The sequence below is a fragment of the Bombina bombina genome, chromosome 5 (genome assembly GCF_027579735.1).
Source record: "Bombina bombina isolate aBomBom1 chromosome 5, aBomBom1.pri, whole genome shotgun sequence".
In the NCBI taxonomy this organism is placed as follows: Eukaryota; Metazoa; Chordata; class Amphibia; order Anura; family Bombinatoridae; genus Bombina; species Bombina bombina.
Window position 1 is genome coordinate 936391566 of NC_069503.1, and position 288358 is coordinate 936679923.

A 288358-nucleotide genomic window follows, 5' to 3' on the forward strand; every position below is an offset into this window, starting at 1 on the left:
GTTAAAAATATTTATTATTGCTCAAAAGTTTAAATTAATACGTGGATATAAACATGAAATAAAGCACATATAAGGAAAAATTTAAAAACAAAATTTATAATTCCCAAAAAGGTAAAAACACATTAGAAAGACAAATTAAAAGTACTCCTTCTAACAAATAGCTTAGATAATATCTATTATTTAATGACACATTTACTAGTGACCGGTCCTAACTAATAAACTAAGTACATACAAAATAGCAAGAACAAAAGAAAAATAATAAGTAGCTTTTTAGTTCAATTGGAAACTCTTTAGGCGGGCTCCCGAATGTGTATCCAGATCGAAAGTCCTTCACAGTCTTTCCGCAAAGCAAAGTGTACGATAGCGGTCTTCTGATTCCTCCCAGCTTGTTTTGAATGGCGTCTAAGTGGAAGACAGAAGCGTCCGCTTAAACTTGGTGTATAGAATTTAGTCAACAAACAAATATCGGTACTGAAAGATCAGCGCTGCGCCCGACTCTCCTCAACACAGGGGTCCCGTTATGTGTTGGATCTTACACAGACTCCTCTCACAGCCCCAACAGCAGCCGACTACAGGGAACAGCCCAGGGAGATGTCCGAAAAGAGGCGCCAAAGGAAACACCTGTTTTCTAGATTTTTCAATGTTCACATAACGTCCTCTTTCTCCTAAAATTACTTTGTTCTGGGGTGTAGCCGTAGTCCATATCAGTCTCTTTAGTAGAGCAGTAGTGGCTTTAGAGCAATGGGAACTTGTGGGACATAATTCTCACTGCCCCTCCCATGTAATTTATGCTGCCCTAATCCTGATAGCCTAAGTAAGATTACTCAGGCTTTATCTTTTCTCCACAGGGCTATGTAGCACTGGCTAAGCAGCTGTTTAGTAGTTGCAGAAGGGTTATAAAGCGGTAAAACTAAACATAGAGGCTTGACAGAATGTTTAATTAACTCCTGGTGGCTTAACTTTACAATAAACATGGCGACCGGGAGATTGCCTTTTGAAACGCCCACGATGGGCGGAGCTATCTGTGGCGCCAATTTGCATTGCGCACCTCTTTCCCTGCACTTCCTGTTATCAGAAGCAACGGAGCAGATTCCCCAGAGTGTTTTCACATGTGTTAGGACCGGACAGCACTACGGCTGAGTTCCGGATCTTTTACTGACAGGATGTAACTGGTGTCAGAAGGGCTAATAGGCACCTCAGCAAAGTTAAGATGAGGTGTAGAGGGGTTCTGCAGTATTTGTGTACCTAACTAACCTTTTCTGCACACAAAAATAAAAAAGTTAAGTTTTAAAAGTTAAAGAGACAGTAACGTTTTTCTGTTTTAATTTTTATTAAAAAATTTAAGAAGTTTATTTGAATAATTCATCCATTGTTAGTCAGAATGGACCAAGAGGCACTGCAAAGTGTCACTTGTCCTTTATGTTTTTGATACCAATATGGAACCACAAATCCCTTTCTGTTCCTCTTACATTGAGAAAACTTTAAATTATAGGGATAGACTTTTTTTCTGAGCCAACTCCTTCTAAGGCGGTTGCTGTTCAGGAGTCTGACAATGTTCAATAATGCCGCAACTGTCTCCTCTAGTGTCCCAAATTTTATCGCCCACACATGCAATGCTCTGCGCTTCCTCTCAAACTCCACCTGGAGTTGCCTTGCAAGACATCGCTTCTCTAATGTCATCGGCGGTATCTAATGCATTGTCTGCCTTTCCCATGCTGCAGAGAGAGTGCAAGAGGAAATGTTTTCAATCAAAAGTTGCTAATACAGTAGTGGCTATTCCGATTTTTTTCTTCCCAGAAGCCTGAAGAGGAAGATACTTTGGTAGTATCTGAGGGGAAACCTTCAGACTCAGTGTAATGCATTTATCGGATACTGATGTTGTTTCCTCCAGGTTTAAGCTTGGACACCTCCGTTTGTTACTTAAGGAGGTTTTAGCTACCCTGGATGACTCAGTCACTACCGGCGTAGTCAATCCTAAAAAGTACGGTAAAACTGAACAAGTATTTTGACGCCCTCCATGGTGGAAGTATTTCCTGTACCAGAAAGCGCTACAGAGATTATGGCTAAGGAATGGGAGAAATTGGGTATCCCTTTTCTCTTGTTAAGTGTGTTCAGTCCACGGGTCATCCATTACTTATGGGATATATTCTCCTTCCCAACAGGAAGTTGCAAGAGGATCACCCAAGCAGAGCTGCTATATAGCTCCTCCCCTCACATGTCATATCCAGTCATTCTCTTGCAACCCTCAACAAAGGAGGAGGTCGCGAGAGGTGTTGGAGTTTTTTACTTAATTATTCTTCAATCAAAAGTTTGTTGGCACCGGAGTGTGCTGTTTTTTCTCTCAGGCAGTATTTAGAAGAAGAATCTGCCTGCGTTTTTTCTATGATCTTAGCAGGCGTAACTAAGATCCACTGGCTGTTCTCCAGCATTCTGAGGAGTGGGGTAACTTCAGAAAAGGGAATAGCATGCGGGGTCCCCTGCAAATGAGGTTTGTGCAGTACATATTTTCTAGGAATGGAATTGACTAAGAAAACACTGCTGATACCCATATGATGTAAGTACAGCCTTAAATGCAGTAGTAGCGACTGGTATCAGGCTAGTAAATGTATACGCATTAGAGTTATTTTCTAGGGACTAGAATTTGACTGAAAATACTGTTAATACTGAAATAATGTATGAGCCTTAACTGCAGTAGAAGCGACTGGTAGCAGGCTTAGTGATAGCTTTACATGACACTTGAAATGTTTATTTTTAAAGCGTTTACTGGTATGTTAATCGTTTTGTGAGGTACTTTGGTGATAAATCTTTGGGCTGATTTTTTCCACATGGCTAACGTATATGTCTGCATAGAGACCGTTATTCAGGTCTCCCACTGTCTATGAGTGGGAGGGACCTTTTGTTAGCGCCTTGTTGCGCAGTTAAAATTCTAGCACAGTCTTCCTGCTTCTTCCTCCTTGATCCAGGACGTCTCAGAGAGTTCAGGGGTCTCCAAAATTCGTTTTTGAGGGAGGTAATCAGTCACAGCAGATCTGTGACAGTGTGTTTGACTGTGATAAAAAACGTTAAATCTAAATTGATTATCCGTTGTTTTTGATATTGAGGGGTTAGTCATCCTTTTGCTAGTGGGTGCAATACTCTGCTAATTTCATGCGTTTTTTTCTGTTAAAAATTGTTTGCTATAACTGAATCGTTATTTCAGCTTTAAGAGCGCTGTAACTTTTTTTCTGTATTGCTTGAAAAGTTTTTTTGGTATAGAATTTTCCAAGCTTGCTAGCCTTATTGCTAGTCTGTTTTAAACATGTCTGATACAGAGGAATCTGCTTGTTCATTATGTTTAAAAGCCGATGTGGAGCCCAATAGAAATATGTGTACCAATTGTATTGATGCTACTTTGAATAAAAGTCAGTCTTTACCGGTAAAGAAATTGTCACCAGACAACGAGGGGGAAGTTATGCCGCCTAACTCTCCTCACGTGTCAGTACCTTCGTCTCCCGCTCCGGAGGTGCGTGAGATTGTAACGCCAAGTACTTCAAGGCCCTCAAGTACACCAAGGCCCTTACAAATCACTTTACATGATATGGCTAATGTTAGGAAAGAAGTATTATCTAATTTGCCCGAGTTAAGAGGCAAGCGCGATAGCTCTGGGTTAAGGACAGAGCGCGCAGATGACACGAGAGCCATGTCTGATACTGGGTCACAGTTTGCAGAACATGAGGACGGTGAGCTTCATTCTGTGGGTGATGGATCTGATCCGGGGAGACCGGATTCAGAAATTTCAAATTTTAATTTTAAGCTTGAGAACCTCTGTGTATTGCTAGGGGAGGTGTTAGCGGCTCTGAATGATTGCGACACGGTAGCAATCCCAGAGAAATTATGTAGGCTGGATAGATACTATGCGGTGCCGGTGTGTACTGACGTTTTTCCTATACCGAAAAGGCTTACAGAGATTATTACCAAGGAGTGGGATAGACCCGGTGTGCCTTTTTCCCCTCCCCCTATATTTAGAAAAATGTTCCCCATAGACGCCACCACACAAGACTTATCGCAGACGGTCCCTAAGGTGGAGGGAGCAGTTTCTACTTTAGCTAAGCGTACCACTATCCCGGTGGAAGATAGTTGTGCTTTCTCAGATCCAATGGATAAAAAGTTAGAAAGTTACCTTAAGAAAATGTTTGTTCAACAAGGTTTCATTTTACAGCCCCTTGCATGCATTGCGCCCGTCACTGCTGCAGCGGCATTCTGGTTCGAGTCTCTGGAAGAGGCAGTTCGCACAGCACCATTGGATGAGACTTTGAGCAGGCTTAGAACACTTAAGCTAGCTAATGCATTTGTTTCGGATGCCGTGGTGCATTTAACCAAACTAACGGCTAAGAACTCCGGATTCGCCATCCAGGCGCGCAGAGCGCTATGGCTTAAATCCTGGTCAGCAGATGTGACTTCTAAATCTAAATTGCTTAATATTCCTTTCAAAGGGCAGACCTTATTCGGGCCCGGCTTGAAGGAGATTATTGCTGACATTACTGGAGGTAAGGGCCACACCCTTCCTCAGGACAGGGCCAAATCAAAGGCCAAACAGTCTAATTTTCGTGCCTTTCGTAATTTCAAGGCAGGAGCAGCATCAACTTCCTCCGCTCCAAAACAGGAAGGAACTGCTACTCGTTACAGACAGGGTTGGAAAGGCAACCAGTCCTGGAACAAGGGCAAGCAGGCCAGAAAACCTACTTCTGCCCCTAAGACAGCATGAAGAAAGGGCCCTCTATCCGGAAACGGATCTAGTGGGGGGCAGACTTTCTCTCTTCGCCCAGGCTTGGGCAAGAGATGTCCAGGATCCCTGGGCGTTGGAGATCATATCTCAGGGATACCTTCTGGACTTCAAAACTTCTCCTCCACAGGGGAGATTTCATCTGTCAAGGTTATCAACAAACCTAGTAAAGAAAGAGGCATTTCTACGATGTGTACAAGACCTCTTAGTAATGGGAGTGATCCACCCGGTTCCGCGGACGGAACAAGGGCAAGGTTTTTACTCAAATCTGTTTGTGGTTCCCAAAAAAGAGGGAACCTTCAGGCCAATCTTGGACCTGAAGATCTTAAACAAATTCCTAAGGGTTCCATCGTTCAAAATGGAAACTATTCGAACCATCCTACCCATGATCCAAGAGGGTCAGTATATGACCACAGTGGACTTAAAGGATGCCTACCTTCACATACCGATTCACAAAGATCATTATCGGTACCTAAGGTTTGCCTTTCTAGACAGGCATTACTAGTTTGTAGCTCTTCCCTTCGGGTTAGCTACGGCCCCGAGAATTTTTACAAAGGTTCTGGGCTCACTTCTGGCGGTACTAAGACCGCGAGGCATAGTGGTGGCTCCGTACCTAGACGACATTCTGATTCAAGCGTCAAGCTTTCAAAATGCAAAGTCTCATACAGAGATAGTTCTAGCATTTCTGAGGTCGCATGGGTGGAAAGTGAACATAGAAAAGAGTTCTCTGTTACCACTCACAAGGGTTCCCTTTCTAGGGACTCTTATAGATTCTGTAGAGATGAAGATTTACCTGACGGAGTCCAGGTTATCAAAACTCCTTAATGCTTGCCGTGTCCTTCACTCCATTCCAAGCCCATCAGTAGCTCAGTGCATGGAAGTAATTGGCTTAATGGTCGCGGCAATGGACATAGTACCATTTGCGCGCCTGCATCTCAGACCGCTGCAACTATGCATGCTAAGTCAGTGGAATGGGGATTACTCAGATCTGTCCCCTTTACTAAATCTGGACCAGGAGGCCAGAGATTCTCTTCTCTGGTGGTTGTCGCGGGTTCATCTGTCCAAAGGAATGACCTTTCGCAGGCCAGATTGGACGATTGTAACAACAGATGCCAGCCTACTAGGCTGGGGTGCAGTCTGGAACTCCCTGAAGGCTCAGGGATCGTGGACTCAGGAGGAGAAACTCCTCCCTATAAACATTCTGGAATTAAGAGCAATATTCAATGCTCTTCTAGCTTGGCCTCAGTTGGCAACACTGAGGTTCATCAGATTTCAGTCGGACAACATCACGACTGTGGCTTACATCAATCATCAAGGGGGAACCAGGAGTTCCCTAGCGATGTTGGAAGTTTCAAAGATAATTCGCTGGGCAGAGTCTCACTCTTGCCACTTGTCAGCGATCTACATCCCAGGCGTGGAGAACTGGGAGGCGGACTTTCTAAGTCGCCAGACCTTTCATCCGGGGGAGTGGGAACTTCACCCGGAGGTATTTGCTCAACTGATTCGTCGTTGGGGCGAACCAGAGCTGGATCTCATGGCATCTCGCCAGAACGCCAAGCTTCCTTGTTACGGTTCCAGGTCCAGGGACCCGGGAGCGGTGCTGGTAGATGCACTAGCAGCCCCTTGGGTTTTCAACATAGCTTATGTGTTTCCACCATTTCCGTTGCTACCTCGACTGATTGCCAGGATCAAACAGGAGAGAGCATCGGTGATTCTGATAGCGCCTGCGTGGCCACGCAGGACCTGGTATGCAGACCTAGTGGACATGTCGTCCTGTCCACCATGGTCTCTGCTTCTGAGGCAGGACCTGCTAATTCAGGGTCCTTTCAACCATCCAAGCCTAATCTCTCTGAGGCTGACTGCATGGAGATTGAACGCTTGATTCTATCAAAGCGTGGGTTTTTGGATTCGGTTATTGATACATTAATACAGGCTCGGAAACCTGTTACCAGAAAAATTTACCATAAGATATGGCGTAAATATTTATATTGGTGTGAATCCAAGAGTTACTCATGGAGTAAGGTTAGGATTCCTAGGATATTGGCTTTTCTACAAGAGGGTTTAGAAAAGGGCTTATCCGCTAGTTCGTTGAAAGGACATATTTCTGCTCTGTCTATTCTTTTACACAAACGTCTGGCAGAGAATTAAGACGTCCAGGCTTTTTGTCAGGCTTTGGCTAGGATTAAGCCTGTGTTTAAAACTGTTGCTCCTCCGTGGAGCTTAAACTTGGTTCTTAAAGTTCTTCAGGGTGTTCCGTTTGAACCCCTTCATTCCATTGATATTAAGCTTTTATCTTGGAAAGTTCTGTTTTTGATGGCTATTTCCTCGGCTCGTAGAGTCTCTGAGTTATCTGCCTTACATTGCGATTCTCCTTATCTGATTTTTCATTCAGACAAGGTAGTTCTGCGTACTAAACCTGGGTTCTTACCTAAGGTTGTTTCTAACAGGAATATCAATCAGGAGATTGTTGTTCCATCTTTATGTCCTAATCCTTCTTCAAAGAAGGAACGTCTTTTGCATAATCTGGACGTAGTCCATGCCCTGAAGTTTTACTTACAGGCAACTAAAGATTTTCGACAAACTTCTTCTCTGTTTGTCGTTTATTCTGGACAGAGGAGAGGTCAAAAGGCTTCGGCTACCTCTCTCTCTTTTTGGCTTCGTAGCATAATACGTTTAGCCTATGAGACTGCTGGACAGCAGCCCCCTGAAAGAATTACAGCTCATTACACTAGAGCTGCGGCTTCCACCTGGGCCTTTAAGAATGAGGCCTCTGTTGAACAGATTTGCAAGGCTGCAACTTGGTCTTCACTTCATACCTTTTTCAAAATTTGACACTTTTGCTTCTTCGGAGGCTGTTTTTGGGATAAAGGTTCTACAGGCAGTGGTTCCTTCTGTTTAATGTTCCTGCCTTGTCCCTCCCATCATCCGTGTACTTTAGCTTTGGTATTGGTATCCCATAAGTAATGGATGACCCGTGGACTGAACACATTTAACAAGAGAAAACATAATTTATGCTTACCTGATAAATTTATTTCTCTTGTAGTGTGTTCAGTCCACGGCCCGCCCTGTCTTTTTTGAGGCAGGTTCTAAATTTTAAATTATAACTCCAGTCACCACTGCACCCTATAGTTTCTCCTTTCTCGTCTTGTTTCGGTCGAATGACTGGATATGACATGTGAGGGGAGGAGCTATATAGCAGCTCTGCTTGGGTGATCCTCTTGCAACTTCCTGTTGGGAAGGAGAATATATCCCATAAGTAATGGATGACCCGTGGACTGAACACACTACAAGAGAAATAAATTTATCAGGTAAGCATAAATTATGTTTTTCTACATCTCCTAATTTAAAAGGATGTTTCCTATAGCAGACTCTATTAAGGAGTCTTGACTGAGGTTCCCTAGGTGGAAGGGACAATTTTCACGCTAGTCAGAGGACTACTATTCCCATAGAGGATAGTTGTTTCTTTAAAGATCCTATGGATAACAAGCTAGAGGGGTTGCTCAAAAGAATGTATGTACACCAGGGTTTACAATGGCTGCCTGCAGTGTTAACGTCACTAGTGCGGCAGTATACTGATTTGATGTGTTGTCTGTTTCTATCAGAAAGACACTCCCCTCGAAGAAATCCAGGATTGGATAAGGACTTGGAAGTTAACCAACTTCTTTATTTTAGATGCTTCCTTTCAGGTTATTAAGCTGGGAGCTAAGATTTCAGGCTTTCTATAGTGGCCAGCAGAGCGTTATGGTTAAAATCCTGGTCTGCGGCTGTCTCATCTAAGTCTAAACCTTTGGTGATTCCTTACAAGGGAAATACCTGGTTTGACGGAGATAACTCTGATATTACGGGAGGTAAGGGATATATCCCTCCCTCAGGATAAGAGAAATAAAAAGGATGTCAGAGTAATTTTCATTCCTTTCGAATTGTCAAAATCCTTCCACTCCTTCTTCCAAGCATGAAAAGTCCAAGCCTTCTTGGAGACCCAATCACTCTTGGAATTGGGGAATGCATTCCAAAAAAGGCATGCCTCCGATCAGGAACCGGACCTTGTGGGGGGTAGGCTTTCCTTCTTCGTTCAAGCTTGGTTTCAAACACAAACTGGAGTTTGATTTTTTTCCTCCCAGGTGCAGGTTCTACCTTCAAGATTCTCTGCAGACCAGACAAAAGAGAGGCGTTTTTACACTTGTACGGATCCTCTCCAACTTGGGAGTGATAGTTTCTGTTCCAAAGCAGGAGCATGGTCTGGGATTCTTTTCCAATCCAATGTTTGTGGTTCCCACTTCGTTCCATTCTTCCTTGGGTCCAAGAGGGTCAGTTAATATGACCACGGTGGATTTAAAGGACGCTTACTTGCAGGTTACCATCCACAAGGACCATCCAATTTTCTGTGGTTTGCCTTTCTAGACAAACACTTCCAGCTCGGGGCTTTTCCATTCGGCCTTGCCATAGCTCCAAGAATTTTCTGAACTCTCGGATGGAAGGTGAATTTGGAAAAGAGTTCCTTAGTTCTAACTACAAGGGTAGTTTTCTTGGACCCATAATAGACTTCTTATCAAAAAAAAATTCTGACAGGAGTCAGGAAATCAAGGAATTTTTAATTCTTGCCTAGCACTTCAGTCCTTTACTCGGACATCAGTGGCTCAGTGCATCATCCCGTTCGCCGTTTCCACCTCAGACTTCTGCAGTTAATCATGCTCAGGCAGTGGAACGGAGATTATGCGGATCTGTCTCCGCATTTACAGCTGGAGGTGGTTGTCTCAGGATCATCTCTCCCGGGAACCTGCCTTTGCAGATCTTCCTGGGTGATTGTGACAACAGATGCCAGCCTTCTGGGATGGGTAACAGTTTGGGGCTCTCTAAAATCTCAGGGAGCATTGACTCGGTCAGAGTCTGTTCTACCCATAAACATTCTGGAATTGAGAACAATCTTCAATGCTCTCCTGGCCTGGCCTCAGTTAGCTTCGGCCCGGTTCAGCACGTTCCAGTTGGATAATATAACTTCAGTGGCTTACTCCACCCGTCATGGAGGAACTCGGAGTTCCTTGGCCATGACAGAGGTAGCCAAGATCATTCAGTGGGTGGAGACCCACAATTGCTTTCTTTTGGCGATCCACATTCCAGGAGTGGACATCTGGGAGGCGGTCTTCCTAAGCAGGCAGACTTTCATCAGGAGGAGTGGGAACTCCATCCGGAAGTGTTTTCCAGCCTGATTCTCAAATAGGGTAAGTCGGAATTGAATATCATGACTTATTGGCAGAATGCCAAGCTTCTGTGGTACGGGTCAAGGTTTAGGAGCCCTCAGGCTGTACTAATAGAAACTTTGACGGTACCTTGGAATTTCAGTCTCGCATACCGATTTCCTCCGTTTGCTCTTCTACCTCGGGTAATTGCTCGAATCAAGCAGGAGAGGGTGTTGGTGATCCTCCTTGCACCGGCATGGTCTCACAGGATTTGGTATGCAGACCTGGTGGACATGTCATCTCTTCCACCTTGGAGACTTCCTTTGAGGAAGGACCTTTTAATTCAAGGACCTTTCTTTTGTCCAAATCTAGTTGCTCTGAAGCTGACTGCTTCAAGATTGAACGCTTAATTTTATCCAAGCGTGGATTTTCGGAATCGGTCATTGTAACCATGATTTAGGTTCATAAACCTGTGACTAGGAAGATTTACCATAAGATATGACGTAAATATCTGTACTGATGTGAATCCAAGGGATTCTCTTTGAGTAGAGTTCGGATTCCTAGAATTCTGTCCTTTCTCCAAGAAGTTTGGAGACGGGATTATAGGCAAGTTCCCTAAAGGGTCAAATATCTGCCTTGTCTATTTTTTTTACATAAACGCCTGGCAGACTTCCCAGACGTACAATTGTTTTGTCAGGCCTTAGTCAGGATCAATTCAAATCAGTTACTCCTTATTGGAGTCTTACTTTAGTTCTTAAAGTTCTTGTCAGGTTTTTTTTCCTGTTGTGTTTGCCATGTGCTGCTGGCAGCCATTTTACTCACCTCTCTTCCTGACTATGGTGCATTGTGGGGGATGCTGCTCAATTCCTGCACTTCCTTTTATGGCCAGACTGGTGTGCATCATCCATGTGAGACAGGATGCAGTCTCAGAATTGTGATGTCATCACTTACTATTTAAAGGGCCTCTGTTCAGTATTCTTTGTCTTTGCGTTGTCTCAGACCTGTTTGTGAGAGTTCCTGTGTATTACCTGGCTGCCTGACGTCCTTCCTGGTTCCTGATCCCTGGCTTGTTCCTGACTCTGCTGTTTTCCTTGTTCCTGATTCCGGCTCGTCTGACTATTCGCTTTGGCTCCTGACTCGGCTCGTCTGACTAACAGCTCTGGTTTTGATTACTGGCTTGTTATTTGACTTGTGGACTTTCTTTCATGTAATTAGCAAGAGTCCATGAGCTAGTGACGTATGGGATATACATTCCTACCAGGAGGGGCAAAGTTTCCCAAACCTCAAAATGCCTATAAATGCACCCCTCACCACACCCACAATTCAGTTTTACAAACTTTGCCTCCGATGGAGGTGGTGAAGTAAGTTTGTGCTAGATTCTACGTTGATATGCGCTCCGCAGCAAGTTGGAGCCCGGTTTTCCTCTCAGCGTGCAGTGAATGTCAGAGGGATGTGAAGAGAGTATTGCCTATTTGAATGCAGTGATCTCCTTCTACGGGGTCTATTTCATAGGTTCTCTGTTATCGGTCGTAGAGATTCATCTCTTACCTCCCTTTTCAGATCGACGATATACTCTTATATATACCATTACCTCTGCTGATTCTCGTTTCAGTACTGGTTTGGCTTTCTACAAACATGTAGATGAGTGTCCTGGGGTAAGTAAATCTTATTTTCTGTGACACTCTAAGCTATGGTTGGGCACTTTGTTTATAAAGTTCTAAATATATGTATTCAAACATTTATTTGCCTTGACTCAGAATGTTCAACTTTCCTTATTTTTCAGACAGTCAGTTTCATATTTGGGATAATGCATTTGAATTAATCATTTTTTTCTTACCTTCAAAAATTTGACACTTTTTCCCTGTGGGCTGTTAGGCTCGCGGGGGCTGAAAATGCTTCATTTTATTGCGTCATTCTTGGCGCGGACTTTTTGGCGCAAAAATTCTTTTCCGTTTCCGGCGTCATACGTGTCGCGGAAGTTGCGTCATTTTTTTGACGTTATTTTGCGCCAAAGATGTCGGCGTTCCGGATGTGGCGTCATTTTGGCGCCAAAAGCATTTAGCTAAAAAATATGGGCGTCGCTTTTATCTCCACATTATTTAAGTCTCATTTTTTATTGCTTCTGGTTGCTAGAAGCTTGTTCACTGGCATTCTTTCCCATTCCTGAAACTGTCATTTAAGGAATTTGATCAATTTTGCTTTATATGTTGTTTTTTCTCTTACATATTGCAAGATGTCTCACGTTGCATCTGAGTCAGAAGATACTACAGGAAAATCGCTGTCTAGTGCTGGATCTACCAAAGCTAAGTGTATCTGCTGTAAATTTTTGGTAGCTATTCCTCCGGCTGTTGTTTGTATTGATTGTCATGACAAACTTGTTAATGCAGATAATATTTCCTTTAGTAAAGTACCATTGCCTGTTGCAGTTCCCTCAACATCTAAGGTACAGAATGTTCCTGATAACATAAGAGATTTTGTTTCTGAATCCATAAAGAAGGCTATGTCTGTTATTTCTCCTTCTAGTAAACGTAAAAAATCTTTTAAAACTTCTCTCCCTACAGATGAATTTTTAAATGAACATCATCATTCTGATTCTGATGACTCTTCTGGTTCAGAGGATTCTGTCTCAGAGGTTGATGCTGATAAATCTTCATATTTATTTAAAATGGAATTTATTCGTTCTTTACTTAAAGAAGTACTAATTGCTTTAGAAATAGAGGATTCTGGTCCTCTTGATACTAATTCTAAACGTTTGGATAAGGTATTTAAAGCTCCTGTGGTTATTCCAGAAGTTTTTCCTGTTCCTAATGCTATTTCTGCAGTAATTTCCAAAGAATGGGATAAATTGGGTAATTCATTTACTCCTTCTAAACGTTTTAAGCAATTATATCCTGTGCCGTCTGACAGATTAGAATTTTGGGACAAAATCCCTAAAGTTGATGGGGCTATTTCTACCCTTGCTAAACGTACTACTATTCCTACGTCAGATGGTACTTCGTTTAAGGATCCTTTAGATAGGAAAATTGAATCCTTTCTAAGAAAAGCTTATCTGTGTTCAGGTAATCTTCTTAGACCTGCTATATCTTTGGCTGATGTTGCTGCAGCTTCAACTTTTTGGTTGGAAACTTTAGCGCAACAAGTAACACATCATGATTCTCATGATATTATTATTCTTCTTCAGCATGCTAATAATTTTATCTGTGATGCTATTTTTGATATTATCAGAGTTGATGTCAGGTTTATGTCTCTAGCTATTTTAGCTAGAAGAGCTTTATGGCTTAAAACTTGGAATGCTGATATGGCTTCTAAATCAACTCTACTTTCTATTTCTTTCCAGGGTAACAAATTATTTGGTTCTCAGTTGGATTCTATTATTTCAACTGTTACTGGTGGGAAAGGAACTTTTTTACCACAGGATAAAAAATCTAAAGGTAAAAACAGGGCTAATAATCGTTTTCGTTCCTTTCGTTTCAACAAAGAACAAAAGCCTGATCCTTCATCCTCAGGAGCAGTTTCAGTTTGGAAACCATCTCCAGTCTGGAATAAATCCAAGCCAGCTAGAAAGGCAAAGCCTGCTTCTAAGTCCACATGAAGGTGCGGCCCTCATTCCAGCTCAGCTGGTAGGGGGCAGGTTACGTTTTTTCAAGGAAATTTGGATCAATTCTGTTCACAATCCTTGGATTCAGAACATTGTTTCAGAAGGGTACAGAATTGGTTTCAAGATGAGACCTCCTGCAAAGAGATTTTTTCTTTCCCGTGTCCCAGTAAATCCAGTAAAAGCTCAAGCATTTCTGAATTGTGTTTCAGATCTAGAGTTGACTGGAGTAATTATGCCAGTTCCAGTTCCGGAACAGGGGATGGGGTTTTATTCAAATCTCTTCATTGTACCAAAGAAGGAGAATTCCTTCAGACCAGTTCTGGATCTAAAAATATTGAATCGTTATGTAAGGATACCAACGTTCAAGATGGTAACTGTAAGGACTATCTTGCCTTTTGTTCAGCAAGGGAATTATATGTCCACAATAGATTTACAGGATGCATATCTGCATATTCCGATTCATCCAGATCATTATCAGTTCCTGAGATTCTCTTTTCTGGACAAGCATTACCAGTTTGTGGCTCTGCCGTTTGGCCTAGCTACAGCTCCAAGAATTTTTACAAAGGTTCTCGGTGCCCTTCTGTCTGTAATCAGAGAACAGGGTATTGTGGTATTTCCTTATTTGGACGATATCTTGGTACTTGCTCAGTCTTTACATTTAGCAGAATCTCATACGAATCGACTTGTGTTGTTTCTTCAAGATCATGGTTGGAGGATCAATTCACCAAAAAGTTCATTGATTCCTCAGACAAGGGTAACCTTTCTGGGTTTCCAGATGGATTCAGTGTCCATGACTCTGTCTTTAACAGACAAGAGACGTCTAAAATTAATTACAGCTTGTCGAAACCTTCAGTCACAATCATTCCCTTCGGTAGCCTTATGCATGGAAATTCTAGGTCTTATGACTGCTGCATCGGACGCGATCCCCTTTGCTCGTTTTCACATGCGACCTCTTCAGCTCTGTATGTTGAATCAATGGTGCAAGGATTACACAAAGATATCTCAATTAATATCTTTAAAACCGATTGTTTGACACTCTCTAACTTGGTGGACAGATCACCATCGTTTAATTCAGGGGGCTTCTTTTGTGCTTCCGACCTGGACTGTAATTTCAACAGATGCAAGTCTCACAGGTTGGGGAGCTGTGTGGGGATCTCTGACGGCACAAGGAGTTTGGGAATCTCAGGAGGTGAGATTACTGATCAATATTTTGGAACTCCGTGCAATTTTCAGAGCTCTTCAGTTTTGGCCTCTTCTGAAGAGAGAATCGTTCATTTGTTTTCAGACAGACAATGTCACAACTGTGGCATACATCAATCATCAAGGAGGGACTCACAGTCCTCTAGCTATGAAAGAAGTATCTCGAATTTTGGTTTGGGCGGAATCCAGCTCCTGTCTACTCTCTGCGGTTCATATCCCAGGTATAGACAATTGGGAAGCGGATTATCTCAGTCGCCAAACGTTGCATCCGGGCGAATGGTCTCTTCACCCAGAGGTATTTCTTCAGATTGCTCAAATGTGGGAACTTCCAGAAATAGATCTGATGGCATCTCATCTAAACAAGAAACTTCCCAGGTATCTGTCCAGATCCCGGGATCCTCAGGCGGAGGCAGTGGATGCATTATCACTTCCTTGGAAGTATCATCCTGCCTATATCTTTCCGCCTCTAGTTCTTCTTCCAAGAGTAATCTCCAAGATTCTGAAGGAATGCTCGTTTGTTCTGCTGGTAGCTCCAGCATGGCCTCACAGGTTTTGGTATGCGGATCTTGTCCGGATGGCCTCTTGCCAACCGTGGACTCTTCCGTTAAGACCAGACCTTCTGTCTCAAGGTCCTTTTTTCCATCAGGATCTGAAATCCTTAAATTTAAAGGTATGGAGATTGAACGCTTGATTCTTGGTCACAGAGGTTTCTCTGACTCTGTGATTAATACTATGTTACAGGCTCGTAAATCTGTATCTAGAGAGATATATTATAGAGTCTGGAAGACTTATATTTCTTGGTGTCTTTCTCATCATTTTTCTTGGCATTCTTTTAGAATACCGAGAGTATTACAGTTTCTTCAGGATGGTTTAGATAAGGGTTTGTCTGCAAGTTCCTTGAAAGGACAAATCTCTGCTCTTTCTGTTCTTTTTCACAGAAAGATTGCTATTCTTCCTGATATTCATTGTTTTGTACAAGCTTTGGTTCGTATAAAGCCTGTCATTAAGTCAATTTCTCCTCCTTGGAGTTTGAATTTGGTTCTGGGGGCGCTTCAAGCTCCTCCATTTGAACCTATGCATTCATTGGACATTAAATTACTTTCTTGGAAAGTTTTGTTCCTTTTGGCCATCTCTTCTGCCAGAAGAGTTTCTGAATTATCTGCTCTTTCTTGTGAGTCTCCTTTTCTGATTTTTCATCAGGATAAGGCAGTGTTGCGAACTTCTTTTGAATTTTTACCTAAAGTTGTGAATTCCAACAACATTAGTAGAGAAATTGTGGTTCCTTCATTATGTCCTAATCCTAAGAATTCTAAGGAGAAATCGTTGCATTCTTTGGATGTTGTTAGAGCTTTGAAATATTATGTTGAAGCTACTAAATCTTTCCGAAAGACTTCTAGTCTATTTGTTATCTTTTCCGGTTCTAGAAAAGGCCAGAAAGCTTCTGCCATTTCTTTGGCATCTTGGTTGAAATCTTTAATTCATCTTGCCTATGTTGAGTCGGGTAAAACTCCGCCTCAGAAAATTACAGCTCATTCTACTAGGTCAGTTTCTACTTCCTGGGCGTTTAGGAATGAAGCTTCGGTTGATCAGATTTGCAAAGCAGCAACTTGGTCCTCTTTGCATACTTTTACTAAATTCTACCATTTTGATGTATTTTCTTCTTCTGAAGCAGTTTTTGGTAGAAAAGTACTTCAGGCAGCGGTTTCAGTTTGAATCTTCTGCTTATGTTTTTCATTAAACTTTATTTTGGGTGTGGATTATTTTCAGCAGGAATTGGCTGTCTTTCTTTTGTCCCTCCCTCTCTAGTGACTCTTGTGTGGAAAGATCCACATCTTGGGTAGTCATTATCCCATACGTCACTAGCTCATGGACTCTTGCTAATTACATGAAAGAAAACATAATTTATGTAAGAACTTACCTGATAAATTCATTTCTTTCATATTAGCAAGAGTCCATGAGGCCCGCCCTTTTTTTGTGGTGGTTATGATTTTGTATAAAGCACAATTATTCCAATTCCTTATTTTATATGCTTTCGCACTTTTTTATCACCCCACTTCTTGGCTATTCGTTAAACTGAATTGTGGGTGTGGTGAGGGGTGTATTTATAGGCATTTTGAGGTTTGGGAAACTTTGCCCCTCCTGGTAGGAATGTATATCCCATACGTCACTAGCTCATGGACTCTTGCTAATATGAAAGAAATGAATTTATCAGGTAAGTTCTTACATAAATTATGTTTTTTATTATTTTTTGCTATTAATAAAGGTGTGATTATTTTTGCACTTCTCGTCTCAGTCTGATTCCTGGCACCCTGACATTACGCAAAGGCCATGAATTCTGATGGTGCTAATAATCCACCTTTACCTGCCATCATTTCCAGGATGGATGTACAGGATCACAGCTTGGATCAATTTGCACTAGCCCTGCAAACCCTGCTGACTCGCACTGCACATTTGGACCAAAGTGTCTCGCAAGTTATGGCTGCTCCTGTTTCCGCAGCTGCACCTATGCCTACCAGGAGCATGTCCGGTTCTGCACCTCTACCTCAGCGATATGGAGGCGATCCTATTCAGTGCAGAGGATTTTTGAACCAAGTGGCCATTTACTTTGAGATGTTACCTCAGGCATTTCCCTCTGACAGAGCTAAGGTGGGATTTCTCATCTTGTTACTCTCTGATACAGCTCTTGCCTGGGCTAATCCCTTGTGGGAGACTAATAAACCTGTGATTTCAAATTACCCTGAATTTGTGGCCTCCTTTCGAAGGGTATTTGATGTTCCGACTCGCTCCTCCTCTGCTGCTAAACGACTCATGTCCATTCAGCAAGGTACAAGATCTGTTGCTCAGTATGCTATTGAGTTCCGTACGCTTGCCGCAGAGGTAGGTTGGAACAATGAAGCCCTTGTTGCCGTTTTCTTTCATGGGCTCCCTGATGCGATTAAAGACGAAGTTGCTGCCAGAGATTTACCAGAGGATCTTGAGGCATTAGTGTCTTTTTTGATCCTAATTGACATCAGACTCAGAGAGAGGCCCTCTTTCAAGGAGCGCTTGCGGAAGCCTCCTGTTCCGTTGTCTCCTACATGTTCGTTCCCACCCATGCCTCCCTCTCCTCCCATGCCTCCTGGTTCCGAGTCACCAGGTACTGCTGAGCCGATGCAGCTGGGATTCACGCATCTCTCCGCGGCGGAGAGGGCCTTTAGAAGGAGGGAGGGGCTCTGCCTCTATTGTAGGTTACAGGGCCACCTTTTGAAGTCTTGTCCTACATGGTCGGGAAACGCTCACACCTAAGGTCCTGTCGGGGGCAGACCTTGGGTGGTTTATCCTCGTCCTCGGAACCGCTTAAGGAGAAACCTTTGGTTACAGCTGTCCTCCCGCAACTTGAACCTTCGTGTGCCTTCCAATAAATTGGCTCCTCGTTATATTGGTCCTTTTCGAATACTCTAATCCTGTGGCCTACGCTCTTGACCTTCCTCCTGCTATGCGCATCTCCAATGTTTTTCATGTCTTCCCCTTGAAACCAATGGTTTGTAATCGGTTTACCACTGTGTTGCCTCGTCCCCGTGCTATCTTTGTTGACAACCATGAGGAGTATGAGGTCAGCAGCATTATTGACTCCCGTATGTCCAGGGACCGTGTACAGTATTTGGTTCACTGGAGGGGCTACGGTCCGGAGGAGCGTTCTTGGGTTCCCTCCTCTGATGTTCATGCTCCCGCACTCCTCCGTGCCTTCCATGCCCGTTTCCCCAATAAGCCTTTTGTCCTCCCGCGGGGGAGGCGTCGTTGAGGGGAGGGTACTGTCAGGGTTTTTTCCCTGTTGTGTTTGCCATGTGCTGCTGGCAGCCATTTTACTCACCTCTCTTCCTGACTATGGTGCATTGTGGGGGATGCTGCTCAATTCCTGCACTTCCTTTTATGGCCAGACTGGTGTGCATCATCCATGTGAGACAGGATGCAGTCTCAGAATTGTGATGTCATCACTTATTATTTAAAGGGCCTCTGTTTAGTATGCTTTGCCTTTGCGTTGTCTCAGACCTGTTTGTGAGAGTTCCTGTGTATTAACAAACAAATCCAAGAAAAAATGCTAGGGCGGCTCAGTAAAACCACATAACGATTTATTAAAAAGACTGTTAATACACACAAAAATGCAGTAAGGGCTTACAACACAATAAAAAATACACAGAGAGCTGTCACATCCCGTGCCAAAGGACGCGTTTCGGGTTTCCCCGTACTCCAAGATAATGGGGGAAGGTAACATACACACCTTTATAGGTGTAACTTAATTATAAAATGATCACACTTGGTCATTAATTGTTTGATCCAGTATTTGGAAGTCATGGGGATAGAAAATGTTACAATCCTAGTTACTATTTACAAATATATATAAAACAAACAGCAACAAGTATAGATGAAAGCCTAATAAAAGCTTTTAGCTTCTAAAGATAATATTTAGTATTTAGTGTTCTTATGATTTTGGACACAGAGAACAAAAATTACCCGTTTTTCTAGTAGCACATAGTATACAGTAGATGATTATAACACATTGAAGTTACCTGAAAATATTAGCTTCTAGAGATATTATTTTTGTGTCCTTTTAATTCTGGACACAGAGAATAAAAATTAACCCTTTTTGTAGTAACACATAGTATACAATAGATGATTATAACACATTGAAGATATCTAAAAACTGCGTTCTATATTAATGAACTTCTTGTCATATTACTATCAATAGCCCAACAGGGTATATTTGGTAGTAATATATATAATTCCAAGATCTAAAACATAATTCATTATATTCAATTCTAAAGTTAATTAAATTTTGTAGCCACTTGTACCTAAGCTATACAGATCACAATTATTAAATTAATCTTAAAGTACCACTACTCAGTCACAGGATATTATATTTTTTCTTTTATGTTCGTTGTTTGTTATTTATTATTTATTAGATTGACAATATGTTCTAAACATCTTAATAAATTTGGTTAAATTTTAATTTTAAATTCTAAATATAAAATTCATTACAAAAATTATTTCCCAAATTTTCCATCTATCACGTCATAATAAGATCTCTGTTATATAATGTGTAGCTAGATGTTCAATACATCAGTAAAATAGCAGAAATGCCGCAAGGCTTTGCAGCAATAGTTTAAGGTTCCCAGTGGTTCATAATATCAAAGGTGGAGTTAAAGCCCTTAGGATATCTGGTCTCCAATTTAAAGATCCAGAAGGCCTCTCTACGTTGAAGTTCTTTGATTCTGTCACCTCCTCTCTTTGGAGTATATACTAATTCTATTGCCTGCCACTTAAATGTTTGTAATGACTGTTGGTGTTGATGTATAAAATGTGAAGCAAGGAGAGAACATTCTTTTTCACAATTTATATTACTTATATGTTCCCGGACTCTTGACCTTACCTCGCGGGTGGTAAGTCCAACATATTGCAGTTTACAATCGGTACAGGAAATCAGGTAAACAATATAGCCTATACTGCAATTTATGAATTGGGAAGTGGTGTACCTCATTCCAGTACGATAGGATTCAAAGAACGGACTTACATTAATGTAGTCACATGCTTTACATCTGGCACAATTACATTTAAAAGTACCCTTATGTACTAGCCAACTGCTATTTGTCTTTTGTTTTGGTAGTACTGTGGGAGATAATATATTCCCAAGCGTCAGACTGCGTTTATACGAAAATCTGCAGCCTGATTCAACAACCTTCTTAAGTTTAGAATCCGCCAGTAGTATAGGAATATGTTTTTTAACAATCTGAACTATTTGTGTGTACTGATCACTGAAACTTGTTACAAATGTTGTTTTTGGTTCACCTTTCTTCCTGTCAGAACATATTCTCTTTTTGATTTTTTCTTTTAATAAGTCCTCTCTTGGAATACTGTCTACCAACCTCTTGGTCCACCATATCATATTTTTATTATATCCTCTTTGCAAAAGATCTTCAGTTAACCTTTCTCATTCCATTCTATAGTCATCTTCATTGGAGCAATTTCGCTTCATTCTTATAAACTGACCCTTCGCAATTGCTCTGGCCATACTTCTCGGATGACTACTTGTGGAGTGAAAAAGGTTATTTTTAGCAATCGGTTTGCGATAGATTTTAGTTTCGATTCTATTTTTGTGTCTATTCCCTGTAAGTGTAATATCAAGGTAATTTATGATATTTTCATGCCATTCTATAGTAAATCGTAGGCCTACTTGATTAGAATTAAGAATTTCCAAAAACTCAAGAGCTTCATTAGAGGTACCTTTCCATATGATCACTAGATCGTCGATGAACCTTCTGTAGAAGGCCACCGATGTCCTGTACTTATTATTATCTCCAAAGATATGGGACGCCTCCCACCAACCCAGAAAGAGATTGGCGTAGGAAGGCGCAAATTTTGCGCCCATGGCAGTCCCACATCTCTGGAGATAAAACAGTCCATCAAATTCAAGATAGTTATGTTCAAGTAAATATCTAATTATCCTGAGAAAATAGTTAATTTGATCAGCATCAAAACTAGTAGCAGACTTCAAAAAGAACTCAATTTCCATAAGACCCCATTTGTGGGGGATAGAGGAGTATAGTGAAACCACATCTATGGTGACCCAGCTATGGCCATCTTCCCATTTGATATCTGCCAATAAATTCAATAGATGTTTAGTATCACGCAGATAACTCCATAGCTGGGACACCCTAGGCTGTAGTACACTATCCACCCATTCTGAGAGTGGTTCCAACACAGACCCAATTCCTGACACAATAGGACTCCCTTTTATGTCCTCAAGGGACTTGTGCACCTTGGGTAGTACATGAAAGGCTGGGGTTCTAGGGAATTGGACACATAAAAAATCAGATGTTTTTTTTTATCAATATATTTCTTGTCAACTCCTTCATCAATTAGTGTATGTACCTCTCTCTGTATTTTTCTTGTTGGATTACTCATTATCTGAATATAGGTATTTGTATCATTTAGTTGGCGTAATACCTCTGATACATAGTCTGACTTCCGTAAGACTACAGTGGTGCCCCCCTTGTCAAATCTTTTTTTTTTTTTTTTTTTTTTTAAATCTTTTTATTGAGGGTTATGCATCATAACAAAGATTACATCACAAATGCTCAGTATTCTCACTTGCATATAAACAGTATTTTGTTACATCTGTATAGTAAAGATATACATTAGTGGTAACACAAGGCATCTGAGATGAGCATATCAGAAATAAATAAAATATCAGGTACATAAACCTCATTTTCTGTTATTATGAACAAACCTAAGTATAGGGACTAGGGTAATACTCCAGTCCCATGCATAGACTCAACTTTTTAGTGACTATAACAAGTCAGCTCAGAAATGTTTGTCAATACACTTCTACTAGTAATCGTAATGTGCATTCCCAGGCGGGGGAGGTCTCCTCTAAGGGGTTAGAGAATAGGGAGAGATACAGGCTAGGGCAAAGAGTAGGTCACATATTATAGGAGGGGAGGGGGGGGAGAAAAAAGGGGGGGGAAAGGGTTAGCGAGAGGGGAAGAATGGACATAGTTAGGAATTAGGTACGTTACTGGGGGTGGTCAGGAACTTTAACATGACTCCTTGCTTAGCTATGATTTCCCTGGTAATTGAACCAAGGCTCCCAAATTTGCCAGTATAGGTCTTCTTTTTCCATGTTAAAATAGAAGTTTTGTTCCATTTTGGCGTATACCTGCATTATAGATATAACCGCTGCAATATCTGGGGGTAGGACCTGTTTCCAGGCCCTTGCTATTGCCAGTTTCGTGGCTGCTAGAACAAAAATGATCAGTTTAGAAACATGGGTTGGGACATTTCTTGGGAAGATGTGCAGGAGAGCTATTGTAGGAGTAAGTGGAATAGAGAGCCCGAGACTGGCACAGAGGCCCGCTATCTGACTCCAGATGGGTGCAAGTTTTGGGCAGTCCCACCATATATGTATATCAGAACCTCTCTGCATGCAGTCTCTCCAGCATAAAGGAGACGTTGTAGGAAACATCTGTGACAGTCTCGAGGGGGTGTAGTACCATTTCAGAAATAGTTTCATGTAGGCTTCTAAGGTATTTGCACAATGAACCGTCTTTTTGGTCAACGTCATAGCGGTACGGAGGTCCCTATCTGTAAGTGGTCTGGAGAGGTCTCCCTCCCATGCTCTTAGCTGCCAGGGTCTCTCTTTGTTAGTAGACATCTGTAGGAGGTCGTAGTGAAACGATATGAGTCTAGGAGTCTTGATAGGGAGCTGCCACAATTTTTCCCAATTAGTCAGGGGTCTATTTAGGGTCTTGGTGAATCCCCAGGATGTCATAAAAGCATAAAGTCTCGAATATTCAAAGGAGACCCAAGGGGGGGGTTCTGGGATAATTGTTCCAATCTTATGGGGAGTGAGTAGAGTGCCTGAGGAGTATAGGTGGGAAACCAAATTCAGGTCCCACTCACTCCAGTGCAGGACATGTGTGTCAGGTAGGGCCGCCAATAAGGCTGGTAGGGAATGAATGGGGGATGGATGCGGGGCGATATCACGTAGATTTCTAAGGCAATGCCAAACTTTCAGATTATCTCTGATGATGACGTTTTTTAGTCCCAAATTATAAAGGTAGTGGCCGGGAATCCAGGGTAGGTCTGCTAGCTTTAAGCCCGGAGGGAGGGCTAGTGCCTCTATGCTTTTCCATCCCTGCGGCTCTCCTTTGTTTGCCCATGCCGTGATGTGGGAAAGTCTGGCTGCTTCATAGTAACCACGTACGCTAGGCATTGCAACCCCTCCTTGTTCATATTTTTTTTTGAGTATCTTCGCCGCAATCCGAGGCTTAGATTTGCCCCAGATATAGTGTTGTCCCAGAGATTGGAGTTTGTCAATTAAAGCTTTAGGGACATTGAGTGGGATACATCGAAAGTAGTACAGGATTTTAGGCAGGATCGTCATTTTGAAAGCAGCAATGCGGCCCAGCCAGGAGATCTCTTTAAGGCTCCAAGAGGAGGTGAGGTCAGTGACTTCTCTGATAAGAGCTGTATAGTTAGCAGTGATCACTATTTTCGGATCTGGACCAAGTTGTACTCCCAAATGCCGAATAGTGGTTTGTGACCATCGGAATGAGTATGATGTGTGTAAGACATCCAATTCAAATGTTGGAATGCATACTGGTAAAGCCTCCGTTTTGGAGACATTAACTTTGTAGTAGCTGTGAGCCCCAAACTCAGCAATAAGATCAAAAAGAGCTGGCAGTGAGCCTATTGGGTTCGTTAGAAATAGTGTCACGTCATCCGCATATAAAGCTATCTTCACGGCCTCTCTACCAAATTGGACACCTTGTATAGTACGTGTTTGTCTAATAGCCTGAGCTAGAGGTTCAATGGCCATAGAGAAAATCAAAGGCGACAAGGGACACCCTTGCCTTGTGCCATTAGTGATATGTATGGTCGAAGAAGCGAATCCTAGACCCTTAACTACTGCAGAGGGACAAGAGTATAGGGCTTGTATTGCCGTAATTACTACATCTGGAATGCCAAAGTGGGCGAGCGTGTGCCACAAGTATTCCCATCTGACCCTGTCAAACGCTTTCTCTGCGTCTAGTGACAGGGCCAGCATGGGTAACCTCAGCCGGGATGCCTCCGTAAGTATGTTCAGCATTTTCCGGGAGTTGTCCGGGCCTTCCCTACCAAACGTGAACCCGACCTGATCCGTGTGAATCACCTTTGGGAGTAAGCTATTAAGGCGGTTAGCCCATAGTTTTGCATATAGCTTTACATCGCCATTTATTAGTGAAATTGGTCTGTAACTCGTACATAGCGAGGGGTCCTTGTCTGGTTTAGGGATGGGCAAGATCACAGCTTGTAAAAATTCTTTATGGAATAAGCCTGTCTCTCGGGCTTCACAGAAAACCCTGAGGAGAATCTTATTTAATTCTGTTTTGAACATTTTGTAAAAGGCTCCCGGATAGCCATCAGGCCCTGGAGCTCTGTTATTATGAGTATGTTTAATGGCCAAGTTGAGCTCGGTTAAGGAGAATGGGGCTTTAAGGGTCTCTCTATCCTCCTCTGGGAGAGTTGGTAGACCCAGGTTCTGCAGGAAGTCCAGCACCTTCCGTGTAGAAGACTCTGTGTCAATCATCGAGGGCTTAAGATGATACAGGTCAGAGTAGTAGGACGCAAACGTCTCCCCGATTTCTTTGGGTGAGAAGACCGAGCTAGAACCGCTTTTAAGTGACAGAATTCTAGCTGCCGCTGTTCTGCCCTTTAATTTGTGAGCAAGTAGGGTCAAGGCCTTGTTACTTTGGCAGTACATCAACTTCCTAAATCGAACATAGGAGTCTTTTACTCTCTGTAGTTCCCTGTCTGCCAATTGTGCTCTCAGCTCCCCAATTTGGTCAGCAAGGCGTGTAGTTGGAGATTCTTTATTCTCCTGTTCTACGGAGCGCAGCTTAGCCATAAGAAGAACTAGGGGCAAACCAGCTTGGCGTCTTAATATTGCCTTTCTTCTAATGCATATCCCCCGTATGTATGCTTTCAAAGCGGCCCACACTGTTTGGGAGGACACATCAGGGGTTTCATTTATTCTCAAGAACTCTATAATAGAGGTTTGAAGGGAAGTTCTGAAATCTTTGTCTTGAAGCATTTGTGTTGGGAATTTCCAACTAGGCCCAGATTCTGTGGTTAAATCAGTAGAGAGAGTGAACGTAAGGATGTCATGATCTGACCATGGGCAGACCTCAATATGTGACGTTAAGACTCTATTCAGAGTCCACGAGTCAGTGAAGAAATGGTCAAGTCTCGAGTATGAGTTATGGGGTCTGGAAAAATAAGTGTAGTCCCTGTCTTTGTGGTGGAGTGCCCTCCATATATCGTACAGATTATGTTGGGAGATATATTGTTGAAATTTATTGGCAGTAGTTATAGAGTATGGGTCAATTTTTTTCCCCTTCTGGACTTTCTTATCTAGTAGAGGGTCCCATATCATATTGAAGTCGCCCCCTAGGATTGTCGTTCCCGCCTTGTGTTTCTCAATTTTAGATAATATCCCTTTCAGGAATTTAGGTTGTAGTTGGTTTGGGGCATATATATTAACGAGAGTAAATAGGATACCATTCAGCTTACAGTTAAGCAGTAGGAACCGTCCTTGGTTATCTTTTTCTGCATGGATGTGTTCAAAATGTAAGGACTTATGTATGGCAATTGCTACTCCCTTTGTTTTCTCAGTATGGGAGGCTAGGACCACTATGGGATAGTCAGGGGTTCTGTATGAATTCTGAGTTGACGCTAACCAATGGGTCTCTTGAAGAAACACAACTTGTATCCTCAAAGACCTCATGGTATTGGTAAGCATGCTTCTTTCTTTCATGTAATTAGCAAGAGTCCATGAGCTAGTGACGTATGGGATATACATTCCTACCAGGAGGGGCAAAGTTTCCCAAACCTTAAAATGCCTATAAATACACCCCTCACCACACCCACAATTCAGTTTTACAAACTTTGCCTCCGATGGAGGTGGTGAAGTAAGTTTGTGCTAGATTCTACGTTGATATGCGCTCCGCAGCAAGTTGGAGCCCGGTTTTCCTCTCAGCGTGCAGTGAATGTCAGAGGGATGTGAGGAGAGTATTGCCTATTTTAATGCAGTGATCTCCTTCTACGGGGTCTATTTCATAGGTTCTCTGTTATAGGTCGTAGAGATTCATCTCTTACCTCCCTTTTCAGATCGACGATATACTCTTATATATACCATTACCTCTGCTGATTCTCGTTTCAGTACTGGTTTGGCTTTCTACAAACATGTAGATGAGTGTCCTGGGGTAAGTAAATCTTATTTTCTGTGACACTCTAAGCTATGGTTGGGCACTTTGTTTATAAAGTTCTAAATATATGTATTCAAACATTTATTTGCCTTGACTCAGAATGTTCAACTTTCCTTATTTTTCAGACAGTCAGTTTCATATTTGGGATAATGCATTTGAATTAATCATTTTTTCTTACCTTCAAAAATTTGACTCTTTTTTTCCTGTGGGCTGTTAGGCTCGCGGGGGCTGAAAATGCTTCATTTTATTGCGTCATTCTTGGCGCGGACTTTTTTGGCGCAAAAATTCTTTTCCGTTTCCGGCGTCATACGTGTCGCCGGAAGTTGCGTCATTTTTTGATGTTATTTTGCGCCAAAAATGTCGGCGTTCCGGATGTGGCGTCATTTTTGGCGCCAAAAGCATTTAGGCGCCAAATAATGTGGGCGTCTTATTTGGCGCTAAAAAATAAGGGCGTCGCTTTTGTCTCCACATTATTTAAGTCTTATTTTTTCATTGCTTCTGGTTGCTAGAAGCTTGTTCTTTGGCATTTTTTTCCCATTCCTGAAACTGTCATTTAAGGAATTTGATCAATTTTGCTTTATATGTTGTTTTTTCTCTTACATATTGCAAGATGTCTCACGTTGCATCTGAGTCAGAAGATACTACAGGAAAATCGCTGTCTAGTGCTGGAGCTACCAAGCTAAGTGTATCTGCTATAATTTTTGGTATCTGTTTCTCCAGCTGTTGTTTGTATTGCATGTCATGACAAACTTATTAATGCAGATAAAATTTCCTTTAGTACTGTTACATTACCTGTTGCTGTTCCGTCAACATCTAATTTTCAGAGTGTTCCTGATAAACATAAGAGATTTTATTTTTTAAATCCATTAAGAAGGCTATGTCTGTTATTTCTCCTTCTAGTTTACATAAAAGTCTTTTAAAACTTCTCTTTTTTCAGATGAATTTTTAAATGAACATCATCATTCTGATACTGATAATGGTTCTTCTGGTTCAGAGGTTTCTGTCTCAGAGGTTGATGCTGATAAATCTTTGTATTTGTTCAAGATGGAATTTATTTGTTCTTTATTTAAAGAAGTATTAATTGCATTAGAAATAGAGGATTCTGGTCCTCTTGATACTAAATCTAAACGTTTAAATAAGGTTTTTTAAATCTCCTGTAGTTATTCCAGAAGTGTTTAATCTCCCTGATGCTATTTTTGAAGTAATTTCCAGGGAATGGAATAATTTGGGTAATTCTTTTACTCCTTCTAAACGTTTAAGCAATTATATCCTGTGCCATCTGACAGATTAGAGTTTTTTTGGGACAAAATCCCTAAGGTTATGGGGCTGTCTCTACTCCTGCTAAATATGCTACTATTCCTACGGCAGATAGTAATTCATTTAAGGATCCTTTAGATAGGAAAATTGAATCCTTTCTAAGAAAAGCTTACTTATGTTCAGGTAATCTTCTTAGACCTGCTATATTTTTAGCGGATGTTGCTGCAGCTTCAACTTTTTGGTTAGAAGCTTTAGCGCAACAAGTAACAGATCATAATTTTATAGCATTATTATTATTCTATAACATGCTAATAATTTTATTGGTGATACCATCTTTTGATATCATTAGAGTTGATGTCAGGTATGTGTCTCTAGCTATTTTAGCTAGAAAAGCTTTATGGATTAAACTTGGAATGCTGATATGTCTTCTAAGTCAACTTTGCTTTCCTTTTCTTTCCAGGGTAATAAATTATTATTTCAACTGTTTCTGGAAGGAAGGGAACTTTTTTACCAAAGGATAAAAAATCTAAGGTAAATTTAGGTCTAATAATCATTTTCGTTCCTTTCCTCACAATAAGGAACAAAAGCCTGATCCTTCATCCTCAGGAGCGGTATCAGTTTGGAAACTATTTCCAGTTTGGAATATATCCAAGCCTTATAGAAAACCTATAGCCAGCTCCTAAGTACCCATGAAGGTGCGGACCTTATTCCAGCTCAGCTGGTATGGGGCAGATTACGTTTTCTTCAAAGAAATTTTGATCAATTCCATTCTCAATTTCTGGTTTCAGAACATTGTTTCAGAAAGGTACAGAATTGGCTTCAGTTAAGGCCTCCTGCTAAGAGATTTTTTTCTTTCCCGTGTCCCAGTTAACACAGCAAAGGCTCAGCATTTCTGAAATGTGTTTCAGATCTAGAGTTGGCTGGAGTAATTATGCCAGTTCCAGTTCTGGAACAGGGGCTGGGGTTTTATTTTATCTCTTCATTGTACCAAAGAAGGTCAATTCCTTCAGACCAGTTCCGGATCTATCAATATTGAATCGTTATGTAAGGATACCAACATTCAGTTTCTGTAGGACTGTCCTGCCTTTTGTTTAGCAAGGGCATTATATGTCTACAATAGATTTACAGGATGTGTATCTGCATATTCCGATTCATCCAGATTACTTTTAGTGTCTGAGATTCTCTTTTTAGACAAGCATTACCAGTTTTGTGGCTCTACCGTTTGGCCTAGCCTCAGTTCCAAGAATTTTTTTCAAAGGTTCTCAGTGCCCTTCTTTCTGTAATCAGAGAACAGGGTTTTGGTATTTCCTTATTGGACGATATCTGGGTACTTGCTCAGTCTTCTCATTTTCGAAGAATCTCATACAAATCGACTTGTGTTGTTTCTTCAAGTTCATGGTTGGAGGATCAATTTACCAATCAGTTCATTGATTCCTCAGACAAGGGTAACCTTTTTAGGTTTCTAGAATAGATTCAGTGTCTATGACTCTGTCCTTGTCAGACAAGAGAAGTTTAACATTGATTTCAGCTTGTCAAAACCTTCAGTCACAATCATTCCCTTTGGTAGCCTTATGCATGGAAATTTTAGGTCTTAGGACTGCCGCATCAGATGCGATCTCCTTTGCTCGTTTTCACATGCGACCTCTTCAGCTCTGTATGCTGAACCAATGGTGCAGGGATTACTCAAAGATATCTCAATTAATATCTTTAAACCGATTATACGACACTCTCTGACATGGTGGACAGATCACTATCGTTTAGTTCAGGGGGCTTCTTTGTTCTTCCGACCTGGACTATAATCTCAACAGATGCAAGTCTTACAGGTTGGGGAGCTGTGTGGGGGTATCTGACGGCACAAGGGGTTTGGGAATCTCAGGAGGTGAGATTTCCGATCAATATTTTGGAACTCCGTGCAATTTCAGAGCTCTTCAGTCTTGGCCTCTTCTGAAGAGAGAGTTGTTCATTTGTTTTCAGATAGACAATGTCACAACTGTGGCATACATCAATCATCAAGGAGGGACTCACAGTCCTCTGGCTATGAAAGAAGTATCTCGAATTTTGGTTTGGGCTGAATCCAGCTCCTGTCTAATCTCTGCGGTTCATATCCCAGGTATGGACAATTGGAAAGCGGATTATCTCAGTCGCCAAACGTTGCACCTGGGCGAATGGTCTTCACCCAGAGGTATTTCCTCAGATTGTTCAAATGTGGGAACTCCCAGAAATAGATCTGATGGCTTCTCATCTAAACAAGAAACTTCCCTGGTATCTGTCCGGATCCAGGGATCCTCGGGCGGAGGCAGTGGATGCATTATCTCTTCCTTACAAGTGTCATCCTGCCTATATCTTTCCGCCTCTAGTTCTTCTTCCAAGGGTATTCTCCAATATTCTAAAGGAATGCTCGTTTGTCCTGCTGGTAGCTCCAGCATGGCCTCACAGGTTTTGGTATGCGGATCTTGTCCGGATGGCCTCTTGCCAGCTGTGGACTCTTCCGTTAAGACCAGTCTTTCTGTCTCAAGGTTCTTTTTTCCATCAGGATCTCAAAACCTTAATTTTAAGGTGTGGAGTTTGAACGCTTGATTCTTGGTCAAAGAGGTTTCTCTGACTCTGTGATTGATACTATGTGACAGGCTCGTTAATCTGTATCTAGAGAGATATATTATAGAGTCTGGAAGACTTATATTTCTTCAGGATGGTTTAGATAAAGGTTTGTCCGCAAGTTTCTTGAAAGACAAATCTCTGCTCTTTCTGTTCTTTTTCACAGAAGGATTGCTAATCTTCCTGATATTCATTGTTTTGTACAAGCTTTGGTTCGTATAAAACCTGTCATTAAGTCAATTTCTCCTCCTTGGAGTTTGAATTTGGTTCTGGGGGCTCTTCAAGCTCCTCCTTTTGAACCCATGCATTCTTTGGTCATTATATTACTTTTTTGGAAAGTTTTGTTTCTTTTGGCCATCTCTTCTGCCAGAAGAGTCTCTGAATTATCTACTCTTTTTTGTGAGTCTCCTTTTCTGATTTTGCATCAGGATAAGGCGGTGCTGCGAACTTCTTTTGAATTTTTTACCTAAGGTTGTGAATTCTACCAACATTAGTAGAGAAATTGTGGTTCCTTCATTATGTCCTAATCCTATGAATTCTAAGGAGAAATCATTGCATTCTTTGGATGCTGTTAGAGCTTTGTAATATTATGTTGAAGCTATTAAGTCTTTCCGAAAGACTTCTAGTCTATTTGTCATCTTTTCCGGTTCTAGAAAAGACCAGAAAGCTTCTGCCATTTCTTTGGCATCTTGGTTGAAATCTTTATTTCATCATGCCTATGTTGAGTCGGGTAACACTCCGCCTCAAAGGATTACAGCTCATTCTACTAGGTTAGTTTCTACTTCCTGGGCGTTTAAGAATGAAGCTTCGGTTGATCAGATTTGCAAAACAGCAACTTGGTCCTCTTTGCATACTTTTACTAAATTCTACCATTTTGATGTGTTTTCTTCTTCTGAAGCAGTTTTTGGTAGAAACGTACTTCAGGCAGTGGTTTCAGTTTGAATCTTCTGCTTATGTTTTTTCATTAAAAATTTTATTCTGGGTGTGGATTATTTTCAGCAGGAATTGGCTGTCTTTATTTTATCCCTCCCTCTCTAGTGACTCTTGTGTGGAAAGATCCACATCTTGGGTAATCATTATCCCATACGTCACTAGCTCATGGACTCTTGCTAATTACATGAAAGAAAACATAATTTATGTAAGAACTTACCTGATAAATTCATTTCTTTCATATTAGCAAGAGTCCATGAGGCCCGCCCTTTTATGTGGTGGTTTTGATTTTTTTGTATAAAGCACAATTATTCCAATTCCTTATTTTATATGCTTTCGCACTTTTTTCTTATCACCCCACTTCTTGGCTATTCGTTAAACTGAATTGTGGGTGTGGTGAGGGGTGTATTTATAGGCATTTTAAGGTTTGGGAAACTTTGCCCCTCCTGGTAGGAATGTATATCCCATACGTCACTAGCTCATGGACTCTTGCTAATATGAAAGAAATGAATTTATCAGGTAAGTTCTTACATAAATTATGTTTTTCTCTTGGGAATTTAGCCCTTTGGCATTTAGCGTAGCAAAAGAAATGTTATTAGAGGCTGTCGCCATCTTAAGCTTAGGAGGGGGGGGGGGAGGGGAGGCAGTAGGAGAGGAGAAAGAGGGAAGGAATCGGGTATGTAACTCACCCCGCCTGGGTCTGCGTCCCTGAATGTGGTACTTGATGAGCACAAAGCTCAGTATACGTATCTTTGTTACACCTGGAATATATTGAAAGAGGTAAAGAAAACCAAGAAACGTTGAACAGATGAACAGGAAAAATAACAATTAAGTACAGACAATACAATGTATTACTATAGGTTTGAACAAATCGTATTGGTATTGAGTAGGTGAGGTCTAGGTATTTTGACCAGTATGGTGAACCACTGGATCACCAAAAGGAGAAGTGTGTCTAGATAGAGAACTGACTTCTCCAGTCCCCGTAAAAGGGGATAGCACAAATAAATTTGCGTATAAGGGGGGGGGGGGGTAGTGCAAGTATTCAACTTGTAAATGTGGATTGACTGTCATTGGGGGAGTATGAACAAAAAGAACAAACCAGTGTCCTTACAACAAACTGAATAACATATACCATTTCTACAAGCATAGTTACATATATTGTTAGTACTATAAAATACACATTAGTCTCTGTTATGCCTAGGGACCGCTGCAAAACAACAGCAGGGAAATATCCTAGGGAGATCGAGCAACCTGAATAAGTTAAAGGAGTGGGGAGGTCCCGTGAGTCTCAACCGAGAGGAGATAATAACTTAGAGAACAGAGTGGGTATCTCTGGGCAAACATCCCTACTGTCTCGAGGAGTCCTGGGTCCCTCCACTCCTTTTAGACAATGAACATCTAACATATGATAAATATACTCAACAATATATACATTTTCATTACTTTCGGAAGTAGAAACATCAAGGTAACAGGAGCAATTTGGTGTAAAGACCAGAGCTATTTATTTTTCATTTAGCGGGCTTATGAAGCCGTGGAGTGAAATCTTGGGCACCAGCTCTGATTCTTGTGACATGTGGGGTATCAGTATCACTGGTTTTCTGTAGTGATTGAGTTGTGCTTGTGGTTTCGGAGCGGTCTCTAGAAGCCAAGGAATCCGCTTCTGAGCGGGGTTTTGCTGAATTTAGGCCCCAGTCCTGTAACAGGTCAAACCCTTCTTTGGGGGTAAAAATTGTGTGAGTCTCGCCATTCTTAGAAACTATGAGCCTTGTAGGGTATCCCCATCTATACCTAATATTCTCCGTTCTCAGAATTTGAGTAATATTTCTGAAGGATCTTCTTTTTTGTAAGGTGTAACTGGAAATGTCCGGGAATATAGAAATATGTAGGAATTTATCTGGGAGTTGAGGTTTGTTAGCCAGCTCTCTCAGTATCTTCTCTTTGTGGGTGAAGAAATGGATCCTAGCTAGGAGATCCCTGGGCTTGTCTTGAGAAACAGATCTAGGTCTTGCCACTCTGTGAACTCTGTCTAATAAGAGACCAGGCGGATCTGAAGAAGGCAGTAAAATATTGCAGAACTCCAAGACATAAGACTCCAGCTCTTGGGGGCCAATTTCCTCTGATATTCCACGGAATCTTAAGTTATTTCGTCTGGAGCGATCTTCCATGTCGGCTAGTTTTAATTCCAGATCGGATATCTGTATCGCTAGGTTTTGAGAGTAAGCTTGTAGGTGGGCGTGATCCACAGCCAGGTCTTCTTGTTTACGCTCTAAAGTTTCAGTACGTTCTCCCAGTGCTCCAATTTCTCTACGGAGCTCAGCTGTAGAACCTTTAATTTCTTTAGTCAACGTGTCTTGAAGAAGGTTCATACGCCTGGTTAGGACATCAACAATGTTGGCAGAGAGAGCATCTGGTATAGGGGATTGGGAGTCCATACTACCTTCGGATTCACTACCTTCTAGTGCAGAGGTGGATTCTCTATACATTTGGGACTTCCCAGTATGATGATTCTTGAAATGATCCGCAACTGTTTTCCTAGGTGGGTGGGACGGTTTTGGTTTTCTCTTAGGATTTTGGGACATGGTTTCAGGCCTGTTTTCTCTGTCAGACCAATGGATTTGGATCCTTGCTCCGTAGTAGAGAATATAGTAAGTAGGACAGTGGTAAGAGGTATTGTACTAAAGTCCCCCTGACGTCAATCTTGGTTTAGGTGGACATTTTCAGCGAATTGCTTGTTGCCAGAATGAGAGTTGGAAACATATCCCTGGTGAGGAACAGCTCTTGGGCAGACCTCTGCTTAGGTTGACTGAGGGAGATTTTCAGTGTACACCCTCTCCGGGGGAGATTGCCCTCACTGGGCCAAGTCGGAAAAAGGAATGGGGGTATGACCTGCTGTGCTGCGCACAGCAGGAAAGGGGTGGAGAGAGTGACAGAAATAAAAATTGTTATATTGGTAAGCTTCTGGTCTTTAGCACCTAATGGAGAGCAATGTCTCTAAGACTTTGCAATAGTGATATATTCTATAAGCTGAGGTGCTCCGTTACATTATAAGTTTGTATATAGATAAGCCTCTATCTTAGTGAATCTGTAAGGAGAGAATCAAAGTTAGTTTAGACAGTGAACATTGCAAACTAGATATGCAGCTCAAAACATTTGTCCACACTGCAGTGGTGGATATGGAAGGGTGCTTGGGTATGATTCTAGGATTGATTGATGCTAGGGGCTTTTGGCATAAGAAATCTCCTGGCAGTTTGCTGAATAACTAATGCTTAAATCTTTACATGTATAAGCCTGTCAGGCGACACCTGTGTACAGTATTGTAAAGATTATTAGCGCTGGAGGGAAAGAGATGTTAGTAGGCGGACAATATATATAAGTGTTATGTCACTCAATGTCTAATACAGTTAAATAAACTTTTTTCCTGCAAAAAGAGACATGGGTTAAGACACTCCACTCTGAGCCTAGGCTGCAGAGACACACAGGCTGACGCAGCAGCTAAAAAACCTTGTAGTAATATTCTTCAAAGTTCTGAATAAAGGTCAGTCTCTGAGAATATATATTAGGTCCCCTTGTAGAGAGGTTTCACTGTAACACAAAAACTTTTAAGCTTAGAGAGGGACATAAATACCATGCAGACCCATTAATGAACACTGTGGTCACTGAGGCGGATTAAGTAGCCCTTTAAGTATGTGAGTCCAGAAAATAAGGCTGTAACTTATTAGGGCACTGTTAGTATTGTTCCTCTATCTTTCCCTGCTGCGGTGTTGTGGTCTGTGAATTCACAAGTAGTACAGACTAGCAGGGCTTAAGATTGGGCCTATCTTCCAGACACTTTTATCATGAAGCTAGCGGGGTAATGGAGTTCCCTGTGAAGGGGGAATCGCTATATCTGTGAAAGGTTCCCACACTTTTTATTAGGTCGGTTTAACTTGCAGGGTTTCTCTTGTGCCTCTCAGCAGGGACGAGGTAAGGCCCCAAGATGGCGGGAGTTCGCGCCCAAAAATATCAGCGTGGCGCACTTCAGGTCCCAAGTCTTTCCCCAATCCTCCCGCAGTGAGTCTAGGCCCCTAGTGCAGGTAAGTCTTTTGATCGTGAGGGGAGTCAGGTCATGGGGGTATTTTCTTACCGCATGCGGTTATGTGAAGTCCTTCACCCGAGAGCCCAGATGTCTGCTGCTCGATCCGGAGCGGAGCCCCGACCCTCCGGATCGCAAGATGTCAGTAGGAAGAGTGGCTGCAAGCTTGTTGATGCGAGCGGTAATGGACCTCGGCTTCGTCTTGGCTGTTCTGGCTGGCAAATAGGCTCCGGTGTCCGGCTGGCAAGTTCACAGGTACTCCGCCGCTTCCGCGGCCTTTCTTTAGGCGTGCGGTAGGGACTTAGGCTGTCTTATTGCACAAGAGGATCAGGCTCAGAAGGGTCACAGGGTGTCTTTGTGAGGTGCCCCGGAGCGGAGCCCTGACCCTCCGGGGACTTAAGAGCTGGGAGCACTAGTCCTCTATGGGGGCTCTGTTGCAAATGGTCAGCGACGTTACAGGAGTGAAAGGCAGCAGGGTCTCGTATCCGATGGATTAGGTTGGTACTTTTCTAGGTTTAGTCACAGCTGTAGCACAGACCTTAGTTATGTACAAGTCGTTGAGGGTCTGTATGTGCAATTAGCAGTCTTTTTTTCAAGGAAAAAAACTATTTTATTGAGCAGAGGCCTAAGAGCTCATGAAACATGCGTCTGTCTGCCTCAGCTGCTGGCTCCGCCCCCCCCTTGTCAGATCTTTTAATCACTAGATTGTGGTTATCTTTTAGCTCTTTCACAGCTAATCTTTGCAACTTAGTAAGATTCTGTTTATAGTTAGTATCATTCTTATATAATTTTGTAATTTCTAGTTCAACACTCTTGTGAAACATCTCTAATACCTTACCCCTACTTTTTAGTGGATAAAAGCTAGATTTTTGTGCCATGGACTGAGTTAATCTGTAGGTCCCTGAAGTTTGATCTGTGGACTCATCATCCTGCTGATTTAGGTCCAAAAGGTCTTCCAGATCTTGGATGCTACAGAGTTCATCAAATCTCTATTCATAATTGCTAATTTGATCATTAGCTAACACCTCTGGATCATCCAAGTCTGGAGACATTGATTCATTTTCAGAGTCACTTGCAAAGTGGCGTCTTAATGTGAGATGTCTAACAAATTTATTTAAGTCAATCAGGGTATTAAAAAGATTGAACTTAGTGGTTGGTGAGAACCCTAATCCTAAATTTAACACTGAATATTGAGCATCAGTAAGATCTGAGTCTGTCACATTTATCACATTACCAACAATTTATATGGTATCCGCTTTTTCATTCACAAAGTATTCTTTGTTTAATTCTTGTTGGTTCTGAGCGAGTAGCGCTCCCTGCCTTGCAAGCCTTTCCTTGCCCCCCCCCCCCCCCCTTCTGGTCTTTCTTGGGGAAGGTAAAAAACCTGTTCCATACTTGTGTGATTTTCCTGTTCTTCATATACACCTCCCATAGCTACAGGTAGTCTTGCACTCTCTGATCTTTTTCCTATATTTGAATTCTTTTTTGCTGGATCTATTTTATCCTGTCTGTTTTGACCTCTTCCTCTACCTACTGACTGATTTCTGTTTGAGTTGATCTCTTGATTTTTATTTATATTTTGCACTGTCTCCCTAGGATAGGATTCCTGTATATATTGTGGTACCTCAGCTGTTCTATTCTGTCCTGTCACTTTCTTTTGTTTACCCTGTTTTTTAAGTATAGATGGTCTATTTTCTAGATTTGCTCCCTGATTATGGGTTACATAGTCAGTGTTGATAAAAGGTCTTTGTTCAGTATCTGGAGGATTATATAGTGTTAGTTCATCTTCCCCAGATTCAGCATCAGTATCCGAAAAAAAGACCCTCTTAGATGATGACTCAGTCCCGTCATTAACTTCATTGCGTCTTGAACGAGATCTAGACCTCCATCTCCTCGTACGTCTGTTACCCATCCTGTTTTGAATAAACCTATCCTTTTTCTTCCATATGAACACTGCATTGTTCATATAATCATCATTGTTCCTGTGTATTACCTGGCTGCCTGACATCCTTCCTGGTTCCTGATCCCTGGCTTGTTCCTGGCTCTGCTGTTTTCCTTGTTCCTGATTCTGGCTTGTCTGACTATTCGCTTTGGCTCCTGACTCGGCTCGTCTGACTACCAGCTCTGGTTTTGATTCCTGGCTTATTTGACTTGTGGACTTTTTATTATTTTTTCTTTTAATAAAGGTGTGATTATTTTTGCACTTCTCGTCCTCAGTCTGATTACTGGCACCCTGACAGTTCTTCAAGGGGCTCCGTTTGAGCCAATGCATTCCTTAGATATTAAGTTGTTATCTTGAAAAGTTTGTTTCCTGTTGCTATTTCATCTGTTTGTAGATTTTCAGAGCTTTTGGTATTGCATAGTTTCAGACCGGAACATTAATCAGGAGTATGAGTCTCCTTTTTTCATACTAAATTAGGGTTTCTCCCTAAAGTAGTTCAGACAGGAACATTAATCAGGAGATTATTGTTCCTTCCTTGTGTCCTAATCCTTCTTCTCAGGAGGAACGGCTTCTACACAATCTGGACGTGGTTCGTGCACTGAAATTCTATTTACAGGTGACTAAGGATTTCTTCAGTCTTCTGTTTAACATACGGGACAGAAAGCTACAGCTACTTCTTTCTTTGTGGCTGAAGAGTATCATTTGCTTTGCCTATGAAACTGCTGGACAGCAGCCTCCTGAGGGAGTAACGTCTCTTTCTACGAGGGTTGTTTCCTCTTCCTGGGCATTCAAAATGAAGCCTTATGGAACAGTTTTTGCAAGGCTGCAACTTGGTCCTCTTTTCTCTCTTTTTCAATCTTCTATAAAGTTGACTTTTTAACCTCGGCTGAGGTCTCTTTTGGGAGAAAGGTTTTTCAAGCAGTGGTGCCTTCCGTTTAGGTTTCCTGTCTTGTTCCTCCCTTATCATCTGCGTACTCTAGCTTGGGTATTGATTCCCAACAGTAATTAATGATGATCCCTGGACTCATCGTGTCATTAGAAAGAAAACAAAATTTATGCTTACCTGATAAATTTATTTATTTCTTGACACGATGAGTCCACGGCCCACCCTGTTATTTAGATAGGTTGTTAGTATTTTATAAACTTCAGACTAGGGCTGCAACTAACGATTATTTTCATCATTGATTAATTGGACGAATATTTTTTCGCTTAATCGGATAAAAACCCAAAACAATGTTTTCTTATATTTCAAATAAAATCCATATACTGAGTATTAAAAATATAAGCTTCAGACTAAAAAAATTTAAGCAGTAGAACAAATTTTTATAACTTTTATAAGTAAGCAAAACAAAACCATAACGAAAAAAGGTAGAACTAGAAAGAAGTAGACTATCACTGTTTATAACATTGTGTTATAAACGAAAAAAGGTAGAACTAGAAAGAAGTAGACTATCACTGTTTATAACATTCTGTTATTTACTCTTTCAGAAAGTTTGTATTGAAATGCAAAAATGTCAACATGACCACATGCTCCTGGCTCTCTTTTTGCAGCTATTTTGCCTGCAGCATAGAAGAGGCGCTCTTGTGATGTTGAGGTGCCTGAGATGCATAAGTAGGGTTTTGCTAAATTTCACCACGGTGGGATATTTATCTTTGTTAACTCTCTACCAATGCAAGGGGCCACTTAAAGTAAGCCTGGACTACATTCTAACATAAAAATATCTTGAATATCTATATGCAATGGTAAATAACCAGCTAAAAGGTTAGGGAAAAAATATCTAGTCTGCTCTTAAAATAAGATATATACTTAGAGAGGTTAAATTTTGTACATATTACAAATAATTAAATATATAATTAAATATATAAAAAAAAAAGTCAAAAAGCACTAAGGACTATATATATCAATAACAGAACAAATCCTTACACATTTATCTATACATTACATATAATCAGCAATAGCAAGCAATACGCTAATAATTGTGCAAACAGATAATAATGCACATCAATTAAAATAACTCCCACCAATCTAGGGGCTAGGTGTAAATAACAAGCTTGGCACTATATCATGCAAAGCTTAGTCCCAAATCACCTGATTTAATATAAACAATCCAAATGATGACTATTATATCTGGGTTGCACATAAGCCAGGAGTAGTTGTAAACTTACACTATCCTGAAAAAGTGAAAAGTAAACGTCTGTAGATGTCCTTTAGTCTAAGGGCATAACCATAAAACACAATACAAAGTGCAGGAGCTCATCAGAGTGAAGCAGCTGGTGTTGTGCACAGATCAACTAATTGCAAACCAACTAATCGATTATGAGATTAATTGACAACTATTTTCATAATCGATTATATTGATTAGTTGTTGCAGCCCTACTTCAGACACCTCTGCACCTTGTTGCTTCCTTTCTCTCCTTTACTTCGGTCGAATGACTGGAGTGGGATAGAAGGGAGGTGATATTTAACAGCTTTGCTGTGGTGCTCTGTGCCGCCTCCTGCTGGGCAGTAGTGATATTCCCAACAGTAATTAATGATGATCCGTGGACTCATCGTATCAAGAAAGAAAGAAATTTATCAGGTAAGCATAAATTTTGTTTTTAGTGTACCATACTGGCTGGATAACAATTATCTCAATAATTAAAAAATTCTGCTAATAGAGGATATTTCACCACCTCTCTTGGTCTATGAACCAAGGCCAATGCTCCTACATCCTCTAGCTGAAGAATATCCCCATCCATTTCTTTTGATTTGTATTGGTACTCCATTCTAACAGTCTTTGTAGTAAAATGGCCAATCTATACTGAGCAATATCAGGCTAACCAAGACGACCTTTATCTCATGAAAGATACGTTTTTTTGTTGTTGTTTTTTTTTTTTTACCATGGGTTTAATTTTATTCCAGACAAATTGTTAGGTACAGTTTTGAAGAAATATAGAATACGGGGTAAGACATTTTGATAACAAAAATTGCCGAGCTAAGAAATCAGTTTGCTATTCCAGCTAGATAGATCTTTAACAATATTATAATGTAAGAGTTTGTAGTCAGCCATATACATTTTTTGAGGATCAGCTGTCAAGAAGATACCTAGATATTTCAGCTTCTGTGGCTGTATAGCAAGATGACATGATGGTATAATTCTTTCTATTGTTGCCCGTGGCACTGTTACACTGAGTAATTCAAATTTGGAAAGGTTAAGATGCAAGTTTAAAAACTTGCCTTACTCCAGGATTCCAAGTCTGTTAGACTAATGAGAATACCATCCGCATACATAGTCAATTTGTATTCGGTGTCTTGTAATGTTAGGCTTTTAATAATGGAATTAAGCCTAATTTTGGGTGCCAAAGCTTCTATTGATAGGGCAAACAAAAAGGGTGAAAGAAGACACCCCTGACATGTCCCGTATTTAATTTCTAATGATTTGGATAATATATTGTTGGTCTTGACTTTTGCTGAGTAGAGGGAAAACACTTTATTCAAGAATCCCTGCCCAAAATTAATCTTTGATAAAGTGTTTCTGAGAAATTCCCAATCCACTCTATCAAAAGCATTTTAAGCATTGGTCGAGACCAAAGCTAAGGGTGTATTAGAATTGCATGCAAAGAATATACAAATTGGTGGTATGCTCCCAATGAACTGACGCATTTCACGCATGCGCACATGCGCTTTATCAGATAACCTGCACATATGGAAATCAATACTGTTTTTGGAATTACCTACGTATATTTATGTATATTGGTCCTTCACTGAATTGTGCCGTTACATAAAAATGCTCAGATTTATGTCTCTGAGACAGTTACTAAACATAAACTTAGTATCCTACCAGCACGTTGGTTAACTATAGCATTACAACACAATATTACCTTTGTATAGCAGCAAAATAGGGTATCCTCATATCTGCACCCTTCTACTTATCAATTAAAAAAAAGGTGCTGACACTATACAGCAAGATCTGCAGTGAAGCTGATTGTCATGTTTATGCAAAAACACATTGGGCATACAATAAAATAACACTTTCTAAGAAGAGATTGTAGTTTTGCTTTGTCATCTTTTTGAAGATGGTGATTGTTAAATAAGACATTAATGACTAAACATTCTTATGTAAAGAGTGTACAGTAAATTGATTTTTTTTTATTCTTTTTGGTGCAGTTCATGCTTTAGTATAGGTCTATCATTTACATATATTTCTTTAAAGGGATAGTAAACACCTTGAAATTACAAGACATTTATATTGTCTTGCTATAAAATAATATATCAGCCAAGATTAACATTGTTAAAACAAAATAACATCTTGTTTACTGCAATTGTTTTTCAATAGCAAAACCCCATCCACCACTTGCCATTTTGGGGAAAAGCCATTATGGCTATAACAAGGCTAGTCAGTCATTCGATATCCACAATAAGAGGAACAAAGGCTCAGCCAGGTGTGCCACTGAATGAAAAAAATCCAAAATTTATTGTAACATAACTAAAAATAACCACAGTATACACATAGCTCTGAACACACAGTGACTGTAATCCCAGTAGTTATAGTCATTGGTAAAAACAAAATCCAACCTTAAAGTTCTTCTCTATTCCTGATATGCAAATACAAAACTCCTATTGTCTCAGTCTCTATATAATGAAAACTTTCAATGATAATGTTAGAGCCCTGAGCAGCCTGTTTCCATGGATTTTCAACAGTGTAAAAACAAACAAACTAGGTATGTGCATTCAGGTAATTTGTGAGGATCTGAATGAGGAAGAAGGCGGCTGCTCGCAGCATTCAGCTCTTTTTGGAGCCGGATTTCTTCCTGTTAACGTGCAAAACACTAAGATCCTTCAAAATGATCTGAATGCACATGCGTACAACAAACTGCATAACACCAGAAAAGAAATGCGCATCTGCAACGCATAGCAACATTTATTAGAATTAGAAACAGTCACATAAAAATGCACTTGATCTAAAATAATATCTTGCAAAGTTATTTTATATGAAAATCTCAGTGTTTACTGTCCCTTTTTAAATCATAATGATTTTTTTATCTTAAAATAAAGATCATATTCAGAGGCACGTTGCTAATTAGTTTTTATGAAATTTTTTACTGTATATGTTACAAATATTATTATTGTTTGATATGTACAGTCCTGGCCAAAAGTTTTGAGATCAACACAAATATTAATTTTCACCAAGTCTGCTGCTTCAGTGATTTTAGATCTTTTTGTCAGATGTTACTATGGTATATTGAAGACAAGTATAATTACAAGCATTTCATAAGTGTCAAAGGCTTTTATTTACAATTAAATTATGAGGCCCATGTATTAACAGACGGGCAGACAGCTTCTAAACTTGCAAAGCTGTCCGCCTGCCTTTGCTACATACGGGCAGTGGATCTGTTTGTCCGCTAGCCCGTATGTATCATTACAAACTCATCGGAGTGTGTAATGCCCAACCCTTTAGATGCGCGTTTGATGGGGCTTTCAATCACAGAGAGCAAGCAGAGGTGGCGGAGAGTGTAAGAAGCAGCGGTTTTACATTGCGGAAGCAGTCTCCCATATGTGAACCTGCCCCGCAAGGGCTCCGAAACAGCACTTGCTGCTTCGTACATGGAGCCCCAAGTTTATGCAAAGAGTCAATATTTGCAGTGTTCACCCTTCTTTTTCAAGACCTCTGCAATTCGCACTGGCATGCTGTCAATCAAATTCTGGACCACATCCTGACTGATGGCAGCCCATTCTTGCATAATCAATGCTTGGAGTTTGTCAGAATATGGGGGGGGGGGGGTTGTTCACCCGCCTATTGAGGATTGACCACAAGTTCTTGATGGGATTAAAGTCTCTGGAGTTTCCTTACCATGTACCCAAAATGTTGATGTTTTGTTTCCCAAGCTTCTTAGTTATCACTTTTTCCTTATGGTAAGGTGCTCCATCATGCTGGAAAAGGCATTGTTTATCACCAATCTGTTCTTGGATGGTTGGTAGAAGTTGTTCTTGGAGGATGTTTTTGTACCATTCTTTATTCATGGCTATGTTCTTAGGCAAAATTGTGAGTGAGCCGACTTCCTTGGCTGAGAAGCAACCCCACACATAAATGGTCTCAGAATGCTTTACTGATGGTAGAGCTTACCTTTTCATCTCCAGAGTTTTTTCCAGATGCCCCAAAAAATCAGAAGGGGATTCATCAGAGAAAATGGCTTTACCCTCCAGTCCTCAGCAGTCCAATCGCTGTACCTTTTGCAGAATATCAGTCTGTCCTTGATGTTTTTCCTGGAGAGAAGTGCCTTCTTTGCTGCCCTTTTTGACACCAGGCCATCCTCCAAAAGTCACTCACACCTGCCTGCTGCCATTCCGGAGCAAGCTCTGCACTGGTGGTGCCCCTATTCCGCAGCTGAATCAACTTTAGAAGACGGTCCTGGCGCTAGTTGGACTTTCTTGGGCACCCTGAAGCCTTCACAACAATTTAACCTCTCTCCTTAAAGTTCTTGATGATCCGATAAATGGTTGACTTAGGTGCAATCTTAGTAGCAGCAATAGCTTTGCCTGTGAATCCCTTTTTGTGCAAAGCAATGATGACTGCACGTATTTCCTTGCATGTAACAATAATTTCAAGCACCCACCCTCCTTTTAAAGCTTCCAGTCTGTTATTCTAACTCAATCAGCATAACAGGGTGGTCTTCTGCCTTGTCCTCCTCAACACTGACACTTGTGTTGACGAGAGAATCACTGACATGATATCAGCTGGTCCTTTTTGTGGCAGGGCTGAAATGAAGTGGACCTGTTTTTTTGGGGGGGATTAAGTTCATTTTCATGGCAAAAAGGGACATTATTTGCAATTGATCTGATCACTCTTCATAACATTCTTGAGTATATGCAAATTGCCATCATAAAAACTGAGGCAGCAGATTTTGTGAAAACTTTTGGCCAGGACTGTAATTGTAATCATTAAAATTAATATTAGTCATTTTAATAACATAGTGTACTGTTTTAAATCAAAATAAAGTTACTGCTGGTTGTTTTGGTGTTTATTTTTTTTTTATTCCTGAAGATTTGGTTTCTTTACCCGCGTATGTCTGAACTATTCTTCGTGTATATATACAAATAATGCTTAATTATTAATGTTATTGTATTATAAAAGTGTATAATTACATATTTAAATGCATTTGTGTGTGTAAAAAAGTTTCTGCATACTAACTTTTTGTTTCTAGTTGTTCTGGCTGGCTGCCGTCTTTTAATGTCCTTCAAATCCTATATTCTTATTTTTGTAATAGTGTTTAATATATTCCTTAAATTCAGTAAATATCAAAGCTTCTACAATATCTAGCTATATATGACACTCTAACTTTTTGGTTTTTGCTGGCTGTTGCTTTTGATGTCCAAATTTTACATTGATGATTTTGAAACACTGTTCAAAATATTCTTTAAATTATGTAAATAAAATAGAATTCAGAACTGGATAAGTACACTTTTTAAAGCGCCATAAATAAATAACTTTCTGATTCTGGATGACTACACCCTTTTGATAGCCTTTAAATTGTACATTTATGTTATTGTTTGTTATAGTTTTTAATATATTGTTTACACACTTTAAATTGTATTATTTATAATAGCTTTCATAATAGCTATGTGATGATGCTTTTAAAAAGTAAACATTATTTTTTTTAATTCAAATTGAATCCTGATTTTATTTTCTTTAATTCACCTGCTTATATCTGTACTAAATAATTATAATCTTTGTGGGGGGTTTTGAATATGTTGACACACTTTTTGTAATGTTTTCTAATATTACTACGTTTAGGGCAGTGCTACTGCCAAGTAGTATTCTCTGTCACAATCACGTACTAAGCTGTAGGTTGGGGTTGAGCTATATATTTATGCACATTAGACACGTGGACAAAAATTGTGCAGGCTTGTGCCCTGGTAAGAAATCCTCTACAAGGTACTAACTATAAATATTATTTACTAAAATCTATGCAAAAATGTATAGGTTTTTCTTTCCTAAGATATGGTGAGTCCACAGAATCATCAATTACTGTTGGGAATATCACTCCTGGGCTGCAGGAGGAGGCAAAGAGCACCACAGCCAAGCTTTTAAGTATCACTTCCCTTCCCACAATGCCTAATCATTCTCTTTGCCTCCGTACATGGAGGAGGTGAAGTTTTTGGTGTCTAAAGAAAATCGGATTTATTTCAATTCAAGCAAGATTTTATTATTTTAAAGCCAGAGTAGGTTTACTCTGATCTTCCTCTCAAGATTGGGTCTAGCCGTACTCCACATTAGTCACTTCAGTAGGGCAGTGGTGGCTTTAAAGCAGTTAGGAACTTGTGAGATGGGCCTTGCTGCGTTTCCTAACATTTGTTGCTGCCTTGATATAGAAACCTAGAGTAGGTTTACTCTATCTTTCTTTCTTATACAGGTCTCTGTGAGGAGCAGCGTCCTCTCATACCTGGTAAGCTGTCCTCCTGCCGGACAGCCAGGCTGCAGGTAAGTGCCTTTTCGTCTTCTGGGGTGGGATACTGGCACTAAAAGGGCTAAGAAGCCTCCCTGCAACTTATGATGGCACTTTATATCCTTTAGAAGGATTTTTTAGGCAGGTCGCGGCACATTTTGTGTCTAGAGACTAGGGGTTCTGTCTTTTGTGTAGAGCTTTCCCCGAATTTATTGTGACTCAGATGTGTGTGGCTCTTAAGGGGTTAAAGGGAGAGTCAAGTCCAAAAAAAACTTTCATAATTTAAATAGGGCATGTCATTTTAAACAACTTCCCAATTTCCTTTTATCACCAATGTTGCTTTGTTCACTTGTTATTCTTAGTTGAAAGCTAAACATAGGAGGTTCATATGCTAATTTCTTAGACCTTGAAGACTGCCTCTAATCTGAATGCATTTTGACCACTAGAGGGCATTAGTTCATGTGTTTCATATAGATAACATTGAGCTCATGTGCGTGAAGTGATCTAGGAGTGAGCACTGATTGGCTAAAATTCAAGTCTGTCAAAAGAACTGAAATAAGGGGGCAGTCAGCAGAAGCTTAGATACAAGGTAATTACAGAGGTAAAATGTGTATTATTATAACTGTGTTGATTATGCAAAACTGGGGAATGGGTAATAAAGGGATTATCTTTCTTTTTAAACAACAAAAATTTGGGTGTTGACTGTCCCTTTAATTGCCCCTTCATTACTTTTTCAACTGACTGTCAGCTACAGCGTCTGCCTATGCAGACGTAGTCAAGTTTACACAGTCAAGGTATTTTTAATTGATTCCTTGGAACCTTATGTCCGAGCCTACAGTTTTTTTATTTTTTAATGGGTCCTGCACAATTTTCTCCTTGCAGAGGAGTCTGGTGTTTGGGAGCACGCTCGTTTTTACTTTAAGATCGGCACCATTTTGGGGATCTTTGGGTTCCTGGATGGGAGACCTAAGGGTTTTTGCACTATGTTGTTACGTATCGGCTAACAGAATGAGGCGCAAAGTTAGTTATAGCTTCGCGTTTCATTTTTGTGCCATCTTTTTGACCTGCCCCCTCTTTCATAATTATGGCGGAGAAGCACCATTTTTTTCATCTCTCTCTGAGCCGGTCTGTGACCACGCCTCCTTTCTTTTTTCTGAGACCGGAGCGATGTTGACCTTATTTATTCACCTGTTATGTATCAGTTAAGTTAGAAGGGCCTCTTATACTGGTTATCAGGTAGCTCATCGTTTAGGATCGTGTTGTTGTAGACATGGTTTTTGTATACAGTTAATTCAGTGTCCTTTAGAGGGTGCTAATGCTGTTCTTTTTTCTACTAGATGATGCTGCCAGCTACAATGCAGTCTCCCTAGTACGTTTAAATATTTGACACCTGGGAACATCTTGAGTACAGAAAATATTTCCACAGGTGACTAAATTCCAGGACATGGGTGTCTGTTTTTTAATATAGAGCCTGAGGCACAATTTCTTTAACATATACAATTCTGTGAGGTATAATTATAGATTTCTTTCTATGACACAGTGAGTCCACGGATCATCATAATTACTGTTGGGAATATCACTCCTGACCAGCAGGAGGAGGCAAAGAGCACCACAGCAAAGCTGTTAAATATAACTACCCTACCCACAACCCCCAGTCATTCTCTTTGCCTGTAACAGTTGCAAGGAGGTGTTAAAGTTTTTAAGCTGTCTGAAAGAATTTCTTCAATCAAGAGTTTGTTATTTTAAAGCAGAGCATGTTTGCTCTGATCTTTCTGGGATTTAGCCGTAGTCAATGTCAGTCTCTTCAGTAGAGCAGTGGTGGCTTTTAAGCATTGTGAACTTGTGGGGTATAATCCCCACTGTGCCTCTCAAACAGTTTGTTGCTGCCTTATTTGGAAAGCCTGTGTAGGTTTATTCAGTCTTTCTTTATTCTCCACAGGTCCATGTGAGGAGGATACCTCTCAAACTTTGTCTGCTGCCCTGCTGCCAGGCAGACTCATTTTAGGGTAAGTGCTACGTTTATTTCTCTTGTAAGGTGTATCCAGTCCACGGATCATCCATTACTTGTGGGATATTCTCCTTCCCAACAGGAAGTTGCAAGAGGATCACCCACAGCAGAGCTGCTATATAGCTCCTCCCCTAACTGCCATATCCAGTCATTCTCTTGCAACTCTCAGCTAAGATGGAGGTCGTAAGAGGACTGTGGTGTTTTATACTTAGTTTATTTCTTCAATCAAAAGTTTGTTATTTTTAAATGGTACCGGAGTGTTTATCTCAGGCAGTATTTAGAAGAAGAATCTGCCTGCATTTTCTATGATCTTAGCAGAAGTAACTAAGATCCTTTGCTGTTCTCACATATTCTGAGGAGTGAGGTAACTTCAGAGGGGGAATAGGTTTTCCTGCAATAAGGTATGTGCAGTTAAAATATTTTTCTAGGGATGGAATTTGCTAGAAAATGCTGCTGATACCGAAGTAATGTAAGTAAAGCCTTAAATGCAGTGATAGCGACTGGTATCAGGCTTATTAATAGAGATACATACTCTTATAAAAGTGTATTTTAAAACGTTTGCTGGCATGTTTAATCGTTTTTTACATATGTTTGGTGATAAAACGTATTGGGGCCTAGTTTTTTCCACATGGCTGGCTTGAATTTTGCCTAGAAACAGTTCCCTGAGGCTTCCCACTGTTGTAATATGAGTGGGAGGGGCCTATTTTGGCGTTTTTTTGCACAGCAAAAATTACAGACACAGACATCCAGCTTCTTCCTGCATGATCCAGGACTTCTCTGAAGGGCTCAAAAGGCTTCAAAAGTCGTATTGAGGGAGGTAAAAAGCCACAGTAGAGCTGTGGCAGTTGTTGTGACTGTTTAAAAAACGTTTTTGTCATTTGTTATTCCGTTTTTGGTATTAAGGGGTTAATCATCCATTTGCAAGTGGGTGCAATGCTCTGCTAACTTATTACATACACTGTAAAAATTTCGTTAGTGTAACTGCATTTTTTCACTGTTATTTCAAAATTTGGGAAAATTTGTGTTTCTTAAAGGCGCAGTAAACTTGTTTTAAAGTGTTTTCCAAGCTTGCTAGTCTCATTGCTAGTCTGTTTAAACATGTCTGACACAGAGGAACCTACTTGTTCATTATGTTTGAAAGCCATGGTGGAGCCCCATAGGAGAATGTGTACTAAATGTATTGATTTCACCTTAAACAGTAAAGATCAGTCTTTAAATGTAAAAGAAATATCACCAGAAGATTCTGACGAGGGGGAAGTTATGCCGACTAACTCTCCCCACGTGTCAGACCCTTTGCCTCCCGCTCAGGGGATGCACGCTAATATGGCGCCAATTACATCAGGGGCGCCCATAGCGATTACCTTGCAGGACATGGCTGCAATCATGAATAATACCCTGTCAGAGGTATTATCCAGATTGCCTGAATTGAGAGGCAAGCGTGATAGCTCTGGGGTTAGGAGAAATACAGAGTGCGCAGATGCTGTAAGGGCCATGTCTGATACTGCGTCACAATATGCAGATCATGAGGACGGAGAGCTTCAGTCTGTGGGTGACATCTCTGATTCGGGGAAACCTGATTCAGAGATTTCTAATTTTAAATTTAAGCTTGAGAACCTCCGTGTGTTGCTTGGGGAGGTATTAGCTGCTCTGAATGACTGTAACACAGTTGCAGTACCAGAGAAATTGTGTAGGCTGGATAAATACTATGCGGTGCCGGTGTGTACTGATGTTTTTCCTATACCTAAAAGGGTTCTGTTGAGGGGGAAGTTATGCCGACTAACTCTCCCCACGTGTCAGACCCTTCGCCTCCCGCTCAGGGGACGCACGCTAATATGGCGCCAATTACATCAGGGACGCCCATAGCGATTACCTTGCAGGACATGGCTGCAATCATGAAGCAGTATCCTATTGGGTAGAGCATGTTGCCAAATGGCATATATAATATAGTGTTAAGACAGTGATTAATGACCATTAATGTGTTCTGATGTATATTGGAGTTTTTAGATCGAAGAGATATATTCTTCCCACCGAAAGATTATAGAATGGTAGTCCTCTATCTGTTTATTAAGGACAAAATGGTACTGATCTAGGCGTAGTGTGGAAGTAACAGAATTTCTCCATTCTTGAAGAGTGGGAATGGAAGGGTGTTTCCAGTACTTTGGAATTAGGCGTTAGCTAGCATTATTAACTAAAGAGAACATTAAGTACCTCCTAAGTTTAAATTGTAGTTTGGGAAATTTGATAAAAAATACTACCACAGGATTTGACTATATCTGTATTCCTATTACCTTTTCTATTTCTGTTAATATCTTAACCCAATATACATGAATTTCTGAACATGACCACCATATGTGGACATAGTCTCCTTTTTCCCCACAGTTTCTCCAGCACTCTGTAGAAGTGCCTTGGTTTATTGCAGCTAGCCTTGAGGGTGTTAAGTACCATTGGCACATTAGTTTCATATTCATCTCTGTAATTTTAATGGTGGAGTTGGTTTTGCTCATATTTTTAAAAATAGTAGCCCAATCCTTCTCAGGTATTGGTTCTTTGAGTTCTACTTCCCATTTTTAGTGTATGAGGGTAGATTTCTTGAATGGTGTACCTTTTATATGTAGGTCTGAATGACATAGGGTTTCCCAAGATGTGAGAGATCTGGTGTATGGTTGGCTAAAAAGTATGATAATTGTATATACCTATACCAATGGTTAAAAATAAAGCCTTCCATAGCCTGCATTTCATCTCTTAGTTTTAGTTTGTCTTCCTGAACTACTTGACAATATGGTATTACATGTGACAATGTATTAACAGTTGGTATCGGTGGTTCGGATTAGAAAGTAGCGGCGTTAATGGAGAAGGGATAGTAGCGATATTTGTAAATTTTAGTATGTGTTTATCCCATATTTTATAGGTTTCTGTTGTAGTAGATGTTGTATGAGGTCCCTGTATTCTCTGTGAGGTTACCAGCCAGCTTTGCCCACCTAGTTAGGTGGAAAAAGCTAGGTTTTGTTCTAGGGTGACCCATTCCTTATGGTTTGAGTTTTTGCACCAATCTATCATTCAGTTCATAAAGTTTGCATACCTGTAATATTTTACGTTTGGAATACCTAGTCCCCATTGATATTTTGAGCGGTACATGGTTGCTTTTGCTATTCTCGGTCGTCTGTGTTGCCATATGAATGAGTTTAAGGTGTTTTGTAAGTTGTTGATATAAGAGTCAGGGAGTGAGATTGGTAATGTTTGAAATAGATAAAGGATCTTAGGTAAGATAGACATCTTTATCGCATTGATTCTTCCAATCCATGATAAAGTTTTTTTGTGCCAAGAGAGTAAATCTCGTTGGATAGTTTGTAATGTTGGACGTAGGGTGTATAAAAGATTGGGATTTGGAGAGAGACAAACTCCCAGATACTTTATAGAGTCCTTTCGGTAGGAAAACTCATATGTCTTTTCTATGTGGTTTATACAGTCTGCAGGGATTGCTACTCCTAGAAACTCAGATTTAGTAGCATTCACTTTAACATTTGAGAATATTCCATATTGGTCTAGTTCTTTCTTTAGCGCAGTTAGTGATGTTACTGGATTTGTTAGGGTAAGGAAAACATCATCTGCATATAATGCAGTTTTATATTCTATCTGACCTATAGAGATCCCAGTTATGTGGGTGTTTTTGTCTGACTCGGGTAGCAGGGGGGATAATGGGCATCCCTGTCTTGTACCATTTTGTATTTTAAACAAGGGGGAGAATGAGTCATTAAGTTTAACTTTTGCACTTGGTTCTTTATATAATGCGAATATTTTATGTATGAACGTGTCACCAAAACCAATTTTATGTAAAAACCTCCAATTGAGCCTATCAAAGGCTTTCTCCGCATCCATAGACACAAATACTCAACTAGGCTCAATCTCCCTTTGCGTCATCATTGGTGGGTTGCACATAGATAGGGTATTTAAGGTGCACTGAATTGGCGCTCGGTTTGTCTAATAATTTACAATAACGTCCACATTGAGAAAGACCGTTTATAGGCCGAAACGCGTTTGTGTCCCAAAACCCTGCTTTTTTAACCACTGTGTAGTGGCGTCTATGCCTCTGTCACCTGATACCGATGTAAGCTGTTATCGGCCAGGAAACAGGGAGGCAGACAATCTACAGAGTGTTAGTTATTTTGGGTAGTTTTGTCTTTGTTTTTAAGTGTGGTGGATGACCTCCCAGGGTATCCTGGATTTTATTATTTACATATTAAAAGTTACATTTTAATTGTAGTCACTTTTGTAGCTGAATTGTAATGCTATTCTCTACTTTACCATTATAGCCCTGTAGGTTGCTGTTGCGGCTTCCATTTACACAGCGGCACTTACCGTGCAGGCTGGCCCTGCACCTGTGCTGGTCCCTATGGGGGTAGATTTAAAAAAGACTATCCAATTTTACTCATTAAATTACTAGTGAATGCTGTTTCGCACACACAGAGCAAAGCAAATTGACATAAGCTTTTACACACATAGCTTGAATTAATGGCATGCTTAGGTTAGCCTACCTACTGGTATTACACCTGGTCCGACTTTTTCACACACAGTCAGAATCCCAGTTAACGCGCAAGTAAATATAACTAACTTATTATCAGTCTGCACACTGTCAGTATGGCCTGCAATATTCTTCAGTGCACTACTTTGTTTAGCAAACTCATAACTACTTATTGGCATTTGTGTACCACTATACCCTCTTCAGCCTAGCCGCACGGCAACTATGGGACTTACCAAATTGTGTTGCATTTACAGCATGGCCTGACAGACAGAGAATAGCATATTGAGCCCAGCACACTTTAGTTTTAGATCTACCATGTAAGCCTTATCTCATGTATTATATACTTACAATGGCCTTAGCATGCTCCCTGTGTAATTATAACACTCTAGTTCTTCATTAGCCTGCTTTTTCCCCTTTGTTTTTTATGGTTAGAGGGACCTCCTTGTTCTGACTTTGACTTTGGTTATCTCTTATTTGAATGGCAGATGTTTGAGCCTATTTAAGATTACAAAATCTGAGGTATACATAATAAGATCCATGAGAGGTCTTTTTTCCTGCAGACAGCCTCCTGTTACAGCAAATTCTCACTTGATTAGGGGTCCAAGAGTGGCCCTTTACCTGAGAGGGGAGACAGACTTTTCAGAGGCATATTTGTATTATTTCTTTATATGGCATTATGCACATTAGTTACTCTGTTTTTATTGATAATGGACTCTGCCTACATCGCCTGTATGTATAATATTTTTGTTTGTATGATGCGCTCTGTAACATATATATCTAAATATTTCACAGCTATTATAGAATGGCTTAACACTTTGTTTGTTTGCCAAACCTTACCTCAATAAAAAAAAAAAAGTTACATTTTATAGTATACACAATATTAGAGGTGGAGTGCTCAATCCCCCTTCTTTTTGCCCAATTTCTTTAGTGGGGTATTGGTGTTTAATATTTGTTATTAAGGGTAGCACCGGTCCCATATATATTGGGTCCTTTCCTCTAAATTTATTCCCACAGTGCCAGTAACTCATTTGTTTCAGATATGATAAACTCAAGTACCCAGTATTCAGCTTACTATTGGTCTGGCTACCTGCAAATAGAATTATAGTAAGAGAATGGGCTCCATGTACTAAGCAGCATAAGCGGGGCAGGTTGGCCATCCCTGTGCTAGATGATTTTCCAACTTTCCAGGAAGGCTCAGTAAACCAAGGGAACAAAAACGTATACATAGTGCAATATTGTTGGTAGCAATAAGATAATTGATCCTATACTAAGCGGTTATTACATATGGTCTTCATAACTGAAACTCTTAGTATCAGTGTGTTAAAAATGCTTCTGCAACCTGCCCAACGCCCTGCTTGGCTCGCACGGTATCCTCTGATTGAGGACGTGTTGTGTAGATGGGATAAATTAATTAAGGTGAAACCGTATATCTCTACCTCCATATCACCTGTGATGCCCGTTCGTGAAAATCCAGATAACGGATTAGCTAATAAAGCTTACTCTCTGGGATCCTGCTATACCCTAGCGGAGACCGCGATTTCAGGTGCATTGTCGGGGGGCAAAATCAAGTCACATATGGAACTGGCTGAATGGGATTGTGACTTGTTTTCTTCTTGGTTCAGGGCAATGCAGTTCCATCATTACTACAGTGCTCTGCGTGACAGAGAGTTACTGAAAAGACAGAAAACACCATTTGAAGTGCTTTGCACCTCGCCAACTCTACCACGTCATCTCATTTCAATTCTGTATAAATTGCTGTTGGGGGGGGGCGACGATGCGCTCCCCTCTTACATAACAGCATGGCAACAAGAACTGGGCGTTGAGCCTGACCTCAAGGCATGGTTATCCATGTTTCGCAAAGCGAAACATGTGTCGGTCTCGATGAAACTGCAAGAAACACATTTTAAATTTCTGAGTCGTTGGTACCTCACCCCACAGAGGTTAAAAAAAATATACCCACACACAGGTGGTGAGTGCTGGAGGGGCTGCGGGGAGGAGGGATCCATGCTACATATCTGGTGGCAGTGTCCTCATATACAACCCTTTTGGAACGAGGTGTTTCGGGAGTGTAGCAGGTTACTGGAGATCATTCTACCGCCAGACCCTAAATATCTTATATTTCATGAACTACCTAAAATTGTCATGGCCGCGAAACGCCATTTGTTCCTCCTAATGCTGAACTGTGCAAAAGGACTCATACCAAGACATTGGAAATCAATACACACACCTAGCCTGGAGGAGTGGAGGGCTGGGGTCTGGGATCTTTTGAGCCTGGAGAGGTTCCATTACCTAAAGACTGGGAGACTTGAGACTCATGAATATATGATTTTGATCTGGGAGGGTAGGGGTATATAGCTGCCAGGGAAAACTTTGGAGACAGGGTGGCCAGTTGAGGCGAAACTTATGAAAGATCTGGATTATTTAGTTTAAATTTACTGTGACCTTTGGAACTTATTCCTCCCTTACCCTCCCCCCCTCCCCTTTTTTTTTTTTTTTTTTTTTTCCCCTCTCTCCTCCTCCCCACCTCCCAATACTTGTTCTTCCCCTCCCTCTTACCTCCACACTATCTTAACCCAACATTCCCCTTTTTTCATCTTCCCATCTGCTTCCTGAATCTATTTTTTTCTTATCATCTTTTCCACTGAAATTTTCAGAGACATTATGGGGTTGGCACTGCCGGACTTACCCGCATCTAACACTATATTAGCAGCCTTGTTGTTTTTTGGCCATTGGATGCCCGGGTCCGGTGCTGTCGACCGCAGGAATTTATGTGTATTTTTGGCATATTGCAAAGTGGAATGATAAACAATGAACACGCCAATTGTAATATTATAACTCTTTATCAGCCTATTACCAGGATATGTTTATGTTCATCTGATATGGCGATCTTGATCGCTTTGGTTTTATGTTTCATCTCAAATGTAAAAGATGTAATTATATATGTGTTCATTCAATAAAGCTTACTTTTGAAAAAAAAAAAAAAAAATGCTTCTGCAAGTATGAAAGTCTTGACTTGACTTCCCAGATGAGTATAAATACTTTTATTATATTTATAAAAGCAACAAAACATATATTTTTAACAGCAAATCCACAATCGCATAAAGAGGGGACAGTAATATATGCAGATACTGATTGGACAACTTAGTCGTTGCAAAACACTGATCGTCTCATTGCATGTCTACAAAGCATCCAAACACTGTGGTTAGTCCCGCTTTCTATTCATAATGTAGATTAGCCTACACTCTCATCCATGGGCGAAACAACCATTAGTGCAGCAGCACCAGGGCCCAAGTGCAGAGGGGCCCATAGCAACCAGTCTATAAATAGGAGTGTGCAGAATGTGTACAAACTAATGCAGGGGAGCTTATTATTAGTGCAGGTTGCAGGTCCATCTATATATCCTCAAAATCATTTTACGGAGCAGCATGTATATTATTACTGTTGCTTACTACTGAGTTACCTTTGGTGGGGCCCTAAACAAATTTTGTACCAGGGCCCTATGGCGAGTAGCTCTGCTACGGCTCTCATCTGACATACTATTTACCAAATTTACTTGGCTTTTCATGATTACCACTTATTTGTTTGTGGTAAGTAATATAATGTAGATCTCTTTATTGTGCTAAAGAATATTTGAGACTTATTTGTTATTTAGTGCAATCTAAATTACAGCATTCACAAACTAGGAATATCTTGAAGCATATCAGTCTGAAACCAGACAAAGAGGTCATGTTTGTACATTAAAAATATTGCTTCATAAATGTTTTTGAAACAAAGTTCTTTGATTCTCACAGCTTGATAAATATGTCTAATAGCAGTATTGAACCTTGTGGTTTTTTATTATTATTTTTTTTAAACATTTGAAAGCTTTTATTGATTTTGTTAACTAAATTCCTCTTTAAAACTATTCCACACATATTAATATTTATACAAACAGATACAAATATAATACTTCATTAATTGTATATTATTAAATTGTAAATTAAATATATATTTCTCTTGTAAAGGTGTATCCAGTCCACGGGTTCATCCATTACTTGTGGGATATTCTCCTTCCCAACAGGAAGTTGCAAGAGGACACCCACAGCAGAGCTGTCTATATAGCTCCTCCCCTAACTGCCACCACCAGTCATTCTCTTGCAACTCTCGACAAGAAAGGAAGTATCAAGAGATATGTGGTGACAGTGTAGTTTTTACCTTCAATCAAGAGTTTGTTATTTTTAAACGGTACCGGCGTACTGTTTTACTCTCAGGCAGAAATTGGAAGAAGAATCTGCCTGGAGGTTGATGATCTTAGCGGTTTGTAACTAAGGTCCATTGCTGTTCTCACACATAACTGAAGAGTATGGAAAGAAAACGTCAGTTCGGGGGACGGTTTGCAGATCACCTGCTTTGAGGTATGTTCAGTATATTTTTTTCTAGAGAGATGATAAGATCTAGAAAATGCTGACAGTGCCTGGTATATTTGAGGTAAGCCTGATACAGTGATTTAACAACGACTGGGATCATGCTTACAAGATAAGGGTAATATTCATGTTAACTCTCATATTACTTAGTGTAAAAACGTTTGCAGCTCTTCAGGCTTGGCCTCAGCTAGCTGCGGTCAGGTTCATCAGATTTCAGTAGGACAACATCACGACTGTAGCCTATATCAACCATCAGGGGGGTACAAGGAGCCCCCTGGCAATATTGGAGGTTTCAAAGATAATTCTATGGGCAGAGGTTCACTCTTGCCATCTCTCAGCTATCCATATCCCAGGAGTAGAGAACTGGGAGGCGGATTTCCTAAGTCGGCAGACTTTTCATCCGGGTGAGTGGGAGCTCCATCCGGAGGTATTTGCCCAGTTGATTCAACTATGGGGCAAACCAGAACTGGATCTCATGGCGTCTCGTCAGAACACCAAGCTTCCTCGTTACGGGTCCAGGTCCAGGGATCCCAAGGCAGCGCTGATAGATGCTCTAGCAGCACCCTGGTCCTTCAACCTGGCTTATGTGTTTCCACCGTTTCCTCTGCTCCCTCGTCTGATTGCCAAGATCAAGCAGGAGAGAGCTTCGGTGATTTTGATAGCTCCTGCGTGGCCACGCAGGACTTGGTATGCAGATCTGGTGGACATGTCATCCTTTCCACCATGGACTCTGCCTCTGAGGCAGGACCTTCTACTTCAAGGTCCTTTCAAACATCCAAATCTAATTTCTCTGCATCTGATTGCTTGGAGATTGAACGCTTGATTCTATCAAAGCGTGGTTTTTCCGAGTCCGTCATTGATACCTTAATTCAGGCTCGAAAGCCTGTCACCAGGAAAATCTATCATAAGATAAATATCTTCATTGGTGTGAATCCAAGGGTTACTCATGGAGTAAAGTCAGGATTCCTAGAATCTTATCCTTTCTCCAAGAGGGATTGGAGAAAGGATTGTTTGCTAGTTCCTTAAAGGGACAGATTTCTGCTCTGTCTATTCTTTTGCACAAACGTCTGGCTGAGGTTCCAGACGTTCAGGCGTTTTGTCAGGCTTTAGTTAGAATTAAGCCTGTGTTTAAACCTGTTGCTCCGCCATGGAGTTTAAATTTAGTTCTTAAAGTTCTTCAAGGGGTTCCGTTTGAACCTTTGCATTCCATAGATATTAAACTTTTATCTTGGAAAGTTCTGTTTCTAGTAGCTATCTCCTCGTCTCGAAGAGTTTCAGAGTTATCTGCTTTACAGTGTGATTCCCCTTATCTGATATTCCATGCAGATAAGGTAGTTTTGCGTACCAAACCTGGGTTTCTTCCTAAGGTAGTATCTAATAAGAACATCAATCAGGAGATTGTTGTTCCTTCATTATGTCCTAATTCTTCCTCAAAGAAGGAACGTCTTTTACACAATCTTGATGTGGTTCGTGCTTTAAAGTTTTATTTACAAGCTACGAAGGATTTTCGTCAAACATCTGCTTTGTTTGTTGTCTACTCTGGACAGAGGAGAGGCCAAAAGGCTTCGGCAACTTCTCTTTCTTTTTGGCTGAGAAGCATAATCCGCTTAGCTTATGAGACTGCTGGCCAGCAGCCTCCTGAAAGAATTACAGCTCATTCCACTAGAGCGGTGGCTTCCACATGGGCTATAAAAATGAGGCCTCTGTTGAACAGATTTGTAAGGCGTCGACTTGGTCTTCGCTTCACACTTTTTCTAAATTCTACAAATTCGATACTTTTGCTTCTTCGGAGGCTATTTTTGGGAGAAAGGTCTTAGAGGCAGTGGTGCCTTCCGTTTAAGTGCCTGCCTTGTCCCTCCCTTCATCCGTGTCCTAAAGCTTTGGTATTGGTATCCCACAAGTAATGGATGAACCCGTGGACTGGATACACCTTTACAAGAGAAAACAAAATTTATGCTTACCTGATGAATTTATTTCTCTTGTAGTGTATCCAGTCCACGGCCCGCCCTGTCATTTTAAGGCAGGTGTTTTTTATTTTTAAACTACAGTCACCACTGCACCCTATAGTTTCTCCTTTTTTCTTGCTAGTCTTCGGTCGAATGACTGGGGGTGGCAGTTAGGGGAGGAGCTATATAGACAGCTCTGCTGTGGGTGTCCTCTTGCAACTTCCTGTTGGGAAGGAGAATATCCCACAAGTAATGGATGAACCCGTGGACTGGATACACCACAAGAGAAATAAATTTATCAGGTAAGCATAAATTTTGTTTTTCTTAAAGGGGCAGTCTGTAGTACTTGTTTCCCCCCCTTTAAATTGTTCATAATTATGCATTTTCCATTGTTCTGTCCAGATTATCTAAAGATATCCATTCTGGTGAGATTATCTGAGAAGTCTCATCAGTACAGCAAGGTCCCTCAAACAATGTTATAATGGCAAATTTTAGCTTGAAATATGTTTATCTAGTTATGCAGTGTTTGTTAATGAGAGACACATACATAACAATATAATGCTAATTATTTCTCTCCATGCTGGCATGTTATTGATCATCAGGCCTTAAGCATTGGTCATCTGGGTATACACAGTGCTTCATGTAATGAACACTAAACAATAATATTGCACCAATTACATAATTTGTCAAATAGGTGATAATTGTAGATGTCTTGGGCACATAAAAAATACAAGAACGAAATAAAAAAGTGCACTTGACAGTAAGTGGCATATTTATCAAGCTCCGTACGGAGCTTGATGCTCCGTGTTTCTGGCGAGCCTTCAGGCCCCCTGGAAACACAGGTTATGAAGCAGCGGTCTAAAGGCTGCTGCTCCATAACCTGTCCGCCTGCTCTGATGCGGTGGACAGAAATCAACCCGATGCAATACGATCGGGTTGATTGACACCCCCTGCTAGCGGCCGATTGCCCGCAAATCTGCAGGGGGGCGGTATTGCATCAGCAGTTCACAAGAACTGCTGGTGCAATGAAAAATGCCGAGAGCGTATGCTGTCAGCATTTATCGATGTGCAGCAGACATGATCCGCAATATTGGATCATGTCCGCTCGCTCAATGATAATTCGGCCCCTTAATCTCTGGTTATTTAGGTTTTTACTGCACTACTGTGTGTTTAAGCACACCATGGAAGTATCACTCGGAACCCTCAGAGAAGTGCTTGTCCAGAGCGGAAACCGCCTCTGACTCACGACTCAGCTGTGTAACTGACACTGCTTGTTAAATAAATGAATTAGAGTATGTGTTTGTTTTTTTTTTTTACTATTATGGTCCTGAAAACATGTACAACTCTTGCTCTGTATTGTAAATGTTAAACTTAAAGGTATAGGAAAGTCAAATTTAAACCTGCATGATTCAGATAGAGCATGTTATTTTAAGATGCTTATTCTCTTGGTATCCATTGTTGAAAAAAAAATATGCACATAACCTACAGAATAGGGCCTGCACACATTTGTCTATTGTGATTGGCTGACGAGAGCTGTTCAGCTAAATCTCAGTAGTGCATTGTTGCTCCTCCAGCAAAGGATATCAATGGAATGAAGTAGATATGGTAATATAAGTAAATTGGAAATTGTTTAAAATTGAATGTTCTATCTGAATCCTGAAAGAAAAAAAATGGGTTTTGTGTCCTGCTTGATGCAGCTTGTCAAAAAGACAACACTGTCACTGATCTGTGCATGTGCACCACATCTGTCACCGAGAGCAAGATAGATGGCAGTGCCCAGTAGAGACTTGCATATGGCAGTTTTGTTCACTGCCAAATGCAGAAGTAGGAAGCTGCTTGCAGCATTCTGTGCAAATCTAGATCTTAGTGTGTTTCACTTGCACAAAAAGATATTTGGCTCGGAAAGAGACGAATACTGCAAGCAGCCTTTTAATTCTACATGTGGCAGTGAACTAAACTGCCATATGCACATCTCAAGTGCCTAGTGAGAAGATTCAGAGGTTCACCAACCAGCGCTTGTAAGGGGTTAGAATAAGAGAACGGCTATAAAGAAGGCGCAGGAGGAAAAACAATAATGTGGTGAGTAGTAACAATGCTAACATAGTTGTACCCAGCAGTATAATGTCCTTTAATTCAATTAAAGGGACATTTAACACCTCAAGATAATATAAATTGTTTATTTACATGTAGTAAAACAACTTTACAATATATGTGATTGAATTTTGAATATTGTGGGCTTTCCAACTCATGTTAAACATGGAAGTGAAGACACCGCTATATACTACACAGTCATTGGTTGCACACTCTAGTAAGCCATTTATTATCATTCCTAATTGGCCTCAGCAGAAAAGGTAACCTAAGGTAACCAGAAAAGGTAAGCAGCAGCCACTGCTTTACAGACATTAACTTTACCCTTATTTTTTTCAATATTCAAACAACTAATATAATTTTTAAAAACACATGTACAATTTATTCTCAAGCTAATCTTTCCTCTGAATACATCATTCAAGCAATTATTTATTTAGTGTTTAATGTCCCTTTATTGACAACGGCTGCCATTTTCTTACTACAGTGATCAAGCATATCTTTTAAGTACTGTTTCAGGTAATAAGTGCATTGGTTGGGAATGTACATTTAACTTTAAAAACAAAAATTCATTAAATTACCATACATTTTACATTATTGGTATATTTTGAGAACTTTAAAGGCATCATGTGAATATAAAGCTATGGACAGTTGGGCATGAACAGTTTTCAGACTCTCTCAGTTTCCTCCAGGTTCCTTGACACCGCGAGTTTCCAACAGCTTGCCAATGTAGAATTTTTTTTCTGAAATTTCAAAAGCAAATAATTAAATGTTAAATATTTTATTGAAATTAATGAGGAGGGGAGTCTGAGTAATATTATGGTACCTGTTAACATAATTATATTTTCCTAATCTTCTCCTGATGATATTATATTCAGGTACTAGTGGGGTATACTGTTTTTGCCTTATTGGAGTATGTTGAACACAATAAGGGGAGCAAATTTTACAGTTAACTGTCCCTTTAAGGGAGACATGTTTTCCATTATTATTTCTTAAGGCCAACCACATCTTTAAATCTACTTCACTTTGATTTGAATCTTAAGCCTTTCAAAGAACTCCAACTTGAGCAAAATACCACAGAACTAATCATCTATGCTATACAAAAAACTAGTAAAGTGTTCAGAGAAGATTGTTTTTCAGTGCTATTTATATGCAGAACTTTCTGTCCAGGAGTTCAATAACATCAGTGATATCTGGCGTGTTCTCCTTGTTTTATGAATGCTTTAAGATGTGGGCTTACTTCCAGTAAAGTTCTTAAAGAATTTATGATCTAAAGTCAAAATATTTTCCCTAGGGGCATAACACGTTTCAAATTTACATATCTTGTTACATTTATTTTTAAGAATTAACTATACAGTCTTTATATAATCTACAACACTGTTTTTATTAAATTTGCTGATGGCTAAATGTTTGTATTTACACTTGGAAGTAGTTCAGTTACTTCCATTCCTCTAACAATATGCAACTGTAATAATCCAAATGTAACATACTTTTAATCACATTACTGTTTAATTTTTGGCACAGTTATTTGCAATGCTGTTTTCAATTTATTTTTGATGAGATAAAAATGCTATTTGTACAATATTTACTATATGTTCTTAAAAATTCTAGATGAGGGTGAAACGCGTGTCACAACTTTCTTTTTAGGGGTGTTCAGCTGAACCCCTAAATTAATATAATTTGGATATAACCTGTTAGGTTGTAGAGATACTGACCTCTAGTTATCAACGTGTCTACCTCAAATACGCTGGAATTCCGCAGCGTATTTGTGGCGAGGCAGATTCGCCTTAGTTATCAAGCCCTAGATACCGGCAAAAGTAGAATTTAGTGACGTAAGCTTCGATCCGCCGGACTCAGTCCAACACAGATCGATTCTTACGTCACTCCAGATGTTCCGCACACAAGTGCGGCACAATCTGACTACTTTTGCTAGTTATCAAAAAACTAGCAGGTACGCTCGGCACTTTTCCGGCCCAGCGTACCTGGTTTTCAAACCACCGCCCTGGAGGCGGCGGATCCCATAGGAATCAATGGGAGTCTGGCCATAGCGAAAGTTCATGTTCGCTGCTGCCTGACATCCCATTGATTCCTATGGGAAATGTCTGCACCTAACACCCTAACATGTACCCCAAGTTTAAACACCCCTAATCTGTCCCCCCCTACACCGCCGCAACTAAATAACGTTATTACCCCCTAAACCGCCGCTCCCGGAGCCCACCGCCACTATAATAAATATGTTAACCCCTAAACCGCCGCTCCCGGTCCCAGCCGCAACTATAATATATGTATTAACCCCTAAACCGCCGCTCCCGGACCCCGCCGCCACCTACATTATACCTATTAACCCCTATCCTGCCCCCCCTATACCGCCGCCCTCTATAATAAAGTTATTAACCCCTATCCTGCGGATCCCGGACCTCGCCGCAACTAAATAAATAGTTTAACCCCTAAACCGCCGCTCCCGGTCCCCGCCGCAACTATAATATATGTATTAACCCCTAAGGCAGATTCGCCTTAGTTATCAAGCCCTAGATACCGGCAAAAGTAGAATTTAGTGACGTAAGCTTCGATCCGCCGGACTCAGTCCAACACAGATCGATTCTTACGTCACTCCAGATGTTCCGCACACAAGTGCGGCACAATCTGACTACTTTTGCTAGTTATCAAAAAACTAGCAGGTACGCTCGGCACTTTTCCGGCCCAGCGTACCTGGTTTTCAAACCACCGCCCTGGAGGCGGCGGATCCCATAGGAATCAATGGGAGTCTGGCCATAGCGAAAGTTCATGTTCGCTGCTGCCTGACATCCCATTGATTCCTATGGGAAATGTCTGCACCTAACACCCTAACATGTACCCCAAGTTTAAACACCCCTAATCTGTCCCCCCCTACACCGCCGCAACTAAATAACGTTATTACCCCCTAAACCGCCGCTCCCGGAGCCCACCGCCACTATAATAAATATGTTAACCCCTAAACCGCCGCTCCCGGTCCCAGCCGCAACTATAATATATGTATTAACCCCTAAACCGCCGCTCCCGGACCCCGCCGCCACCTACATTATACCTATTAACCCCTATCCTGCCCCCCCTATACCGCCGCCCTCTATAATAAAGTTATTAACCCCTATCCTGCGGATCCCGGACCTCGCCGCAACTAAATAAATAGTTTAACCCCTAAACCGCCGCTCCCGGTCCCCGCCGCAACTATAATATATGTATTAACCCCTAAACCGCCGCTCCCGTACCCCGCCGCAACCTATATTAAACTTATTAACCCCTAATCTGCCCCCCCTACACCGTCGCCACCTATAATAAATTTATTAACCCCTATCCTGCCCCCCCCCCACACCGCCGCCACTGTAATAAAATTATTAACACCTAAACCTAAGTCTAACACTAACCCTAACACCCCCCTAACTTAAATATTAATTCAATAAATCTAAATAATATTTCTCTTATTAACTAAATTAATCCTATTTAAAACTAAATACCTGTAAAATAAACCCTAATATAGCTACAATATAAATAATAATTATATTGTAGCTATTTTAGGATTTATTTTTATTTTACAGGCAACTTTCAATTTATTTTAACTAGGTTCAATAGCTATTAAATAGTTATTAACTATTTAATAGCTACCTAGTTAAAATAAAGAGAAATTTACCTGTAAAATAAAAACTAACCTAAGTTACAATTACACCTAACACTGCACTATCATTAAATAAATGAATCCTATTTAAAACTAAATAATTACCTGTAAAATAAACCCTAAGATAGCTACAATGTAATTAATAATTACATTGTAGCTATTTTAGGATTTATATTTATTTTACAGGTAACTTTGTATTTATTTTAGCTAGTTAGAATAGTTATTAAATAGTTATTAACTATTTAATAACTACCTAGCTAAAAGAAATACAAAATTACCTGTAAAATAAATCCTAACCTAAGTTACAATTAAACCTAACACTACACTATCATTAAATTAATTAAATAAATTACCTACAAATAACTACAATTAAATACAATTACATAAACTAACTATAGTACAAAAAATAAAAAAATAAAAAAGCTAAGTTACAAAAAATAAAAAAAATAAGTTACAAACATTTCAAAAAGATGACATCGCCCAGATGGAAGACTTCTTCAGCGCGCCTTGGATGATGACTTCTGCCGCTCCGGATCTCCTCTTCGGTTCCATCGGTGGGTCGGCTGGCTGAAGACGACTCAAGGTAGGATGATCTTCAGGGGGGTAGTGTTAGGTTTATTTAAGGGGGGTTTGGGTTAGATTAGGGGTATGTGGGTGGTGGGTTTTAATGTTGGGGGGTTGTATTTTTCTTTTACAGGCAAAAGAGCAGAATTCTTTGGGGCATGCCCCGCAAAAGGCCCTTTTAAGGGCTGGTAAGGTAAAAGAGCTTTGAACTTTTTTAATTTAGAATAGGGTAGGGCATTTTTTTATTTTGGGGGGCTTTGTTATTTTATTAGGGGGCTTAGATTAGGTGTAAGTAGCTTAAAATTGTTGTAATATTTTTTAAATGTTTGTAACTTATTTTTTTTTATTTTTTGTACTTTAGTTAGTTTATGTAATTGTATTTAATTGTAGTTATTTGTAGTTAATTTATTTAATGATAGTGTAGTGTTAGGTTTAATTGTAACTTAGGTTAGGATTTATTTTACAGGTAATTTTGTATTTCTTTTAGCTAGGTAGTTATTAACTATTTAATAACTATTCTAACTAGCTAAAATAAATACAAAGTTACCTGTAAAATAAATATAAATCCTAAAATAGCTACAATGTAATTATTAATTATATTGTAGCTATCTTAGGGTTTATTTTACAGGTAAGTATTTCGTTTTAAATAGGATTAATTTATTAAAGTATAGTGTAGTGTTAGGTGTCATTGTAACTTAGGTTAGTTTTTATTTTACAGGTTAATTTCTCTTTATTTTAACTGGGTAGCTATTAAATAGTTAATAACTATTTAATAGCTATTGTACCTAGTTAAAATAAATTGAAAGTTGCCTGTAAAATAAAAATAAATCCTAAGATAGCTACAATGTAATTATTTATTATTTATATTGTAGCTATATTAGGGTTTATTTTAAAGGTAAGTATTTAGTTTTAAATAGGATTAACTTAGTTAATAAGAGAAATATTATTTAGATTTATTTAATTAATATTTAAGTTAGGGGGTGTTAGGGTTAGTTTAGGGGTTAATAATTTTATTACAGTGGCGGCGGTGTAGTGGGGGGCAGGATAGGGGTTAATAAATGTATTATAGGTGGCGACGGTGTAGGGGGACATATTAGGGGTTAATAAGTTTAATATAAATTGCGGCGGGGTCCGGGAGCGGCGGTTTAGGGGTTAAACTATTTAGTTGCGGCGAGGTCCAGGATCAGCAGGATATCGGTTAATAACTTTATTATAGGTGGCGATGGTATAGGGGGGCAGGATAGGGGTTACTAGGTATAATGTAGGTGGCGGGGGTGTCCGGGAGCGGCGGTTTAGAGGTTAATACATTTATTATAGTTGCGGCGGGGTTTAGGAGTGGCGGTTTAGGGGTTAATACATTTATTATAGTTGCGGCGGGGTTTAGGAGTGGCGGTTTAGGGGTTAATAACTTTATTGAGTTGCGGGGGGCGCCGGTATAGGGGGTAGAACAGTGTAGTTTAGTGTGGGTGTTTAGTGACAGGCTAGCAATAAAGCTGTCAAAAAGCCGAAGAGCAGGGAGATCGGATGAGTGATAACTCTCACAGTCAGCTGCTCATCGCCCCGTACTTGGTGCGCAGCTTTTTGACAGCTTTTTTGATAACTTAGGCGAAATTTTGCAGGTCCGCGGCGGTGATGGTAGGCGAGCTTAGGCGGGCGTATTGGACCGGCGAAGGCAGGTAAAGTAGACACGTTGATAACTAACCCCCACTGGCTCTCTCTGGGATATTACCAGGCCACAGCTTGATGTATTCAGAGTACTACGGATGGTATACAGACCTGAGAAAGCAGCAGCCGTATTTAGCAATTCATTTCCATACCTGGTTTTCCAATGGCAATGCGTTCAAGGTAGGATTACCATAACTTTGTTTTACAAGTCTCACGTATGAACGGCTGATATTATACATCTGGCAAGGTAGGCAGTTATGAATTTGGCCTTGAACCATTGGAGGTGTAATGAGTGTGTATACACATCATGGGAAAACAGCTATAAAGGGAGATGCTATCATTGATGGATAGACACCTTTGACTAAAGCCTTGATTGGATTTTGCTGTCAAAGTTATACATACACACACACACCCCCATACACATATGTAGACATACAGTTATACATACACACACACACACCCATACACATATGGAGACATACAGTTATACACACACACACACCCATACACATATTTAGACATACAGTTATACATACACACACACACACTCCCATACACATATTTAGACATACAGTTATACATACACACACCCCCATACACATATTTAGACATACAGTTATACATACACACACACACCCATACACATATTTAGACATATACCATATACCTTTGAACCCCTATATTTTCTGAATAATGTTTTATCAGATAGTGTATCTATGTTCAGGGCTGCCACTAGAAATTTTGGGCCCCTTACTTAACCATTGATCAGCCCCCCCCCCCCCCTCCTTTGACATGTGCAATTTCTGAACAAGTGACTAAAACATATATGAACTTTATTCTTAAGTGTAGCCAAACTTGGAAATGTTGTAAAGGTAGTAACACACAAACACAGAAACACACAGACACACTCATAGGGGTCTTTTTATTATAGTGCAGACTGACATGAGACGATGTAGCGTATCATGTCCGCAGCACATCGGTAAATGCCGACAGCATACGCTGTCTGCATTTATCATTGCACCATTCGATCGGGTTGATTTCTGTCCGCCGCCTCAGAGCAGGCGGGCAGGTTATGGAGCAGCGGTCTTTATACCGCTGCTTCATAACTTCTGTTTCCGGTGAGCCTGAAGGCTCGCCGGAAACACGGGGCTTCAAGCTCCATATGGAGCTTGATAAATTGACCCCATACACTGAAACACACACACACATATAAGGATTTACATATAGACACTCTAGCAAACATAAAAGACATAAACACAGACACCCACAGAAACATGCATGACAAATAGCAGAAATTAAGAGATCACTTTTTAAAGAATCATATTTGTAAATGTGCAAACAAAAATACTTTTGTAAATTAAAAATTGTACATTAATGATCTGTCAGAATGGGTAGATGAAGAAAGTACTTTTGGAAGGTTGACATATGTTTGAGGGTTCCCCCCATTTTCTCCAACCAAGAGCACCACTTCAAATCTGGTGTACAAATGTTCCCATCTGTCAGCTGTACTTTTGAAAATGTTGTAATCTATATGGTTAGGCTTGTTTGTATGTATTTCAAAATTAAGTCAGCTATAGTGTAAACTGAACAGTGTTAAGTTAACCTGTCTCATTTCAAACACTGAGCAATCTTAGTCTGAGACTATAACATTTTATGCAGATGTAAAAATCTTAGATAAAATGCCTCCTGGCATCTGGAATGTCCTTGCATAAAGGGGCAGTAAACTGGAATGTAATTAAAATATATATATATATAATAAAAAATCATATCTGCCGAAAAGCACCTACCATTTGTGTATTGAGGAGGAAACATTTTTGCATGGTTTTAAATATAGCATTTCTACAGCATTGTCAAATAATCATAAATAAACTGCTGCATATTGCTAAAAAAATGTGTTTTTATGGACCCCTGGCCCCACCATACAACTACCAAACTGAAGTTACAATCTGAAATTGCACAAAGAAATAAAAAACATTTACTAAGTAAGTTCTACCTCCTCTTCAAATGAAAGTGATCTGCCATCTGACTCAGGCACACACTGTACAAACTGAAGTGCCAAGTCTGTCTCACACTGTGCATAGTGGTTTAGTGCACACTCAGAAATCCTCTCAAATGTTAATGCTCTACTACTTGTAATGACATTTACCACGCTCAATAGCACTCTGCTGTAGCACCCTCTTTACATTTTAGTTGTGCTTGCCGCATGGGGCCCCCTGGCCCAGTGGGCCCCTGTCAGGAGTCACCCCTTTTACCCCCTGATGGCGGTCCTGTCTATGTTGTGCTTGGTGCAACTTTTATTTTAGGAAATGGGGAGGTGGAAATGAGGCGCTAGAAATAGCACTAGGGGTTAAAAGTTCTATGGATACAGTGATATCGTACTATTATATTAGTGTGTATTTAGAGAGTTAAAGGCTTATAGATGTTGAGATCACATCAGATTAGATAATTGGCGACAGGTGTAAAACATTTAAAGGTCTTGTAAATGTTGAAATCACTAAAGAACTAGTGACAAGATGTAAAACATAACAACAATTTATTACAAATGTAACCCTATTAATACAAAAGCACAAATATTAGTGCTATAAAATGGGCATGTAAAATATACAATAAAAATTATAAAATACCTAAGTGTTGCAACACTGATTCATAAATTCAAGTTATTTTGATGATTAGCACAAAAAACAGTAGGTTTTCTGAGTGGAGACTTTTCTAAAGTATACCAAGGGTTAAACCACAAAAACTTACAAAAATTATATGAGCAGTGATACAATGTATCAGATAAAAGTCAATCCTTGCAATGATGCCGTTAGGGATATATCATGCAGTTATTTTCAGATTATAATCCCATATGCAGCGATATTAGCTGTGTAGTGGAGTATTAATGGCAAATGTCGGATGGCAGCGGTATTCACGCTGAATCCAGACACTACCATATGTATTGTCTTGTAGTCAGTTATGCACATTATGGGTTATACATGTAAGGTTTTAGTTGATGTTGGAGAATTTTGGCACACGATTATTGTCACCTGTAATTCTTTGACTATATTTTTCCCCACTACTACCAAGGGTTAAACCACAAAAACTTACAAAAATTATATGAGCAGCGATACAATGTATCAGATAAAAGTCAATCCTTGCAATGATGCCGTTAGGGATATATCATGCAGTTATTTTCAGATTATAATCCCATATGCAGCGATATTAGCTGTGTAGTAGAGTATTAATGGCAAATGTCGGATGGCAGCGGTATTCACGCTGAATCCAGACGGGGACTCAATTCATAGGGCAATTGACCTCCCGGAACTCCCCCACCTGAGAGGCTGCCGGAAATACGGATTAAGTAGATGCGGCAAGCGTTGGGGAATAAGGTAGAACGCTGCAAATAAGGCTAGCTGGATTCATCTTCAAATAAGGGTAAGAACATTTACACTAATAACCCTTACCTAAATGGAATATTCAGTGAACTGAATTTAAAATTACAAACATTCCTGTTCATTTACAAACGTGAATACCGCTGCCATCTGATATTTGCCATTACTACACAGCTAATATCGCTGCATATGGGATTATAATCTGAAAATAACTGCATGATATATATCCCTAACGGCATCATTGCAAGGATTGACTTTTATCTGATACATTGTATCACCGCTCATATAATTTTTGTAAGTTTTTGTGGTTTAACCCTTGGTATACTTTAGAAAAGTTTCCACTCAGAAAACCTACTGTTTTTGTGCTAATCAAAATAACTTGAATTTATGAATCAGTGTTGCAACACTGAGGTATTTTATAATTTTTATTGTATATTTTACATGCCCATTTTATAGCACTAATATTTGTGCTTTTGTATTAATAGGGTTACATTTGTAATAAATTGTTGTTATGTTTTACATCTTGTCACTAGTTCTTTAGTGATTTCAATATTTACAAGACCTATATATGTTTTACACCTGTCGCCAATTATCTAATCTGAGCCTTTAACTCTCTAAATACACACTAATATAATAGTAAGATATCACTGTATCCATAGTACTTTTAACCCCTAGTGCTATTTCTAGCGCCTCATTTCCATCTCCCCATTTCCTTCAAATTATTCACTATCTAGGAAGAAGATAGTAGGAATTAGAGGCTTAGGGGCTATTAACTCTAGCACTTTTTTTATTTACCCCCCTTTTTTCAACTTTTATTTTAGCCCTTACCCTTTAATTGAGGTTTTCAGTCCCTCTAACCTGACACACGCTAAATTTGATTGTGCTTGACCCAACACATTTACTTTCTACTTGCAATACACACGCAAATTAACGTGGCCGCAATATTGTAATCTAGCCCAGAATGTATTAACCCTTAATGACCGTGACGTAGCATGTATGTTGCTGTTCATTAAGCATTTTCTTTCCTATAATAGCATGGGCCCAGCTGCAAGTGGTGAGACCGCACTATTATACACTCCCTCCTCACTTCTTGTCACCGGAAATAGCGTGAGATCACACTATTAATTGCAAAATCCCTATAGAAAGACCAGCGACGTACAGGTTCTGTAAGGGGTTAAATTTGTGCACAAATCTTTTTAATTTTTATTAAAAATATTTATGTGAGCGCTTTGGCTTTTATAGCACTACCATATGTATTGTCTTGTAGTCAGTTATGCACATTATGGGTTATACATGTAAGGTTTTAGTTGATATTGGAGAATTTTGGCACACGATTATTGTCACCTGTAATTCTTTGACTATATTTTTCCCCACTACTATACTCTCAAAATATTTTATTTATTGATCAATGATCACTGGTTGTCTTCTTAGGTTGTCACACATTCTAAGAAATTTATGAATCAAAAATAAGCTAGTTGAGGGTTCCCAGTGCTAAGGGCAGCAAAAATGCACCTCTGTTGTAAGCATTTTAATTTATACATATGTGCTGCTCAGTACAAATTAACCATTGAATCTCCTCGCTGCTAGGGCTCCGAGAATCACTAATGTTGGAAACCTTGTATCACAGGACCAATACAGGCCAAATAACTGCTAGCATTTCAGTTTTAAAATTACCCATTTTTCTCTTGTTAAGTGTATCCAGTCCACGGATCATCCATTACTTGTGGGATATTCTCCTTCCCAACAGGAAGTTGCAAGAGGATCACCCACAGCAGAGCTGCTATATAGCTCCTCCCCCAGCTGTCATACCCAGTCATTCTCTTGCAAGCCTCAACCAAGATGGAGGTCGTAAGAGGAGTGTGGTGTTTTATACTTAGTTTATTCTTCAATCAAAAGTTTGTTATTTTTAAATGGTGCCGGAGTGTACAGTTTATCTCAGGCAGTATTTAGAAGAAGAATCTGCCTGCGTTTTCTATGATCTTAGCAGAAGTAACTAAGATCCATGGCTGTTCTCACATATTCTGAGGAGTGAGGTAACTTCAGAGAGGGAATGGCGTGCAGGTTTTCCTGCAATAAGGTATGTGCAGTTAAAATATTTTTCTAGGGATGGAATTTGCTAGAAAATGCTGCTGATACCGAACTAATGTAAGTAAAGCCTTAAATGCAGTGAGAGCGACTGGTATCAGGCTTATTAATAGAGATACATACTCTTATAAAAATGTAATCTAAAACGTTTGCTGGCATGTTTAATTGTTTTTATATGTATTTGGTGATAAAACTTATTGGGGCCTAGTTTTTTTCCACATGGCTGGCTTGAATTTTGCCTAGAAACAGTTTCCTTAGGCGTTTTTGAGGGAGGTAAAAAGCCACAGTAGGGCTGTGGCAGTTGTTGTGACTGTTTGAAAAAACGTTTTTGTCATTTATTATTCCGTTTTGGGTATTAAGGGGTTAATCATCCATTTGCAAGTGGGTGCAATGCTCTGCTAACTTGTTACATACACTGTAAAAATTTTGTTAGTGTAACTGCCTTTTTTCACTGTTATTTCAAATTTTGACAAAATTTGTGTTTCTTAAAGGTGCAGTAACGTTTTTTATATTGCTTGTAAACTTGTTTAAAGTGTTTTCCAAGCTTGCTAGTCTCATTGCTAGTCTGTTTAAACATGTCTGACACAGAGGAAACTACTTGTTCATTATGTTTGAAAGCCATGGTGGAGCCCCATAGGAGAATGTGTACTAAATGTATTGATTTCACCTTAAACAGTAAAGATCAGTCTTTAAATGTAAAATAAATATCACCAGAAGATTCTGACGAGGGGGAAGTTATGCCGACTAACTCTCCCCACGTGTCAGACCCTTCGCCTCCCGCTCAGGGGATGCACGCTAATATGGCGCCAATTACATCAGGGACGCCCATAGCGATTACCTTGCAGGACATGGCTGCAATCATGAATAATACCCTGTCAGAGGTATTATCCAGGTTGCCTGAATAAAGAGGCAAGCGCGATTGCTCTGGGGTTAGGAGAAATACAGAGTGCGCAGATGCTGTAAGGGCCATGTCTGATACTGCGTCACAATATGCAGATCATGAGGACGGAGAGCTTCAGTCTGTGGGTGACATCTCTGATTCGGGGAAACCTGATTCAGAGATTTCTAATTTTAAATTTAAGCTTGAGAACCTCCGTGTGTTGTTTGGGGAGGTATTAGCTGCTCTGAAAGACTGTAACACAGTTGCAGTACCAGAGAAATTGTGTAGGCTGGATAAATACTATGCGGTGCCGGTGTGTACTGATGTTTTTCCTATACCTAAAAGGCTTACAGAAATTATTAGCAAGGAGTGGGATAGACCGGGTGTGCCTTTTTCCCCACCTCCTATATTTAGAAAAATGTTTCCAATAGACGCCAATACACGGGACTTATGGCAGACGGTCCCTAAGGTGGAGGGAGCAGTTTCTACTTTAGCAAAGCGTACTACTATCCCGGTTGAGGACAGTTGTGCTTTTTCAGATCCAATGGATAAAAAATTGGAGGGTTACCTTAAGAAAATGTTTATTCAACAAGGTTTTATTTTACAGCCCCTTGCATGCATTGCGCCTGTCACGGCCGCGGCGGCATTCTGGTTTGAGGCCCTGGAAGAGGCCATCCATACAGCTCCATTGACTGAAATTATTGACAAGCTTAGAACACTTAAGCTAGCTAACTCATTTGTTTCTGATGCCATTGTTCATTTGACTAAACTAACGGCTAAGAATTCCGGATTCGCCATCCAACCGCGTAGGGCGCTATGGCTTAAATCCTGGTCAGCTGACGTGACTTCAAAGTCTAAATTACTCAACATTCCTTTCAAGGGGCAGACCTTATTCGGGCCTGGTTTGAAGGAAATTATTGCTGACATTACTGGAGGTAAGGGTCACACCCTTCCTCAGGACAGGGCCAAAGCAAAGGCCAAACAGTCTAATTTTCATGCCTTTCGAAATTTCAAGGCAGGTGCAGCATCAACTTCCTCCGCTTCAAAACAAGAGGGAACTTTTGCTCAATCTAAGCAGGCCTGGAAACCTAACCAGTCCTGGAACAAAGGCAAGCAGGCCAGAAAGCCTGCTGCTGCCTCTAAGACAGCATGAAGGAATGGCCCCCTATCCGGCGACGGATCTAGTAGGGGGCAGACTTTCTCTCTTCGCCCAGGCGTGGGCAAGAGATGTTCAGGATCCCTGGGCGTTGGAGATCATATCTCAGGGATATCTTCTGGACTTCAAAGCTTCCCCTCCACAAGGGTGATTTCATCTTTCAAGGCTATCTGCAAATCAGATAAAGAAAGAGGCATTCCTACGCTGTGTGCAAGACCTCCTAGTTATGGGAGTGATCCATCCAGTTCCGCGGACGGAACAAGGACAGGGTTTTTATTCAAATCTGTTTGTGGTTCCCAAAAAAGAGGGAACCTTCAGACCAATTTTGGATCTAAAGATCTTAAACAAATTCCTCAGAGTTCCATCTTTCAAAATGGAAACTATTTGGACCATCCTACCCATGATCCAAGAAGGTGGTCAGTACATGACCACAGTGGACTTAAAGGATGCCTACCTTCACATACCGATTCACAAAGATCATCATCGGTTTCTAAGGTTTGCCTTTCTAGACAGGCATTACCAATTTGTAGCTCTTCCCTTCGGGTTGGCTACAGCCCCGAGAATCTTTACAAAGGTTCTGGGCTCACTTCTGGCAGTTCTAAGACCGCGAGGCATAGCGGTGGCTCCGTATCTAGACGACATCCTGATACAGGCATCAAGCTTTCAAGTTGCCAAGTCTCATACAGAGATAGTTCTGGCATTCCTGAGGTCGCACGGGTGGAAAGTGAACGAGGAAAAGAGCTCTCTATCCCCACTCACAAGAGTCTCCTTCTTAGGGACTCTTATAGATTCTGTAGAAATGAAAATTTACCTGACGGAGTCCAGGTTATCAAAACTTCTAAATGCTTGCCGTTTTCTTCACTCCATTCCGCGCCCTTAGGTAGCTCAGTGTATGGAGGTAATCGGCTTAATTGTAGCGGCAATGGACATAGTGCCATTTGCGCGCCTTCATCTCAGACCGCTGCAATTATGCATGCTGAGTCAGTGGAATGGGGATTACACAGATTTGTCCCCACTGCTAAATCTGGATCAATAGACCAGAGATTCTCTTCTCTGGTGGTTGTCTCGGGTACACCCTGTCCAAGGGAATGACCTTTCGCAGGCCAGATTGGACAATTGTAACAACAGATGCCAGCCTTCTAGGTTGGGGTGCAGTCTGGAACTCCCTGAAGGCACAGGGATCGTGGACTCAGGAGGAGAAACTCCTTCCAATAAATATTCTGGAGTTAAGAGCGATAGTCAATGCTCTTCTGGCTTGGCCTCAGTTAGCAACACTGAGGTTCATCAGAATTCAGTCGGACAACATCACGACTGTGGCTTACATCAACCATCAAGGGGGAACCAGGAGTTCCCTAGCGATGTTAGAAGTCTCAAAAATAATTTGCTGGGCAGAGTACCACTCTTGCCACCTGTCAGCAATCCATATCCCAGGCGTGGAGAACTGGAAGGCGGATTTTCTAAGTCGTCAGACTTTCCATCCGGGGTAGTGGGAACTCCATCCTGAGGTGTTTGCTCAATTGATTCATCGTTGGGGCAAACCAGAGTTGGATCTCATGGCATCTCGCCAGAACGCCAAGCTTCCTTGTTACGGATCCAGGTCCAGGGACCCAGAAACGACGCTGATAGATGCTCTTTCAGCGACTTGGTTCTTCAACCTGGCTTATGTGTTTCCACCGTTTCCTCTGCTCCCTCGACTGATTGCCAAAATCACACAGGAGAGAGCATCAGTGATTCTGATAGCGCCTGCGTGGCCACGCAGGACTTGGTATGCAGACCTAGTGGACATGTCATCCTTTCCACCATGGACTCTGCCTCTAAGACAGGACCTTCTGATACAAGGTCCTTTCAATCATCCAAATCTAATTTCTCTGAGACTGACTGCATGGAGATTGAACGCTTGATTCTATCAAAGCGTGGCTTCTCCGAGTCAGTCATTGATACTTTAATACAGGCACGAAAGCCTGTTACCAGGAAAATCTACCACAAGATATGGAGTAAATATCTTTATTGGTGTGAATCCAAGAATTACTCATGGAGTAAGGTTAGGATTCCTAGAATATTGTCCTTTCTCCAAGAGGGCTTGGACAAAGGATTATCAGCTAGTTCCTTAAAGGGACAGATTTCTGCTCTGTCTATTCCTTTGCACAAGTGTCTGGCAGAGGTTCCAGACGACCAGGCATTTTGCCAGGCTTTGGTTAGAATTAAGCCTGTGTTTAAACCTGTTGCTCCCCCGTGGAGCTTAAACTTGGTTCTTAAGGTTCTTCAAGGAGTTCCGTTTGAACCCCTTCATTCCACTGATATTAAACTTTTATCTTGGAAAGTTCTGTTTTTGATGGCTATTTCCTCGGCTCGGAGAGTCTCTGAGCTATCTGCCTTACAATGTGATTCTCCTTATCTGATTTTTCATGCAGATAAGGTAGTTCTGCGTACCAAACCTGGGTTTTTACCTAAGGTGGTTTCTAACAAGAATATCAATCAAGAGATTGTTGTTCCATCATTGTGTCCTAATCCTTCTTCAAAGAAGGAACGTCTTTTACATAATCTGGACGTAGTCCATGCCTTGAAGTTTTACTTACAAGCTACTAAGGATTTTCGTCAAACATCTTCCCTGTTTGTCGTTTACTCTGGACAGAGGAGAGGTCAAAAAGCTTCGGCAACCGGGGCGGAGCTAGCCACTGATCTGACCAGACGTGTGCAGACCTGCACTAGTTAGTGGACATCAATACACTGCAGACTGGCCCTTTTTACCCACCTCGCCAGCGGCTCATAACCATCTCAGAGGGGGACATCTACAGAGGGACAAGCGGTCCCGCTTCCTGCTGCGGAGAGTGCAGACTGGCACCAACTATATCCTGAGGAGTTTGTGGTTCCCTAACCGGCCTCTTTACCATCACCGGTACTAGCCTGGTCTCCGGCATCTAACCTCTCCACTGCTGCTACCACCCAAGAGCCTCCTGTCTGCTACCCACGAATCGCACGGCAATCCCTCACCTTGTGCTGCAGCTGCTTCCTCACTCTGGAGGGTCGGGGCTCCGCTCCGGAGTTGCTGCTGCCCCTTGCACCCGCAGCACCGGACTCCTATCGTAACTGACTGACTTCGCTCCGGAGGGACGGGGACCCGCTCCCGAGCGGTCAGCCGTTGCCCATTGCTGGATTTTCAGAGGCCTTCACTGTGCAACCCAGGAGGGGAAAAAGAGCGCGAACATCCGCCATCTTGAGGCCATCTGGCTTCTACGACGGACTGGAACCGACATCCAATTAGAAGGTGGACTTGTTAGCACTTTAGCTACCGGAGCCGGGTAAGATCCTGTCAGGCTAGCTGACACACAATACAGTCTATATAGACCCCGGTGCATAGGCAGCACATCTCTAATGCTTGAGCCCTATAAGGGCCGACATTCAGGTTCCCACAGAAAGAGTACCCTCCTGCCTGCTAGCCCTGTTGATTGACGGAGGGGGAACTGCCCAGGCCCGGAGACTAAGCTAGGGTTATTGTTTGTGATTGATCACCTGGGGACTGCAGCTAGTGAACACAGACCACAATAAGGAGCTGGTTACACGGACCAACCTAAATAGCTCTGAAGGCACACATAGGCAACGTCTCCCCTGCAGAAACAGCCCCAATATACCAAGATACACTATTGTTCTACCTGGGGTTCACAGTAAAGTCTGCAGCTGTTTCACTTCACAGGTCACTGATCTCTAAAATTAGAAGTGGGCAACCCACCCCTGACTCACCTATTTGTCTGGAGTCCAGGCTTCTGGGATCTCCTAACACCTAGAGGATCTAGATATTGGGTCTTGCATCCACATTCTACAACATAGTGACTGTGACATTCTCAACGGTATCTCACACAACCTCCTTATTATAGTGAGATCTTACATGGCCTTTATGTTAGGGACATTATCACACTAATCTTCCTTATATCCTTGTCAGCTGCATTGTCCTTAGGGCTCATAGCCTGAGGTGGAGTGTGTTTTTGTATTACTGCCTTAACTATATACCTTTTTTCCTTTAGGTGTCTCAGTACCTTGCTTCACAAAGTGTTAATGCAGCTCTCATTCATTTGGTATATTGCTAGTAAGATTAGAAAGTACTGCTCTAGCTTGGCAGGTTTGTGAGTTCCAGACTAGCTTATTCACCTACCCAAAGCTATCACAACTATCTGCACATCTGGGACCAGATAACCTGCATTAACAATAGAATCCCACTCCACATAATTAGCTCTAGAATCAGATCATCTTACAGTTGTTGTTTTGATAGCTTATAGCCCATTTCTGTGCCTTTCCAGCGACTTAGGCCATAAGCCTCTACTCAAGTATCCCTGTCAGTGCCCCTTACTGCTTAGGATCTATTAATTTCCCCCCGAGGCAATTTTTGTCACATTTGGGCACACTGCTCTTATAAAAAAAAAAAAAAAAAAAAAGGGGAGAGGGCTTTTCTTACTCTGATGCCTTCTTATCCCATCCCATAGATTTAGATAAGTTAGTTGTAATCTTAACCTGCCGCTTAGCCCTAACCCAATTTCTATAAAGAGACTGTAACAGGTTACTGGGCGTTAGACCCGCCACTACATCGGTTTGCCATCTGTCTAATTTTGATTGCATTTTTGGTTTGTCTCTCTGACCTAATTCCCACTGGTTGCCTTTCCCTCACCTCTCCGCTCCCACCCGGCTTGTCCGAGTGGGTCACTTCCACTTACCCTTTCCATTCCTTCGGGTCGTATCCTCCTTACCCCTGAGGTGAGGGACCAGGGATAAACCAAGGTATAAACGTAGTCATGTCTGAAATGTGAGGGTTCTTATTTCTATGGTAATCAGCCCCGCTCTGCATTCTTTAGAGTAATGTTTTAACTTATGTCTATGCTATGACTCATTAACCCCATTTTTCCTCAGCAGAATAACTATAACCCCTTGCAAACACATCTGAGTTATTAGGTCCAGAATGCCTGGTCACTATACAGTCACAACACTATGCCGCACTTGGGAAGAAAACCCCTTAAGTCTGCTTCAAAATCTAAAAAGACCGTCTATGACCACTTCACACAGCAGCCTAAGGGTTTAGACATGGAACCCCAAAGAGAGTTGAGTGATCCGGATTTGCAAGATGAAGAGTCCCAATCTAGTGTCCACTCTGCGTCTGCATCACACTTCATCACCGAGAAGTCCCTAAAGAAACTGCTGGCCTCACAGACCAAATTCATCACTCGGGAAATCCAGTGCAGCTCAGCAGAGCTTAAAAAAGAGATCTCGGAGATCGGGGAAAGGGTAGATGCCCTGGAAAGGAAACAAGATGACATGGTGGTGGATCAATCCAACCTATTGGCCTATTCGGAGAGCTTGGCTGACCAAATTTCTCAACTGGAACTGAAGGTGGCGGAGGTTGAGGACAGATATAGGCGTAATAACATCAGATTCCGGGGTATACCGGAATTGGTAGCGCCATCCGACCTTCAAGACTTTCTGAGAGAACTGTTCCACGCATTGATTGGGAGCCCAGAGGGCCTGACCGCCACTATGGAGCGAGCACATAGGGCACTGCGCTCTAGAAATGTGGCTCAAGATAAACCATGGGATGTAATAGTGTGCTTCCACAGCTTTCTGTATAAGGATAGGTTGATGCAGGCAGCCTTCAAGAAACCGACTCTGAGCAAGAGATTTCAAGACATTCAGCTCCTACCTGACCTTTCGGTTCACACCTTACAGAGCAGAGACGTCATTACCAATCTGTCACTATAACTCTGAGGAAGAACAACATTAAGTATAGATGGGGTTTCCCAACTCGCCTTATCATCACCAAAGACAATCAAAATTTCGTGGCCACAACTCTGAATCTAGGTCTAACACTTCTCACTAATTGGGGTCTTAGGCCGGAACCGCCCCCCCAAAGGGAACCTCCCTACCCTAAGCTGCGGGCCTCAGCCCCAGAATGGACTGTAACCGATCAGAAAGCCAAGAGGGCAAAATTACCCCAGCCCTCAACGGTCTCTTAACTGCTGGGACTTGCCCTATACAGACCTGTTGTAGGGCGAATATTACTTCTAGTTATAGCCACTTAGTGGTTATCTGTTTGTTTGATGTGTGGTTTTATGTTTGCAATACCTTTTGAATATGTTCTGGTTGAGTTTATTCTGCAGGTTATTATACCTTTATCATATAGCAACTTACTTAGCGTAAACTAAATGTCAGTTAATATTTCAGTAATTAATTTTAGCAGTGCGGGGCTGTTGTTTACGATGCCCCTAACTTTGTACACTTTAGATTAATCTTATCCCCTGCTCCGCCCCCACATAGAAGTCCACTCCAGGACTCCTTGAGGTGGACTATTTCCACCACACTTTTGAGCACTTCTCTTAGTGCTCTACTTCCCTCACCCACCCTATTCCCACGCCCCCAACCTTACTCCCCCTCTGTCCTCCCCTCGACACACAATATAACCCTAGTCCCCCACAAGGGACTCATTACAGCACCTCTCCTACTAGTTATGTCCACCATCAGGCTTATGACACATAATGTTAGAGGCCTCAACTCACCTCATAAACGCAACCTATTAATTAGGACACTGAAACACCACAACCCAGATGTAGTATTCCATCAGGAGACCCACTGGCTAGACAGGGAACCTCTAAGGCTAGTCTCCAAGTCCTATACGCATATTGAAACTGCCTCTTTCAACAAAAAAGCTAGGGGTGTAGCGATATTGTTACACAAGCGATTGGCCTTCTAAAGCATACAAGTCATCAGGGACCCTCAGGCCAGATTTATCATCCTTATATGTAAAATAAACCATGTCACCTACACCCTGGCATCCGTGTATCTCCCGAATTCCAAGCAACCGCGATACCTCAAACACATTCTCCATGCCCTCTCCCAAATTCAACAAGGGAGAGTCCTCATAGCGGGTGACTTTAACATGGTCTGGGACCATTTATTAGACAGAAGATCTAAATCTCTTGACTTAACACCTACCTCAGCAAAACAACTCTCACACAAATTCAGGCAAATTATGTCTGCCTCGGGTCTGTATGACATATGGAGAGCCCTTCACCCTAAGGACCAAGACTACACCCACTTCTCGCACCCCCATAAGCTTTACTCAAGACTTGACTATATCTTCTCTACAGCTGACTCCCTTGACTTAGTTCAGAGAGCCAAAATCTCCCTTTGTACCTGGTCTGATCATGACCTAGTTCAGGCTGACATAATTTCCTCTAACACTACTCACATTAGACCCAAATGGAGATTGCCCCACCAGATATTAGAGGATATACCCTTTAGGGAGGAACTACGCAAAGACATTGCCCATATTTTTCAAACTAATGACAACTTCACGGTCAGGGATGATACATTATGGGGCGCGGCTAAAGCTACATTTAGAGGCCTCCTTATCACTAAACAAGCGCATCTAAGGAAGCAGGCGGGTCTCACCCTTTCACAAGCCCACATTAAGTTGCGACAACTAGAGGCATGCAACAGAAGAGTAGTCACAGCAGAGACCATATCCCAAATTACCAAAATCAAAGATTACATTTCTAGGATTGAACTGCGCAGAACCCAAATTAACCTCACCAAGCTTAAGCAATTATTTTACTGCAAAGGCAACAAAGCTGATACCCTGTTAGCAAATAAAATTAGGAACAGACTAGGGACCTCCCGAATTCACTCCATACGAGCTTCAGGTTCTCTTCTCCAGATCCCGTCCCAGATAGGTAAGGCGTTTGCCGATTACTATGCCAAGCTTTATAACATAGCTACAGCCGAGCCTCTTAGATCCTCCACCCAGGAGGTCTTAGATACTTACCTTAAGGCAATGACTCTCCCTATGCTCGCCCCCGAACAGAGAGATGCTTTGAGCGCTCCCTTTTCTCTTCAGGAGGTCTTGAGAGTTATAAGAAATGCAAAGTCCTTTAAATCCCCGGGACCTGACGGGTACCCGGCACATTTCTTCAAGACTTATGCTAAAGAATTAGCCCCGTTGCTTCTAAAATTCTACAATCTAGCTAGAGAAGAGGGCCACTTTAAGAGCGAATTCCTAGAAGCTAACATTGTCACCATCCTCAAACCAGATAAGGACCCATCGCTCTGTGCGAGCTACAGGCCCATTTCTTTGATAAATACGGACATCAAGTTCTATTCAAAGATACTCGCCAATCGTCTTGCTAATTTACTCCCTTCCCTTATCGACTCGGACCAGGTGGGATTTGTCCCCCTTCGAGAGGGCCCAGACAATACGAGACGCCTCCTTAACATACTTACTTCTGCCTCACGTCTTAGAAGGCCGTTGGCGGTCATCTCGCTTGACGCCGAGAAGGCGTTTGACCGGGTTAGATGGCAATACCTATGGGCAGTCCTTAAGAGATTCCATTTTCCCCCTGACTTCATAACGGCCGTTCAAGCCTTGTACTCAACTCCTACTGCCTCTGTGTGTGGCCTGGGTTTCTGCTCCTCTCTCTTTCCTATCGCAAATGGCACCAGACAGGGGTGCCCCCTTTCGCCACTCTTGTTCGCCCTATCCATAGAACCTTTGGCTGAGCAGATCAGAACTGACCCCCAAATAAAAGGAGTCACCTTGTCGGGCACTGTGCACAAAATTGCACTCTTTGCCGACGACGTAACTTTGTTTCTATCACACCCCGATCGAGGGATACCTAGGCTCCTCGATATACTCACCACGTTCGGGGCCCACTCTTACTATAAGCTGAATTTATCAAAAACACAAGTGTACACGCAGGGGTTTACGAAGGCTCAATTAGCTCCTCTTACGGAGTCTTATAAATTTGACTGGACTGAACACTCTGTCCTACACTTGGGTGTCAGGATCTCTAGCAGCTTTCCCCAAACAATAAAAGACAACTATCTCCCTCTCCTAACTTCCCTTCGCTCTCTACGAAAGGACTGGAACCTCCAGCATGTCTCCTGGGTGGGTAGGATTACGGCGCTGAAAATGTCTTTCCTTCCCAAGCTGACATACCTATTCCGCTGCCTACCTATTAAAATACAGAGGCATCTGCTCCTTCAATTTCAAAGTGGGTTCACCAAATTTATATGGTTAGATAAACCTCCTAGAGTCGCACACCGAGTACTTCAACTTCCCAAAACCGCGGGGGGCATAGCTTCACCGTCGGTGACACGGTATTATGAGGCTGCAATGCTTACCCATGTTTCTCAATGGGGGGTAAAGTCATCAGAGGCCAAGTGGAAATCCATTGAACAGGCTTCATTGCCCTTTCAAATCACCTTACGCGACTTAATTTGGTCCCCTCCACACTGTCGTAGGGAGCTTGCCCTAACGAACCCTGTGGTTTGCGAATGCCTTAGCTTTTGGGACAGAATACGGCACCATCCCCTCGTGTCTCCGCATCCATCCCCAGTCTCTTCCATAGCAGGCCTCTTATCGGGCCTCCAAGACTCTCACCCTAATAAGTGGGTCCAACTGGGAATTAATAATATAGTGGACCTCTGGTCCACGTCCCCTCGAAACTCATTTAAACAATTATCCCAGATCAATGCCGAGGCTCAGATCCCATCGTATCTACCTTTTGAATACCAGAGGATTAAGAGCTTCTTAAGCAGTTGGGGCTTTAAGCCTACCCTAGACAGACCTCTGACCCTCTGGGAGTCCATCTGGGCAAGGGGAGATAGGCTGTGTAGGCCTCTTTCAGTCCATTACAAGCTGCTAGGGGGGTCCCAAGACCTGGAGACCCCTCCCCATCTTTCCCGTTGGGAGACGCTGACAGGTAGGCACGCTTCCTTGGAGGAGTGGGAACGAGCTCTCTCCCTGACCCAGAAAGCTATACATTGCACAACATTATACGAAACCTATTTTAAAATTCTCACTCATTGGTACTATGTACCCACTAGGTTAGCGAAAATATTTCCGGCAATGTCCCCCAAATGCTGGAGGAATTGTGGCCAAAGGGGTAATGCACTACATATATGGTGGGAGTGCCCCGTGATCCGGCCCCTGTGGACTAAGTGCTTTTCGGTGCTACAGAGCATTGGCATTGGGCTCCCCAGGGTAGCCGAGTCAGCTCTCCTCCACTTAAATCTACACTCTTTACCTAAAAATCACGCGTATATCTGCATTTACCTGTTCATGACTATAAAGTACTCTGTTGCATGCTCCTGGAAGAAGGAACGGGCTCCAAGTTGGGCAATGATCTGTAATAATATGGCATACATTTATACAATGGAAAAGGACATCTTTTACAAACTAAATAAGTCTGACCTGTTTGAGTTAATTTGGGCTGACTGGAAGGAGCTCCAAAATACAGACTGGAGGCCCAATGCAACTGCCCAAGACACATAGTACCAAGCCTATATCCCCTCTATGACAGTAGCCCTTCTAACACATACACTACCTCAACCAGATGGTACGGGCTCCCCTCCTGACACCTCTCTTTATGCTATTTCCCCCTCCACCCCTACCACTCCTCCTTCCCACCACCCTCCTCTCTTATGCTTAGAAAATCTATTATATGTTTAGATTTTAAGTCCCCCCCCCCCTTTTTTGGATCTTAGACTTGTCAGCCATGAATCAAGGCTTGATAAGTAGTCTCTGTTCATAATGTTTTGTAAGTATTGAGAATTTGTTTCAATTTGTAAGGTGTAGACCCCCACTTGCTATATCTGTAAACATTATCTTGTCGGATAGGAGCTGCGTCTCCTCAGCATATTTATGTTCTTCTTTTTACTACCAATAAAAATTATAAAAAAAAAAAAAGCTTCGGCAACCTCTCTTTCCTTTTGGCTTCGGAGCGTAATACGCCTAGCCTATGAGACTGCTGGACAGCAGCCCCCTGAAAGGATTACAGCTCATTCTACTAGAGCTGTGGCTTCCACCTGGGCCTTTAAAAATGAGGCCTCTGTTGAACAGATTTGCAAGGCCGCAACTTGGTCTTCGCTTTACACCTTTTCCAAATTTTACAAATTTTATACTTTTGCTTCTTCAGAGGCTGTTTTTGGGAGAAAGGTTCTTCAGGCAGTGGTTCCTTCCACTTAATCCTGCCTTGTCCCTCCCATCATCCGTGTGCTTTAGCTTTGGTATTGGTATCCCACAAGTAATGGATGATCCGTGGACTGGATACACTTAACAAGAGAAAACATAATTTATGCTTACCTGATAAATGTATTTCTCTTGTAGTGTATCTAGTCCACGGCTCGCCCTGTCCTTTTAAGGCAGGTCTAAATTTTAATTAAACTACTCTCTGTTTGTTTTCGGTCGAATGACTGGATATGACAGCTGGGGGAGGAGCTATATAGCAGCTCTGCTGTGGGTGATTCTTTTGCAACTTCCTGTTGGGAAGGAGAATATCCCACAAGTAATGGATGATCCGTGGACTGGATACACTACAAGAGAAATAAATTTATCAGGTAAGCATAAATTATGTTTTTAAAATATTTTTTCTAATAAAGTTTTATGTTTTTATTCATTCATGACGCACACGCATAAATGTCATATTAAGGGTCTATATGTGAGTGCTTATATAGTATTGCTTTTTTGTTCAGTTGTTTGAGCTGAAACTAGAGAATAAGGAGATTTTAGGAGTTAGAAAAAAAAGCTGATGAAGGTAATTCCACATTGTGATACATACACATACATAGAGAAACATGGATTTATATGTATTGAGATATTCACATTACAATCTTATGCACATTAAAAAATATTTCAGAGGGATTTTCAAAGTGATAGTCACATATAGATCTCGAGATATCTAGACATATATATACATATACATATCTCACAATAAATAGATATACAGTATCTGTCCAAAAATCATCACATATACTGTATAGAGAAATATTTATTTATAAATAAATAGAACATATTCCTTTAACAAAACATTCTTGCAATATGACATATTCACCTTTTCATGTACACTTTTCGAGGAGAATACGTCATGGGCTTTGTGCAACAGATTAGGGTTTTAGTTTGTTTTGTTTTTTTCTATTTGTCTTCTCCATTGACTTCTATGGGGGAATATGTGAACGCGCACGTGATCTGGCTTGTTTTGCAACTTGTAATACCCGCACAACTCCCAAATGCGAAAAAAATAAATGATAAAAAAAGATTTGCTGCGCAACTTGTAAACTTGCCCATAATGTTTAAAAAAAAAAAGGTTATGTCAGAGAAATAACTTTTTAAATGCATAAAAAACAGCAAGATAAACACAAGAGAAATAGGTAAAATAGAATAATTAAAATGTATAGAGATGCATAGCCAACAGAAAAAAGGAGTAGGGGTAACCTAAATTTGGCACCTTAAAGATGGGAAGCTGCACTAAAAAAGAATAATCAAATTTATAAATCAATAACAGACGTGGAAGCATTTTAAGGATCAAAAGTATGGATTATCACAAATTATAACAGAAGTTTATTACAAAGTTAACCAATATACACATATTAATTAAAGCTATCTTTACCCCCCACCACAGTTTATTATCCATATAAAAATATATACTTCTTTGAGTGCTGATGATAATGTGATACATAAGATCTATGGATATCATAGGGTTACTCTTTGCTCTAACTAAATTAAAATTTACCTTAAACTTAAAGTGACATTGGGGCACACAAGTTTTCTGAGCCATAGATTATCTTGCTAGATGCTCAGACACAACAACATTACTAACTGGATTTCCTACTGGGATGTAATGCCAGAAACCATTAGATAATTGAATCTTTTTACTAATACAGCATGTCATGTAGAAATCCATAAAGGATTATTATATATATATATATATAAATTCATAACTGAAACACTTAATGTATGTATTGTATCAAACTGTGTTACTGTGTTTGTATTTATGTGTGGTGTCTTATTTTTTGTCTGTATGGTTTTATGTATGTGTGTTGTGCAGTGAAACCATTTGTGTTTGCATGTGTGTCTGCTTGAGCTTAGGCCTGCACAGTGCGTCTCTTGTAAAGGTTTATCCAATGTAACTGGTCCTCTTGAACAGCTAATAGGCAGATGTTCCAGACTTAATGAACATGAATTCTGAACCATAATTATAGGTATAAAGATACCTTTATGTATATTACCTACAGTTTCATTTATGTCTTATATAATTTTTCAGAACAACCTATCACTCATTGATAATCTTGACAGCAATGTTTTTGGAAAAGCACATTTAACAAACTTTACATATTCTGATTTTCAGGAGACTGGTAAAATACATACAGTAAATAAACATCTATTTAAAAAGAAAAGTTTTTCACAAGTCGTATTTCTCTTATATTGCTCTCTCGACTGTCTTCATCTCAGTTGTCTCTCTGATCAGCAACAGCTAAAGTACACTCACCAAGAAGAGCTAAAGTAGACTCACCAAGAAGAGATGGTCTTTTTAAGGAATAATGCTCTGCTTTGCAGTTTGATAATCAGACCTGTTCCTAGCTAAACCTTCTTTTTGCTATAGTGTCTTGTCAGGATCCAGTATATCAACCATTATGGAGTTCTTCACCACAAATCTTTAGTGAAGAAGGTAATATGGTTTTTCATAATTTTGAGATGATGTTAATTGTAAACTTTGCCAAATGCTTTATTAAATTCTCCGACCTATGTAGTAGTTTTTATCCACATGAGTTTTCTTTATAGGTTTCTCATGAACATTAGGTCCAGAATTCAATATTTTAGTGGAAAACTACAAGGTTGTAGACATGTGAGTTTCGTTTCATTCAGAATCGAAATTCGGACGAATTAGTCAAATTCAGAGATTTCAAATCGATTCGAATTTCTGTATTACCTTAGCAACGAAATTAAACTAATCCGAATGCATTTGTAATGAATAAATCCGAATTAGTTCGGATTTATTCGTTACATTCGAATGGCCATGGACTAATCAGAATTCAGTATAAAAATTAAATTTGTAATCACAATTCAGTATAACATTAAAATTTTGTGAGCTTTAGTGAAATAGAACAGTTAAATAATTCTGTTTGTGCAACTTGGAACCATCTGAAGCAACATAACACATACCGAACTTCCGAATCGAATCGGAAACGAATACATCCAAATTTATTCTAATCCGAATGAAGCCAAAACGAATACATTCGAATGTATCCAAATTCAAATCAATCCAAAACAAAATTTGAAAAAATCTGAATCGGTTCAAAATGAACCAAAACAAATTTTTCCGCTGCGCACATGTCTACAAGGTAGCATAAGGCTGTTTCAAAGAAGAGAACTTCAAGCATCACTGATAGATTTGATCCTTCAAGAACAGAGTATCATTCATCTATTGATAATTGCATTGCTTCTTTGAGTGAGTCAAGCAGGAAATTATTGTTCAACTCTTACATAGTTACAAATAATGGTTGCACTAGCGTTCTCTGCTAATTGTTTTTTACAGTGGTCAGATTGTGCAATATTCTTAGTGTGGGCCTGCGATAGTGATAGAACATCCACTATCAAAAGTGCTCCACTCTGGGACACTCCGGGCCAATCTGAGACATAATGTATAATCATAATTTAAACTATTATGATTTTACCCTATAATATAGCACTTTTTATTGCTTTGGTTATTGTTAATAGCCAAATTCTCTATAAAATGTCAACAACTATTATGATTGTTTACCTGTCAGCATCACTGCCATCTCCATAGCAACGATGGTTCTTGATATTCATTGCTGGAATCTGACATGTCACACATACAGTGTATCCTTCCCGTAGATACTGCATCCATCGTGCATATGGCCGTACTTCATCAATGCAGTCGCGAGACAATGATTCAATCTGGAACTCCACACAGTAACTAAATGAAACATAGTTTATAATGTGATCATTTTGTATAGTATTGCTATATTAATTATACCAAGGCATATATGTTCTTCACCTTTGCCCTTAATCAAAATGGCGATAAGAAACTCTGTTTTGAGTACATCACAAGCCATATGATATTTTGAACCAAATTAATATGTGCAATGTGCTAAGTCAACTCTCCATTACAACACACATAACATACAGTACAATTACTATACGCAAAATATAGCTTTATTGAATGACTATATGTAATCATTATTTCAGTCATGTTTGAAAACTCACTTTTTAATTCATTCTTGCCCTCAATAATTTACTCTTGCCCTTAATCAAGATGGCGATATAAAACGCTGTCTAAACTGAGTCATATGCCACATGACCTTGCACTTTGAAACCACCTTATTTCCATAGTTAGCAATACACTTAGTGCACAATACACTTTATGGTCTAACCCAGAAGTACTTCTTTAGATTTGGGTGAGATCCTGTTTACATTTTTTTGGGGGCCAAAATTCGCCACACCCCTCTTTTTCTGATTGGCTAAAAAAGCCTTTAAATAACTAAACATTACACAAAGCTGGTATTGTCTTGATAAAGGCCTCTTAGAAGGCCGAAATGCGTTGACTTTGTGACAAACCAGCCAGAGTTTCTACTTTCATATGTTGAGCTTTTTTCCTTTTAGCCCAGCTAGAACTTTTAGTTTTTGTGCATCTGTTTGTTTTTTCTTTTTACAGGTATTTCTAAACGCCCCTGGTTAGCTCTGGACCTGAAGCCTTTTCCAAGCATCTCCAACTCCTGGATTGTTTTACATCGGACTTTCATTTGGGACTATTTGTTCTCATTTCACTCTGAGACATTTGTTATTTTCTTTTTCTTGGGACGTCCCCTCCATATATCCTTATTTGGTTCTTAGGGCCCTGTGAGTTCTATTATATACATCTGAGCTCAGATTAATATTTATTGTTCTTTTTTTATATTGCTTCTCGCTATACTTTTATTTTTAAGTTTTTATGTTGGATTAAATAGTTTTTTATGAATCAGTTTTTATTCTGGATTGAATTAGTTCTTTATAACCATTTCATATTGTTTCTTATAAATATTATAGCGTGTTGATACTTTGCATTCATACCCATATGTATACAGTAACCCTCTATGCATTAATCTCCACTTTGTCCTACTGAAGATTTGCACTTATTTCCATTCAGTCATATTGAACATACCCTAGTACTGGTTATATTTGCCTGAGTACCCTCTCTATAGCACACTTAAGCCCCTATTTTGGTGGCGCTCCTATACCTCCCCTCAATTGTTATATATGTTCTTCATAACAATATATATTTATATTTCTCTTGTAAGGTGTATCCAGTCCACGGGTTCATCCAATACTTGTGGGATATTCTCCTTCCCAACAGGATGTTGCAAGAGGACACCCACAGCAGAGCTGTCTATATAGCTCCTCCCCTAACCCCCACCCCCATTCATTCTCTTGCAACTCTCGACAAGATAGGAAGTATCAAGAGATATGTGGTGACTTAGTGTAGTGTTACCTTCAATCAAAAGTTTGTTATTTTTAAACGGTGCCGGCGTTGTACTGTTTTACTCTCAGGCAGAAATTAGAAGAAGAATTCTGCCTGGAGGTTGATGATCTTAGCGGTTTGTAACTAAGGTCAATTGCTGTTCTCACACATAACTGAAGAGTATGGGAAAACTTCAGTTGGGGGAACGGTCTGCAGATTACCTGCTTTGAGGTATGTTCAGTATTTTTATTTCTAGAGAGATGAATAAGTTCTAGAAACTACTGACAGAGCCTTGTGTATTTGAGGTAAGCTAGATGCAGTGATTTAACAACGACTGGGATCATGCTTACAAAACAGGGTAATACTCATGTTAATACTCATATTACTTAGTGACAAAACGTTTACATGTTTCATAAATAGGACGTTTTTTCTCTGAGGGAGATAAATCTTTATTAGGGGCTTAGTTTTCCACATGGCTAGTCAGATACTCCTAGGAGTATTTTCTTAAGGCCCCTCTGACATCCAGTACATGGTGGGAGGGGCCTATTTCCGTGCTCTAGATGCGCAGTTTCCTTCAGACTGAGACATACAGCTTCCCTAGAGGAGTCCTCTGGCATCTGAGGACCATTATAAAGGGTTTATTTCTCTAAATCGTATTTGAGGGCAGGTAGGAGCCTCAGCAGTGCTGTGGCAAGGTGCTCAACTGTCTTTTACCGGTGGTTGACTTTTTTTAACTCCGGTTTGGGGGCTAAGGGGTTAATCATCCATTTGCAAGTGGGTGCAATGTTGCTTTAGTCCCTTACACACACTGTAAAAATTTCGAAGACTTTACTATATTTTTTTAATTTTCAAAAGAGCTTTATTTAAATAATATGCAAATACACTTCATAAAATGCATTTACAAGATATACGTCAGACAAGATGCAAAGCAAAATATCACTAATACAGCACATTGTACATATTCTGAAAAACATGACATATACTTATATATATTCTCCATGAGTTTGACGTACTAAATCATATTTTTGTTAAATCAGTGTATCTCTCTATTGTTCCCATTGTTAGCACTGCAGACCACTCTCAGATCTTATAGACTGGTAAAAGTACTGAAGGGAGCGCAAAAAACAAATAAACTAAACAAAACAAATTACAAAAATCAAAAAGAACTAAGGGGAGGGGAAACAAGAAACTATATCAGTGTGAGTGATATAAGATGGCTTAATATATATCTGTATAGGCCTCCCATAGGCCTGTGGCACTCTCACCTGTGGTATATATAAAGAAAATTTGGGTTTTAAAGGGGGGCTGAAAAAGATTAGAATTGTAACTGGGAGTTAATAACTTGTATGTAACACCTTGTGTTTTTAGGATGAGGATACCTGTGGGGGACAAAAACTGAGCAGGTATATATGCTTGGAGCTATATATTAAACTCTAGGGCCACAATGCAGTGGTATGATCTTCAGGCGGCTTCTAAGGAGTTATCCTTCATAAATATATGGGCTTAAATGATGTTTTGCCGTCCACTCTACTATTAAGTGCATATATTCAAACATGTGGATAGAAGGGATTAGTGTTTATAGTTGTTGCCCTAATAAGGTGTTTAGCCCATTCCACCAGCCGCGGGCTCCGGCCGTAAACCACGCGGAGGGGGGGGGGGAGGGAGGTCACACGGTGATCGCTCTGGTAAGGCTAGTTTACCTGTTGTGAAATATCGTGCAGCATAAATAACTTCAGTGGTGATATTCTTTTGGTATGAGTAAAAAAAAGGCTCTAACTGATCAACAGAGGGAAGTATGTATATAAAAACCCATGCAACACATTGTAACTTAGATAATCGCTAGAAAGGGTATAATGAACATGCTCCAGAACCTCCTAACATAGTGGCATGTTTCATCATATATGTAGAGCTATGCAGTCTGTCTGATGCACTATCCCACCGTCCCCCACTAGAACACAATAAGTACCAGCTCAGAACCTTAGAGCGTGCAAAATAAACTATTTATAAACTCAACAATAACATATAATATACCCCTGTAGGACCAGTCGAGTCAGGGTTGTAATGTCCGAAAGGGGCATCTGCAGCCTACCCCTTTCCTGTTTTTGGGTAGCGATCGCTCGCTTGGAAGTGATTAATTTCCCCATATGAGTCAATTATAAATCTCCGCCATCCGTCCTCAGCTGGAGCGTAATGCCAACGAACTAAGAGCAGTTCAGAAAGTCTTTTTGGTGCCCTAAGAGCCTGCTGTGAAACCGCCGGTCCCAGATTTGTGTAAGGGTTATCCGTCTCATCTCTATGATTGCAAATGAAACCCTTGTACAATGTATTCCGCTGATTAGCGGTAACTATCGCTATGCTATGCTGTGACTCCACGAGACCATCCGGCTGTGAGCCCACGTCTGACTCCCCAGTATGTATGACACCTCTTTGATATGAGTACTTTTGTTGTGGCCAGTACAGACGTCTAGCAGTTGTCTGCGTATGTGGAAAGGCTGATGTCAATTGATGAACTTCGACTTGGGTAAGATCTCGGCCCGCTACTTTGGTAAACATGCAGTCTGGGTTGTGTCTAAAGTCCATTATTGGCTGTAATATTCCGGGGCCAGGCATTGTGCGTTGATGTTCTGCACATGTTTTGCGGTGGGGTGTATTAGTTGTGGTGGATTCCATTAGACCGGCTCCATCTTGGCTGCTGAAATCAGAGGCTCTCTCTTTTTGATCCTCCGGTGCACTATCGGAGCAGACTTTACTCATCAGATAGTCATATGGCGCCTTGACCAGTAGCGATTCAAAGATTTTCTCCAATCTTTCCATAAATGATGGAAGGCGATGTTGTTTCTCCGTTTCTATCACACAGATCATTGTGAATAAGGGGAAGTAAAATGAAGCTTCTGCACAGTTCCTCTTAATATTTATCACCTATGGTGTTGTAAAAGAATCAAAGTCCCGTAAGATATAAATGGTGAAGAGATTCAGTAAGCTAGATTTCTCTAGCAGCACCGATAACCCGGCTCTTCCCGGGGGGGAGGTGGAAACCTGTCAGCAGGCCGCCGCCTAAGGCCTTTCTCCGAACTGAGTCCCCAATGTCATATAAACAGCAAAAAGAAATGATTTTGGCTCCTGGACACCTGTTCCATGGAGTTGTCATATAATATGATTTTGTTCTTGCTGTTAAATGCCAACAATCGGCGGATTATTGGGAGATCTTTTGGAGCCTACAGAAAATGCGTCCTGTTCTGAACGCTGCACGGACACGCCCGACTTTACTATATTTTTACACTGTTTTGCAGTTTAAGTGCTAGTTTTTTTCTCTTAAAGGCACAGTAACGTTTTTGTTTAATTGCTGTTTCACCTTTATTAAAGTGTTTTCCAAGCTTGCTTGTCTCATTACTAGTCTGTTAAACATGTCTGACATAGAGGAAACTCCTTGTTCAATATGTTTGGAAGCCATTGTGGAACCCCCTCTTAGAATGTGTACCAAATGTACTGAAATTTCTATAAACTATAAAGACCATATTATGGCGTTTAAAGATTTATCTCCAGAGGATTCTCTGACTGAAAAAAGGGAGATTATGCCATCTAGCTCTCCCCATGTGTCAGAACCTATAACTCCCACTCAAGTGACGCCAAGTACATCTAGCGCGTCTAATTCTTTTACCTTACAGGACATGGCGGCAATTATGAATGCTACCCTCTCAGAGGTATTGTCCAAACTGCCAGGGTTACAAGGAAAGCGAGACAGCTCTGGGGCCAGAACTAATACAGAGCTTTCTGACGTTTTAATACCTGTGTCCGATATACCCTCAAAATACTCAGAAGCTGAGGCAGGAGAGCTTCTATCTGTGGGGGACATTTCAGATTCAGGGAAGGCGTTGCTTCAGTCTGATTCTGAAATGACAGTGTTTAAATTTAAGCTCGAACACCTCCGCTTATTGCTTAGGGAGGTTTTAGCGACTCTGGACGACTGTGAACCCATTGCAGTTCCAGAGAAATTGTGTAAAATGGACAAATACTTTGCAGTGCCTGTTTACACTGATGTTTTTCCAGTCCCTAAGAGGTTTTCGGAAAGTATTACTAAGGAATGGGATAGACCAGGTGTGCCGTTCTCTCCCCCTCCTGCTTTTAAAAAGATGTTTCCCATAGATGCCGCCATACGGGACTCATGGCAGACGGTCCCTTAGGTGGAGGGAGCAGTCTCTACCTCAGCTAAGCGTACAACTATCCCCGTCGAGGACAGTTGTGCTTTCCTAGATCCTATGGATAAAAAATTGGAGGGTCTCCTTAAGAAAATTTTTATACATCAGGGTTTTATTCTCCAGCCTCTTGCATGCATTGCCCCAGTTACTGCTGCAGCGGCTTTTTGGTTCGAGTCTCTTGAGGAGGCTCTACAGGTGGAGACCCCGTTAGATGATATTTTAGACAGGATTAAAGCTCTTAAGTTAGCTAATTGCTTTATTTCTGACGCCGTTTTTCATTTAACCAAGCTAACGGCTAAGAATTCAGGTTTTGCCATTCTGGCGCGTAGGGTGCTATGGCTTAAGTCCTGGTCAGCAGACGTTATTTCAAAGTCTAAGCTTTTTAACATCCCCTTCAAGGGAGAGACCCTATTCGGGCCTGGTCTGAAGGAGATCATTTCTGATATTACTGGAGGAAAAGGTCACGCCCTTCCTCAGGATAGGTCCAATAAGTAGAGGAACAAACAGAATAATTGTCTTTCCTTTCGAAACTTCAAGGGTGGCGCAGCTTCAGCTTCCTCTAATACAAAACAAGAGGGAAATTTCGCCCAGTCCAAACCAGTCTGGAGACCTAACCAGGTTTGGAACAAGGGGAAGCCGGCCAAAAAACCTGCTGCTGCCTCTAAGACAGCATGAAGGAGTAGCCCCTGATCCGGGACCGGATCTAATAGGGGGCAGACTTTCTGTCATGTATATTCCTTTAAATCCTGTATCTGAACCCTATAAAAGTCTCCTCCCCCAACCTCTCTTTGCTTAGTATTGTCTTCTGATACCTGGATCACATTAACTACTGTCTAAGTAGTTCAGCTAAGCCTCCACTTAATTTACCATCTCTCCTTTGTCAGCTGTAACCTGGAAAACAACTGCTGCTGCAGCATTAAGCTCTCTCTGCCCTGGCAGTCTAAAGTAAGAGCTTCTGTTAAGGTAATCTTTACCTCTCCTTTCACAGGCATATTCCTGGATACCCTGCTGGAATTGTAAGTCTTACCTTCCTTACTGGCACCTCCTCCTGCTCTCCAGCACTTCCTGACTCAGTCTGCAAGCTGTTACACAGAAACGGATTTCACAGCATCTCTCTCTGTCTCTCATCACACTGTAGCTGCCAAACGGACTGCAACTCCTGGGGTGAGATTACTTTAAACTTGTTCTCTAAAACTCTGCACATTTGCCTTGCAAGACTTGATTTATATATTGCCTGCATTCTCTAGACATTCCTGTAATTAATACTGAACTTGCTGCATCTGTTTATAAAGAGACTGCACCATTGTTTCTGATATCCATATTAACTGGAATACAAATAATCTGCAATATTGAGGGTGATTGATTTATTTTATCCTGTCTGTTGATAACTTTGCTACACTGGGAGTGTTTGTTATACCTTGCTATTTGGAGTGGTTACAGCTCAAAGCACCAATATTTAAAGAGACCGTTTGCAATCTCTGCAACACATTGCTGCTATTCCCTTTTGGGCCCTCAGTCTATGAGCAGAACAGGGATTATTTTATTAATTCCACTATTTTGTGAGACTGAGTGGAACTTGAACCTAATTCCCAATTCTTAATAAAGTCCTGGTATTACAAAATACTAAGCCATAAAAGGAATTATAATGGAAATTGCAGACCTTACAAATAAGGTGAATGCTCTCACTCAGAATATGGATCTCTTAATACAGGGGATAAGAGAGATCCAATCTGAGAATCAATATTTACGTACTGTAATCAGAGATCATATTGATAAAAGACCTTCAGTATCTGAGACTAATGAACCTCAGGTTTGTCCCCCTGAAAGGTTCACAGGTGATAGGAACTCTTTCAGGGAGTTTAAAAACTCCTGTTTGTTATATTTTTCACTCAAACCTAAAACATATCCCACTGATCGTATCAAGGTTCTTACCGTGATATCATATCTTAAAGGTGAACCTAAAACTTGGGCTACTAATTTTTTTGAAACCAACGATCCAGTGTTGGATTCACTTCAGTTGTTCTTTGATAAAATGTCTTTTCTTTATGAAGACAAGAACAAACAGAACACCGCTGAGATAGCCCTTAAAGCTCTAAAACAGAACAAACGCCCTGCTAAAGATTACATTTCAGATTTTAAAAGATGGGCACCTGACACCCTCTGGAATGAGGCAGCTCTATTTTTCCAGTTTCGCCAAGGGTTATCAGATCTAATAAAGGATGAACTAGCCCAGGGTTCTATGCCAACCACTCTGGATGCCCTTATGACCCAAGTGGTTACTATTGATCGCCGTCTAAGAGAGCGCAGACATGAAAAAGCTCCCACAGAACATACTTGGAAAAGGCCTCCCACATCTGCTTATCCAAACCCCACTCTACGTTTGGATGAACCAATGGAAGTGGCCTTTACTAAAGGACCACTTTCTGCTGAAGAGAAAAATAGAAGAAGGATAAACAATTTATGTTTATATTGTGCAGCAAAGACACATTCTGTCAAAGAATGCCCAAGTCTTCTTAAACAGAAGGGTAAGAGAAATTCTAGTAATATTATCTGTACAAATAGCACATTTTCTAATAGTCATTGTAATCTCTCTGTTACTCTATAGTGGGAAACCCAAAGAATACAGACCCAAGCAATTATTGACTCTGGAACTTTTGGTAATTTAATAGATAAGTCTTTCACAGAGTTGTATGATATTCCATTAATAAAAAGAGGTGATTCACTTGCCATCCGTGTTATAGATGGTTCTTTTATTTCATCTGGGCCAATCACTCACCATACCACACCTCTTCTAATGACCACTTCTTCAGGTCATAGGGAACATATTACCTTTGATGTTATAGCCTCTCCTCTTTTTCCTATTGTACTAGGCTTACGGTGGTTACAAACACACGAACCACATATTGTGTGGAATAATTCAGAGGTAAACTTTATTTCTGAGTATTGCACTAACACTTGTTTTACATCCACACATATTCTTCAGACCACGTCAGAAAAACATCTTATTCCTGACTGTTATTCTGACTACTCAGATGTATTTGATAAAGTAGAAGCAGAGAGGTTACCACCTCATAGATCATATGACTGCCCAATAGAGCTCCTACCAGGTTCTGATATTCCTTATGGGCATATATATCCACTGTCAGAACCAGAGCTAGTACATTTAAAACAATACCTTGATGATAACCTAAGAAAGGGCTTTATTAGGCCCTCTACGTCACCCGCTGGGGCAGCTATGTTTTTTGTTCATAATAAAGACGACACCTTAAGACCTATAATTGACTATAGGGAACTGAACAAACGAACCAAGAAAAACAGATACCCGCTACCCCTCATACCTGAAATAATAGAACGACTTCAGGCAGCTACGATATTTACAAAACTTGACCTAAGAGGGGCATACAATTTAATAAGAGTAAAAGCTGGACATGAATGGCTGACCGCATTTAGAACAAGATATGGATTGTTTGAGTATACGGTCATGCCGTTTGGGCTATGTAATGCCCCAGCGACATTTCAGAGTTTCATCAATGACTTGTTTCGTGACCTTTTGGATGTGTATATGATTGTGTACCTTGATGACATACTCATTTACTCTAAAACATTAGACCAACACATATCACATGTTAGAACTGTGTTACAGCGACTGAGACAAAACTCATTGTTTGCCAAACCCGAAAAATTTATCTTTAATATTGATACTATCTCTTTCTTGGGATACCATATATCTCCTCAGGGCATACAGATGGAGAATAAAAAGGTAGAGGCTATAGCATCATGGCCCATTCCCAAAACTAAGAAAGATGTACAGTGTTTTATTGGATTTTCAAACTTTTATAGAAAATTCATAAAAAATTTCTCTCTAATAGCTAAACCCTTAACTGCTCTCACAGGTTCCCATACTCCATTTTTATGGACATCGCGGGCTAATACAGCATTTAATAAATTAAAGAAAGCTTTTACTACAGCACCTATCCTTAAATTTCCTGATCCCCAATTACAATATGTCTTGGAAGTGGACGCGTCAGATTATGCCTTGGGAGCTATTTTGTCCCAACGCATGTCTCCTAAAGACCCTCTTCACCCAGTTGGATTTTTCTCAAGAATTATGACCAGTTCTGAAGTCAACTATCCGATTGGTGAGAAAGAGCTCTTGGCAATTAAGAGCTCACTAGAATTTTGGAGACACCTACTTGAGGGCACCAAATATCCTATACTAATTTACACAGACCACAAAAACCTAGAGTATCTAAAAACTAATAAGACCTTGTCTGCACGCCAGATTAGATGGAATTTGTTCTTCTCCAGGTTTGATTATAATATCACATTCCGTCCTGGAAGTAAAAACGGAAAGGCCGATTCTCTGTCGAGGAAAGATCCAAGACCCACCTTTGCTGTTCCCGAGTCAACCGTAATACCTCAAGAGAGGATCATCGCTTTAAGTATCGATTCTTCAACTCAGTTAAGACTAGCCCAACAACAAGATCAAGATCTGCCTACTAGCATCCTTGAGAAAGGTAAAGATGACCTATATTATCACCAAGGAAAGGTATATGTACCCTTACAACTTCGTACTGAAATACTCAATTCAACACATATCTCAATAGTATCTGGACATCCTGGTATTCATAAAACAATTGAATTACTTAGACGAGACTTCTGGTGGCCTGCTATGAATTCTGATGTTACTAACTTCATTAAGTCCTGTGATACCTGTGCCAAAGTCAAAAATGACAGAGCACATCCTTATGGTTTCCTCATGCCTCTACCCATACCAAATAAACCATGGAAGGACATTGCAATGGATTTCATTGTAGAATTACCTCCGTCAAACAACCATAGTTGTATAATGGCTGTAGTGGACTTATTTACAAAGATGGCACATTTTCTCCCATCACATTCGCTACCAACTTCTTCAGAAACTGCTCAACTTTTTCTCACACATATTGTCAGATTACATGGCCTTCCGGATACCATCACTTCAGATAGGGGTTCCCAATTTACCTCCAAGTTCTGGACCGAGCTTTGCCACATTCTAAAAATTCAACCTCGACTCAGCACTTCCTATCATCCCCAGACAAACGGCCAGACCGAGAGAACAAATCAGACTCTCGAACAGTATTTAAGGTGCTATTGCACTCAACTACAAGATAATTTGTTTTCTCTTTTACCCACGGCTGAATTTGCTTTCAACAATACATTAAATTCATCAACTAAGATGTCCCCATTCTACGCTAATTATGGTTTTCATCCCCGATTTCATCTATATCCCAGAGAAGAGAGTACTTCCCCATTGGTTAATGACATGTTGAATGAACTAGCTCAACATTTTACTGTGATTCAAGACAATCTCAAGACGGCTCAAGCCCACCAAAAGGTTTATTATGATCTACGAAGGCGTGTCTCTCCATCTTATCAGGTGGGTGATTTCGTTTGGCTTTCAACTAAACATTTAAGACTCAAGTATCCTTCAAGAAAACTCGGAGCCCTCTATATTGGTCCTTTTTCCATTGCTAAAATTATTAATCCTAATGCTGTAACTTTGGATTTGCCTGAAACTCTACCGATACATCCTTCATTCCATGTATCCCTTCTCAAACCTTATATTTCTGACAAGCCTCCAGTTACTGGTTCAGCTTTCACACCTACTTATACCATTGGACCTGAGTATGAAATTCATTCCATTTTGGATTCCAGATATCATGGTGACACTCTGCAGTATCTTATTCATTGGAAGGGTTATTCTCATGAGGAGGATTCCTGGGAGCCTTCTTCCAACCTCTCTGCTCCTCGAATGGTTTCTTTATTTCACCGCAGGAACCCCGATCGTACCAGACCCTGAGCCCCAGAGTGGCTCCTTGCAGGGGGGGGTTCTTTCATGTATATCCCTTTAAATCCTGTATCTGAACCCTATAAAAGTCTCCTCCCCCAACCTCTCTTTGCTTAGTATTGTCTTCTGATACCTGGATCACATTAACTACTGTCTAAGTAGTTCAGCTAAGCCTCCACTTAATTTACCATATCTCCTTTGTCAGCTGTAACCTGGAAAACAACTACTGCTGCAGCATTAAGCTCTCTCTGCCCTGGCAGTCTAAAGTAAGAGCTTCTGTTAAGGTAATCTTTACCTCTCCTTTCACAGGCATATTCCTGGATACCCTGCTGGAATTGTAAGTCTTACCTTCCTTACTGGCACCTCCTCCTGCTCTCCAGCACTTCCTGACTCAGTCTGCAAGCTGTTACACAGAAACGGATTTCACAGCACCTCTCTCTGTCTCTCATCACACTGTAGCTTCCAAACGGACTGCAACTCCTGGGGTGAGATTACTTTAAACTTGTTCTCTAAAACTCTGCACATTTGCCTTGCAAGACTTGATTTATATATTGCATGCATTCTCTAGACATTCCTGTAATTAATACTGAACTTGCTGCATCTGTTTATAAAGAGACTGCACCATTGTTTCTGATATCCATATTAACTGGAATACAAATAATCTGCAATATTGAGGGTGATTGATTTATTTTATCCTGTCTGTTGATAACTTTGCTACACTGGGAGTGTTTGTTATACCTTGCTATTTGGAGTGGTTACAGCTCAAAGCACCAATATTTAAAGAGACCGTTTGCAATCTCTGCAACACATTGCTGCTATTCCCTTTTGGGCCCTCAGACTATGAGCAGAACAGGGATTATTTTATTAATTCCACTATTTTGTGAGACTGAGTGGAACTTGAACCTAATTCCCAATTCTTAATAAAGTCCTGGTATTACAAAATACTAAGCCATAAAAGGAATTATAATGGAAATAGCAGACCTTACAAATAAGGTGAATGCTCTCACTCAGAATATGGATCTCTTAATACAGGGGATAAGAGAGATCCAATCTGAGAATCAATATTTACGTACTGTAATCAGAGATCATATTGATAAAAGACCTTCAGTATCTGAGACTCAGCCTGAACCTCAGGTTTGTCCCCCTGAAAGGTTCACAGGTGATAGGAACTCTTTCAGGGAGTTTAAAAACTCCTGTTTGTTATATTTTTCACTTAAACCTGAGGAACAGGGGCAGGGTTTCTATTCAAACCTGTTTACAGTTCCCAAAAAAGAGGGGACGTTCAGACCAATCTTGGATCTCAAGATCCTAAACAAATTTCTCAGGGTCCCATCTTTCAAGATGGAGACAATCCGAACCATCCTCCCTATGATCCAGGAGGGTCAATATATGACTACCGTGGACTTAAAGGATGCTTATCTCCACATTCCGATTCACAGAGATCATCATCAGTTCCTCAGGTTTGCTTTCCTAGACAGGCATTACCAGTTTGTGGCTCTTCCCTTTGGATTAGCCACGGCGCCAAGAATCTTTACGAAGGTTCTAGGGTCTCTACTGGCGGTTCTAAGGCCGCGGGGCATAGCGGTGGCTCCTTACCTAGATGACATCCTGATCCAGGCGTCGACTTTTCAAATCGCCAAGTCCCATACGGACATTGTTCTGGCCTTTCTGAGGTCTCACGGGTGGAAGGTGAACAGAGAAAAGAGTTCACTCTCTCCTCTCACAAGAGTTTCCTTCCTAGGAACTCTGATAGATTTGGTAGAAATTAAATTTTTCTGACAGAAGTCAGGATATCAAAGCTTCTAACTTCTTGCCGTGCTCTTCATTCCACTTCTCGGCCGTCAGTAGCTCAGTGTATGGAAATGATCGGCCTAATGGTAGCGGCAATGGACATAGTTCCGTGTGCCCGTCTACATCTCAGACCACTGCAACTTTGCATGCTCAATCAGTGGGATGGGGACTACACAGATTTGTCTCCTCTGTTAAATCTGGATCAAGAGACCAGGGATTCTCTTCTCTGGTGGTTATCTCGGGTCCATCTGTCCAGGGGAATGAGTTTCCGCAGGCCAGAGTGGACTATAGTGACGACAGATGCCAGCCTTCTGGGCTGGGGCGCAGTCTGGAATTCCCTGAAGGCTCAGGGTTCGTGGACTCTGAAGGAGGCCCTCCTTCCGATAAACATTCTGGAGCTAAGAGCGATATTCAATGCTCTTCAGGCTTGGCCTCAACTAGCTGTGGTCAGATTCAGCAGATTTCAGTTGGACAATATCACGACTGTAGCCTATATCAACCATCAGGGGGGAACAAGGAGTCCGCTGGCAATAATAGAGGTTTCCAAGATAATTCTATGGGCAGAGGTTCATTCTTGCCATCTCTCAGCTATCCATATCCCAGGAGTAGGGAACTGGGAGGTGGACTTTCTAAGTCGGCAGACTTTTCATCCGGGGGAGTGGGAGCTCCATCCGGAGGTATTTGCCCAGCTGATTCAACTATGGGGCAAACCAGAACTGGATCTGATGGCATCTCGTCAGAACGCCAAGCTTCCTCGTTATGGGTCCAAGTCAAGGGATCCCCAGGCAACGCTGATAGATGCTCTAGCAGTGCCCTGGTCCTTCAGCCTGGCTTATGTGTTTCCACCATTTCCTCTCCTCCCTCATGTGATTGCCAAGATCAAGCAGGAGAGAGCTTCTGTGATTTTGATAGCACCTGCGTGGCCACGCAGGACTTGGTATACAGATCTGGTGGACATGTCATCCTTTCCACCATGGACTCTGCCGCTGAGGCAGGACCTTCTACTCCAAGGTCCATTCAAACATCTAAATCTAGTTTCTCTGCATCTGACTGCTTGGAGATTGAGCGCTTGATTTTATCAAAACGTGGTTTTTCCGAGTCGGTCATTGATACCTTGATTCAGGCCCGAAAGCCTGTCACCAGGAAAATCTATCATAAGATATGGTGTAAATATCTTCATTGGTGTGAATCCAAGGGTTACTCGTGGAGTAAGGTCAGGATTCCTAGGATACTATCTTTTCTCCAAGAAGGATTGGAAAAGGGATTATCGGCTAGTTCCTTAAAGGGACAGATTTCTGCTCTATCTATTCTTTTGCACAAGCGTCTGGCTGATGTTCCAGACGTTCAAGCGTTTTGTCAGGCTTTGGCTAGAATCAGGCCTGTGTTTAAACCTGTTGCTCCGCCATGGAGTTTAAATTTAGTTCTTAAAGTTCTTCAAGAGGTTCCGTTTGAACCTTTGCATTCCATAGATATCAAGCTTTTATCTTGGAAAGTTCTGTTCTTAGTAGCTATCTCTTTGGCTCGAAAAGTTTCAGAGTTATCTGCCTTACAGTGTGATTCCCCTTATCTGATCTTCCATGCAGATATGGTAGTTTTGCGTACCAAACCTGGGTCTCTCCCTAAGGTAGTATCTAATAGGAATATCAATCAGGAAATTGTTGTTCCGTCACTGTGTCCTAATCCTTCTTCAAAGAAGGAACATCTGTTACACAATCTTTGCGTGGTTCGTGCTTTAAAGTTTTATTTGCCAGCTACTAAGGATTTTCGTCAAACATCTGCATTTTATGTTGTCTACTCTGGAAAGAGGAGAGGCCAAAAGGCTTCGGCATCTTCTCTTTCTTTTTGGCTGAGAAGGATAATCCGTTTAGCTTATGAGACTGCTGGCCAGCAGCCTCCTGAAAGAATTACAGCTCATTCTACTAGAGCGGTAGCTTCCACATGGGCTTTTAAACATGAGGCCTCTGTTGAACAGATTTGTAAGGCGGCGACTTGGTCTTCGCTTCATACTTTTTCTAAATTCTACAAATTTGATACTTTTGCTTCATCGGAGGCTATTTTTGGGAGAAAGGTCTTACAGGCAGTGGTGCCTTCCGTTTAAGTGCCTGCCTTGTCCCTCCCTTCATCCGTGTCCTAAAGCTTTGGTATTGGTATCCCACAAGTAATGGATGAACCCGTGGACTGGATACACCTTACAAGAGAAAACAAAATTTATGCTTACCTGAAAAATTTCTTTCTCTTGTGGTGTATCCAGTCCACGGCCCGCCCTGTCAATTTAAGGCAGGTGTTTTTATTTTTTTAACTACAGTCACCACTGCACCCTATAGTTTCTCCTTTTTCTTACTTGTCTTCGGTCGAATGAATAGAGGTGGGGGTTAGGGGAGGAGCTATATAGACAGCTCTGCTGTGGGTGTCCTCTTGCAACTTCCTGTTGGGATGGAGAATATCCCACAAGTAATGGATGAACCCGTGGACTGGATACACCACAAGAAAGAAATTTATCAGGTAAGCATAAATTTTGTTATTTAAGAGACACTGGGTGATATTTATCAAACCGTCAACCGCAAATACGCCGGAATTCCGCAGCGTAATTGTGGCGAGCTTGATTCAACCTAGTTATCTAACCCTACAGACTGGCAAAAGTTGAAATCTGTGACGTAACATACGATCCGCCAGTCTCAATCCGAAACAGATCGTTGCTTACGTCATTACAGATGTTCCGAATACACATTCGGCACTATTTGACACTTTTAAGTTATCAAATAGTTAACCGGTATGCTCGCGGCTATTCCGGCCCAGCATACCTAGTTTTCAATCCGCCACCCTGGAGGCTGCGGATACAATAGGAATCAATGGGAGTCTGAAAGCAGCGAAAGCTTATGTTCAAGGCTGCCAGATATCCTATTGATTTCTATGGTAGAAAACCAGTAACGTTTACACCTAACACCCTAACATAAGCCCCGAGTCTAAACACCCCTAATCTGCCGCCTCGACATCGCCGCAACCTACATAAAATTATTAACCCCTATCCCGCCACTCCTGGACCCTGCCGCAACCTAAATAAAGTTATTAACCCCTAAACCTCTGGCCTCCCAAATCACTACCATTAACTAAACCTATTAACCCCATAAACCGCCAGTCCCCCCACATCGCCATAAACTAAATTAAGCTATTAACCCCTAAATCTAACAACCTGCTAACTTTACATTAAAATTACAACACCCCTATCTTATAATAAATTTAAACTTTCCTGTAGAAATAAAATAAACTATATTAAACTATTAATTATCCTACCCTAACGACTATACTAAAATTACATTGAACTAGCAATTAAATTAACTATATTATATATTAAAAAACCCTAACCGTACTTAAATTTTTTAAATCTACTATTAAAAATTACTAAATTACAAAAAAAGTAAACCACAGTATCAAAAATAAAAACAAATTACACCTAATCTAATAGCCCTATTAAAATAAAAAAGCCCCCCAAAAATAAAAAAAACACTAGCCTACAATAAACTACCAATTGCCCTTAAAAGGGCCTTTTGCGGGGCATTGCCCCAAAGAAATCAGCTCTGTTACCTGTAAAAAAAATACAGACACCACCCAACCAACCAACCCCCCCAAATAAAAAGCCTATATAAAAAACCTAAGCTGCACATTACCCTGAAAAGGGCATTTGTATGGGCATTGCCCTTAAAAGGGCATTTAGTTTTTTTACCTGCCCAGACCCTACTCTAAAAATAAAACCCACCCAAAAAACCCTTAAATAAACCTAACACTAACCCCCGACGATCCACTTACAGTTTTGGAAGTTCCGCTTTAAGGATCCATCTGGAAAAGTCTTCATCCATGCGGCCTCTTCTATCGTCATCCATCCGGCACGGAGCAGGTCCATCCTGAAGACAACTGCCGCGGACTTCCTCTTCAATACGGTCGCCGCCATAAACTGGAACTTAAATGCAAGTGACGTCATCCAAGATGGCATCCCTTGCATTCCTTTTGGCTGAAAGGTTTCAATCAGCCAATAGTCTTAGAGCTGCTAATATCCTATTGGCTGTTCAAATCAGCCAATAGGCTTTGAGCAGCTCTCATCCTATTGGCTGTTCAAAATAGCCAATAGGATGGAACAGCCAATAGGATGAGAGCTGCTCAATTCCTATTGGCCGATTGGAACAGCCAATAGGATTTTAGCAGCTCTAATCATATTGGCTGATTGGAACCTTTCAGCCAATAGGAATGCAAGGGACGCCATCTTGGATGAAGTCACTTGCATTCAAGTTCCAGTTTACTTCTATTATCATTTTTTTCTATTTCTTGGTATCTTTTGTTGAAAAGGGAAAAGTCCAGGAGCCTGCCCATTTCTGGAGCACTATATGGCAGCAGTTTTGCCATGCAGTGATCCAGACACCAACCTAGGTATCTCTTCAACAAAGAATATCATGGAAACAAAACAAATTTGCCGATAATAAAAGTGAATTGTAAAATAGTTTGTTGGGGTTTCATATCCCTTTAATATGGATTTCTGAGACAAGCCTGCAAAATCACCAGTAGCTCACACTTATTTACAGATGTAGGAAATACAGATGCTATGGGAATGCTGTATCATCCACGTATGCAGCATTATTCAAACACACACACTTGTTAAAGACTGAAATAGACTTGGCAAGCACCATAAGTAGCCAGACTGAACGATATGATTTTGCACCGCTATCTAAATGATTGTGATAGACCTAGATATGCTGCTTGTCCCTATTATTAGAGCTTTCAAAATATTCACAAAGAATAAAAAAAGTACATTGCTAGTGAGGAATAAAGAAGAAGCTACGCAAGGGAATACATGGAAATAAATAATCCTATAATATAAAAGGCCAAGTGTTTTTATCTGAAGCTGTCATGCACAGTAGAGACTGTGCGAGGACAAACACACCTGGCCTTCAACAGACTGACCTCCTGGCATCTGGACCGGGTGTGAGGAGGGCCTGATGCGGGTGGGGCCAGACGTGATGTGGACAGGGCTGAGTGTGACGTGGGAGGGGACAGGCCGTGAGAGAGCTCAAAAGAGGGGGGATAGACAGAGCAAAAGAGAGGGGGAAGGGAGAGCAAAAGAGGGGGGAGAAAGGGGAGAGAGAGAGCAAAAGAGAGGGGGGAGTGCGCAAAAGAGGGAAGAGAGAGAGCGCAAAAGAGAGGGGGGGAGGAAGAGAGAGAAAAAGAGAGAGAGAGAGAGAGCAAAAGAGATGGTGGAAAGAGAGCAAAAGTAAGGGGAGAGAGAGCACAAGAGGGGGGGATAGAGAGAGAGCAAAAGAGAGAGAGAACAAAAGAGAGGGGAGAGAGAGCAAAAGAGGAGGAGAGAGAGAGCAAAAGAGGAGGAGAGAGAGAGCAAAAGAGAGGAAGAGAGAGAGCAAAACAGGGGAGAGAGAGAGAGAGCAAAAGAGGGGGATAGAGAGAGCAAAAGAGGGGGGATAGAGAGAGCAAAAGAGGGGGGATAGAGAGAGCAAAAGAGGGGGATAGAGAGAGCAAAAGAGAGGGGAAGAGCATAAAAGAGAGGGGGTATAGGGCAAAAACATAATTTATGCTTACCTGATCAATTTATTTCTTTTTCCGGATATGGTGAGTCCATGGAATCATCAATTACTAGAGGGAATATCACTCCTGGCCAGCAGGAGGAGGCAAAGAGCACCACAGCAAAGCTGCTATATATGTCCCTTCCCATACCTATAACCCCCAGTCATTCAGCCGAAGGTAAAAGGAAAAAGAAGATAGCACAAAGGTGTAGATGTGCCTGAGGTTTTAGTAAAAATAACCTTCTTAAACTAAAGGGTGGGCCGTGGACTCACCTTATCCGGAAACATTTTTTTTATCAGGTAAGCATAAATTATGTTTTATTTCCTAAGATATGGTGAGTCCACGAAATCATCAATTACTAGTGGGAACCAATACCCAAGCTAGAGGACACAGATGATTAGGGAGGGACAAGACAGGTAACCCAAACAGCAGGCACCACTGCTTGAAGAACCTATATCCCAAAAGAAGCCTCAACCGAGACAAGGAATCAAATTTGTAACGTTTGGAAAAAAATGCAAAGAAACACAAAGTTGCAGACTTGCAAATCTGTTCCACAGAAACTTTGAATAATGAGCCATAACTCTCTCAGGAAACTGCAGCCCCAAATTTCTGAAAAACAAACAAAGTCAGCTTCTCAACCAGAAAAAAGAGAAGTAGCAGTAGTTTTATAATACAGAGAAAACAAACAAAAACAGAAAAACAGAAGCCTGCACAACATCCAAATTGTGCATACACGTACCTCAAAAAATAAGAATGAGGACACAGAGAGAAAACAATATCCAAACAAAATTTCCACCTAGGATAAAAAACTGCTTTTTCTTTCATGTAATTAGCAAGAGTCCATGAGCTAGTGACGTAGGGATATACATTCCTACCAGGAGGGCAAAGTTTCCCAAACCTCAAAATGCCTATAAATACACCCCTCACCACACCCACAAATCAGTTTACAAACTTTGCCTCCCATGGAGGTGGTGAAGTAAGTTTGTGCTAGATTCTTCGTTGATATGCGCTTCGCAGCAGGCTGGAGCCCGGTTTTCCTCTCAGTGTGCAGTGAATGTCAGAGGGGATGTGAAGAGAGTATTGCCTATTGAATTCAATGATCTCCTTCTACGGGGTCTATTTCATAGGTTCTCTGTTATCGGTCGTAGAGATTCATCTCTTACCTCCCTTTTCAGATCGACGATATACTCTTATATATACCATTACCTCTACTGATTCTCGTTTCAGTACTGGTTTGGCTTTCTACTACATGTAGATGAGTGTCCCTGGGGTAAGTAAGTCTTATTTTGTGACACTCTAAGCTATGGTTGGGCACTTTTATATAAAGTTCTAAATATTATGTGTTTAAACATTTATTTGCCTTGATTCAGGATGTTCAACGTTCCTTATTTCAGACAGTCAGTTTCATATTTGGGATAATGCATATGAATAAATCAATTTTTCTTACCTTAAAATTTGACTTTTTTTCCTGTGGCTGTTAGGCTCGCGGGGGCCTGAAAATGCTTCATTTTATTGCGTCATTTTTGGCGCAAAAATTTTCTTTGTCATTTCCGGCGTCATACTTGTCGCTGGAAGTTGCGTCATTTTTTTTTTTTTGACAATTTTGCGCCAAAAGTGTCGGGTGTTACCGGATGTGGCGTAATTTTGGCGCTAAAAAGCATTTAGGCGCCAATTAATGTGGGCGTCTTTTTTGGCGCTAAATAATATTGGGCGTCATTATTGTCTCCACAATATTTAAGTATCATTGTTTATTTGCTTCTGGTTGCTAGAAGCTGGTTCATTGGCATATTTTTCCCATTCCTGAAACTGTCATCTTAAGGAATTTGATCAATTTTGCTTTATATGTTGTTTTTCTCTATTACATATTGCAAGATTCTCAGATTGACCCTGAATCAGAAGCTACTTCTGGAAAATTGCTGCCTGATGCTGGATCTACCAAAGTTAAGTGTATTTGTTGTAAACTTGTGGTAACTGTTCTCTCCGGCTGTTGTGTTGTGATGAATGTCATGACAAACTTTCTAATGCAGATAATAATTTCCTTTAGTAATGTTCCATTACGTGTTGCTGTTCCATCAACATCTAATATCAGGGTGGTTCCTGTTAACATAAGAGATTTTGTTTCTAAATCTATTAGAAGGCTATGTCTGTTTATTCCTCCGTCCAGTAAACGTAAAAGGTCCTTTTAAAACTTCTCATGTTTCAGATGACTTTTTAAAGAACATCATCATTCTGATTCTGTTTCTGATACTGATTTTTCTGGTTCAGAAGATTCTGTTTCAGAGATTGATACTGATAAATCTTCTTATTTATTTAAAATGGAATTTATTCGTTCTTTACTTAAAGAAGACTTAATTGCATTAGAAATAGAGGAATCTGGTCCTCTTGATACTAAATCTAAACGTTTGAATACGGTTTTTAAAACCTCCTGTAGTTATTCCGGAGGTTTTTTCCCGTCCCTGATGCTATTTCTGAAATAATTTCCAGGGAATGGAATAATCTGGGGTAATTCTTTTACTCCTTCTAAAAGGTTTAAGAAATTGTATCCTGTGCCATCTGGCAGATTAGAGTTTTGGGACAAGATCCCTAAGGTTGATGGGGGCTATCTCTACTCTTGCTAAACGTACTACTATTCCTACGGCAGATAGTACTTCCTTTAAGGATCCTTTAGATAGGAAATTGAGGTCCTTTCTAAGAAAAGCTTACTTATGTTCAGGTAATCTTCTTAGACCTGCTATATCTTTGGCGGATGTTGCTGCAGCTTCAACTTTCTGGTTAGAAGCTTTAGCACAACAAGTAACAGATCATAATACTCATAGCATTGTTAATCGTCTTCAACATGCTAATAACTTTATATGTGATGCCATCTTTGATATCATTAGGGGTTGATATCAGGTATATGTCTTTAGCTATTTTAGGTAGAAGAGCTTTATGGCTTAAAACTTGGAATGCTGATATGTCTTCTAAGTCAACTTTGCTTTCCCTTTCTTTCCAGGGTAATAAATTGTTTGGTTCACAGTTGGATTCTATTATTTCAACTGTTACTGGGGGGAAAGGAACTTTTTTAACCACAGGATAAAAAATCTAAAGGTAAATTTAGGTCTGCTAATAGTTTTCGTTCCTTTCGTGCATAATAAGAAACAAAAGCCCGATCCTTCCCCGTACAGGAACGGTATCAGTTTGGAAACCATCTCCAGTCTGGAATAAATCCAAGCCCTTTAGAAAGCCAAAGCCAGCGTCCCAAGTCCACATGAAGGTGCGGCCCTCATTCCAGCCCAGCTGGTAGGGAGCAGATTACGATTTTTCAAAGAAATTTGGATCAATTCGATTCACAATCTTTGGATTCAGAACATTGTTTCACAAGGGTACAGAATAGGCTTCAAGATAAGGCCTCCTGCAAGAAGATTTTTTCTTCCCGTGTCCCAATAAATCCAGTGAAGGCTCAAGCATTTCCGAAATGTGTTTCAGATCTAGAGGTTGGCTGGAGTAAATTGTGCCAGTTCCAGAACAGGGGCTGGGGTTGGTTTTACTCAAATCTCTTCATTGTACCAAAGAAGGAGAATTCCTTCAGAACCATTCTGGATTTTAAAAATATTGAATCGTTATGTAAGGATACCAACATTCAAAATGGTAACTATAGGACTATTCTGCCTTTTGTTCAGCAAGGGCATTATATGTCCACAATAGATTACAAGATGCATATCTGCATATTCCGATTCATCCAGATCACTATCAGGTTCTGAGATTCCTTTCCTAGACAAGCATTACCAGTTGTGGCTGTGCCGTTTGGCCTAGCAACAGCTCCAAGGATTTTTACAAAGGTTCTCGGTGCCCTTCCTATTCTGTAATCAGAGAACAGGGGTATTGTGGGTATTTCCTTATTTGGACGATATCTTTGATACTTGCTCGAGTCTTCACTTTTAGGCAGAATCTCATACGAATCATCTTGTATAGTTTCTTCAAGAACATGGTTGGAGGATCAATTTACAAAGGAGTTTGTTGATTCCTCAGACAAGGGTAACCTTTTTAGGTTTCCAGATAGATTCAGTGTCCATGGACTCTGTCGCTGACGGACAAAAGACGTCTGAAATTGGTTTTCAGCTTGTCGAAACCTTCAGTCTCAATCATTCCCTGTGGTAGCCTTATGCATGGTAATTCTAGGTCTTATGACTGCTGCATCGGACGCGATCCCCCTTTGCTCGTTTTCACATGCGACCTTCTTCAGACTCTGTATGCTGAACAAGTGGTGCAGGGATTATACAAAGATATCGCAATTAATATCTTTAAAACCGATTGTACGTGACACTCTCTGACGTGGTGGACAGACCACCATCGTTTAGTTCAGGGGGCTTCTTTTGTTCTTCCGACCTGGACTGTGATCTCAACAGATGCAAGTCTGACAGGTTGGGGGACTGTGATGGGGGTCTCTGACAGCACAAGGGGTTTGGGAATCTCAGGAGGGGCGAGATTACCAATCAACATTTTGGAACTCCGTGCGATTGTCAGAGCTCTTCAGTCGTGGCCTCTTCTAAAGAGAGAGTCATTCATTTGTTTTCAGACGGACAATGTCACAACCGTGGCATATGTCAATCATCAAGGAGGGACTCACAGTCCTCTGGCTATGAAAGAAGTATCTCGAATACTTGTATGGGCGGAATCCAGCTCCTGTCTAATTTCTGCGGTTCATATCCCAGGTATAGACAATTGGGAAGCGGATTATCTCAGTCGCCAGACATTACATCCAGGCGAGTAGTCTCTTCACCCAGAGGTATTTCTTCAGATTGTTCAAATGTGGGGACTTCCAGAAATAGATCTGATGGCTTCTCATATAAACAAGAAGCTTCCCAGGTATCTGTCCAGATCCAGGGATCCTCAGGCGGAAGCAGTGGATGCATTGTCACTTCCTTGGAAGTATCATCCTGCCTATATCTTTCCGCCTCTAGTTCTTCTTCCAAGAGTGATTTCCAAGATTCTAAAGGAGCGTTCGTCTGTTCTGCTGGTGGCTCCAGCATGGCCTCACAGGTTTTGGTATGCGGATCTTGTCCGGATGGCTACTTGCCAACCGTGGACTCTTCTGTTAAGACCAGACCTTCTATCGCAAGGTCCTTTTTTCCATCAGAGATCTCAAATCCGTAAATTTGAAGGTATGGAGATTGAACGCTTTGATTCTCAGTCATAGAGGTTCTCTCTGACTCCGTAATTTAATACTATGTTACAGGCTCGTAAATCTGTATCTAGGAAGATATATTATCGAGTCTGGAAGACTTACATTTCTTGGTGTTCTTCTCAGCATTTTTCTTGGCATTCTTTTAGAATTTCCTAGAATTTTACAGTTTCTTCAGGATGGTTTGGATTAAGGTTTGTCTGCAAGTTCCTTGAAAGGACATATCTGCTGCTCTTGCTGTTCTTTTTTCACAGAAAGATTGCTAATCTTCCTGATATTGCATTGTTTTGGTACAGGCTTGGGTTCGTATTAAAACCTGTCAATTAAGGTCAATATCTCCGCCTTGGAGTTTGATTTTGGTCTGGGGGGCTCTTCAAGCTCCTCCGTTTGAACCTATGCATTCGCTGGATATTAAATACTTTCTTGGAAAGTTGTTGTTTCTTGTTGGTCATCTCTTCTGCTAGAAGAGTTCTGAATTATCTGCTCTTTCTTGTGAGGTCTCCTTTTCTGATTTTTCATCAGGATAAGGCGGGGGTTTTGCGAACTTCATTTAAATTTTTACCTAAGGTTGGTGAATTCTAACAACAGTAGTAGAGAAATTGTAGTTCCTTTCATTGTGTCCTAATCCTAAGAACTCTAAGGGAAAGATCGTTGCATTCTTTGGATGTAGTTAGATGCTTTGAAATATTATGTTGAAGCACTAAAGATTTCCGAAAAGACTTCTAGTCTATTTGTTATCTTTTCTGGTTCTAGGAAAGGTCAGAAGGGCTTCTGCCATTTCTTTGGCATCTTTGGTTAAAGTCTTTGATTCAACATGCTTATGTTGAGTCGGGTAGAAATCTCCGCCTCAAAGGATTACAGCTCATTTGACCTAGGTCAGTCTCTACTTCCTGGGCAGAAAAGTACTTCAGGCAGCTGTTTTCAGTTTGATTCTTCTGCTTATAATATCAGTTTTTTTTCATTATAAGATTTAAACTTTGTTTTGGGGTGTGGATTTATTTTTCAGCGGAATTGGCTGTCTTTATTTTATCCCTCCCTCTCTAGTGACTCTTGTGTGAAGATCCACATCTTGGTTATTCATTATCACACTACGTCACTAGCTCATGGACTCTTGCTAATTACATGAAAGAAAGCATAATTTATGTAAGAACTTACCTGATAAATTAATTTCTTCATATTAGGCAAGCGTCCATGAGGGCCCCCGCCCTTTTTGTGGTGGTTATGATTTTTTTGTATAAAGCACAATTATTCCAATTCCTTATTTTTTATGCTTTCGCACTTTTTTCTTATCACCCCACTCTTGGCTATTCGTTAAACGAATTGTGGGTGTGGTGAGGGGTGGTATTTATAGGGCATTTTTAAGGTTTGGGAAACTTTGCCCCTCCTGGTAGAATGTGATATCCCATACGTCACTAGCTCATGGACTCTTGCTAATATGAATGAAATGAATGTTATCAAGTAAGTTCTTACATAAATTATGTTATCCGAAACAAATCACACGGCAAAGCCCAGAGTACCCTAACTCACCGAGCAGAGTATATAACAAAACTCTATAAAATCTTATGGTATGCTAAGGCTCAAACTGAGCCTGCTGTAAAAACCTTAAAACAAAGATAAAGTTCCAAGAAGAGCAACAGACTTCAACAGGCCTAATACTAACCAGGGTCTGACAAAAGTATACACGTCTGGCACATCCGCCAAAACACTTGTGTTAAAAAAAAATAACGCAGAAAACTGACCCTCAGAGAATTGACTGACAAACCGTCCTCCAGACCGACCTGGGAGAAGGGCAAAGCCCCTAGGAATCCTGACCCTACATCCAAGAGAAGACTATGATTCACACCAATCAGGGGAATTTACGCCATACCTTATGGTAAAAGAAACAAGAAACAAGACTTGCGAGCCTGAATCATGATCTCAATGACCGATTCAGGAAAAAACCACGCTCAAGGCATAACTAAGCAATCAATCTCTAAGCAGAGATGCTTCAGAGGAAAAGAAGTTGAATGAATGAAAAGACCCTGAACTAGAAGGTCCTTCCACAGGAACAACCACCAGAAGGAAATAAATACATCTCCGCTAGGTCTGAAAACAAGATCCTGCGAGACAATGCAGGAACTTGTATAACAATACTGATGCTCACTCCATTTTGATACGAGCAAAGACTCGTAGAGGAGAGCCGTCAGTCTGAAATCCCAAGCAACCTCCAGAGGGCAACAATCTATCTGCATAGGCAATAGCTATAGCTAAACATGCAGATTAAAAAAAAAAAAATAGCATATAAAAAGGGGGAGAGATAGAGCAAAAGAGAGGGAGAGAGACAGCAAAAGAGGAAGGGGGAGAGAGATCAAAACAGGGGGTGAGAGAGAGCAAAAAGAGAGGGGAAGAGAAAGCACAAAAGAGAGGGGAAGGAAAAAAGAGAGGGAGAAAAATAGAGGAGGCAAGAGAGCAAAAGAGAGGGGAGAGAGAGCAAAAGAGAGGGGGAGAGAGGAGGGAGAGAGCAAAAGAGAGGGGGAGAGCGAGCAAAACAGGGGAGAGAGAGTGCAAAAGAGAGGGGGGGAGAGAGAGCAAGAGGTGAGAGAGAGCAAAGGAGAGGGGGAGAGAGCATAAGAGAAGGGGAGAGAGACAGCAAAAGTGAGGTGATAGAGCAAAAGAGAGGGGGAGAGAGACAGCAAAAGAAAGGGGAGCAAGAGAGCAAAAGAGGGGGGATAGAGAGAGCAAAAGAGGGGGGATAGAGAGAGCAAACAAGAGGGGAGAGAGAGAAAAAGAGAGGAGATAGAGAAAGCAAAAGAGAGGGAGAGAGACAGCAAAAGAGAGGGGGAGAGAGCAAAAGAAAGGGGGGAAAGAGCAAAAAAAAGGGGGAGAGAGAGAGCAAAATAGGGGGGATACATAGAGCAGAAGAGAGTGGGAAAGAGCAAAACAGAGGGGAGAGAGAGCGCGCAAAAGAGAGGGGGGAGATAGAGAGCAAAACAGAGGGGAGAGAGAGCCCAAAAGAGAGGGAGAGAGAGAGAGAGCAAAATAAAGGGGGAGAGAGCAACAGAGAGGGGAGAGAGAGAGCAAAAGAGAGGGGGAGAGAGAGCGCAAAAAAAAAGGGGGGGGGGGGAGAGAGCATAAGAGAGGGGGAGAGAGAGAGAGCAAAAGAGAGGGGGGATAGAGAGAGAGCAAGGGGTGGAACCGCTGTAATGCAAAAAATGGCCCATGTACACTGGCTTTAGGACTAGTATGATATAAAAGGCTAATGATGAAGGGCCCTAAAGCAACGTCTCAACAACTGACCAAGTTCCCCTAACAGGATATTTTTACCTTGATACTTACCATTTATTATGACTGACTGACTGTGCAATCTATTGCATTTGGCGTATTAGAGGTAGAATTGACCATTAATTATGACTGGCTGACTGTGCAATCCAGAGCAAAAGAAGGGGGGATAAGAGCTGCAAAAAAAAAGAGAGGGGGGAGAGAGAGGAGGCAAAAGAGAGGGAGAGAGACAGCAAAAGAGAGGGGGGAATAGAGCAAAATAAAGGTGGGAAAGAGGCAAACGAAAGGGGGGGGCGAGAGAGAGCAAAAGAGGGGGGGATAGATAGAGCAAAATAGGAAGGAGAAGAGGAGCGCACAAAAAAGAGCAAAAGAGAGGGAGGAGAGAGAGCGCAAAAGGGAGAGAGAGCAAAGGAGAGGGGGAGAGAGACAGCAAAAGAAAGGGGAACAAGAGAGCAAAAAAGGAGGGGGGGGAGAGAAAAAGAGAGGAGATAGAGAAAGCAAAAGAGAGGGAGAGAGACAGCAAAAGAGAGGGGGAGAGAGAAAAAGAAATGGGGGAAAGAGCAAAAAAAAAGGGGGAGAGAGAGAGCAAAATAGGGGGGGGGATACATAGAGCAAAACAGAGTGGTAGAGAGAGCAAAAGAGAGTGGGAAAGAGCAAAACAGAGGGGAGAGAGAGCGCAAAAGAGAGGGGGGAGATAGAGAGAAAAAGAGAGGGGATAGAGAGAGCAAAAGAGAGGGAGAGAGACAGCAAAAGAAAGGTGAGAAAGAGCAAACAAAAGGGGGAGAGAGAGAGCAAAAGAGGGGGGATAGATAGAGCAAAATAGAGGGAGAGCAACAGCAAAAGAGAGAGCAAAAGAGAGGGGGAAGAGAGCAAAACAGGGGAGAGAGCGCACAAAAGAGAGGGGGGGAAAGAGAGCAAAAGAGAGGGGAGAGAGAGCGCAAAAGGGAGGGAGAGAGAGAAAGAGCAAAAGAGAGGGGAAGAGAGAGCGCAAAAGAGAGGGGAAGTGAGAGCGCAAAAGAGAGGGGGGAGAGAGAGCAAAAGAGTGGGGGAGAGGGAGAGAGACAGCAAAAAAGAGGGGGGAGAGAGAGAGCAAAAGAGAGGGAGAGAGACAGCAAAAGAGAGGGGGAGAGAGCAAAAGAGAGGGGGAGAGAGAGCGCAAAAGAGAGGGGAAGAGAGAGCACAAAAGAGAAAAATCAATCTCCAAGCAGAAAGCTTCAGAGAAAAAGAAGTTGAATGAAAGAAAAGACCCTGAACTAGAAGGTCCTTCCACAGGAACAACCACCAAGAAGGAAAAAATACATCTCCGCTAGGTCTGAAAACAAGATCCTGCGAGACAATGCAGGAACTTATAACAATACTGATGCTCACTCCCATTTGATACGAGCAAAGACTCGTAGAGGAGAGCGGTCAGTCTGAAATCCCAAGCAACCACCAGAGGGCAACAATCTATCTGCATAGGCAATAGCTATAGCTAAACATGCAGATTAAAAAAAAAATAGCATATAAAAAGGGGGAGAGATAGAGCAAAAGAGGGGGGATAGAGAGAGCAAAAGAGGGGGGATAGAGGGAGCAAAAGAGAGGGGGAGAGAGATCAAAACAGGGGTGAGAGCGAGCAAAAGAGAGGGGGGAGAGTGCAAAAGAGAGGGGAAGAGAGAGCACAAAAGAGAGGGAGGAAAAAAGAGAGGGAGAAAAATAGAGGAGGCAAGAGAGAGCAAAAGAGAGGGGAGAGTGAGCAAAAGAGAGGGGGAGAGAGAGAGAATAAGAGAGGAGGGGGAGAGCGAGCAAAACAGGGGAGAGAGAGTGCAAAAGAGAGGGGGGAGAGAGAGCAAGAGGTGAGAGAGAGCAAAGGAGAGGGGGAGAGAGCATAAGAGAGGGGGAGAGAGACAGCAAAAGTGAGGTGATAGAAAGAGCAAAAGAGAGGGGGAGAGAGACAGCAAAAGAAAGGGGAGCAAGAGAGCAAAAGAGGGGGGATAGAGAGAGCAAAAGAGGGGGGATAGAGAGAGCAAAAAAGAGGGGAGAGAGAGAAAAAGAGAGGAGATAGAGAAAGCAAAAGAGAGGGAGAGAGACAGCAAAAGAGAGGGGGAGAGAGCAAAAGAAAGGGGGGAAAGAGCAAAAAAAAGGGGGAGAGAGAGAGCAAAATAGGGGGGATACATAGAGCAGAAGAGAGTGGGAAAGAGCAAAACAGAGGGGAGAGAGAGCGCGCAAAAGAGAGGGGGGAGATAGAGAGCAAAACAGAGGGGAGAGAGAGCCCAAAAGAGAGGGAGAGAGAGAGAGAGCAAAATAAAGGGGGAGAGAGCAACAGAGAGGGGAGAGAGAGAGCAAAAGAGAGGGGGAGAGAGAGCGCAAAAGAGAGGGGGGAGAGAGAGCATAAGAGAGGGGGAGAGAGAGAGCAGAAGAGAGGGGGAGAGAGAGAGAGCAAAAGAGAGGAGGGATAGAGAGAGAGCAAGGGGTGGAACCGCTGTTATGCAAAAAATGGCCCATGTACACTGGCTTTAGGACTAGTATGATATAAAAGGCTAATGATGAAGGGCCCTAAAGCAACGTCTCAACAACTGACCTCAAGTTCCCCTAACAGGATATTTTTACCTTGATACTTACCATTTATTATGACTGACTGACTGTGCAATCTATTGCATTTGGCGTATTAGAGGTAGAATTGACCATTAATTATGACTGGCTGACTGTGCAATCCAAAGCAAAAGAAGGGGGATAGAGAGAGCAAAAAAGAGGGGAGAGAGAGAGCAAAAGAGAGGGAGAGAGACAGCAAAAGAGAGGGGGATAGAGCAAAAGAAAGGTGGGAAAGAGCAAACGAAAGGGGGGCGAGAGAGAGCAAAAGAGGGGGGATAGATAGAGCAAAATAGAGGGAGAGAGAGCGCACAAAAGAGAGGGGGGGAAAGAGAGCAAAAGAGAGGGGAGAGAGAGCGCAAAAGGGAGAGAGAGAGAGAGAGCAAAAGAGAGGGGGAGAGAGACAGCAAAAGAAAGGGGAACAAGAGAGCAAAAAAGAGGGGAGAGAGAGAGAAAAAGAGAGGAGATAGAGAAAGCAAAAGAGAGGGAGAGAGACAGCAAAAGAGAGGGGGAGAGAGAAAAAGAAATGGGGGAAAGAGCAAAAAAAAAGGGGGAGAGAGAGAGCAAAATAGGGGGGGGATACATAGAGCAAAACAGAGTGGTAGAGAGAGCAAAAGAGAGTGGGAAAGAGCAAAACAGAGGGGAGAGAGAGCGTGCAAAAGAGAGGGGGGAGATAGAGAGAAAAAGAGAGGGGATAGAGAGAGCAAAAGAGAGGGAGAGAGACAGCAAAAGAAAGGTGAGAAAGAGCAAACAAAAGGGGGGAGAGAGAGAGCAAAAGAGGGGGGATAGATAGAGCAAAATAGAGGGAGAGCGACAGCAAAATAGAGAGCAAAAGAGAGGGGGAAGAGAGCAAAACAAGGGAGAGAGCGCACACAAAAGAGAGGGGGGGAAAGAGAGCAAAACAGAGGGGAGAGAGAGCGCAAAAGGGAGGGAGAGAGAGAAAGAGCAAAAGAGAGGGGAAGAGAGAGCGCAAAAGAGAGGGGAAGTGAGAGCGCAAAAGAGAGGGGAAGTGAGAGCGCAAAAGAGAGGGGGGAGAGAGAGCAAAAGAGTGGGGGAGAGGGAGAGAGACAGCAAAAAAGAGGGGGGAGAGAGAGAGCAAAAGAGAGGGAGAGAGACAGCAAAAGAGAGGGGGAGAGAGCAAAAGAGAGGGGGAGAGAGAGCGCAAAAGAGAGGGGAAGAGAGAGCACAAAAGAGAAAAATCAATCTCCAAGCAGAAAGCTTCAGAGAAAAAGAAGTTGAATGAAAGAAAAGACCCTGAACTAGAAGGTCCTTCCACAGGAACAACCACCAAGAAGGAAAAAATACATCTCCGCTAGGTCTGAAAACAAGATCCTGCGAGACAATGCAGGAACTTATAACAATACTGATGCTCACTCCCATTTGATACGAGCAAAGACTCGTAGAGGAGAGCCGTCAGTCTGAAATCCCAAGCAACCACCAGAGGGCAACAATCTATCTGCATAGGCAATAGCTATAGCTAAACATGCAGAGTAAAAAAAAATAGCATATAAAAAGGGGGAGAGATAGAGCAAAAGAGGGGGGATAGATAGAGCAAAATAGAGGGAGAGCGACAGCAAAATAGAGAGCAAAAGAGAGGGGGAAGAGAGCAAAACAAGGGAGAGAGCGCACACAAAAGAGAGGGGGGGAAAGAGAGCAAAACAGAGGGGAGAGAGAGCGCAAAAGGGAGGGAGAGAGAGAAAGAGCAAAAGAGAGGGGAAGAGAGAGCGCAAAAGAGAGGGGAAGTGAGAGCGCAAAAGAGAGGGGAAGTGAGAGCGCAAAAGAGAGGGGGGAGAGAGAGCAAAAGAGTGGGGGAGAGGGAGAGAGACAGCAAAAAAGAGGGGGGAGAGAGAGAGCAAAAGAGAGGGAGAGAGACAGCAAAAGAGAGGGGGAGAGAGCAAAAGAGAGGGGGAGAGAGAGCGCAAAAGAGAGGGGAAGAGAGAGCACAAAAGAGAAAAATCAATCTCCAAGCAGAAAGCTTCAGAGAAAAAGAAGTTGAATGAAAGAAAAGACCCTGAACTAGAAGGTCCTTCCACAGGAACAACCACCAAGAAGGAAAAAATACATCTCCGCTAGGTCTGAAAACAAGATCCTGCGAGACAATGCAGGAACTTATAACAATACTGATGCTCACTCCCATTTGATACGAGCAAAGACTCGTAGAGGAGAGCCGTCAGTCTGAAATCCCAAGCAACCACCAGAGGGCAACAATCTATCTGCATAGGCAATAGCTATAGCTAAACATGCAGAGTAAAAAAAAATAGCATATAAAAAGGGGGAGAGATAGAGCAAAAGAGGGGGGATAGAGAGAGCAAAAGAGGGGGGATAGAGGGAGCAAAAGAGAGGGAGAGAGACAGCAAAAGAGAGGGGGAGAGAGATCAAAACAGGGGTGAGAGCGAGCAAAAGAGAGGGGGGAGAGCGCAAAAGAGAGGGGAAGAGAGAGCACAAAAGAGAGGGAGGAAAAAAGAGAGGGAGAAAAATAGAGGAGGCAAGAGAGAGCAAAAGAGAGGGGAGAGAGAGCAAAAGAGAGGGGGAGAGAGAGAGAATAAGAGAGGAGGGAGAGAGCAAAAGAGAGGGGGAGAGCGAGCAAAACAGGGGAGAGAGAGTGCAAAAGAGAGGGGGGGAGAGAGAGAGCAAGAGGTGAGAGAGAGCAAAGGAGAGGGGGAGAGAGCATAAGAGAGGGGGAGAGAGACAGCAAAAGTGAGGTGATAGAAAGAGCAAAAGAGAGGGGGAGAGAGAAAGCAAAAGAAAGGGGAGCAAGAGAGCAAAAGAGGGGGGATAGAGAGAGCAAAAGAGGGGGGATAGAGAGAGCAAAAAAGAGGGGAGAGAGAGAAAAAGAGAGGAGATAGAGAAAGCAAAAGAGAGGGAGAGAGACAGCAAAAGAGAGGGGGAGAGAGCAAAAGAAAGGGGGGAAAGAGCAAAAAAAAAGGGGGAGAGAGAGAGCAAAATAGGGGGGATACATAGAGCAGAAGAGTGGGAAAGAGCAAAACAGAGGGGAGAGAGAGTGCGCAAAAGAGAGGGGGGAGATAGAGAGCAAAACAGAGGGGAGGGAGAGCCCAAAAGAGAGGGAGAGAGAGCAACAGAGAGGGGAGAGAGAGAGCAAAAGAGAGGGGGAGAGAGAGCGCAAAAGAGAGGGGGGAGAGAGAGCATAAGAGAGGGGGAGAGAGAGAGCAGAAGAGAGGGGGAGAGAGAGAGAGAGCAAAAGAGAGGGGGGATAGAGAGAGAGCAAGGGGTGGAACCGCTGTAATGCAAAAAATGGCCCATGTACACTGGCTTTAGGACTAGTATGATATAAAAGGCTAATGATGAAGGGCCCTAAAGCAACGTCTCAAGAACTGACCTCAAGTTCCCCTAACAGGATATTTTTACCTTGATACTTACCATTTATTATGACTGACTGACTGTGCAATCTATTGCATTTGGCGTATTAGAGGTAGAATTGACCATTAATTATGACTGGCTGACTGTGCAATCCAGAGCAAAAGAAGGGGGATAGAGAGAGCAAAAAAGAGGGGAGAGAGAGCAAAAGAGAGGGAGAGAGACAGCAAAAGAGAGGGGGAGAGAGAGCAAAAGAGAGTGGGAAAGAGAGCAAAACAGAGGGGAGAGAGAGCGCGCAAAAGAGAGGGGGGGAAAGAGGGGAGAGAGAGAGAGCAAAACAGAGGGGGGAGAGAGTGCAAAAGAGAGGGGGGAAAGGGAGGGAGAGAGGGGGAGAGAGAGAGCAAAAGAGAGGGGAGAGAGAGAGAGCAAAAGAGAGGGGAGAGAGAGAGAGAGCAAAATAGAGGGGAGAGAGAGAGCAAAAGAGAGGGGCAGAGAGAGCAATAGAGAGGGGGAGAGAGAGAGCAGAAGAGAGGGGGAGAGAGAGAGCAAAAGAGAGGGGGGATAGAGAGAGAGCAAGGGGTGGAACCGCTGTACTGCAAAAAATGGCCCATGTACACTGGTTTTAGGACTAGTATGATATAAAAGGCTAATGATGAAGGGCCCTAAAGCAACGTCTCAACAACTGACCTCAAGTTCCCCTAACAGGATATTTTTACCTTGATACTTACCATTTATTATGACTGGCTGACTGTGCAATCTATTGCATTTGGCGTATTAGAGGTAGAATTGACCATTAATTATGACTGGCTGACTGTGCAATCCATTGCATTTATCATATTAGAAGTATTTTAGAACTGGAAATTTGAAAGACTGTCCTAGATCTTCCAGTCTCTTCTAGCAGACGTTAAGAGAGATTACTGCTCCTCATTTTGCACATTTAGGTGCTGGATATAATTCTTGTAGCACATGTATTTGGTTGTCTAAGGAGACATAAAACACCTTGAACACTAACCCAAAAAGAGAAGGGGAGAGAGAGAGCATAAGAGAGGGGGAAGAGAGACAGCAAAAGAGGGGTGAGAGAGAGAGCAAAAGAGAGAGGAGAGAGAGAGCAAAAGAGAGAGGGGAGAGACTGACTGTGAGTTTTTACAGTTGTATTGTATTACATAGAGAGCAATATCCTTCAGGTTACATTTTATAGACTAACTTATTAATTAATAAGTTGATTAACCGCATCATGCACACAATGATTTGCATCCATATATAATGCACATTTATTCAGCTTATATAATGTATATAGGTTTATACCCAGAATCCTCTGTATGAGAAGCCCAGTCTGCTGACAAAGCTCGTTTTCTTCTTTCTTTGTTATATTCAAAGGTTGTGATGAAAGCAGGCACTGAAATAAAGATTGTACATTTACTTAAAGGGGCACTCAAGTCAAAATTAAACTTTAATGATTCAGATAGAGCATGCAATTTTAAACAACTTTCCAAATTAAAGGGACATTCCAGTCAAAATATAAATGCACATAGATTTATTGCATCTTTGAATAGAAACATATACAGGGAGTGCAGAATTATTAGGCAAATGAGTATTTTGACCACATCATCCTCTTTATGCATGTTGTCTTACTCCAAGCTGTATAGGCTCGAAAGTCTACTACCAATTAAGCATATTAGGTGATGTGCATCTCTGTAATGAGAAGGGGTGTGGTCTAATGACATCAACACCCTATATCAGGTGTGCATAATTATTAGGCAACTTCCTTTCCTTTGGCAAAATGGGTCAAAAGAAGGACTTGACAGGCTCAGAAAAGTCAAAAATAGTGAGATATCTTGCAGAGGGATGCAGCACTCTTAAAATTGCAAAGCTTCTGAAGCGTGATCATCGAACAATCAAGCGTTTCATTCAAAATAGTCAACAGGGTCGCAAGAAGCGTGTGGAAAAACCAAGGCGCAAAATAACTGCCCATGAACTGAGAAAAGTCAAGCGTGCAGCTGCCAAGATGCCACTTGCCACCAGATTGGCCATATTTCAGAGCTGCAACATCACTGGAGTGCCCAAAAGCACAAGGTGTGCAATACTCAGAGACATGGCCAAGGTAAGAAAGGCTGAAAGACGACGACCACTGAACAAGACACACAAGCTGAAACGTCAAGACTGGGCCAAGAAATATCTCAAGACTGATTTTTCTAAGGTTTTATGGACTGATGAAATGAGATTGAGTCTTGATGGGCCAGATGGATGGGCCGTGGCTGGATTGGTAAAGGGCAGAGAGCTCCAGTCCGACTCAGACACCAGCAAGGTGGAGGTGGAGTACTGGTTTGGGCTGGTATCATCAAAGATGAGCTTGTGGGGCCTTTTCGGGTTGAGGATGGAGTCAAGCTCAACTCCCAGTCCTACTGCCAGTTTCTGGAAGACACCTTCTTCAAGCAGTGGTACAGGAAGAAGTCTGCATCCTTCAAGAAAAACATGATTTTCATGCAGGACAATGCTCCATCACACCCGTCCAAGTACTCCACAGCGTGGCTGGCAAGAAAGGGTATAAAAGAAGAAAATCTAATGACATGGCCTCCTTGTTCACCTGATCTGAACCCCATTGAGAACCTGTGGTCCATCATCAAATGTGAAATTTACAAGGAGGGAAAACAGTACACCTCTCTGAACAGTGTCTGGGAGGCTGTAGTTGCTGCTGCACGCAATGTTGATGGTGAACAGATCAAAACACTGACAGAATCCATGAATGGCAGGCTTTTGAGTGTCCTTGCAAAGAAAGGTGGCTATATTGGTCACTGATTTGTTTTTGTTTTGTTTTTGAATGTCAGAAATGTATATTTGTGAATGTTGAGATGTTATATTGGTTTCACTGGTAAAAATAAATAATTGAAATGAGTATATATTTGTTTTTTGTTAAGTTGCCTAATAATTATGCACAGTAATAGTCACCTGCACACACAGATATCCCCCTAAAATAGCTATAACTAAAAACAAACTAATAACTACTTCCAAAACTATTCAGCTTTGATATTAATGAGTTTTTTGGGTTCATTGAGAACATGGTTGTTGTTCAATAATAAAATGAATCCTCAAAAATACAACTTGCCTAATAATTCTGCACTCCCTGTATACATGCAAACAGATATAGATATAGATATTCACCTTTGTATGGTGTATTGTCTGATATTTCAGCACCACTCTTTTGCACCTAGAGTTATACAACCGAGGAAGGAAAGTAAAGGAAGATACCAACGACTGATACAAGCTGAACCAGCGCCTCCAGCTTGCACACCTTGAATAGAAACATATTTGCAATATACATGTATTGGCAAAAATGCTTCTTTTAAGAGTTATAACTGTTTTAGTGTTAACATTTTTCTCTGCACGTGCATGTGAAGCATAGCTAGATATTTTCACTGCACCCACAAATTTAAATAATGCAGCTGCTCAGATAATCAGTGGGGCTTGTATGATGTCACCAATTAACAAATTGAGTCATTACCAGATGGTACAAGCACCGTAGGCTCTCTGAACAAGTGTTGTGTTTAAAATGCTGGTGCACGGTGCATACTTAAATACACTTTTGAAACAGCTATAGCTTTTATTAGAAGCATTTTTGCTAATACATTTATATTACAAAATTGCTTCTGTTCAATATCGAAATGCACCCATTGGGTTTCCAATTTTGGCTGGAATATCCCTTTAATTCCATTAACAAAATGTACACAGTTTTTTATATTTACACTTTTTGAGTCACCAGCTCCTACTGAGCATGTGCAAATATTTACAGAATATTCCTATATGGATTTGGGATTGACTAATAGCTGTCACATGACACAAGGGGAGTGGAAATAGACATAACTTTGAAATTTGTCAGAAAAAAATTCTACTACTCATTTGAAGTTTAGACTAAGTGGTTGATTTATCAAGCTGCGGCAGACATGGGCGTACATATGCACCCCTGTCCACTGCAGTTCGCATCTGGCATGTGCAACATCACCCGCGCACAGCCAATCACATGGGGGGCAGGAGCTGTCAATCTCACCGGTCGGACAAGACAGGGGAGATTGAAATTCGCAGTGGTCAAATGACCGCTGCTTCATAAATACGGACTGCAGGTTCTCACAAGGCTTTGATAAATCTACCCCTAAGTGATATTGCTATATGTATGAGTTGATTATAAAAAATAAAAGGGCCTTTTGCAGGGCATTGCCCCAAAGAAATCAGCTCTTTTACCTGAAAAAGAAATACAATCAACCCCCCAACAGTAAAACCCACCACCCACACAACCAACCCCCCAAATAAAACCCTAACTAAAAAAAACTAAGCTCCCCATTGCCCTGAAAATGGCATTTGTGTGGGCATTTAGCTCTATTGCTGCCCAAAGCCCTAACCTAAAAATAAAAACACTAACCCCCGAAGATCCACTTTCCGGGAGAAGTCTTCATCCAAGCTGCAAGATGTCCTCAATGAAGCCGGCAGAAATGGTCCTCCAGGCGGGCAGAAGTCTTCATCCAGATGACATCTTCTATCTTCATCCTTCCGACGCGGAGTGGCTCCATCTTCAAGACATCCAGCGCGGAGCATCCTCTTCCAACAGCGACTACCCGACGAATGAAGGTACCTTTAAGTGACGTCATCCAAGATGGCGTCCCTTAGATTCCGATTGGATGAAGACTTCTCCCGGTAAGTGGATCTTCAGGGGTTAGTGTTAGGATGTTTTAAGGGTGTATTGGGTGGGTTTTATTTTTAGGTTAGGGCTTTGGGCAGCAATAGAGCTAAACGCCCTTTTAAGGGCAATGCCCATACAAATGACCTTTTCAGGGCAATGGGGAGCTTAGGTTTTTTTAGTTAGGGTTTTATTTGGGGGGTTGGTTGTGTGGGTGGTGGGTTTTACTGTTGGGGGGTTGGTTGTATTTCTTGTTCAGGTAAAAGAGCTGATTTCTTTGGGGCAATGCCCCTCAAAAGGCCCTTTTAAGGGCTATTGGTAGTTTAGTTTACGCTAGGGTATTTTTTATTTTGGGGGAGCTTTTTTATTTTGATAGGGCTATTAGATTAGGTGTAATTAGTTTAAATATCTTGTAATTTGTTTTTTATTTTCTGTTATTTAGTGTTTGTTTGTTTTTGTAATTTAGCTAATTTTATTTAATTTATTTAATTGTATTTCATTTAGGTAATTTATTTAATTGTAGTGTAAGGTTAGGTGTTAGTGTAACTTAGGTTAGGTTTTATTTTACAGGTAAATTTTACAGCTAAAACTATTTAATAACTATTCTACCTAGTTAAAATAAATACAAACTTGCCTGTAAAATAAAAATAAACCCTAAGCTAGATACAATGTAACTATTAGTTATATTGTAGCTAGCTCAGGGTTTATTTTCTAGGTAAGTATTTAGTTTTAAATATAAAATAGGAATAATTTATGTAATGATAGGAATTTTATTTAGATTTATTTAAATTATATTTAAGTTAGGGGGTGTTAAGGTTAGGGTTAGACTTAGGTTTAAAGGGTTAATACATTTAGATTAGTGGCGGCGACATTGGGGGTTAATAAATGTAGGTAGGTGGCGGTGATGTTGGGGGCAGCAGATTAGGGGTTAATAGGTATAATGTATGTGGCGGCGATGTCCGGAGCGGCAGATTAGGGGTTAATAAGTATAATGTAGGTGGCGGCGATGTTAGGGGCGGCAGATTAGGGGTTAATAATATTTAACTAGTGTTAGCGAGGCGGGAGTGTGGCGGTTAAGGGGTTAATATGTTTATTCTAGTGGCGGCGATGTCCGGAGCGGCAGATTAGGGGTTAATAATTTTATTTTAGTGTTTGCGATGCGGGAGGGCCTCGGTTTAGGGGTTAGTAGGTAGTTTATGGGTGTTAGTGTACTTTTTAGCACTTTAGTTATGAGTTTTATGCTACGGCTTTGTAGTGTAAAACTCATAACTACTGATTTTAAAATGCATTAGAAATCTTGGTGGTAGAGGGTGTGCCGCTCACTTTTTGGCCTCCCAGGACAAACTCGTAATACCGGCGCTATGCAAGTCCCATTGAAAAAAGACTTTACGAAATTTACGTAAGTTGATTTGTGTTAAGGCCAAAAAAGTGTGCGGTGCCCCTTTACCTGCAAAACTCATAATAGCAGCGGGCGTAAAAAAAGCAGCGTTAGGACCTGTTAACACTGCTTTTCATCTTACCGCAAAAGTCGTAATCTACCCGACTAAAATTACAAAAAATAAAAAAAACTACCATTACAAAAAATAACAAACTAAATTATCTAAAACAATAAAAATTATTCCTAATCTAATACCCTTTAAAAAAATAAAAAAAAACACCCCAAAATAAAAAAGCCTAATCTAGAATAAACTACCAAGGGCCCTTAAAATGGCCTTTTGTGGGCCCTTAAAAGGGCCTTTTGTAGGGCATTGTCCTAAAGTTAACAGCTCATTTGCTACAAAACAAAACAAGCACCCCCTAACAGTATACAACCCCCAAAACCCACAAAATAAAAATAAAGTGAAACCTAATCTACCCATTGCCCTGAAAATTGCATTTGTATGACCATTGCCCTTAAAAGGGCATTCAGCTCTTTTATGAAAAGCCCAAACCCTAATCTAAAAATAAAAACCCACCCCAAACGAAAAAGAAATACATTTTGCAAATTCAAATCAGCCAATCAGATGAGAGCTACTGAAAACCTATTGGCTGTTCAAATCAGCCAAAAGAATTTCAGTAGCTCTCATCCTATTGGCTGATTTGAACAGCCAATAGAATTTCAATATCTCTCATCCTATTGGCTGATTTGAATTTCCAAAATCAAATCAGCCAATAGGCATGCAAGGGACGCCATTTTGAATTGCGTACCTTGCATTGAAGATTCAGTATACGGCGGCAACCGTATGAAGAGGATGCTCCGTGCTGGATTTCTTCAGGATGGACCCGCTCCATGCGTACCGGGATGAAGATAGAAGACGTCGCCAGGATGAAGATAGAAGATGCCGCCTGGATGAAGATGGAGCCGCCTGCCGCCTGGATGAAGATGGAACCGCCTGAATGAAGATGGAGCCGCTAGGATGAAGATCCTTCAAGCGGGACTTCAGCAACTGTGGATCTTCGGGGGGTTAGTGTTAGGATTTTTTAAGATTTTTTGGGTGTTTTTTTTTTTTAGTATAGGGTTTGGGCTATTCGTAAAAGAAATTCCCTTTTCAGGGCAATACAAAGAGATAAATGCCCTTTTAAGGGCAATGCCCTTACAAATGGGTATCTTAGGTTTTTGTTAGATTTAGGTTTTTTTATTTTGGAGGTTGGTTGGGTGGTGGGTCTTACTGTTGGGGGGTCTTTGTAATTTTTTTACAGGTAAAAGAGCTGTTTAACTTAGGGCAATGCCCACCAAAAGGCCCTTTTAAGGGCTATTTGTAGTTTATTGTAGGCTAGGGTTTTTTTTATTTTGGGTGGGCTTTTTTATTTTTATAGGGCTATTAGATTAGGTGTAATTGGTTTTTATTCTTGATAATTTCGTTTGTTATTTTTTCGTAATATAGTGTGTTATTTTTTGTAATTTAGTATTTTTTATTTTTTGTAATTAGATACTTTGTAATTTTTAGAGTAGTGTTAGGATTTTTTTAATATGTATTTTAGTTTTATTTAATTGGTAGTTAGTTTAATTTTAGTTTAATAATTATATTAGTTTAATTGTTAGTTTAAACTTAGTTTTTTAATTTGACAGGTAAGTTTTAATTTAATTTAAGATAGGGAAATTGTAATTTTAATATAAAGTTAGGGGGCGTTTTAGGGGTTACTAGTTTAAATTAGTTTATTGCGATGTGGGGGACTTTCGGTTTAGGGGTTAATAGTTTAATTTAGTATATTTCATTGTGGGGGGCTTTATGTTTAGGGGTTAATAGGTTTATTATAGTGGCGGCGGTGTAGGGCTTAATAACTTTAGTATAGTGGTGGCGATGTGGGCTGACGGGAGATTAGGGGTTAATAATATTTAAATAGTGTTTGCGATGCAGAAGGGTGGCGGTTTAGGGGTTAATAACTTTAGTGTAGTGGTGATGATGTCGGGGAGCGGCGGAATAGGGGTTGATACATTTTATTAGTGGTGGCGATGTCGGGAGCGGCAGATTAGGGGTTAATAACTTTAATATAGTGTTTGCGATCCGGGAGGCCCTTGTTTTAGGGGTTAATAGGTAGTTTATGTACTTGTGTGTTTAGTGTTCTTTGTGACACTTTAGTTATGAGTTTTATGTAACAGTTTTGTAGCGTAAAACTCATAACTACTGCTTTTAGAATGCGAAACAGATCTTGTCGGTATAGGCTGTAACGCAAGCTTTTTAGCCTCACCGCAAAACTCGTAATGGCAGCGCTATGGAAGCCCCATGAAAAAACATAATTTTTACGTGTGCGGGACTGACGTTGAGTTACAGGCTAAAAGGCTTGCTGTACAGCTATACCGACAAGACTTGTAATGACTGCGGTGCTGTTTTAATGCTGAAATGATCAAACTTGTAATCTAGGTGATTTTTAGGTCTAAAAATGTTCATATACAAAGAAAAACCTTTAAATGTCACAACTACGTATAAATTAAAATACTCCATATAGTTCCATACAAGAGTTATCTTTAGAGTTTATCTCTATGAAATCAAATGCACAAAACTGTTTCCTGGTAACACCCTAATTTTCTCCTGGTATTCTTAGGATCTCATCTCAAATAATAAAGTTCTTGAACCTGTGAGTGGGGACACAACGATATAACAAAAAATGGTAACCATGGATGCCATATCTAAGCTTATAGCTTTTTGTTGTAAATAGTAAGTCATTCATATAATGAAACAAATTAAGTTAAATGGGTCATTATATGCAGTAGAATCCAGGTGAAGGTATTGAGCTAATCAATTGAGTAACATTACCGTGAGATTGTCCACAGTCTTTGCCCTGTTGTGTGAAATATTCAAGACACCCAGCCTTCTCTTCTAGGGGTGGGCAGGGATCTCCTCCATTTTCTGGTTCTTGTTTCACTTGCCGTTGGCGTACCCGCATTGTTGGTTCACATTGATTCGCACAACCACTCCAATGGCTCCATTCACCCACAACGCATGCACGAGCTAAGAGAAAATATATAATTTATCAAAAGGGGAACATGGCCAAGTTTTTATATGATTAAAGAACCCAGTATCATACTTCTGGGGGGGTTCTAGACCATAACATTTTGGGGTGGCAACAAAGGTGACAACAAAACTAACCAGCAAGGTTACATTATAGTAAAGATGGTGGAGCACATATTATTTTACTTGTCTTCATTTTAGAATCACCCTTCCTCCTCCCTTACCTTTCTATTTGTCCTGGGTTATGCACTGGACATTTAAGAAAGGTCCAGACAAATTCAAGACTATTGGCACCTTTACAATTTTTTGGTGCCTAGGAAATTAATGAGGTTGCTTAATACCCCCTAGAATTGTCATTAAATCCAGTAAAAACACTTCTATAAGTATATATATATATATATATATATATATATATATATATATATATAAATAAAATAAAGAAGAGACAACAACATTTGTCACATTTGTCTAAAGAAACAACAGCAGTGGGAGACAAAAACATCACCAGTTATTTACAAGTGGGTGCTATTGTTGTTGCATGTAATGTATTTTAGTTACTTGAGATGCTGCAAGCTTTACTTATGGTGGGTTATTTGTTCTTTTTTGTACTAAAGTGGGTTCCTGTCTCTTGCTTGTTGCTTAAAGGGGCAGTAAAACCTGTTTGTTTTGAAGCTATAGAGTGACGTATCAGCAAAGTGTAAACATTTTAAAACACATTTTTACTGTAATTGTGTTTCAATTGTCAAACTCCATCTACCCTTTGCCTTATTTGGAGAAGCCAGTCTGGCCTTTAGTGTGCGGATAACAAGACTAGCCATAGTTATCATGTAAGTAAAAAGTGCATTGCTTTGCAGTTGCTATCAGTTAAAGCATATTAGGGAAAGATATATAGCAGAGTTTGCCTTATGAAGTCAGCAGTATGCAATTCAGGTTATGACAACTGGAAAATCCTTAATTTTCAGAGCAAAATCACTTGAAAGGATGGCAAACTAAATAATGAAATTATACTGGAAAGTTCTTTCATTATGCATAACAAAACATTTAATATAAAAATTGCAAGGTGTTCACTGTCCCTTTAAGGAGCATAAAAGTAAAAATGCAACTTTGCTGATTAACATAAATAGGGAGTCTTAGCCGCAGCATTGCACTACTGGTAGCACTAGCTAGCTGGTTTTGGTGGCTAGTCTGCACATATGCCTCTTGTCATTGGGTCATCATATGTGCTTAACTAGGTCCCAGTAGTACATTGCTGCTCTAGAGCTGACTTTATCAATGTGTTTAACCTTTGCTGGAGTTATACACATAGCTCACTGGTTTTCAAACCTGTCCTTATGCCTCCCCAACAGTCCAGGTTTTCAGGATTACCTTGGATTAGAGCAGGTAAAATAACCATGGTTACTAATCATCTGATTGTTTCACCTGTGCTCTAGTTCACATATCCTAAAAATGTGGCCTGTTAATGAGGCATGAGGGCAGGTTTGAAAACCAGTGACATAGCTATATGCAAGAGATAATTCAATAATAAACTGTACATTGTGTCTTACACTGATGGCTACTCCAATAGCAAATAAATGTCTGTGCCAGAATGTTTCATGGCTATGTTTGTTGCAAGCTTTGCAAGCTTTTATATTTCTATTCACCAAGAGACATACATTGGAATGGTAAAATACTGCAGACTCATTTGTGCCACAACGTAAATTCACTGTCATTTTGCACCACTTGAATATTATATCATTATTTTCATATTTCAACTATTGCATGAAGCTCAAATGCACTTCATTAATTTCCCACCCTGAACCACTTTGCACGTTGAATGGTTGCAGTTTAGCACTTTCCTATCCACTGCTGCACTATTTTGCCTGCCTGGCATTTTGTAGATTTAGAACACAGAAAATTGTTCTCATCTCATCATGCTGAAATTCCTGTAACTGCTTCCAAAAAAAGTTCATCTAATCGTCTGCCAAGATTCTTCTGTTGGTCATTTTCTAGCACTGTGAAAACCTAACAGTAGCCAGTTGTATTATTCTGTGTCATTGTTAATAATGGGGTATATATTTATACTATATAATACATTATTTACCTACTGTACTATGTATTATATAATTTTATTAGAAAAAACTGTGAAATTGCAGTTAGTAATGAAACACCTGAAAACTGTGGTGAGTAGGTTTATCTTATATCCTTTGGTTGTGACCAGTTAAGGGCAAGTTGTAGATGATTTTGTGCATTGCTCTAAGCATTCACTGTGCATTATGTTTCCTTGGATGGGAAATGTACATCAGGTTAAATCATTTAAAGGGACATAAAACCCCAAAATTTTCTTTCATGATCCAGACAGAATATGTGATTTTAAACAACTTTCCAAATTCTTTCTATTATCTAAATTGCTTCATTCTCTTGGTATTCTTAGTTGAAAAGCATATCTAGGTAGGCTCAGGAGCAGCAATGGATTACTGGGAGTTAGCTGCTGATTGGCTGCACAAAAATGCCTCTTTTCATTGGTTCACCTGATGTCTTCAGTTATCTCCAAGTAGTGCATAGCTGCTCCTTCAAAAAAGAATACCAAGAAAACTAAGCAAATTGGTTAAAATAAGTAAATTGTAAAGTTGTTTAAAATCACATGCTCTATTTGAATCATTAAAAATAATAGAAAGAAAAATGTTGGGTTTCATGTTCCTTTAAGCTCTAGTTTATGTAGAGTACTATTCCAAAAGTATTTTACTGTAAAACCAAGCAAAATAAAAATGAATATATATTACAGGGTTATTTTATTTCCATTAATTAAAGGGACATGAAATTGAAAAAAATATATATTTCATGATTCAGAGAGGGCATACAATTTTCCATTTAAAGGTACACTAAACCCAATTTTTACTTCCAAGATTCAGATAGAGCATGTAATTTTAAGCAATTTTCTAATTTACTCCTATTATCAATGTTTTTTCGTTCTCTCGATATCTTTATTTGAAAAAGCAGGAATGTAAGCTTAAGAGCCGGCCCATTTTTGGTTCAGCACCTGAGTAGCGCTTGCTGATTGGTAGCATGATGAGAAAACAACATTCCCAGTAAAAATATGTGTAAGAAATTTATTTTTGCATACATCTGCTCTCATTGGATAGAGGGAACTGGCCTGAGTTCTAATTGGACATCATATATTAATGCATGCTGACAGATATACTTTTTACATGTTTTTTTCTGTTACTATAGACAACAGAAGCCTGCGGCTAACTGATAAGCTAACACTGAAATGACATAAAGAGACAAGAAATCAAATTGCTGCATTCAAAATTCCCGCAAATTAGGAATTAAGAAAAAGCAATGGCATAAGAAATATCATAGGATAAAAGGATCCTTTTAGAAAAAAACCCATGATATTTTAATAAAAAAATGGGCAGCTTCATAGAAGAAAATTAGGTGTATATTTTTTTATGCTTTGATATAATCTACAGCGCTCCATCAGCTGCAGGTTCGCATAAGAGCGAGCCTGCAGCCGAGAGTTAATAAGCAGTGGTTGTCATGCCACGCCACTCTAGCCGTTGCTAGGGGGGGCTGCGTCTCCTTCCCTGCTCGTTGTCAGGGGCAGTGTCAATTCCGGATGCAAGCAGCGCTGACATCATTGCCGCAGGCTCCGGATGCCGGTCGGACCTCAGTGGCGCAAATCTGCGCCTATTTAACTGTTGGTAGAACGATCTGTCACTTCCCAAGTATAGGTGTTACTTTGTGTGCTCCTGGGTGTGACAGATCATTCTTTCTTGTGCCTAATATTGTTACTGAACCTGCCTGCCTGACTACTCTACCTGCCTTAACCCCTAAACTGCTGGATTAATATTGTTACTGAACCTGCCTGCCTGACTACTCTACCTGCCTTAACCCTTACACTGCTAGATTGATCACTGTTGCTGAACCTGCCTGTCTGACTACTCTACCTGCCTTAACCTTTAATCTGCTGGACTGCTCTACTGTTACCAAACCCTGCCTGACTATTCTAGTGGTGTATCCCTGGACTGCTTTGCTGTTGCCAGACCCTGCCTGCTTGACCATTCTAGTGGTTCATCCTTGGACTGCTCTGCTGTTGCCGCTGGGGACTGTCCTGCCTGTGATGAGTGCCGTCTTCCTCATCTCACTAACTTTCTCTGCTCTGGGATATTCCCTATCATTTCGGTTCGACGCTGGGATAACAAGACTACTGGCTGAGTTTGGTCTGATAGAGGAGTATCCCACGAGCGTTACATTATACTTGGGCCATGCAGACAGATGAGGTGGCATGAACTGTTTATCTTCGGGGACAGATGTTGGGAACCCATACCTAGAGGCTATTACTGCTCAACTCTCCTTACTAGTTGCAGCAAGGGATGCCGCTCCTGTTGCTACACCACCAGCCCCTACTCCTAGTGCTGTGACTTTTTCTTCTGCTTCTGGAAGTATACCCCCGGATACCCTTGTCTGACAAGTATGAAGGTACTACTGATTGCAGGGGCTTTCTAAACCAATGCAGGCTGCACTTCTGCAATGATCCTCACACCTTCCAGTCTCATCAGTCAAGGGTCACCTTTATCATTTCCTTGCTAAAGGACAAGGCTCTAGCCTGGGTCTCTCCCCTTTTGGAACAGAACGCTACGCTCCTGCATGATGCTGATGAGTTCATTTCTGCTTTATCTTCTGTGTTTTGGACTTCTGGCCATACCTCTGCTGCGGAATATTCTCTCCTGGATCTCCACCAAGGCAATAAAACTGTGGCACAATATGCCATGGAGTTCCGCACCTTGGCACTTGAAACCACTGGGATGGCAGTGCTCTCAAGGCAGCCTTTAGGAGGCGTCTCCATGAACGCATCAAAGATGAACTCACCTATCGTGATATTCCTTCTTCTTTGGATGACTTTATTGCGCTTGGTATCAATCTGGACTCCCGCTTTCAGGAAAGGCAAGCTGAGAGAGACAGAACTAGGAGGGTCCTTCCCTCCCATCCTCCTATTCGCCCAGTTTCAACAGCATCCACTACTCCTTCAGCTACTCCAGTTACCTCAGTAGAGCAACCCATGGATCTCTCCTCCTTCAAACCTTCAGAGTCTGAAAGACAGAGAAGAAGGAGACTGAGACTATGTTTTTATTGTGGATCTAACACCCACCAACTAAAGGACTGTGACATTCGGCCGGGAAAAGCCAATGCTTAGGGGATTACACTGGGGTACCTCTAAGCATGGTCTCAACGAAATCCCCTCACTCCTCTCGGATCCTTGTAGCTGTTACCCTTACCTTCCTTCAGAATACTGTCCACACTCAAGCCTTCATTGATTCAGGGGCAGCTGGAAACTTCCTGGATCTCCATTTTATGATTCAAGCTGGTTTGCCTCTTCTGCAGAAAAGACATTGTCTCAAAATAACTACCCTGGATGGCACCCCCCTTGGTTCGGGCGTGATCCATTTTGAGTTAGCACCCTTGACCCTGACTGTGGGAGTCCTCCACACTGAACAGTTGCAGTTTGAGGTCATTCATTCCTAAGCACAGCCTGTCATGCTTGGTATTCCTTGGCTTCAGGTACACAATCCACAGTTAGATTGGGCTGAGGGACAACTGGCCTCCTGGGGTACCTCCTGTTTCCACTCCTGCCTTGCTAAAGTCATTCCTCTGCCCCGTATTCCCGTAGTCAGTATACAGACTCCTTCAAACCTTCCTTCAGTATACACAGACTTTGCGGATGTGTTCAAGAAAAAAGCAACTGATGTGCTGCCACCCCACCGTCCTTATGACTGCAAGATTGACCTCTTTCCCGGAGCCCCACTTCCTAAAGGGAGGACTTATCCACTCTCCAAGGCTGAAAACAAATCTTCTTCTCCTAGGGCTGACATCTTTTTTGTCAATAAGAAAGATGATGGGCTCAGACCCTGCATTGACTACAGGGCCTTGAACAACATAACCATCAAGAATCACTATCCCATACCATTGATCACCAAACTGTATGACTCACTCCAGGATGCTCGCTTTTTCACCAAATTGGATTTACGTGGGGCATACAATCTGATTCGCATCTCTCCAGGCCACGAATGGAAGACCGCCTTTAACACAAGATCTGGGCATTACGAATACCTTGGGCTGTGTTAACGCCCCTGCAGTCTTCCAGGCATTTGTCAACGATGTCTTCCATGATCTCCTCAACCGCACTGTCATCGTTTATCTGGATAATATCCTTGTTTTCTCTTCCACTTTAGAGGAGCATCATAGGCACAGTGCTTCTTTGTCTCAGAGAGAATTCTTTGGTAGCCAAGCTAGAAAAGGTGAGTTCGATCAAGTTCAGATCCAATTCCTTGGATATGTTATCTCTAAGGAGGGTTTTGCCATGGATCCTGCTAAACTCACCGCAGTACTAGAATGGCCTCAACCTACCTCTTTAAAGGAATTGCAGAGGTTCTTGGGATTCTCCAATTATTACCGTAAGTTTATAAAGAACTTTTGTCAAACAGTAGCTCCTCTCACTGAATTGAGAAAACGGAACAAAGACTGTAAACATTGGCCTCCTGAGGCCATAAACGCCTTCTCTTGTCTGAAAAAGGCTTTTTGTTCAGCTCCTGTGCTCCGCCATCCTAATCCTGACCTATAGTTCACTTTAGAGGTTGATGCCTCCGAGATAGCGGCTGGAGCAGTTCTTACCCAGAGAGACCCTTTGACTTCCAAGTCACACCCTGTAGCCTTTTTCTCTAAATGCTTTACTCCTGCTGAGAGCAACTACGATGTGGATAATCGTGAACTCTTAGCCATTAAGATGGCCTTGACTGAATGGCGACACTGGTTAGAGGGCACCACCAATCCTATTCAGATTCTCACCGACCCAAGAATCTAACTTACCTAGAGACTGCTCATCGACTCAATCTTCGACAGGCCAGTTGGGCCTTGTTCTTTTCCTGTTTTAACTTTGTGGTCTCTTATCTTCCTGGGACCAAGAACAAGAAGGTGGACGCCCTTTCAGTACCCTCACTTAAGGGATTCCTCAGAAGCTCCTATCTCAAACACATCATATACCCCCTCCTGTGTGGTTGCTCAACTCAATACCACCCTTCTGCAAAGAGTTGCTCAGTCTAGTAAACCTCCTAGTGCCCCCCATTGCCTCCGATATCCTCTTTGTAACCTCTGAACCTACGCATCCCCTGTGCTAGCCTGGGCTTCTGATAGCAATCTATCAGGACATCCTGGTTCGACTAAGACTTTCAAGTGTCTTTCCCAACATGTTTGGTGGCCTACTATGAAGTCTGACGCTCAGGATTATGTGAAAGCCTGCACAATTTTTGCAGCCAACAAGACTCCCCAATCCTTACCTCCTGGCTTGCTCCAATTATTGTCCATTCCCAAACGACCATGGACACAAATAACAATGGACTTCATTGTGGACCTTCCTTCTTCGACCACCATACAGTTATCTGGGTTGTGGTGGACCGCTTTTCCAGACTGGCTCACTTTGTACCCTTAACCAAACTGCCTTCTGCTTAGGAATCGTCATCCCTTTTTCTCTTACATGTGGTGCGACTTCATAATTCCTGTCAATATTGTTTCCGACAGAGGTCCACAGTTCATCTCTGCCTTCTGGAGTGCCTTTTGTAAGTTGATTGGAACCACTGTTTACTTGTCGTCTGGTTACCATCCTTCAAACCAATGGACTAACTGAGAGAGCAAACCAGGGATCTTGAAGCCTACCTTAGAGCCTTGTTCAATGCTTGCCATACCAACTGGTCTGAATTGCTACCCCTAGCTGAGCTGGCAAGAAACACTCATTGGCACTCTTCTCTTTGATGTTCTCTGTTTTCAAGGCCGCAGCAGGGTATCAACTTTGTGTCTTCCCTCTTTCAGCTCAGTCCACTGGGGTCCCTGCCGCAGACCGACACGTCACTGAACTCATCACTCATTGGCAATGTATTCACTCTCAGCTGTGTTCAGCTGTCTCTAGATATAAGAAGTTTGCTGATCGTCATAGGGCTTCTGTACGTGCCATCCCAGTGGGTGAACATGTTTGGATCTCTACTCGACACATTCGTCTACGTCAACCCTGTCACAAATTGGGGCCTAGGTTTATTGGCCCTTACAAGCTCCTGAAAAGACTGTCTCCTGTTGCCTACAAAGTGGCCTTGCCAAAAACCCTACGCATACATCCAGTCTTCCAGATCTCACTACTTAAACCTTACATCAAGAATAGATATACCTGGCTCCCGAGCTCCCTCCTCCCTCGCTCTTGGCCCGTGGTGACCCCGAATATGAAGTAGCTAAGATCTGGAGTCCAGATACAGGCGCAGACAACTGCAGTATCTGATACATTGGAAGGGTTACTCTGTGGCAGATCGTTCCTGGGTTCCTGCCCGTGATGTGCATGCTCCTCTCTGGTCTCCAGATTCCATGCTGCTCATCCTTTGAGGTTTGACTCTGGTTCCCAGAGGGAACCCTTGAGAGGGGGGCTATGTCATGCTGCGCCGCTCTAGCCGTTGCTAGGGTGCGGTGTTCTCCTTCCCTGCTCGTTGTCAGGGGCAGTGTCGGCTCCTGGATGCACGCGGAACTGACGTCATCGCCGCAGGATCCAGATGCTGGTCGGACCTCATTGGCGCAAATCTGTGCCTATTTAACTGTTGGTAGAACGATCTGTCACTGCCCAAGTATAGGTGTTACTTTGTGTGCTCCTGGGTGTGACAGATCGTTCTTTCTTGTGCCTATATATCGTTACTGAACCTGCCTGCCTGACTACTCTACCTGCTTTAACCCTAAACTGCTGAATTAATATCATTACTGAACCTGCCTGCCTGACTACTCTAACCTACCTTAACCCTTGCACTGCTAGATTGATCACTGTTGCTGAACCTGCCTGTCTGACTACTCTACCTGCCTTAACCCTTAAACTGCTGGACTGCTCTAATGTTACCAAACCCTGCCTGCCTGACCATTTTAGTAGTGTATCCTTGGACTGGTTTGCTGTTGCTGGACCCTGCCTGCCTGACCATTCTAGTGGTTTATCCTTGGACTGCTTTGCTGTTGCATAACCCTGCCTGACCATTCTCAGTGGTTCATCCTTGGACTGCTCTGTTGTTGCCGCTGGGGACTATCCTGCCTGTGGTGAGTGCTGTCTTCCTCATCTCATTAACTTTCTCTGCTCTGGGATATTCCCTATCATTCCAGCTTGACGCCGGGATAACAAGACTACTGGCTGAGTTTGGTCTGATAGAGGAGTATCCCACGAGCATTACAGTGGTCATCATACTGCTGCTTCTCAACTCGCTACGCCAACTCTTATTTGTCGATTGACAATACCTGCACGCGAGCAGGGAGGCTGGGTTGCACATTTCTGCATGTGTGTAATGATAAATGCCTGTCCATCCGTTTTTTTAAAGTGATGGTAAACCCAAGCATATAACAAACGCTAGGATTTACCATCACTAAAAATAAATATGAGTTTCTCTCATTGTTTTGTAAAAAAGAATACTAAACTCACCCTATCTCTAAAGAAAGCATATAGCTAAAACAGCATCTCCGGCCGCCCACAGCACAGCGCTTTCTTAAATGAGGTGATGTTTTCAAGCAAATATCCAAAAGAATATTCTTTCGACCATTCAAATTTGCATTTAGCCCATACCTATTCACTGGATAGAAAGAGGTGTGTCTTAGCGCTCCTGTGTGTTCTAAAGACATGGTCCTGATTTTTTCATAAAGACTCTTGTGAAGAATTTCATCTTGCGGTTGTATCACACTTTTTCAAAGCTGACAAGGTGATTTATTATTCTCTCATTTCTCTTTTCTTCTGTTCATATGTTTAAGTTGGATGTTTTATAGAGGAAGGTATTTGTTTTGTTTAATTTGTCTGTATCATTTTGAACGAGGTTTTATGACACCACTATCCTTAACAGTTAAACTCATTCTATCTGCTAAGAGATAAACAATTACAAGATAGATTTAAGGGTCGATTTATCAAAGGTTTTGCAAGCCTTTCGACCCACTATGGCTGCAGGTTCTCACAAGAGAACCTGCACTCCGTATTTAACAATGGCCGCTGCTTCCATAAAGTGGCGAAATTCAATTTCTGTGGTCTAGTCTGACCGGGGAGATTGACAGCACCTGCCCACGTGTGACTGGCTGTGTGCGGGCAGGGGGCGGGATTGCACGCGAGTGCAAAATAGCGCTCGTGTGCAATGCTAAATTCCGTCAGGGGAATTCAGCCCACCGGAGGTTAGCTGATGCGGACAGGGGAGCGTATGTGCGCCCCTGTCCACCTTCGCTTGATAAATCGCCCCCTTACTACTGTGGCATATGCAAAACAGTTTAAGTATGAGGCAACTTTGAAGCTTATATCTACTTGTTTCCACACCCACAAGGGAACAACATTGCGAATACCCTCATGCGGAATTAAAGGACCATCATTCCAAAGAGAGAGACACCTTGGCTATAAACGGGGTTGCTTTTGTGAGTGTGTTTTTGGCGACCGTTAAAATATTGTATTTTGTGTGACATCACAAACTGCACTTAGATCCCTTCTTTGAGTGGCACTACTTACTATCTATTTGTATCTACAGATCCTCATCTGGTTTCTACGTACTCAGTGAGGAGGTATTGCAAAATCATAGCAACTGAAAAAGGACCTTTGGAAAACAATTGGAATTTTACACCTGGGAAAAATATAAACAGTCGGTGACTTATGTTTTTTTATATATATATATATATATATATATATATATATATACTCCTGGATAAACGGATGCACTCTCAGGTCTTTTTTGAAACAGAAAAAATCTTTAATGGAACGTTTTCAGGGACTTGCTCCCTGTCATCAGCATAATTTCAGTGTCAAACATTCAAACATATATACCAATACATGTGATTAGTGATATCAAATACCTGTGTAACAATCAGTGAGCTGGCGCCAAAAACCAGTGTGTGTGGAACGCAATTCCTGCATTCCATTGTGTGTATACCGGAACTAGTAAATCACTTGTACTTCCGGTTTTAGTATCAATATTATTCTCCAAAATTAAATGTTTATATAGTATATATATATATATATATATTTTTTTATCACTTCTTGTGAGTAGCCTAATGTGCAAAAAAGTATAACCTAGACTCAAGTGTACCGATCCTGGTAGTAATGTGAAAGAAACTCAATCTAAGTGCCTATGTCTGTTATAGTGTGTGCAACGAAGTGCCCCTCTTATGTATTTTCCAATCCGTTACTTAGCAGTTTTGTGTCGTCTGTCTCCTTGTTCTTACCCATGTCTATTGAAGGTGTAAGTCTGATCTTAACTATGCGAATAAGGTTTTAGATTACCTATGATTTTTCGCTACCGCGCTGAGAGTCCGTGTCTGTTTACATGTTGTGATGACAACCAGATACTGCCGGATCTACATCGGCGCTTAGTGATATTTATCCACACATACATCAATTAGGTATAGTTGGTTAAAAACTGCGTTCCACACACACTGGTTTTGGCGCCAGCTCACTGAACTGTTACACAGGTATTTGATATCACTAATCACATGTATTGGTATATATGTTTGAATGTTTGACACTGAAATTAGCTGATGACAGGGAGCAAGTCCCTGAAAATGTTCATTAAATATTTTTTCTGTTTCAAAAAAGACCTGAGAGTGCATCCGTTTATCCAGGAGTATCCATTGCATGTTTGCACCCAGGCAGATGACACAAGAAGGGTAACACAGTATTGTGAACTGTATTTGAGATTTTATGCATGTGTACCCCCACAGCCCTGATTGATTACATTCAGTGAGTCACAGGAATAGATGTTTTACTTACAATTGACAGGCACGGCAATGGGGTCTAACATGGCCCCATCGTATGCCAATATCTATATGTCCCAATTCGAGAATCAATTTCTGTGGAATACAGACACATCCCCGATAAGGTTCTATGTAAGATACATTGACAATGTACTTATGATCTGGCGAGGGGGGCTACAGAAGTTACTAGAGTGGTTGGAGGACTGGAATAATACCCCGACCCCAGTGAGATTCAAAATGACATATCATGACACAGAAATACAATTTCTTGATCTCAGCATCTTTATACAAGGGAACTCCCTAGGAACCACGCTTTATAGTAAACCCACTGACAGAAATTCCATCTTGAATGCCACTAGCTGTCATCCACCAGCTTTATTGAAAGGCATCGTCAAATCTCAGATGACCAGGGTTATACGCAACAACTCTAACACAGCTACAGGGGTCTCACAATTGCAATACATGAGGGACAAGTTCCTGCAGAGGGGCTATAAGAAACGGGTAGTGGACAACACTCTAAAAGAAATGCTACCTCATACACAATATAGCCTCATACACAAAGAAAGGAAAACAGGACAAGACAGCAGATTAATTATGGCAACTACCTTCTCGCCCAATACCACGGATGCTGGTAGAATACTTAAGGAGCATTGGCCAATGGTTACATCAGATCCCAAACTGACATTCTCGCAAAACTTAACACCTATGATAGCATATCGGAGGGGCACTAATCTGAGAGACATTCTAGTACGGACAGATCCAAAACAAAGCTATATGCAAACTACCTGTACTAACATCAAAGGATCATACAAATGCCTAGGGGGCACGACATGCAATGGCTTAGTAGCAACAAAGAATTTTCACCATCCGCATACAAATAAAATATATACCATCAAACATTCAATGTCCTGCAATACCACATTTGTGGTATACCTCCTATTCTGCCGTGTGATTCTATGTCGGCAAAACTAGTGGCACATTACAAGAGAGGATGGCTAATCACAGGCGAGCCATACGAGTAGTGCTGTCACAAGGAGACTCTGATCAACCAGTCGCCGGACACTGCACCCGTATGGCACATCAAGTATCCAGTATTAGGTATATCCTGATTGACCACATTCCCCCTCTGGACAGCGATAAAGCCCTCTTAAGGCGAGAGGCAGAATGGATATACAGGTTGGGCACAATAGCCCCAGGAGGTTTAAATTCTCCTCCAGACTTCAAGGCACTTATTTAGAGGGGAGAAACATACAGGGGTACGGCTGGTGACTTTGGAACTCATTGTAGCTTTATGTTACTGTCAGGCCCCGTTGGGGGTAGATAATGTAACATATATGGCACATTACAATTGGAGGGGGACACGGAGGTGATCCCCTCCAATCTATGGTTCACGGTCCATTCTAGCGACTTACCCAGCATACACTCCTTAGTCTCTAAATCACTAAGTAGCCTTATCGTCATATATACCTGTAGTACCTACAAGAAGAAAACACAGAGAAAGGAAATAAAATATCCTACACAGATGGTATACCAGCAAGAAGACAATAGAAGAAAAAAGTAGGATATAATACCTTAAAAAATAGGATATACATTAAGAAATAGGAATAGATGTCCGGGATGGACCAATTAAGAAGGATGAAATCCACCAGAGAAACCGACTCACTAGATATACATATGGACAGACCAACAGAGCCACTTAAACTGTGACTAATTCCATTTTATGGCTGCATAGCAAGCAGATTGACCACTACGGGATAACATGTGTACAGAGAAAGTATCATTTGCCAAAGGCATACACTAACTGAGGACATTGGATTTAGTCCTCTGGTCTATTGGGTACATGGAATATGTACACCAAAGAAAGAGTTAAGTTATTTTTATTTTTCTTTTATTTGATTCATTTCTTTAAGGTCCCTTTCTTTTATTTTTTATTAATTTTGTCTGGAACAAGGTTGTGTTGTTGCCTCGAATATGCATGTAAATATAATACACATACACACCTCTATTACATTCTAATTTCCACTATACTATTGTGGACGTGTAGTTTTTAACCAACTATACCTAATTGATGTATGTGTGGATAAATATCACTGAGCGCGATGTAGATCTGGCAGTATCTGGTTGTCATGACAACATGTAAACAGACACGGACTCTCAGCGCGGTAGCGAAAATCATAGGTAATCTAAAACCTTATTCGCATAGTTAAGATCAGACTTACACCTTCAATAGACATGGGTAAGAAACAAGGAGACAGACGACACAAAACTGCTAAGTAACGGATTGGAAAATACATAAGAGGGGCACTTCGTGCACACACTATAACAGACCATAGGCACTTAGATTGAGTTTCTTTCACATTACTACCAGGATCGGTACACTTGAGTCTAGGTTATACTTTTTTTGAACATTAGCTATTCACAAAAAGTTATAAAGAAATATATATATATATATATACTATATATATATATATATATATAAACATTTAATTTTGGAGAATAATATTGATACTAAAACCGGAAGTACAAGTGATTTAACTAGTTCCGGTATACACACAATGGAACGCAGGAATTGCGTTCCACACACACCGGTTTTGGCGCCAGCTCACTGAATTGTTACACAGGTATTTGATATCACTAATCACATGTATTGGTATATATGTTTGAATGTTTGACACTGAAATTATGCTGATGACAGGGAGCAAGTCCCTGAAAACGTTCCATTAAAGATTTTTTCTGTTTCAAAAAAGACCTGAGAGTGCATCCGTTTATCCAGGAGTATCCATTGCATGTTTGCACCCAGACAGATGACACAAGGAGGGTAACACAGTATTGTGATCGATATATATATATATATATATATATATATATATATATATATATATATATATATATATATCGTACTGAGCAGTGAGTATTGGTTGAAAGAGCTCCACACCTGACTAAATGTAGTTGGGGTTTTCTTGCTACTGCATATTTCTATAGATATCTGATAATGTTAATATAAAATATATATCTATACCTATAGGAATAGATATACATGTATAGATATGTATAGAAATATATAGAACTATCTATTTAAAATATAAATAACATTTCCTGTGTGTGAAGAACATTATAATGTGAAATATCTACTGTCTGGTTAGTGCGCAGGCGATAAGTGTTAGGTTTTTTCTTTTATGTTCTCCATTTAAGTCTATGGAGAGAATAATTTAGCACAGTCATGATATTCAAAGTCCTGAAGTTAGCGTGCGTCAGGTTTTGCCAGCGTGCAAAACTTTTACTATCAACTTGTAATATGCGTGAGCAAAAAGATTACTTCTAGGAAGTTCTAGCAGTGTTTACACTTGAGCAGGAGTACTAAATACTCCACTTGTAATCTAACCCATAGTGTTTTATATCTCTCTCTAATTGTCCACAGCAGAGAGATAAATATAAAACTTAAGTTCAAACACGGTGGCATCAGTTACTTTATAGACACTCAGCAGAATTGAGAAAACCAAAAATTTTCAGAGTTTAATTACAGGAAAATGGAAAAAAATAATGAAACTAGATTGCATAGGTTTTGTCTACACATAATTACACATTTATATTATTCTCATGCTGTTTCATATCCCTTTACTCACCTCTTGCTTTTGTGTAAAAATTGTGCTTTATCACGCGTTCCCTAAAGATCCACATTTGTAACATAATGTTTTATAATGCAACAACTGGCCTAAACCAACTATTTGATCATTTGCTTTTTGGCCATCTAGCGACATTGGGAAAAGCACAATTTTTACACAAACGCAAGGGACATTTTCTTTCATGATTAAGAGCAAACAATTTTAAACAACTTTCAATTTACTAATATTATTTAATTTGCTTTGTTCTCTAGGTATCCTTTGTTGAGAAGTATACCTAGGTAGGTTTAGGACCTGGGAGCTAGCTGCTGATTGGTGCATATATATGCTTCTTCTTATTGGCTTACCAATGTGTTCAGCTAACTCCCACTAGTGCATTGCTGCTCCTTCATTAAAGGATACCAAGAGAATGAAACAACATTGAAAATTGTAGGAAATTGTAAAGTTTAAACATATATGCTCTATCTGAATCATGAAAGAAATAATTGGGGTTTCATTTCCCTTTCAAGGGTACGTTTTTTCAAACATTTAATAACTCAATCAATGAACTTACAATTTTTAACATTTGCAGTCACTAAAGGTGCCTACAAAAGTGCTAAAATTCAAAAGAATGTATTTTCACTTTCCAAATTTACAAGCACAAACCTTAAAGTGATTTCAAATTTTAGACTTTTAAGAATGTTGCAATGAAAAATATATTAGTGTACAAGCAAAACCGAAGTATATATATATATATATATATATATATATATATATATATATATATATATATATATATATATATATAAATAATAAAAGATTTATGATCCTACTGGTATCTTTCTATTCCTCCTGCCCCCTTCATTTCCTCTTTTGCCTGGGCTGTTACATAGAGAGCTGTCCCACACACTCACTACATAGGCTTCCTAAGGGTTTTCAAAGGACCGGACTTCAAGAATGTCATATGACACACACACTGATTGGATGTTCATTGGAATTGTCATAAAAAAAAAAGAATTCATTCCAGTGGGCTCGCATATCATTGTAATAGAAGCATAACTATAGGTATGGATTAAACCCTTTTCACAGATAGATTTTTTTCAAAAAAAGGTACACATCTAAAGACCGCTGCTCCATTACTTGTCCACCAGCTTCTGAGGTTGCGGACATCAATCCACCCGATCCTTTACGATCGGGCTGATTGACACCCGCCGCAAAATCTGCAGGGGGCAGCATTGCACAAGCAGTTGTCGGCATTTGTCGATGTGCGACGGACATGATACGCTACACCGTATCATGTCCGCTCGCACTTTCAGAAATCAACCCATGGCATTTGATTAACTAAAGATTATCATCACTTTAACAGTCCTGCAAACTTAGGGACAGCAAACCTTGTAATTGCAGTACATTTATGTTGTCTTGCTATAAAGTAACATATCAGTAAAGTCTAAACATTTTAAAACAAATTAACACCTTGTCTGCTGTAATTGTTTTTTCAATCACCAAACTTCATTCACCACTTGACGTATTTGATTTGGAGGAGCCATTCTGAACTTGAGTCTGCAGACAACTAGGCTAGTCCTGGTAATTATGTTTGCATCAACTTATTTGTTTTGCAGTTCATATCAATAAAAACCAATTAGGATAATATATATAGCCTTGAGAAGTAAGCAGTGTACGTTTACAGCTCTAAGAATTAGTAAACTCACCATTTTAAGATCTAAATTATATGAAAAGGGGCAAAATAAATAATGAAAATATATTGCAAACGTTCTTTTACTATGCATAGCTAAAGATTTTATATTAAAATCTCAAGGTGCTTACTGTCTCTTTAAAACAGTTTAAAAAGTGTAACATTAATTAAATAGACACTAAAGTCAAAATGAGACTTTCAGGATTCAGATAAAGCATTCAGTTTTAAGAGACTTTCCTATTTGCTTCCAAGTTCCATTATCAAATTCTGCAGTCTTCATATGCACACTTTCTGATGCACCAGCTACTACTGAGCCTGTACACAAGTTCACAGTGTATATGTATACTACTAGTCTGTGATTGGCTGATGGGGGTTACTTGATACAGGGGGTAACAAATGGGGAAAAATAAATGTTTCAGAAAAAAATCTTAAGTGCATTTTTCTTTTTATTATGCACTTGTTAAAGTGAAGGTCAATTTTGACAAATTAGTGCCCGGTTTTTAATAATCTTATTAAAAAAAAGGGCACTTTAATTCATCAAAATTGACATTACAAGCGTTTTCTTCAAAAACTTTTAACCTTTTAATCCTGACAGCCGCTGCAGTGCTTCCTCCGCCCGTTGTAAGCCCTCTTCGCGGGTCCAAAATGACGAATCCTGCTTCATCCAATCACGGCGTTCCCTCAGGCCATAATTCCCCCCGGGGGTAACGCCGCAATTGGAGGAAGCCGGATTAGTCATTTCTGACGTAAGCAGAGGCTTCCGACGGCCGGGGGAATCGATGGAGCAACTTTCAGTATTCAAAGGTACGTTTTTGAAGAAAACGCTTGAAATGTCAATTTTGATGAATTAAAGTGCCCTTGTTTTTAATAGGATTATTAAAAAACGGGCACTAATTTGTCAAAATTTACCTTCACTTTAATTATGCAGTTCTACTGTATTTAATTGGCTTTACATTTAGAAAAAAATGTCAATATACTTTCATTATTTGTTTATTTTTTCCTGTAATTTAACCATAATTACTGTTTTTCTCAATTCCATAGAGTTACTATATAGTAAGGTGCTGCCAAGTTGGAACCTAGGTTTTTCCCTTATCTATTTCTTCTACTGAGGAAAATTAGGGACAGGTATAAAATAAGCAAATAAAGAGAGTGTACAAATAAGGCAGTATGGAAACCCTGTTAGTTACCTTAACAATCCTATATTCCACACAGCCTTGTTTGTACACTCTCTTTATTGGGTATTATATCTGTTTCTAATTGTCCTCAAGCAGATGAGCTAGATCAGGGGGAAACCTAGAAATTTACATGGCAGTAATATAGAAAAAAATAATACTTTCATAACTAATACAATGTAACAAATATTTACCTACATACCTGTATTATTCTCAGGCTAATCATTGCTTTGAATACATCATTCTATTTAGCATTTATTTACAGTTTAATATCTCTTTAAAGGAAAATTAAACTGCTGGGTACAAATACAGTAACATGGTTACTACTCACCATGCTATTGTTTTCCCTCCTGTACCTGCTCTCTTTCAAACCGATCTCTAATTTTAACTTATTACACAATCCAGTTGGTAAGGCTCTGCATTTTATACTGGGTGCCGCCATCTTGTAGCTCGCGTATTGTTGCCTCCTATGACAGAAGGAGTGCACAGATCTGGCTATCTGACAGCTGTACATTGAACTTCAGTTTAGCTCACATAATACAGAGCAGAAGTTCAGGTAAAAAAAAGAGAAAAAGAAATGAACAGCAGCCAATCAGCATCAACAGTGCTGAGGTTATGAACTCTTTTACTGTGGTCTCATGAGATTTCACTTAACTCTCCTGAGATTTCATAGTAAACTTCCTTAAACTAAATAGGGAAATAAGATAAGTGTGCACGTAAGCTCACTCCCTTAGCTGTCTCGGGATAGACATACTGATTTGCTGCTTAGAAGTCCTTTAAAATGGGATGTGGCTACTGAGGAATTTTGAGATAAAATTATCTTTCTTTTTACTTAGATATTCAGGTGATATTTTCTAGTCAGCTTTTTACAGCTATGGCTGCATCACTTTCAAGTGTTTCAACATTTGGGTATCATGCCCTTTAAGCAGCCAATTCTGACTTCCCATTTGCCAGGCTAAAAAAACACAGCTCTTATCAGAACCATTTTGAGATTCAGTGTGTGTGCAGAATATTTTTGGGCCTAACTGACCCAAGAGTGAGAGTGATTCTTGTCATCTTGACACTCAGTTATTTAATTGCATGTAGTAGGCTGCAATCCAATACTGCTAAATGTGACTTTACTTGTTTACCTGTACTTTTTAAGCTGTACCAAAAAAAATCCATAAGAAAACAAAAAAAATGTATATTTCTTTCATGTAAGTGGCAAGAGTCCATGAGCTAGTGACGTATGGGATATACATTCCTACCAGGATGGGACAAAGTTTCCCAAACCTCAAAATGCCTATAAATACACCTCTCACCTCACTCATACCTTAGTTTTACAAACTTTGCCTTCTTGTGGAGGTGGTGAAGCAAGTTGAGCTTGGTTTTCTTCTGTTATAGGCGCTTCTAAGCATATTGAAGCCCAGTTCCTCTCAAAGTACAGTTTTTGTCTGAGGGATGTGAAGGGAGTATTGCCTAACGATGTCATGTTTTCACCTATGGGAAATCTATTCTAAGGCTCTCTGTAATCGGTCACAGAGATTCATCTCTGCCTCCCTTTGCAGATCAACATTATACTCTTCTACCATTTTCGGCACAAAGTCGCGTCTGCCGTGACGCAAGTCACGTAATTTCTTGTGACTTTTTTGTTGCAAGGTTTTTTTGGCCCGAAGTCACGCGTGATATGATGCTAGTAGCATCATTTATCTTTGGCGACAAAAGTTTTTTGCTCTGCATTTGCACCGTTTTTGGCGCCTTAAATTTGTTATATAAGTCTCTCCCTCTTTTTGCTCTCTGCTCTCATTTGATCTTAGAGGGTTAAGTTGCTTGCTTTTGATTTTACTTTTGTATAAAAATGTTATCATAAGCATTTTTTCCCATTCCTGAAACTGCTATTTGAGGAAATTTGATATTTTGTTTAAATGTAATTTTTTCTTTTTTGTTACATTTTACAAGATGTCTCAGACTGATCCTGCCTCTGATGTTACTGTAGGAACTAAGCTGCCTGAACACAATTCTACCAAAGCTAAGTGTGTATGTTGTAAATTAGCTGATCTTACTTCTTCAGCTCAAATATGTGGCACTTGTTATGAAAAACTATTACATGCTGATAATGTTTCTATAAGTACAAATACATCTACTGTTAAACCTTCACAGTCTAATGTATATGATATTCCTGTAGATATTAAAGATTATATTGCTGCAGCCATAGAGAAGGCTATGACTGCTATTCCACCTTCAAATAAACGTAAAATGTCTCTCCTTACTTCTCATAAATCTGATGAAGCCTGTATTGATATTGATCGTCAGCATACTGAAGTATCTTCTGCTGATGAGGATTTCTCTGGCTCAGAGGATCCTACTTCAGAGTCTGAAATTCATAAATCAACCTTTCTTTTTAAGATTGAATATATTCATTCTTTATTAAAGGAAGTATTGTTTACTTTGGTTATTGAGGAATCTAGTCCTCTTGATAACAAGAATAGCAAATGTTTGAATTCTATTTTTAAAACTTCTGAGGTTGCTCCTGAAGTTTTTCCTATTCGAGATGCTATCTTTTATATGATTACTAAGATATGTTCTAAGCTTGGTGCTTCTTTTAACCCTTATTCTAGGTTTAAAAAGTTATATCCTTTACCTGTGGCTATTTTAGAGTTTTGGGAAAAAGTCCCTAAGGTTGATGGGGCTATTTCTACGTTGGCCAAACGTACTACTATTCCTATGGAAGATGGTACTTCTTTTAAGGATCCTTTAGATAGGAAGATAGAATCTTATATTAGAAAAACATATTTACATACTGGCTATATTCTTAGACCTGCCATTTCTATGGCTGATGTTGCTGCTGCTTCAACTTTTTGGTTGGACAGTTTAGCTCAAAAGTTTATAGATCCTGAATTGTCTAGCATTGTTCTATTACTTCAACATGCTAATCATTTTATTGGTGATGCTATATTTGATGTCATTAAGATTGATATTAAATCTATGTCTTTAGCTATTCTTACTAGAAGAGCTTTATGGCGTAAATCTTGGAATGCTGATATGGTGTCTAAATCTAGATTACTATCTTTATCATTTCAGGGTAATAATTTATTTGGTTCTCAATTGGTGTCAGGACCGGTGTAAATTATATACATTCTGCACCTTTAATTCTCTCACTGCACTGATCTGTCATCTAACCCTGCCCACTTTACCTTTAAAATTACCGTGCACCGAGAAGCTGATACTTAGTATTTTGTTGTGATTGCTCCAAGCAACTACCTCCTCACTGAGCCCCTCAACTTGGATTACAACTAATCTTTTCCAGAAGCAAAATAGGCAATTTTATTTATGTCTTATCTGTAGCAACTGAGATTGGAATAGCAACTTTGTTTCAACCTAATTCTTTACTATACTTCTACGTTAGTGGAGGTCTTTCTAAAGTTTCCCTACCTTAACTTACTTGTCTGGATCCGGATTTTTATACCTGTACGGCAGCCGGAGGTTATCTCTTTGCAAAAGCTATAACAAGTTACTGTGTCAAACTGAATGTGTCATATACTCTTGAAAGGTGTTTCTATTGCAGTGATCTGTTTCACTTATTGTCAAGACCCAATCTCGGAGATTATCTGACGTCATTCAGCAAGAGAAACCGGAACAATCCACGAGAGAGTAAAACTCCTCCTCTATTCTACTTCACCTCATCAGTGATCATACAGACACTCAGTAAGTTTGTTCACATTGAATTCCGGATTGTACTGTACCTCTGCACAAGTATTGTTATTAAGTATCTATCAAATTTTGTCTGCTTCCAAGTTAACCAGTCTATTCAAAGACATTTTGTTCCCACTTGACCTATATTATCTGAAACATTGCAATTCCTAAAGGATATTAGTTACTCGTTATTGTAACAAACAGAGAAGTTATCATATAATATTCTCTGGTTCATTCAGTAAACTTATTACTAAAATTTAACATTATTTTCACTATTTCTTATGATAAGACTTTCAGACAATAAGGTGTTTATCTATCAAAAGAGTGATACAAAGAAACTATTTTCAGGAATCTGAAGCTTCAAACCCTGTGAAGGCTAAGGCTTTTTCGCAAATGCGTTTCAGACCTGGAGCTTTCAGCGGTGATTCTTCCAGTTCATCTGCAGGAACGGGGTTTGGGTTTTTATTCAAATCTATTCATTGTCCCAAAGAAAGAAGGTTCGTTCAGACCAATTCTGGATCTGAAATTTCTAAATCATTTTGTAAGAGTCCCAACTTTCAAGATGGTGACTATAAGGACTATTCTGCCTTTTGTTCAGCAAGGTCATTTCATGTCCACAATAGTCCTTATTTGGACGATATCTTGGTACAAGCTCAATCTTTTAATTTAGCAGAATCTCACATGAAACAACTAGTGTGGTTTCTTCAAAGACATGGTTGGAGGATCAATTTACAAAAGAATTTCTTGATTCCTCAGACAAGGGTCATATTTTTAGGTTTCCAGATAGATTCAGTGTCCATGACTCTTTCTCTGACAGACAAGAGACAAATGAAGTTAGTTTTAGCTTGTCTAGACCTTCAGTCTCTATCATTCCCTTCAGTGGTTATGTGCATGGAGGTTTTAGGTCTCATGACTGCAGCATCGGACGCGATCCCCTTTGCTCGTTTTCATATGAGGCCTCTACAGCTTTGCATGTTGCACCAATGGTGCAGGAATTATACTCAAATATCACATCTGATATACTTAAATCCCAGAACTCAACTCTCTGACTTGGTGGTTGGACCATCAACTTATTATTCAAGGGGCCTCATTTGCTCGTCCTACCTGGACTGTGATCACAACAGATGCAAGTCTTACAGGTTGGGGAGCTGTCTGGGGGTCCCTGACAGCACAAGGGGTTTGGAAACATCAAGAGGCAAGGTTACCAATCAATATTTTAGAACTCTGTGCTATTTTCAGAGCTCTTCAGGCGTGGCCTCTATTGAAGAGAGAACTTTACATTCGTTTTTTAAACAGACAATATCGCAACAGTGGTATATGTCAATCATCAAGGAGGGACTCGCAGTCCTTCAGCAATGAAAGAAGTATCTTGGATACTTTCTTGGGTGGAATCCAACTCAAATATCTGCGATTCATATCCCAGGTGTAGACAATTGGGAAGCAGATTATCTCAGCCGTCAGATGTGGGGTCTTCCAGAAATAGATCTGATGGCCTCTTGTCTAAACAAGAAGCTTCCCAGATACCTTTCCAGATTCAGGGATCCTCATGCGGAGATGGTGGATGCCTTAGCAGTTCCTTGGTTTTACCAACCTGCTTATATTTTTCCGCCTCTGGTTCTTCCAAGGGAGATTGCCAAGCTCATAATGGAACATTCTCATGTGTTTCTGATAGCACCAGCATGGCCTCACAGGTTTTGGTATATGGATCTTGTCCGGATGTTAAGTTGCCAGTCTTGGCTACTTCCTTTAAGGCAAGACCTTCTGTCTCAAGGGCCGTTTTTCCATCAGAATCTCAAATCTCTAAATTTGAAGGCATGGAAATTGAATGCTTAGTTCTTAGTCATAGAAGTTTCTCTGACTCACTGATTAGCACTATGATACAGGCTCATAAGTCTGTTTCAAGGAAAATGTATTATCAGGTTTGGAAAACCTATATTTCATTGTGTTCCATTCATAATTATTTCTGGCATTCTTTCAGAATTCCTAGGATTTTACAGTTTCTTCAGGATGGTTTGGATAAGGGGTTGTCTGCAAATACATTGAAATGATACTTTTCTGCTCTTTCTGTCTTATTTCATAGAAAGATTGCTAAACTTCCTGATATTCACTGTTTTTTTCAGGCTTTGATTTGTATCAAATCTGTTGTTAAATCTATTTCTCCTCCATGCAGTCTCAATTTGTTTTTAAAGATTTTGCAGGCTCCTCCTTTTAAGCCTATGCATTCTTTGTATATTAAACTACTTTCTTGGAAAGTGTTATTTCTTTTGGCTATCTCTTGTGCTAGAAGAGTTTCATAATTGACTGCTCTCTCTTGTGAGTCTCCTTATCTGATTTTCCATCAAAATAAAGCTGTTTTGCGGACTTCATTTAAATTTTTACCTAAAGTTGTGAATTCTAACAACATCAATAGGGAAATTGTTGTTCCTTCCTTGTGTCCTAATCCTAAGAATACTCTTGAAAGGTCTCTACATTCTTTGGATGTGGTAAGAGCTTTGAGAGCCTCAGAGAATTACAGTTCATTCTACTAGATCAGTTGCCACTTCTTGGGCTTTTAAGAATGAAGCTTCAGTTGATCAAATTTGCAAAGCAGCAACTTTTACTAAATTGTACCATTTGATGTGTTTGCTTCCTCGGAAGCAGCCTTTTGATTTGAGTTTTTTTTTAATTTTTTTAAAGAAAACTTAATTATTTTGGATTTAATTTCTCATCAGATTTAGCTGTTGTTATTTTATCCCTCCCTCTCTAGTGACTCGTGGTTTTCCATATTTTGTCACTAGCTCATGGCTCTTGCCACTTACATGAAAGAAAACATAATTTATGTAAGAACTTACCTGATAAATTCATTTCTTTCTTAGTGGCAAGAGTCCATGAGACCCACCCTATTTTTTGTGGTTATGATTTTTTGTATAAAGCATTTTATTTTTTCCAGTTCCTCTTTTTGTATGATTTTGACTCCTTCTTTTACACCTCACTTCTTGGCTACACATTAAGCTAAGGTATGAGTGAGGTAGAAGGTGTATTTATAGGCATTTTGAGGTTTGGGAAACTTTGCCCCCTCCTGGTAAGAATGTACATCCCATACGTCACTAGCTCATAGACTCTTGCCACTATGAAAAAAATTAATTTATCAGGTAAGTTCTTACATAAATTGTGTTTGTATACATCTCGCACAGTATTATTAAATTTATTAGCGCTGCGGAATCTGTTGGCGCTCTACAAATATAATATTATAGGAATTATTTGATTTATGTAAAATTAAATTCTTAATTTTTCATTAAATTGTTTTTTTATATATTCCATAACTATTCTTTGCATTAAATGAATGATTATTTTAATTTTTCAAATAGTTTAATGTAAGTTCTGGGTTAAAATCTGTTTCATATTCTACTTTCGATTGAAAATAATGCTGAATGAATATTCATTAACAAACAAATATGTTAATGAATATTCATCTGAAATGAATGAGGAAATGAATGAATTTCGTACAAAACGAATAATTGAAAATAAACTAAACTAATATTTTGGACAAAACTATTTTTTAACGGTGCACATGTCTAGTGAGTGATTAAAGCTTTCATGATTCAGATAGAGAATGTCATATTAAACAACTTTCCAATTCACTTTTATCACCAATTTTGATTTGTTCTCTTGGTATTCTTAGTTGAAAGCTAAACCTAGGAGGTTCATATGCAAATTTCTAAGCCCTTGAAGGCCGCCTCTTCTCTGAGGGCATTTTGACAGTGTTTCACCACTAGAGGGTGTGAGTTTATGTGTGTCATATAGATAACACTGTGCTGAAGCACGTGGAGTTCAAATGAGCCAGCTCTGATTGGCTAAAATGCAAGTCTGTCAAAAGAACTGAAATAAGGGGGCAGTTTGCAGAGGCTTAGATACAAGATAATCACAGAGGTAAAATGTGTACTGTATTATTATAACTGTGTTGTTTATGCAAAACTATGGAATGGGTAATAAAGGGATTATCTATCTTTTTAAACAATAAAAATTCTGGTGTAGACTGTCCCTTTAAGCTTAGTCATATCCAGCAGTTTATGAATGTCCCTTTAAACTAATGTGCAGCTATAATACCATTAGATAAACAAATAGATAGACTTTTGCATTATACTGGTATTTATGGATAAATGTAAAAATTCTAAAGAATTTTTTTTTATGTGACTTTTTTACCCCCAAAAAAGGGACAAATTACCCAAAAATGTTCTCCTCCTTAATTTTTTTCTCATTGATTCATTTTACTGTCGAGTGTATTAAATTGTTTTCAAGTAGCTCCTTTACCCTTATTTTGGTATTTGAAATGGCTGATTTAGCCTGTGGTATCCCCACCTATACTGTAAATTTCTGGTCTTATGTCCAGGCTAGACAGGAAATGTAAACACAGCCAGCAGAAGAAATTACACTCCTGGTGGGGTGTAGAAAAGATAACTAATAAAATAATAATGTTCCATTGTTCTCTCTAAGTATTGGGCTTTGATTTACAAACAGATATAAGTAGCATGTGTGTGTACACAAAGTAATAACATAATGAGATCTCATTTTACCTGCAAGCTCAACCCATTATAATAGGCTGTGGTTTAAAAGAACAAAACCACAATTTCATATACACAAACAAAGCTGAAAATGCAAATTCTCATATATTCTATACCCTCCAGCTGGTATAACAAGTCACTGGAAATACATTAAATGGCCACGATACCTAAATGTTTAAACACTTGAAAGTGATGCAGCAAAGCTGTGAAAAGCTGACTAGAAAATATCACCTGAACATCTCTATGTAAAAAAGAAAGATATTTACCAGCTGTAGAGTATAAAATGTATAAGATTTGCTTTTTAATGCCTTTTTGTGTATATTAATTAGCTGATTTTATGTTTTGAATCCACAACTTAATAAATTGGGTTGAGCTTGTAGGTATATACAGATCTCATTACTTTATCAGATTGTGTACATATACAAGATTCTTTATCTTATATCCAATCACCAATACTTAGAGAGAATAATGGAAAAATAACATTGTATTACCTTATCTCTTCTATAACCCACTGGGAATGTAATTTCTTCTACTGGCTGTGTTGACACAGCTTGGCTTGAGGCCAAAAACTTTCAGGATGGGTGGGGATACCACATGCTAAATAAACTAATTCAAATGCAAATATAAGGTTAAAGGGCCATAATACCCAAATGTTTAAACACTTGAAAGTGATGCAGTATAGCTTTAAAAAGCTGACTAGAAAATATCACCTGAACATCTCTATGTAAAAAAGAAAGATATTTTACTTCAAAAGTTTCTCAGTAGCCACATCCCATTGTAAAGGCCTTCTAAGCAGCAAATCAGTATGTCTGTCCCGGGACAGCGGAAGGAGCGAGCTTACGTGCACACTCATCTTATTTCCCTATTCAGTGTAAGGAAGTTTACAATGAAATCTCATGAGATCACAGTAAAATAGTTCATGACCTCAGCACTGTTGATGCTGATTGGCTGCGGTTCATTTCTTAATTTTTTTATTTTTTTTTACCTGCAGTTGGGCAATAGCTGAGTATAACTTTTTACACAGAATTTACTCTGCTGAGCTGAGGAGATTGTGAGGTAAAAATATATTCCTTTTTTACATAGAGATGTCCAGGTGATATTTTCCTGTCAGCTTTTTACAGTTATACTGCACCAGTTTCAAGTGATTTAGCATATGAGTATTATGTCCCTTTAAGGGAAAAGTAATTTTACAGTATACTATCCCTTTAAGGAGAATCATGACTGATATTTAACTTTCTTTTTTGGATTAACGGATTTAATTATGAGAATCAGTGATGACAACACTTTTCACTGTTATAAATGGCTCTCGATGGAAAAATAAACACAGAATGTTCCAGCCCACCTTTTTCATATAACTAACACATTTTCTATGTCACATTTAATGGCATCTACACAATAACATATCAACAACCACGCAGTTTAAGTATCATAGCACTTATCTGCTCTTTCCAAGCCAGTTTTCTAAGTTGAGATGGAATGAAAGAGAAAGGAGGGGAAGGCGGAAAATGTAGAAAAATAAATGAGAAAAAGATTGTTGCACTTTCTGGCATAAAAAATAAATAAATCACAAATCAGACAGTGGTTGCAACTAAGCTTTTCATCTGCCACCTTCCTTCATAAACCTACAAGTGTTCATACATGAAGTACTGTATATAGCCACTATTTTTAAAATGATGTGCAACACTCTTTAGCTGCACATTGGCATATTTCTCAACATTTACTGGTCCACCAGTGCCAGGAGAGGTGGAGTCAAGTGTGCCCTGTATGCAAGGCTAGGCATGTGATGGGTCAGGGTGGATTATGGCCCATGGGCAGAGCTGGGAAACCAGGACTTTTGTCAGGGAAAGCTGCTGGGGGCAAGCAGGCACATTTGCCACTTGTATTATTATGTTAGCGGGAGTTCATTTTTTTCCCCTCCTGGAAACAGTTATGCAGACACCTATTGTAGCATCTCAAACATCAGAAGTGCCAGCTGTCCTGAATCTGCACAGTACAAACATGTATCAGATGAGGTCCACCTCTTGGCATCTACTTATCAAGCCGTCAACTTACTTGCATTCAATGGCACCAATACGCTCACCTAAGATCGCCTAACATTGCTGCCGCGGACCTGAATACATTCCCCAAAGTTACCAAAAAATCTGTCAAAAAGCCGCGCACCAAGTACGGGGCAATGAGCAGTGGACTGTTGTTAACTAACAGTCATCGATCTCGCTGCTCTACGGTTTTTCCCAGCTTTATTGGTACCCTCTCACTAAACACCCACACTACAGGGAGTGCAGAATTATTAGGCAAATGAGTATTTTGACCACATCATCCTCTTTATGCATGTTGTCTTACTCCAAGCTGTATAGGCTCGAAAGCCGACTACCAATTAAGCATATTAGGTGATGTGCATCTCTGTAATGAGAAGGGGTGTGGTCTAATGACATCAACACCCTATATCAGGTGTGCATAATTATTAGGCAACTTCCTTTCCTTTGGCAAAATGGGTCAAAAGAAGGACTTGACAGGCTCAGAAAAGTCAAAAATAGTGAGATATCTTGAAGAGGGATGCAGCACTCTTAAAATTGCAAAGCTTCTGAAGCGTGATCATCGAACAATCAAGCGTTTCATTCAAAATAGTCAACAGGGTCGCAAGAAGCGTGTGGAAAAACCAAGGCGCAAAATAACTGCCCATGAACTGAGAAAAGTCAAGCGTGCAGCTGCCAAGATGCCACTTGCCACCAGTTTGGCCATATTTCAGAGCTGCAACATCACTGGAGTGCCCAAAAGCACAAGGTGTGCAATACTCAGGGACATGGCCAAGGTAAGAAAGGCTGAAAGACGACCACCACTGAACAAGACACACAAGCTGAAACGTCAAGACTGGGCCAAGAAATATCTCAAGACTGATTTTTCTAAGGTTTTATGGACTGATGAAATGAGAGTGAGTCTTGATGGGCCAGATGGATGGGACCTTGGCTGGATTGGTAAAGGGCAGAGAGCTCCAGTCCGACTCAGACGCCAGCAAGGTGGAGGTGGAGTACTGGTTTGGGCTGGTATCATCAAAGATGAGCTTGTGGGGCCTTTTCGGGTTGAGGATGGAGTCAAGCTCAACTCCCAGTCCTACTGCCAGTTTCTGGAAGACACCTTCTTCAAGCAGTGGTACAGGAAGAAGTCTGCATCCTTCAAGAAAAACATGATTTTCATGCAGGACAATGCTCCATCACACGCGTCCAAGTACTCCACAGCGTGGCTGGCAAGAAAGGGTATAAAAGAAGAAAATCTAATGACATGGCCTCCTTGTTCACCTGATCTGAACCCCATTGAGAACCTGTGGTCCATCATCAAATGTGAGATTTTCAAATGGGAGGCTGTGGTTGCTGCTGCACGCAATGTTGATGGTGAACAGATCAAAACACTGACAGAATCCATGGATGGCAGGTTTTTGAGTGTCCTTGCAAAGAAAGGTGGCTATATTGGTCACTGATTTGTTTTTGTTTTGTTTTTGAATGTCAGAAATGTATATTTGTGAATGTTGAGATGTTATATTGGTTTCACTGGTAAAAATAAATAATTGAAATGGGTATATATTTGTTTTTTGTTAAGTTGCCTAATAATTATGCACAGTAATAGTCACCTGCACACACAGATATCCCCCTAAAATAGCTATAACTAAAAACAAACTAAAAACTACTTCCAAAACTATTCAGCTTTGATATTAATGAGTTTTTTGGGTTCATTGAGAACATGGTTGTTGTTCAATAATAAAATGAATCCTCAAAAATACAACTTGCCTAATAATTCTGCACTCCCTGTATACTAAACTGTTTAACCCCTATACCGCAGCTCCCAGACCCCGCCGCAACTAAATAAAGTTATTAACCCCTAGACCGCCACTCCCGGAGCCCACCGCAACTCTAATAAATGTATTAACCCCTAAACCGCCGCTCCCGGAGCCCACCGCAACTCTAATAAATGTATTAACCCCTAAACCGCCACTCACGGACCCCGCCGCAAATAAATAAAGTGTTTAACCCCTAAACTGCCACTCCTGGAGCCCACCGCCACCTACATTATACATATTAACCCCTAATCTGCCGCCTCCTACACCGCCGCCACCTACATTATACTTATTAACCCCTAATCTGCTGTCCCCTATACCGCCGCCACTATATTAAACTTATTAAAACCTAAACCTAAGTCTAACCCTAACACCCCCTAACTTAAAGGGACAGTCTACACCAGAATTTGTATTGTTTTAAAAGATAGATAATCCCTTTATTACCCATTTCCCAGTTTTGCATAACCAACACAGTTATAATAATATACTTTTAACCTCTGTGATTATCTTGTATCTAAGCCTTTGCAAACTGCCCCTTTTTTCAGTTCTTTTGACAGACTTGCAGTCTAGCCAATCAGTGCCTGCTCCCAGATTACTTCACGTGCACGAGCACAGTGTTATCTATATGAAATATGTGAACTAACACCCTCTAGTGGTGAAAAACTGTTAAAATGCAATCTGAAAGAGGTGGGCTTCAAGGTCTAAGAAATTAGCATATGAACCTCCTAGGTTAAGCTTTCAACTAAGAATACCAAGAGAACAAGGCAAAATTGGTGATAAAAGTAAACTGGAAAATTGTTTAAAATTGCATGCTCTATCTGAATCATGAAAGTTTATTTTGGCCTAGACTGTCCCTTTAAATATAATTTAAATAAATCTAAATAAATATTCCTATCATTAAATAAATTATTCCTATTTAAAACTACTGTAAATACTTACCTATAAAATAAACCCTAAGATAGCTACAATATAACTAATAGTTACATTGTATCTAGCTTAGGGTTTATTTTTATTTTACAGGCAAGTTTGTATTTATTTTAACTGGATAGAATAGTTATTAAATAGTTATTAACTATTTAATAACGTCCTAGTTAAAATAAATACAAAAGTACCTGTAAAATAAAACCTAACCTAAGTTACAATTACACCTAACACTACACTATCATTAAATTAATTCCTTACATTAAATATAATTAAATAAAATTATTTAAAGTACAAAACCCCCCCACTAAATTACAGAAAATAATAAACAAATTACAAGATTTTTAAACTAATTACACCTAATCTAATCCCCCTAACAAAATACCCCCCCAATATAAAAAAGCCCTACCCTACACTAAATTACAAATAGCCCTTTAAAGGGCCTTTTGCGGGGCATTGCCCCAAAGTAATCAGCTCTTTTACCTGTAAAAAAATTACAAATCCCCCCCAAAATTAAAACCCACCACCCACACAACCAACCCTACTCTAAAACCCACCCAATACCCCCTTAAAAAAACCTAACACTAACCCTTTGAAGATCACCTTACCATGAGAAGTCTTCACCCAACCGGGCCGAAGTCCTCAATGAAGCCGGCAGAAGTGGTCCTCCAGACGGGCAGAAGTGGTCCTCCAGATGGGCAGAAGTCTTCATCCAGACGGCATCTTCTATCTTCATCCATCCGGCGCGGAACTTCAATCCTATTGGCTGATTCAATCAGCCAATAGGATTGAGCTTGCATTCTATTGGCTGATTGGAACAGCCAGTAGAATGCCAGCTCAATCCTACTGGCTGATTTTAATGTTGGGCGGGGATTTGTAATTTTTTTTACAGGTAAAAGAGCTGATTACTTTGGGGCAATGGCCCGCAAAAGGCCCTTTTAAGGGCTATTTGTAATTTAGTGTAGGGTACGGCTTTTTTTATTTTGGGGGGCTTTTTTATTTTGTTAGGGGGATTAGATTAGGTGTAATTAGTTTAAAAATCTTGTAATTTGTTTATTATTTTCTGTAATTTAGTGGGGGGTTTTGTACTTTAGATAATTTTATTTAATTGTATTTAATGAAGGGAATTAATTTAATGATAGTGTAGTGTTAGGTGTAATTGTAACTTAGAATAGGTTTTATTTTACAGGTACTTTTGTATTTATTTTAACTAGGACGTTATTGAATAGTTAATAACTATTTAATAACTATTCTACCTAGTTAAAATAAATACAAACTTGCCTGTAAAATAAAAATAAACCCTAAGATAGCTACAATGTAACTATTAGTTTTAGTTGTATTTAGTTTTAAATAGGAATAATTTATTTAATGATAGGAATATTTATTTAGATTTATTTAAATTATATTTGTTAGGGGGTGTTAGGGTTAGACTTAGATTTAGGGGTTAATAAATTTAATATCGTGGCGGCGGTGTAGGGGATGGCAGATTAGGGGTTAATAAGTATAATGTAGGTGGCGGCGGTGTGGGGGGGCAGATTAGGGGTTAATAACTTTATGTAGCTGGTGGCGGTGTAGGGGGAGGCAGACTAGGGGTTAATAAGTATAATGTAGGCGGTGGCGGGGCGGCAGATTAGGGGTTAATAAGTATAATGTAGGTGGTGGCGGTGTCGGGCCGGCAGATTAGGGGTTAATAAGTATAATGTAGGTGGCGGCGGTGTAGGGGCAGCAGATTCGGGGTGTTTAGACTCGGGGTACATGTTAGGGTGTTAGGTAGTGATGTCGCGAACATAAAATTTTATGCAAAAGTTTGCGAACGGGCGAACCGGGCAAACCGCCATTGACTTCAATAGGCAGGCGAATTTTAAAACCCACAGGGACTCTTTCTGGCCACAATAGTGATAGAAAAGTTGTTTCAAGGGGACTAACACCTGGACTGTGGCATGCCGGAGGGGGATCCATGGTAAAACTCCCACGGAAAATTACATACTTGATGCAGAGTCTGGTTTTAATCCATAAAGGGCATAAATCATCTAACATTCCTAAATTGTTTGGAATAACGTGCTTTAAAACATCAGGTATGATGTAGTATCGATCAGGTAGTGTAAGGGTTACACCAGCTTCACAGTGACAGAACAAACTCCCCGTTTAACGCACCGCAAACAATTGCAAACAGTCCATTTGCACAACCGCAAACTCCCCATTTGCACAAGGTTGGATACCAAGCTAGCCATGTCCCGTTCCTTGTCCTCACTGATGTAATTGAAGATCTCTTCCTCCACCCAGCCACGTACAACACCAAGGGCCCCCGAAAGGTGACAACAAGCCCCCTGGGACACTTGCTGTGTTTGGTCTTCCACCTCCTCAAAGCCACCTTCCTCCTCTGACTCCTCTTCTTCAGACTCCTCTCTCTGCATTGCCTCTCTCTGCGTTATTATAAGGTGTGTTAAGTAGTACTATTCCTATCAGTTTAATCCCTGTTACGTCCCCTATCAGGGGACGTGTATATGGCATGGATTTTAGGAACCGGGAGATGGAAAAAGATGCTTGGTCGGTCCTCCTACTTCAAATTTGGGGCACTGCGTGTGCAATCTAATGTGCCACCAGATAGGAGTGGTGTGTTAAATAGTACTATTCTTATCAGTTTAATCCCTGTTACGTCCCCTATCAGGGGACGTGTATATGGCATGGATTTTAGGAACCGGGAGATGGAAAAAGATGCTTGGTCGGTCCTCCTACTTCAAATTTGGGACACTGTGCGTGCAATCTACTGTGCCACCAGATATGAGTGGTGTGTTAAGTAGTACTATTTTTATCAGTTTAATCCCTGTTACGTCCCCTATCAGGGGACGTGTATATGGTGGGATTTTAGGAACCGGGAGATGGAAAAAGATGCTGGGTCGGTCCTCCTACTTCAAATTTGGGGCACTGCGCGTTCAATCTACTGTGCCACCAGATATGAGTGGTGTGTTAAGTAGTACTATTCTTATCAGTTTAATCCCTGTTGCGTCCCCTATCAGGGGACGTGTATATGGCATGGATTTTAGGAACCGGGAGATGGAAAAAGATGCTTGGTCGGTCCTCCTACTTCAAATTTGGGGCACTGCGCGTGCAATCTACTGTGCCACCAGATATGAGTGGTGTGTTAAGTAGTACTATTCTTATCAGTTTAATCCCTGTTACGTCCCCTATCAGGGGACGTGTATATGGCATGGATTTTAGGAACCGGGAGATGGAAAAAGATGCTTGGTCGGTCCTCCTACTTCAAATTTGGGACACTGTGCGTGCAATCTACTGTGCCACCAGATATGAGTGGTGTGTTAAGTAGTACTATTCTTATCAGTTTAATCCCTGTTACGTCCCCTATCAGGGGACGTGTATATGGTGGGATTTTAGGAACCGGGAGATGGAAAAAGATGCTGGGTCGGTCCTCCTACTTCAAATTTGGGGCACTGCGCGTTCAATCTACTGTGCCACCAGATATGAGTGGTGTGTTAAGTAGTACTATTCTTATCAGTTTAATCCCTGTTGCGTCCCCTATCAGGGGACGTGTTTATGGCATGGATTTTAGGAACCGGGAGATGGAAAAAGATGCTTGGTCGGTCCTCCTACTTCAAATTTGGGGCACTGCGCGTGCAATCTACTGTGCCACCAGATATGAGTGGTGTGTTAAGTAGTACTATTCTTATCAGTTTAATCCCTGTTACGTCCCCTATCAGGGGACGTGTATATGGCATTGATTTTAGGAACCGGGAGATGGAAAAAGATGCTTGGTCGGTCCTCCTACTTCAAATTTGGGGCACTGTGCGTGCAATCTACTGTGCCACCAGATATGAGTGGTGTGTTAAGTAGTACTATTCTTATCAGTTTAATCCCTGTTACGTCCCCTATCAGGGGACGTGTATATGGCATGGATTTTAGGAACTGGGAGATGGAAAAAGATGCTTGGTCGGTCCTCCTACTTCAAATTTGGGGCACTGCGAGTGCAATCTACTGTGCCACCAGATATGAGTGGTGTGTTAAGTAGTACTATTCTTATCAGTTTAATCCCTGTTACATCCCCTATCAGGGGACGTGTATATGGCATGGATTTTAGGAACCGGGAGATGGAAAAAGATGCTTGGTCGGTCCTCCTACTTCAAATTTGGGGCACTGTGCGTGCAATCTACTGTGCCACCAGATATGAGTGGTGTGTTAAGTAGTACTATTTTTATCAGTTTAATCCCTGTTACGTCCCCTATCAGGGGACGTGTACATGGTGGGATTTTAGGAACCGGGAGATGGGAAAAGATGCTGGGTCGGTCCTCCTACTTCAAATTTGGGGCACTGTGCGTGCAATCTACTGTGCCACCGGATATGAGTGGTGTGTTAAGTAGTACTATTCTTATCAGTTTAATCCCTGTTGCGTCCCCTATCAGGGGACGTGTATATGGCATGGATTTTAGGAACCGGGAGATGGAAAAAGATGCTTGGTCGATCCTCCTACTTCAAATTTGGGGCACTGCGCGTGCAATCTACTGTGCCACCAGATATGAGTGGTGTGTTAAGTAGTACTATTCTTATCAGTTTAATCCCTGTTACGTCCCCTATCAGAGGACGTGTATATGGCATGGATTTTAGGAACCGGGAGATGGAAAAAGATGCTTGGTCGGTCCTCCTACTTCAAATTTGGGGCACTGCACGTGCAATCTACTGTGCCACCAGATATGAGTGGTGTGTTAAGTAGTACTATTCTTATCAGTTTAATCCCTGTTACATCCCCTATCAGGGGACGTGTATATGGCATGGATTTTAGGAACCGGGAGATGGAAAAAGATGCTTGGTCGGTCCTCCTACTTCAAATTTGGGGCACTGCGCGTGCAATCTACTGTGCCACCAGATGGGAGTGGTGTGTTAAATAGTTCTATTCTTATCAGTTTAATCCCTGTTACGTCCCCTATCAGGGGACGTGTATATGGCATGGATTTTAGGAACCGGGAGATGGAAAAAGATGCTTGGTCGGTCCTCCTACTTCAAATTTGGGACACTGTGCGTGCAATCTACTGTGCCACCAGATATGAGTGGTGTGTTAAGTAGTACTATTTTTATCAGTTTAATCCCTGTTACGTCCCCTATCAGGGGAAGTGTATATGGTGGGATTTTAGGAACCGGGAGATGGAAAAAGATGCTTGGTCGGTCCTCCTACTTCAAATTTGGGGCACTGCGCGTGCAATCTACTGTGCCACCAGATATGAGTGGTGTGTTAAGTAGTACTATTCTTATCAGTTTAATCCCTGTTACGTCCCCTATCAGGGGACGTGTATATGGCATGGATTTTAGGAACCGGGAGATGGAAAAAGATGCTTGGTCGGTCCTCCTACTTCAAATTTGGGGCACTGTGCGTGCAATCTACTGTGCCACCAGATATGAGTGGTGTGTTAAGTAGTACTATTTTTATCAGTTTAATCCCTGTTACGTCCCCTATCAGGGGACGTGTATATGGTGGGATTTTAGGAACCGGGAGATGGAAAAAGATGCTGGGTCGGTCCTCCTACTTCAAATTTGGGGCACTGCGCGTTCAATCTACTGTGCCACCAGATATGAGTGGTGTGTTAAGTAGTACTATTCTTATCAGTTTAATCCCTGTTGCGTCCCCTATCAGGGGACGTGTATATGGCATGGATTTTAGGAACCGGGAGATGGAAAAAGATGCTTGGTCGGTCCTCCTACTTCAAATTTGGGGCACTGCACGTGCAATCTACTGTGCCACCAGATATGAGTGGTGTGTTAAGTAGTACTATTCTTATCAGTTTAATCCCTGTTACGTCCCCTATCAGGGGACGTGTATATGGCATGGATTTTAGGAACCGGGAGATGGAAAAAGATGCTTGGTCGGTCCTCCTACTTCAAATTTGGGGCACTGTGCGTGCAATCTACTGTGCCACCAGATATGAGTGGTGTGTTAAGTAGTACTATTCTTATCAGTTTAATCCCTGTTACGTCCCCTATCAGGGGACGTGTATATGGCATGGATTTTAGGAACTGGGAGATGGAAAAAGATGCTTGGTCGGTCCTCCTACTTCAAATTTGGGGCACTGCGAGTGCAATCTACTGTGCCACCAGATATGAGTGGTGTGTTAAGTAGTACTATTCTTATCAGTTTAATCCCTGTTACATCCCCTATCAGGGGACGTGTATATGGCATGGATTTTAGGAACCGGGAGATGGAAAAAGATGCTTGGTCGGTCCTCCTACTTCAAATTTGGGGCACTGTGCGTGCAATCTACTGTGCCACCAGATATGAGTGGTGTGTTAAGTAGTACTATTTTTATCAGTTTAATCCCTGTTACGTCCCCTATCAGGGGACGTGTACATGGTGGGATTTTAGGAACCGGGAGATGGGAAAAGATGCTGGGTCGGTCCTCCTACTTCAAATTTGGGGCACTGTGCGTGCAATCTACTGTGCCACCGGATATGAGTGGTGTGTTAAGTATTACTATTCTTATCAGTTTAATCCCTGTTGCGTCCCCTATCAGGGGACGTGTATATGGCATGGATTTTAGGAACCGGGAGATGGAAAAAGATGCTTGGTCGATCCTCCTACTTCAAATTTGGGGCACTGCGCGTGCAATCTACTGTGCCACCAGATATGAGTGGTGTGTTAAGTAGTACTATTCTTATCAGTTTAATCCCTGTTACGTCCCCTATCAGAGGACGTGTATATGGCATGGATTTTAGGAACCGGGAGATGGAAAAAGATGCTTGGTCGGTCCTCCTACTTCAAATTTGGGGCACTGCACGTGCAATCTACTGTGCCACCAGATATGAGTGGTGTGTTAAGTAGTACTATTCTTATCAGTTTAATCCCTGTTACATCCCCTATCAGGGGACGTGTGTTTATGGCATGGATTTTAGGAACCGGGAGATGGAAAAAGATGCTTGGTCGGTCCTCCTACTTCAAATTTGGGGCACTGCGCGTGCAATCTACTGTGCCACCAGATGGGAGTGGTGTGTTAAATAGTTCTATTCTTATCAGTTTAATCCCTGTTACGTCCCCTATCAGGGGACGTGTATATGGCATGGATTTTAGGAACCGGGAGATGGAAAAAGATGCTTGGTCGGTCCTCCTACTTCAAATTTGGGACACTGTGCGTGCAATCTACTGTGCCACCAGATATGAGTGGTGTGTTAAGTAGTACTATTTTTATCAGTTTAATCCCTGTTACGTCCCCTATCAGGGGAAGTGTATATGGTGGGATTTTAGGAACCGGGAGATGGAAAAAGATGCTTGGTCGGTCCTCCTACTTCAAATTTGGGGCACTGCGCGTGCAATCTACTGTGCCACCAGATATGAGTGGTGTGTTAAGTAGTACTATTCTTATCAGTTTAATCCCTGTTACGTCCCCTATCAGGGGACGTGTATATGGCATGGATTTTAGGAACCGGGAGATGGAAAAAGATGCTTGGTCGGTCCTCCTACTTCAAATTTGGGGCACTGTGCGTGCAATCTACTGTGCCACCAGATATGAGTGGTGTGTTAAGTAGTACTATTCTTATCAGTTTAATCCCTGTTACGTCCCCTATCAGGGGACGTGTATATGGCATGGATTTTAGGAACCGGGAGATGGAAAAAGATGCTTGGTCGGTCCTCCTACTTCAAATTTGGGGCACTGCGAGTGCAATTTACTGTGCCACCAGATATGAGTGGTGTGTTAAGTAGTACTATTCTTATCAGTTTAATCCCTGTTACGTCCCCTATCAGGGGACGTGTATATGGCATGGATTTTAGGAACCGGGAGATGGAAAAAGATGCTTGGTCGGTCCTCCTACTTCAAATTTGGGGCACTGTGCGTGCAATCTACTGTGCCACCAGATATGAGTGGTGTGTTAAGTAGTACTATTTTTATCAGTTTAATCCCTGTTACGTCCCCTATCAGGGGACGTGTATATGGTGGGATTTTAGGAACCGGGAGATGGAAAAAGATGCTGGGTCGGTCCTCCTACTTCAAATTTGGGGCACTGTGCGTGCAATCTACTGTGCCACCGGATATGAGTGGTGTGTTAAGTAGTACTATTCTTATCAGTTTAATCCCTGTTGCGTCCCCTATCAGGGGACGTGTATATGGCATGGATTTTAGGAACCGGGAGATGGAAAAAGATGCTTGGTCGGTCCTCCTACTTCAAATTTGGGGCACTGCGCGTGCAATCTACTGTGCCACCAGATATGAGTGGTGTGTTAAGTAGTACTATTCTTATCAGTTTAATCCCTGTTACATCCCCTATCAGAGGACGTGTATATGGCATGGATTTTAGGAACCGGGAGATGGAAAAAGATGCTTGGTCGGTCCTCCTACTTCAAATTTGGGGCACTGCACGTGCAATCTACTGTGCCACCAGATATGAGTGGTGTGTTAAGTAGTACTATTCTTATCAGTTTAATCCCTGTTACATCCCCTATCAGGGGACGTGTATATGGCATGGATTTTAGGAACCGGGAGATGGAAAAAGATGCTTGGTCGGTCCTCCTACTTCAAATTTGGGGCACTGCGCGTGCAATCTACTGTGCCACCAGATAGGAGTGGTGTGTTAAGTAGTACTATTCTTATCAGTTTAATCCCTGTTACGTCCCATATCAGGGGACGTGTTTATGGCATGGATTTTAGGAACCGGGAGATGGAAAAAGATGCTTGGTCGGTCCTCCTACTTCAAACTTGGGGCACTGCACGTGCAATCTACTGTGCCCCCAGATAGGAGTGGTGTGTTAAGTAGTATTATTCTTATCAGTTTAATCCCTGTTACGTCCCCTATCAGGGGACGTGTATATGGCATGGATTTTAGGAACCGGGAGATGGAAAAAGATGCTTGGTCGGTCCTCCTACTTCAAATTTGGGGCACTGCGCATGCAATCTAATGTGCCACCAGATAGGAGTGGTTTGTTAATTAGTACTATTCCTATCAGTTTAATCCCTGTTATGTGCCTTTTTTGGTTTGGTTTTTGAAGCCACAGTGCTGCACCAGAGGCCAGAATAATTAGGCATGTACACATGCCTGAAAAATTAGGTATTGTTGCAGCCACTGCTGTAGCAATGGCCAGAAAAATTGATGTTTGTTTCCCAGGCAGAAAGTGCCCTAAAACATTGTGGCTTGAACCCTAGTTGGTGGCGGATAAGTCACGCAAGTCCTCCGGCATTCAGAGATAAAATACAGCAGCGTGTGGACCATTTTTAGCCCAAGGAAGCTCATCTCATCAGGCCTTTTTTAGTCGAATGTATCGCCCAATGTCAGTCCCTTCAGGATCCATCCCTCATTCATCTTAATAAAGGTGAGGTAATCTAGAATTTATGACCTAGGCGACTTCTCTTCTCAGTGACAATACCTCCTGCTGCACTAAAGGTCCTTTCTGACAGGACACTTGAAGCGGGGCAGGCCAGAAGTTTTATCTCAAATTGGGATAGCTCAGGCTACAGGTCAAGCCTGCACACCCAGTAGTCAAGGGGTTCATCGCTCCTCAGAGTGTCGAGATCTGCAGTTAAGGCGAGGTAGTCTGCTACCTGTCGGTCGAGTCGTTCTCTGAGGGTGGACCCCGAAGGGCTGTGGCGATGCATAGGACTTTAAAAGCTCTGCATGTCCTCCATCAACAACACGTCTGTAAAGCGTTCTGTCCTTGCCGGCGTGGTCATGGGAGGAGGAGGATTACTTTCACCTCTTCCCCTGTTAGATTCCCGTTGTGCTGTGACATCACCCTTATATGCTGTGTAAAGCATACTTTTTAATTTCTTTTGGAACTGCTGCATCCTTTCCGACTTGCAGTAATTCTGTAACATTTCAGGCACTTTATGCTTATACTGGGGGTCTAGTAGCGTGGACACCCAGTACAGGTCGTTCTCCTTCAGCTTTTTTATACAAGGGTCCCTCAACAGGCACGACAGCATGAAAGACCCCATTTGCACAAGGTTGGATGCTGAGCTACTCGTGTTCCGTTCCTCGTCCTCAGTGATCTCACTGAAGGTATCTTCTTCCCCCCAGCAACGTACAACACCACGGGTACCAGATAGGTGACATCGAGCACCCTGGGATGCCTGTTGTGGTTGGTCTTCCTCCTCCTCCTCAAAGCCACATTCATCCTCTGACTCCTCTTCCTCACAATCCTCTTCCAGCGTTGCCACTGGTCCAGCAAGCGATGCTGATAAGGCTGTTTCTGGTGGTGATGGAGACCACAACTCTTCCTCTTCACGCTCATCTACAGCCTGATCCAGCACTCTTCGCAGGGCACGCTCCAGGAAGAAAACAAATGGTATGATGTCGCTGATGGTGCCTTCGGTGCGACTAACTAGGTTTGTCACCTCCTCAAAAGGACGCATGAGCCTACAGGCATTGCGCATGAGCGTCCAGTAACGTGGCAAAAAAATTCCCTGCTCCGCAGAGGCTGTCCTAGCACCCCATCATACAAATAGTCGTTAACAGCTTTTTATTGTTGGAGCAGGCGGTCGAACATTAGGAGTGTTGAATTCCAACGTGTCGGGCTGTCGCAAATCAAGCGCCTCACTGGCATGTTGTTTCACCACTGGATATCTGAAAAGTGCGCCATGGCCGTGTAGGAACACCTGAAATGGCCACACACCTTCCTGGCCTGCTTCAGGACGTCCTGTAAGCCTGGGTACTTATGCACGAAGCGTTGAAAGATCAGATTACACACATGTACCATGCACGGCACATGTGTCAACTTGCCCAAATTCAATGCCGCCACTAAATTTCTTCCGTTGTCAGAAACCACTTTGCCGATCTCCAGTTGGTATGGAGTCAGCCACTGATCCACCTGTGCGTTCAGGGCGGACAGGAGTGCTGGTCCGGTGTGACTCTGCTTTCAGGCAAGTCAACCCCAAGACGGCGTGACACTGCCATATCCAGTATGTGGAATAGTACCTTGGGAGCTGGGGGGGTGCCGTTGATGTGGAGCAAGACGCAGCAGCTGAAGAGGACTCAGCCGAGGAGGTTATGGAAGAGGGTGGAGTAGGAGGAGTAGAGGAGGTGGCAGCAGGCCTGCCTGCAAGTTGTGGCGTTGTCACCAACTCCTCTGCAGAGCCACACTTTCCATGCTTGGCAGCCATCAGCAGGTTTACCCAATGCGCAGTGTAGGTGATATACCTGCCCTGACCATGCTTTGCAGACCAGGTATCAGTGGTCAGATGGACCCTTGCCCCAACACTGTGTGCCAGACATGCCATTACTTCCTTTTGCACAATCGAGTACAGGTTGGGGATTGCCTTTTGTGCAAAGAAATTTCGGCCGGGTACCTTCCACTGCGGTGTCCCAATAGCTACAATTTTTTTTAACGCCTCAGACTCCACCAGCTTGTATGGTAAAAACTGGCGAGCTAAGAGTTCAGACAAGCCAGCTGTCAGACGCTGGGCAAGGGGGTGACTTTGTGACATTGGCTTCTTATGCTCAAACATGTCCTTGACAGACACCTGACTGTGGGCTGATGAGCAGGAACTGCTCAAGGTGAGAGACGGAGTGGCGGATGGTTGAGAGGGGGCAAGGAGGACAGCAGTGGTTGACGTGGCTGAAGATGCTGGACCAGGAGGAGGATGGCGGCTTTGAGTTTGTGTGCTGCTTGTACTCATGTGTTGATCCCATAGGCGTTTGTGATGTGCGATCATGTGCCTTTGCAAAGCAGTTGTACCTAAGTGGGTGTTGGACTTCCCACGACTCAGTTTCTTTTGGCACAGGTTGCAAATGGCATCGCTGTTGTCAGAGTCAGACACACAAAAAAAAATGCCACATTGCTGAGCTCTGCAGTGACAGCATTCTGGTGGTGGCAACAGCATGCGTTGATTGGCGTGCTGTCTGGCTGACCCCGGGTGCCGATGCATGCTGTCTGACTGTGCCACTAGCTCCTTGCGACGACCTCCCCCTGCTTCCAACTCATCTCCTCCTTCTCCTCTCTGTCTCCCCATCTGAACTTTCCCCCTGTTCTTCTTCTCTTCTAGTGGGCACCCACGTGACATCCACGGACGCACTGTCATCATCAACTGCTTCACTTGTATCTGACAACTCAACAAAGGAAGCAGCAGCGGGTACAACATCATCATCATCACACCGTACGTCCATGTCTGTAATGCTGCCTGACTGAGACATATCACTGTTATCTACATCCTCTGTCAATGATGGTTGCGCATCACTCATTTCTTCCAATTGATGTGTAAATAACTCCTCTGATAGATCAAGTGAAGCGGCTGTGGTGCTAGTGTTGGTGGTGGAGGCAGGCGGGCGAGTGGTAACTTGAGAGGTGCACGAAGCTAAGCTGGAGGAGGATGGTGCGTCAAGGTTCCGAGCGGAAGCTGTAGAAGATTGGGTGTCCTGTGTTAGCCAGTCAACTATGTCCTCAGAACTTTTCGAGTTCATGGTACATGGCCTCTGAACACTGGGCATTATTCTAGTGCCAAAGGGAATCACAGCACCACGACCATGACGGCACCTGCGGGGTGGCCTGCCTCTGCCTGTCATTTTTTTTTAAATGTACACTTACACTACTATTAAACAAGATATGAGTGGTGGCACTGGGCAAGTGGGCACAGTATACGCTGTGAGCCTGACACAAAAAAGCAGACTGATGTTTCACAGTCCAAAAAGTTTTTTTTTTTTAAATTTACACTTACACTTCTATTAAACAAGATATGAGTTGTGGCACTGGGCAAGTGTGCACAGTATACGCTGTGAGCCTGACACAAAAAAGCAGACTGATGTTTAACATTCCAAAAAGTTGTGTTTTTTTTTAAATGTACACTTAAACTACTATTACACAAGATATGAGTGGTGGCACTGGGCAAGTGGGCACAGTATACGCTGTGAGCCTGACACAAAAAAAAGACTGATGTTTCACAGTCCAAAAAGTTTTTTTTTTTTAAATGTACACTTACACTACTATTAAACAAGATATGAGTGGTGGCACTGGGCAAGTGGGCACAGTATACACTGTGAGCCTGATACACACACTGGCAGGCAGGCAACTGCAATTAGATTACACAGGAAAAAAAACACAGACTGATGTTCTAGCCCTAAAAAGGGCTTTTTGGGGTGCTGTCCTTACAGCAGAGATCAGATGAGTCCTTCAGGACTGTAGTGGACACTGAATACACTAGCCTAGCTATAGATTTCCCTATTAAATCAGCAGCAGCTACACTGTCCCTCCTCTCACTAAGAATGCAGCTTCCGAATGAATCTAAAATGGATGCTGTCCAGGAGCTGGGAGGGTCTGCTGCTGATTGGCTGGAATGTGTCTTCTGACTGTGAGATACAGGGTCAAAGTTTACTCAATGATGACGAATAGGGGGAGGATCGAACATCTCATATGTTCGCCCGCCGCTGCGATCGCGAACAAGCTATGTTCGCCGGGAACTATTCGCCGGCAAACTATTCGCGACATCACTAGTGTTAGGTGTAAACAATACCATAGGAATCAATGGGATATCGGGCAGCAGCGAACATGAGCTTTCGCTGCTTTCAGACTCTCATTAATTCCTCCAGGGCGGCGGATTGAAAACCAGGTACGCTGGGCCGGAATAGTGCCGAGCGTACCTGGTAAAAATTAGTTAACTAGCAAAAGTAGTCAGATAGTGCCGAATTTGCATTCGGAACATCTGTAATGATGTAAGCATCGATCTGTGTCAGACTTTGCCCGGCGGATCATATGTTACGTCACAAAATTCTACTTTTGCCGGTCTGTAGGGTTTGATAACCAAGGGGAATCAGGCTCGCCACAAATACGCTGTGGAATTCCAGCGTATTTGCGGTTGACGGCTTGATAAATAGATGCCCTAGTATCTTCTACACAGTTTGTGCTATGTGGTCAACTTGTTGATGACTGTCACCGGCATCACAGCTTTGACCATGGGGCCCATTTATTAAGCTCCGAACGGAGCTTGTGGGCCCATGTTTCTGGCAAGTCTTCAGACTCGCCAGAAACACCAGTCTAAAGACTGCTGCTCCATAACCCTGTCCGCCTGCTCTGATGAGGTGGATAGGAATCGCCGGAAATCAACCCGATCGAGTACGATCGGGTAGATTGACACCTCCCTGCTGGCCGCGAGTCAGCAGGGGGCGGCGTTGCACCAGCAGCTCTTGTGAGCTGCTGGTGCAATGTTAAATGCGGAGAGCGTATTGCTCTCCTCATTTAGCGAGGTCTTGGCACTGTCGGATCAGGTCATCAAGACCTTTAATAAATAGGCCCCTATGTGTTTATAACCTTTTGTAGACATTAAGTGCTAAGTAACAGAAGGAAACATGCTTAAAAGTAAAGCGCTCTGAAGAAATATATCTAGGACCATACCCAACACCCGTCACTCTACTTTATTCAATTTAAAATGTTGTGGTGTCATTTGTTGTCAGGAGTTCTCCATTTTAGATAATATATATTTATATTTATCCAAATAAGCGCACTCTGTCTTCCACAGCAACTGGAGGTTCTTGAGTAAATCCCACAGAACTGTAATATAAAAAACAAAGTAACTCAGCACTGTCCTCATATAGTATTGTGAATGTATCATGATTTTTTGGGAAGAGAATATATATGAGTAATCAAATTACTCTGAGTAAATATTAGACATGTGCAGCCGCGAAAAATTCGGTTCGGTTCGGATCGATTCGGACCGATTCGAATTTCGGTTCGGATCGATTCGAATTCGGAAGAAATCGAATGAATTTGTTTCGGATTCATTCGGATTTTTTAGGATTCGTGTGATATTCGGTTCGATTCAGTTCGAATCGATTCGGATTTTTCGGAATTTCGGCACTGTTAAGTGGGTTGTGCTGTGTATTACACTAGTATACTGTACAATACTAGTGTAATACATGGCCATCCGAATCCATCCGAATCCATCCGAATAAATTCAAATCAATTCGGATTTATTCGGTAGATTCGGCACTGCCGCAATTTGGAAATTCAAATCGATCCGAATTCTGAATTTGGCAAAATTTGTCCGAATTTTGATTCGGACCGAACCGAATTAAACATGTCTAGTAAATATCACATTTTCTTCTTGAGGAGAGGGAAAGGGTTGAAAGTTAACTGATCACATATTTTCTTTCATTATTCGGATAGTGAATACAATTTTAAACAACTTTCTAATTTACTTCTATTATCTGATTTGTTTCATTCTCTTGGTATCATTTGTTGAAGGAGCAACAGTGCACTACGGGTGAGCCAATGACAATCAGTATATATATGCAGCCACCAATCATCAGCTAGAACCTAAGTTCTTTGCTGCTCCTGACCTTACATAGATAAACCTTTCAGCAAAGGATAATACGAGAAAGAAGCAAATTGGAAAATTGTTTAAAATTGTATTCTCTGTCTAAGTCATGAAAGAAAAATTTTGGGCTTCATGTCCATTTAAGGTATTCAGCTCTTTTCAGAGCCTGATATTTCTTGTGAAAGTGCAACACACTAGATCTGGATTTGCACAGATATTAGTGTGTTGCACTTTCCTGCTTCGAAAATAGCCGAATGCACATATCTTACTAGCAGCGTGAAGCCTCCATTCTTCTCTTCATGTGACCTCATGATAGGTTGAGCCTATACTAGTTACAGTTTAAAACGTTAAAGTGCTGGTGATGGGGCAGATAAAACAGATTAGCAATCCCTGATGTGCAGGACCCCCGCACACACACACATACACACACAGCCACACTGCCGCATCAATCACAGTGTCAGCTGCTGCTGCCCACCGGGAAATTTCCTGGTGCCCCGGTAGGCCAGTCTGGCCTTTGTGGATGTTTTTTTAATTGGTGCTGTACTGGATATTTTCACAAATATCAACTTTCACCTGAAGGTATTTATCATATATTTTTTTTTTTACTCTCAACTTTGGCAAAACCAACTTTGTACCAACTTTGGCAAATGTTTTCATTATTTGAATAAAAAAAGGATGATTATAATTAAACATACAAAAACAATCACATGTTAAATTACTGTCTGCAGAATAATTTTTATTTTTTTTATTAAAGGGACATTTCAGGCAAAATTTTAATCCACATGGATGCATTTCAGTTTTGAATAGAAGCATTTTTGTAATATACATGTATTAGCAAAAATGCTTCTAATAAAAGCTATAGCTGTTTCAAAGGCATATTTAAGTATGCACAGTGCACCAGCATCTTAAGCACAGCACTTGCTCAGAGAGCTTAAGGTGCCTGTACCATTTGGTAATGACTCGGTATGTTAATTGCTGACATTATAGAAGCTCCACTAGTGCTCTGAGCAGCTGCAGTATTTTAAATGCTGGTGCACTGAGAATATCTAGCTATGCTTCACATGCACGTGCAGGGAAAAATGTTAGCACTAAAACAGTGATAACTTTTACTATAGGCATTTTTACAAATGCATGTATATTGCAAATATTTTTCTATTCAAAGATGTAATCATTTTGATTGTTATGTCCCTTTAAGTTTTCAATAACATAAGGAAAACAGCAAAATAGGATAAGCCATCATAGATGTCATGACATTCAACATTCAGGATAGCCATAAATGGAATGAAGCCAAATTATAGTTAAAGGGACACAAACCCCAATTTTTTCCCTTCATGATTCAGATAGAGCATGTGATTTTAAAAAACTTTCCAATTTACTTCTATTGTCTAATTTATTTTGTTTTCTTGGTATCCTTTTTTTTAAAAGGATACATAGGTAGGCTCAGGAGCTGCTGATTGGAGGATGCACATATATGCCTCATGTTATTGGCTCACCCAATGTGTTAACTAGCTCCCAGTAATGCATTGCTGTTTCTTCAACAAAGGATACCAAGAGAATGAAGCAAATTAGATAGAAATAAATTGGAAAGTTGTTTAAAAATGTATTCTCTATCTCAGTCATGAAAGAAGAATGTTGTGTTTCATGTCCTTTTAAGTTAATCCAGGGTGTACTACTAAGGAGAAGGTGGCTAAAAAAAGTGACTTTTACCCACTGCACTATGTTAAACAATAGGTTATACACAAAGTCTATCACCTAGATTACGAGTTTTGCGTTAAAAGTGGTGCGGTGCTAACGCTTAGTTTATGCTCACCTACAAACAACGCTGGTATTACAGGGTTTTTTTCAACCCGGCGTTAGCCTCTAAAAAGTGAGCGAAGAGCAAAATTTAGCTCCACATCTCACTTCAATACCAACGCTGCTTACGGTAGCGGTGAGCTGGCTAAACGTGCTCATGCACGATTTCCCCATAGGAGACAATGGGGCATAATCGGCTGAAAAAAAACCTAACACCTGCAAAAAAGCAGCGTTCAGCTCCTAACGCAGCCCCATTGATTCCTATGGGGTAAGAAAATTTATGTCTACACCTAACACCCTAGCATGAACCCCGAACCTTACACTTATTAACCCCTAATCTGCCGCCCCCGACATCGCCGACACCTGCATAATATTATTAACCCCTAATCTGCCACTCCGGACACCGCCGCCACCTACATTATACTTATGAACCCCTAATCTGCTGCCCCCAACATTGCCGACACCTACATTATATTTATTAACCCCCTAATCTGCCCCCCAACGTCGCCGCAACTATATTAAATGTATTAACTCCTAATCTGCCGCCCACAACGTCGCCGCCACTATAATAAAGTTATTAACCCCTAAACCTAACCCTAACACCCCCCTAACTTAAATATAATTTAGCGGCATCTTCTATCTTCATCCATCCGGAGTGGAGCGGGTCCATCTTCAAGCAAGCCGACACGGAGCATCCTCTTCCAACAACATCCAACTGAAGAATGAAGGTTCCTTTAAATGATGTCATCCAAGATGGCGTCCCTTGAATTCATATTGGCTGATAGGATTCTATCAGCAAATCGGAATTAAGGTAGGAAAAATCCTATTGGCTGATGCAATCAGCCAATAGGATTGAGCTCGCATTCTATTGGCTGATTGGAACAGTCAATAGAATGCAAACTCAATACTATTGGCTGATTGCATCAGCCAATAGGATTGAACTTCAATCCTATTGGCTGATTGCATCAGCTAATAGGATTTTTCCTACCTTAATTCCGATTGGCTGATAGAATCCTATCAGCCAATCGGAATTCAAGGGACGACATCTTGGATGACGTCATTTAAAGGAACCTTCATTCTTCAGTTGGATGTTGTTGGAAGAGGATGCTCCACGTCGGCTTGCTTGAAGATGGACCCGCTCCACTCCGGATGGATGAAGATAGAAGATGCCGCCTGGATGAAGACTTTTGCCCCTCTGGAGGTCCTCTTCTACCCGGATCGGATGAAGACTTCTCGCCATCTGGAGGTCCATTTCTGCCCGGTTGGGTGAAGATGTCTCAAGGTAGGGTGATCTTCAAGGGGGTAGTGTTAGGTTTTATTAAGGGGGGATTGGGTGGGTTTTAGAGTAGGGTTGGGTGTGTGGGTGGTGGGTTTTAATGTTGGGGGGGTATTGTAATTTATTTTACAGGTAAAAGGGTAGGGATTTTTTTATTTTATTAGGGGGATTAAAGTAGGTGTAATTAGTTTAAAATTCTTGTAATTATTTTATTATTTTTTGTAATTTAGTGTTTGTTTTTTTGTACTTTAGTTTATTTTATTTAATTGCAATTATTTTAATTTAATTTAGGTAATTAATTTATTTATAGTGTAGTGTTAGGTGTAATTGTAACTTAGGTTAGGGTTTATTTTACAGGTAAATTTGTACTTATTTTAGCTAGTTAGTTATTAAATAGTTAATAACTATTTAATAACTATTCTACCTAGTTAAAATAAATACAAACTTGCCTGTAAAATAAAAATAAATCCTAAAATAGCTACAATGTAACTATTAGTTATATTGTAGCTATCTTAGGGTTTATTTTATAGGTAAGTATTTAGTTTTAAATAGGAATAATTTATTTAATTGTAGTAATTTTATTTCGTTTTATTTAAATTATATTTAAGTTAGGGGGGTGTTAGGGTTAGACTTAGGTTTAGGGGTTAATAAATTTAATATAGTTGTGGCGACGTTGTGGGCGGCAGATTAGGGGTTAATAAATGTAGGTAGGTGTCGGCGATGTTAGGGACGGCAGATTAGGGGTTAATAAAAATGTAACTAGTGTTTGCGAGGTGGGAGTGCAGCAGTTTAGGGGTTAATATATTTTTTGAAGTGGCGGCGATTTCCGGTTGGCAGATTAGGGGTTAAAAACTTTTGTTAACTGCTTGCGATGTGGGGGAGGGGGGGGCTCAGTTTAGGGGTTAATAGGTAGTTTATGGGTGTTAGTGTACTTTTTACCACTTTAGTTAAGAGTTTTATGTTACGGCGTTAGCCCAAAAAACTCTTAACTGCTGAGTTTTAAATGCGGTAGGAGTCTTGACAGGAGAGGGTTTACTGCTCACTTTCTCCAAGACTCGTAATACCGGCGTTAGGAAATCCCATTAAAAAGATAGGATACGGAATTGACGTAAGGGGATTTGCGGTATGCTCGAGTCGCGGAAAAAAAGTGAGTGGTACACCTGTACCTGCAAGACTCGTAATACCAGTAGGAGTTAAAAAGTAGCGTTGGGACCTCTCAACGCTGCTTTTTAATAATAATCTAGCAGTATGTTAATAAAAGAATAATGTGGTGTGGTCTGGACCATCACTATTTATTGTATCTCATCTGTCTCTTGGTTTTCTTTAACATACATTATCCAAGGCTCCCAAGTATCTAGAAATTGTTCCTTATTGTCTAATAATTCAGCTGATAAGCTTGTCATCTGGAAAATATGCTTAATATTTGTAATTATCAGGGAGAAATTCAGCAATTTCCTCTTCCAAAGACGAGCTATACAGTTTCAGACTGTAGTGCAAATCGTGGCTACCAATTTAGGGCCAGATTAGAAGTGGAGCACTAAATATCGCTTTAGTGAAAACGATATTTGCGCTCTGCTGTGTAATACCAGCGCAAGCTAATGTGCGCTGGTATTACATGTTTTCAGCAATGCGAACACAAGCTCATGTTTGCATTGCTTGGAAGCATTGTGCTCACGAGAGCGTGCTTCCATAGGCTCCTATGGGAGCCTCGTCCTCATGCCGTGACACATGGCATGAGACCCTCGCACCACGATGGTGGCAAAGTGTAAATATATATGTATATGATTATACACATATATATTTATGTACACAAATTAACACATAAACACTGATCAGCACATCCTTCCATTCACTTAACCCTATAGAATAAATACCCTCTCTCCCTACAAATAACTATATATCCCACATCAATAATTTATACTATAATTTCTTTTTTAATTTTGTACTATTTTTGTTTTATTTTCATCTACACACCTCATACCACTAACATGAATCCAAATATGACCATACTGATATTCGTGATAAGCCTTTTCTCACTCCAATTTTGTTCACATCACTACCGCCAAAAGCACACACCTCAAACTGGAAAACAAATTATCATACACCATGGCCTGCTCTGTTGCTGTAACTTTTCTGCTGAGTGCTGGTGGAGAGTTATAAAAAATAACCCTCCTATCCCCACCTCACAAAATTATAAAGTATCCCATTCACTATATGGCCAAACAAAGACTATGTCCAAATTCCTATTCCTTATGTTACTTGCCCTTGCAAATGAGGCAGAGTCTAACCCTGGTCCCCCAACAATTGCATTCCTAGCCTTCCAGCTAAAAAAGGCCTCTCCTTTGTGCACTTTAATATCCGCAGCTTACTACCAAAAATCAATGCACTGCAAGCTAGCGCCTAGATTTAGAGTTTTGCGGCCAAAGGGGTGCGTTAGTTAAGCGTGCTTTTTTCTGGCCGCACCTTTTAAATACCTCTGGTATTGAGAGTTCACAGAATGGCTGCGTTAGGCTCCAAAAAAGGAGCTTAGAGCATATTTAACGCAACTTCAACTCTCGATACCAGCGGTGCTTAGGAACGCGGCCAGCTTCAAAAACGTGCTCGTGCACGATTCCCCCGTAGAAAACAATGGGGCTGTTTGAGCTGAAAAAAAATCTAACACCTGCAAAAAAGCCGCGTTCAGCTCCTAACGCAGCCCCATTGTTTGCTATGGGGAAACACTTCCTACGTCTGCACCTAACACTCTAACATGTACCCCGAGTCTAAACACCCCTAACCTTACACTTATTAACCCCTAATCTGCCGCCCCCGCTATCGCTGACCCCTGCATATTATTATTAACCCCTAATCTGCCGCTCCGTAAACCGCCGCTACTTACATTATCCCTATGTACCCCTAATCTGCTGCCCATAACACTGCCGACCCCATATATTATGTTTATTAACCCCTAATCTGCCCCCCACAATGTCGCCTCCACCTGCCTACACTTATTAACCCCTAATCTGCCGAGCGGACCGCACCGCTATTATAATAAAGTTATTAACCCCTAATCCGCCTCACTCCCGCCTCAATAACCCTATAATAAATAGTATTAACCCCTAATCTGCCCTCCCTAACATCGCCGACACCTAACTTCAAACATTAACCCCTAATCTGCCGACTGGAGCTCACCGCTATTCTAATAAATGTATTAACCCCTAAAGCTAAGTCTAACCCTAACACTAACACCCCCCTAAATTAAATATAATTTAATTCTAACGAAATAAATTAACTCTTATTAAATAAATTATTCCTATTTAAAGCTAAATACTTACCTGTAAAATAAATCCTAATATAGCTACAATATAAATTATAATTATATTATAGCTATTTTAGGATTTATATTTATTTTACAGGTAACTTTGTATTTATTTTAACCAGGTACAATAGCTATTAAATAGTTAAGAACTATTTAATAGCTAAAATAGTTAAAATAATTACAAAATTACCTGTAAAATAAATCCTAACCTAAGTTACAATTAAACCTAACACTACACTAGCAATAAATAAATTAAATACAATTCCTACAAATAAATACAATTAAATAAACTAACTAAAGTACAAAAAATAAAAAAGAACTAAGTTACAAAAAATAAAAAAATATTTACAAACATTAGAAAAAAATTACAACAATTTTAAACTAATTACACCTACTCTAAGCCCCCTAATAAAATAACAAAGCCCCCCAAAATAAAAAAATGCCCTACCCTATTCTAAATTACAAAAGTTCAAAGCTCTTTTACCTTACCAGCCCTGAACAGGGCCCTTTGCGGGGCATGCCCCAAAGAATTCAGCTCTTTTGCCTGTAAAAAAAAACGTACAATACCCCCCTTCCAACATTACAACCCACCACCCACATACCCCTAATCTAACCCAAACCCCCCTTAAATAAACCTAACACTAAGCCCCTGAAGATCTTCCTACCTTGTCTTCACCTCGCCGGGTATCACACCGATCCGTCCTGGCTCCAAAATCTTCATCCAAGCCCAAGCGGGAGCTAGACATCCATCATCCGGCGGCTGAAGAGGTCCAGAAGACGCTCCAAAGTCCGGGAAGAAGAGGCGATCCGGACCGGCAACCATCTTGATCCAAGCGGCATCTTCTATCTTCATCCGATGAGGACCGGCTCCATCTTGGAGACCTCCACCGCGGACCCATCTTCTTCTTCCGACGACTTCCCGACGAATGACGGTTCCTTTAAGGGACGTCATCCAAGATGGCGTCCCTCGAATTCCGATTGGCTGATAGGATTCTATCAGCCAATCGGAATTAAGGTAGGAAAATTCTGATTGGCTGATGGAATCAGCCAATCAGAATCAAGTTCAATCCGATTGGCTGATCCGATCAGCCAATCAGATTGAGCTCGCATTCTATTGGCTGATCGGAATACTAGCCCAAAATCATTGTGATCTCTGAATCGTGGCTAACTGCAAAAATACCTGACTCTCCCATTGCAATACTTGGGTATTCATGCCATAGAAATGATAGAGCAAAGAGAGGAGGCGGCATTGTAGTTTATGTTGACAATTCCACAAAGTACACCCCCTTACAAAAATCTAGCTCTCCTGCCACCTTTGATTTCCTTTCTGGCACAATTGAGAACCCGTGCAGTAAATCAATCATTGTTGCAGGAATCTACCTCCCACCTAGCTCCCCTTTGCATTCCCTTTCTGACATCTTCTTAGTGAAACCATAGCTCAAAACTCAAAAAGTGAAATTTTGGATTTTTATATTGATTGGCTGAATCCAAAAAATAATAGTTGTTGCTCGCTCTTTAAGTCTTTGCATCTAACTCAATTAATCTCCTCCCCAAGTCGCATAAACAGCAAAAGCCATAATCACACCCTGCTCGATTGTATTCTCTCCACTTATCCCGATCGAATCCAGGAGGCAGGTGTTCTCCCTAAACATTTCAGTGACCACTGCTTAGTGTACTGTGTGCGCAAAATAAAGGCAACTAAATCCTCTCCCAAGGTTAAAATCACCAGGTCCTTCAAAAAATTGAATCTTCAATCATTTCTAAATGACATCAAGAACCTCCCCTGGCACAGATTAAACCTAATCCCAGATCTAGACTCTGCAGTTGAATTCTTTCAGTCCGAACTCCTACAAGTTTGGAATTTACATGCCACGCTGCGTAAGGTGAGAGTAAAAGGAGCACACTTGAATTGGATCACAGCTGACCCCATTCAAATGTACCAGTTTCGGGATTCATTGTGGTCAAAGTTCAAGCATACTGGCTCTATGAACGATCACTGTGTATATAGACAATGGCGAAATATATGCACTAAACAAACAAATTTGGCCAAAGCCCAATATTTCGGTGAAAATCTGAACAATAGCATATCAAACCCTAGAAAGTTTTGGAAACTCATAAATAACTTACAAACTCCACTCCCAACCCTCCACTGTCAATGTGGACAACCAAACCCTGCAACTCCCCTTAGAAGTAGCTAATGCCTTTAATAATTATTTTGTCGGATGCTCCACCACCCTGATTGACAAACGAATAAATGACACTTTTCCTGAAACTACAAATGTGGATCAGGCCCCACTAAATCAGCAAATACCCAATATAGAGAAGTTACATTTTAGACTTGTACCCATCAATGTCATTAAGAAACACCTTAATAATCTAAAAATGAAAAACCAGTCTGGACCTGATCAAATCCCAGCAATGCTGTTGGAGCTCAGTGCGCCGGCAATTGCTAAACCTGTCACAACCCTAATTAATGAATCCTTGGTGTCTTGATACATACCCAAACTTTGGAAGACTGCAAGAGTAGTGCCTATCCATAAAAGTGGGGAGTTAACCTTGGTTTCTAACTATCGCCCAATATCATTGCTCCCAGTATTGTCAAAAATCTTAGAAAAATGCGTCCATACGCAATTATGTGAGTATTAACAACAATCTAACTATCTGACCCCTGATCAATCAGGTTTTCGCCTAAATCACTCCACTACAATTGCCCTCCTAAAAGTTTGCAATGACATCTAAACTTTCATGGAACAAGGAGACCAAACTTGAGCTATTTTCCTTGATTTTGCAAAGGCCTTTGACACAGTAGACCATGACATACTACTGCTCATACTAAAAAACTTACAGCCAGATTATGAATTTTGCGTTAGGAGCTATGCGGTGCTAATGAGCAGTTTTCTCTCACCGCTCACTTACACGCAGCGCTGGTATTACAGGTTTTTATAAACCCGGCGTTAAAACACAAAAAGTGAGCATAGAGCAAAATTGAGCACCATACCGCACTCCAATACCAGCGCTGCTTAAGTCAGCGGTGAGCTGGTCGTACGTGCTCGTGCATGATTTCCCCATAGGAATCAACAGGGAGAGCCGGCTGAGAAAAACTCTAACACCTGCAAAATAGCAGAATAAAACTCAGTAACGTAGCTCCATTGATTCCTATGGGGAAATAAAAGTTATGTTTACACCTAACACCCTAACATGAACCCCTAGTCTAAACACCCCTAATCTTACACTTATTTACCCCTAATCTGCCGCCCCCGACATCGTTGCCACCTACATTATATTTATAAAACCCTAATCTACCGCTCTGGACATCGCCGCCACCTACATTATACTTATTAACCCCTAATCTGCTGCCCCCAACATCGCCGACACCTACATTATATTTATTAACCCCTAATCTCCACCAATGTCGCCACAACCTACCTACATTTATTAACCCCTAATCTCCCGCCCCCAACGTCCCCATCACTATAATAAACATATTAACCCCTAAACCGCCGCACTATTAAACATTAGTTAAATATTATTAACCCCTAATCTGCCATCCCTAACATCGCCCCCACCTACCTACATTTATTAACCCATAATCTGCCACCCCCAACGTCGCTACCACTATACTAAATGTATTAACCCCTAAACCTAAGTCTAACCCTAACCCTAACACCCCCTAACTTAAATATAATTACAATAAATCTAAATAAAAATTAATATTATTACCTAAATAATTCCTATTTAAAACTAAATACTTACCTGTAAAATAAACCCTTTGTTGAGGATTTTGGCCCGGTTGGATGAAGACTTCTGTCGCTTCCTTGAGGATGGATGTCCGGTCTTCAGAACAGTAAGTCGATCTTCAGGGGGTTAGGATTAGGTTTTTTTAAGGGTGTATTGGGTGGCTTATATTTTTAGGTTAGGGCTTTGGGCCGCAAAAGAGCTAACTGCCCTTTTAAGGGCAATGCCCATCCAAATGCCCTTTTCAGGGCAATGGGGAGCATAGGTTTTTTTAGTTAGGCTTTTATTTGGGGGGTTGGTTGTATGGGTGGTGGGTTTTACTGTTGGGGGGGTTATTAGTATTTTTTTTACAGGTAAAAGAGCTGATTACTTTGAGGCAATGCCCCGCAAAAGGCCCTTTTAAGGGCTATTGATAGTTTAGGCTAGGGTTTTTTTTTTTATTTGGGGGGGGGGGGGTTATTTTGATAGGGCTATTAGATTAGGTGTAATTAGTTTAAAGATCTGTAATTTGTTTTTTATTTTCTGTAATTTAGTGGGGTTTTTTTTTTGTGATTTAGCTAATTTAATTTATTTAATTGTATTTAATTTAGTTAATTTATTTAATTGTAGTGTAGTGTTAGGTGTTATTGTAACTTAGGTTAGGTTTTATTTTACAGGTCAATTTGTATTTATTTTAGCTAGGTAGTTATTAAATAGTTAATAACTATTCTACCTAGTTAAAATAAATACAAACTTGCCTGTAAAATAAAAATAAACCCTAAGATAGCTACAATGTAACTATTAGTTATATTGTAGCTAGCTTAGGGTTTATTTTCTAGGTAAGTATTTAGTTGTAAATAGGAATAATAATTTAGTTAATTATAGTAATTTTCTTTAGATTTATTTAAATTATATTTAAGTTAGGGGGTGTTGGGGTTAGGGTTAGACTTAGATTTAGGGGTTAATACATTTAATATAGTGGCGGCGACGACGTTGGGGACGGCAGATTAGGGGTTAATAAGTATAATGTAGGTGGCGGCGATGTAAGGGGCGGCAGATTAGGGGTTAATAATCTAGTTTTTGCAAGGCGGGAGTGCGGCAGTTTAGGGGTTAATATGTTTAATATAGTGGCAGCGATGTCTGGAGCGGCAGATTAGGGGTTAAAAAATTGATTATAGTGTTTGCGATGTGGGAGGGCCTTGGTTTAGGGGTTAATAGGTAGTTTATGGGTGTTTGTGTACTTTTTAGCACTTTAGTTATGAGTTTTATGCTATGGCGTTGTACCATAAAACTCTTAACTACTGACTTTAGAATGCGTTACGGATCTTGGAGGTAGAGGGTGTACCGCTCACTTTTTGGCCTCCCAGGACAGACTTGTAATAACGGCATTATGGAAGTCCCATAGAAAAAAGGGTTTACAAAGTTTACGTAAGTCGTTTTGCAGTAAGCCCATATAAGTGTGCGGTGCCCCTAAACCTGCAAGACTCGTAATAGCAGCGGTAGTGAAAAAGCAGCGTTAGGACCTGTTAGGTATTGCTGATCGTCCGTTAACCTGGTTTTGATCATATGTATCGGATCGATCACAATATGTCTCCATTTCCGACAGCGACTCCCTCCCTCTCCACGTCTCATGTGGTGTTCCCCAAGGTTCCATTCTTGCCCCCTACTATTCAAATTATTTATAAATGATTTGCCTAATGTCTGCAAATCCTCAACTGTACACATGTGCGCAGATGACACGGTAATCTATGCAAACAATTCCGATCTGCCACAGCTTGAAGCAATGTTCCAAGACCAGTTCACAGAGGTAGAAAAGGGGATCTCAAAAAACAAACTCTTCCTAAACACTGACAAAACTGTCACAATGATCTTTAGAACGGGACCTAAATTACACAAACTACACAATTCCCATCTATGCATCAAATTAAAATCAAATTGCACACTGACCGTAGTCCACTCTTTCAAATACTTGGGTATGTTGTTAGATCCCAATATATCTTTTGGCCTCCACATAGAAAAACTTGCATCTAAACTTTATCCAAAACTAGGTGCCCTGTACAGAAACAAATCCTGCCTCAGCCCTACAGTAAAGGAAAAGATTGTACAGCAAATGCTGATGCCTATCGTGGATTATGGGGACGTAGTATATGCACCTTCACCGCAAACTCACCTTAATAAACTTAATACATTGTATAACTCGTTCTGCCGCTTTGTGCTACAATGTAACTACAGGACCCACCATTGTGACATGCTAAATGAACTAAACTGGCTGACGCTGGAATCCAGACACACCCTCCATCGTTCCTGCCTTGTGTTTAAGAGCTTGTCATGTACCTGTCATGGTTGATTATATATTTCCTACCTGTTCTATGTTAAATTTTTGCATATATTAGGTATAATTATTGTTTCTTTCATGTAATTGGCAAGAGTCCATGAGCTAGTGACATATGGGATATACAATCCTACCAGGAGGGGCAAAGTTTCCCAAACTTCAAAATGCCTATAAATACACTCCTCACCACACCCACAATTCAGTTTTACAAACTTTGCCTCCAATGGAGGTGATGAAGTAAGTTTGTGCTTGATTTCTATGTTTTCTTCTATGATAAGAGCTTCTAAGCATTTTGAAGCCCAATTCCACTCAGAGTACAGTGTTTGTCAGAGGGATGTGAAGGGAGTATCGCCTATTGATGTTATGGTTTTCCTCACGGGAAATCTTTTCGAAGGCTCTCTGTTATCGGTCGTAGGGATTCATCTCCTACCTCCCTTTTCAGATTGACGATATACTCTTATATACCATTACCTCTGCTGATACTTTTTCAGTACTGGTTTGGCTATCTGCTATATGTGGATGGGTGTCTTTCGGTAAGTATGTGTTATTTCTTATTTAAGACGTTCACAGCTATGGTTTGGCGCTTTATGTATTAATATAAAGTTTTAAATATATGTATTTTACTTATATTTGCCATGAGTCAGGTCTATGTATATTTCCTTTTGCAGACTGTCAGTTTCAGTTTGGGAAGCATGTTTAGGAAGTTATTTGTCTTACCTGGGGTATAGTCCTTTTTTTCAAATTGACAGTTTTTTCTTTCGCGGGCGAAATTATGCTTGTATGGGTGCAAAATGCTGTTATTTATTGCGTCATTCTTGGTGCGAGAATTTTTTTGGCGCGAAGGTACGTCTTTGATGACGCAAGTTCGTCTTTCCGGCGTCTTAGTTGACGCCAGGTTTTCCTTGCATGAGGTTGCGTCTGTTATGACACGAGTTGCGTCATTTCCAAATGTTGATGGCGCCAAAAAAAATTTAATTTCCTTTTGCATCGTGCTTCATACTTGGCGCCAAAAAAATTAATTTATTTTTCACTCCACTTCTCATATGCCTCTTGCCTTCTATATACTCAGAGAGCCATGCTGTTTGCATTTTTTCCCATTCCTGAAACTGCCATATAAGAAAATTGTAAATTTTGCTTTAATGTTGTTTTTTCTTTTACATTTTGCAAGATGACTCAATCTGATCCTGTCTCGGAAGCAACTGTTGGAACCTTGCTGCCTGATCACTGTTCTACCAAAGCTAAGTGTATCTGTTGAAAGTTAGCTGAGATTATATCTCCAGCTGTAGTATGTAACAGTTGCCATGATAAGCTTTTGCACGCAGAAAATGTTTCCATCAGTAGTAGTATAGTTTCTGTTTTTCCTTCAACATCTAATGTACATGATATCCCTGTTGATATGAAAAATTATATTGCTGATGCGATACAGAAGACTTTGTCTGCTATTCCACCTTCTAATAAACGTAAAAGGTCTTTTAAAACTTCTCATATATTTGATGAAATTTCTAATGACCGACAACATACTGAAATATCCTCCTCTGATGAGGATCTCTCTGATTCAGAAGATCCTACCTCAGACATTGACACTGACAAATCTACTTATCTTTTCAAGATTGAGTATATTCGTTCCTTATTGAAAGAAGTGTTGGTTACTTTGGATATTGTGGACTCTAGTCCTCTTGATATCAAAACTAGTAAACATTTAAATTCTGTTTATAAACCTCCTGTGGTTACTCCTGAGGTTTTTCCAGTTCCTGATGCTATTTCTGATGTGATTGCTAAGGAATGGATTAAGCCTGGTACTTCTTTCATTCCTTCTTCTAGGTTTAAAAGGTTGTACCCTTTGCCAGCGGCTAGATTATAGTTTTGGGAAAAAGTCCCCAAAGTTGATGGGGCTATTTCTACTCTTGCCAAACTTACTACTATTCCTATGGAATACAGTACTTCTTTTAAAGCTCCTTTAGATAGGAAACTTGAATCTTATCTTAAGCCAGCGCTACGGAATTTTGCGGCGCTATACAAATAAATGATAATAATAAAAAAAGGAAAGCTTATTTATTTTCTGCCTTTATATTCAGGCCTGCCATTGCTATGGCTGATGTTGCGGCTGCATCAACCTTTTGGTTGGATAGCTTAGTGCAACAGGAAACAGATCCTGATTTGTCTAGCATTGTTTGTTTGCTTCAACATGCTAATCATTTTCTCTGTGATGCTATTTTTGATGCTAAATCTATGTCTTTAGCTATTTTAGCTAGAAGAGCTTTATGGCTCAAATATTGGAATGCTGATATGGTATCTAAGTCTAGATTACTATCTCTTTTTTTCCAAGGTAACAATTTATTTGGTTCTCAGTTGGATTCAATTATTTCAACTATCACTGGAGGGAAGGGAGTTTTTTTTACCTCAGGATAAAAGATCTAAGGGTTAATCTAAAGCTTCTAATCGTTTTCATTCTTTTTGACAGAACAAGGAACAGAAAATCAATCCTTCCCCTAAGACTCTGGTTCCAATTGGAAACCTTCTTCTAGTTGGAATAAATCCAAGCCTTTTAAGAAACCAAAGCCAGCCCAAAGTCTGCATTAAGGTGCAGTCCTCAATCCAGTTCAGTTGGTGGGGGGCAGATTGAAATTATTCCAAGACATTTGGGCAGATTCTGTTCAAAATCAGTGGATTCCGAGTATTGGATCTCAAGGGTATCGAATAGGATTCAGAGTAAGACCTCCTGTGAGAAGATTCTTTCTCTCTTATGTTCCAGCAAATCCGCTGAAGGCTAAGGCTTTTCTAAAGTGTGTTTCAGATCTAGAGCTTTCAGGGGTAATAACACCAGTTACCTTTCAGGAACAGAGTCTGGGGTTTTATTCAAATCTATTAATTGTCCCAATGAAAGAAAATTCATTCAGGCCAGTTCAGGATCTGAAGTTTTCGAATCGTTTTGTAAGAGTCCCAACTTTCAAGATGGTGACTATAAGGACTATTTTGCCTTTTGTTCAGCAAGGTCATTATATAGAACAACAAACAGAAACAGATGCGCCACATGGCCCAATATTGCAGGTTCCAGAGGATATATATATGATAAATTAATGCACTCACATATATTAAAGCACCTCAGATGGTGCTAATGACACAGTCTGGGATCTATAACAGTCACCCAGCAGACCGACCTCCCGGACTAATACAGAATCTGTGTAGAGAGATATAAAAACACAAAAAGCCAATATGGCCTAGTATTGTTTGGCTGGGGTTATAACACACCAGTAAGATAAGAAGTTTAGACTCACATTTGGTGGAGCATCTCCAGTGATGCTATAGAGGCAAGCTGGGATCAATTCAGTCACCCAACAGACTTAATACCAAGGCATACAGGATACAGCAGTCCTCTTTGCTTTTCTATAGGTCAATAAGGTCCTCAAAAATAACCAAATCTCAGGCAGCAAGTGTTTTGTTAAAAGTTAAAATCACTTTAATAAAAAGTAAAATAATTGCGACACATTTCTCAGTCTCAGACTGTTTCCTCAGGCATAATAAGGTCATTATTTGTCCACAATAGACTTACAGGATGCATATCTTCACATTCCGATTCATCCAGACCACTATCGGTTTCTGAGATTCTCTTTTCTAGACAAGCATTTCCAATTTGTCGCTCTTCCATTTGGCCTAGCAACAGCTCCAAGGATCTTTTCAAAGGTTCTTGGTGCCCTTCTATCTGTAATCAGAGGACAGGGTATTGCGGTGTTTCCTTAATTGGACAAATATCATGCAAATTAACTAGTGTTGTTTCTTCAAAGACATGGTTGGAGGATCAATTTACCAAAAGAGTTTCTTGATTCCTCAGACAAGGGTCACCTTTTTAGGTTTCCAGATAGATTCAGTGTCCATGACTCTGTCCTTAACAGACAAGAGACGAATGAAATTGGTTTCAGCTTGCCGAAACCTTCATTCTCAATCATTCCCTTCAGTGGCTATGTGCATTGAAGTTTTAGGTCTCATGACTGCAGCATCGGATGCAATCCCCTTTGCTCAATTTCACATGAGACCTCTACAGCTTTGTATGCTTAATCAATGGTGCAGGGATTATACTAGGATATCACAATTGATATACTTAAATCCCAACATTCAAATCTCTCTGACTTAGTGGTTGTCCCATCATCGTTTAATTCAGGGGGCCTCTTTTGTTCGTCCTACCTGGACTGTGATCACAACAGATGCAAGTCTTTCAGGTTGGGGAGCTGTCTGGGGATCTCTGACAGCACAAGGGGTTTGGAAACCTCAAAATGCGAGGTTACCAATCAATATTTTAGAACTCTGTGCTATTTTCAGGGCTCTTTAGTTTTGGCCTCTGTTAAAGAGAGAACCATTCATTTTTTTTAGACAGACAATATCACAACTGTGGCATATGTCAATCATCAGGGTGGGACTCGCAGTCCCCTAACTATGAAAAAAGTATCTCGGATACTTTCTTGGGCAGAATCCAGCTCTTGTCTAATTTCTGCGGTGCATATCCCAGGCGTAGAAAATTGGGAAGCGGATTATCTCAGCCATCAGACCTTACATCCGGGGGAGTGGTCTCTCCATCCAGATGTATTTTGTCAGATTGTACAGATGTGGGGTCCTCCAGAAATAGATCTGATGACTTCTCATCAAAACAAGAAACTTCCCAGGTACCTGTCCAGGTCCAGGGATCCTCAGGCAGAGATGGTGGATGATTTAGCAGTTCCTTGGTTTTACCAACCTGCTTATATCTTTCCGCCTCTAGTTCTTCTTCCAAAAGTGATCTCCAAGATCATTATGGAACAATTGTATGTGTTTCTGATAGCACCAGCGTGGTCTCACAGGTTTTGGTTTGCGGATCTTGTTCGGATGTCCAGTTGCCAGCCTTGGCCACTTCCTCTAAGACTAGACCTTCTGTCTCAAGGGCCGTTTTTTCCATCAGGATCTCAAATCATTAAATTTGAAGGTATGGAAATTGAATGCTTAGTGCTTAGTCATAGAGGTTTCTCTGACTCAGTGATTAATACTATGCTACAGGCTCGTAAGTCTGTGTCAGCCTGTGAAAGGTAATCTCACCCCTGTATAGGAGAGAGGGAATTTTTAGGACCACAACTGCAGGCTTAGGAGTGTTGTGAAAGTATCAGTGATTCTGTGTAGGTGAGGGAAGGCAGCAAGGTTCAGAATCATTACATACCGTTCACTTTATTATAAGGATAGGTGTGACAATGGCTGAGACCACAGAGCATATAGCCCCACTCAGTATTGACAAACTGGTTCCCACATATAACAACATGCAATTGCAACGTTAAAGTTTTAGATAGACAATATCTAATCTTTTTTGGCAGCAGACATAGTTGTACAAAACTTAGGCAAAAATAGTGCTAAGAGATTTAGGCTGTACTTTGGTATTGAGACTGAACAATTAAGAATATAGGTAGTATTAGAGCTTTTAATTATGAAGGGAACCTAACTAAGATTCTGAGACATGTCAGGAGTAAATACTGAATATTCGTAAGATACTGCGGTACAGGTATGAAGGAAGCGCTTTTGAAACTTACTAATAGAAGTAATGGGTGAGCGGTGTCCGGACAGAGAGAAGTTCCCCTGCAGAGTTTGGGAAAGTTGCAGCGTGTGCGATGGCGTGTGACGTCACCGCTTGCCGGTTCCGGTCCTGTGTTTGGTAGAGAGGTGAGCTGCGTCTGTCTCAAAGGTTGCAAGGAGGTTAGAGGGTGAGAAGCTGGATTCAACAATCAAGCAATTTGGTATGAGTAGGAGGGAAATGTAAACTGCTTGTTGGGGGAGGAGTTATGTAAGTGTGCAAAGACACAGCTATACAAAGGATAAGGCAAAGAACTTAGGCAGTTATGACAGGACCCCCCCCCCAAAGATCAACTCCGGGGATCGAGTCCAGGACGATCAGGAAAACGTTCATGGAACCTGGCCACCAATCGGGGGGCAGAGAGATTGGAAGCCGGTTCCCAGGAGTCCTCTGAATCAGGGTAGCCCTTCCAATGAACCAGATACTGAAGCTGCCCTCGAAAGCGTCGGGAGTCCAAGACATCTTGTACCTCATACTCCAGGGTGGCATCCTGCAGATGAGGAAGTAGAGGAATAGAAGGATCATGGTGACGAAGTTGTCTGTAAGGCTTGAGGAGAGACACATGAAAAGTAGGATGGGATTTCAGATTCGCTGGTAATGCGAGGGTAACAGCGTTCATATTCACAATTTTTATGATGGGAAATGGTCCAATGAAGCTGGAAGATAATTTCCTGGAAGGAAGGGGTAAATGTAGATTACGTGTTGATAACCAAACGTAATCACCTACTCTATATTTAGGCGAGGGAATCCTTTTTTTATCAAAATGAAATTTATATCGATCCTTGGCGATGCGAATATTTTCAGCAGTTAATGAGAAGGATTCACTAATAGTGTTGATGAGGTCATTCACAACAGGACAAGTGTTGCTGTCCATAGTATCCCATTCAAAAGAGGGATGAAAACCATAATTAATGAAGAACGGTGTGGACTTAGTAGAGGAATGTACGGAATTGTTGAAGGCGAATTCTGTGTATGGTAGTAGTTGAGTCCAGTTTTCTTGTTTAGCTGAAATGAAACATCTTAAATATTGTTCAATGCACTGGTTTGTCCTTTCAGTCTGGCCATTAGTTTGGGGATGGAAAGAGGTACTGAGACGTCTAGAAATACCCAGAGAGTGACAAAGTTGTTTCCAGAATTGGCTGGTGAATTGAGTTCCCCTATCAGAGGTGATACTATTCGGGAGTCCGTGATACTTGAATATATGATGGATCATTAGGGAAATGGTTTCAGAAGAAGTTGGCAGCTTATGGTAGGGCACGAAATGTGCCATTTTACTAAATAGGTCCACGACTACTAATATGGTGTTATTCCTTTCAGAAATAGGTAGGTCGACAATGTAGTCGATTGCTATGTCCTTCCAAGGACGGTCAGGAGTCGGTAATGGGATCAATTTCCCGTAAGGGGGAGTCCTCCCTTTTTTTGTAGTTTCGCAGATTAAGCAGGTTTTAACGTAATCCTCAACATCGGAGAGGCAGGTAGGCCACCAAAAGAATCTGGAGACTAATTCTTGAGTTTTCTTTATGCCCATGTGTCCAGCAGATGGAGAATCATGTAAAGTTTTTAAGACTGTTGTTCTGAGACTGTTGGGAACATAGATTTGTTGTTGATAATAATACAAGCCATCCGAGTGTAAATCCAAGACCTGTAATGGTTTATTTGGGTCAGCCTGTTGTGCTGATTTAAAATGAATGTTTTGTTCTGTAGTTAAAGCTAAGAATCTGTCAAGAGGAATTAGGGGTGAAAGGTTTGGATGTGACACTTGGTCCACCAAGTGTCTTGAAAGGGCATCAGCCTTCTTGTTCTTGTTTGCAGGACGGTAGGTGATAAGATAATTAAATCTAGCCAAGAATAGGTTCCATCGGACCTGCCGTGCGCTAAGAGTCCTATTAGATTGTAGGTATTCTAGATTTTTGTGATCCGTGTAAATCAAGATTGGAAGAAGGGTCCCTTCTAGAAGGTGTCTCCATTGTTCCAATGCTGTTTTGATTGCTAACAGTTCTTTATCACCAATTGGGTAGTTTATTTCAGCTGAATTGAGAATACGTGAATAGAAGGCAACAGGGTGCAGAGGGTCTTTTGGAGTCTGCCTCTGTGAGAGGATTGCTCCTAAAGCATAATTAGATGCATCCACTTCCAAGATGTACTGCAACTCAGAATTAGGGAATTGGAGAATAGGGGCCGTAGTGAAAGCTTTTTTTAAGAAATTGAATATTTCTTCTAAATCATCGTTCCATCTGAAGTGTGTGTCAGATTTGGTCAAGTTAGTTAATGGTCTTGTCAGGTCAGCGAAATTTTTAATAAACTTTCTGTAGAAATTGGCGAAACCCATGAACCTTTGTATGTCCTTTTTACTTTTTGGAGAAGGCCAATTTTGAATTACCGATATCTTATCATTATCCATCTGAATACCTTGGGGTGATACAACATAACCTAGAAATTTAATTTCTTTGGAGTGAAATAAACATTTCTCTAGTTTAACATAAAGAGAGTTCTCTCGTAACCGTGTTAATACTAGGGTGACATGTTTGATGTGTTCAGTAAGTGAGGTAGAGAATATGAGTATGTCATCCAAATATATTACCATAAATAAATCCAAAAAATCCTTAAAAATATCATTTATGAAGTACTGGAAAGTAGCTGGGGCATTACAGAGGCCAAATGGCATCACAGTATATTCAAAAAGGCCGTAACGTGTACGAAATGCTGTAAGCCATTCATGACCCTCCTTGATACGTACCAAGTTGTAAGCCCCTCTTAGATCCAATTTAGTGTATATAGTAGCATTTTGTAATCTATCAAGGAGTTGAGGAATTAAAGGCAGTGGATAGCGGTTTTTTATTGTACGCTTGTTTAACTCTCTGTAATCAATAATGGGTCTTAGGGATTGATCTTTATTTTTAACAAAAAAGATACCAGCGCCAGCTGGAGAGGTGGAAGGACGTATAAAGCCTTTCTTCAAATTTTCTGCCAAATAAGTTTTCAGATGTTGTAACTCAGGATCAGAGAGGGGAAATATATGGCCGTAAGGTATATCAACACCTGGCAGGAGATCTATAGGGCAGTCGTAAACCCTATGAGGGGGTAGATTCTCTGATTCTTTTTTGTCAAAGACATCAGCGAAAGTTATGTATTCCTTGGGGATTTGTAAAGGAACATCAAGTAAAATTTGTTCATGATGGAGACACAAATTTTTACAATAAGGAGAATTAAAGATGACTTGTGAAGTTGACCAGTGTATAGTGGGATCATGTTGTTTAAACCAAGTGATACCAAGTATAATGGGATATAGAGGTGAGGGTATAACATCAAAAGTAAGAAACTCTGTGTGTTGGTCATGTGTGGTGAGCCTTAAAGGTATGGTGTGGTATAAGATAGGTCCTGATGTGATTTCATTACCATCAATAAAACGAAGTACACTAGGCACCATTTTCTTAACTAGTGGAATTTTATTTACAGTAGTGAATTGGTGGTCTATATAATTGTGGCTGGCACCAGAGTCAAGGATTGCTTGTGAGTTGAGTCTTTGCTGATCCCACTGTAATAAGATAGGAAGGGAGCAATGATTAGATTGTGTTTGTTTAGCAGATAAACATATACTTGTGGTGTTCATCTTACCCTTCCTACGCTGTAATTGAGAGCAGTCCTTTACAGAATGATCGATTCCTCCGCAATACATACAGAGATCTAAAGCTTTTCTTCTTAATTTTTCCTGTTGAGTTAATGGACCTCTGATGAAACCGAGTTCCATAGGGATTTCAGAGGCTTTTGTAGTTGTTTTAGGTGGAGGCAGAGTAGTAACTGTATGTTTAGTTGATGTTTCTAAGTGTGACCTTTCTGAGCGTCTCTCTCTGATGCGTCTATCTAAAGTGATGCTTGCATCTATTAGGAGTTCTAAAGTCTCTGGGAGGGGTTGTCTGGCTAGCTCATCCTTGAGAGTATCTGAGAGGCCTAGGCGGAATTGATTGCGCAAAGAAAGGTCATTCCACTGTGTATCTGGGGACCATTTCTTAAACTCTGCGATGTAGTCCTCCACAGGCCTTTTATGTTGTCTCAGAGACCTAATTGCTGTCTCAGCAGATAGCTGTTTGTAGGGATCATCATAAAGCTGTCCCATTGCTTTAAAGAACTGATCAAATGAGTACAGCAATGGGTCATTGGTCTCAAAAAACAAATTTGCCCATATACGTGGTTCGCCACGCAGATAGGAGATTGTGGTGAGAACCTTTAAATGATCATTGAAGTATGTTTTGGGTTTTAATTGGAAATATAAGGAACATGAGTTTTTGAATTCCCTAAACTCTGAACGAATACCACTAAATGTTTGTGGAGGATTAGGTTGGGGTTCACTAGAACCAATACGTGTAGTGAGTGTATCAATTTTGTCATTGATGTATTGTTTTAGGGCAGAGTTTTCTAACTGTAGTGTACTTAACCCTGTTGTGAGGTTATCTACAGTTTGAGTTAATTTCTCGACATGAGATAATAAGGCTGCTGGGTCCATAGTAAGGCTTGATTGTTATTGTCAGCCTGTGAAAGGTAATCTCACCCCTGTATAGGAGAGAGGGAATTTTTAGGACCACAACTGCAGGCTTAGGAGTGTTGTGAAAGTATCAGTGATTCTGTGTAGGTGAGGGAAGGCAGCAAGGTTCAGAATCATTACATACCGTTCACTTTATTATAAGGATAGGTGTGACAATGGCTGAGACCACAGAGCATATAGCCCCACTCAGTATTGACAAACTGGTTCCCACATATAACAACATGCAATTGCAACGTTAAAGTTTTAGATAGACAATATCTAATCTTTTTGGCAGCAGACATAGTTGTACAAAACTTAGGCAAAAATAGTGCTAAGAGATTTAGGCTGTACTTTGGTATTGAGACTGAACAATTAAGAATATAGGTAGTATTAGAGCTTTTAATTATGAAGGGAACCTAACTAAGATTCTGAGACATGTCAGGAGTAAATACTGAATATTCGTAAGATACTGCGGTACAGGTATGAAGGAAGCGCTTTTGAAACTTACTAATAGAAGTAATGGGTGAGCGGTGTCCGGACAGAGAGAAGTTCCCCTGCAGAGTTTGGGAAAGTTGCAGCGTGTGCGATGGCGTGTGACGTCACCGCTTGCCGGTTCCGGTCCTGTGTTTGGTAGAGAGGTGAGCTGCGTCTGTCTCAAAGGTTGCAAGGAGGTTAGAGGGTGAGAAGCTGGATTCAACAATCAAGCAATTTGGTATGAGTAGGAGGGAAATTTAAACTGCTTGTTGGGGGAGGAGTTATGTAAGTGTGCAAAGACACAGCTATACAAAGGATAAGGCAAAGAACTTAGGCAGTTATGACAGTCTGTTTCAAGAAAGATTTATTATCGAGTTTGGAAGACCTATATTTCATGGTGTTCTTCTCATAAATTCTCCTGGCATTCTTTTAGAATTCCTTTGAGGTTTGGGAAACTTTGCCACTCCTGGTAGGATTGTGTATCCCATATGTTACTAGCTCATGGACTCATGCCAATATGAAAGAAATGAATTTATCAGGTAAGTTCTTACATACATTATGTTTTTTATATTTTAGTGTACCCTATTGTATCAATGCAATGTTTTGTGGACCCAGGACATACTTGAAAACAAGAGAAATCTCAATGTATCCTTCCTGGTAAAATATTTTATAAATAAATAAATACATTTACTGGGAACACACAGTTCCCATATACCACAATGTATTATTTTATTAAAAAAATAAAGATGCTGCTATATTTATTTTTTAATAAAATATACTACACAGTATTTTGGGGGGCATTTGGGGCCCATTTATAAAATTAACCAGAGATCTGATTTCTGTTTAATTTTATAAGCGCTAATTGCTACCGCAAGCTCACAGTAGCAATAACAAGCCACTTGCAATGGCTGGTTAATTATTGTGCGCTCCACTTGTAATCTAGCCCTTATTGTTTCTTGGTGTTAGTCCCCTAATAGGGTAATGGAGAACGGCCTGCTGAGGCGTTAGTTGGATATTTCTTTGAAATACAGTAATCAACAGTCTAGAAGTTTGTTCCCATATATGTGATACGCATTTGCAACACCAGCAAAAGAATATATGTTCCCCTCTCTCCACAGCCGCAAAAGCATATGCAACAGTGTAACCCCCTAGAAGTATAAAGTCTTTTAGGATGTAAATACCACCTATAAACCACTTTCAAATAACTTTCCTTCAAGTTTAACTGAAAATGAAAAGCCTTTTCTTAACATATCAACCCACTTGTTCAACGGCCAATCAATATCAATGAGTCTCCCACTCCTGCATAAATCTTGCCTTAATATTCTTATCAGGTATATTTAAGGATATACACTAGCTATAGTTCCCTTAATCCTATGCTTCACCATACAAAGGGACTCAAAAGTAGTGATGGGGTGACTTGGTGTGTGACCTAAGATTTCAGCTACCCTGGACTGAAGTTGAAAATAATGAAACTAACTAAATTAGTCTAAGAGATTTAGATCCTTGTACTGTGCAAAGGAGATAAATTTATTTTTAACCAATGTATCAGCAATTCTATGTTACCCATTTATTTACTACCAAAAGAAGTGAACAAGATATCTAGAGGTGTCACCTTTGATGGCTCTGGAATAATTTGGAATTTGGGTGTCAATCGGTCCTAATAGCCTATAAATATACTGTATATATAGGTGTATGTGGTTCATAATAGATTTTTGTAGCGGATTGTACGCAGTGGTTTGAACAAGTTAATACTGTTACTGATCCTGGAGATATAAGACTTTTTCCAATTTCTCTTATTTCTATTTGAACCCAACATATTTTATCAGAAGGGTTGTGCTAAAGGGCAGCCTGTGCCATGCGGGCAGCATAATAATACAGGTAGAAAACCCTTTATCCCAACTGACCAGAAACGGTTTGGATTTTGGAATATCTTTTGGAATATCTTATCAGTAAAATGGGACAGTTTGAAGAGTGGATGAGACAAAAGGGATAGATTTAACAAAGGTTGAGCGGACATGATTCGCTGTAGCAAACTCCCAGGAGTGTGAAAGAAGTGTATCCATGCAGGACAATTCTGTAACTAGTTGTGTAAACTGAGGCGATACACTATGCACAAACACCTTAGGTAAGTATAAAACAATGTAGAAAATTTATTCGGTATACGTTAAAATTCCCAAAAAGAACAGATTCACGATAGTATCCTACTATCTTTGAGAACGTGCCAACCGGCGTGAAATGTGTCAGATGACGTAATCCCAGTCCTTGTCTTTCATACAATCGTGAGTTTGTTCCTTTTTGTGAATTTTAACGTATACCGAATAAATTTTCTACATTGTTTTATACTTACCTAAGGTGTTTTTGCATAGTGTATCGCCTCAGTTTACACAACTAGTTACAGAATTGTCCTGCACGGATACACTTCTTTCACGCTCTTGGGAGTTTGTTTCTTTGTATTCATTTATCCAGAGCAGACTGCACAGTGCGGATATCCTCATTTCTGCTTCACGCTGCTTGGACGACAGCGTTTAAACTCCAAAGTGAAATATAAGCCAACCAATACCATACCACTAACTAACTTTCCTTATGTAGCAGGGTTAGTCTGGGAAGTTTGCAGTCTGCATTTCCAAAAATTAGAAAAAGCACAATTTTCAGCCCTAAATTACACAAAAAGGGGGGCAATAGGCATAATGAATGTAAAGTATTTTTATTATAACTAAAATTTTTATATTAAAATCTCAAAGTGTCTACTGTCCCTTTAAAGTTGTGTGCCAGGCATGTTCCTATGCTGATACTCAGCATGACAAAACAGTTGATTGGCAGATAGATACATATATATATAGTGCTCCTAATTGGATCAATAGCTATATCCTGCTTAGGAGTGACAATGCTCTGTACCTGGAAGAGCAAATTTAACTATGTGTTTATTCTCTTTTCAGGGTTAAACACACAGAGACAGACAAGAATTATTTAATCATAAAATTGTATTATACTAGAAATTTGCCGTAACTTAGTTTCAGTGAAGATATCTCTCTTATAACTAGAACAATGTAAACTACCCATGATTTACCTGGGAAAAAACCTAAGGGCATATTTCTGATGAATGGAAATTCAATTTAAAACCAACCAATAAAATCATTTTTATAGATCTTCAAAGACCAAAAGCATAAACATAATTAATCCCAAAGCATGAAATAGTAAATCAATGTTGCTGTCCACAAATACCCCCACGCACACATATTAGTCACTTCCTTTTATGTCCTGGCCAAGCATGAACCACCCAGATTAGGAAATTAGAAAGAATCTATGAATTGTTCTAGCACTTCCTTCATTGGTTATGATAAAATATAAATGTGACCACACACAAGCACACAATACATTTATCACTGTAACACCAGGCATCAATGCCAATGCCATAAATGTATGTGAAACAAATCTAGTATTAGTGTCTAGTATCTAGTAGTTCATATTAAAACATATTGGTAATAGTTTTATTTTTTAACATTTATATTAACAGTGTGTATATAATTACGTATATATAATCTGCAACACATTTTTATTTCAAATGGGCTGAGAACCCAATAAAGGATACATATGAGAAAGCACTCACAGTCCTCTGTATAATTCTTGATGTACTTATTATTATATATATCTTGTGTTTGGTGTGTTACACATTATATAAAACTTAGCATTTATTGGTGACTTAAAAATGGGAATACAAATTAAAACCATATCTGTAGTCACAAATGAGGGGAGTGAGGGGAGAATGGGGACTTCTTTGTTTTAATTTAATATCTGCACAAACATTGTTACAATATTAATGCTACTTACATGGGATATTACCACTGGTGTTGTAAAACAGCAGGATTGTCAATGTGATGACTACATTTAAAATGCTATACTACGCAAAGCAGCTATGATATAGAGAGCTTAATCACTAACAGCAGTTTATGATCAAATGCTATTGACTGTAAGGCTAATATATTTTATTTAATGCACATTCTCTAATAATATACAACAAAGTAATTGGCCTGCATGGCATAATTTAAATCACGTTTCTACACTATCTAAAATAATAGCGGCTCACAGAATTTATTTAAAACAGCAAGCTAAATTTGGGTGCTATTGTTTGTAAGTCTAATGTGTTAACATATAAGCAGTTAATAACATAACACAACATCGCAATTGATTATTAATTATGATCTCAGGAGGATGCCTAATAGGTAATACTTATTTAGTATTAAACTAAAAGTTTGTATGTGTAAATGAACTGTTCTCAAATAGACTAATCAGGAGCTACTTAAAGGGACAGTCTAGTCAAAATTAAACTTTCATGATTCAGATAGAGCATGCAATTTTAAGCAACTTTCTAATTTACTCCTATTAACAATTATAAATGTTTCTTCATTCTCTTTGTATCTTTATTTGAAAAAGCTGTAATGTAAGCATAGGAGCCGGCCCATTTTTGTTCAGTACCTGGGTAGCACTTTCTGATTGGTGTCTGAATGTAGCCACCAATCAGCAAGCGATACCCAGGTGCTGAGCTAAAAATTGGCCGGCTCCTAAGCTTACATTCAAATAAAGATACCAAGAGAACGAAGAAAAATTGGTTAATAGGAGTAAATTAGAAAGTTGCTTAAAATGGCATGCTCTATCTAAATCATGAAAGTCTAATTTTGATTAGACTATTCCTTTAATCTCTCACATATAAGTTATGTGGTTACATTTATATATTATTATAACATGACAATAAAATAGGGCAGATCATTGCCTAGAATTGCAAATTTGCAGCTTTTTATAACTTGCAACATTTATGGCTTCATATTTATATATGGATATTTGTAACCTACCATCATTTTAAAACAAAGATATACTGTATATGTATGCATACATTTACACTGGTTTATCAGTATGCGTATGCATACATTTACACTGGTTTATCATCAGTTTGAGAGTGCAGGGCTGCATTTATTTCCCATTAATTACAAACTTATTCAGTCATGCTTGGTTGACCAATATTCTCTGATTTACCAGCAGTTTTATTTGGAGGCTCTAACACATAACTTCTTTATTAAAATACCAGTGTTTTCCATAAATGCGTATTAACAATATATGAACTAAGTGATTACAAATATGGGTTTTAATTTTTATTCCCATTTTTAAGTCACCAATTAATGTTAAGTTTTATATAAAGTGTAACACACCAAACATAAGACATAAATAATAATAAGTAAAGAATTATACAGAGGACTTTGAGTCCTTTCTCATATGTATCCTTTTTTGGGTTATAAGCCCATTTGAAATAAAATGTGTTGTTTCTACTGATATATAGCACCATCACCCCAAATAAAAGATAGTTCACAATTACTGATAGGGGTAAGTCCATATATAGAAAGAGGTGGTGCCATTGGTTTCTGTACACATAACCAAGCAATAATTTGCATCTAAGTAGATAGACAGATAAATGATATACAGCTAGAGATAGATAGATATTTCCATCTGTGTATGCATAACACACACACACACACACTTACTCTCTCACACACACACTCACACGCACACACACTTACTCTCTCACACACACACTCACACGCACACACACTTACTCTCTCACACACACACTCACACGCACACACACTTACTCTCTCACACACACACTCACTCACACACACGCTCTCTCACACACACACACACACACACTTACTCTCTCACACACACACTTACTCTCTCTCACACACACACTTACTCTCTCACACACACACACACACACTCACTCTCTCACACACACACTTACTCTCTCTCACACACACACTTACTCTCTCTCACACACACACTTACTCTCTCACACACACTCACACACACATGCACACACACACACACTTACTCTCTCACACACGCTCACACACACACACTTACTCTCACACACGCTCACTCACATGCACATATATATATATATATATATATATATATATATAAAGTGGAATTTTACTATGTGATTGTATGATTATTTAGTATCAATGGATAGATTTAAAATAAATATCCCATTTTATTGTAGCATCAAACCTTTACTTTTTACCTGGACAAGCCTGTCTGTAGTCGTAGCAGCAGTCCCCAGTTAACTTGCATGCCTGGTCACAGAAGCAGGTGCCATAGATCCTGTCCATCCTCCATCCCTGGCTTACACATGACATGTCTCTACCCTTGCAGCACTTCCCAACCTCCATACAGCCAGCTTTAACCAGACCACTCATTTCAACAAGTCCTATCAGCAGCATCCAAACCCAGCAGCCTGAGTCAGTCTTCATATCTTTCTCTTATGGTCAATCCAAATCAAATAACTCTGTAGAGGGTAACACTTATGATTTAAACAACTGCTTGTGCTATTATTGGTGACTTTTCTGCTGACCTCTTCTCATCTTAATGAATCTGCTGTACTCCCTCACTCAGTGAAAGCTTCTTATGGAACAATGTGCAATACAGTAAAGTATATTTCAGTTCAGCCAAAACTCAAGGTGCATAATATTATAGTAGATAATCAGATGGTAGAATCCAATCTCTGCAGGTCCGCATGAGAGATGAGGTGTTCTCTTACACACAGGTCCCAGAGAGAGAAAGTGAAGTTAGAGCTGTCCCTCCCCATCCATATCCCCAGTAGGGTGGGAGGAATGTGAGCACTTGGCTCCCTCCCAGTGTAACTAGTCCCAGCCAGGGGAGACTGAGCGATGCTGCAGTTGTATTCACTGATGTGCTGAGCATGAACATACTAAACAAATACTCATGGCACTTACTACCTCATCTGGATGTTACTGAAAAACGTTTTATCAGCACATTTTATGACTTTAGTGTTTCTTTATTTTTGATCTTTCTCTCATATTTCTTCCTAAAAAAAAACATTTTCAAATAATCTGATCAAATTAACAATATTAGAAAGTTTAGTAAAGTCATTAAACTGTCAGATGATTCAGAGAGGACAAATATTTTTATACAACATTCCAGTTTATATCCATTATCAAATGTACTTTATTCTCTTGGTACTAGGTATGCTCAGGAGCTGGATGCACTGCTAGAAGCTAGCTGAACATGTCAGTTGAGCAAATGACAAGCCACCAATCTCCAGCTCGCTCCTTTTAATGCATTGCTGCTCATTAGCCTACCTTAGTATGCATTGTGACAAAGGATACAAAAAGAACAAAGTAAATTTGATAATAGTAGTAAATTGTAAAGCTGTTTAAAATGTACATGCTCTGTCTGAATCATAAAAGTTAGATGTTGTCTTTACTGTCCCTTTAAACATTACTTACAATTTAATTAACGTAAATGGAGGTTAAAATAATGTTTTGTTTATGCAGCAGAAATTTGCAAGAGATATGCATAGAAAATGTTTTATGAGCATTTAAAGATGTGTTAGCAACAATTTGCATTGTTTGCAGTGCAGGGACACACCCCTTTATTGTTATCTTATCCAATTTAATGCCCATCTATGCAACATGCAGGAGGTTTAGGTGCTGAATTGCATGAAATTTATTCCAGATCCTCTTGGGGCAATGGAAAAGCTATAATTTTCATATCTGAATTAAAGGAAAGCAGGCAGTCATCAGAGATTACAATTGAAGTGCACTGCAAAGTTTTTTCAGTATACGTAATTAAATATTAATGTTGTAATGCTATTTAAAAAAACCTCATAGGATTATAAGGGAATATATATTTTCCTTAAACAAAACTAGAAAACTACTTAACTGATTTACTTTAATTTTTAAGAATTGTAGTAACTGGCGAGCTAACTTGCCGAGAGCAAAAAGCCGAGCTTAGAATATCGTGTGCGAATTCACGTATCCCCCCTTAGAAGTCAATGGAGCAAAAAAAAGGGGGGAAAAAACCTTACTCTCACACAAATCCGACTTATACATACATATACATTTTTAAAGTTGAATGTATATACAGTATATATACAGTATATATACAGTATATATATATATATATATATATATATATATATATTAAAGCCCTTTGTCTGCCATTTTTTTCTCTAACACCTGAGATCTGATATCTTTGAGCCTTTATAACATTTGTGTGCAATGTATATACAGTATATATATATATATATATATATATTAAAGCCCTTTGTCTGCCATTTTTTCTCTAACACCTGAGATCTCATATCTTTGAGCCTTTATAACATTTGTGTGCAATAATTTTTTGAATCATTTTTATTAGATGGTGTTATTATGAGTGTAACTATACTTAGTAATGTATTTTTGATGTGTTTTGTGCTACTTTTTAGTTTCGCAAAACAGTTAACCAGAGTTCTGAAGTTACAATAATCCTTCTAGCATAAACCGTGATTGATCTCAAGCTGTAATTTTCCAGACCAATCCTGGCCAGTAGTCTTCTTATACCAGCATCAAGTGGAAAGATAAGGAAAAATCCCAGAACTAAATTTACCGGATTGAAGGAATGAGGTAGGACAGTAGCAGCAAATACTCTTAGCAACAAAGGGTTAATCAGCAGAAGGTCACAGAGCCGAGCAGGGCTCAGAAGTAAGCAAGCAGTTCTTTGCCCCTGATAAACACAAAGGGTTAAGCAAAGGAATGGTCACAAGGCAGAGCAGGGTTCAGTAACAGGCAGGTAGTCCAGTATAGCACCCAGGAGTACACAGAGGTAAACCTATACTTGGGCACAAAAGAAATGAAAGGAGGTACTTACATAGGCGCAGATTTGCACCAAGGAGGATGTACAGGTTAGCTCAGAATGGTACTTGCGGCGCACGGCCGTGACATCACCGCTGCCAACTGACAACAACCCCAGGTGTTAGAAAGGATTTCCCTAAAACCCCTAGGGAAAAAAGGGGGGGGGCGGTTATGTGGATTATCTCCACTAACCTACCCAATATAGACCTGGGTATTAGGGTAGGCAGTGCCTTATGCTCGTTAGGGATGGGCGAATGTTTCTAAAAATTCAAAATTTAAAACAAATTTTGATACATTCATTCGTTCGTATCGAATTTCGAATGTTTATATAACATTCTAACATTCTATTTTCGAATTTTCGTTTTTGAATTTTTCAATAAAATTCGAAAATATTTGTTCGAATAATAGAATGTTTAGCTATGTATTCATTCAATTTCGAAATGTAATATTCTAGTCTACAACTGTGTTTAATAAATGTAATATTCGAATTTGAATGCTACATTCGAATGTCACATTCAAATTTGAAATAGTATTTCTAGTCTTATACTGTGTTTTAAATGTTATTTTCAAATTTGAATGTGACATTCAAATTCGAATGTCACATTCAAATTCAAAATAGTATTTCTAGTCTAATACTGTGTTTTATAAATGTAATATTTGAATTCAAATTTGACATTCGAATTCGAATGTGACATTCGAATTTGAAATAGTATTTCCAGTTTGCAACTGTGTTTAATAAATGTGATATTCGATTTGAATTTGATATTTGATTCGAATGTGACATTCAAATTCAAAATAGTATTTCTAGTCTAATACTGTGTTTTATAAATGTAATATTTAAATTCGAATGTGATATTCGATTCGAATGTGATATTCGAATTCAAAATAGTGTTTCTAGTCTACAATTGTGTTTTATAAATGTAACATTTGTATTCGAATTTGACATTCGAAAACTGTAAATAACATTCAAAAATCGAATTTTTAAGAATATTCGTTCTTATACACATTCTATTATGTAAATCGAATTTCTACAATAACATTCGTTCTAACATTCAAATTCGAATATAAACACATTCGCCCATCCCTAATGCTCGTGTCTAACACGTTTATAAAGAAAAGAAGGACAGAAAAAAGCGGCATAATATGGCATACTTATGGGGAGATAATCATAGCAATATGTAAATCTGTGGAGTGTAGTGATTTAAAACTTAACTTTTATATAAATATAGTGTAAAAGGAAAGTGGAATATTCCACTACTAAAATTTAAACAAAATAAAACTGTGTCAAAGTAACAATTGACACCCAAACTCCTCTCAGAACTCGGTGCAGTGATCAATCTGTACCGATTAATTGTCCCTCTAGCAGAATATTATTCGAGCTATTGATCTACAGATTTCGTAATAGTATCAATATATCAAGTTAGAGAAACACTGTTAAGTAAATCATATTAAATTGTGGAGAGAAAGATACCACATAGTGCGTTCTGCACAATAATGTGGTTCCTTAAAGATCACAATATAAGGTGTATGTCACGATAATCTAACAATTACCATACCTTGTTTAATAATAGGTTTAGCCTAAACAGCTACTATTCCCTTTAATATAACATGTAGGTCAGATATCCAAATTACAGCTGGTAACAGTGTTTAAAGTCTAGCAGGTAGAACTGATTAGCTTAAAAATATATTAGGTATCGTAATTAGTACTGAATAGGTAAAATATGACGGAGCAATTGCCAAGGTGACCAACAGTTTAAGCTAAAACTTAAAAACCCCAATCATGAGCGAAGTCTATAGTAGAATAAATGCCTTAAAGGCCAACAATTAAGCTAGAGGATGAGAGCTGGCAGACAGGAGCAGTGCGAATGCCTGAAGCGCGTTTCACAACTTCTTTTTCAGAGGCACCCCAGGTGGCCAAGGCAATGGCCAGAGGAGCAGAAGTGGCAGAATCAGGGCGGAGGTGGTAGGAACATGACAAAAGCGATTGTATTTTCTTTCAGATCGTAATACCAGCGGTAAGCCTGATGAGCACAAAACCCCATAATAAACCCCTTATCGCTCGCACACAAATGTTTGCGCTCCACTCTTAATCTGGCCTAAAATGTCTAATTAAATTTAATTGAAATAATTTTTTTATTGCAAAAAACATATACACGGTATATCACATCTTTCACATTTTTCGTATACATATCTACGTCTCCATTTTCTAAAAAATGTCTCTGAAAAATGTCTCTCAGATAGAAGTCTCTGATGCTTTTTATGTTTCCACTATCAGAGTTTGAAGAAAGCAAAGTTCCTCAGTGGAGTAGTTGATGGTTGGGTAGTCAGATCTGTAGGTTCTAATAGTTAGTGTGATTATACCTGCGCTCCACATTAGCACCATGGATTAGGGGGCATAACAGATCGTTATCAGAAGATTTGAAATTTTCCTTAATATCCCCTTTCTCACCATGTCACTTCTCCTGTATTTTCTTAAAAAACTTTTCTTTCTGTCCCTCCCCTTAATTAAATTATAGCAACAATCAACAGTAAACTTTAAACTTTCCCCTTCCCCCCTCACTCAATGTGTCCTTAAAATTTCAACTTGCCTGTTCCTCCATTCCACCTGCCATCATTCCGGGGGGAGAGTCCCACCTTTCTTGTCTAGTTCTAGCTATCTGCAGTCGCTTGTCTTCCTCCTACCCCCGGGGTGTTATGGGTCTTATCTTGGTGTTTAGTCAGTTGTGTGTCTATCCTCTCAGTCTATGTCGGGTTAGTGTCCACTTAAGATCCAGTAATTCCAGATCTTCAAAAATTGCTCGTGGTTAGCTTGTATGAATGAGGCTGTTTCAGATAGCTTGTGAATTAAATTAATTTTTTCCATAATCTCTCCCCATGTGGGTGTCCCTACCTTCCAGTAACGTGCCACACATATCCTAGTAGCTGTACAGAGAATGTGTATAAATGTGTTTGTGGCTGAATTGAAGGGTCTTATATGTTCATTTAATAAAGCTTGGGTCGCGGTCAGAGTGATGTTTTCTGAGAGCACCTCACTCAACAGTTTAGATAACTTAGCCCATATCAGTTGTACCCGAGGGCATTCCCACCACATATGTATGTATGTTCCTGCCTCCTCGCATCCTCTATAGCAATTTCTACTGCCAGCTTGAGTGTAGTGTGAGGTGACCATTGGAGTGAGATACCACCTATAAACAGTTTTGATGCAATTTTCTTTCAGATCTGCACTGGTCATACCTCTCCCTGAGTTCTTAAAGATGTCTTCCCATTCCTCTTTGGAGTGTGTTATTTTGGTATCTCTTTCCCATTTCTCCATTAAAGGAGATTTGGAAGAATGTTTGGTTGATTGTAATGATATGTATAGGGTAGAGATCATACCTTTATGTCGGGAATCAGTACTACACAGCTTCTCTAATGTCGTTGTGTGCTGTCTAGGTTGTTTAGGTAGGGCCTTATTTATAGCAGATGCAATCTGTAGGTATAGGAACCAGTGCAGTTTGTCTGGTAGTATTTTGTCTTGTATTTGCTGGTAAGTAGCTAACTTCCCTTTGTGAAGAAAGTCTGCCAGTCTATAGAGCCCCTTATTTGCCCATTTATCGATTAGTACCTGATGTTCAGGGTTCATCAGTGTCCTTAATGGCTTTATTAATGAGTCAGATGGTAAAAGTTTTAGTTTGCTAGTTAACAGGTGCCACATTGACATCATTTCCCCTGTTATTTTTGAGGCTGTAGTTAGTTTGAGGATATCTTTCGGGTGTTCCCAAAGTATATCTTCTGATTGTTTATAACCTGCTATTAGAGTCTCCACCCTTACCCAGATCAATTCTTTTTGTTTTTTGCTCATTAAGGTGGTCTGTGCTAGTCTCGCTGCTTGATAATAATTAAGCAGATTTGGTACCCCTACTCCCCCTAGATGTTTATGTTGTAGTAATACTTGTGAAGGTATCCTAGCTTTTTTATTTCCTCTTATGAATCTAGTCAGATCCATCTGAAGTTTATTTAATTCTGGTAGTGGGATCTTAATCGGCAGGGCCCTGAAGAAATACAATAGCCTAGGGAGGACGTTCATCCTGACCGCCGACAATCGGCCGTACCAGGAGAAACCTCCAGTTTTCCATTTTTTAATTTCCTTTCTAATTATTTTATACAAAGGTGCATAATTTAGTTTGTATAGGTTTGATGTATCGACCGACAACTTAACTCCTAAATATTTAATTGCCCCTGTAGCCCACTCAAACAGAAAATTGGTGGCAATAATCTTTTTAGTGTGGTCAGGAAGAGCGATAGATAGTGCCTCGCATTTTTCCTGATTTATCTTGTATCCTGATACATCAGCATAATCTTGTAAAATACGGTATAAATGGGGTAGGGATTCCAGTGGTTTGGTCAGGGTAAGGAGGATGTCATCTGCAAATAGAGAAATTTTAAATTCCTCGTTACCTAACGATACTCCGTGTATTTCTGGGGTCAAGCGAATCACTGCTGCTAGGGGCTCTATGCATAGGGCAAATAAAAGTGGCGATAAGGGGCATCCCTGTCTTGTCCCATTTTGGATGTCAATCCTCTTGGATTGGAAGCCTGCCGCTCTAATGTGGGCAGTAGGATTAGAATATATACTTTTTATAGCCTGAACAAATGGTCCATTAAATCCCAATTTATTCAAGACCTCAAACATAAAAGCCCAGTCTATTCTGTCAAACGCCTTCTCTGCGTCCAAGGACAGGACCAGAGAAGGCGTTTTTGTCTTATGGAGATAGTCAACCAGGGAGATTGTACGTCTTATATTGTCAGGAGCTTCTCTTCCGGGTATAAATCCCACTTGGTCTGGGTGAATTAGGGTCGGTAGATGTAATTTGAGTCTATTTGCCAAAATTTTGCTAAAAATCTTTATATCTTGGTTGATTAAGGATATGGGCCTATAACTTTGGCATAGCTGTGGGTTTCGTCCTGGTTTAGGAATTACCACTATCTTAGCCTGTAAAATTTCTGTTGGGATTGCTTTACCTTGTAGGATATTGTTACAAAATGTTATAACATGTGGGACTAGAGTTGATTTAAAAAGTTGATAGTATTCGCCTGGGAATCCATCAGGACCAGGTGCTTTTCCTGGCTTGAGCTCCTTGATGGCTATAAGGACCTCCCTGGCTGACACCTCAGCATTCAGTTCGTCCCTAATCGTTTTATCAATAGGTGTTAATTTAGCCTCCTCTAGGAATCTATGTAGTGTCTGCTTTGTTTTATCGTTTTGCGTCGTTTTGTTTCCGTCATAAAGTTGTGCGTAATATTGAGCAAAGCTGTCAGCTATTTCTTGGGGATTTGAGGTGTATGTGCCGTTATCTTTTTGCAGGATTGGAATAGAAAAGGATTTCGTCTGTTCTCTAAGTTTATGTGCTAGGTACTTGTCTGGTTTGTTGGAGTAGAGAAAATAATTTGCTTTCAGTTTGTGAGCTGCCCTTAGAGATGCCCTATTCATAATCGTTGATAATTCTACTCTCTTTGCTTGTAGTTCTTGGAACAGTGTTTCTGATTGGTCTCGTTGGTGTAGTTTTGTGAGTGTGTCTATTTGAGCTTGTAGAGAGTCTATTTGAGATCTGTTAGCTTTGGTAAGAGCTGCCTTTTCTTTTATGAGTAATCCCCTAATAAAAGGTTTATGTGCTGCCCATGTGTTAATCGGATTAGAGGTGGAGCCCGTGTTTAGTGCCCAGTATTCTGTCATTGCTTGTGTGATGGAGTTAAGTATATCTGGTTGTTGTAGCACAGAAGGGTCATAGTTCCAAGAGCGTGCTGTGCTGATTTGGAATGTTTCTTTAATGTGAATTTGGACTATAGAATGGTCTGACCAAGCGCAAGCATGGATAGTAGAGGATGCCAAGTCAGGAAGCCATATCTGGCTTAAGTAAACATAGTCCAATTTTGAGTACGTTTTGTGAGCATGGGAATAGTAAGTGTAGTCTAGTGTTCTCCCATAGAGAGTGTCCCAGGAGTCTAAAATATTGTGGGACAGAAAAATCTCCTTTATTTTTTTTACCATAGAGTTATGCCTAAGTTGTTTTTGGGTCAGTTTGTGCTGGTCTGCACCTTGGAATTTATATAGTTCTATATTAAAATACCCCCTAGTAGGATCCTATCTTGTGTCCATTGGGTAAGCAGATAGGAGATGTGTGTGAAAAAAGATGTTGCATAAGACAATTTGCTTATCTCGTTGTCTACCTCTGACTATTAAGAACCTCCCTTCTGGGTCCCTGATCGTCTCCTCCACTGCTAAACCCAGGGATTGGTGTATCAGTATCGAGACCCCCCGCTTCTTTTTGTCTGTCGTTGAATGATAGTGTTGAGTAAAGTTTCTGGTCCAGTATTTTGGAACTACGTCTTTGGTGAAGTGAGTCTCTTGTAGGAAGATTATATTAGCCTTAATTTTAAGATATTGGGCCAGTGCCGTCCGTCTTTTTAGGTCTGTGTTAAGGCCCCTAACATTGTGTGATATCAAACGTATGTCAACAGTCATCACTTACAGTTTGAAGTCTGGGACTCTCACCCCCGGATCCACCTTTACCAATATTTCTGCTGTTCTCCTTAGTGATTCTAGATGAGGCCCTTTGTTTCTAGGAAATTTACTTGAGTAGGAGAGGCAAAATAGCTGAGCGAAAACAAAAGCAAGAACAGTCAAATTACATGATGTTTTCAACAAAATAATTGTGGTACATTGAGTGAGAACAAAAAAAACAATAGAGAACTGGTATCTCCCACATTTAAAAACTGCATGTAGGAGTAAAACATAAGAAATGTAGAAAACCTTCAATCCCACCCTCCCCCCCTCTTTACATCATCCACTATATGAGTGGTTGTTTGCTCCCACTGCTGGGATGCTGACATCGGGCCTAAAAAATGTTCAAGTTTACCTTGTTTCTGTTACCAACAGTTTAGTTCGCAAACAATGTTCAACAATGAATATCGTTTAGCTTTTGTAGTTCTTGGACTCCTTGATCTGTATCTCCTGTTTATTCACAGGTAAATGAGCACGTTGTTATATGTAGAATCAAAGTCTCATGTCTTGGATTTCTTCTTTGTCACTTTGGACCATCTTTGTTTATTTAGTTGTTTAGTCCTAGATGGTTGCTGTGCCGAATCTTCTGTTTGTTCCAGTTGCGGTAGTTCCGGCGGTTCCAGTGATAGTTGCTTGCAGATTATTGGTATCTCATCTGGTTCTTTTAGACTCAGTGATCGGCCGTTGTGTAGAATGTTTAGGTTGAAAGGGAACCCCCATCTGTATCTGATTTGGTGTTTCCTCAGTAGCGTGGTGAGTGGTCTCAGCTCGCTTCTTCTTTGTAGCGTTTTGATGCAGAGATCTTGGTAGAATTGAATCACTGATCCTTGGAATTTGAATGTAGGGTTCTTTCTTGCTGCTGTAAGGATTTCCTCCTTTTCTGGGAATCTGTAGAATTTGACCACCACATCCCTAGGGGGTGCTTCTTCTTTTGGTTTGGGTCTTAGTGCTCTATGGGCCCTCTCCAGCTGGTATTTGTCATCATTCACCTCACCTGAGATAGCTTGGAAGAGTTGATGCAGGTAGGTGCTCAATTCATCTGCTGTAACAGATTCCGGTATTCCTTTTAATCTTAGATTGCACCTCCGAGTTCTGTTTTCAAGATCTTCTAGTTTGTCTTGTATCTCAGAGACCTCTTGTTGTTGTGTTGTGAGTTGCATGGCAACATTCGTGAGTTCTTCTGCTACCGAGGCTTCTGCCTCTTCTAGTGCCGCTACTCTGGAGCCTAGATCTGTTACGTCCTGTTTTATTTCTGTTAGACTGTCAGTCACAGTGTTCTGGAATGCGTCAAATTTTTCCCATAGCTTATTGAAGTTTTTATCAATATCTTTTTTAGATACCAACGACCTAAGGTCAGCTTTAGTGACAGGAATGGAGTCCTCCTCAGCGAACTGTGAATCTGAGTCAGAGTCCATATCTTCTGCTGTAGTGTTGTTTATTGCTTCCTTTTCTTTTGCAGGTTTAAAAAATAAATTAGCAGCTGGTGTTTTAGGGCCTTGAGAAGATTTGTTATGTTTTCTCGCCGCCATAGTTGCTGATCAGAATTCGTCTCTGATGGAGAAAAATAATAGCAGTTTTAGTTTGAGGCTGTAGATCTGTACTGTACTGCCCTCTCTGCTGTGTACTATGATCTCACTCCATGTTAGGTAGGGTGGTACTGTATTTTTATCTTTCACCTGCTTGTTGGCTTAATTCCGTTTATGGAATATTACAGTAGTCTGATGTCGTCTGTGACAAAACTATCTCTGCATTTCACTATCTTTCTGTTTTTATTTCAGCTGCTTTTGTTGTGAATTACATGCGCAGATCTAGGTATGATTTCATAATAGGATAGTAGTAGGTTAATGGGCGTCAATTGTGATAAGGCGTGATTCTGCTGTGCAAATATTAATATAGTGGTATATGTAGAGATACGCTTCTATTTCTTAGATATGTTGCTTTAATAGTATTGTAGTGTGCATATCTCTTTGGTGCATATTTAATTCACCAGCATTATCAGTTAAGAGAGTTTGAGTCCCATATAGATATATTGTGTGTCACAGGTTTCCAAATGATTATGTTCCTGCAGCACTTGTCAGTATCTGTTGTTTCCTTTTATTTTAAAAAAAGAGAAGGTTTGTGCTAGGACAGAGTAGGCCATAGTAGCTAAACTTTTCAGACCTTATGTTATGTGTCACCTTCAAGAGATTGTTTGTCCCTTTATAGTAATACTCGTAGCTTTTAGCTTTTGAGCGGTGCTACACTTTCTTTTTGCAATATCCCGGTAGCGGGATCACCAGTCGTCTTGTTAGTTAGGCTGGAAGCAGAGGCCTATCACCTCCTCGGTCGCTACTTAGTTCGACTTGGTAACTGTCAGTTCGGCTCCACTCTGCCTAAATATATGTGCGGTCAGAGTCCGGCTCTCATTGTCTTACCGCCATTGTGTTTGCTCCGATAGTCAGATTATAGCCTCTGTTGTTAGCTTCTGTTTGTTAGGCCACATGGCCAAGATGGCAGGCGGTTCTACTTGCTCCGTCTTGTATCTGTGGCTTGTCCGGACCTGTGTCGGTCAAATCAGTCTCTCTGTTGCTGCAATTCAGGCTACAGCACTTCTCCTGTCATCTCACAGCCTGTACTGGGTAACGATTAGCCCATATATAAGGTATAATACAGCAGTGTTTAGCGGAGCTCACAGATTACACCGCCATTCACCTTGAGCTCCAGGCTCCGCCCCCTAATTAAATTTAAAGGGACAGTCTACACCAGAATTGTTATTGTTTTAAAAGATAGATAATCCCTTGTCTACCCATTCCCTAGTTTTGCATAACCAACACAGTTATATTTATATATTTTTTACCTCTGTGATTATCTTGTATCTAAGCCTCTGCAGACTGCCCCTTTATTTGTTCTTTTGACAGACTTGCAGTTTAGCCAATCAGTGATGGCTCCCAGGTAACTTCACGTGCACGAGCACAGCGTTATCTATATGAAAAACATGAACTAACACCTTCTAGTGGTGAAAAACCTGTTAAAATACATTCTTAAGAGGCGGCCTTCAAGGTCTAAGAAATTAGCATATGAACCTCCTAAGTTAAGCTTTCAACTAAGAATACCAAGAGAACAAAGAAAAATTGGTGATAAAAGTAAATTGGAAAATTGTTTAAAATTACATGCCCTATCTGAATCATGAAAGGTTTTTTTGGACTAAACTGTCCCTTTAAACTATGGCTGCACAGTTTTGCTTGATTCAAGCCAGCAAGATACAAAACAAAGGCAGAATCAAATTTATTGCAAGCGCCTAACTATAAAATAATTTGCCAATTATCACCAGAGCACTAACCAGTACAAAGCTAATCTCTTCCACAAATCCTTTTCAGATAATCCACACTATTGACACAGATACTCATAAAAATATAGATTTGAATGTAGATTTGAACTAAAGTTATAGACCAGAACCCTCATTTTTGCTGCCTATTAATTTGTGTCTTTTTTCTTTTTTTTTCTTTTTATTTCCAACACTTGTTCATGACTGCCCACCCCTATTTAAATTGTCTGTATATATACGGTATATTTTTTTTGTACAAAGTAGCATACATTAGTGTTGGCTGAAGCTTTGATAAGATAAAGTAAAATTACAGTTATTTCTGGTGTCACTGAAAAAAACAAATCCTGTACATTTTTTTTTTATTTTATCTACATTCATACATACATTGTTTTTACCAGTGAGGTAAAGCAGGAAACAGAGATAGAGACCATGGAAATGCTAGTTAAAGGGACAGTCAACTCAAAAACATGGTTATATTAATATACTTTTTACTTTTAAGACTCTTTTGACAGCCCCCTGATCATATGAATTTTTTATTTATTATCTATTGACATGCATTTTAGCTGTGTTGTGCAGAACCCACGGGCGTGAGCACAATGTTATCTATATGGCCCACATGAACTAGCAGTCTCCTGTTGTTAAAAGCAAATAAAAAAGCATGTGATTGAGGCTGTCTATAGTGACATTTAGAGGTCTGAATGTTATAAAGTATATTAATATAACAATGTTGGTTGTGCAAAGCTGGGGAATGGGTAGTAAAGGTGTTATCTAACTTTTTAAACAATACCAATTTTAGTGCTGACTGTCCCTTTAAGTAGCAGTGGTCTTTAGGTGGCGGATAACAAATATTATAATAAATCCAAAAAAAAATCTGACAGTCATGCCATGCTCACACTGTCCCAGGAAAATAGGGACTGCTGGTAAGTATGTCTTTGCCAGTTTTAATCATTAGAATGACCAATCCAGCCTCACAATACTGCAGCTTAAAACAATTTTACAGCATCAGTGAAAATGTAGTCCAACAGCACAGCAACAATTTATTATCACTTGTGTATCATAAGTGAAGATACGTACAAACAATCCCCATAATGTGCAGTGAGCGCCTCTTAACTTGTTTCGTGTTGGCAATCCATACTTCGTCAGAGAAGTCAATCTTACAAGATAGGAGAGACAGGAGCGCTACAACTAAAGATGGATGCAAAAATCACTAAATCTAATATAAATAATAAAGTGACTCCTGATTACTGAGTGTGAATGTCTAAATATTAAGTATGAGGTATACACCTTCAATTAGAAAAATGCTAGTACTATTAGAACAGAGAGCAAAAACCAATACCAAATTAAATAAATGATGATTAATAAATATGAGACTAATCGATGCCCAAACAAATATGGAGAAAGTGGCTAGTGCCAAAATTTAATCACACATAAAAACCAAAACAGTCAATAATCACTACATAAATCTAATTAAAAAACGGACGTCTCCGTTAGCTAAAAACTAGGTTGCCACCACATAAAAAATCTGTGAATTCGAGCCTGTGATCCCTTGGCTTAGTCTGTTCAATATCACATTAGCAATGCAAGGAGAATGTTCCAAAAAGTATATTTGTTTGCTAGCAAACGCAGGCTTACCCCCGGGCTGTATACACTCTGTGTGAGTGAAATTACAGCCGTAGCGGGATGACGTCACTTATATGGGTGCTGTCTTAGATCGGCCGTCTGATTGGTCCTAATTGCGGATCAGCTTGAGAAGGTAGTGGATGGATTCACAATGCAAAGTATCTGCTCTTAGGTGCCCACCGCATGCAGGATACTTGTGTAGAAGCGACACTCTAATAGGACTTCTTAAGAAACTTTTTTAAGAATCAATAGAATCCAAAGAGTGCCAGCAAGAGAAAAGTGCTTGTTTTTTAGAATCGCCTAAACTTGTTAGCAATTGTCCCAATCCTTACATTCAGAGTCTGTGATTAAAAAATTCAGATCACAGCGTTTCCAAAGGTGATATATGTATATAGATGTATAAGTTGTAGCTCCAGCTACAGATAAATGAACAGTCACTTCAGGTTGCAACACATCAATGCGTTTCTCCCTATACAGGGCTTTTTCAAGATAGATTAGTTGCAACATGTGTACCTTTTTAAAGGCGTAGCTGACTCCTTATTGGTCAGATTCATTAAGTCTCTTTAAAGGTAGTATGAATTTTAAGGTGGTATTGGCAAACCTCTATACTGTAGGGCAGTGATTTGGAACCTTTTTTTTGCCGTGGCACACTTTTTTACATTAAAAAATCCTGTGGCACAACACCATCCCAAAATTTTACAAAATCACACATTGTAGCCTAATACAGGATATATATACAGTATACAGGGAGTGCAGAATTATTAGGCAAATGAGTATTTTTACCACATCATCCTCTTTATGCATGTTGTCTTACTCCAAGCTGTATAGGCTCGAAAGCCTACTACCAATTAAGCATATTAGGTGATGTGCATCTCTGTAATGAGAAGGGGTGTGGTCTAATGACATCAACACCCTATATCAGGTGTGCATAATTATTAGGCAACTTCCTTTCCTTTGGCAAAATTGGTCAAAAGAAGGACTTGACAGGCTCAGAAAAGTAAAAAATAGTGAGATATCTTGCAGAGGGATGCAGCACTCTTAAAATTGCAAAGCTTCTGAAGCGTGATCATCGAACAATCAAGCGTTTCATTCAAAATAGTCAACAGGGTCGCAAGAAGCGTGTGGAAAAACCAAGGCGCAAAATAACTGCCCATGAACTGAGAAAAGTCAAGCGTGCAGCTGCCAAGATGCCACTTGCCACCAGTTTGGCCATATTTCAGAGCTGCAACATCACTGGAGTGCCCAAAAGCACAAGGTGTGCAATACTCAGAGACATGGCCAAGGTAAGAAAGGCTGAAAGACGACCACCACTGAACAAGACACACAAGCTGAAACGTCAAGACTGGGCCAAGAAATATCTCAAGACTGATTTTTCTAAGGTTTTATGGACTGATGAAATGAGAGTGAGTCTTGATGGGCCAGATGGATGGGCCCATGGCTGGATTGGTAAAGGGCAGAGAGCTCCAGTCCGACTCAGATGCCAGCAAGGTGGAGGTGGTGTACTGGTTTGGGCTGGTATCATCAAAGATGAGCTTGTGGGGCCTTTTCGGGTTGAGGATGGAGTCAAGCTCAACTCCCAGTCCTACTGCCAGTTTCTGGAAGACACCTTCTTCAAGCAGTGGTACAGGAAGAAGCCTGCATCCTTCAAGAAAAACTTGATTTTCATGCACGACAATGCTCCATCACACGCGTCCAAGTACTCCACAGAGTGGCTGGCAAGAAAGGGTATAAAAGAAGAAAATCTAATGACATGGCCTCCTTGTTCACCTGATCTGAACCCCATTGAGAACCTGTGGTCCATCATCAAATGTGAGATTTACAAGGAGGGAAAACAGTACACCTCTCTGAACAGTGTCTGGGAGGCTGTGGTTGCTGCTGCACGCAATGTTGATGGTGAACAGATCAAAACACTGACAAAATCCATGGATGGCAGGCTTTTGAGTGTCCTTGCAAAGAAAGGTGGCTATATTGGTCACTGATTTGTTTTTGTTTTGTTTTTGAAAGTCAGAAATGTATATTTGTGAATGTTGAGATGTTATATTGGTTTCACTGGTAAAAATAAATAATTGAAATGGGTATATATTTGTTTTTTGTTAAGTTGCCTAATAATTATGCACAGTAATAGTCACCTGCACACACAGATATCCCCCTAAAATAGCTAAAACTAAAAACAAACTAAAAACTACTTCCAAAACTATTCAGCTTTGATATTAATTAGTTTTTTGGGTTCATTGAGAACATGGTTGTTGTTCAATAATAAAATTAATCCTCAAAAATACAACTTGCCTAATAATTCTGCACTCCCTGTATATATATATATATATATATATATATATATATATATATATATATATATATATATACACACACACACACTGTACTGTGCTGTCATGCCATGCCTCCTACAAACTATACATGACATATTGACATTTATTCACAAACAATCATAATGATTGTATTGTCTGTGAATGAATGTCAATGTCATGGTTGTAAATGATGCCTGATGAGCCTGTCACATACCTCCCAATATTTAAAAATTTGAAAGAGGGACACCCCCGCACTGTTGTCAGTCTGCCACGGCACACCTGAGGATCTCTCACGGCACACTAGTGTGCCACGGCACACTGGTTGAAAAACACTGCTGTAGGCATCAAAATAAGTGAATAAATCTACTCTTCACCACATCACTAATACTTAACTTATGTAGATAAAAACTTTAGAAATATCTGACAGTTTATTAATAATAGATAATAAAAAATAAATAGAAATAATAAAAAAATAAAAAATAAGAAATATATGTATAATACAATATAATACAATATATTATAACATAGCCATATATTAAAATCTTTAAATAAATACCTTAAAATTATCAAAAATTAATATAGTTTCAAATTATCACACAAAGTAAAAAGCTGTTTAAGGTGCAAGCCCAGGATTACTAGGGGTCTAAATAAGATGTTTTCAGTGGGGTGAGATAAAGTGCAATTCGTATAATTCAGGTGGCCAATATCAATCCAATAAAAATGGAGAGATATCGAGCTCCGAATTTAAGCCAGCAGGAAATAGAGTGTCATATTTGTAAATGAATTCAGCCTCTTTCAATTTTAGAAATGTTTCTATATTGCCCCCCCTCCAATTCTGCTTGACCTGTAGTATCCCCCAATATTTTAAATCATTTGTATTGCCACTATGTGTTGATTTAAAATGTTTGTAAAGATTGGTGTCCTCACCCCCCTTCTCAATGCACAGGAGGTGCACCCTTATCCTGTCTCTAATCATTCTTTTAGTTTCTCCAAAATACATCAAATTGCAAGTACATTTGAGGACATAAATTACCCCCTTCGTAGTACATCTAATACAATCTTTGATGATAATTTCTTCTCCTGACTTTTGGACACTTACTACATTTCTTTTATCACTATGTTTACAGGCCTTGCAGGAGTAACAGAGGAAAAAACCTGATATCTTTCCTCCATGTAAATTCTTTTGTATGAGACTTTGAGTCACATTGATGATGAGCAGTAACTAAATATTAATGGATTATTTGGCCTGTTCTCCTTTTTGTTTTCACATGATCCTGCATATATTGATATTTTTCACTGTATCCATAAACACACCAACATTTTGCAAATATCTTCGGAGGCTGTCATAATGAAACACATTTTAGAGTAAATAATTTAATTGGTTCTCTTATTAAATCTCCAATCATTTTTAAAGAAAAATAATCTTTGAGGGCAGCGCTAAAAATATATAATGTCACTATCTTATATAATAAAAGGCCAAGTGTGTTTGTCCGAAGCTGTCATGCGCAGTAGAGACTGCGCACAAGGACAAACACACCTGGCCTTCCAACTGACCTGGCGTCGTGTGGTGGAGTGGGTGTGGCTGGGCGGGGTGGGGAGTGGGCGTGGCCGGGCGGGTGCAGAGTGGGTGTGGCTGGACAGATGTGGGCATGACCGGGTGTGATTTGGGCGTGGTCGAGTGTGACATGGGCGGGGCGGGGGCTGGCGGGGCCAGATGCCGGGGCGGCTGCAGAGAGACAGAGAGCTCTAAAGAGGAGGGGGATAGAGAGAGGGAGAGAGAGACAGCAAAAGAGAGAGGGGGAGAGAGACAGCAAAAAAGAGGGGGGAGAGAGACAGCAAAAGAGAGGAGGGAGAGAGACAGCAAAAGAGAGTGGGGAGAGAGACAGCAAAAGGGAGGGGGGAGAGAGACAGCAAAAGAGAGGGGGAGAGAGACAGCAAAAGAGAGGAGGGAGAGATACAGCAAAAGAGAGGGGGGAGAGAAACAGCAAAAGAGAGGGGGAGAGAGACAGCAAAAAAGAGGGGGGAGAGATAAAAAGAGAGGGGGGAGAGAGACAGCAAAAGAGAGGGGGGAGAGAGACAGCAAAAGAGAGGGGGGAGAGACAGCAAAAGAGAGGGGGTGCAGAGTGGGTGTGGCTGGACAGATGTGGGCATGACCGGGTGTGACTTGGGCGTGGTCGAGTGTGACATGGGCGGGGCGGGGGCTGGCAGGGCCAGATGCCGGGGCGGCTGCAGAGAGACAGAGAGCTCTAAAGAGGAGGGGGATAGAGAGAGGGAGAGAGAGACAGCAAAAGAGAGAGGGGGAGAGAGACAGCAAAAAAGAGGGGGGGAGAGAGACAGCAAAAAAGAGGAGGGAGAGAGACAGCAAAAGAGAGTGGGGAGAGAGACAGCAAAAGGGAGGGGGGAGAGAGACAGCAAAAGAGAGGGGGAGAGAGACAGCAAAAGAGAGGAGGGAGAGAGACAGCAAAAGAGAGGGGGGAGAGAGACAGCAAAAGAGAGGGGGAGAGAGACAGCAAAAAAGAGGGGGGGGGGGAGAAAAAGAGAGGGGGGAGAGAGACAGCAAAAGAGAGGGGGGAGAGAGACAGCAAAAGAGAGGGGGGAGAGAGACAGCAAAAGAGAGGGGGGAGAGACAGCAAAAGAGAGGGGGGAGAGAGACAGCAAAAAAGAGGGGGGAGAGAGACAGCAAAAGAGAGGGGGGAGAGATACAGCAAAAGAGAGGGGGGAGAGACAGCAAAATAGAGGGGGGGCGAGACAGCAAAAGAGAGCGGGGAGAGACAGCAAAAGAGAGGGGGGAGAGAGACAGCAAAAGAGAGGGGGGAGAGAGACAGCAAAAGAGAGGGGGGGAGAGAGACAGCAAAATAGAGGGGGGGAGAGAGACAGCAAAAAAGAGGGGGGAGAGAGCAAAAGAGAGGGGGGAGAGAGACAGCAAAAGAGGGGGCGGAGAGACAGCAAAAGAGAGGGGGGAGAGAGACAGCAAAAGTCTGGACAACAGTAAGAATGACATGAGATAAATGGCTAGAGCGTTTTGGTTTGCACTGTAGTTGTAGCCTTCAATTATGAAGTTAAAGGGCTCCTTAACAACTGTTAAAGTGATTGTAAAGCTGCACAGTATATACAATTAGCCTTCAAAACAGGGGCACTTTCATTGATTACATTTTTTTAAGACCCTTTATTTGTAAAATATTTACCATTTTGTGATGGTAAACATCACATCGTTCCTCCACCCACACCTCATACTTTATTAAGATGAGTGATGACAAATCCAGCTTCTTCCAATCGGTGTGTGCCCCACATGGCATCCAGGTTGCTATTGGCTAATTTACCTTACTGCATTGCTTAGGTATTTCCCTAAGATAATGTGGTTCCTATTGTATGTTTTTCATATTACTCTTAGATGTCTCTTTCCACATTTAACATTTACTTTTCTTTTGAATAAAAAAAACCTATAAATTATCAAGCATACTGAGAAATCAATATTTAAAAAAGTTATTTGATACAAGCTGATACTATGCAGCTTACACTGCATGTCCGGGGAAGGGCAAATATCTGCAAACTGTTTTTATAGCACAAAGGTTACTTCTGTATGATAATGAATATTTGAATGCATATTTCTCTAACAAATATTACAACTGATTTAAGAAAACTCATTTGAATTCAGTTTAAGTGAATCAACATCCAAATGTTAATTCCATAATTTCAAATGTTTTTTTCTTCAATTGTAGGCAACAAACAAAATTGTGAAATAAAATTTTGTTTTAAATACCGAACTGTATGAAGCAGCATTCGCTTGTTCTCATATTTTGTTGGCCCGGGATTGTGTGGCTAAGGTATAACAAATAGATATTTATTTTATTATTTCACTAAAGTCAGAATTAAACGTTTATGATTCAGATACAGCCCACAATTCTAAAGGAACTTTCCAATTTACGTCCATTAGCAAATTGCGTACATAGTGTTTATTTTATTCATATTTTCTTAGGCATCACAAGTGGAGCGCTAATTTGGTACACTTGAGAATATGCGATTGGGTTTGCGTTCGAGTAGGGTGCTCCCACTTTTTTTGCTCCATTGACTTCGATGGGGAAATAGGTAATCGCACGCGCAACATTCTAAGTTCGGCTTGTTACGCACTGGGTTAGCGAGCGAAAACCATTTACTTTCAACTCATAATACGAGTCAACCCAACGTACGCAAAAAGCTTACTTCTAGCGCAGTCAATGCTCATGCGCGAGCATTAAATAGCGATTCACTTGTAATCTAGCCCTTTATCAGAAGAGTAACAGCTTATATTAAAGGGAAACCCAAACCTTTTCTTTCATGAGTCAGATAGAGCATGCAATTTTAAACAACTTTTTACGTTTCTTCTATTATCAATTATTCTTCGTTCTCTTGGTATCTTTTGTTGAAAAGCTGTGATGTATGTTTAGGAGTCAGCCCATTTCTGGAGAACTGTATGGCAGCAGTTTTGCAAGAATGTTATCCATAAGCAAGAGCACTAGATGGGAGCACTATTTCCTCTCATGTAGTGCCTCAGATGCCTACCTATCTTTTCAACAAAGAATACCATGGGAACAATGCAAATTGGATAATAAAAGTAAATTGGAAACCTTTTTTAAAATTGTATGCTCTGTCTGAATCACAACAGAATATTTTTGTGTTTCAAATCCCTTTAAGTCATACTCTGGGAATGCTGCTCTCCAGATTGGGGTGTGGCATACAGATGCTCAGATGTTTTTTGTTTATTCACTGTGATTGTATTAAATTTATTTACCTCCATAAATTATATTTGTATCACTATTAAATACAATCTCATCTGTTTAAGAAACATTTACTAGTCATGAAAAGTTTCCATGTTTATTTAGCTGGATAGTTGGCCACAGTTTTGAACACATTTTATTTGACCAGAAACCAATTAAATGCATTTTCTTTTCTTTTCATAAAGTAGCCTTGTTGCAAAGAGATCTCAAATTTATTGTTAACAACTCCTGAGGAAAAAAAATACTATTATTAAAATGTATTTGTGTTTGTAGAGCTGAGTACACGAGTTATGATGAAGTGCCGGTAAGGCAGGAAACGCGTCAGCTGTTTGGAGTCCTGTATGCTATAAGCCTGACGATTTTACAATAAAGTGGATTTTGAAATTTTTACCTTTGCTCTCCTGTGAAAGTTTTTTTGAAGTCTGGTCGGGATTTTCTATTTCTATTTTGCTTGTTTTTTTCAAGGGCTATTTAGAGAAGCCCTACCTACAAGGAGACATACCTGTGCGTTTTCCGCGGACATGAAGACAGACAGGTGTATGTGAAAGGATATTAACACCACAATATCAATTCTCCCCTTCTGCCTGTTATACTGTGGCTACTTGCCATTTATTGTTTGGGACACAAGGGAGTGAGAGATGCAGACGCCTATAATCAAAAGTCTGGTGGAGTCAGAGGCTATGGACTGGTAATCATACAGGTTGGTGGTTAAACTTTTTCACTACACTATTTTTATGAGGACTGGGATACAAGTGGGTATTTACCATGTTACTATATATGTGTATGAATGTAACGGATACATATTATTGAAACAATAGCGACAATACAATTTCCCCACAGCTCTGGACTATAAAAAATGGGATACATAATGACACTGATTCATAATACATAACACATAATAAATTAAACAAATACAGTAGGAGGAGCACACTGCTCCAGAAATCTTACAATCTACAGGTTGAAGGGTGAGCATTTCATATGGATTGTAGGTAAAGGGACACTCAAGTCAAAATAAATTGTTAAATGATTCAGATAGTGTATGCTAAACAACTTTTCCAACTAACTTCCATTAACAAAATGTGCACAGTCTTTTTATATTTACACTTTTGAGTCACCAGCTCCTACTGAGCATGTGCAAGAATTCACAGAATATACGTATATGCATTTGTGATTGGCTGATGGCTGTCACATGATTCAAGGGGAGTGGAAATAGACATAACTTTGAAATTTGTCAGAAAAAAAATCTATTAGCCATTTGAAATTCAGACTAAGTTCTATGGCATTGTCTTTTTATCATGTATTTGTTTATTGTGCAAATCTAGTGTATTTACTGGTCCTTTTAAGGCAGTGAGACAAGGCGATTCAAGATTTATTTTGATGAATAAGATGAATATAAACTTTCTAAATAGGTAGGTTTTCAAATACAACTTAAAGTTAGGGAAGGAGTCAGTCTGATGGAGTGGTGCAGAGAGTTGAGTAGAAAAATTACATTTCCAAAACTGCTTATTTAGAGTACCATGTTACTTGACTGTACTGCACTTATGTTGTACCTTGCCAATCACTGTCTCAGAAAGCTGTGATGTTATGTCACTAATTACTACTGATATCCTTATTGTATAGCTAGGGCCAAATGGATTGGTATAATTAAAATAAGGCTCTTAAAAAATTAAAAGTAAACTTTTAGGTTGGAAATGCAGCAGTACTTAAGTGCGTAGGCTGTTGGTGCTGGAACTTAAATAAGAGTGTTTAATATCATTTTAAATAACTATTTTTTTCTGCTCTGAATGTTCCATTTTGCCCGTCTGTCTCTTTCAGGTTACTGCTCCATTGTCTTGTCAAACAAAGGGTCTTAGAGAAATGCATTCTGTACATGGCTTGATAATAGAATGTTAGTACTTGGCAGCCCTCTCTTAGTGGAACTCTATTTATGGTAATTGGCAAAACTCTTGGAATTTCATTTATTTTCCATATAATAAACTGAATTCTTAGCTATGCTTATAGTGATGAATGCATTTAATTCCACATCTGACAAGTACTAGAGTGAGTACAAAATGATGTAAGCTTTTAAATCTTAGTTTACATAAATAAAATTACCTTGTTCTGATGCATCTATGGCTGAGCATTTTATAGCAATTATTTAAATGAATTTCATTATATTAGTTTTTTACTGGAAAAATGGACTAATCAAAGCAACATTTTAGTTCTTTTACATTAACCACAAAAGCAAGAACAATTGTAAGCTTTTTGAGTACAATATGGCATCAGCGTTTACAACAATGTATAATATTGCCTTAAACATTGCATACAATATGGTACTTAAAGGGACCGGAAACCCCAAAATTTTCTTTTATGATTTCAAGCATACAATTTTAAACAACTTTACAATGTACTTATTTTAAAAAATTTGCATCATTCTCTTGTTATCTTTAGCAGAATAAATAGCATTGCACTAGTGGCAGCTAGATAAACACATCTAGTTAGCCAATCACAAGAGACTAAATGTGTGCAGGCACCAATCAGCAGCTAGCTCGAACTAGTGTAGGATATGTGCGTATTCTTTTTCAACAAGGGATACCAAGAGAATAAAGCCTATTTTTAAAATAGAAGTGAATTTAAAGATGTCTTAAAATGACATGCTCTATCTGAATCATGCTAGTTTAATTTTGACTTTCTTATCTCTTTAAGACACTTGTACTCTCATTCTTTCAAGAAAGAATACCAAATATTCTAAATCATTTAAGTTTCACTTTCATATACTTGAGGACTTAGAAACATAGACTATTTTGCAAATAAAAATGACAGACTTGGAAATATATTGCAATATATTGCACATATAGATCTGGATTCAATTTAAAAATAACTTATTTTTGCATAAACAAAGCTGAATTAGTTATTTTACAAATAAGTTTTTATTTGATTACACAGCTCTGGAAAAAAATTAAGTGACCACTGCAAAATTATCAGTTTCTCTGGTTTTACTATTTATAGGTATGTGTTTGTGTAAAATTAACATTAATGTTTTATTCTATAAACTACTGACATTTCTCCCAAATTCCAAATAAAAATATTGTTATTTAGAAAACGTATTTGCAGAAAATGACAACTCTTCAAAATAACAAAGCGCAGTTTTTTCCGACCTCAAACACTGCAAAGAAAACAAGTTCATATTCATTTTTAAACAATACAATACTAATGTTTTAAGTTCAGAAATCAATATTTGGTGGAATAACCCGGATTTTCAATCACAGCCAGGACCGTCTTTAACACAGGGCAAAAGGGGCAGCTGCCCAGGGCCCAGTCTCTGTTGAGGGGCCCAAGAGTCCTAAAAAAAAAAATTTTTTTTTTTATGGTTCATACCAGACTGCTGATGTGACATGGGGAACACACACATTCAGTCCTAATACTGTCACAGTCAAAAGTACTCTGTTTATATATATATATATATTTTTTAAAACTGTGCCAGACCGTACCGTTGTCATATGACATGCCAAGCTATTGCCATGTGCTGTTTTAGATGTGCACTGTGCAGCACTAAATGCAAAGCCCTAACTCGGCATCCAGCCATTTCCACTGCATCAGAAAAGGTCCTACTGGGGTTACCACTGTTACCAGGTAACTGCTCTGGTTGTGGGGATTTTTTCTGGGTAGGGCTGACTGTAGGCGCATGCAGCAGAAAGCTGGAGTGGCAGGCACGTGAGGATTTGAGCATCTGTGCAGCTGCATACACTGCTCTCTTCAGTCTTGAGGCTGTGTGACTCATCTCACACTGTATTCATGCAGCCTTGGGCAGACAGCATCCAGTCTGCTGGTCCCCTTAGCCCTGCTCTTTCTGCTGTGGCCCTAAGATCAACTAACTAAAGTTTGTTAGGGGAACAGTGCTTTGTAGAAAGGTGTCAGTGGGAAGAATAAGTGAGTGCACACATGCCCCTCCCCATGCAGCATTGTCTAGCGCAGGGTGAGAGGGAACTTGTTCCTAGCAAATAAGTGACATGTGCTGCTGTGGCTGATGTATAGTGTCATGCTGATACTTCACACATTCATGTAAGGTTTATTTTTATAGTTTTTATTTTCTCTCTGTCTCCGATTTTACAGCTTCCCATAGTAGTTCTGCTGTTCTAGTAAGTAAACTTATATTTGTCTGCACCTCCATGCTTCCTCCTTTACCTTGCTTTGCTCCTGTTGGCTGCCCTAAATCTCTTTAACCAGCTAAACTCACACCAGAATCACATTCAAAAGAATATTAAATGAATGCACAGTGGAGGAATTTATATATTTATTTACTTATTAGTACTGCTTAGGTCCAGTTTCACATATGCAATTTTTTTTTTTAAATGATTAGCCCAGCAGTGGATGATCCACCGCTGGGCTAATAATAAAAATGTTTTAAAAAAATTGATTTAGTTGTTTTTTGGGATGTTGGGGTGGAGAGCGAAATTGCATGGGGTGGGACTGGGGGGCCCAAGAAAATTTTTACCCAGGGTCCAGTCAATATTAAATACGGCCCTGATCACAGCTTTTATGCGTCTTGGCATGCTCTCCACCAGTCTTTCACTTTCATGTGCAGTGACTTTATGCCACTCCTAGTGCACAAATTCAAGCAGGTCGGCTTTGTTTGATGCCTTGTGGCCATCCATCTTCCTCTTGATCACATTTCAGAGGCTTCCAATTTGGTTTGAAATTGTTTACTCTATCTGAATCATGAAAGTGAAAAATTGTTTCATATTCCTTTAAGTAAAACTCTTTAAAACTATTTTATATAAATTAAACTTACTTGAATATTCTTGGCCTTGGCACCTGCCCCCCTCAAAATCATTTTTCTTTATTTTATATGATGCAGCTGTCATATCCAATGAATATGCAAACTACACGCCCTATTAAAATCAAAATAGGTGAGCTCTAGACAGCCACCACATCTTGTGCATGCACAGTAGTTCCTAACAGGAACTTTATGTCTCGTAAATGTGAACAGTGAATTGGCACTCGCATTCTGTTTCAACCTTTATTTAAAGGGACATTAAACACTAAATAAATGCTAAGTAGAATGAGGCTTTCAAAGAAAAATTTAGTCTGAGAATAACATGTAGATGTATTTTTTAAAGTTTAATAAGTTGCTTAAATAGTGACAAAATAAGTGTAAAGTTTGAATGTCTATAAAACAAAGAGAGCTGCCATGTTGTAACATAGGCTACCTTCTCTGCTGTGGCCAATTAGGGAAAGTTATAAATAGCTCACTAGAACGTGCAGCCAATGGCTGTGTAATATAACAGTGTTCTGCACTTCTATTTCTAACAGGAACTGAATGCTCATAATTTCAGAATTGAATTACAGAAATAATAATAATAAATAATGAAAATATATTAGGGGTTATTTTATCTTAAAGTGTTTAATGTCCCTTTAAATCCTTGCCAGCTTGTGTATGGCTGCAGCCCCAAAACAACCAGCACAGTAAGTTTTATAATACAAAAACAAGTATTTGTCATGTTTATTGGGTTTAGAACGTATAGTAACAGTGAAACTATGCATTTTTTGCCATCACTTTATCATATGTAATTAACCTCTGATAATTCTATACTGCACAGAAAAATCTAAATACACTCCTGTTTGCAATACTATATTATTTATGTTATTTGCATTTGGAGGCACCACCTGTGTTTCCAGTTCATTGCTGAGTTAATTATCAGGAGCTATTTGTAAAATCAGTATTGCCAAGCATTACAATTTGCAACTCAGTTTAAAGGGACATAAAAAGCATACAATTCTAAACAACTTTCCCATTTACTTCTTTTAAATTGTCTTCGTTTTCTTGTTAACCTTTGTGGAAAAGCAGTAATGTAAGCTTAGGTAAGGGCAAGCGTTTGCAGCACTATATAGCAGCAGTTTTGTAACAATGTTATAAATTAGCAAGAACACTAGATGGCAGCACTGTTTCCTGTCATGTAGTGCTCCAAACGTGTGCACGCTATTTATCTAAATATCTCTTCAACAAAGAATAACTTGAGAACAAAGCTAAATTGATAACAGAAGTTAATCAGAAACTTTTTTTAAAAATGGTATTCTCTATCTCAATCATGAAAGAAAAATTTTGGGTTTGATATCCCTTTAAAGAATAAATACAAGCCAGAAATAAAACATGTTTTTCCTATATATTTTTATATAGTACCAGAGTCATTGATTCACCTCCCCCCCATAAATGTGTGATTGTCTAATAAACAGATGCATGCTTTAACAATTTAATAAAAAAAACAATTAAAAAATGGAATTCAAAGTGTAGGAGAGATCTGTATCCTATTTTTATAATGAAGTAATTCTGCAACCAGATATTTAACAATACTCTCTAGGTGGGTGCAGCCTGCTGAAGCTTGCATGAAGCAATCCAAAAATGTTTTGTCACAGGAATGTTTTAAATTGTGCCACACAGCACAGAGGAATTTCCATCTCCTACACTGCGCTGGTTTTAAACATCTGCCATCTGTATGTGGTTGGAGTCATTGTGTTTAAATTCATTAATAGTAAGTGATAGAGTTTCTGGAATGTGTTTCAATAGTTAATTGGTTGAAGAGCTAAAACAGGATTATTTAGACTAGAACTGACAGGAGAGCTAGAATCTGCCGGCAGCTTGACACTTCTTGTTTCAACTGTCATGTTACATCCATCTTCTTCGTTATAATTTATGTTATGTGAATCTAATAAGAAGTGTTCTGTAAAATGTGAATTTGTTAATGACTAAGTTAAAATCCTAGTTTGTATTATAACAGGACCATATACCATTAAAGGGACACTGAACCCAAATTTTTTTCTTTCGCAATTCAGATAGAGCATGCAATTTTAAGCAACTTTCTAATTTACTCCTATTATTAATTTTTCTTCATTCTCTTGGTATCTTTATTTGAAATGCAAGAATGTAAGTTTAGATGCCGGCCCATTTTTTGTGAACAACCTGGGTTGTTCTTGCTGATTGGTGGATACATTCATCCACCAATGAACAAGTGCTTTACATGGTTCTGAACCAAACAAATAGCTTAGATGCCTTCTATTTCAAATAAAGATAGCAAGAGAACGAAGAAAAAATGATAATAGGAGTAAATTAGAAAGTTGCTTAAAATTGCAAGCGCTATATGAATCATGAAAGAAAAAAATTGGGTAGAGTGTCCCTTTAAGAGGGTCATTTCTCCCCATTCAAATAATGGGTCCTTGTACCCATAAGTTAAACAGCAGTTTAGCAGCTACTGTTTGTAATTGACATTTTTTTTAAATAACGTTAAAGGGACATGAAACCCAAAAATGTTCTTTCATGATTTAGGTAGAACATACAATATTAAACAACTTTCCAATTTACTTCTATTATCAAATTTGCTTCATTCTCTTGGTATCATTTGTTGAAGAAGCAGCAGTGCACTACTGGTTTCTAACTGAACACATGGGTGAGTCAATGACAATCGGTTTATATATGCAGCCACCAATCAGCAGCTAGAACCTAGGTTCTTTGCTGCTCCTGAACTTACTCAGATAAACCTTTCAGCAACGAATAGCAAGAGAAGAAAACAAATTAAATAATAGAAGTAAATTGGAAAGTTGTTTAAAATCACATTATTTTTCTCCATCATGAAAGAAAAAATGTGGGTTTCATGTCCCTTTAAATTACCATTCAAATATTTAACAGACAATAAAAATAAGTAAAGCAATAAACATGGTAAAAATAGGGAATTTATATATAGATAGATAGATAGATAGATAGATATACAGTATATATAAAGTTCTCCAAATGAAAGGGCACTCACAGGACTTGAAAATGGAAAATATCTTTATTGCATATAATTCATCATAAAGTGTCAGTCAACGTTTTGGCTACAATTTTAGCCTTTTTCAAGACAATCTAAAAACATAATGTATATAACAGAATTAATATTTAATTCACACAAAATATAATTTTTTAACATTAACATAAAATACACAGATAAACAAGGTGACTACCTAGCATGCTAAACGACATACCCTAGTGCTTTAAAAGTTGAGAAAATTGGACCCAAGATACATTACAGATATCATATTAAACCAGATCAACTTAAAAGTACATTTCATGTTTCAATGATACTAACAATAAAATATTAGTTTATATTGAATGCTAATAGATACATAGTAAACAGCAACCATGTAGCTACAATCAGAGATTTTTTTAAATATTTTGTGTGAATTAAATATTATTGTAAGAGGTTCCTCTAACTACTGCGGCCCGGAGGAACAGATTAAACACTGAATGTGAAGTGGGACAGTTAAATAAAGAAATTGGATTTTTTCAAAATAACTTTTCGTGTGCTTTTTTTATCCCTTGCTTTTTTGGGACATTTACAGATGCCCCAATATTTGTCTACCTTTTTGTTTGTTTAAATTTACTATTCAAGGGTAGCACCGAATATTAAATATACAGCAATATTTTCTACTCTCTCTATCTTTTAATTTCTTTGTATAATTTTGTGAGGATATAACTTAGAGGATTCTGTTATCCTTTTCTTAGAGATTGCAGTAGATTGCTGTAGGAGCGATTGGAGCTCCTATATAAGTCCCACATTTTTGATCTGTCTTTTCCTGGCTGCAGTAGAAAAATGGCATACACCCTGTCGGATGATCTGTGGGAGGCAGATCTAAAAGATTCCTTAGCTAATGATATGATTAGTGGTAATGATGAGACAAGTGAAGAAGTTGTAACTATTTTTAGTGCCTTTAGAAGATATAGGTATCTCTTAAATAGACAACTTAAAATTAAGGCAGAAAACGCCAGCTTAGCCAACTATATAGTTCCTAGAGGACTTAGACTTTCGCTAGATCCAGGGGCGAACACCAGGGAGGATGAGGAGGGGGATTCTTTTGTAGAGGAATGGAATGACAAACTCTCCTCAACCTCCCTGGACCTAATGGAAATGATGATAAAAAGAAATAATAAGAGACTTGTAAAAGTTAAGGATGAAGCTGATAAAGCTCTAATAAAAGTAAACTCATTTGAAAGCAATGCAAATTTTGAAAAACTAAATGGGGAAACTAGCACTAATATATCTAAATTAAAAATTGACATCAAGTCTAGGAAGTGTAGAAAACTTAAAAGAGACCAGGAGGACTATAAGAATGGCAGAGTTTATGTGTATAAATCACAGAAAGGCACATATGACTCAGGGACTGATGCTTCAGACTCTGAAGCAGGGATTCCAAAAAACCAATTAGGTATGGATCAAAGAGAAGGAGGAGAAAGAATAGAAGGGGAAAAAGGAAAGGATCCATATGGGACAGTGATAAAAGAGAAGAGATATCCAACAAGACAGATAAGGGGGAGAGGAGAACAATATGTCCAGAGCAGGGGGAGATACAGAGGGAGGGGGGCACGCAGGGGATACTAGTAAACCCCAGAGAGGAAGAACTCCAAATAGTGAACCTCTCCTCATTCCCCCTGAACCTGGCCCATGTTGAACTCCTTAAAAAAGGCCTGTCTTTTTGTCCTACTGCCAAATTAGATAGGTTTGAGGTTATAAAAGACCTCCATATTTTTGCAAGAAAAATAGTGCTATCAGTAATTATGAGATCAAAATCATATAGTACTAGCAATTTAGACCTAAGAGACCAAATAGCCCTTAGTGACTTAGAGTCACTCCTGGCAGAAAATGAGCAAGAACTCACAATAGAAAATCCACCTAGCACAAGTATAACAGACCAAAAATATGTATTCAAACCTAAGTCAGAATTTATGCCTTCTCTATCTTTGGTCCCAGCTGTCAACCTGTTTGTTAAAAAAATGGAGAAAGAGATTGAAAATCTAACACCACGACAGGAGAGTGATAACTTGGAACCTAGAGAGAGGAAGGCTTTAAAAGAACTGATGTTGGCTAGAGGCCTGGTGATGAAGCCCGCTGATAAGGGGGGGAATTTGGTAATTCTCGATGAGCATTTATATGTTAATGAAGTTAAGCGCCAACTTCATGACAAGAACCAATATGAAAAGCTAAGCAGTAACCCACTCGCACATATTCAGAATTCTTTGTTTAGGATACTTAATGATGCTAGAAGTAAGGGAACAATTAGTCAAAATGAGTTCAAATTTATGTATCCTAAATTTCCTGTCATGCCAGTTTTCTATATACTGCCGAAATTGCATAAAAATATGCAATGTCCCCCAGGGAGACCGATTGTTTCGGGGATCGGCAGTATAACGGAAAAAATTGGGGAGTATGTAGATAAACATCTGCGCCCCTTCCTTCTAACATTACCATCATATGTTAAGGATACAACAGATTTGTTAAAAAAACTGGATGGTGTGGTAGTGGGAGAAAAAACCATTTTGGCTTCCTTAGATGTGGAGAGCCTTTACTCTTCCATTCCCCATAATGTGGGCTTAATAGCCATCAAAAGATTCCTTGAAACAAGGGGTCCAGCATACATGGAACACACAGAATTTATGATGGTGCTTCTGGAGTTCATTCTAAAAAATAATGTTTTTTCTTTTGATGGACAGGTGTTCCGCCAAATACGCGGAACTGCAATGGGGGCAGTATGTGCCCCCACTTATGCATGTCTCCATTTGGGGTCATGGGAATCTGATATTTTCGAACAACATGTCGGCACTTTTGATGAAAAGGTGCTGATGTGGGTTAGATATGTGGACGATGTTCTAGTCTTGTGGGATGGAACAGTAGAGGAATTTAATACCTTTGTTTCCACACTGAACCACAATGACAGGAACATCTTCCTCACATCAGAAACAAGTGAAAGGGAACTGAATTTCCTAGACATAACCCTGAAAAAAGAAGGTTTAAAAATAGTGACTGAGAATTATCGAAAGAAAAATGCCACTAATAGTATTCTCCATGCTAATAGTAGCCACCCTAATCATTTGAAAAGAGGAATACCATATGGGCAGTTCCTTCGCCTAAGAAGGAACTGCTCCTCACTTTCAAAGTTTGACATCCATGCCCAGCAAATGAAGGAGAGATTCCTTCAAATGGGATATTCAAACAAATGTCGTAAGAAATCCCTTTGGAAGGCTCGAAAAATGTCGAGGGATGATCTACTGTATGGAGAAAAGATAAAAACTGAGGGAAATCAGATTAGATTTATTTCAATGTACAATGATCAATGGAACAATATCAGATTAGCTATGAAAAGGAATTGGCACATTCTCACCTTGGATGAGAAAGTGAGACAGGCTATAGGAGATGTACCTCAAATGGCAGCCAGGAAGGCACAGAGCCTACGAGATAAGCTGGTAAAAAGTCAGTTTGTCAGAGGACCTTCTGATGCTGACTGGTTATGAAAAGATAAGGGAATAAAAGGTAGCTATCCATGTGGGCACTGTGTATACTGTGCCCACATGGACAGCACTAAACAATTCTCGGTGTAAGAAAATAAAGTCTTTGATATAAGATTTTTTTTCAACTGTAAGTCTGAGGGGGTGGTCTATCTCTTACGGTGTTCGTGCCCGGTTTTTTACGTTGGAAAAACTAAGAGGATGGTAAAGGACCGGGTACAAGAGCACAGAGATGACATCCTCTACTCTAGAGACACAAATGTTGCTAGACATTTCTGTGATATGCACAACAGCAACATAGATTCTTTAAAATTCATAATCATTGACAAAGGGATTACGAATGGACAAGGTGGTAACAACGATAAAGTCCTTTTACAGAAAGAGACTAAATGGATATATAGGCTGGGGACAAGATTACCAGTAGGTCTAAATGATAAATTGGAATATATAAGCTTTCTATAAGAAAGCAACACAAATCTGACAGGATGTTTGCCATTTATTTTGGAGTAATTTCTGTGTGCAAATAGAGCTAAGACGTTACCTAGGAATGAGGGTGAAAGTTTAAAATGTTTGCTCAATAATGAAGATTTTTCATTCTTTGCACAATTTGAAAATAGAATTTAAAATAAATGTTGCAATTTATTTGTATGGAAATATCCCTTTAAGGGCCCCTGGCTATTCACAGGATAAAGTTCTCTAAACGAAATGTGGGCGAGACTGTGTATGAGAATCACCTGTGAGTAATCAGGTATGCCCTATAAAGAGGATGTCCGGTATGGATTCAGTATGCCCTGATGAACCCCTGGGACACATGCTCTGGAGGGGGGTGAAACGTGCGTTGGCACTATGTGTATTACACCTTGGATAAGCTAAACACTGTCTGAGGTATCTGTGGTGATACATTAAAGCTGAAGTCTCAATCCAGCATTTAATCAAGCCTATACTGCTGTCTTTGGAAGTATCCTAATAAACAGAACAAGCCTGGGAGTTGTGCATCTGCGCTGAAACAATAGCGCATGGATGTCGTATCTGTGAACTGATTTTGGAATCGACTTTTGGAGCCTGAGGACAGCTTACAAGAAGCGGTGCTTTATTTCCCAAGTACTTTCACTTGTCAACAAGAAAGCTTGATACCCATCGTGGGTGTCCTGATAAGGAGATACAGAGTTGCGGTTGGTCTATTCTCACTTGGTTTCTCCTGGACCAATGGATACAGATTCAGGTACTAGGAACCAATTGGAGTTGCAGTGACGAGTTGACCACCCCCATTGGGGATTACGTCACACGCCGAGGAATCACGGATCAGCAAGGAAAAGCACCATCGCAACTATACTTTGGAAGATAAGTACTGTCTTAAAATTATACAAGTTGTGGATCGGTTTTTTTGACCTAGTGTGCAGCAGATCCTGTTGCGGTCTATTATCTACCGACACATGCTGTGTATTTTCAGTATATGGCTTTCATATATACACTAACAGTGGTAAAATGGACTGTTAAGTTGTTCTTGTTCATTTTCAATTTGGTATGCTGTAAGTCTGACATTTTAGGATAATTTAGTAGTGTCTTGTATTTAGACATTGTATGATTTTCACATATGTTATCCTATAGTCTTGTATTTCTTTAGTCTGCATACGTATGCATAGGGATTGAGATTTTTTGATAGCTTTATGTACTGCTTTTGTTTTGAATTTGTATTTTAAATTGTAAGATGTTCCTCTAACTACTGCGGCCCGGAGGAACAGATTAAACACTGAATGTGAAGTGGGACAGTTAAATAAAGAAATTGGATTTTTTCAAAATAACTTTTCGTGTGCTTTTTTTATCCCTTGCTTTTTTGGGACATTTACAGATGCCCCAATATTTGTCTACCTTTTTGTTTGTTTAAATTTACTATTCAAGGGTAGCACCAAATATTAAATATACAGCAATATTTTCTACTCTCTCTATCTTTTAATTTCTTTGAATTAAATATTAATTCTGTTATATACATTATCTTTTTAGATTGTCTTGAAAAAGGCTAAAATTGTAGCCGAAACTTCGACTGACACTTTATGATGAATTATATGCAATAAAGATATTTTCCATTTTCAAGTCCTGTGAGTGCCCTTTCATTTGGAGAACTTTATGCATGACACCCAGGCACTCTATTAGCTACGGCTGAAGGAGTGAGTGCATAACAACAAGTGTGTGTATATATATAGACCACAGCAAACTTTTAGATTATTGATTGATGCATTCAAAGTTGAAGTAAGTACATCCGAACAGCTTCAGCATAGTTGTCTTTAGCAAATCCATTTGGAGTAACTAACATAGCAGCTATTACAAGTGGTTTAATCTGCAACATATTTGTATATAACACTGTTCAGTATAGTGTCCATGACTCAAAACAAAATCATTATATGTAAGTATTGCTTTTATGGGGTCACACAGTTACATGAGACCCTTCATTTAAAATTACAGACTCTTCCCTCATTAGGATGTGAGGTTCCAGTAAAGGTCTAGGGGCTTAACTAGTCTCTATCCACTGAACCATCTAAGCGACTACTAGGAAAGAGGAAGTGCCTTTGTCCCTGTTCATTTCTTCAGTGTGTGTGACCCCTCACATAATCAGGGACATTAAAGCCACTGGGAATGAGGAGGGTAATACTTGATGCCACTTACCCCCACCCCAGCAATAGTGCAAACTGCTTGTGTGTTGGACGATGAAATAGTGTAATCCTCTACACAGGTAAAGGAATGTGAAGAAAGACACAATCATTGTCTGCATTCTAACAATTCTTTATTATCCAGTGCACATATGCTTACACAAGGTGTAACAGATGTATACAAACATATTCATGCAAACATGCCAAAGGGTGGGTAATAATACAGGATATAGGAGCTCATTAAATTATGCCTTGATTGTGTACATACAAAATGGTTACCAACCATGTGTGCAATGATTCAGTTGACACATTTGCAGTTTATACAGTGTCCCACTTGGTCTTATCATGCTCTAGGCACTAGATGGGTGCAAATATGGTTTCTAAGACATGCACTGCCCTCTCATGTATAAAATAAAAACATGTTCACACTATGCCATCCCTCAGAGCAGTCAGAAAAAGTAAACTAGGCTACTGCTAAGAAGTCCATTAGATGGCTGAAAACTGAGAGGCCAGATATTTGTATTCTTACAAACCTAGGTACCACTCTGTTAATTTAAGATTGTGGATATAAGAGAACCAGTCAGCTTATACAGAAGAAGGGGAACTTGAAATATAAGAGAACCAGTCAGTTTATACAGAAGAAGGGGAACTTGAAAGTCACTTTTGCTTTTCCTCTATTTCCTTATCCCTTATTCCCTGAAGCAATATTTTTGATGCAGTGTTTGAGGCTCTCTGATGTTCCTCATCACTAGTCTCTGTCACCCCAGCCTCATTTTCACAAAAGTGCAAAATGGTCTAACACAGTAGGATTCATTGTGGAATTGCCTAATATGTACATTAAATTGTTGGTTTTCATAATTTCTTAATCATTAGCATTGTGCACATGTGAAATGACTTCCTTGAAATCATAATATGCTGTCAATGTATGCAAACACTTTTTTGTAAATGGTTTTACATATATCTGCAGTGTTTATCTAATGTTGTTTTGTGTTGGTATGGTAGAAATGTTTAAAGTATTTGTAGTTTTTTTTATGTTTAATAATCAACCATGAAGTCTTTGGTTCTTGTTTAAATGTTTATTAAGCGTCCACATATACTGAACTGAAGTGTAGCAGCCCAGTGCCTCGAGTTCCCAGTGCCTAGGGTTGCACAAAAGTAGAAATTGTGCAAACAAGTGCTGTATCTCTCATAGGATATAATAGGGAGTGCTACGTCAGCTAAACATCGCCGACATCACCACTTTTTGGCAACTTCAGTGTGGGGGGGGGTCCATATTTGAAGTGTTCCTACACAGCACAGACAGTGCGCTCACTGAAACCAAACACGGTTTCTGTGTAGATACACTTCAAATAATGCCTGTGTGACCTAACTATAAGTTTACCTACACTACCTGCCTCACACTGTAGAGTCTCGCCACTGAAAAGGTAGCAAGACAAACATGGCTGACGCCCTACTCGTAACCTGTACTTCAGATATTGGAATATAGCGCACTGCTGGTGATTTATTCCAATCAAAGTACAGGTTACTCCCCCTGAAATGCCCAGACCGCCCACAGCCCACCTACTTAATGTCCTCCCTATACTCCCCCTGGAACGCCCAGCTAACGCCCACAGAACGCCTACACCTATGTAATGTCTGCAATCTACCTGACAAAGTATACAAAAAAAAAAACTATTATATCTATAGGAGCTATCCTATGTTAAAATGATATACATTGTCATATATATATTATAAGTATTATATATTATATTTTAAGTATTGTATCTAATTTAAAATGTAGTTATTTTGATTGTTCATTTTATTATTTTAAACATAAATATATCATTTAAATTATATATATATATGCTTAAAATAATAGAAATAACAATCAAAGATAACTACATTTTAAATTAGATACAATACTTAAAGGGACATAATACTTATATGCTAAATCACTTGAAGCAGTATAACTGTAAAAAGCTGACAGGAAAATATCACCTGAGCATCTCTATGTAAAAAAAGAACTCACTCCCTTGCTGATTTGCTGCTTTAAAACTTTACAATGGGGTGTGAATACTTAGGACATTTTGAGGTAAAATATCTTTCTTTTTTACATAGAGATGTTCAGGTGATATTTTCTAGTCAGCTTTTTACAGCTATGCTGCATCACTTTCAACATTTGGTAATCATGGCCCTTTAAAATAATATGCATTGTACATGGCAATGCATATCATTTTAACATTAGATATACATGTAATACTAAAATAAACTATTAACCCCTTACACGCACTCACTCCCAATGCAAACCTACACTATTAACCCCTAATCTGCCAAAACCTAAAGATCTAACCACCCATTAACCTATGAACCCCTACACCCCAACACAATAAGCCCCCTAGCCTATTAACCCCTAATCTGCCATAATCCCGCAACGCATACTACTCCTACACTACTTAACTACCTAACCCCCTCCACCTCTAAGCTAACACTCCCCTTTAACCCCTTAACGACCAACAACGTACAGGGTACGTCCTACAAAAAACGGTCGTTAATGACCAATGACGTACTCTGTGCATCGTCAGGGGTTTCAAGCAGTGGAAGTGATCCTGATCGCTTCCATCCACTTTCATGGTATTGCCATGATGCCTCGATATTGGGGCATCACTACAATACCTTTTTTCACACACTGAGGCAGAGAGAGCCACTCTGTGGCCTTCTCTGCATCGGCCAGCGATGGTGCCGATCATTGCAGGGAGGAGGGTGGGTGGCCATCTCTGGAGGATATCCGGCAGAGGGGGGCAGGATTGCGTGCAGGAGCGCCAGGAGAGTTCACAGGTGCAGGGGTGCGCACTGGAGCAGAAGCGGGCGCGCACACATGGGCAGGAGTGGGTGGGAGTGCTACACTATGGAACAAAGTGTAAAGGTTAGGAGAGGGAGAGGAGGGGGGAACATTTTATCTAAGGGGTTTGAGAGGGGTGGTGGTAGTTTATTGAGGGGGGCAGCTACACTACAGAAAAATTGTGTTTTTTATTTATTTTAATTTTTTTTTTTTTTAAAAAAAAAGCTAATTATATGGCAAACTGGGTACTGGCAGACAGCTGCCAGTACCCAAGATGGTGGCAAATAGGTAGAGGGGGGAGATTTAGAGAGCTGTTTGAGAGGGATCAAGGGGGATCCTACAAGGCAGAATTTTAATTTAAAAAAAAATACAAAATAAATAAATAAAAAAAGCCTTTTATTTTAGTACTGGCAGACTTTCTGCCAGCACTTAAGATGGTGGGAACAATTGTGGGGTGGGGGAGGGAAGAGAGCTGTTTGGGAGGGATCAGGGGGTGGTATGTGGGAGGTTGATTTCTACACTAAAGCTAAAATTAGCCCTACAAGCTCCCTGCAAGCTCCCTAATTAACCCCTTTACTGCTAGACATAATACACGTGTGGTGCGCAGCGGCATTTAGCGGCCTTCTAATTACAAAAAAGCAACGCCATAGCCATATATGTCTGCTATTTCTGAACAAAGGGGATCCCAGAGAAGCATTTACAACCATTTGTGCCATAATTGCACAAGCTGTTTGTTAATAATTTTAGTGAGAAACCTAAAGTTTGTGAAAAAGTGACCAATTTTTTTTATTTGATCGCATTTGGCGGTGAAATAGTGGCATGACATATACCAAAATGGGAGTAGATCAATACTTTGGGTTGTCTACTAAAAAATATATATACATGTCAAGGGATATTCAGGGATTCCTGACAGATATCAGTGTTCCAATATAACTATCGCTAATTTTCCAAAAAAAAAAAAAAAGAAGGAAAATAGTGTTACTTGTATTTATTAACCTAAAACTTGCAAAAAAAAAGCAAAGAACATGTAAACATTGGGTAATTCTAAACTCAGGATAAAATTTAGAAACTATTTAGCATGGGTGTTTTTTGGTGGTTGTAGAAGTGTTACAGATTATGGGGGATCAAAGTTAGAAAAAGTGTGTTTTTTTCAATTTTTTCATCATATTTTATAATTTTTTTTATAGTAATTTATAAGATATGATGAAAATAATGGTATGTGGTATGTGTGGGTAGAGTAAATGAGTAAGGAAAATTACAGCTAAACACAAACACTGCAGAAATGTAAAAATAGCCCTTGTTCCAAACGGTCAGAAAATTGAAAAGTGCTCTGGTCACTAAGGGGTTAAAAAAACAAAAAACGTAAACTAACACTAAAAGTTTCAATAGCAATAGCCATTAGAAGGATTTTTTGTACAAAGTGACATAGTTATTTTTCAAATAAATACTTCAACCCCATTCTACAATAAAAGTAACCCCCACCCCCACAAAAAAAGCCTACTCTCAAAAAAAAAAAAACTAAACTAAAAAAATAACTCTATCCTAAAAAAAGATTTCCCTGAAAAGGGTGTTTGGTTTGGCATTGTCCTTAGAAGGGCATTTGGTAGGGCAATGCCCACAGCTCTTTTGCTGCCCAAAACATAAAACCCTAATCTAAAGAAAAGATTGCCCTGAAAAGGACATTTGGGTTGGCATTGCCCTTAGAAGGGCATTTGGTAGGACAATACTTAGGCGTTAAGTAGTTAAAGGGACACTGAACCCAAATTTTTTCTTTTGTAATTCAGATAGAGAATGCAATTTTAAGCAACTTTCTAATTTACTCCTATTATCAATTTTTCTTCGTTCTCTTGCTTTCTTTATTTGAAAAAGAAGGCATCTAAGCTTTTTTTTGGTTTCAGTACTCTGGACAGCACTTTTTTATTGGTGGATGAATTTATCCACCAATCAGGATCAGGTTGTTCACCAAAAATGGGCCGGCATCTAAACTTACATTCTTGCATTTCAAATAAAGATACCAAGAGAATGAAGAACATTTGATAATAGGAGTAAATTAGAAAGTTGCTTAAAATTTCATGCTCTATCTGAATCACAAAAGAATTTTTTTTGGGTACAGTGTCCCTTTAAGGGGTTATTGCGATGGGCTTTTGACATTATAGGGGTTAAGTACTGTAGGAGGTGTTTGCGGTGAGCTATTGGTGGTTTAGGGGTTAATAAGTTAGGAAGTTTATTGCAGAGGGCTATTTGCGGTTTAGGGGTTAGTATGTTAGGAAATTTTATTTCGGAGGGCTATTGGCGGTTTAGGGGTTAATATGTTAGGACATTTATTGCAGAGGGCTATTGGCGGTTTAGGGGTTAATATGTTAGGACATTTATTGCAGAGGGCTATTGGCGGTTTAGGGGTTAATATGTTAGGACATTTATTGCAGAGGGTTATTGCCGGTTTAGGGGTTAATATGTTAGGACATTTATTGCAATGGGCTATTGGCGGTTTAGTAGTTAGTTTGCAGTGGGGGTTCATGGCGTTAAGGGTACATAGGTATAGTTATTAGGCTCTTTGCTATATATTTAAAAGGGATCCTTTACTTTACATTGCCAATGTCTGTGCCAATGCTGCTTCGAGTATTTCACCAGCATTGCCACCCACTGCAAAGTTATAGTAAAACGCCCCTCTGCATTGCTGCCTTTAAACAGTAATGTCGACACTGATGAATATTTTGCAGGTATTCTCGACATCGCATAGGATCACTTTTGATTATATCGCAGCCTTGCAGCACTTTCGATCATTGGGGCCCAAGTCTCTTAGATTTGATATACTCTTTTATTTTAGAACCTTCCTTTACCTTGCTGCACCCTCTATTGGAAGTCATGCAATTCATTTTAATTTACAAGGTAGAGCAACACTTTCCATTTGATCTTTTTTATTTTGAAATTTTATTAGGGGTTGAAAGCAATAATGTTTGGTTATGTAGGCTCCTTAATACTGGTATTTAGAGCACAGTAACAGGTCAGATTTTCAGGATTACTTTGGATGAGAGCAGGCAATTAACTACATTTACCAAGCATCTGATCATCTTAGCTGTAGTTAAGACATACTGAAAAGCTTGCTTGTTAGCGGGCTCTCAGGACTAGCACACAATAACTATGCTGTAGAGAATTTCTGAATAAGCTAATAGCTCACTTGAAACCATGACCCCTTGTTCTGGTACTACCCTGTTTTATTAAATGCTTTCATTCTAGGGATGTTGTCTTCTAAAATAAAAAGAAATAACAGAAAATTGCTCTGTGATTTGTAGCTGGAAAGTGGCAAGTTCAGGATTAATTTGCTGAAATATTTCTTTACAGAATAGCTCTTTATTAGCAGCCATGAAGGACAAATATTGTAAGAATTAAAATAAAATAAAATCCCACAGTGAAAATTATATGTCTATTTGGAGGATGAACTAACTTATTCTTAAGATATTATTATGGACAAAATCTATGTTTCCACTAAAGGAAACAGAATAGTTTCTTACAAATACTCTGCAAGATAAGGAACCTAGAGGATAAAGAGAAATATTTGTAGGCAGCTTGACCAGACTTGATTACTCTCTGGCAAGCAGGTGCTTGAGAACCAGCTGCAATGCAACGTCATTATCACAATGAACACAGAACTTAAAGGGACACGAAACCCAAAATGTTTCTTTCATGATTCAGACAGAGCATAGAATTTATTTGTTTTTAAAAATTGATTTACTTTTGTCATCTAATTTGCTTCATTCTCTTAATATCCTTTGTTGAAGGAACAGTAATACACTACTGGGAACTAGCTGAATACATCATGTAAGCCAATGGCATGAACCATGCATGTGCAGCAACCAATCAGCACCAGCTCCCAGTAGTGCATTGCTGCTCCTAAGCCTACCTAGATATGCTTTTACAACAACAGAACAAAGCAAAGTAGACCATAAAACTGAAGAGGAAAGTTGTTTAAAATGGCATGTTCTATGTTTAAAGCAGTGTTTCAGAAAGAGCATGCACTTTTGAACAACTTTCCAATGTACTTCTATTATCTAATTTGCTTCATTCTCTTTATACCCTTTGTTGAAAAGCATATCTAAATAGGCTCAGTAGATGCTGATTGGTGGTTGCAAATAGATGCCTCGTGTGATTGGCTCACCCATGTGCATTCCTATTTCTACAACAAAGAATATCTAAAGAAGGAAGCAAATTAGATAATAGATATAAATTGGAAAGTTGTTTAAAAGTGCATGCTCTTTTTAAATCCTGAAAGAAACAAATGGGGTTTAATGTCCCTTTAAGGTTCCTGAGGACTGGATTTGGGAAACTGCTTTAAAGGGACGTAAAAATGCATTAAAAAATGCTCTCATGTGTAAGAGCATTTTATGATTCCACTATTGTTTGTATTTAACTATTGGGTCAATTCCAATCTCTCCGCTTTATCTGTGTTTTTCACTACTGTGAGGGTTTGAAAAATCTCTACAAAAACCACCTTGGAACTACACCTGCTTCGTGTAATTTAATTGGGTTATATTGTATAGGTAATTTGATCAGTTTTTTTAATTTAAACTGCAACTTTTCTGATGGATTGGAATGATTTATAAAATCACCAGAGCTGCCATAACAATTAATCATACAGAGTGAGAGTTCATGAAAATGTAATAAAACTGTGTTAGTTATTAATACTATACTAAGCCAATCTTACTTGTCGGTGCTATTTGTATTGGTTATTAAAATATTACATGGCCCTAAGTGTTATTTAAATGTATTGGATAGACACACAGGTCTTTTTTGTGTGGGCAATTAGAATAAGTATAAGTGGGGGTAGTGTTATGGGTGTTATGTTTAGCTTATATGCAACTCTATGATTTATTTCTATTGCACTTGTTTCCTGTTTTGGCATTTTCTGTTGCTGTTAGTTCTATGCTAAGATCATGGCTTCTGTACACTAATGCTTTTACTGTCATTATTTACACCACATGAAACATGGTGTCAGAAGTATCTGAATCTGCGCTGTTTTTATACATCTGATGCTAAGAACTTGCCAGTCTTGCAGTGAGAGACTTTAGAGCTGATTGTGTCTCCTGTAGCAATCACAGTCCTGTGCTGAAAGCTGAGCACTGGAAGCAAGAAAACCAGCACCATGGCAGCTGCTAACAGCATTCCACTGCCTGAGGCAATGAGGGTGAGTGGGGATTGCAGCAGTAACTGGGACAACTTCAGAGCTGAGTTTGAGGATTACTCCCTAGCCACAGGGTTAAATGAGAAACCTGCAGCAGTGCAAGCAGCTACACTGAGGAGGGTGATGGGCAGTGAATGCCACCATGTTTACAAGCATAATTTAAACCTCACAGAGGAGCAAAAGAGGGACACTAAAGCCATCCTAGATGCATTAGAAGCTTTTTTCAGACCTTCTAAAAATGTCATATATGAAAGATATATATTTGGCAGCTGCAAGCAAGAAGAAGGCGAAGCAATAGACAACTTTGTCACACGGCTAAGAGAAAAAGCTGCAAGCTGTGAGTATGGCTCTCTGAGAGATGAACTTATTCGTGACAAAATAGTTCTAGGTATTAATAGTGAAAGCACACGCCGCCGCCTATTGAGGGAACATGATTTAAACCTACAAGCAGCAATTGAGATATGTCGCACTGCAGAACTTACTGACAAACATATGAGAGCTATGGAGCAGGATAAAAAGACCGACAGTATCAATGCAGCCTCCAAGCAACAGCTAAGCTTGAAGAACCACCAGCACAAGTTTCACCTACGCAACTCACCTATGAGCAAGCCTGCATCCTGCAAGTACTGTGGCAGTGTGCATGTACGAGAGAAAGAACAGTGCCCTGCTTATGGGAAAATCTGTAGAGCATGTGGTAGACTAAATCATTTTGCTGGAGTATGTCTGTCAAGTAGAATGGAAGCAAGAAAGATGCACACAATTGAGAAAACGTCAGTTTCTGAGGATGCACATTTACATAGCACTGAAGTGGTTTACTCAAAAGAATGCATTGTTGCTGTAAAATCTAAGGGCCAAAAATGGTTTGTAAATCTCAGACTAAATAATATATGCCAACCCTGCCAGCTGGACTCAGGTGCAACATGTGATGTCATGAGTTTAAAAGACAAGATGAAACTGGCACCTAGGGTACCTCTTCAGCCAAGTAGCACTAAATTGAAGTTATATTCAGGGGAACTAATGGATTCATTGGGACTTTTCCAAACAGAATGCAGCATACGTGAACGTATTCACAAACTTGAGTTTGAGATTGTTGAGGCCAATCAGAAACCGCTATTGTCTGGTTCAACATGTGAGCGCCTGGGTCTGATGCAGTTCACCATTCCTGCTGAACTACACAATGTTGATAATCAGCCTGCAAAATCCCTGACTAGGCCACTGACAAAACCGCAAATCCTAAGTGTCTATAATGATGTGTTTGATGGCCCAGTAGTATCTGTTCCAGGAGAGGTACATTTTGAACTTGATCCTAGCATTCCACCAGTACAATGTGCCCCATGCAATCTACCAGTAGCCATTAAGCCGCAGGTCAAAGCACAACTGGATAAGTATGAATCTGAAGGACATCTTACTTCAGTATCAGAGCCTATGGATTGGATAAGCAACATGGTAGTTATTAGGAAGCCTGAGAAGATCAGAATTTGCATTGATCCCAAGTTTCTGAACATGGCCCTGAAACGGTCACATTACTTAATGCCAACACTTGACGACGTTTTGCACAAACTACCCAAAGCACGGGTTTTTACACTTGTTGATGCAAGAGATGCCTTTTTACAGTGCAAACTGGATGAAAAGAGTAGCTACATGACCACCTTCTGGACTCCTTGGGGCAGAAAGAGATGGCTGAAACTGCCATTTGGAGTCTCTGTAGCACCGGAGGTGTATCAGCGAAAGCAGCATGAACTATTATGTGGGCTCCACGGAATTGAGCCAATAGCCGCTGACATTCTTATAGTTGGCTGTGGTAATACAGATGAAGAAGCTGAGCATGACCATGATGAGAATCTAAAAGTGCTACTGGATCGTTGCAGGCAGGTGATGCTGAGACTCAGCGTAAAGAAATTGCAGTTTAAGGTGCAAGAAGTTCATTTCCATGGACATATCCTGTCCTCACAAGGCTTAAAAGCTGACCCAGATAAGATTAGAGCCATTGTAGACATGCCACACCCTGGTGACGCCAAAGTGGTACAGCGTTTTATTGGCTTTGTCACATACCTAGCAAAATTCATGCCGCACTTGTCTGAGGTGTGTCAGCCATTGAGAAGACTTCTGGACAAAGATGCAGTTTGGCACTGGCTTCCCAAGCATGACCAGGCAGTGGAGGAGATAAAACGCTTGGTCACCGCTGCCCCAGTGTTGAAATATTATGATGTCACAAAACCTGTTGCAATACAAAGTGACTCAAGCAAAAATGGCCTAGGATGTTGTCTATTGCAAGAAGGTCAGCCAGTTGCATATGCGTCCAGAGCTCTTTCGTCAGCCGTGCAGAATTATTCTCAAATTGAAAAGGAATGTTTAAGCATTGTGTTTGCTTGCCAGCGTTTTCATCATTATCTTTATGGCCGGGATACAATCAGAGCTGAAACTGATCACAAACCGCTAATAGCCATATTCAAAAAGCCCCTTTTATGTGCTCCCAAGCGTTTGCAGAGCATGATGCTTACATTGCAGCATTACAACCTCAATGTTGTCTACAAGCCAGGATGTGAAATGTATATCAGTGATACCCTGAGCAGAGCTACAACGGATCATGTGGCACCCGGAGGTGAGCATGAGCATCATACAGTTTGTTTGCTGCAACAGGAACAAACTTTCTTTGCTGAAGTCAATCAAGCGGACTATCTAAATGTCACAGATCAGCGGCTACATCAGCTCATACAGCACACAGACAGAGATGCAACTTTACAAGCACTGAAGTCTATTGTTCTAATTGGGTGGTCCAATGAAAAGGATGCAGCACCTGCAATTGTGAAAGAATATTGGTCCTTCAGAGATGAGATCAGCGTACAAAATGGTATCTTATACAAAGGTCCAAGAGTCATAATACCAAAGTCACTTAGAGCAGAGATGTTATTACGCATACATGCAAGGTGAAATCAAAGACTTTGTCAGCAATTGTCCCACTTTCAATGAATATGCACATTTGCAACAAAAAGAAACCATGATGTCACATGAGATACCTACATGTCCTTGGCAGATCGTCAGTATAGACTTATTCAACTACACAGGAAAAGAATATCCGATATTAGTTGATCATTACTCAGACTTCTGGGAAATTGAACTTCTTCCTGACTTATCCACTGAAACTACAGTTAAGAGGTGCAAGGCTCAGTTTGCACGTCATGGACAACCAGATAAAGTGATCTCTGATAACGGCCCTCAGTTTGCAAGTTTACAATTCAGGAAATTTGCCACTGAATGGGAGTTTGAGCATGTGACTTCTTCACCACATCATCCACAGGCTAATGGCAAAGCTGAATCTGCTGTGACGATTGTTAAAAATTTATGCAAGAAAGCACAAAGTGATGATAAAGACCTGTGGAAGGCCATCTTACATTGGAGAAACACTCCAACCGAGGGCATGGATAGTAGTCCGGCACAGAGACTGATGTCAAGGAGATTAAAGACTTCCTTACCAGTTGCCAACAAGCTACTTGAACCCTCTGTGATACATGGTATACCAGAAAAGGTACGACTTAAGAGGCAAGTGTTCAAGGCACGATATGACACATCTGCCAGAGATTTGCCTGAATTGAATATTGGGGAACGAATCCGTATGAAACCCCTGCCTGGAGATAGAACAAGTCGTTGGAGAATGGGTACCTGTTTGCAAAAAGTTGCACCACGCTCCTATCTTGTGGACATTGAAGGAACCCTCTATCGCCGCAATCGTGTGGATCTGCGAGTGGATGAGCAGCCTGATTCTCAATATCCAGTTGACAGACCAGACTCATCTGATATTATAAGTTCACACTCACCCATTGGCAGTAAGGAATGTACAGAGGTGATGCCACAGACTAATATTAATGACAGTCCTGAGCAAGCAGGTATACCTCATGGCAGTCAAGCACAGAGCATGCCAGCAAGTATTGAGAAGAGCCCATTAACCTCAGAGAGGGCTAAGAAACTCTTTGTACAAGGAGGGCCAGTCTTCACCCGTAGTGGCAGACATTCACAACCGCCCAAGAGACTTAACCTGTAGAATGTGTTATTACAAGGACTCATCCAAATTTTACAATGTTGATTTATTAACACTAAAAGAGGGAGATGTTATGGGTGTTATGTTTAGCTTTTATGCAACTCTATGATTTATTTCTATTGCACTTGTTTCCTGTTTTGGCATTTCCTGTTGCTGTTAGTTCTATGCTAAGATCATGGCTTCTGTACACTAATGCTTGTACTGTCATTATTTACACCACATGAAACAGGTAGGGCAGAGTATGCAATCAACAGGAAGTCAGTATTATTTAGGCAAATAGCCAAAAAATATGTATTGTATTAATATAACTGCCTAGACTCCCTGCCACAGATTATGAGTTAAGGAGACAGAGAACAACTAACTAGTAATTATAAAAAGGCTTACAAAAAGTAATAGGTAACTCAAATCTGTGTGTGGGTAGATTATGAGCAAAGCATAACAAGGGTAGAACAGTTGTGTAACTGACTATTTTAAAGCCAGGAGACCGGTACCGTGCATTGTTAATTAGGGTATGCTCTGGGCTAAGCCTTTTTCAACGTTTGTGTACAGTATAAAGTTCATTACCCTTGCATACATGCACCATTCAAATACTACTTTACATTTGCAGGCAGTGTATAATTTGTTTTGTTTAGCGGGGAGAGGAGTCAATGCAGTACAACAATGTGAGTGTACTGTGTGGGAAATAACATAAAACAATGTGAGTGAGCAGCAGTTGTCAAAAATATGTATCAACGTGTGTATCAAAAGGCAGCTTTTCAGCTGAACTCACGTCCCTTCAGTATCTGCTTTTCTTCTCTGGCTGTGAACAGCGAATTCGTTACACTCACTCGGTATCCTCCTGCATCGTCCCTTTATAGCATTAAACCTGCTTTCCACCAGACTTTCCTCTTCTCCCTGGTAATGAACACTGCCGTGCAACCGGTCCTGTTACTTTCCACTCTTCTGTAGAATCTTGCTCACTAAGGTAACCCGTGCTCTCACCACGGCCAAATGGTATAAAGTTCAGTAAAAAAGTGGAGCACCGAGTCCAAATAGTGAGTGTAAAAATATAACAACTTTATTGAAAAACACACTTGTTCAGGGACCAATGTCCCCGGTGTAAAACTAACTGTGTAGGTAAAAAAGAATTAGGCTAACATGTTTCGGCACCCACGCGGTGGCTAGGATTATGGCGTGGGTGCCGAAACATGTTAGCCTAATTCTTTTTTACCTACACAGTCAGTTTTACCCCAGGGACATTGGTCCCTCTGAGGAAGCGTTTTTTGCGAAACGCACGTCAGGGGTCCTCTGGGATAAGCTCTGTCTTTCCCTTTTTAATTTGCACACCCTAGTTGCTCTGACATTTTTAGCAGCATAATTGATAACAGTAAAAATTAATATTAACTTAGCCCTCGGATTGTAAGGGCTTAGCCTATATATTTATCCTTATATACATGCTGCTAGTCTGATAGCATTTTTGATAACTCTGATATAATCAGATTTCCAGTTCATCTGGGGTGTAGTGTTTTTAATTTTTTCAGCCCTTGCTTATGTATGTGTGGTTTAGTTTACTATAATAAATTTTAGTGTATGAATGTTTTTTATTTGTTTGATTGCTATAGGGCTTTGCTCATAATCTACCCACACACAGATTTGAGTTACCTATAACTTTTTGTAAGCCTTTTTACAATTACTAGTTAGTTGTTCTTTTTTGTGTGGGGTACTTACCGATACTGAGTACCACTACCCCTGCCATCTCATTACTGCTAATATTTGTAACCATCATGTAAATACTGTGTATATATATATATACATATACACACATATACTGGGATCAAGTCCTACAAACAGTGTGGGAACTCACCAAGATTTCCACCACCTCACAAATAATATTATTTTATACACACATGCACACTATATTTATATGTATATAATCTATACACTCTGGTTAATTAAAGCAAATTAAAACCTGTGATGGGCTGAATGGATGCCCTTGGGCATGAGGATGGACACCCATGGTTACATTTTTACATGACAGGAGTGAAATTTTTATTTGTAATTTAGGATTCAACTGATACTGAATACTGAGAAGCCATACATAGACTTTTTAGAACACATGAAGGGGCATTTTTATATAGATGATGAATAATCCATTTTAGGAGATGTTACTCCCTGGCGATCAGGATGTGTAAGGCTCTGTAATGTAAATAACTTTTATCATCATTTCTTGATAAGGTTTGCGTGTGTATTCATTCTGCAGTAAAAAACAATGATAATGTTATTTTAAGTAAAATTATGGTCACAAGGCATTTGAATGTCATTTTCTGTTACCATTAACACATAAACCAAGTAAATGTGAAGCAAGTAACACTGGCAGAGGAACCCTTGCACTTTGGGATGAAACAGGTAACGTTCAATCTGCAGCAAATACATTATCTTGCACATTTCAGCATTCTGCAAAGAATCTGGCCTGCTGGCCATAAATTGATAGACATATAGACACCAACATAGTAGATAAAAAGACTACACATAAAATTGATGTATAAAATAAAGTAATTGGGCTTATCCTACTTCAAGATGTTTCACAAACACCTTTAATTGCAAGGATTATTTTCTGTTCTCTGTCCAGGAGGAACTTAGTTCCTCCTGCAAAAATAGTGCAGGAACTCCGTTCCCATGAGTTCCCGCTGAACTTTACCCAAGTAGAAAAGCACTCTCCGGTATTGAAACAAAGGTACTTCTTTATTGTATGAACGTTTTCAGGATCTCCCCCGTTCTCAGATACATCAAAAAATAAGTGTAAATTACCACCCTTAAGTACAATCCCATCACCCATGTTTACAGCTCTGCCTTCCTCTGAACAATGCTGCGGCATCCAGCTCACGCTACTGTGCATGCTCGAGCGGGGTCACGGATGCCCATACAGGCTAACTGCAAAAGTCAAAACTCAAATTAAAAACATTGTTCAAATATACAGCTATGTCACCTCGTTAACTATTTAGCATAAGTGTAGGCACATACTGTTAGGCATATAATATCACTGGTTTCTTAATAACACCACATATCCCAAAAACTTTTACTCTTTATACAGGTCCCTTATCGCTATAGGAGATATGATTTGACTTACTGGGGCTTAATCTAATTAAGCTAGCTACCTAGTACTGGCTAATATTTCCTTTGTCTACTGATCGTATTAGGCACTTCATATTGTTTGACATATAACCCCTCTAGAGATTTGTATTACTACTCTAATCATCATGACTTGGAAAGATTACAAAAAACACTGTAGCTCTAATTTTGCATTAAGACCTTCTGGTGCCAAGGTATCTAAAAGGTCAATCAATTTACTTTCCCTCTGTAGGAGGAGTTTACCCCTATCACCCCCCCCCCTGCTCAAAGGGGAAATGTGATCAATTACAATATACTTTAGATCAGACACTGTATGTTTTTGTTGTACAAAATGCCTAGCCACCGGTTGATCAGAGCCCCCTGAATGTAGGGCTGCCCTGATAGCAGACCGATAGTTAGCCATTTTGGTCCTCAAATAATTCTGGGTCTTTCCAATATAAAACATTCCACATGGACAATGGAGCATATAGACAATGTATTTTGTTGTGCATGTTACCCTGTACCTGATCTCATACATCTTAGTTCTCCATAGGTGAACAAAAAAATTACTTTGGGATAATCCCCCACATGCTGTACACCCACTACACCTATAGCACCCATTCCTATTAGACCCCAGCCATGTTTTTGATACATAACTGGGTCTAAAGTCAGGTCTCCCCCGGGCCCCGACCCGGGGACCGAACGGGGGTGATAGGGGTAAACTCCTCCTACAGAGGGAAAGTAAATGGATCTTCCTCTTCTATAACCAATCATTGGAGCCTCTAGTTTTTTAAAAGAAAGGGTACTATCTGATTCTAGTATGTCCCAGTGTTCCTTCATTTTTCCCGGGAACTCCACTTTGTCATATGCACATTCTGTGGAGAATATCAATCTTTCTAGTTTCTCTTTTTTCTCCTTTTTTACTAGCGCTTGTGCCTGTGTCATCCCTTGAAATTCCTCGAAGGTTCCTTTGAGCTGTGATCTACCATACCCTTGTTCCTCAAACTTAGAGTACATATCCTTCAGTTGTTTGTCTTTGGACTGTGCACTTGTATTATTCCGCACTAACTGTGACTTAGGTAATGCCTTTTTGAGACTTGGAGGGTGACAGCTCGTGGCATCCAAGATTGAATTACTATCAGTTACTTTCTGATACAATGTTGTCTGTAGCCCAGTATAATTTTTTAAGATCCTTAGATTGAGAAAGTCAATAGACTCATTACTGTGTGTAAGTTTGAATTTTAAGTGGCTATTTTCATTAAAGGACCAGTCAACACAGTAGATTTGCATAATCAACAAATGCAAGATAACAAGACAATGCAATAGCACTTAGTCTAAACTTCAAATGAGTAGTAGATTTTTTCTTCTGACAATTTTAAAAGTTATGTCTATTTCCACTCCCCCTGTACCATGTGACAGCCATCAGCCAATCACAAATGCATACACACTTATTCTTGCACATGCTCAGTAGGAGCTGGTGACTCAAAAAGTTTAAATATAAAAAAACTGTGCACATTTAGTTAATGGAAGTAAATTGGAAAGTTGTTTAAAATGGCATGCTCTATCTGAATAATGAAAGTTTAATTTTGATTGAGTGTCCCTTTAAGGATTATTTTCTGTTCCCTGTTCAGGAGGAACTTAGTTCCTCCTGCAAAAATAGTGCAGGAACTCCATTCCCATGCGTTCCTGCTGGACTTGACCCCTGTATATATATATATAATTGTTAAAAATATTTAATTATTATATATAGAAGAATTAAACATAGATAAATATTCAAATGACAAAGGGAAACAGCACAAGGTAATGCAGTGATGCATTTCATTTTTTATTTTTTTTACGCTTGCTAGAAAAAAGAATATTGATTGCCAGTCTCAAAGAGAAATAAAAGCCAAGTGAATGAGCTTTGCTTTGGGAACAGTTTCTGGAGGGTAAAATGTACATATCAAATGACACATTTACTAAAAGCCCGTTTGTAATTCAGACATTGTCACGTTTGCACTCCTTTTGACCTTTACACACATAAGTACAGCTTTTATTCACCTCTAATTAATAGAAATAATGTGTTTATAAATATGCCCAGCTGTACATTACCCTAAGTATTCTGATCACTTAATACACTGTCCAGTCTGATCGGGACATAATATGGGCTCAGATGTTGCTTTGGAACTCTTGCGGTGTAGGTTCGCTCGGCATCTTGTTTACCGCCAGTTGCAAAGCAATACATTTCGTTCATGGGGACTGACAGTATTAGTCGAGCAGGAGCAGGGGGCTGTGCAAGTCCGGAACCTTGTCCACCAATTGAAATATACATGGGACCCTATATGTCATAACAAGAGTATTAATCATATCACAATAGCACAGCTAGATCAGGTTTGTACAACACGAAGACTAAAGGCCACAATTCAGCTTTTCATAAGCCCTCTACATACTTGTCTGTGCCCACTGTATGGATTCAGTCAATACTTATAAGTGTTTTTTTACACAGAGATGGAAAATCACCACTGTAGTGTAGTCAGGGGAAAGTCATTGTTAAAGGGATAGAAAGTTAAATAATGAAATGTGCACGGGGGCATTTCAGTTTTTAATAGAAGCATTTTTGCAATATGCTTTTTTTAGCAAATATGCTTCTAGTAAAAGTTATTAGTTTTTCAGCAGCATATGCACATATCCTGTGTGGGCCTGTACACCAGTATACAAACAGCTGCTCATCAGTGGCTTCTATGACACAAATTTACAGACGGAATAAACACCATTACCAGCTCTCTTAGCTTGAATACTGGAGCACTGGTGCAAAATCTCCCAAAGGATCTTTTCTTACTAAATGCTTATCTCACAGTGGGTAAAAATGTAGCTTAAAACGCTGCAGGCAGAGGGAAATCTCATTAAATCAAGAAGCACATTGTCAGTACATTTTAAACATTGTAGTAATGTGCGTTTGTGTCAATAAAATGTATTATTAAAAAGAACAAAAGAACAGCTGTCATATTGCTTTAAAGGGACAGTCTACTTTAAAATGTTTATTGTTAAAAATATAGATAACCCACCTGTATTTAAGGCAGTGTATCATGGGTAGTAAGTATGGTCACTGAGGATGTAACACAAGGAAACGCGTCTGACCAGTCTTTATATTTTTCTACCTTGCTGCCTGTCTTTTGCTGTTTTTCAATCCTACCTGTGGGACAACATTATGCCTAACTGTATATGTGAAGGACTTTCCTAATAAACAGGTATAAATATTCATTTATTTCAACTTTGCTTGGTGTTTTTGTGATTAAGTCTCACTGCTGCCGGGTGCGCTGGAAGATTTTGCTTATTGTATTGTCCTTTGAGCGTTGATGGAGCGCTCAGCTTCCCTTGCACCGGAGCATTGTGAGTGAAACAGGATACGTCATCGGACGTCTAGTGTGTGTTTACTACGTGAAGAGCGTGAAGAGTGTCACGTGAGTGTTAACGGACACAGTTACAGTCTGAGCGCTTTCCCAAGTTGAACGGATTTGGATCTCCATCACTTTTGAGGGGTAAGCTGCACGGATTTTACTGTGCTATTTTCTAAATGTCTGGTAATATATAACCAATAGCGCTTTAAGTCGTAGTACACACTGAAGAGGTGTTTACCCAAGAAATAGCTGCAGTACATATAGCAGTTTACGAGTGCCTTTGTACACTAATACAGACATTACAGCTTATAATCTCATGTGAGCTCATGCTATAAGTAACAACACACCATAAGAAGCATTTAAGTATACAAATACTAAGCAAATATATTTAGATATAAGGATTTATACAGCTAGATATGGCAGCAGGGGGTTTTGTCTTGCAGCAATTTGCTGAAGAAATAAGTGACACTGAAGACCTTTTTAATTCTGACACTATGGAAAAGGAGGCAAATTCTAATCTGGACAGTCTTTTTTTCAAAATGGATTCTCTATTGAAAAATGACACAAGAATTGAGATGGATATTAAAAGCTTCCAGATGTATAAAAAAGCAATGCGAATACCACGTGGGCTTAGAATCAGAAAATTCCCCTCTTTCCAAGTGTCAGATCAAGGTTTCATTGATAAATGGAATAATATTCTTACAGAGTGTTCTTTAGCACTCATTGATCTACTCATAGAATATAAAAAATCTTTGCGTCAAGAATTGAGTGATGAAAAACAGAAATTACAGTCTTATTTGCGTCCACTTTCTGACAATCCAGATTTTGCAAAATATGATAATAAATTGCAACAGGTCATTTCTGATTTTAAGATTAACCTTTGGAATTTTAAAAAACAGAAAATAATGAGAGATAAACAGGACTATGAGTTAAATAAAGTATATAAATGGACAGTGACAAACATAAGAAGGAGATACAGAAGTTCCTATAAGGGCAGAGGTTCTGATAACAAAAAAGTGAGATTTGCAGATACTGACACTGAATATGACTATGACTCCTCTGACATTGAGACATCTGTTGAAGCCTCTACTGTTACGGAAGGACTATCATCTTTTGCATTAAATACAAGCAATGTATCACAGTCAAAAAACGGGAAGGGCCAACAGAAGTCCACTGCACGCCGAAAAAAATACGCAGAGGGGGACGAGGAAGGTCAGGGAAGTTCAAGTCAGGATCAGATACCCAAGCCCAGGCGTTACCCACAGAGGAGGAGAGCAACGCAGTTCCAGAAATATGCATGAATCTTAATAATGTTATTAATCTTTCTTCTTGTGTTTTAACTAAAACACAAATTGAGGTTTTATCTCTGGGTCTTGGTTTCTCTCCTACCACACACTTTGATCTTTTTAATACAGTGGTAGATCTCAATAGATTTGTGAGATCGCTTGTTCTCAAAAAACACTTTTTGGGAGTCACTGAAAATACTCAAGGTGTGGTGGTAGAGGAGAGACCAGTTCCCATTAGATGTGGTCTAGATTTTTCTGAGGAATGTTCTATTTTGGACCTAATGGAATTGGATAGAGAAAACTTGGAATTTAACCCTTATCCTATTGGGGTTACCCAGGATATAACAAAAATGAAGGGTAAATCAAAGTTTTATCCAGTTAAATCTAGATCCAATTCCATAGAAGTCTTTCAAAAAACTGTCGAACAAGAATTGAAAAAACTAAGTTTAACTGAAAGTGAGAAACAACACCATAGAGCTAATTTGTCTAAAGCACAATTTCAATCTATTCAAGAATTAAAAAATAAGCATGAACTTGTCATACGTAATTCTGATAAAGGTGGTAAGGTGGTGGTTCTTAATCGTCAAGATTATTTAAGTGAAGCTTACAGACAACTCTTGGATGTCACGGTATATGAGAAACTCAAAAGTAATCCTGTATTTTATTTTAAATCAGCATTGAAGATTATTTTGGAGCAAGCCATGAGTGATGGCATTATTAAACAGGCTAATTTTGACTTCTTATATACTGAGCACCCTGTTTCGGCTATATTTCATTATTTGCCGAAGGTTCACAAACACGCCACCAGTCCACCTGGCAGACCCATAGTGGCAGGAATAGGCTCATTGAATGAGCCACTTTCTGAATTGATAGATGGGTATTTAAAACCTTTTGTCTTGAGCCTTATGAGTTATATAAGAGACACGTCTGATGTTATCAGACAAATTGAGAGCCTAGTTTGGCAGGAGGACTATATGTTCGTTACTATTGACGTGGTCTCTTTATATACTTGTATTCCTCACGACAAGGGAGCTTTGGCTATCAAATTCTTTTTGGACAATTTTTCTACATATGATGTTGCATTGAAGCGGTTCATTGAGGTCTCAGTTGACTATTTGCTGACCCATAATTATTTTCTGTTTGAGGGGGATTTCTATCTCCAGAGGCGTGGGACGGCGATGGGGGCCAAATTTGCCCCCTCCTATGCCAACCTATATTTGGGTTGGTGGGAGCTGTCCCACGTCTATGGAGATGGGAACCCCTTCAGGGATTATATACATTTTTTTGGTCGCTATATCGACGATATTTTGTTGATTTGGAAAGGTCCTAGAGACCTCCTTGACCCGTTTCTCAAATACTTACAGAACAACTCACTTAATTTACAGTTCACCATGGAAATTAGTCCACATTCAATTCCTTTTTTGGATATTGAATTACATTCAAATGTTCAAAAATCCTGCATAGAAATTGAGTTGTTCAGAAAACCAATGGCTGGAAATACAATTTTGAATGCCAAATCATGTCATCCATATCATACTATCAAATCCATTCCCAAAAGTCAATACATGAGAATTAAACGTAACTGTACAAGCTCAACAAGTTATGAAAAACACTCTAGTGATTTGACCGACAGATTAGTCATGAGAGGTTATTCACGCACAGCCTTACTTCAAACTAAAAGTGATGTTGATCAGTTAGACAGAACAGACTTATTTGTGTCAGGCAAATTTAAGGCTTCAGACAAATTTAATAAATTAAAATTTATCACTTCCTACAGTATGGAATATGGCAAGATTTGTGACATAATCAGGAAAGCTCTCCCCATATTGACCACTGATGAAAGTTTGGTAGATATTGTTAGGGAGGGTATTTGCTTTGTGTCCCGTAAGGCACAAACCTTGGGGAACATGCTGTCTCCCTCTATGTTACCACGTCAACAAACTCAAAAAAACTGGCTCTCTATTAAACCTGGTTTTTATAAATGTGGAAGTAAAAGGTGTAAGTCTTGTGCTTTTGCATCTTTTGGCACTACTTTTACATCTACGAATTATCAAAAGATATTTGAAATTCGTGAACATATGACGTGCAATTCCTGCTACGTTATATACCTTTTGACCTGTAGGGGGTGCTATAGGCAGTATGTAGGACAAACGACTCGTGCGTTAAAAGATCGCTTTTTAGAGCATTTACGCTCAATTGATGATCCAGAGTCCACTACGCCTATTTCCCTGCATTTCAAAAAACATCACCACTCTGACAGTTCACTGCTGACATTCCAGGCGATCCAACTGATTCCTAGGCACCCAAGAGGTGGCAATAGAGGTATTGCTCTCAGTAAAAGAGAAGTTTACTGGATTTTTCAGTTGGGCACTAGGGTGCCAGCAGGTTTAAACTTTGATTGGGATGTAAAACTTTTTGTAGATCAATAGTATAATTTAGTTTATTTTTACAGGACACTTATTTCGACATAATTGTTGAAATACATTTTTAGTAATTTTTGATAATTTTTTCAGATTAAAAGACATTATTTAATAATTAATTTTATTTTTATTACTGTTATCACTCAGTTTAATACTTACATTTGTATTTAATTAATAATGTCATATCTTTACATTTAGGATGTTTATTATGTCTTTTATTTTATTTTTTGTGTGTTAATTTGAGTATTCATGACAGGACAAAAAATTTGTAGTTTAAAACACATACTTTGCTCATGCTCACCTGCCTTATAGTATTAAGTTCACTTTAATTAACTAATTGATAACTGTGAGTTAACAGCTCACCTGTATTTAAGGCAGTGTATCATGGGTAGTAAGTATGGTCACTGAGGATGTAACACAAGGAAACGCGTCTGACCAGTCTTTATATTTTTCTACCTTGCTGCCTGTCTTTTGCTGTTTTTCAATCCTACCTGTGGGACAACATTATGCCTAACTGTATATGTGAAGGACTTTCCTAATAAACAGGTATAAATATTCATTTATTTCAACTTTGCTTGGTGTTTTTGTGATTAAGTCTCACTGCTGCCGGGTGCGCTGGAAGATTTTGCTTATTGTTTTAACCCATTTATTACCCATTTTCCAGTTTTACCTATCCAATACGATTTTATTAAAGGGGCAGTAAACTTACAAACTCATTTTTTATAATTCTGCACATAGTGCAGAATTATATAACATTAGCTTACCGGCAGATTTACTGTTTTTTCCACAGCGCATCGCGGCAACACTGTCTATTCACAGTGTGCCCGGTCGCACCATTAAAATAAATGTAGCTCGGGGGCGGAGCCAACTGCCGTGCTGAGAAGACGTTTGTGGACAGAGCTCTGCTCACAAACCTGTATATAACTGCTATTAAAACCCTATATAACAAGAAAAACACGGAAAGAAGTGTTTATAAGTAAGATTGCACTGAGATTTTGGGGCTGTATCACCTATTTGAGTGCCAGATTGGACAAGATCACCGCCTATCTGCCTTTCCTACCTCTCTCCTACAACCGGCCTTAGCGCTCCTGGTAAGCTGCACTCCGGAGGGTCGGGGCTCCGCTCCGGAGTGATTTGTGAAGAGGTGACCGGTGTTGGAGGTGGAGGATCACTAAGAAGAGACCGCTTCACACCCTAGCTGCTGGGCTACAGTACTGGCTTACTGCTCGGACCTCTCGGGCATTCACGCAGCACCTCCCTGAGCGGCCCTTGCAGATCGTGGGCAGACATTGAGAGGACTGTTCCGGTCATTGTGTATGGTGGTCCGGTCGAGATGTAGTGACCAGCGGAGCCACATGGTGCTACAGGGATACCCGGTAAGGCGGCGTTAATTTTTTTTTTAACCCCCGGCACCCCAGCTTGACATTTGCTCCTCTGCCATTACACTGACTATTACGAAAAGCGAGCAAAGGGGGAAAAAAGAAAATAATAAAAGGAAATATAGCCATAATCCCAAGGAAAGTTACGGTCAATTGGACTTTAATACCTGTCCCTTGATCAGGAAGGCCCTGATACCATAGTGCAAACCACTCTAAAAGGCGCCAAAATCCGCCATCTTTGGCCCTAACATAGGCCTATAAGTGTCACGCAGCATATGTAAACTTGCTAAGGATTACATCACAACAGGATCACTACAATATCAGTTAAAAAGGAGAGAACTTCTACCACATAAAGCTTTATTGTCTGAACCACTAATTAAACGTTGGAATACTTTTATAGAGCCATAGGTGTTACAGACCTGATGTTCATATAGTGTTTTATTTGCTCTCAAGGACTGCACCCCTGCAGAAGCTTAGTGTGTCTGCCTGCCATTTCTCTGGCAGTCTATACCCAGTGTGTGATTACAGAACCTGCTTAAGCCTAATAACTTTTTCAAATAGCAGCTTTAAATACAGGAGACATTCCTATTGCAGGGACACTAACTATACACACATCAGCCTCAGAGAAGCACAACTACTGAGATATATTCCACCTGTGCCACCCTAACAGCCAGTACATGCTACATGCAATACTTCAGTAACCCCACTCTATGTTTCTGGTCCCTTATCCAACACAGCGGGACTTTTTAGGCTCAGTGACCCTTTTGTGTTAAATTATTGCTGCTGCGACAGCACAGGTGTCTCTGGGCTTTGACCCAGGGTGGAGTGTTATTTTATTATCTGTCTAACCATATTTTTTACCCACAGATTACTGATTGACATAACTGTACCAGGTTTTCTGACCCAAAATTGAGTTTTGTGGCACCTTACTGTTTAAATTAACCACTCACACTCTTTATGAGTTACTCTTTTCTACAGTAACTGTGCATTCTATTCAGATAGATCACCCCTAAATTGTAATGTACATTGCGTCAACTTTTCTTGCTTTAACATTCCTTTTTCCTTTACAGGACTTTTAGATTATTTGCCTCCTCACCTAATAAGATAAGGGTATACGTGGCTTGTCTAATCTGCTAACACTGAGGTCATAACAGCTCTGATAATTTGATTTCAAGTACTCAGTTATATCTCTTGTTGTGAAGGTACTACTACTGGGATTTTCTGTCACCCCCTATCCACTCTCTCCACCCATTTCCTGTTGTAGTTAGTTGCAACAGGTCATATCCACTTCCTTTTCCCGTCATGGCCCAGTGAGGGCAAGGTTCCCTGGAGAGAGTGCATATCAAAGCTCCTGTCCCACCTATCTTTGTAGTGGGATTTCTAAGCTATTAAAGTGTCATTTTCTCAGTGGATGCACCTTTTCCCATCAGCAGGCCAGAGGTTAACCATGGCTACCTAACTCTAGATTGACATCAGGGGGACTATGTTACAAATACTTTCAAATTACTCTCTTTAACGGTTATACTATATCTGAGTGCAACCTTCTCCTAACTTCTTTGAGATCATACTCAACAACTTGAAGATAGACACAGAATATGTCTCAAAGCACTAAACGGAAGCCAAAACCGTCACAGCCACCCAGGAAAACAGTGGTGGACCACTTTAAAGGACATGTAGCTGATAAAACCCAGGTATATCGAGACTCCACCCCTATGTTAGATGAAAGTGAGTCTGACAACAGCATGGATTCCCACTCCCCCACATCAGATGCGGTGTCGGCTTCTATTGTGGATGTACTTACTAAGAGGATGAACCTCCTACAAGACACGTTGACCAAAGAGATCAAAGGGTCCACAGCCGAACTTCGCAGAGAAATTGCATCATTGGGGGAACGGACAGATACCCTAGAGCACAAACAAGAAGATCTAACAGTTGATCATGCTCACCTGCTAGCTTACTCTCAGAGTCTAGCGACACAGATATCCGACTTGGAGATAAAACTGGCCGATATGGAGGACAGATCCAGACGGAACAATCTAAGGTTCCGGGGGGTATCTGAAGAAATTGGATCACAAGACTTAGAGTCTCATATTCTGGAATTCTGTAAACTCATACTACCCTCTCCAGACCCGACGGACTTCATACTAGACAGAGTTCACAGAGTGGCAAGACCACGATCAGTATCACAAGATAAGCCAAGAGATGTCCTTGCTAGGGTTCATTTCTTCACCCATAAAGAAAAGATAATGAGGGCATTGGCCAATAAACCACAGCTACCAGACAAATTTCAACACATTTCGGTTTTTCCGGATATTTCTAGCTATACTCTGCAAAGGAGAAGAACCTTTAGAAATATAACTCAAATTCTGAGAACAGAGAATATAAGATATAGATGGGGTTACCCGACAAAGCTGATTGTTGCCAAAAATGGAGAAACACACACCATTATTACCCTTCAGGAGGGCTTTGACCTACTAAAAGAGTGGGGGCTGGTGGCACCAGATCCTCGTTCCAGAAATGTTCCAACAACTTCCAATAATGGGTCTGACCCGCCTATCATGACCTCACAACCTAAAATCCGAGCTGGAGCCCCGGATTTCACTCCTAGGCCACAAAGGCCTACTACTTAACTGCTGTTCTCTATGAATAATGTCTGTTTATATTGTTGTAACTGCTAAGATAATACCTGTTTTATTAACCATATATGTTCTCAATCTTGTCTACTTTTACCCTGCCTGGGTGCCTGTTCCGCACAGGGGACGAGGAAACTTGTTAACTCCTTTGAGAGACAGTAACCTTGCCCCAAGCCATCTTGCTTCCATACGTTAAACTCCCCGGCTTTAGCCCAAAAACCGGGGGCTGTGGGCATCTCCCCTCCCCTGTGTGGTGCAGGAGACAGGTGGCCTAACTAACAATTGGTAAAACCTGTATCGCATAGTTTAATTTAGACATCCCTATACTTGAATTTATAGACGGGTATAGGTCAGTTCAATTGCACTCACTGTTAAGTTATGTTTCTAAACCAAACCGTTAGAGTTAAATTTGTTTTCCTGTTGTTCATATTCCCTCGTAGATAGTCAATCTACTTATACCAGTTGGTATATTTATAACACCCCCCCCCCATATACGCTAAGTATATTAGTGACATCCCCTTTTAAGGGGACTGGAGAAGTCAGTCTATCTCTTTAGCTATACTTCTCCTTTTGGTGATCCGTAGGGTCACCAGATTTGCTTAGACAGTTTCAGTTGTACACAGATAAAAAGAAAAAATTTTGAATATTTTTGATACAAAACTTGTCTCCACGGGTTATGTTCTCCCATCTTTCTCCTTTTTGTTTCCTAATTTGACACCTGTTTCTGAGTCCATATATCTTCACCTATCCTTATTTTTTCCTTAAAGTGATAGGTACAGACCCTTTGGAGACAGACTTCTTGTACTTTCCTGGGACATTGGCCTGCTCATACTGATTTGAAAATTCGGTGGTCGTATCTTGGTGTGCAGATCCAGGTGGGGTGAGTTTTTTTTTTTTTTTTTTTTTCCTAAACCATCACTTCTCCTCTAGCTCTGTATAATGTTACTCTCAATTAATGTTTGTTATATGGAACACAACAGTAGTAAAAATTTGGTTGTTACACTTTATTTATTGAATCAACTACTGACAAGCAGATTCTGAAAAATAAAGTGTTTTATTATTTCAAAATATACACAGTCTATATCTTTATCTTATAAACACACACTGTATACCTTTTGACAGAATAATTAAAGTATTGGACAGGGAAATATAAGACCACCTTATGGTAAAAACAGGTTGTTAATAACAACTCTGATTCACAGGTTGTTAAATGAAGCAAGCAAGACTGGGCTATGGTAGAAGTAAGGTAAAGTTATTCAGAACACACTCTGGCTCAGCGTGCAGAAAAGTACACAGATCCTGGATTCACACTCAAAGAATAATTTCAGGATGGAGAGCGTAATACTACCTAAATATGTATAATCAAATACTGCAATATTTGTAAGTGGTAGCAAGCTAAGCAGTCAGTAGTAGTATTTGCAGAGAGTGTACCTGAAATGCTGCAGGAGCTGAGAAGTCTGATGTGGAGCAGGCAGGCAGCGTGTGAATGCTAAATGAGGAGGAAGTGAGCCTGTGAAGTCACTGGCAGAGCTGACAGCCTGGAATGTAGCAGCGGCTGCTGCTGAAGCAGAGAGACACTGAGAGAAGGTAATAAATCTTCCTTTACCCCACTGAGGAATCTTGCAGAGGCATCAAATGAGGAAGTAAGTGAGAGTAGGATCCGGTATTTAGGAAATCCAGCAGATATTTCAACCTGTTAGAAAATAAGGCAGAGAGGCTTAGACAACTTGTAATCCAGAGCATAATACAAGGAGTACTCAGTGGATACTGGAACACAATACCAAGCACTGATTGCAATGTGCTGTGTTGTTTTATAGGAGGAGCAATCAATTAGGAGAAACTTCAGAGTCTCTTAAAGAAACAGTGCTCAACCCTGACACTCTGTTTTCTCCTCCCACCCTCCCTGACCATTAGATCCGTCATGTCGAAAATTCCCAGTAACATCTCTTTTGCAACGCTAAATGCTAAGGGGCTTAATTCCCAAGACAAAAGAAGTATGCTTACAAACATCATGAAAAATCTTAAAATACAAGTCATTTTCTTACAAGAAACCCATTGGCTAACATCCTTACAAGCCCCATACAGAACCCCAGATTATCCCACAGTGATTCTGGCCTCCTACACTGAAAAATCTAGAGGTGTAGCGATCGCTATACACAAAACTATACACTATGAGACTATTTCTGTAGAGGCGGATACCCAAGGGAGATACCTATTACTTATCTGCAAACTTAACGGTATTCTGTTCACCTTAGTAAACATATATGCTCCCAACCAGGCGCAACCCAAATTTCTGAAAGCGATTTTGTCCAAAATTGAGAAATACAAAGTTGGAACCCTGATCCTGGGAGGGGATTTCAACATGGTATGGGATCCCCAAATAGACAAAAAGCTTCAGAAGGGGAAAAATATTGATGCGTACACTACAAATACGGCCAACAAATTCCGCCAATACATAGCCCAATATAATCTATATGATATCTGGAGGGCACAACACCACAGTGATAGAGATTATACCTATTTTTCTCGACCCCATCACTCCTACTCAAGGCTAGATCACTTTTTCTCCGACTCTTGGACTCTGAATAGAGTACTAGAGTCGCATATCAGGGTTTGTTCATGGTCCGACCATGATATCCTCACTTTTTCCCTAACCACTGACCTAACCAACACAACTAGACCTAGTTGGAAATTTCCGAAACAAGCACTTCATGATAAAATCTTCAAGACATCCCTCAAGAGCTCCATTGCTGAGTTCTTGAAAATTAATGAGACCCCAGGTATGCCATCTCAAACAATATGGGCTGCCTTGAAAGCATACGTAAGAGGGATTTGTATTAGGAGACAGGCGACACTGAAGCGGCAGTCAGGTGCACCCTTGGGCCTGCTTATGTCTGAACTAAGACAGGCTGAGCAAGACAACAAAAATTCCCCGTCAGCCGCTCTATCTGATAAGATTAAGCAGCTTAGGACGCAATTGGCAGACAGAGAGCTGGAAAGAGTTAAAGAGTCCTACATCCGATTTAAGAAGCTACTATATTGTCAAGGCAATAAAGCCTCAACGTTACTAGCTCACAAACTGAGAGGTAGGACCGCTGCAGCCAGAATCTTGGCTCTCCAACGGGGAACCATACTGGTCACATCCCCTAAGGATATTGGAGAAACTTTCGCGGCCTATTATTCGGAGTTATACAACCTCCAACCCTCAATGGCTGAGAAGGAGTCCTCTGTTTCGGAGGTGGTTGACTTTTTGCAAAGCCTCAACCTACCCAATCTATCAGAAGAAGATAGAGAAACACTCAAGGCCCCATTCTCCATATCGGAAATTAACCTTGCCATTAAGCATACTCAAAACAATAAAGCCCCGGGCCCTGACGGTTACCCGGCATCTTTCTATAAACTCTTTAAGGTGGAATTGAGTAAGATCCTCCTTGGTGTCTTCTCGGAAGCTCGAGAGTCGGGGTCGTTCGCTAAAGAATACTTACAAGCAACGATACTACCGATTCCCAAGCCTAATAAAGATCCCTCACAGTGTAGCAGCTACAGACCAATATCACTGATTAACGGAGATGTAAAGCTCTACGCTAAACTCTGGGCTAATCGTCTAAACACCCTACTTCCAGGGGTGATACATAATGACCAAGTTGGCTTCACCTTTGGCAGAGAAGGACCCGACAATACCAGAAGAACACTGGATATCCTCATGGAGGCTTCCAGACTACGGTTGCCCATGCTGGCCCTGTCTTTAGACGCAGAAAAAGCGTTCGACAGGGTCAGATGGGACTACCTATGGTGTACGCTGGCCCAATTTGGTATTCCAGATGAAGTGATAACGGCAATACGAGCCCTATATGCCTGCCCAACCGCGGTGGTTAAGGGCATGGGATTTGCTTCCCCGGAAATACATATTACCAATGGCACAAGGCAGGGTTGTCCCCTGTCGCCCCTAATCTTTACATTGGCCATTGAACCTTTGGCTCAAGCCATTAGGAACTCAAGTCCAATACATGGAGTAAAATGTGGGAGAGTCACTGCAAAGATAGCGTTATTTGCGGATGACGTTACTCTATTTCTCACAAACCCACTGGGCTCCTTGCCGATACTGCTGGATCTTCTTTCCAAATTCGGAACATATAGCTATTACAAAGTTAACGTCTCTAAGACCGAGGCCTTGCCGCTTGACATCCCTGCATTTGAGTTAGATGTTCTACGAACATCTTACTCTTTTCAGTGGTCACGTACCACCATCCGGCATCTTGGGGTACAACTGGGCCCTGACCCGAAATCTGTGCTTGCCATCAACTATTCAGATATAATTCAAGAGGTCACTGAGCTCACCACTTCCTGGAGCCTCAAAGAATTGTCATGGCTGGGTCGTATCGCCTCTTTTAAAATGACAATTCTACCTAAAATTCTCTATTATTTCCGATGTATTCCCCTCAATGTACCCAGTGCTCTGATAGACACACTCCAATCTATTGGCCAAAAATACATATGGGGAAAGTCTAGACCTCGAATTGCTGCGAAAATATTGCAGAAAAAATACGAACGGGGAGGAGTGGCGATGCCTAGCATACGTGGGTATTATGAGGCAGCCAGACTATCACACATCACAGCGTGGGCAGACAAGGGGGAACCTCAGGGATGGAAGAATATAGAAAATTCTGAGCTGCCCAGAGGATTGACCTTGGCAGATTTGCCCTGGATCCCTGAATATCAACTAGACAAACTGGGAATTAAAAATGTTATTGTCAGGGAAAATCTTAAAATGTGGCGTACTCTTAGAAACCTACCTGAGGTGGCCCCCCATCCATCCCCTATACACTCCCTACCCGCTTTGCTTACAGCCTTACCAGATACCCATGTTCAGCAATGGAGACACTGGGATCTGAATTTGGTCTCTCAACTATACCCCTCGGGTACTTTGGCCACTCCAGAAGATATCAATTCAGTTATACAGGACCCTCCCATATGGGCCATATTTGAATACTCCAGGCTATATGCCTTCCTGATGTCTTGGGGGTTTTCTAAGGCTTCCCTTAGACCATTGACCAACTGGGAGAAACTGTGGCAGCTGCAGGTTAAGACCCCTAGAATCATATCATTCCACTATAACCTACTGCAATCATCTACTAACAAAGAAAGACCCTGGCAACTTAGAGCTTGGGAAGGAGACCTCTCCAGACCGATCTCTGACAAACACCTTCATCTTGCTATGACACTAACTAAAAAGACTCTCCACTGTGCGAACACTCTTGAGTCATATATGAAACTATTTTTGAGATGGTACTATACCCCCTCCAGACTATCACAGATGTTCCCTGCAGCTTCCTCTTTATGCTGGAGAGGATGCGAGCTGAGAGGCTCAGACTTACACATATGGTGGGAGTGCCCTGCCTTGAAACCCCTATGGCTCCAAGTAGCTACCCTTTGCCTCAATCTGGGATTGAAAATACCGCTAACCTCTGACATGGCTCTACTGCACATATTCCCAAATAGTATCCCTACACCCTTAACTAAGCTGATAATTTTCATACTAGCGGCCACTAAACTGGCAATAGCTAGAGCTTGGAAACAGACCTTGCCCCCTGACATGGCAGCTATCACATCTATAATACAGGTCTATGCCAAGATGGAACAGGGTTACTACTCCAATGCTGATAGAGAGGAACTTTACTGGCAAATCTGGGAACCCTGGTTCCACTACCAGGAAGATTGTAGACAGATGGTCTCAAGAGATAGGACCATCAATCGCGAGGATATCTTGCCCCTAGAGTAGGGCTCTTCCTCTGCCCCCACAGATCTCTATTTGTTGACCACCATTCTTTCTCCCCCCACCTTACCTATTATACCCTTCTCCTACTCTCCCTCCCCCCTCCCCTATAACATGAGTCCCACTGCCCTCCCCCTTCCCCCCCCTCTCACCTCCCCCCCCCCCCCCCCCCCCCTTTTTTTTTTTTTTTTTCTTTTCCTTCTCGTGTGATTATCCGCCCTACCTGGAGATGCACGCCACAAAAGATCAGCTGGGATGGGGAGTCGAACATGGTAATAATTCTTTCCAACAATTGAGGTTTGAAACCCCTCTGTGGTTGAGTCCATATCTAAAATCATCATAATATTTTAAGTATAGTAAATAGACCTACCTTATATATATCTACTGTGACCCCTGTCCAGAGGTCTATATCTGCTCTCCTCGGTCTGTGCTTGATGGCTTGGAGTCTTCCCCCCTACTATATGCTTTTCCCGTCTTTCTGCTCTCACCTCCCTCCCCCCCCTCCCTCCTTCCCTTTTTCCCCTTTCTACTGTTCATACCCCCCTCCAATTTTTGCTTTCCCTTCCTTAGAGGTTCTCTACCTCACTCGGAGATATATGTCTCGAATGACCCTTTAAGTAGTTCAGACTAATATGGTGAAGGATCTCATTCAGTTGATTGGTCTATGTTAATATGCTACCTGCTTCACATTTGTAATATGGTACCACATCAATCGAAACAGTCAGGTGTGGCTAAAACTGCTTGTTCATTATGTTTTCCCTCATATCCCGGAAAAATATGTTATATATCTGATATTCCTTATAACTGTTCATGGAGATACTTTTATTATGACGTCTGTAACATCTGTATGTACAAAGTGAATTGATTACTCTATATTTGTCATTGTCAAGCTTACTTTAATATGAAAATAAAATAAATATTATTTAAAAAAAAAAAAATAAAAAAAAATAAATGTAGCTCGCTCCTGCTACCAGACCAGAGTGGGAGCGAGCTACATTTTAAATGGCGCGACCGGGCACACTGTGACCAGACCGTGTTGCCGCGATGCGCTGTGGAAAAACTAGACCCGCTCAGTAGAGCAAGGAGCGGCGTTCTGGAAAAAGGAGTTTTACATAAAATTTCTCTGCAATACTTTACTGTATATATCTGCTGGTAAGCTAATGTTATATAATTCTGCACTATGTGCAGAATTATATAACATTAGTTTGTAAGTTTACTGCCCCTTTAATATAGTTTTTACCTCAGTGATTACTTTGTATCTAAGCCTGTGAAGAGACTGTCCCCTTTTTTCAGCTCTTTAGACAGACTTGCATTTTAGCCAATCGGTTCTTACTTACAAATAACTCCATGGGGGTGAGCACAATGTTATCTGTATGGCACAAATTAACTGGGGCTGTCTAGCTGTGAAAAACTGTCAAAATGTACTGAGACAAGAGGCGACTTTCAAGGGCTTAGAAATTAGCATATGAGCCTACCTAGGTTTATCTTTCAACAAAGAATACCAAGAGAACAAAGAAAATTTGATGATAAAAGTAAATTGAAAAGTTTTTTTTTTTTTTAATTACTTGCCCTATCTGAACCATGAAAGTTTAATTTTGACTTCACTGTCCCTTTAATCTTCTCTAGTTGCTGCTTCTGTTCCATTATCTTAAAATGAATGTTCCCAAAGTTCATCCTACTCATAAACTACTGAATATACACAGGACAGTGTTATGATAATAATGTGGTATAATAACAATACAACGTAATAGCTTATTACTCATAACATTATCAAGATTAGGATTTTCCAGCTGTATTTTTTACTTTGATGGTGGTCTTCTCACAATTATCAATGTTAACGTTTGTTCATTTTATTCTCTTTTTTCATAACAAGTGGAAAAGATAACACTCTTTTATCTTTTCAGAGTATCTAATAAAATGTGTTTGGTACATTGCCTGAGGTTTTTTTTTTTTTTCACCCAATTTCCTTATGTGTTTTATTTCATGTATTCTCAATGATGTATTTTAAGGTGTTTTCAATATAAATGAGTAAACTAAGGAATTTACTGCAAAACTAATAATGAATGAATAAATTAATTATTTATTCATTATCATATGTTTTGCAATACAATGGGCCAGATTACAAGAGGCATGCTAATGATAGTGCACAGTATCGGCGCGCAACTTGATATTACAAGTCCATGGTAAATCCCACTTATCAGCGAAGGGCTAGCACAGCTGACATCGCTCTAGCGCAACCCATACTTTCAATGGATATCACAACCGTGCTAAATAACACTGATATTACAAGTTGAAAGTTATAGTTTGTGCTTGAGCGAAAGCTGAAACTGAGCTAGAATATTTAGTGTGACTTGAGACCTGAAGAAAAGTGCAAGGGTTAAAAAAAAATCACTTAACACATCAAAAATAGATTAAAATAAAGAATTCCACTCATATATACACTTTTTAATAAAAATATATAATTTTAATAGTGATAAAAATGTTTGAAAAGGGTTAAAAGGGATATGGTATATGGCAAAGTTTTTGACTTGAAAGGGTTCCAATGTATAAATATATGTCTAAATATGTGTATGTTTGTTTATATATGTGTATATATGTATATACATGTGAATTTAGTTATTTATATGTGTAAATATGTATGTGCACATATACAAACCTATAAACACATACAGTATCTCACAAAAGTGAGTACACCCCTCACATTTTTGCAAATATTTGATTATATCTTTTCATGTGACAACACTGAAGAAATGACACTTTGCTACAATGTAAAATAGTTTGTGTACAGCCTGTATAACAGTGTAAATTTGCTGTCCCCTCAAAATAATTCAACACACAGCCATTAATGTCTAAACCGTTGGGAACAAAAATGAGTACACCCCTAAGTGGAAACGTGCAAATTGGACCCAAAGTGTCAATATTTTGTGTGGCCACCATTATTTACCAGCACTGCCTTAACCATCTTGGGCATGGAGTTTACCAGAGCTTCACAGGTTGCCACTGGAGTCCTCTTCCACTTCTCCATGACGACATCACAGAGCTGGTGGATGTTAACGACTTTGCACTCCCCCCACCTTCTGTTTGAGGATGCCCCACAGATGCTCAATAGGGTTTAGGTCTGGAGACATGTTTGGCCAGTCCATCACCTTTACTCTCAGCTTCTTTAGCACGGCAGTGGTCGTCTTGGAGGTGTGTTTGGGGTCGTTATCATGTTGGAATACTGCCCTGGGGCCCAGTCTCCAAAGGGAGGGGATCATGCTCTGCTTCAGTATGTCACAGTACATATTGTCATTCATGGTTCCCTCAATGAACTGTAGCTCCCCACTGCTGGCAGCACTCATGCGGGCCCAGACCATGACACTCCCACCACCATGCTTGACTGTAGGCAAGACACACTTGTCTTTGTACTCCTCACCTGGTTGCCACCTTGACACCATCTGAACCAAATAAGTTTATCTCATCGGACCACAGGGCATGGTTCCAGTAATCCATGTCCTAAGTCTACTTGTCTTCAGCAAACTGTTTGCAGGCTTTCTTGTGCATCATCTTTAGAAGAGGCTATTTTCTGGGACGACAGCCATGCAGACCAATTTGATGCAGTGTGCGGCGTATGGTCTGAGCACTGAAAGGCTGACCCCCACCCCTTCAACCTCTGCAGAATGCTGGCAGCACTCATACGTCTATTTCCCAAAGACAACCTCTGGATATGACGCTGAGCAAGTGCACTCAAATTTTTGGTCGACCATGGCGAAGCCTGTTCTGAGTGTAACCTGTTCTGTGAAACCGCTGTATGGTCTTGCCCACCGTGCTGCAGCTAATTTTCAGGGTCATGGGGATCTTCTTATAGCCTAGGCCATCTTTATGTAAAGCAACAATTCTTTTTTTCAGATCCTCAGAGAGTTCTTTGCCATGAGGTGCCTTGTTGAACTTCCAGTGACCAGTATGAGAGAGTGTGAGAGCGATAACACAAAATTTAACACAGCTGCTCCCCATTCACACCTGAGACCTTGTAACACTAACGAGTCACATGACACCAGGGAGGGAAAATGGCTAATTGGGCCTAATTTTGACATTTCCACTTAGGGGTGTACTCACTTTTGTTGCCAACTGTTTAGACATTAATGGCTGTGTGTTGAGTTATTTTGAGGGGACAGCAAATTTACACTGTTATACAGGCTGTACACTCACTACTTTACATTGTAGCAAAGTGTCATTTCTTCAGTGTTGTCTAGGGTGACCATATTGCCGCTTTAAAAAGGGACACATATGAAAAATACATATGTCAGAGCTGTTTTCAGGGCTGTTTAAAGAAATGTTTTGCATAAGAACTCTGACATATGTATTTTTCATATGTGTCCCTTTTTAAAGCGGCAATATGGTCCCCCTAGTGTTGTCACATGAAAAGATATAATAAAATATTTACAAAATGTGAGGGGTGTAATCACTTTTGTGAGATACTGTATATACACATGTATAAACACAAACACATATATACAGTATATATATATATATATATATATATATATATATGTATACAAGGATAGATACAGCGCCTATATATCCTTTAAAATATGGGTGGTATATGGGGATATGAGTGAGAGCTAAGGATAATTAGTTAAGAAATAATAACAATTAAAAGAATATAAAAAAATATTAAAATAAATGATGCTAGAAAAATGATGAATAGATTATGAAACAGTGTTCATATGAGTCTTTAGACAATATACAGTCCGTGGTTAATCTTCACATGAAGTTGATATCAGTAAATAGATGGTATATAATACCCTTACCAGATATTACCTCAATCTAATGAGGTAAGTATGCCGCACTGGGGGTATATACAGATGGTAGAATCTTCTCCTTGTATCCAGATGTGGTGCCTCTTGGGTTTTCGTTAGCCTCCTGGAGTATGCAGGGATGTGTTTCTGGTTGTAGATAGATCCCTTGTACTTCCTTTGTGTTGGTAGTTAGCCTCTTGGAGTACCTTTTCTGTCTTGGTATAAACCTGGATTATCTTGGCTAGCAGTCAGACCATCAAGCATGTAGTTGCTGCCTTTCCCAGAGTCCAGTATGCAGTGCTCAGTCTGACTGTTTCATAATCTATTCATCATTTTTCTAGCATCATTTATTTTAATATTTTTTTATATTCTTTTAATTGTTATTATTTCTTAACTAATTATCCTTAGCTCTCACTCATATCCCCATATACCACCCATATTTTAAAGGATATATAGGCGCTGTATCTATCCTTGTATACACATTTTTCACTTACTGACTGGGACCTTACATCTCAACCAGTATTTGTCTTATATAGCTGCCACTATACCCTACACAATACTGACTAGCGCCAACTATAGAGTATCACTTGTGTTTACCCAGTGTACTGAGTGAACACATTTTACTTGCTTCTCTATATATATATATATATATATATATATATATATATATATATACACAGACATACCTCAGAGATATTGCGAGTTCGGTTCCAGACCACTGCAATAAAGTGAATATAGCAGTGAGTCACACTATTTTTTTTATTTCCCAGTGCATATAAAAGTTATACATGTTAGCAAAAAGTTCATGTGCAAGCCTTTAGCCCTGGGGGTTGATTGTAGCTGTTATACGAATTCCTCTTTTCCCCTTAGTAGTCTGTGGCCACATCAGTGAATATGTGCTGAATAACTAGGTTAATGAACTCTTGGTTAGAGGTGAGAGGCAAACAGCATCCCTGTTGGATGTGAGGGGTAGGATATACAGTGTAGGTGTTTTTAGTGAGAGTCGGCTAAGCAAACTTAACAGTGTGATGAACCCAATAGACCGGGTGTTCACTTTCCCAGATACCATGCTGATGTCAGCCCTTGAATCCACAATGTAGACTGATAGCTTTGTTCGACAAACAAAATATTGGCTGTCCCCAATCAGTTAAAAGATGTTAAGTTCAACAAACTTGGGGCTTTTTCAACAAGTTTGCTAGAGCTGAGACTTACTATTAAAGGGACAGTTCACCCAAACATTTTCTCCCCTTTAAATTGTTCCCAATGATTAATTTTACCTGCTGGAGTGTTTTAAATTATTTACAAGTAGCTCCTTTAACCCTATTTTGGCATTTGAAATAGCTGATTTAGCTTGTGGTTTCCCAACCTATACTGAAAGTTTCTATACTGGAGTAAACACAGATTACACTCTCAGTGGGTTGTAGGATAGTTAAGGAATAAAATGATAATTTTCCATTGTTCTCTCTATGTATTGAGCTTTAGTTTTCCAGACAAATATAAGATAAGGAAGCAAGTCTGTGTACATAAAGTGATAACATAATGAGATCTGATATTACCTGAAGCTCAACCCATTGTAATAGGCTGTGGTTTAAAAGCACAAAAGCAGCTACTTCATATACACAAATAAACCTGAAAATGCAATTTCTCATAAATGTTATACTCTGCAGCTGGTATAACAAGTAATTGAAAATACATTTCTTTTTTTTCTTTTTCAAATATATTTTTATTATAAGAGATACATTTCAGACAGTACAGACGTTAATCAAATAAGACTTATTACATCACAATTCATCTTATAACTAACAAATAGTCATTACACAAATTCCAGTTAGGATTTCCTTGTCTGTGACCAACATAGTCTTATGTTAATATGATGTGTGTGTAAAATTATCTGGCTGTCTAAGTATATGTACCTCTCGTTTTCTTTTTTTATACATACAAGAGAAAATTATTCTACAACATTATAAAACCTTCTAACAAAAAACAAACATCACATTTAGCTCAGCTGGTCTAATGGTCTAGTTCCATAGTAAGGGAGGGAGAGGGGGAGAGTGAAAAAGAAGAGAAAAAAAAAACATTCTATATTACTCAAAAAAAGGCTTCCACAGTTATTGCATTGTTGGTTTCCAAAATTTCCGAATTTGAAAGTGAGTTATACAATGATCTCCATTCTCCCCTCAGTGTTGCTTCTACCATTATCTCATGTTGCAAGAAAGGCTTAAGAATTTGATTTTGTTTCTCTATCTTTAGTGTCTTCAGAAAGACTTTTTTAAAAATGTTGGAAGTCTACCTCTTGTGTCAAGTATGGTATCCTGTTGTTCTATAAAGATTAGTTTGTACAGAGCTCTTTTAAATTGCGTTAGTGTGGGGGGTTGTTTGGAAAACCACAGGGTCAGGATACAGCTCCTGGCTATAAGCGTACAAAGGGTAAGTAGGGGATGAAGTTTTGCATTAACATAATCCCAAAAAACAGGTAGATCCCATCAATGGTAAATGTAATGTCTATTGCCATGACTATTTTAAGCCAGTATTGTAAAAGCCCCCAAAAGCGACGGATTACAGGGCAATATAAGAAATAATGCTTCAAAGAAGGATTAGGATACTGGCATTTTACACATTGGTTTGGGTGTTGTGAATTCCATTTACTCCGTCTGTTAGGTGTGATGTAGTCCCTATGTAGTATTCTGGTCTGCGCCTCCCGTAATGTCATATTCAGTGTGGCTGATTTGACTTTTAAAATGCTGTTTTTAATGTCTGTAATAGTAATATCAGATATTGTGTCTAGTTGTATTTTCCCTTGAATATCATTATGGACCCTAGTTGTCTGATATCTGAGTAGTGTCTTGTAGAATTCTGATATTGAAAACCTTCCTAAACTGTACGCTGTCTGTGAAATTACAAAGGGGGATTGGCTCCAGAAATTTTTGTCAGACTCTATCAGTGCTGTTATATAATGCCTAAGTTGTAAATAGGCAAAAAAATGTTTATGGGATAGGTCGAATTTGGCTTTCAATTCTTGAAAAGTTTTCACAGTGTGCGACAATGAGTCCAAGACATCTCCAATTTTATTTAGTCCTTTCTCTTTCCATATCATAAAAGGTGCACATTCGTTACCTGCCGTGAAGTTGGGGTTCCCCATAATAGGGATACATTTTGGGGAGGGGTGGGTGCAGTCTAACATTCTATGAGCTTGAGCCCAAATCTTAAGGGGATCTCTATACAAAAAATGATTTTTTAAATGATTTGGTAGGCCACTAAAGGAAAGATAAGGGAGTACAGTTAAAGCCAAAGGTGCTGTAACTGATTCCTCCAATGACCTGTCATAGAAATGCCCCATGTCCAATTGCCAATCCATGACTATCCTCAATAATGTAGCCCAGTTGTATAGCCTGATGTTTGGGAGACCCAACCCCCCATCTAGATAAGCAACCTGGAGCTTGCGGGCAGCTATCCTAGGTTTCCTCCCCCTCCATACAAATTTTTGAATAGTCTTCTCTAAATCTATGATATCTCTCTTATTTATCAGAAATGGCAACATAAGCAATGGGTACAGGATCTTTGGTAAAAGGGACATCTTAAATAGATTAATAAGTCCTGTAAGGCCCAAAGGAAGGTTTTTCCATCCCCTCATTTGGGAGCACACTACATTGCACTGAGATTCCAGATTTAGTTTGTATAATTTGTTAGGATTTTTATTCAAATGTATCCCCAGGTAAGTAAGCGAGTGAGTCACCTCCTGAAAAGGATACTCCATTGTCTCGGAACTATTCTTGTGCAGCCACAAGATTTCTGACTTGGAATTATTAATCTTGTAGCCAGAAAAGCTACCAAACAACTCCAAAGTTTGCACAATTGGGGGAATATATATTCTAGGAGATTCAACAAACAACAACATGTCATCTGCATAAAGAGCCAGTCGTTGCTCACTGTTTCCTATCTTAACGCCTGGAAAGGTTTGTCTCAGCTTTACCGCTAAAGGTTCCAAGATCAAAGATTAAGGGGGGATAGGGGACAGCCCTGTCTTGTGCCCCTTTCCAAGACGAAGTCTGAAGAGAAACCGCCATTAACCATTATCCGGGCAGTAGGCTTAAAATAAAGTTTATGTAGAACCTGAATAAATGGTCCTTGAAAGTTGAAGCATTCCAGGGTGTCGAAAAGGTAAGGCCATTCTACTCTATCAAAGGCCTTTTCCGCGTCAAGAGACAGCAGAAAGGCTTCCGACTGTTCAGTATCATATCCGGTATTCTCTCTTTCCCAGAAGTGATTTATAATTTGGAGTACCCGTCTCAGATTTGTCACAGAGGAACGCTTATACACAAAGCCTGTCTGATCAGGATGTAGAAGAGTGGGTAGTATGGATTTTAATCGGTTTGGCAATAATTTAATGAATGTCTTATAATTCGCATTTAATAGCGAAATTGGGTGATAAGATTCCGGGGCCAATTGGTCTTTTCCTGGTTTAGGGATCAGAGTAATCAGAGTACAGGTGACACCTGGGGTAGTAGCATTTGATAAAATTCTATCGGGAGGCCATCAGGGCCAGCTGCTTTGCCCAGTGCTTGACTGAATTGTAGCCTGAATCTCCCCCACTGAAATTGGTGCGTTAAGAGATTCCAACTGATCTTCACTCAGTCTAGGGAGTGTCAATGAATCCCAGAACTGTGCAGTTGTCTCTGTTGCTACCTCTGGCTGCTTTGTGTATAGGGTCTTGAAGTATGATGCAAAGCACTGTGCCACCTCTGACGCTGTTTTGTAAACAGTACCTTTATGACTTAAGGCCGCCACTTCCCGTCGCATCTCCCTTTTATTAACCAATGAGGCTAGCAATCTACCCGATCTGTTCCCAAATCGATGGAATCTACCCGCCATTCTTAAGAGCCCGTACGCTGCCTTTTGCTTTAAAAATGTTTCCATTTCCTCCTTAACCAGAATAAAGGCCTCATATGTCTCTCTAGACTTGGTAATACTATATGTTTGATATGTTTGTTCCAGATTTTTCTGTAGATCATCATATTTTTTCTGAAGGTTATTTTTTAAAGTTGCTGTGTATGAGATTATGTGGCCCGTAAGGACTACCTTAGCAGTGTCCCAAAATAGTTGGGGTGTGTCTAAGTGTTGTTGGTTATCAGTAAGGAAATCATTCCAACAATGGGTTAGGTATTTCTGAAATTTTTCAGATTTCATCAGGTACGTTGGGAATCTGAGTATATTTCTGTTTGACTTGGGTTTATAAAGATCTAGCGTCACTTCAACCGGCGCATGATCCGATAGTATAATTGAATGTATTTTCTCTATTCTAACCTTAGGAATCATAGAATCCGACACCAGAAACAAGTCTATTCTAGAGAACGAGCTCGCAGCCCTGGATAGACATGTGTAATTCCTATCGGATGGATGTCTCCTTCTCCATATATCGCACACTTCCAGATCTGTTTGTAGCTTCTGGAATACCTTATATTCATACCGGCCTCTATATCTCTGGAGCCTGGAGTTAACCCCTGGTAATTGGAGCCACGACCTATCCATCTGAGGATTGGGAGCTAAATTAAAATCCCCACCTATTATAAGTGGAAAACCTATAAACGGAGTCAAAGCCTGTATGAGTCTCTCCCAAAAGGGGAAGTCCCTGTTATTTGGTGCATAAATATTGCAGAAAACATAAACTGTGTTACATATTTTAACTTGAAGAATAAGGAACCTACCTTCCCTGTCCTTAGTGGCTTGAAGAATATCTACTGAGTGTCTTTTCCCAAACAGAATGGCGAGACCCCTGCTTGAACTAGTGTATGAGAGGTATGACAATGATCCCACCCACAGCCTCTTAAGTTTGTCATGTTCTGTGTCAGTCAGGTGAGTCTCTTGTAAAAATGCCACATCAGTATTATTATTATCAGGTATTTGTAGAGCGCCAACAGATTCTGCAGCGCTGTAAACATAGTCGGTGTACAGGATAGCTTTTGTAGGGGTCAAGTGGGTAGAGGGCCCTGCCGAGAGTTTCACTGTTGTAATCGGCTCTTATGAAGCGATCTGTAAACAGCTGGGCCCAAAGGCTTACAATCTAAGGGGTTCAAGGGGAAAGCAATGGTGTTAGGAAAGGTTAGTGTTGGTTGTATGCATCCCTGAATAGTAGAGTTTTTAGGGAGTGCTTGAAGCTGTTAAAACTAGGGGAGAGTCTTATGGAGCGAGGCAGAGAATTCCACAAAATGGGGGCCAGTCTGGAGAAGTTCTGTAAACGTGAATGTGAGGAAGTAACAAAAGAGGAGGAGAGGAGGAGATCCTGAGCTGATCGAAGGGGACGGGAGGGAGAGTATCTAGAGACAAGTTCTGAGATGTAGGGGGGAGCAGTGCAGTTGAGAGCTTTATATGTCAGTGTGAGGATTTTATGTTTAATCCTAGAGGCAAGAGGAAGCCAGTGAAGGGATTGGCAGAGAGGTGCAGCATATGAAATGCGACGAGTAAGGAAGATGAGCCTTGCAGAGGCATTCATAATGGATTGTAAAGGAGCTATGCGGCAGCTTGGTAGACCAGAGAGGACGGAATTGCAGTAGTCAAGGCGGGAAAGGATGAGAGAGTGGATTAAAATCTTGGTTGTATCTTGTGTAAGGAAATATCTAATTTTAGCAATGTTTTTAAGGTGGAAGCGGCAGGCTTTAGCCAAGGACTGAATGTGAGGAGTGAAGGAAAGATCTGAGTCAAGTTTGACCCCAAGACATCGGGCGTGCGGGGTAGGGGTAATGATGGAATTATCAACAGTTATAGAAATTTTGGGGGTGGAGACATTGGAAGAAGGGGGGAAAATAAGGAGTTCAGTTTTGGAGAGATTTAGCTTAAGGTAGTGAAAGGACATCCAAGATGAGATGTGACAAAGACAGTTAGTGACACGGGTTAGTAAGGAAGGAGGTAGGTCTGGTGCAGAGAAGTAGATTTGGGTGTCATCGGCATACAAATCGTATTGAAACCCATGGGAATTTATTAAGGAACCTAGTGACGACATGTAGATTGAAAAGAGAAGGGGACCAAGGACAGAGCCTTGAGGTACCCGAACAGAAAGTGGTAATGGGGCAGAGGATGCTCCGGAGAAGGCTACACTAAATGTACGGTTAGTCAGATAGGATGAGAACCACGAGAGAGCTGTGTCACAGATGCCGAAGGATTGGAGGGTTTGGAGCAGAAGAGGGTGGTCAACAGTGTCAAAGGCTGCAGACAGGTCAAGGAGGATAAGCAGAGAGAAGTGGCCTTTGGATTTTGCTGTAAGTAGGTCATTGGTAACCTTGATAATTGCTGTCTCTGTAGAGTGATGGGAACGAAATCCAGATTGCAGTGGGTCAAGAAGAGAGTTTAGTGTAAGGAAATGGGATAGACGTGCATAAACTAGCTTTTCGAGGAGCTTTGAGGCAAGAGGGAGTAGGGAAATAGGGCGGTAATTGGAAGGGGAGGTTGGATCGAGGGAAGGTTTTTTGAGGATAGGTGTGACCAGTGCATGTTTTAGAGATGAGGGAAATATACCAGTGCTGAGGGAGAGGTTGAAAATGTGTGTGAGTATGGGGGTGAGGGTAGAAGAGAGGGAGGGGAGTAGCTGTGAGGGGATGGGGTCGAGGGGACAGGTAGTGAGGTGGGAGGACAGTATAAGGGCAGAAACTTCATCCTCATTAACAGGGGCAAAACAGCTGCATTTTTGGATATTTGGGTTTTGGGTGATCGTGAGCTTTTGAGGGGATGGGAGATTGGAAGTATGTTGAGAGCTGATTTCACTTCTGATGGAGTCAATTTTGTTTTTGAAGTGGCTTGCAAAATCTTGAGCTGAGAGGTTGTGTTAGGAGGTGGGGGTGGGCGGAGAATAGTGTTGAACGTGGAGAACAGACGTTTAGGGTTAGAGGAAAGAGTAGAGATGAGATTAGAAAAATATTGTTGCTTAGAAAGATTAAGGGCAGAATAGTAGGAGTTCAGGATGAACTTGTAGTGAAGAAAGTCAGCTGAACTCCGAGATTTCCTCCAATGTTGCTCAGCAGTACGGGAGCATCTGCGTAGGTATTATGTCAGAGGAGTATGCCAGGGCTGAGGATGAGAGTGTGGTTTCTGAGCTAAGGTTGGAGGGGCCAGAGTGTCAATGACCGATGTAAGGGTGGAATTATACTGGCAGATAGATTGGTCAGGGCAGGAAAAGGAGGTGATGGATGAGAGGAGAGGTTTGAGAGAGCTAGCGAGCTGATGCAGATCTAGTGACTTAGTGCTTCTGTGAAGTTTGGTGTGAGGGGTAGAGGGAGGGGGAGTTGTAGGTAGGGAAGTGATGTTGCAAGTTAGGAGATGATGGTCAGAGAGAGGAAAAGGGGAGTTTGTTAAATTTGAAAGAGTGCATCGATAGGTGAAAATCAGATCAAGGGAATGACAATCTTTGTGAGTTGGAGGGTCAGTCCATTGTGACAGGCCGAAAGAGGAAGTCAGTTGAAGAAGTTGTATTGCAGAGGAGGCATTGGGATTGTCAAGAGGGATGTTAAAGTCGCCAAGAATGAGGGCAGGGGTGTCTGAGGAAAGGAAATAAGGAAGCCAGGCAGCAAAGTGATCTAAAAATTGAGTTGGGGAGCCAGGGCGGCGGTATATGACTGCAACACGTATAGAGAGGGGAGAGAATAACCGAATCATGTGTGCTTCAAATGAAGAAAATGTGAGTGAAGAGAAGGGCTGTATTTGTTGGAAGGTGCAATGAGAGGAAAGTAAAATACCGACACCACCTCCTTGTCTATTGCCAGACCTAGGAGTGTGGCTGAAATGGAGACCCCCATGTGACAGTGCAGCAGTGGATGCTGTGTCTGAAGCAGAGAGCCAGGTTTCTGTAAGAGCCAGAAGGTTAAGAGAGTGGGAGATAAAGAGATCATGGATAGAAGTGAGCTTGTTGCAAACAGAGCGAGAGTTCCAGAGTGCACAAGTGAAGGGGGAGGGGTTTTTAGATGTAAGAGGAATGCGATTAAGGTTACCAGAGTTTAGTTTATGAAGTCTATTGAAAGGCACACAAGGATGTGAAAGGCTAGGAGGTTGTGAGGGACCAGGATTAGGGGATATGTCGCCAGCAGCTAGTATGAGCAAGAGGGAGAGTGACATGAGATGAGAAGCAGATTTGCAGTAATGAGACTGTTGTTTGGCTGAAGTGCAGGGGGGAGAGAGAGTGTTTAGGAATAGATAAAGTTCATGAGTATAAAAGTAAGGTATGTATGTAATACAGAGTTGAGACAAATTTAAGATAGTGAGAATAATTGTTAAGTATGAACCGGTTGTAAGGTAGCTGCAATATGGAAGTAGCTGTAAGCTTTATTCTATAGTAAGCTGTAAGTTTTGTTGGATCACAACTGCAGAATTAACCGTAAAGGAGGAATGAAAGAGTGGATATATAGTATATATCTCCTGATTAGTTGGTTACAGGAGAGAGTGTGCACACAGTTGATTACTTTGAGTGTCCTTTTTTAGAGAGTGTAAATACAAGCAACGAAATTGATAACCTTATTCAGTAAATGTTTAGTTATTCTTTAGTATTAACCCTCCTTGATATGCCTTTAAACAAACAGCAGTACTTGTGCAGAATCCAATTATGTGAGCTGTGATGTTGTTCTGAGACGGAGAGCGCAGCGGAGCGTTTGTGACATCACAGCGGGGGGGGGGGGGGGAGACGTCACAAAGGCTTGGTAGAGGGGAGAGCGGACAAATGCTCTCTATCACGCTGATGCAGCAAACGGAATAATTAGCGAAGATAGATTGTTTATGGTAAAGTTTGTAAATATAAAGTCCAGCAATATATCTCTCCAGATAAACGTTGTTGATAATAAGGTTTGTCCCAAATCTTTAATGGATTCTTGTAGGGAGAATCTAGAAATTCAGGGTCTTGTTTATCTCCTCACAAGTAACTTTGTTAGGATTAGTAGCTCCAAAGGTTATCCTTGAAGT

General features: G+C 40.3%; 1 protein-coding gene across 1 annotated transcript; it reads right to left on the reverse strand.

Moving 5' to 3' along the window:
* Positions 1-60777: 60777 nt before the first annotated feature.
* SBSPON (somatomedin B and thrombospondin type 1 domain containing) lies at positions 60778-207205 on the reverse strand. Its single transcript, XM_053715125.1, has 5 exons — positions 206592-207205; positions 130925-131119; positions 123329-123419; positions 88645-88821; positions 60778-61444 (listed from the first exon to the last, which is right to left on the reverse strand). The coding sequence occupies exons 1-5, from the start codon at positions 206818-206820 to the stop codon at positions 61327-61329; spliced, it is 810 nt and encodes a 269-aa protein (XP_053571100.1). The 5' UTR covers positions 206821-207205; the 3' UTR covers positions 60778-61326.
* Positions 207206-288358: the final 81153 nt, after the last annotated feature.

What these genes read in the sequence shown, in the direction of transcription:
- SBSPON (XM_053715125.1), bottom strand. Translation starts at nt 206,820, where the DNA reads ATGAAGACTGACTCAGGCTGCTGGGTTTGGATGCTGCTGATAGGACTT. An exon ending in AGACTGTGGACAATCTCACG is followed by an intron (nt 123,420 to 130,924) that starts GTAATGTTACTC and finishes TCTTTATTTCAG; the next exon opens with TGCCTGCTTTCATCACAACC. An exon ending in TCTCATACAGAGGATTCTGG is followed by an intron (nt 88,822 to 123,328) that starts GTATAAACCTAT and finishes TGTTTCATTTAG; the next exon opens with TTACTGTGTGGAGTTCCAGA.